The 288358-nt window shown below is 39.0% G+C and overlaps 1 protein-coding gene and 1 long non-coding RNA gene across 5 annotated transcripts; both read left to right on the top strand.

The window, feature by feature from the left end:
* Window positions 1-55500: 55500 nt before the first annotated feature.
* Window positions 55501-224876, top strand: LPXB (lipid-A-disaccharide synthase B). Of its 4 annotated transcripts, none has more exons than XM_089386270.1 (9): window positions 55501-55948; window positions 71330-71429; window positions 71543-71648; window positions 71825-72048; window positions 95770-95848; window positions 137173-137411; window positions 184615-184850; window positions 186148-186228; window positions 224433-224876. In XM_089386270.1, exons 1-9 carry the CDS (start codon window positions 55683-55685, stop codon window positions 224635-224637), a joined length of 1536 nt encoding a protein of 511 aa, XP_089242396.1. In that variant the 5' UTR covers window positions 55501-55682; the 3' UTR covers window positions 224638-224876. The 4 variants fall into 4 exon arrangements, with proteins under 4 accessions (XP_089242396.1, XP_089242397.1, XP_089242399.1 ...); XM_089386271.1 differs by having other exon boundaries at window positions 55502-55948; window positions 184624-184850; XM_089386273.1 differs by lacking the exon at window positions 186148-186228 and having other exon boundaries at window positions 55502-55948.
* Window positions 196856-197375, top strand: LOC149224803 (uncharacterized). The gene is made up of 2 exons (XR_016249098.1): window positions 196856-197040; window positions 197179-197375. It is a non-coding gene; the product is annotated as an uncharacterized LOC149224803 (long non-coding RNA).
* Window positions 224877-288358: the final 63482 nt, after the last annotated feature.

Consider the following 288358-nt stretch of genomic DNA (forward strand, 5'->3'; position numbering starts at 1 on the left):
GTTGTCTCCGGTGAAGCACACCTCGAGCGCAGGCCAACTACAGTCCTCCCCGAAATTTGCGCACTGCTCCTACAGGAACACAGTTTCTACAGGAACGCAGTTCTACATGAACGCAATCTCTACAGGAACGCAGTCTTCTACAGGGAAGCGGGAGCCTCACGGAAAAAAGGTGGCCAATTAAAGAGGTAACCCTGAACTCTTCATGCAACTGGTTAGTAAGAGTGGCAAGATCCTCGTCCACAGTCTGGTCATAAAGATATCGGTGAAATTATTGTTTGTTGTGCCTATGCTGTCGTTCTACAGGATGTCAGTATAAGTAGACTGTGTTGAATTTTGTGGATTATGTGCATGCTCTGTCTTAATAGACCAAATCGATTTCGCATTTGCCACCTTTAATTAAAACAACCGTGTTCATCATGCCGGGTGGGTTTATAAGACGGGAACCCACTGATTCAACCAAATTAAGGGAAAACCCAGTAGTGGTAGAGCTCTTCACCAGAGCACAATGGATGTCTTTTTATGATAAGCTGCAGGGTTACGATGATGAAGTGGCCGAAGAATTCTTGCAGGCTCTGAAGCCGAAATCCCAAACACTGGCCACAGTGAACTTCAGAGGTCTAAGCCTCAAACTCACCCCGCAACATATCAGTCGGATCACAGAACTTCCTATGGGTTTGTCGTGGGATAAGGAAGAAAGAAAGCTGAGCCAGCAGGCAAAGAAAGAATTCTTTCCACTGAGGAAGAATTCTCGGAGGACAAAAATGGGGTGCGAAGAACGAGCCTGTTGCCACCTTGGAATGAAGTCAGTTTGCAAATCATGAAATATATCACTTGTGAAGGCCGTTTTAGCATCGTGTATGCATATCACTTTCGGTTGCTCACTGAATTGAGGCACCGGATTGATCTTCCTGTAGAACAAAAACTGAGCATCCCTTATTTCCTATTGCAGTCTCTAATGGAGTGTGCCACAAAGCTAAAAGAGGGCATACCAGATCAGATAGCCCACCATGGGTTGATCAAGCTTCTTGTGGAGGATGCGCTGCACTCATATAAGGTTCTCCTCTCATGGGAATCCTTCCGGAATTTAACAAAAGATGGGGACATTAAAATGTTGATCGAAGAAACGGGTTCCTCCAGCAGTGAGGAACAAGAAGCAGTGGCCAAGGGACAGAGATAAGAAGGCCAGAAGACCCCGACCACAGTACAGAAGAAAGAACAAAGGAAGAAGCATGAGGAAAAGGAGGACAAAGAAAAAGGTGGCACACCTATCTTGTCAGCAAGAGAAAAGAGGATGAAGAGCAGAATGGACAAAGCTGAGGTGGTCCACGTCAGCCCAAGTACCTCAACAGCACCTGCAACCAAAGCAAAAAGCAAAACTCAGGCAGGCAAGCAAGCATAGGTGGAGACACCTGTGTCTACAGGGAAGCAGAAACAGGCTTCTACAGGAAGCCCGAAAACACAGACAAAGGCTTCTACAGGAAGCCCGAAAATCGTTGAGAAACAGGCTTCTACAGAAAGCCCAAAAACAAAGACAAAGGCTTCTACAGGAAGCTCGAAAATCATTGAGAAGCAGGCTTCTACAGGAATCCCGAAAACAAAGACAAAGGCTTCTACAGGAAGCCCGAAATTGCAGAAACAAGCTTCTACAGGAAGCCCCGAAAAGGCAAAACCCAAAGAGAAGAAGGTTGACATTCTGGCACGGGAGGCAGCAGCTGTATTAGCTGGCCTCAGCACGCCACCTAAGCCAAAAGGAAAGAGGAAGAGGGAGGCCCCTCTATACTTTAAAGCTCGAAGAAGTGTTAGGATAAATACGGGCAAGCCTCAGCCTCAATCCAGCAGCCCGATCGTCATCGAAGATGCACCTGCTTCTCCCAAGGAAAAGTCACCCTCCAGGATCACAGTCACCTACGAGAAGGGGAGTCCAAAGAAAAATACGTGGCAAGAAAGGTTAGACATGTTGTCCGAAAAAACTCGGCTACAGGAAGCTGAAAATGTTCTACAGGATACTCTGGCCCGGCTACAGGAAACGGAAAAGAAGGAAGGAGAAGGACTCCCATCACCACCAAGGGAGGGTGAGGTAGAACCGCCTGAAGAAATAGAAAGGTAACATATACCAGAACCTAGCCCTTCGCCTAATCTGAATTCATACTACACCTTTTTAGAGGCAGGCAAAATCATACCGCAGAAATTTACTGTGCCTTTATTTTTTGCACTAGAGGAAGAAAGAGTCCGTTCCCACACATGGATGCAGATCGCCAAATCAAAGGCTGTGGCGGACATAGGCCCCTTACAAAAACAACTCAAGGAGGTCAGGAGTGAATTCACCATGGCTAAACATGTGGCTAATTGCCAACGTGTGCTTCTACAGGAAGAAAATCAGAAGCTGAGATTGCAGCTACAAGAACTAAGGGCAGGGGCAGGAACATCCTCCAAGGACATCACAAATGAACAACAAAGCAAAAAGGAGCTGACCACCAGTCTTGAAGAGCCAATGACACTTCTACAGGAAGCAGAACAGCAAACAAAAATTGAAGTGCAAGCCCTAAGAGAACAGTTGCAACAAAAGGAAGCACAATTAGCCTGCATGGCTAGTTGGGCCATGGAGGCAATTCAGTGCAGACCACCTGCAAAATCCTATGGATTGTTCTTAAAAGATCAATGGCTGCAGTTCCAAATAAACACCCTGGCACAAAGAGGTATTTCACATATCCAAAACCCACAACAATTTTCTGAATTGTGCAGTACTAGTTCGTCAGAGGACAAAGCCAAATTAGCAGAGTTTTACCTCCACAATTTGGCTTTGCCTAATGAAGTCTCCTGGGATCCCAATATTGCCTTGGGTGATATGCAATTGATGGCGTTCGCCTCATGGTTAAACCATGAGGATCAAAGAGCAGCTGAAGCAAAATCGGTCATGAACCGAGAAGTGAGCGAGCCACTGTTCATTCGACCAGAACTAGAGGATCCGGTGGCACTCATCTCAGCCCACCAACAGTTGGCTACAGATCCCACAGCTTCCTTGAGATTTATGGACCAACAGGCCCAAGCCATAGCTCACTTTGAAGACATGGAAAGGTTGTTGGGAGAAAATGCTGCCCAAGCATGTGCACGCAGATGGAATACCCTGGCACACAGCTTGAAAATCAGAGAGTACCATACCCCCATTCGGATGAGGGAAGCTTTGGCAAGGGTTGAACTTTACAAGAAGTCCATGCAAAGCCTCCAGGCCAGCTGGATTGGCCTTAAACTCAGCCCACCACTACTGCTAGGATTGACTGAAGGCAATACCGAGGAGGATGACAGTCAACAATGGGAAGAGGTGAACAGGAAAGCAGGGTTTCATATCCACAGAGAAGACACTACCACAGAGCCTTGGGATGCAAGGGAAGCAGTGAAAGCAATGAAGGATGAAGATTTGGACTAAGTTTCTCAAGGATGAGCAAATAGTTTAGCTGGGGGGTGATGATGAGCCCCAATTTTTGGTACAATTTGGGCTCATTTGGCCTACTTGCTCTGCTCAAACCATTCATTTTTTATTGCTTATGCATTCATTTCTTGGTTTATTCGTGTTGTTTGTAGGAAGAAGGGTAGGCATTCTATCTACGTGACTAATACATGATGATTTCAGGTTTTTGGCATTAAAAGGGAGCAAAGACCACGAGAAAGGAGACAAGGAGACAGTAAGGTGGCACTGCTGGTTTTTAGGAGAGGATGTCCACAGTCTTGGGGACCTTCCTCGTGATTCCCACCATAGCTCCGAGCTCCAACCAATCTCCCCACCGAGCTTAGAGGCAGCCAACTGTTCTACAGGAACAGCAGTTATAACTGTTCTACAGGATCAGCAGTTTAACCTTCAGTTGGACAGCCGAGCTCCACAAATCAAGGACACCTGTTGGATGATCATTTTGCATAAATACTGAGGCCGTAGCCTTGGATAGGAGCTTTTTGAACTTTTGCATTACTCTTGTAATTGGGAAGTACGAGCTACAGCTCGGTGTTAGTTCTTTTTGTAAGCCAGTTTTGGCATGACATCAGATTTTTGGTTATGAATAAAGGAGGCAGATTTTGATCTCATTCTGAGTTTCTAAGGGAGCTATAGCTCTCAAGTTAGGGCCCAACCTGAGAGCAATAGATCTCCTCAGTGTTGTAATGTTATTTGCATTTCGTTCCAGCACTTTGAGTCTTTACTTTAACATGCAATTCGAATTTACAGTCTGTTAATTTAGTCTTTTTTCATGAGCTTGAATAGGATTAGTTTATGGTGAATTTGTTTCCAGTTGCTTAGGATTAGAAGAGGATCGTTATAATTGATTGGAGCTCCAGAAAAAGGTTGTTAGAGCTCACTGCCATCTCTGCTTAGGGATTGGGGTGCAGTCCATAACCAACCACCAAAAAGAAACGCAGTTCTTCTCACGTTCATGCAAGCTGCAACATAGACATTTTCGTTGAAGATCCATCCATGCACTTTTGATATCGAACCATACTTCTACATTCCACTTCCATGCACGAGTTTCATTTCTTGGTTTTCCATTACTGTTCATAGGTTTAATGGCACAGTTAACATAGGTTAAAGAGTTGTCGTTTTTTGTGACAGTCATAGACAATTTGTTTCATCTACACTGCTCCACGCCATTCCATTACCTTCCTCGTCTTTCCAACCACCCCTGAAGCCACTCAACCGACCTCTGCTCAGCTCATTTACCTTCCAGCTCTCCCATTTCTCACATAGCTCCATTTACTTAAACTTTCGTTGATCCCATCCTTCCAGCCATCAACCCACTGCATGCACTCTTCCTCCATCTGACTTCTCTGCTCCTGAGCCATCACTAGTTCCATCTCCATCTCACCTGTCCTCCCACACCACTCCAACACTTCACCATCTCCCAAAACTTCCACGGTCAAACATCCTGTAGAATTGCACAGACTTCCTGTAGAAATCCCTGAGTTTCCTGTAGGATCCCCTGCAGACTTCCTGTAGAAGCCTGCAAACTCGGTTGCTGAGCATTCGAACGTGGTAGACTTCTGTGGACTGATGCTAGAGACCCTCAGGGACCTCCCCTAGCCATCCTGACCTTGCCCATGCTTTCCTTCCATTCAAACCGCTCCTGCACAACCAAACCCTAATCAAAAGCATCATCACAATAAATCCAACCACTTAATGAAAAAATACAAAAACATGTCTTTTCAGATGCAAGTAGCTTAGATGCATGTATTTCAGTTCACTGCAAGTAATGGCATTATTGGTAGTGGTTTCATTCACAGTTTTGCATAGTGAGGGTCTAGCTAGTCAAATTAGGGTTTACTAGGGTTTTCATGCTTTGTTGGCTTTCAGTCTCTTTTTGCAAGTAGACTAGTCTCCTTCGAGTTAGCTTTCGTCCATCATTCCTAAAGCTTCTTCTGTGAGCATATAGAAGTTGGCTTGAGCCCTAGCGGACTTGTGCCAGCTGACCAAGTGATAGCTGCGACAAGAGCTAGTACTTGTGCATACAGCACCGTCGCTTCCAAGTTTGTACGAACTACCGGGTTGATAAAATTAGAGATAGGAAGCTCCAAGAGTTGTAGCATTATTGCTACAATACTGGAGCCCACCATCTTTTTGGCGCCGTTGCCGGGGAAGCGTCAGAGTATTAGTAATTGTTGCTTTTCTTCTACTTTCTTACTCTTGCCTTCTGCTAAGTAGTTTACTTCATTTCCATTCTGCAAAAGTAGCATAGATATTTCCTGCTTTCATAGATTAGCATTTCCTGCTTTCATAGATTAGCATTTCCTGCTTTCATAGATTAGCATTTCCTTTCTGCAATTTCATTTGAGCAAAGTAGAATAGTTCTTTCCTGCTTTCAGTTTAATTCTGCATTTTTCATAGTTAGTGTAGATCAATTTGTCTCAGTTTTGCAGGTACCAAAAGAAAAGCAAAGAAAAAACAATCAAAAGAAAAAGGAAGTCTTTTCCATTTCATGCCTCGTAGGAACCGAGATAGATCAGGCAAATTCCTACCAAACACCCCCACCACATCACTGAGTCACCCTTCTCTCTTCTTTGGTGACAGTGACCCAGAGGAACCTATAGGTGAACATCCTGAGATATACAAAGATCCTATAGTAGAAGAAGAGTTAGAGATCACTCCATCTGAAGCTATGGCTGACAATAGAAGAGAAGATGAGAGAATAGAAGGTGCCTTCCCCATCCGAGAGACCAATGGAGAGATGAAAATGAAGAACATTAGCCCCTCTGCCTTACCTCACTTCCATTGGCTGACCACTGAAGATCCGGATACCTTCCTGTTTGAGTTTGCTGTCCTTTGTAGAACCTATGACTATACTGAAGATGAGCAAAAGCTGAAACTTTTCCCTTCCACTCTTAAGGATGCAGCATTACGCTGGTTCATGGGCTTACCTGGGAATAGTATCACCACTTGGGCTCAAATGCAGCAAGCTTTCAATACCAAGTACCGGGATTACTGTAGGTCCAAGGAAACAAAGGGGGAAATCTTTCGGATGACCATGGGAAATGATGAGTCCTTAGAGGATTATGAGGAGAGGTTCCAACTAAGCTATAAGCGGGCCAGGTGCACACTTGACCCTGAATCCCTTAAGTTGGTCCTGCTCCGAGGAGTCCCTGATGACCTCTTAGATACCCTTCACATGTTAGCTGGGGGGGACATTTACCAACTGCCTTATGAGGACATCAAGACTGTGTTTAGAAACCACTCCAGGGCAGCTCGGAAACGAGGTAGAGGAAACCACCTCTCAACTAGTGTCCCTTTCTCCAAACATGAGCTTGCAAATCAATTAGAAGATCTTAAGAGTGAGGTGAGACAGACCATCGTCATGCAGCTTGACACATTCAGGATTCAGCAAAATAAAGAAGAAGCTGAGAGAGCCTTGGCTGTCTTCTGCCCTAGGTGCACAAGGAGACACCCTAAGAACGAATGTCCATTGCATTCGGTTGAAGTGTGTTTCGTTTGTGAGGAGGACCATCCCACAAATCAGTGTCCAACCTTACCTGGGTTTAAAGCCATGTACCAAGGGACAGAAGCTCCCACAGAGCCTCTCTATTACCTCAACCAAAGGAGGCCACAAGGATCTAGACCTTATCAGCAGGGGATGCAAGGGGCATCTCAAGCTTATTACAGCCCCAACCAATCGACTCCTATGCCTTCCTGGGGTCCCCCTGCTCATCCTTCATGGTCCATGCCTCCTCCATGGTCTTATCCACCTCAGTACCCCACTCAACCTACTTCTCATTCATATCACTCGCATGCCCAGCCACAGCCTCAATGGAATGCACCTCAGTCGGGGTGGAGGCCCCAATACAACACTCCTCCTGCCATCTTGCCTCCACCACCAGTTCAACCTCAGCCATTACCTCCTGCTCCTCCAAGGCAACCTCAAATGCCTGCTCAACCGAACCTGAACCCCAACAATAGACAAGCCCAGCAGGTATACACTGGGGAAACCTCATGCCCTACCTATGCTGTGGAGATCCAGGAGATCAATCTTCGATCTGGAAAGACTCTACCAGATCGCCAACCTCCTCCCCCAGAGGATGAGGAAGATAAATAGGAAAGTGAACCGAAGGTTATTCCACCCTTTCCTGAAAGACTAACAGCCACCACACAACCCAACCCAGAGGAGGATGAGCTTCTGGGTGAGCTCAAGCAGTTGTGTGTAAAAATACCACTTCTCCAAGCCATCAAGGATGTGCCAATATACAACAAACTGGTTAAGGAGAAATGTTTCAAACACCCAGGCAGACGGAGGAAAGATGCTTCAACTATCAATGTCATAGGACAACTGTCTGACCTTATGTTAGGACAAGTCATCTGCCCAAAGTACCTAGATCCTGGAAGTCCTGTAGTAGATGTTCACATCAATGGCACCATTATACCTCACACCTTGATTGATCTGGGGGCTGCCATTAATGTGATGACCAGGGATACCATGCTTAAACTTAATCTTCAGGGTTCCTTGAGGAAGACCTCGACAGTACTGCAATTAGCAGATCGCTCCACCGTGACTCCCGAAGGGATTGTGGAGGATGTCTTGGTATCTATTGACTCTTGGGAATACCCTGCAGACTTCCTGGTTCTGCAACCAAAGGCAAAGCTTACTGGATATCCTCTCATTTTGGGAAGGCCTTGGTTAGCTACTGCAGATGCTTACATAAGTTGTCGTGCAGGAAACATGACCATCAAAAATGGTCCCATGTCCAAGCAGCTAGTCCTATACCCTCCTGCCCAACCCTCCTTAGAGCATGACTTACCACTCTGGTTGGAAGAAGGGGAAGAAGACGAGGTGTACTCAGCACCTCTGTGCACCTTAGATACCACTAGAAGAGACCCCCCAACCGAGGATGACTTGATCGAGACCTTGATCCAGAATCCACCTTCCAGTGCACTACCCTTAAAGAAATTGGTGGAGGATGCCCAAGCCAGCACCTTAGTGGATCTTTGTACAACCAACCCTGTTACTCCCAAAGTCAAGAATGTGGAGTTCGGCCCTGAGAAAGCATTGAAGATCAGCTCCTCCCTATCTCCTTCCCAGGAAAAGGAGCTGTGTAGTCTGTTGGCCAACCACCTAGATGCTTTTGCTTGGAGCTATAAGGAAATGAAAGGAGTCCATCCTTCGGTCTGTACCCATCATATATACATCGAAGAGGATTGTAAACCGGTTAGGCAACCTCAGAGGAGAATGAATCCAGCCCTTAAGGACATTGTCAAGGAAGAATTGCAAAAACTGTTGGATGCCGGGTTCATCTACCCCATCTCAGATAGTGAATGGTTGTCCCCTCTAGTGTTGGTTCCCAAGAAAAATGGGAAATGGAGAATCTGTGTGGACTACCGAGAACTGAACAAAGCTACCAAGAAGGACCATTTCCCTCTACCTTTCATAGATCAAGTGTTGGATGGACTGGCAGGAAAGAAGTTCTTCTCTTTCCTGGATGGGTTTAGCGAGTACAACCAAATCCAAATCAGCCCGGAAGACCAAGATAAGACCACCTTCACTTGTCCTTGGGGTACCTTTGCCTACCGAGTCCTTCCCTTTGGGCTATGCAATGCTCCTGCTACCTTCCAGAGAGCTTTCTTGAGCATCTTCTCGGAGCTGGTCCATGATGCAGTAGAAATCTATATGGATGACTTTACTCCTTATGGGGCCAACTTCCAGGAAGCATTGTCCAACCTAGGAAAAGTCCTAACCAAATGCACCGAGATGAACTTGTCCCTTAGTCCTGAAAAATGTGAATTCCTAATGACTGAAGGGACCGTGCTAGGCCATACCATCTCTTGCCAAGGGTTGCAGGTGGATCCTAACAAAATTGCTCTCATCAAGAGGGTTCCACCTCCTCAAAAGGTAAGGGATGTCCGGAGTTTCTTGGGATTAGCAGGATACTACCGGAGATTCATTAAAGATTTCAGCAAGCTAGCCTCGCCATTGTTTGGCCTGTTGGCAAAAGATGTGGAGTTTAATTGGACTGACGATTGTCAGAGGGATTTAAATGAATTGAAGGACAAGTTGGTGTCAGCCCCAATCCTGAGAGGTCCAAACTGGGCCCTACCTTTCCACATCCACACTGATGCCTCGAACAAAGCCATAGGTGCAGCTTTAGGACAAGTTGAGCAAAAACTTCCATATGCCATTTACTTTGTTAGCAAAAACTTGTCCAAAGCTGAGCTGAATTACACTGTAACCGAGAAAGAATTCTTGGTTGTGGTCCATGCATTGAACAAGTTCCGACATTATATTACTGGTTACCAGACCTTTGTACATACTGACCATGCTGCAATTAGATATTTAATGAATAAACCAGATGTGAATGCTCGTATTATTAGATGGTTACTTTTATTGCAGCAGTTTGATTTGACCATTGTTGACAAACCAGGTAGAGAAAATGTTGTTGCTGACTTTTTATCTAGATTGGATTTGTCTGCAGATGAGGATGGAACAGTGGATGACCAGATGCCCGATGAACATCTATTTGCTATTTCACTACTCTCTCCATGGTTTGCTGATATAGCAAACTATCTTGTTTCAGCACAGTTCCCTCCACACCTATCTTCCAGAGAGAAGAGCAGAATCATCAGAAAAAGTGCCTCATTTACTTGGATCGAGGGCAATATGTTCAAGCTTGGCCCCGATCAGATCTTAAGGCGTTGTGTAAGGGAGGAGGAAGTCTTTGATATCCTCCTCACTTGTCATGATGGGCCTTGTGGAGGACATTTTGCAGCAAAGAGAACTGCCTTCAAAATCCTGCAGGCAGGCTACTATTGGCCCACACTTCATCAAGATGTCAGAAGATATGTCAGCCAGTGTGACCAATGCCAAAGAATGGGGAAACCGACCCAAAGGGATGAGATGCCTCTCCAAGCTCAAGTGACTCTTGAGCCATTTGAGAAGTGGGGCATGGACTTTGTGGGCCCAATCAACCCCTCTTCGAGGCAAAGGACTTACATCATTGTGTGTACTGACTATTTGACAAAGTGGGCAGAAACCAAAGCAATCAAAGCAGCAACAGAAGAAAAGGTGGCCGAGTTCCTAGGAGAAAACATCTTCTATAAGTTTGGCTATCCAAGAGAGCTGGTCACCGATCAAGGGAGCCTATTCACCTCCAACTTGGTTGAAGATCTACTAGCTCATCACAAGATCAAGCATAGGACTTCCACCCCTTATCACCCTCAAGCAAATGGGCAGGTGGAAGTCACCAATAGAGCCTTAGAAGGGATCTTGACTAAGGTGGTGAGCAGCAGCAGAAAGGACTGGGCAGATCGCCTGGTTGAAGCCACATGGGCTTACAACACCACTTGGAAGACCACCACCGGCTTCACACCGTATGAGCTGGTCTATGGGAAGAGAGCTTTGCTGTCCATTGAGTTTGAATACAACACTTTGAGGATGGCAGCTCAGCTGGACCTAGATCTCAGCCATGCACAACAAGAAAGGCTACTGCAACTAAATGGCCTGGATGAGCACCGAATGCAGGCCCTCCTTCACTCAGAAGTGGTTCAACTTCAGAGAAAGGTGTGGCATGACCAACATCTCCATGACAAGCAATTTCAGCCGGGAGATTGGGCTTTGTTGTATGACTCCAGATACAAAGATTTCAAGGGGAAGCTGAGAACCAGATGGCTAGGACCATATGCAGTGGAAAAATGCCATGACAATGGATCTGTCCTCATTCGAACCATTGATGAGGAGGCCATTCCCATGCTTGTCAATGGGCATCGATTGAAGATCTACAGGAGACCTCTCTCAAGACAAGAGTTCATCAACACTATGGAGAAATCTGTATTGGTCCTAGAGAGGGGTTCTGCCTCTGCTTCTAGCATACCCTGAGGTATATAAAAAAACAAAAAAAAAAAGAGAAAAAAAGGAAAAAATAATAAAGATCCTTGGGTGAAAACCTCTCTGAGGCGCCCAAGGCAGGTGGTAGGGGTGAAAACCTCATTGAGGCGCCCTTATTGTCTTTCAAAAAAAAAAGAGAAAAGGTTTGAAAAAGATCCTTGAGTTAAAACCTCTCTGAGGCGCTCAGGGCAGATGGCACGGGTGAAAACCTCTTTGAGGCGCCCCTGTTATCTTTCAAAAAAAAAGAAAAAAGACAAAAAAACAATAAGCAAAATATGGTAAAATTGCATGCAGGTTGCAGATGTTCTATGGAGGAGAGGAAGCCCTTCAACTCAAAGCCAAGGGTCCTTATCATGCTGTCAAGAAACCTCACCAGCACCTCCTCCAAGGGTACCCATGTTTTTTCAAGGTATGTGCAATTTTATCATGGTTTGAGTCCTCTACAGGAAGATGCAGTCTTTCTACAGGAAGATGCAGTCTTTCTACAGGAAGACGCGGATTTTCTACAGGAAAGTGCAGACTTTCTACAGGAAGCCCGAACTTTCTACAGGAAGCTCTGTGTTCTACAGGAAACTTCCTGTAGATGTTTGGGACGGCCCAAAATTCATCTTAAAAGGAGATTTAGTGACTATGGATTGGTTTGGATGCATGCAAGCCTCTGTTGGCACCCTTGCACATTACTGTCACCTTGCTCCACCATCCTTGTCGACATGCAACCGAGTTCCCTGCACCAACAAAATAGATCGATGAGATCTCGCGGGAAAAGCCATTTTCAAAGATAAACAAATGCTGAGATCTCATACCACAGGCATCAGAAGCTTCGGGAACGTGATTGAAAGGCCAGATCCTCCATCGTGCAGCATGCACCCAAGGAGGAAGAACTGTTACGAGACACCTCGCGGGAATCCTGTAACAGTTCAACCTGCTAGAGTGGATACCATTCACAGCACTGCCATCTGCAAAAAAACGCGGGCGCATGCAACCCAAGCATCCACTCCATCGTCGGCAGCCTGTAACCACGAGCCTCCGGGTCTGTGTAAGTTCGCATGCAGCAGGTAGATCCACTCACCATCGTCCAAAGACTGGAAAAATCGTGTGCAGCCACGCAGGTAAGTGTCTCGACCCTTCCTTCCATCAAATCGCATGAATTTTACTTTGAATTGTTTGCATGGCGTAAAAGTGAATGGTTGAGCGGCCGTATGGCCAGTCGACTAGCCACGTCGGCTAGTTATGGTGTAATTGGATGTTTGGGTGGCGGCCACGACAAAGAGAATGAGCGGCACGCACGTGAGAACACTCCCGTCGGAAGCAAGAGTTTAACAGGAAAAGGCGGCGACAGATCTGTGGGAATGGATGCGGCAGCAAGTGAATACGCAGGCGAATGATGGATGATGTCGCCCAACGGTCCGGCAGGGACAGCTCACCCCCCGCGCCACGGATTGCGCCGATTCAAAATCTAATCGGCTAGATCATGCGCATGCATTTATCAACCACCACTTCAAACTCGTGTGGCTATTCTGATCTCCTCTGCACTTTGATACGCCAATCTGTTGGCTCCGGTGAAGCACACCTCGAGCGCAGGCCAACTACAGTCCTCCCCGAAATTTGCGCACTGCTCCTACAGGAACACAGTTTCTACAGGAACGCAGTTCTACAGGAACACAGTCTCTACAGGAACGCAGTCTTCTACAGGGAAGCGGGTGCCTCACGGAAAAAAGGTGGCCAATTAAAGAGGTAACCCTAAACTCTTCATGCAACTGGTTAGTAAGAGTGGCAAGATCCTCGTCCACAGTCTGGTCATAAAGATATCGGTGAAATTATTGTTTGTTGTGCCTATGCTGTCGTTCTACAGGATGTCAGTATAAGTAGACTGTGTTGAATTTTGTGGATTATGTGCATGCTCTGTCTTAATAGACCAAATCGCTTTCGCATTTGCCACCTTTCATTAAAACAACCGTGTTCATCATGCCGGGTGGGTTTATAAGACGGGAACCCACTGATTCAACCAAATTAAGGGAAAACCCGGCAGTGGTAGAGCTCTTCACCAGAGCACAATGGATGTCTTTTTATGATAAGCTGCAGGGTTACGATGATGAAGTGGCCGAAGAATTCTTGCAGGCTCTGAAGCCGAAATCCCAAACACTGGCCACAGTGAACTTCAGAGGTCTAAGCCTCAAACTCACCCCGCAACATATCAGTGGAATCACAAAACTTCCTATGGGTTTGCCGTGGGATAAGGAAGAAAGAAAGCTGAGCCAGCAGGCAAAGAAATAATTCTTTCCACCTGAGGAAGAATTCTCAGAGAACAAAAATGGGGTGCGAAGAACGAGCCTGTTGCCACCTTGGAATGAAGTCAGTTTGCAAATCATGAAATATATCACTTGTGAAGGCCGTTTTAGCATCGTGTATGCATATCACTTTCGGTTGCTCACTGAATTGAGGCACCGGATTGATCTTCCTGTAGAACAAAAACTGAGCATCCCTTATTTCCTATTGCAGTCTCTAATGGAGTGTGCCACAAAGCTAAAAGAGGGCATACCAGATCAGATAGCCCACCATGGGTTGATCAAGCTTCTTGTGGAGGATGCGCTGCACTCATATAAGGTTCCCCTCTCATGGGAATCCTTCCAGAATTTAACAAAAGATGGGGACATTAAAATGTTGATCGAAGAAACGGGTTCCTCCAGCAGTGAGGAACAAGAAGCAGTGGCCGAGGGACAGAGAGAAGAAGGCCAGAAGACCCCGAGTACATTACAGAAGAAAGAACAAAGGAAGAAGCATGAGGAAAAGGAGGACAAAGAAAAAGGTGGCACACCTATCTTGTCAGCAAGAGAAAAGAGAATGAAGAGCAGAATGGACAAAGCTCAGGTGGTCCACGTCAACCCAAGTACCTCAACAGCACCTGCAACCAAAGCAAAAAGCAAAACTCAGGCAGGCAAGCAAGCAGAGGTGGAGACACCTGTGTCTACAGGGAAGCAGAAACAGGCTTCTACAGGAAGCCCGAAAACACAGACAAAGGCTTCTACAGGAAGCCCGAAAATCGTTGAGAAACAGGCTTCTACAGAAAGCCCAAAAACAAAGACAAAGGCTTCTACAGGAAGCTCGAAAATCATTGAGAAATAGGCTTCTACAGGAAGCCCGAAAACAGAGACAAAGGCTTCTACAGGAAGCCCGAAATTGCAGAAACAGGCTTCTACAGGAAGCCCCGAAAAGGCGAAACCCAAAGAGAAGAAGGTTGACATTCTGGCACGGGAGGCAGCAGCTGTATTAGCTGGCCTCAGCACGCCACCTAAGCCAAAAGGAAAGAGGAAGAGGGAGGCCCCTCTATACTTTAAAGCTCGAAGAAGTGTTAGGATAAAGACGGCAAGCCTCAGCCTCAATCCAGCAGCCCGATCGTCATCGAAGATGCACCTGCTTCTCCCAAGGAAAAGTCACCCTCCAGGATCACAGTCACCTACGAGAAGGGGAGTCCAAAGAAAAATACGTGGCAAGAAAGGTTAGACCTGTTGTCCGAAAAAAACTCGGCTACAGGAAGCTGAAAATGTTCTACAGGATACTCTGGCCCAGCTACAGGAAACGGAAAAGAAGGAAGGAGAAGGACTCCCATCACCACCAAGGGAGGGTGAGGTAGAACCGCCTGAAGAAATAGAAAGGGAACATATACCAGAACCTAGCCCTTCGCCTAATCTAAATTCATACTACACCTTTTTAGAGGCGGGCAAAATCATACCGCAGAAATTTACTGTGCCTTTATTTTTTGCACTAGAGGAAGAAAGAGTCTGTTCCCACACATGGATGCAGATCGCCAAATCAAAGGGTGTGGCGGACATAGGCCCTTTACAAGAACAACTCAAGGAGGTCAGGAGTGAATTCACCATGGCTAAACATGTGGCTAATTGCCAACGTGTGCTTCTACAGGAAGAAAATCAGAAGCTGAGATTGCAGCTACAAGAACTAAGGGCAGGGGCAGGAACATCCTCCAAGGACATCAGAAATGAACAACAAAGCAAAAAGGAGCTGACCACCAGTCTTGAAGAGCCAATGACACTTCTACAGGAAGCAGAACAGCAAACAAAAATTGAAGTGCAAGCCCTAAGAGAATAGCTGCAACAAAAGGAAGCACAATTAACCTGCATGGCCAGTTGGGCCATGGAGGCAATTCAGTGCAGACCACCTGCAAAATCCTATGGATTGTTCTTAAAAGATCAATGGCTGCAGTTCCAAATAAACACCCTGGCACAAAGAGGTATTTCACATATCCAAAACCCACAACAATTTTCTGAATTGTGCAGTACTAGTTCGTCAGAGGACAAAGCCAAATTAGCAGAGTTTTACCTCCACAATTTGGCTTTGCCTAATGAAGTCTCCTGGGATCCCAATATTGCCTTGGGTGATATGCAATTGATGGTGTTCGCCTCATGGTTAAACCATGAGGATCAAAGAGCAGCTGAAGCAAAATCGGTCATGAACCGAGAAGTGAGCGAGCCACTGTTCATTCGACCAGAACTAGAGGATCCGGTGGCACTCATCTCAGCCCACCAACAGTTGGCTACAGATCCCACAGCTTCCTTGAGATTTATGGACCAATAGGCCCAAGCCATAGCTCACTTTGAATACATGGAAAGGTTGTTGGGAGAAAATGCTGCCCAAGCATGTGCACGCAGATGGAATACCCTGGCACACAGCTTGAAAATCAGAGAGTACCATACCCCCATTCGGATGAGGGAAGCTTTGGCAAGGGTTGAACTTTACAAGAAGTCCATGCAAAGCCTCCAGGCCAACTGGATTGGCCTTAAACTCAGCCCACCACTACTGCTAGGATTGACTGAAGGCAATACCGAGGAGAATGACAGTCAACAATGGGAAGAGGTGAACAGGAAAGCAGGGTTTCATATCCACAGAGAAGACACTACCACAGAGCCTTGGGATGCAAGGGAAGCAGTGAAAGCAATGAAGGATGAAGATTTGGACTAAGTTGCTCAAGGATGAGCAAATAGTTTAGCTGGGGGGTGATGATGAGCCCCAATTTTTGGTACAATTTGGGCTCATTTGGCCTACTTTCTCTGCTCAAACCATTCATTTTTTATTGCTTATGCATTCATTTCTTGGTTTATTCATGTTGTTTGTAGGAAGAAGGGTAGGCATTCTATCTACGTGACTAATACATGATGATTTCAGGTTTTTGGCATTAAAAGGGAGCAAAGACCACGAGAAAGGAGACAAGGAGACAGTAAGGTGGCACTGCTGGTTTTTAGGAGAGGATGTCCACAGTCTTGGGGACCTTCCTCGTGATTCCCACCATAGCTCCGAGCTCCAACCAATCTCCCCACCGAGCTTAGAGGCAGCCAACTGTTCTACAGGAACAGCAGTTATAACTGTTCTACAGGATCAGCAGTTTAACCTTCAGTTGGACAGCCGAGCTCCACAAATCAAGGACACCTGTTGGATGATCATTTTGCATAAATACTGAGGTCGTAGCCTTGGATAGGAGCTTTTTGAACTTTTGCATTACTCTTGTAATTGGGAAGTACGAGCTATAGCTCGGTGTTAGTTCTTTTTGTAAGCCAGTTTTGGCATGACATCAGATTTTTGGTTATGAATAAAGGAGGCAGATTTTGATCTCATTCTGAGTTTCTAAGGGAGCTATAGCTCTCAGGTTAGGGCCCAACCTGAGAGCAATAGATCTCCTCGGTGTTGTAATGTTATTTGCATTTCGTTCCAGCACTTTGAGTCTTTACTTTAACATGCAATTCGAATTTACAGTCTGTTAATTTAGTCTTTTTTCATGAGCTTGAATAGGATTAGTTTATGGTGAATTTGTTTCCAGTTGCTTAGGATTAGAAGAGGATCGTTATAATTTATTGGAGCTCCAGAAAAAGGTTGTTAGAGCTCACTGCCATCTCTGCTTAGGGATTGGGGTGCAGTCCATAACCAACCACCAAAAAGAAACGCAGTTCTTCTCACGTTCATGCAAGTTGCAACATAGACATTTTCGTTTAAGATCCATCCATGCACTTTTGATATCGAACCATACTTCTACATTCCACTTCCATGCACGAGTTTCATTTCTTGGTTTTCCATTGTTGTTCATAGGTTTAATGGCACAGTTAACATATGTTAAAGAGTTCTCGTTTTTGGTGACAGTCATAGACAATTTGTTTCATCTACACTGCTCCACGCCATTCCATTACCTTCCTCGTCTTTCCAACCACCCCTGAAGCCACTCAATCGACCTCTGCTCAGCTCATTTACCTTCCAGCTCTCCCATTTCTCACATAGCTCCATTTACTTAAACTTTCGTTGATCCCATCCTTCCAGCCACCAACCACTGCATGCACTCTTCCTCCATCTGACTTCTCTGCTCCTGAGCCATCACTAGTTCCATCTCCATCTCACCTATCCTCCCACACCACTCCAACACTTCACCATCTCCCAAAACTTCCACGGTCAAACATCCTGTAGAATTGCACAGACTTCCTGTAGAAATCCCTGAGTTTCCTGTAGGATCCCCTGCAGACTTCCTGTAGAAGCCTGCAAACTCGGTTGCTGAGCATCCGAACGTGGTAGACTTCTGTGGACTGATGCTAGAGACCCTCAGGGACCTCCCCTAGCCATCCTGACCTTGCCCATGCTTTCCTTCCATTCAAACCGCTCCTGCACAACCAAACCCTAATCAAAAGCATCATCACAATAAATCCAACCACTTAATGAAAAAATACAAAAACATGTCTTTTCAGATGCAAGTAGCTTAGATGCATGTATTTCAGTTCACTGCAAGTAATGGCATTATTGGTAGTGGTTTCATTCACAGTTTTGCATAGTAAGGGTCTAGCTAGTCAAATTAGGGTTTACTAGGGTTTTCATGCTTTGTTGGCTTTCAGTCTCTTTTTGCAAGTAGACTAGTCTCCTTCGAGTTAGCTTTCATCCATCATTCCTAAAGCTTCTTCTGTGAGCATATAGAAGTTGGCTTGAACCCTAGCGGACTTGTGCCAGCTGACCAAGTGACAGCTGCGACAAGAGCTAGTACTTGTGCATACAGCACCGTCGCTTCCAAGTTTGTACGAACTACCGGGTTGATAAAATTAGAGATAGGAAGCTCCAGGAGTTGTAGCATTATTGCTACAATACTGGAGCCCACCAATATGCAGACTTTAAGTCTAGCTTAGTGAAGTATTTGGCTTGTTGCAACTAATCCAACATATCATCTACCTTGGGCAAGGGGTACCTGTTCTTGAGTGTAATTTTGTTTAATTCCCTATAATCAATACACATATGCTAAGTCACATCCTTCTTTGGCACAATGACGATGGATGACCCACATGGTGAGGTATTGGTCAAATAACACCCTATTATAATGGTTGTTGCAACTACTTCTTCATGTCACTTGCTTTTATAATAGACCACAAGTACAACCCAATGTTTGGCAATAGGGAGTCTAACAACAACTAAATATTGTGCTCCACTTCCATCTTAGGTGGTATCCCTTTAGGCTTTTAGAACACAACCTTGTCTGCCTATGGAAAATATTCTAGTTATTATTTATGTCCCTTAGTACACCCATCCTGGGATGAATTTTCTCTCATTGAATCTTTTATAGACTTATATATTAAAATATATTTCTTGCTAGAACTCATTAGTTTCTTGGTTTGGTTGGCACTAGCAAAATTGTGGGCTTACCCTTGTGCACATTTATGATGAAGGATTTTCCATCCTTGATGAGGCAGTACTAGTTGGATCTTTACATGAATATTGCATCCCATGTGTACATATAAGGACTTCCAAACACCACTCCGCATACATCAGAGGGAACTACCTCTAGTTCTACTTCGTCAATAAAATCAGAATAGATAGGAAATCTAATTTTGCATTATTTGGTTATATTTATTTCTACACCCTTATTTACCCATCCCAATAGATATGGGCTTGGATAATCACAGTCCCAATTTGTTGACCATATCTGCTACAGTGAGGTCGAACTATGATCGTGAGTTGAATAGAGCATCAATCTTTTCTGTCCTTGACTTATTTCTTAATATGGAATAATCTCGTCTTTTTATTCTCTTTGTGTTGATGAAGGCTACTCAAATTCACCTCCTTCAGTACCGATGTATAGATGATCTCCCCATCCATGTCTGATTTTATTTCAACCTAGTTGCTTGAATCAGTGGCCATGGTGTTCTTCTTCTTTTCATATTTCTTCTTACTCTTTTCCAACACTTTCACTTTGTATGACCGTCAATGTTACAGTGATTCCAATGGTTGTTGGGATCTTTGCACTAGTGTGTTGTGGCTACCATATTTTTATATATCCACATTTCCACTTCTTCTTTCCCTCCTTGGAATCTTCTTGGTGCTCTTTCTGCTTTGACTTACTTGATTTCCCTTTCTTCTGGCCTATTTTCTCTAGGTGTTATGCCTATACACAAGCCTTATCCACCAATATAGGCTTGAACAACATCACTTGCTTGTGCAAATGGTTGTGTATACCCCCTAGATACTTGAGAAGTAAGTTTGGGTTAGTTGGAGAGATACCCACCATTATGGCCATCTTTCTAACTATTGCGGTATACTCCTGTATACTTTGCCCCTACTTTTGCGTAAGTAATTCGACTAGAACCACTAGTCCTCTGCATACCCAATAAGGTAAAATCGTGACTTTATGAGGGTTTTGAAATCCTCCCACTTATTCATTGGAGGATCTCCCTCTAACCTCAAGGTCTCCATTTGGCTTTCCCATCAGTTCAGGGCATGGCCCTCTAATTTTTATTTTTTATTTATTTATTTATTTTATTTTTATTTTTTATTTTTTTTCCAGGTGTGGTTCACGGACACCTACAGTCATTGGGTGGTGGCTACGTCCACGAAAATATCTGAGCTTGATCAAGGGTATCAAGCCTCGCAGCTAATAGCTAGGCCTAACCCCGAAGGCTTCGGGGAGAATTGACCCTGTGACCTCCCGAACGGCGAGGCACTTATTTGACTAGTTGAGCTAACCCTTGGGGCTAATTGTTGCAACCAGTTATTTGGCTTTAGAATGTAAATTTCACCTTCATATGGCTTGACGTAGACTTTCACTTCCATTTCGAACAAGGACTATGATTGGTTCATGGCACTCGGACTGGGTTGATCCTTTTCAGGTTATTTCCTAGATTCCCTCTATGGTTCTTCTTAATCTCTCAATTTCCCCTTTTATCTAACCTTCACGTTAGGTCCTCCGTCTTCTTTGAATATCCCAAGCTTATTGGTCAGGGTCACCACGAGGAGGCTCACATTATAGATTCTATCTGCAACTTGTGATTCTAGTTTTGAAACCTCTCCTTTACAGAATCATGAGGGTTATTCATAGGTTTATTGACCATGACAGGGGTTTTTCTATCCTCTGCAAGTCCCCCACAATATACCCAAAGAAACTTGCTCTAATACCAATATGATTTATAAATTGTCGTGGATATTCCAGTAGGAAATTCTTCATAATATATCTACTAAAATATATTAGAGAATATGACATCTACACTATGAGGGTTTATTTCTCCTCAGATTTTTGGATCTGTTAATTATTGTTTATTGTGTATGCATGAAAATTATAATTATGCAAAAAATATAGAACAACAAAATAAAAAATCACAAACCACAAATTCACACAAGATATAGATTGGGAAACCATTTTGGGCAGAAACCCAATTGGAAGGTTAGGTCGCTTTTCTCTCTTTCTCCTAATTGAAAATAGATGCAAGTATGAAGAAGTGGGGCCTATAGCTTGTGGGCCATGACAATGCACAAATTCTCTCTATTTGCTCTCTCTTTATCCACTCTGAGCTATTTTACTCATATATGGAACAAAATACACTTAAATAGAATGGAACCTCTTTTCCTCCTAGTGACTCGATTATAACATAGCTTGATAGCCTATTAGTGGTTAAGTCTGACTCCTTCAAATCTTAACTAGAATTATAATATGGATTGTTCTATAGTCTTCTCCATTGTGATCACTTGTCTAGCCTCTTTTGCATGAATAATGGGAGTTGACATGGCATCCTCTCGAATGATGGAAGTCAAAACAAGAAGCCCAACTTTCAAGTGACATAACATTTGCATACCAACTCTGATGAAGGCAATTATTGCACCATTGGAAAGGAATCTACGTGTAGAATAACACAAAAAGGTACGACACTTATGTGGAAAATTTTACCCCCAAAAAAACATCGTTTGTTGCCTCGAACTACTCCAAAAGGTTCAAGATGGATGTAAAACAATATAACGTTCTAATATTTATCACTTGAACATATTAGCTAGCAATTTAATTAATTTTTGGACCTATTTATTCAATTTACATTGGAAATTCTTGAGTCCACAAAAACATCTTACTATTTAGGGTAAAGTGAGGACATTTTGTCAAATAAACTAGTAATTTGGCTTAATGATAAAAATGATAAATGGGTGTAAGGAGGGGGAGGGATTATCATAAATCCTGAAGGAGGAACATAAATAAAATTTTCTTGGGGCCTAGGGCAGAGAACGAACAATCTAGTTGAAATGTATATCCTCCTTCTTGGCCTTTAACTAGCCAAAGAGCAAGACATATCTTCCATTGTCATTTTGAGGAATTATCTAATCATCATTTGGCACCTCCACGTGGGATCTCTCCCTAAGAAAAATACACTCTCTCTCCTCTTTCACAAAATCTATGGCATACTCGAATCATTCTCTTATAAATTGTTTTATCACATCCTCCACAATCAGAATAAGGAAGTTGATGAACAAGCTAATATAGATTGTCAATTGGAAGAAGGGAAATTCAAGGTCAATGAAACTCTTAATTGGAGGGTTATCCCATGAACAAGGCAATTCATACTTATTTATTCACCTTAATCAAGAAAAATATGAAATGGGAGAAGGCTCTGATCAAAACCTTAAGCAAGATCATCTTTCAATTTTTGAGAATAAGTAAGAACCTGCTCTTCTTGGTTAGTGATGATGGAAACTTCTCACCTCCAATACCTGATCGGTGTAAATGTGTGAAGCCATCTAGATGGTGCCCATCACTTGTTATATCATTCAAGGTGGAAACTACCTCGTATGGAGGCATGATGTGCATTAATGTAAGAGTTGGAATTAAATTTAATTCAATTCCTCCACATAACCTCATATCAAGATTCCTACTCTAGAAAAGGGACATTGCATGTCATCTCCTCCTGATTTTGACATCGATGGCTACCTTAGAAGTGCGAGAATATTTGAATCTTCTACAATCACTCAAGCAATTTGAGCTCATGTTGAGGCTATGAAACTTGTCTGGCAAATAAAAATATGGTGGTTAGTTGGGTGGCCAAGGAAAAATTGAGAATTATTTGCAAGTCAGTTAAGAATTTCCTTCATTTGGGAAAGATCTTCCTCCTGGTTCATCTCACCTTCAAACCAGGCATAAAGTGCCTCCTCTTCGCACATGCGTGAAATTCTTTATTCCTAGTGTAATTCATGGGCTATAGTGGAAAATAAAAGTGACGAAGCCCAATATTTCCCTCATGTTAGCACTTCAAGGGGGTGTCGGCAAGTTCATACACAATTTTCCAATTGCATCACTCTTGGTGTCTGTGTTCAGGTGTGCTCAACAAGTCTGAATTAGTGAAAAAGAAAGATTTGTGTACAAGCTTACTAGTTGGCATTACATCTTTCCCTAACCCTCTGTGGTATCTTAGTTGACTTCTCAATTTCATCAAAGAAACCTGTTTTTCTCTAAGCCAAGCTACTCAAGTTGTCTCAACGAGTAGCAACTCTCTAATGGCACACCACTACCATCTGTGCCTGCACCTTTCGCTAGACTGGTTTGCGAAAGTCAACGAGCTATGTCAACAAATCCTCACCCTGACAGACACAGTACAAAATCAATATATCAAAATACAATACTTAGAGGATGATCTGGACTGGGTGTGTCAACAATTCACTAACCTCCAAGCTCAAAGGAACAATGAGGGCACCATAAGTACAACAAGCAATGCCCCTGACAACCCTACTAACAAAAAGTTAATAGACCCCCCCAGTAAGAAATGATAGCTCCATGCACATGTATTTGATAAATGGTCAATTTTGTAGAATCTATAGTAGTAGATGCTTAAGTTTTGGCACTATGAGGGAGTGTAACAAATGTCTACCATAACATTTTAAGATAATTCTCCCCTTATTCTTGGAATCTTTAGTATCCTGGAACAATATGTAAATTTCTCGTGTACCTTGTTGTGATCGGGCACAAAATTAATAACAAAACTTTTCTTATTTGTGTTTAAAAAAATGATAAAAATGCTAAAAAATTGCATATATTAAAAATTGTAAACTAGTTCAATGCTAATCAATGAGTCTAATGAAAATGTGGTAAATCTCACAACATGTCCTTTAACATATAGGGATAGCCCCCAATGTGAAGTGGCAATTATCCCCTATCATTTGGCATAAACCATCCAAATTCTGGCGTAGTAGCTATTATTGGAAATTAATGGGTATGGTTTGATTTATATACAAAATGAAAAATGCAACATAAAATAAATATAAATACTGAAAGTAAAGTTATTTAACCTATCCTATAATAGATCCTAGTAACATGTGAACATAATAGGTGCATAGATTAGTTTGAAATAGAAATTTCATTTAGCATTGTCCATCGATTAACTTAGAATGATGACATTATTAAATTCATATAAGGGTGGTGTATCAAATGAGTTATATAACTTTAGAGTGGTGGAAATGACAATACATAAGCTAGAGGTAGTTGAAATTGGGTACATGACACATATGAGATCATTTTTTCTCCTAAATTGCCTTGCGAACTTATTCTTAATAGAATATTTTAAGAAGCACTTCAAAAATTACCAAAAAAGCAAGAGCACTTTCAAATGGGTATACTTGGACATATGTAGATGAGTTTGTAGTTATTTCTTGAGGGCTTCTTGACTTCTTGAGAGATGCAACTTTTAGCATTCTCTAATTTGTTTTTTTCTTGCTTCAATTTACAATACAATTGCAACAAAATTTTAAATACGCCCTTGAGCGTTGTTCTTGAAGTAAGTTGTCGACACTTCATATTAAGTAGTGATTTGTATTATCTTGGAAAATAATGTACTTTTTAGCGTGATTTCATATGTTTTTTAGTCTTGGACAAAAGTTTCATATCCTTGTTCAATGTAAGAAAAAGGAGTTTATCAAATTTTAGTATTTGGAGGGTGTGACTAAATGCTTCTTCATTACTGCATTGGTCACTCTTTGAGCTATTCATCTAGAGAGTTATTTTGCATGTATAGTTGCCTTCAATTATGCTTGAGTTTAACCTACTTGCCTTCGCTAGCCCAAGTCTTCTATCTTTGGAAATATGCATATATCTATTAGCCTTATTGCAATTGTATGAGTTTTTGCGCAGTGTTGATTGAATATGCCAGATCCTTTTCTAGTTTCTAGATGATCCTTTGGCAGTTTGCTAGTGCCACATATTTTAGTTGCTTTTGTTGGACATGATTGGAAGGTTTTGTGGTGCATCATGGTTTTATTCAAGACATTGGTTCAACTCATCCATTTCCCGCCATATCCCTTGCATTTTTGTGTTTTTGGTTCTAGCATTTTCTAGAAATGTTACAATTTGGGCTAACAACTCTTGAAATTCCAAAAAATCAACATCTAGTTGTTTAAATGCAAAATGGGATTCTTCTTATACTTGGACATGTTATGAACTTAATGATACTTTTTAGGTCAACTCTGTAAAAATATAAGTTTTCTCTTCTAGGTTCTTAACTCTATCTTTGTAGTTGTCAATCTCTAAAACCATATGTCTAAGATTTCGTTTCGAGGCATAACTAAATGCTACATCTATTGAAGTTATGGCTAGGAAATATTCATAGATGTCATCAAGGACAAGCATCTTTGTCATGAATAAGAGTGTGGGAAGCCTAAAGATGGGAAGTTTCTTTGCGGTTTGCTTAACTATTTGCCAAAATCCTTGTCAAACTTTAAGGAAATAAGGTTTTCCACTCTTGTTGGCTTTGAGGGTGTGAATTATCCTATTCCTAACTCTCTTATAGGGGAGTAGACTCCTATCAATGGTGTGCTAAAAGAAATATCAGTTGCCCCATTATCCATTAGGTTAGTGTTTTGCGCTTCTTCATGAGATTTCCTATCTTGTTATTCATTTTGTCGTCTTTCTTTTTTGTCTCTTTTGATATCTTCTTCTTGCACTTTTTGGCCTCTTAAGCATTCTTGTTCTTATTCTTTCTCTCCACTTCTATTGCAACTATATTTTGATTCCCAAGTCTTTAACATCTTGCTTTCTACTTTCTTCTTTTTTTGTTGTTGCTTTGGTTGCTTCATCTTGTAATGTCTTTTTCTTTGTTATTGATTTGGTTGCTTCTTCTTCCAACCCCTTCTTCTCTCATATTGCTTTAGTTTCTTCATGCACCTCTAACTTATATGTGTATTGAGAGTTTACTCTCATCCCAAAAATCACTTCATCATAATTGATGGCCCTTTTGTAAATATCTTCATCTTCATAGGCTTCTAATACATGTGGCCATCTATACTTGGCAATTTTGGTAATGCTTGTTGAGAAACTTAAGGGGATCATGCTTGTGGAATATTTCTTCCTCAAAATTAAATATTTCTAGAGTGCTAACTTCAATTTCACTTCTTTAACATCTTTGAAATTATAGGATCCCAATCAAAAGGGAAGTGGCGACCATATCATTTTTTTTGCTTTGGCAATGATCACTCTAACTCCCTGCACCAATGCTTAATATGCTAGTTCTTACAAGGCTAGCTTATTAGGAACAAGTTTCAAAAATATTTGAGGAAGTTTGTTGTGCCATATATTTTGGTGTAAGTTCCTTTCTTTGATATAAACTAGTATCTAAATTTTCCAATTGCGATTATTATTTTATCTAAAATGCATGATGTTGGGGCATTGCACAATTTTTCATACAAAGGAATGAGGATCTTGTTGCATATCCTATGAAAGTGGTTACTTTTTTTCCCACGAACCATTGCAATATGCATGGATTGGAAGGTCACTTAATTAGTATTGTCAACCCATCTCTACGAAGGCATGTACCATACATACTATCTCTAATAGATAAGAGGACATGAGAAACCCATGAAGGTAGAATACGACTATTGTTGTGAGTTTTTTCATAAGAGGGACCCATCATTGCTTGAAATTCTTAGCATCAATTGATCCATAGAGATTACAAAGCATTATTTTTTCACATTAGTATGAGGTCCTAAGCATCTTGGTGGTGTAGATAACATATTACCTAGCCTTGAACTATTTATATGGGACTCACCAATTCTTTATCACTTCTAAAACATCCAAGGGAAATTCAACCATTCAAGCCTAAATCTATTTTATTTATTCATTAGGAAGTTTGAAGCTATGTGAATGACTTAGGGACTACATTATGAGATCATTTTCCCTTTGAAATCTCTAAGATTTTTCCTATCAACACCAATGTGCCAGATGATCCAAGAGATTGTCTTAGCATGTGGGAGTTTAGTTGGCTAAATAGCTACCTTGTGTAATTGTGATCGCCTTATCATTTGATAAAACCGAAGGTCCTAATTTCCATTAGGCAATTCAAGATAGGAATCATATTAGAACATTTGATATGTTTATGCCTAGTGGTATGACACACCTTTGTCCAAAGTGCTCATTGTGTCATCATGGATAGGTCTTGGAGCATTCAATCCTACTTCCTCTTCTACTCCATCTGAGATTATTTCAAGAATTGGATCCTTGCCACTTTTTCTCTTGTAATGGGTCATAATTGTTCCTAGGCTTGACTTATGTAAATAACAAAGGATATTAGCAATGTTAGCATTTCTAGAAAATATCTTCATGGGGGTGTATTAGATATAAAGCACATTCAATTAAATTTAATAGGCATAAGTAGAAGGAGCATCATCAAATCCCTTCCTTTTCTCAGTAATTTTGGATCTACAATCCTTCTTGTATTGCCCTTTTTTTCCACATCTCCAACATACTTTTACAAATTTTATTAGAGATTTAGATCTTCCTCTAGATTTAGATCTCCCACTTGAGGACTTATTTTTATTTATATAATGGGAAATTTATCTTATAGATAAGGCATATGTGTTATAACTTTCCATGTTTTCCCATATCTTCCCCTCCCATAATAAGGATGAGATTGTTCCATTGAAACCTAAGGTAGTTCCAATACTACCTATGGCAATTATCCCATGAGTCTGGTAAAGAACATAGCAAACTAATAGACTTATCTTCATGTGAAACCTTAATATAAACAAATAATAGTTAACTTACCACAATATTGAAGCCATTTAGATGCTCTATCACGGAGTCTCCATCCTTCATCCTTAGCTTATATAGCTTATGTTGAGGAACAATTTGTTCACTAAGGACTTAAACTGATACAAGGTCCCTAACTTATTCGACAATGCATTCATTATAGCTTACCTTGAAAATTTTAGTCATATTAAATATAAGAGACACAACTATATTTTGCTCTTTTCCTTTCAATCCAGCTTAGTCTAGTCCTCTGTAAACATCCCTTTTAGTGCAGTAATCGAATCCATAACAACTCATTGATCTTTGTCCACAGACATATCTTCCATTTTGATTTCCATTTCTCAAAAACTTTTCCCATTGAATTTCTCAATATCCATCATAGAATTGCTCGCTATTTCCTTTCATTGCAAGAATTGATTATGTTCCCACTATAACCAGGTCTACCACAAGCCTGAGCCAAACCCCTTAGCCACAAAAATGCCCACTTGAAGCTAAACATGGATCTAATACCAAATGTAGATTTTAACCTTTTATAGTTAGTTGGTGCAAATAGGTTCTTAATAATATAAAAAATATACAATGACACACACACACACGCATTAACATATATATTTTACCTTTGAAATCTAAATTGGGAAAACCATACATATTTTCCAATATATTATTCTTTACAAAATTACAATACAACACACTCACAGACACGCACATCCCACAACATCCTTAAACCATCAATACATTTACCCTATATTAGAATATAATTGCATTTCCTTGACTGTATCTACAAAACCATGGGTTGAACTGCCATGTGCCACAAAAAATGCTCAAAGTGAAATCTATTTGTCAAAAACCACCAAAACTGGACATAAAAAACCACCTAAAAATATTTTTGGGGGTGTTGCCCCTAAAGTGTCATGCAAGGGGGATTTTCTCCCTCTGTTGTGCTCATTGCAATGTATAACACATGGAGGTAGTCATACAAAGAATATAACACATACCCAACATAAGTATGCCTTTTTAGGCATTTATTTTGCAGTAATAAATCCATATGACATTTGCAATTTTCGTGGGTATGAAAGAGATTGTATTCAAACTTGATAAGGAATTTGAGAGCATGTGAACATGTTGACAAATATTAAGTACCTAGTTTTAGGAATCAATGAACCTAGAAAAGGTCAATCTCTAATAGAAATCTTTGTAGAGTGGTATAATTATGTAAAATAACATATATGTTAATTAAAAATAATTATATGCATTGGATACCTTGTTTAATCTGTGTTATGAACAATTTTTTGAATGATATTAGGGTAATTTACTATGGTATTTATATGTAACCATTAACCAGATAAGGCCATATGATTATTTTGTGTAGTGTTAAAGTTATTAAAGCTTCAATAATGTTGATTAACTTGTCATGGCACTCTAGATGGGAATTTATTGCATGCCTAAGAAGAGAATTATGTTAAAGCCTTATGTGAATATTTTTAATTGTCTTTCTAAGGAGTGAGAAAGGAAACCTAATCCACTCATTAATTAGAACCAAATTGGTCATTCATTAGGTACTCTAAATAATAACTAAAAGAGAAGTGTGGTCTCCAGTGTTCTCAATTTGCAAAGTTTTCAAACACTTTTGGGTTTTCTTTAAATAAGGAGATCCTAGCCAAGTCTTATTGAAGAACAAAATATTGAAGAGATGTAATATTCCAAATAGAAATTTTACAGAGATAATCAAATACATGCACAAAAATAACAACACAATAAATTTTAGCAAACACCCATGAACAGAAAATTACTCTGGAACACCCAAAATGGCCAATTTTTATTATAAATGAACTACTGTAGTACAATAAAGTTGGAAGGAGTGTGCATGGGTTTGATAAAGGCAAGCTACAAGCCCCAAGTGATCAATCTCCCAATGCACAACTGCTGCAATACTTTGTCCCTCCAGAAATCTGCGCTGACCCAATTTTTCTTCATTGCTGGCTGACTTGGAACGCTGATTTGGCCCCTCAAAACTGCCCAGAAAATTCTGTAAATTTGGGAATGTGATCCTTGTGAAAAACCCAAAAAGGGTTTTCTCTGGTTTTGGCCCTCCAAATTCGACCGCAAATAACTTGGCCCTCCTCAAATACCAGAATGCTTCACCTGTAGCCGAAAATGATGAATTGTTGCTCCAAAATGCTAGCAATCTTCCCACAATCTCTCACCAAATGAAATCCTAACAACTCTACCCCTAAATCCTCCAACTCAATAATCACCCAAGAGAACTGCGTAGGCATGTGAGAGATGACGTAGTAGCAAGCTTCAACAATTTGTACAGCAGTAAGGGACTGAATATTATGTGCTCAAGAATGCTCGGATCACCTTGAAATTGTAGCCATAGACCCCTCTCCAAAACCCTAGAAATACCCAGAAAGGGCTTGTTCCAACTCCAAGCCAAAACTGAGCCCACCAAGTGACGCAAATTCCCTAGCTAACTAGCAATTTTCCCTGCTATAAGAATGAGGATTTCAGGCTTGAATATTGCCCGAAAATTTCTATAAAATTAGTTGGAGACTCCTCTCAATAAACCCACAAAAACCCATAAAAATTTTGGGCTGAATCTAATGTGCCGCGGTGACCCCAAGAAATGTGTATGGTTTTAACTAGCTGGAAAAACGACCTGAAAAAATAATTATGTTGTAGAACGCCAACAATTACTATAAAAATATTCTCCAAAAATCCTTACTCCCCTAGGGTGACACTCGAAGTTCACCGAAGGTAGAGGTGGAATTTCTGCTCGGAAATCCCTTGTGCTGAATAGCACAATTGTCTTGTCGAATTAGCTCAATAGAACTAATGTTGAAATTGTAAAATGACCAAAAGATTTTCCAAATGAGAGTATCCTTTCTCTATTTATAATTGTTGGCCTCTCTCTCCCTTGTTAGTCCCCACTTTCCATTAGTTCATCCCCTTTCTTTTTCTCTCTCTTGCTCCACAAGTGTGCATTCCCTTTTTGTCTCTCTTGTGGCCCCCACTTGCCAATGAGCTGCAATCTTGCCTTTTCACCCAAGCTCCTCAAGCCAAAATCATATCTAAAACTCAAACTACAAAATTGTGTTATGCCTAGCACCTCCCCAATAAATTTCGTTAATGTCCTCAAATGAAAAATCAAAACTGGGAATATTACAAGAGATTAATTATACTTCCTGGAGTCGCTTGGTACCTAAATGTTTTTAATATGTACTCCCTCAAGGGAGTGGATTCTAGTATTGGATATCAAATCTTCACTGGTATAATAAAAGATACTTTTTTGAATAATGTGTATTTTTTATGTAGGAATATATTCTTCGTTAGGGTTTGGTCTAACAAAACTATTGATTGTATTTAATCCATTGTGTTTAGTCTATGAAATGTGCTTCTGTTAGAAGGTCGGCTAAAATAAGGACTCATTCCTGCTTTGGAAAACCAAATTTTAGTGTATCCAAAACTTTATACAACAATATGTTAGGAAGAATGGTGAGTGGACTAAACTTGCATATTTGCTTTCTTTGTCTTTTCTCAGAGAGGAGAGAAACAAGCATTTCAGGGTTTTCCATATACAAAGTATCTTATGACATTTTGAAGTGTCTACATGCATGATTGGGACAACGCTTAGAAACAATTCTTGGACTAGGTAGTTTATTTGGTGGAAAATCAATATTATAAGGTGATAAGGGCAAAGGAGTATATCTCCATTAAGTAGTTCTATATGTAATATTTCTTCGTGTATTGGAATATATAAGGTAAGGTTAGGTGAGAATGTAAATGGTGAGGCTCTAACAAACACCCATATGTACTAGATATGATTACCTAATTTAGCAAAGTAACTAAAACAAAAGTTACAATAGGGGATCCATTTGAAAAATTGTTAAGTCAGCGGTCCAAGGATTTGGGTTGGATCCTAACTATAGGTTTTAACACTATACAGAAATTACCTGCGAACGAATTCTTAAAAATAGAAAATATACAATGGAAAGAACATAAAACAAATATACGGAGAGATTTTCCTCTGGATCCCAACACTGGGACTACTAAATTGATTTTTCATTGTATTGCTTTCAATGTTACAATACATATATATACATGCCTAAGCATATAAAAACCCCAATTCATTAACCCTGGATTAGAACATAATCGTGGTTCCCTTCACCAGATCTACAAAATACTATGGGCAGAAAACCATCATGTCCAAAACCATGTGCAAACCCCATTCACAAAACCATAGGTAGGTATGGCCATGTATTATACCTCCCCCACACGTGCGATTAGTTGTGGGAAGAATATAACACACACCCAACATTCTCCCACTTGTTGTTTTCTTTTCCACGCAGGGGGTCACAAGAGAGATTAGTCATTGGTCCAGCCTTGCAATGCCCATTGTTTCTCTACACCAAGAAAACTTCTCAATGCTCACATACTTTGTGAATGCATCTGCAACATTCTTCAAAGTGTCCACCTTTGCTAGCAACACCTTTTTTTCCTCAACCATATCCTTCACAAAGTGATACTGGACATCAATGTGCTTTGTCTTTGAATGATAAGAAAGGCTCTTTGCCAAGAAAATTGCACTTTGGCTATCACATTCTATCCTTATAGCTCGTTGTAATAACCCCATACTTGAACATAATATTTGCAACCAAACTGCTTCCTTGCTTGCATGAGGGGATGCCATGTATTTTGCCTCTGTAGTTGAAAGTGGCACTACAGACTATCTATTGCTCATCCAATTGACTGCTCCTCCAAATAGGTTAAACACATACCCACTTGTAGATCTTCTTTGATCCACATCTCCAGCCTAGTATGCATCAACAAAGCCACAGATGTCCAAAACTATGTCCAATCCTGGTCTTCCTTGGTAGCATAGACCGTAATCACTAGTGCCACACAAATACTTGAAAACCCACTTCACTAATGTCCAATGCTCCTTCCCTAGTTTTGACATAAACCTACTCAATACTCCCACTGCATGTGCAATGTCTGGTCTAATACAGACCATTACATACATCAAGCTACCGATTGCACTTGCATATGGAACACGAGACATGTCCTCTTCCTCTTCTTGTGTCTTGGGACATTTTCAGCATATAACTTTACACCTACAGGAATAGGAACCTTCATTGGTTAACTATTTTACATATTAAACCTTTGTAGTATTGTCTTGGCATACTTCTTATGGTTTAATCAAGCTTCCTCTTTGCCCAATCTCATTTAATTTCCATGCCCAAAATATAGTTTGCAGCACCAAGATCCTTCATGTCGAATTTGGAGGACAATTAGGTCTTCAAATCCTGGATAATTTCTTTGTCATTTCGGATTAGCAACATATCATCCACATACAAGACCAAATAAATAACACGGTCACCAATTAATTTAAAATACACACCGTGATCCGCGTTGCTTCTGGTGAAGCCAATTCCCCGTATATATGTATCGAATTTCTGATACCACATCCTTGGTGACTGTTTTCACCCATACAAATACTTTTTTAACCTACATAGCTGTTGTTTCTTACACTTCACCGCAAAGCCTTCAAGTTGCTTCATGTAGACTGCTTCTTCTAGATCCCCGTTAAGAAATGTTGTCTTCACATCCATGTGTTCTACCTCAAAATCTAATGCAGGAGCAACAGATAAAAGTAATATAATAGAAGCTAACTTGGTAATAGGAGAAAAAATATCACCAAAATCAATTCTCGATACCTGGGAATAACCTTTTGCTACCAACCGAGCTTTGTATTTCTCCACCTTTCCTTCTGCATTCATCTTCTTCTTAAATACCCATTTACTTCTAATGGGTTTCCTTTCAGCCGACAAGTCCACCAGATCCCAAGCCTCATTTTTTTCCAAAGATTCCATTTCATCAATCATGGCCTCTTTCCATAGTTTTCCATCCTCTGAATCTACTGCCTCCCTGAGAGTTCTAGGATCATCATCAGTAATAGATAACACAAAATTTGAACAGAAAGCAGATGGACTATACCTTTCTAATTGTCTTCTCTCTCAAATTGATCTTCTAGAAGTTGGAGTTTCTGGCTCTTCATCTTCTGATTCTTGTTCTATTGTAGAGTCCGATTGTTCCTCCTTTAGCTCAAACTCTATCTTCTTAGGTTCCTTTGGTAGGACTTCATGTTTAACAACATCTCTCACCTCTCTAAACACCACATCTTGGTTGTACACAACCTTCCTTGTTTCTGGGTTCCAAAGCTTATAACCTTTTAAAACACCCTTATACCCAATAAAGATGCATCTTTCATATTTACTATCCAACTTGGTTTTTTTCTCCTTTGGAACATGTAAATATGCATCACAACCAAATACCCTTAGATGTGAAAAAGAGTGTGTTTTTTTTTTCCATTCTATACCTCATGTGGAGTCTTATCCTCCAAGGTTAATGAAGGTGATCTATTAACTACATAACATGCAGTCTCCATTGCCTCTGCCCAGAATTCTTGTCCTAACCCCGCACCATTGAGCATGCTTGTTGCCTTTTCCATCAACGCCATGTTCATTATTTCTACAACTCCATTTTTCGGATGTGCGTATGGAGTCTTCTTTCATGCTATGCAACACTTCTTACAGAACTCTTCAAATTCCCTTTTGCAAAATTCTCCACCATTATTTGTCCTCAACAACTTGATCTTCTTCTCTGTCTAATTTTCCACCTGAGCCTTAAATTCTTTATACTTGTCAAAGACTTCAAATTTCTTCCTGAGGAAAAATATCCATGTATTGCTTGAGAATTCATCTATAAATGAGACACAGTACACAAACTTACCTAGCGATGGAACTGACGCAGGTCCAAACACATCACTGTGCACAAGCTCTAACATCCCTTTTTCCCTCTTGGCACTAAAGGGAAAAGTCATTCGATTATGCTTTCCATATACACAATGTTCATAAAAATAGATATCCAAAGAGCAATTAGACATACCTTCTACCGTACCATTACAATGTAGTATTCGAAGGCCCTTCTCTCTAATATGTCCAGGCCTTTGATGCCATAACATGGTCTTTTCTCTAGAGACCACTAAGTTTTCTGCTCCACTTTCTGGAACCACAAAATTGTTGCACCCATCCATAATAGTGCTACTTAAAATCTTGTACAAAGTTCCAATCTGAACTCCTCGCATCAATACTAGTTCTCCCCGAACCATCTTGCAAGTATCTTTCTCTAACATTGTTTTTACACCTACATCATCCATCTTGCTTACAGAAACCAGATTTTTGGCCAATGTAGGTATATGCAGAACACCATGAAGTTTTCTAATCCTCCCACCTTGCAACTTTACTTGAATTTTCCGTGTCTGACGATTCTGGCCTTCCTGCCATCCCATAAGAAGACATCACTACCATCATATTTCTCATACTCGCAGAACCACTCCCTATGGGGAGTGCAGTGAAAGGATGCACTTGACTCAATCAACCCTGCCTCGTGATCTACATGTTTACTTGAAGAAGAAGCCAAGTACACATCCCCACCTTCATCTGAGGTGGTTTTCACCTCTACATAAGGAGCATCATCAGATCCCTTTCCTTTCTCAGGAGCTTTAGATCTACAGTCATTTTTGTAGTGCCCTTCCTTTCCACATTTCCAGCACAACTTTATAGGTTTTCCTAGAGATTTAGATCTCCCTCTAGTTTTAGATCTCTCACTCAAGGACTTATTTTTGTTTATGTTATGGGATCGTCCTCGTTCAGACAAGGCATCTCCATTCCGACTCTCCATATTTTTTCGTCTTGTCTCCTCTGACAACAAGGATTAGACTATTTCATCAAACTTCATGGTAGTTGCATTGCTACCTATAGTAACAACCAGACTATCCCACGAATCTGGTAGAGAACACTAGGAAACTAATGCATTTATCTTCATCTGAAATTTTTGTATCGACAGATAACAATTAGCTTACCACAGTATTTAAGGTATTTAGATGCTCTGCCACTGAGTCTCCATCCTTCATCCTCAGGTTATACAACTTTTTTCCACAGGAACAATTTGGTCACCATAGACTTAGATTGACACAAAGTCCCTAACTTAAAAAACAAATTCTTGGTCGTAGCTTCCCCTAACACATTCAAAAATACTGAATCTAAGATACACAACCGTATTGTGCTCTTTGCCTTTTGATCCAACTTCACCCAATCTTATGCTGACATTGCCATTGGTTTAGTACCCGGATATACCACGATCCACTGATCTTTATCCACCAGTAAATGCTTCATCTTGAGCTTCCAAAAGTCAAAACTTTGACCACTAAATTTCTTGATCTTTATCTTTCCATTGCTCGCCATCTTCTTTCACCACAAGAATCGATCCTGCAGATCTCCCACTGAACAGGGTCTACAATAGGCCCGAGCAAAACCCCTTAGAAGCAAAGGCGTCTGCTTGAAGTTGAAACAACTCTGATACCAAATGTAGGTTTTAACCCTATAAATAAATTACCTGCAAACAAATTCTTAAAAGCAAAAAATATACAATGGCAAGAACATAAAACAATTATACACAGAGATTTCCCCCTGTTAGGGTCCTATAATTTATAGGATCAATTGATGATTATCTGCTGATTTTCTCCCATGAGATGTTGTAAATAATTATTGCATTTTGCAAATTATTTTCAAAAGTTCAAAGAAAGAAGAAAAATAAAAAGAATATGATTAAAAAAAGAGAGAAAGAGAAAGAAAAAGGAAAAATAAATAAATAGGGGATAAAATATATATGTGTGTGTGTGTGTGTGTGTGAAAACAAAACAAAAGAATAAAAAAAATTAGAAAATAAAAAATAAGCCCCTATAGCAAGCCAATCAAAATGTCGCTTTAAAATTAAAAATGTCAATTTCATACAGTGTTATCAGACTTTGGTTATAATGTATTATGTTATGAAATAATATGACAAGGTTCATTTGTCATTTGCAGTTAAATGGTGTGCTCAAACTGACAGCCCAGATCATTCCCGCCAAGATCTATGATGGAGGGATAATTTTGGCCCTCCCCCCCGGCACTCCTGACGATTAACACGGGGGGGGGGGGGTTGGGGGGCCCAAAAAGTGGTTTCCGCCCAAACCACTTGGAGTGACATGGTGGCTCTTGGAGCATTTCGGGGGGTCCCCTACAGAAGCTAGTTACCACCTGCGCCCCCTCCCCACCCTCCCGAAATACCGCCATCTCCCGCCAACTATTCGTTACCTCCACTAGTAAACTCCCGCCACATGTCTTCTCATCTGCCACTCCACTCTGTTGTTTGTCCTGCCACATCACCCCCTCCACATCAACTAGCCGTTCAACATTCAAATATTTACCGCCAAATCCAATATTGAACGTTGTTGCATTTAAAGTTCCCATTGTTTATTTGTTTTCTCAATAAATTGCCCCTGCTACATAATGTTAAGTTTTCTATTATACAACTGATCAAACTGCTATAAAACCCCTAGAAGCCTGCAATTCACTCCTTTCACCACATCATTGATTTTGCAAGTCGAAGATTGAGCTGCCACCAATTGTCAACATTCTACAATAGTTTTTCCTCCGCAAAGTCGACCAAATTTCACCCGGGTAACCTTGTTCTTTAGAATTATTTCTATCAAGCATTTTTGATATTGTTCTTTCGCCTTCCTATTGTTCCATTTCCAAGATGTCGACACGTAAAGGAAAGGGGAAAGTTATAGAGAAAAATCCCATGATTCCCTCTATCCTTGATTTTGATAAATCTTGTCTAATTGACAACCAATATAAAATTGCAGAGACCTAGTGTGAATTCAACCTTTTCGAACTTCACAACTGGGCCAAACAAAAATTCCTTAACAAAAGTGATGATTTAAACGTTTGGGAATCCCTTCTCCCTAAGTTTATTTTCCCCCAAACTGATTTTTTTCCTGAATTCTCCACTTGGTGCCATCTCTGATACTTGCCAAGCCAAAAAGTTGTTATTTCCCAAAATAACGAAGTCATCTACTCCATTTCCCATGAAAGTATTTGTTAGACCTACAACTTGAATAGCAAGCCTCCCATCATCCTTTCTTAGCCAATATATTGATGGAATTATACAAAAAAAAACTGAATATTCCTCAGAGAGCACAAATCTTTGAATGTTTCCTTCTCGAAAATGTTGAATTACCCCAGACCAATCCCCCATACCCAGTTTTGATCTTCCCTAAAATGTTCGAACAAGTAATTTCTATGGTAACCCGACTGCTTGGGTATTATAATGATCAATGGGTAGATGAAATAGTTCTGGGATTTTTCTCAATTTTACAGTTGGCAAAAATCCATATGTTCTTCTCAATTACAGCCAATTCCTGTCCAATGCAATGTATGATCAATTTGTAAATTTCAAAGCCAAATGTGTTTTCAAGTTTTAGTTAGTATTAGTTTATCTTATGTTATTTCATGATTCAGACAGGTTCAAATTTCATTTACAACAGACAAATAATGAGGGAAATCCTTTGTTAGTGATTCACTGAACTTCTCTGGTTAGAAATAATTCATAGGAGTATACTTACACTGATTTTGTTGATAAGTTTCTACATACCTCATTATGTTTGCTTTGCAGTGATGTGATCCCGAGGATTTAACCAGAGATAAAGAAGATATTGCACTTGTTAGAGCAATCAAAAGTTGCAAACTGGTATTTATACCAGAATTATACTGAAATTAGAATATATGGATCAAAGTTACCTCCTCACAGCTTACCAGTGTTTGTACCAATCAGAATATTTGCATTTGAATACACTAGAAAAATGTTGAACATGTATGAGTTGCACTTTGTATCCTATAAAAAGAAAGCACAGTTCAAGCTAAAGGCTCGTATAGGTCTTTATATTGTCAACACCAGAGTCGAAGAAAAGGAGGTGGAAGCTATTTTAAGTTAAATAAAATTTAATCCTAGTTTATCTTGGTCTTATGATCCTCTGGGCATCATTTCAAAATGTAGACTAGAACAAAAGAGTACTCCCTATGCACATACACTAAGGCCCAAAATTGAACAATATGCTAACCAAGAGGAATGGATAGAGGGCACTTTTCAAGAAGTTAAAGAACGACTAGTTAGTCAGTCATCCATGCAGATGCCTATTCTTAAGGAAAAGGAGGTCAAAAGGGGGAGAGAGGCCATGTCCCCTACTGAATCTGAAACATAAGGTGCAGAATTTGTTGTTTTTAAAAGGAGAAGGAAGGACCTAAAGAATACTAAAAAATCAGACCCTCAAGTTGATACTCAAGTGATTGCTATCTAAGATGAATCTTTAGAAGAAAGGGATACACAACAACCACCCCTAGCAGTTTTGACAGGAACTCCTGTCACTCATTTTCCTCAAGCAGAAGAAAAAATTCAATCACCTACTGTAGAACCAACAGTTTAGTCTCCAATATCTTCTAGTTCTCAAATTTCAACTCAGCATATTATATTTTCAAGGTATAGGGAGATAAAGTTGAAAAATGAAGCTTTAAAGGCTTCAACTTACTCAGAATTTTGGAAGCAAACAACAAAAACACAACATAGATTGCTCTCTGCATTAGACTCAGAGAAAGGATAGTTCCAAATTCCCTTCATGGAACTTTTAGTGACAAATCCTAGGAGTGTTGAAGACTACAAAGCCTCCATTTTCTCAATTGATAGCAAGAATATACATGAAATCAATCAAATCGATTTAAACAAGCAAACATGGGAGCTAATCTTTTCAACAATTACCAATTCGGCCATGACTGCTTCCAAATTACAATTATCCTTGAACAACATGCATTCTCAGTTAAAGATTGAGAAGATGTCCTCATTTGCTAAAGATAACATAATCAAATCTCTAGAAGATTTGATAATAAAGCTAGGACATGACCCTGCTAATATCAAGGTAGCATAAGAGCTTATAAAGAGCAAAGAGGCAGATATTCAAGCATTAAGAAATCAAATGAAGCTACCATCCACAGAACATCATCAAGCTAAAGAAGTTGCTAGCATAGAAATGGAAAAAAAAAATATTTACAATAGTTATTGAGCAGAATGCACAAATACAAAAAATGGAGCAGCACATGGAAACATTGTTAAGAGAAAAATAACATAGGGAAGTAGCAGGAACATCTATATCAGGCACAGGGACAATAGTAGAGACTTCAGCAAAGGCAACATTTTTATATTCTACAGAAAAGCTTGCTAAATATTTGGAAGAATTATCATCAGTTAATGCAGAGAAAGAGAAGTTATCAATAACATTGATTCGAATGGAGGAGAATAAAATTAAAGCTGATAATACCTATTTAATAGAAGTACAAAAAAGCTTCCAATTAATTCGACAAATCCATAAATATGAAGATCAATCCTTCACCATCCAAATGTTGGTAGAGGCCAAAAATAACATTTGGAAAAATATAAATGCTAATATAACAAATAAGTGGTCATCAATTCAAATCACTTTTGAGCAGGAAGAACTCATGTAAAGAGTTAAGACAACAATACAAAATACTAAAGCAGATTTAGAGCACTGACCAAAAGAGGCACACAAGATTATTAAGCTGTTAAACTCCAAGACCAAGGATGAATTAGAGGACCTAAACATTCCAGACAGGACAACAATAGTAATGGAGGTTAAAAGAGTTTTAACGAAAAATAATTTGATGATACAACTAGAGAAAAAATGTAAAGAGCTCAAGTTGCAAGTCAGAAGATTCAACAGAAAGTTCACACTACTGTAGGAGAAGGGTCTACCTACTCTGAGGAATTCTAATGGAAAATTGATTCCATTATAAAACTACCAGGAACAACTGTGTAACATAACTGTTGATGCTTCAAAGTTTGTAAAGGCCAAAGGAGTTATTAGTGGAGAAGCATTTATAGAAGGCCTATAGTTTGATTTAAATATTCAACATGAGATTCATCACTTTTTTGTCAACAAGCCAACTTTTGACATTTACACCAAAGTGGATGAAAGGTTTAGAAACATGATAAAATTTTCTATCCCAAATGAAGAAAGGTGGGACCAGTTGCTAGAGTTGATCGAGTAAGTACAACTGAAGCCCTAAAATTTCGGCAATAGAGAAATAACATTTGTAGCAAAATAACCACAGTCAGCACCAGATTCCTTCAAATCCTTAACAACGCATCATATTTTACCAGATTTTCCTTATCTTCTTCTTATATATCTAAAATATTTGTGTCTTTAACATATATTATTTTGTAAATCTATTTTATTTTGAAGTATGATCTGAGATGTAAAAACTTTCTATAAATACTTAGTAAAATGACTTAGAAAAGGTTGGAACTTGTATGAAGAAAGGAGCCATATTTTGATGTAAGTTGTGCATTATACTGAAGTGATCAATTTGCAAAAATACAGAGAGTTTTGTTCCAGGGTTCCTATGTCAAACCATTTGGTGATGTACTTTCTCATGTGAAATAGTTATTTTCTCAGTTTTCCATATGTTTTCTATCTTTATTGTTTCAAGAAGATTAAGGGCCGAATTTGCTTAAGTGTACTATGCTCTGACTTGTAAACAATATACATGTTTTCACTCTAATGTTAAGTATATAATTCATCTCAGCATGCTCTATATGTAATTGAACCTAAATCACATCCATCCCCTATACTGCATAAATATTTTGAAAGATCCAAAAGTTTGCCTATCCCGCCCTATTACAGCCGCTCTGTTATTTTTGTATTTGATCATCCAAAGACTCATGAATCCATGCTAATGGTCTTTCCCTACAGTTTTCAACGAAATATTTGAAAAATGAAGCTCATAACTCAATAACTAGCATAATATCTTAAAACAGAGATATAAATAAAAAAGAGAGATCCATCTCTAAAGCTTGAAGGGTTAGATCCCAGCTTTGCAAGTGATTTTGTGGTTACCTCTGGGTTTCTCTCCATAGCCTAGGGAAATTACAGAGTGATAATACTCCCTGGATCCCAAAACCAGGACTACCAAATTGATTTTTCATTGTATTCCTTTAAATGTTACAACACATATATATACATGCCGAAGCATTCATAAACCCCAATCTATTAACCCTGGATTAGAACATAACCATAGTTCCCTTGACCAGATCTACAAAATACCATGGGTAGAAAACCATCATGCCCAAAACCATGTGAAAAAACCATGCACAAAACCATAGGTAGGTTCGCCCACCTTTTATAGGGTTCAAAAAATAAAATTCATGGGGCGTTGCCCTAGACCCTCTGTATAGGGGCTACAAACCCCCTAATAGGGGGTGCTACACCCCCCTTGTCACCTCTTTGCTATGCCCAGCACAACGAAAAACCCTGTCACCCCCTTGCGCATGCAACTAGTCGTCGAAATAATATAACACACACCCAACATTCTCCCACTTGTTGTTTCTTTTCCACATAGGGGGTTACAAGAGAGCTTAGCCATTGGTCCATCCCTGTAATGCCCATTGTTACTCTACACCAAGAAAACTTCTCAATTCTCATAGACTTCGTTAATGCATCTGCAACATTCTTCAAAGTGTCCACCTTTACCAACAAAACTTTTTTGTCCTCAACCATATCCCTCACAAAGTGATACTGAACATCAATGTGCTTTGTCTTTGAATGATAAAAAGGGTTCTTTGCCAAGAAAATTGCACTTTAGTTGTCACATTCTATCCTTATAACTCATTGTACTTACCCCATACTTGAACACAATCTCTGCAACCAAACTGCTTCCTTTCTTGCATGAGTGGCTGTCATTTATTCTGCCTCTGTAGTTGAAAGTGCCACTACAAACTGTCTCTTACTCATCCACTTGTTGCTCCTCCAAATAAGTTAAACACATACCTAATTATAGCTTTTTTCCGATCCAAATCTCCATCCCAGTCTACATCAACAAAGCCACAGATGTCCAAAAATATGTCCCATCCTAGTCTTCCTTAGTAGAATAGACCATAATCACTAGTGCCACACAAATGCCTGAAAAACTGCTTCACTGTTGTCCAATTATCCTTCCCTGGTTTTGACATAAACCTACTCAGTACTCCCACTGCATGTGCAATGTCTGGTCTAGTACAAACCATTGCATAAATCAGGCTACCAACTTCACTTGCATACGGAACATGGGAGATGTCCTCTTCCTTCTCTTCTTGTGTCTTAGGAATTTGTTTAGCAAATACTTTACACCTACAGGAATAGGAACCTTCACCAGTTTACTATCCTACATAATAAACCTCTACAATATTTTCTCAACATACTCCCTATGTTTTAAACAGAGCTTCCTCTTTGCCTGATCTCGTTTAATTTCCATGCCCAAAATATAGTTCGCAACACCAAGATCCTTCATGTCGAATTTAGAGGAAAATTGGGTCTTCAAATTTTCTTTTTCATTTCCAATCAGGAACATATCATCCACATACAAAACCAAATAAATAACACGGTCACCAACTAATTTAAAATACACACAGTGATCCACTTTGCTTTTGGTGAAGCCAAGTCCCCGTATATATGTATCACATTTTTGATACCACATCCTTGGTGACTGTTTTAACCCATACAAAGACTTTTTTAACCTGCATACCAGTTCTTTCTTACCCCTCACCGCAAAGCCTTCAAGTTGCTTCATGTAGATCTCTTCTTCCAGATCCCCGTGAAGAAATGTTGTCTTCACATCCATTTGTTCTACCTCAAAATCAAAAGCAGGAGCAACAGATAAATGTAATCTAATAGAAGCTAACTTGGCAGCAGGAGAAAAAATATCACCAAAATCAATTCCTGACACCTGAGAATAACCTTTTGCTACCAACCGAGCTTTGTATTTCTCCACCTTGCCTTTTGCATTCATCTTCTTCTTAAAAACCTATTTGCTTCTAATGGGTTTCCTTCCAGCTGACAACTCCACCAGACCCCATTCCTCATTTTTGTCCAAAGATGTCATTTCATCAACCATGGCCTCTTTTCAGAGTTTCTCATCCTCTGAATCTACTGCCTCCCTGACAGTTCTGGGATCATCATCAGTAATAGATAAATCAAAATTCGAATAGAAAGAAGATGGACTATATCTTTCTGACTGCCTTCTATCTCAAACTGATCTTCTCAAAGCTGGAGTTTGTGGCTCTTCATCTTCTGATTCTTGTTCTGTTGTAGAGTCTAAGTCTTCCTCCTTTAGCTCAAACTCTATATTCTTAGGTTCCTTTGGTAGGACTTCATGTTTAATAACATCTTTCACCCCTCTAAACACCACATCTCGGTTGTACACAACCTTCCTTATTTCTGGGTTACAAAGCTTATAACCTTTTAAACCATCCTTATACCCAATGAAGATGCACCTTTCAGATTTACTATCTAACTTGGTTTTTTTCTCCTTTGGAATATGTACATATGCATCACAACCAAATACCCTCTGATGTGAAAGAGAGGGTTTCTTACCAATCCATACCTCATGTGGAGTCTTATCCTCCAATGGTGATGAAGGTGATATGTTGACCAGGTAACATGCAGGCTCCACTGCCTCTGCCCATAATTCATGTCCTAACCCTGCATCTTTGAGCATGCTTCTTGCCTTTTCCATCAACATCTTGTTCACTTTTCTGCAACTCCATTTTGCTGAGGTGTGTATGGAGTAGTCTTTTTTCATGCTATACCACACTTCTTACTAAACTCTTCAAATTCCTTTTTGCAAAATTCTCCACCATTATATGTCCTCAATACCTTGATCTTCTTCTCTGTTTGATTTTCGACCAATGCCTTAAATTCTTTAAACCTGTCAAAGACTTTAGAGTTCTTCCTGAGGAAATATATCCATGTATTCCTTTAGTAGTCATCTATAAATGAGACATAGTAAACAAACTTACCTAGTGATGGAACTGACGTAGGTCGAAACACATCACTGTGCGCAAGCTATAATATCCCTTTTTCCCTCTTAGCACCAAAGGGGAAAGTCACTTGATTCTGCTTCCCATATACATAATGTTCACAGAAATCGAAATCCAGAGAGCACTTAGACATACCTTATACCATACTATTACCATGTAGTATTGGAAGGCCTTTCTCTCCAATATGTCCAAGCTTTTGATGCCATAAAATGGTCTTTTCTCCAAAGACCATTAAGTTTTATGTTCCACTTTCAGGAACCACAAAATTGTTGCACCCATCAATAATAGTGCTACCCAAAAGCTTGTACAGATTTCCAATCCGAACTCCCCGCATCAATACCAATGCTCCCCAAACCATCTTGCAGGTATCTGTCTCAAACATTGATTTTACACTTGCATCATCCATCTTGCTTACAGAAATCAAATTTCTAGCCAATACAAAACTTTGCAGAACACTAGTAAGTGTTCTAATCCTTCCACCATGCAACTTTAGCTTGAATTTTCCAAATCTGATGATTTTGGACTTGTTTCCATCCTCTAAGAAGACATTACCACCATCATATTTCTCATACTCATAAAACCACTTCCTATGGGGAGTGAAGTGAAAGGATGACCTGAGTCAATCAACCATGCCTTATGATCTACATGTGTACTTGAAGAAGAAGCCAAGTACACATACCCACCTTCGTCTGAGGTGGTTTTCGCCTCTACAGAAGGAGCATTATCAGATCCCTTTCCTTTCTCAGGAGCTTTAGATCTACAATCCTTTTTGTAGTGCCCTTCCTTTCCACATTTCCAGCACACATTTACAGGTTTTCCTGGAGATTTAGATCTCCCTCTAGATTTAGATCTCCCGCTCAAGGACTTATTTTTGTTTTTGTTATGGGACCATCCTCCTAAAGACAAGGCATCTCCATTCTGACTCTCTGTATTTTTTCATCTCATCTCCTACGACAACAAGGATGAGACTATTTCATCAAACTTCATGGTAGTTGTATTGCTACCTATAGCAACAACCAGACTATCCCACGAATTTGGTAGAGAACATAACAAACTAATGCACTTATCTTCATTTGAAATTTTTATATCGATAGATAACAGATGGCTTACACAATATTAAATGCGTTCATATGCTCTGTCACCGAGTCTCCATCCTTTATCCTCAGGTTATACAACTTTTTCTGAAGGAACAATTTGTTCATTAGAGACTTAGATTAGTACAAAGTCCCTAACTTGACCCACAAATCCTTGGTCGTAGCTTCCCCTAGTACATTCAACAATAATGAATCAGTGATACACAACCATATCGTATTTTTTTTTTTTTGTTCCGATCCAACTTCGTGCAGTCTTCTGTCGCCATTTCCATTGGTTTGGTACTCGGATATACCGCGATCCACTGATCTTTAGCCACCATCAGATCCTCCATCTTGAGCTTCGACAACTCAAAACTCTAACAATTAAATTTCTTGATCTCTATCTTTCCACGGCTTGTCATCTTCTTTCACGCAAGAATCGATCCCGTAGATCTCCCATTGAATAGGGTCTACGACAGGCCTGAGAAAAACCCGTCAGCAACAAAGGCGTCCCCTTGAAGCTGAAACAAATCTAATTCCAAATGTAGGTTTTAACCCTGTACAGAAATTACCTGCAAATGAATTCTTAAAAATAGAAAATATATAATGGCAAGAACATAAAACAAATATACACTGTGATTTTCCCCTGGATCCCAAAACCGAGAATACCATATTGTTTTTTCATTGTATTCCTTTCAATGTTACATATATATATATATATATATATATATATATATATATATATATATATATATATATATATATATATATATATATATATATATATATATACATGTCAAAGCATTCATAAAACCCAATCCATTAACCTTGGATTATAACATAACCGTAGTTCCCTTGACCAGATCTACAAAATACCATGGGCAGAAAACATCACGCCCAAAACCATGTGCAAAACCCATGCACAAAACCATAGGTAGGTCCCCCACCTATCATAGGGTCCAAAAAAAATAAAGTCACGGGGCGCTGCCTCAGACCCCTTTAGGAGGGCTTCCACCCCCTACTGTGCCTAGCATAATGAATAGCCCTATCACTCGCCCCCCCCACCGCCGTGCATGTGACTAGTCATCGAAAGAATATAACACACACCCAACACTAACTAATTGAGTTAAAAGACATATGGATGCCTTTTGGATCAATTGGTTAGATGCAATGGTAAAATTCACTTTGCATTAGCACTAGATGCACATATATTTATTTTTGTTGAGATTGTCAAAAGAGTAGGATTCAATATGCATGGCTATGTATAAATTATGCTTCTTCACTACTACATAAAGGATGACATCACATTGGATACTGGGATTAAAAACTATGGTTACGAGTTCTATATTTGGATGTTAATAAAGGAAGTCTCATTCTTTGCATGACTAGTTTGGATGATTATGATTAAGGAGTTTCCTTATGTTATGGAGTCATGTATTGTTGTTTTTTTTGCTTCATCATGTTGAGTTTTTAATGCTTCTCTAGATGTAGTCTCCCGCAATTGTGCTACATGTCCTTTACACTTGAATTAATTGTATAAAGTGTCAATCTTCTGTTTGGGAATGTTCTATTCATTCTTTGATAATTTGGATTCAAGCTTCTACTATACATTCCCATTAACGCCTTATTCATCACACTCTAATTTTTAATAGTATGTTCTCCTTGACTAGACTTTTATTTGAGCTCCTTCAACTATTTGTTTCCTCTTCTAACTTTAATTTATGAAAAGTATAATCTAGAGTGTGAATGAAAAACACCCAAAACAATAGATAATACCACCACTATATCAATTTTAACCTTTAACAATGATCTTCTTATGGTAAGATTTGGAGGCTTATCACTAAAGTCCTTTTAGTAGTGGCCATCATATAAGTGTTGTTAAAAATGCTATAAGCAATTATCATTTCATAATAAGCATGCTAAAAGTTATTTTAATGATTATCACTAAACAAGGATTATTAAAGCATATTATTAAAAATGATCTTTAAATTCCCGGATGCGGGTGTACATCACGGTTAATGTGTTGGCGGCATATTGGGACGGCAAGTGGCCTGGCCACATGGCCCTTCGTAATCCCGCACACCATATCATAAACCGAATTTACAATGCCCATAAATGGCAATTAAGCTGGCACTGCAATCAACCTGACTGCGTCTACCCGCCTCGACTTGGATTAATGGCGACCTTTGGTAATTTTCACTCCACCGCCCTTGTCTCTAATCCCTCGCCTCTGCAATGCCATTGCCCACTGGCCGCAGCGGAATCGAGCTCTCGCACTGCCACGGGCAGACGCTGCAGCATTCTATGCTGCATTGAAATTGGCCCGGGCAATCATTTTACTCAGAGCATGGTCTGCAATTTCATTCTCCACCCCACGTCAGCTGCTATTCCTTTCTCTGACCTGACCTCTGATTCTGCTGAGCCTTTTCATCACTCTGAGCCTTCTCCCAACAGACATTCTCCTCCCCCCGGCGTCAAAATGCCTAGGACACGCCACAGAATGCGAAGCAGAAGAGGGAGTAGCAGAGGCAGATTGCCTCGCTCTCCACCATCTCCTGCCTCAGACACCTCTTCCCCCTCGGCTCATCTGACCACAAGCCGATATCCATATACTCGCAGCGGCAGAGGCGGCTCACGAGCTCTCTGTCTCCAACCGACGCATTCCGACTCTTCGCCCTCTGAAATCCCCAACACCCCCGCCGTTCAGCCTAAACGCTCAGCCCAGTTCACTTACCGTTGCTCCCTGATTCAACCCATCATTACCGCCACCATCTCCATTACCTTCCATGAGGAGCCAGCTACCGGAGGTGGATGCCATACCAGCGAGGAGCCAGACTGGGTCGAGAGAAGATCTCACTGCATAGGGGCGAAGCAGGACACTCCTCCGGACAAGATTACGGTGAAGGAGAAGGACCGTGACCATCAGGCGGATGATGACATGGGAGCAATGCCGCAGGAAGAAGACGACATGTATGCTTATGGGTGTCCCATTGTTGAGGAACACCCGTCGCCGCAACATGACACTTGAATTGCCAACATGACACTTGACCGGCTACTCAAGATGCCACGTGTCTTCGAATTTCAAGTTCTGGGAATTATTTTATCTGGTTTTACCGGGGTTTTTTTGAAAATCTTATTGTCATTTGGTTCCTTTGATGTCTTTTCTTGCTTTCTAAAAAACAGGTTAGATACTGTGATTAATTGCTGGTTTCCCCTACAGAAGCAGCAAGATAATATTTACAATTTCATTTTTGAACTGGACTGATTTCCCGTTATGGGCAGTCACAATATGTTTTTGCTGATATATGCCTTAAACTAAGGCACAAACATGCAAAGGCCTCAGTGTAACATTATGTTTCAGTAATAGAATTTAACATAATTTAGAAAAAAAAAAACAAAAACAACAACAACAACAATGATTGTTAAACGAATGCTATCAAATGTAGACATTAGGGAGAGTGTTCTCACTACCATTGCTATATATATATATATATATAAATTTAAACAAAAATTATTATTGTTCTTAGGGGTCATAGGTGATTAGGTTGGTGTTTAGTCCCATGGTTGTGGGATATGTGGTTAGTAGTAGGGTTAGTGGCTAATGGTCAGGTTAGTTCAAGGATTAGTAGGTTAGTGGATGTTATGATTTAAATAAGGGTGTGAGATAATATTATAGCTAGTATAAATGGTCGCATGTGTATAACTTGCATAGTAGCTTACCTTGATACTAATCTACATGAGTGCTAAATGAGGACTTATAAATGCAGGAGGTCAAGAGATGTGCCATTATATAAATTGACATATGATCATTATTTATGAATTCATATGAGGCGGTCAAGAGTTCTTCTCTTGATATTTTAGAGTTATCTTTAAACATCAATATTGATAATTTTGGGAGGTGTGCTCCATGCTCATATTTTGTGTATTCAAGTTCATTATTTTATATAAGATATTAGGTTCATAACAAGTAGTCTTTGTAGTGAATCTTGTTAGACAAAAGAGAAAATATGAGAGATAAACCACGTGTAGTAAACCTTGATAGGTAAAAGACAAGATAAACCCTTAAATCTAAAAAATACCAAATGCATTCACACCATAAATAACACAAGAATATATAGAGAGAACCACCCTACAAGCCACGCTTATTACAATACAATAATATCCAACATCCTACTTATCTCAATAAAATGATACTTATGTGTATTTATACTTTTTCATGAGTAATAGTTAGGGTCCATGTCAACTACTCCTTGTTATTATATTTCTCCTCTAACTACATAGTTGGCATATTCCATGATTATAGACACGTTACATTCATTATCCCCTTGAGTGCATCCTAAGGTACCCCACTTTATCCTCCCTAGGTATTATTCCATTCCACCCCCTTTCGAATGTGAGGAAACCATATAATATGATTTGCTAAGAAATGTAGTCACCAAGTACTATGTAGGAGTATCCATCCTCTTATTGAAGTTTGGACATATGGTCCAACTACAGTCTTTCCTCCTTGATTTTAAATCTGGTTGATCCTTTGGTTTCATATCATTATGCCACTATAATATCTCCATGCATTGCTTCTAGTCCTCCACGTGATTCCATACTAAGTACCTTTTTGGTTCCAAGTTGGTCTATAGTAAGTTTGCAAGTGCTCATGACATTGCCTTGAACAACCTTAGCTATTGATTTTTTTTTTTTTAACTCTTCAATTTATAGTTCCTTTGAGGAATACAAATTTATAGGCTCTTCTTCATTTTTATGTCTTTCCGAGGCTTTTCTTCAGGTGCTTCTATAGGCACTTCTTCTGATTTAACCCTAGAATCTTCACTTGATGTGTTAATAGGTGCTACATTTAGTTTTGCTGCAAGGATTCTTCATTGTGCTTCCTTGGGCCCTTCTTTTTTCATAAGAGAAATATCCTACAATGTGATTTTCAATTCCTTGTACTGACACTTCATAACATTATGTTGCACTTTAATATTAGTGGTACCAATTAAGTATATCCAAGGGTATCTAAGAATACTATCTACATCCATATCTATAACATGAAAATTTGAATGTAACATATAATGACCCATAATAATCTTTAATTTTTTTAAAAATTGAACTTTCTTACACTCAACCCATATGCCTTGAATATGCTTTGTATGGATCTACAATATTTTATGCAAGCCGACATTGATGAAATTATGCTTGCAACTAGGATTAATAGAAGCAATTGCCTTCTCCTACCAAATACATCCATGGACATCTAAGAGAGAGTTGTTGCCAAAAAATAACCCCTTGGTAATTTCTTTATCCTTCTTCACAGCGTGGGACCACTTATATAAAAATACTCATTCCTATGCTTCATTTGAAAACACCTTCACCTTTCTATAGTAAGAAAATCCCATTATCTAGCAACATATTCTTTTAAACTATAGGATAATCAATATCTCTAATTCCCCTTCTAAGACGACTTTGTCATATGTATGGATTCTTCAATGCTACTACCATCGAAATTTCTTGTACAAGCGATCTTGCTTGCTACAACCGAAAAATAGAACTAGGGGTTTAAAGAAAATCACTCACTTTTAAATGAAGCTCCTTTATACGCAAGGAGGATACTTAGGATTTTGAGGCAATGACTTGAAATGATTATAACTCCCTCAACATTTATTAGATCTCCAGTATGACCACAATTATGAAATGTCATAGTCATTCAAATATTGAATAACAACTATTTGACAAAAATATAGGCATTTTATCAAGAGATAGTTGCTTTTCACAATAATCGTCAAAAATATCTTAAAATGACTAATTTTAAATCAACGATAACTTCACTTGTTGAACTCCAATTAGGATGATTTCTTGAGTATTTGTCAAGAGAAATTCATATCTAGAACTAATTTCTCCAGATTCTACAAAAAAAAAACTTTAGAAATGAATTTGAAAGTTGTCCCCCTCTTTTTCCTTTGAAAAATCTACAACAAGAAAACAATTGTTCCACTTTATTGCATAAAGAGCTTCAGTACCACTTATAGTGAACCTCGATAAATAAAATATCAAACATCAAATATGAACTTCTTGTTTAAAACCTCAATAGGTAAAACATAACCACTTGTGGTGATCCTTGATAGATAAAAGATAAAAATAAACCCTTAATGCCAAAAATAAACCACTAACTTCAAAAATACCAAATGCATTCACACTATAAACCAGACAAGGTTATAAAGAAAAACCCTTAATGTCATGCAAGCATATAAAATACTCCTTATAGAATGAATCACACATACCAAATTGCTATAATACAATAACATCCAACGTCTAACTTGAATCAATATAAAAATTCTTATATGTATTTATACTTTTTCATGAATGTTTAGGATTTATGTCAGCTACTCTTTATTAATATATTATTTCTTTTAAATACTTATTGACGCTATTCCATGATTATCTCTACATCATATTCATTATCCTCTTTAATAATAATAGATACTCCACGTTATTCTCCTTAAATACATTACAATCCTAAAACATTAATTTATTAAAAAATATTTTATTACTAGATATTTTGAAACAAATACCTAATAAAACACATAATTTATGAATATAATAAACATAGACATAAAGTGCTAACTCCAATGAATATTAATAATAAAACAATTTATTTATGGCATAAAAATCTTAGTAACCACAAATACATCCGTGTGTCAAGGGTACATTCCCTTGACATACCAATGTGTACTAATGGGTTTTCCTTCCCAACTTAGTCCTCACTCATTATTGACATAAACCTAAATTAACTTAACCAAACAATTAGGTATACATTTAATCTCTTATATCGAAAAGAGTGCATAACCTATCCCCTTTGATCATAATATCTAAGTGATTTAGGTATTCAACATCCATGCCATTAAGGTTGTTAAGGCTTGAATTTAACAATAAATGTAATACTTTACTCTCTTCACTTTATCAATGCAATAACATAGTTTTGGAAAGTTTTCTCACAAACTTAATATTAAAAGTATTAATTTAAGGATTTCGTTATAAATTTTTAATTTAAATTTGAAGATTAGAATTTGTTTTTAGTGTAATTTTTTGAACTTTCTGGTATTAGAATTAGGCAGAAAAATTTGAGGTGAAATCTTGATTTGTGTTATTTAAACTGGTTTTTTGATTGTATATATGGATTTAGCACCCTGAAAAACACTATGGCACTTCGATTGTGCAATGGTTACCCATCAAACTTGTGATTCAATAATTCCTACTAGGATTTAGAGAAATTAGACCGGAAAAACCCATCGGAAAAGCTTTCAAAAAGTCTCACTAAAGACAACTCATGAAGATTAAAAGCACATTAATTTAACAATTTCTACAATTTTTGTAAACATTTAAAAATGAATAAAAAAACATCTATCAAACATTTTTTTTTCTTATATATATATCTATCCTTTTGAGGTGCAAACATCCTTTTTCTTTTAGAGTGAAAAGACATTTCATCTCTTGTAGCACTTGTTAGATGTGGATCTCTAAGCTTGAGAGTGAGGGTTTCAAGGAAATCATCCACTCTGAGCTCGAGAGTGAGGGCGAGAGTAAGGGTCAATACACCAATTCATATACACGAAACCATTATAATAATATTTCCCATCATCATATCACTCACAAGGAATTGAGCCTAGGTGGGGGAGATAACAACCATTATGCCCAACCATCCGAGATAACCCTAATTGAAAGACAAGTATACACATATCTATAGAATTCTAAAATGAATATTATATAGATTTATTAGAAATGAATACAGGTTAAAAAAATAAATTAAAAATAAATATAAAAAAAATATTTTTACCAATCAAATTCAAACCCAGTACCAAGTAAACAGGGTATAAATTTTATAGAACTCATTTTGGATGGGAATAGAGCTGAGATAAATATCACTCAAGGCCCCAACCAAATCTTTCTCTTTCGAAAAAGTAAAAATTCATTGGAATTTTATGACATTAAATAGCTACATTAGAGAAGAATACCATGGAAGAAACCATGTGTTGTTAAAATCAAGAGGTAAAAAACTGCTAATGTTTACATTACATGACAAAGTCTATTTTATAGTAAATTTTATTTTAATTATTAATTTTATTTTTAATTTAATTTAATTTTTATTTCTATGTAATTTGACAAGTCAAAATGTCGCACTTGAAGAGATTTGATCTCTCTCGACGTTTGGAAGATCCCGAGTTAAGATGGATCTAGGTTGGTGGGATTATATATTATTGGCAAAACCATGGGTTGTGAAAATTTGGAGTCCAAAACCACCAACAATATATTGAATATTTTACATCAATTTATTTTAATTATTAATTCTATTTTATTTTATTTTTTTATGTAAGTTGACCAAGTCAAATGTTTAATGGAATAAAATAGGACATTACATTACAACGTCTCCTCCTCCACATTGGGTTTGGGTTGGAGAGCTTGCCTCTCGGCAATCTCTTTTAAAAATGGATAAACCATTATTATTTAAAATATTTTTAGTAATTGATTGAAAGTGTTGTAACATGTTGATAGTATTAAAATAATCAATATAGGAAAACATTTTATTGTAATTTTATTTTTATAGTAATATTTATTATTATGCAAAGTCTTTCGGTAGAAATCACATAAGAGAAATTTTTGGCTATGCTTTTCGAACCAACAAGGGTGGTTCATCATAGCACCACACTTGGTTCGAAATGCATCGGCCAAAAATTTCTCTTATGCCATTTCTACCGAAAGACTTTGCTTAATTCATTATGAATCACAAAACCCTGAATACAGAATATTTATTATTTTTAAAAAATAATAAATTCATTATAATTAAAAAATAATATATAGATTTCTTAAAATAATATTTTTATATGAAGAGGGATGAAAATTTAAATATTATTTTTATATTTAAAAAATAAAATAATTGAAAATATAAAATTATTATAATTATTTTTTTATTATAAAAATATATTTATTAATAAAATAAATAATAATAATAATAATAATAATAATAACAACTATTTATTTTTAAGATTATTTTTAGGTTGGTGCACACTTTCTTGTTTGGAGGATAAGGACTTATTTCTATACAACAATTTGATTATTAAAATTTAAGGAAATATAGTCATCGAGTGGTTAGCTTGAATGGTAGGGATGGTGGTTCGCCATCCCATCCACTCAGGTTCAAGTTCCCAGAGACATGACCTACCATAGTAACACATGGAAGGACATGCATCCTGTTGGACTCTGAGATCTTGACTCTAGTTTCAGTGGTTTACATCCCGTTGGAGTCTAAGATATCTTGACTCCAGTTTTAGTGGTTTGTGGACTTCTTGATCTTAGGCTGAACTTGAATTCCCGTTGGAGTCTGAGATCTTGACTCTAGTTCTAGTTTTAGTGGTTTGTGGATTTCTCGATAAGATATCTTGACTCTAGTTTCAATGGTTTGTGATTTCTCGATAAGATATCTTGACTCTAGTTTCAGTGGTTTGTGGACTTCTCGATCTTAGGCTGAACTTGAATTCCCGTTGGAGTCTGAGATCTTGATTCTAGTTCTAGTTTCAGTGGTTTGTGGACTTCTTGATCTTAGGCTGAACTTGAATTCCCATTGGAGTCTGAGATCTTGACTCTAGTTTCAGTGGTTTTTGGACTTCTCGATCTAAGGCTGAACTTGAATTCTCGTTGGAGTCTAAGATCTTGACTCTAGTTTCAGTGATTTCTGAACTTCTCGATCTTAAACTGAACTTGAATTATAAGTAACCGATCTACATAGCTTAAAAAAAATATTATATTATGCCGTTTAAATTATATTTTAGTAAATAAACAATGATGATATTATTATATGTCCATATATTTAAAGAAACATAAAACTGTCTTCATTTTTAAAAAATATATTTAAATATTTTAATAAAAATAAATAAATATATATATATATACTCTCCCTCATGCTAAACGAGAGAACACATATAAAAAAGAAGGTCGACGCCATCCGAAATACGTTTAGATCCCCGCCTAGTGAGAGATAATGTTGAGAGTCACATGCTCATCCTTGCGCGACCAAAAAGTCATTCAAATCCAACGCCAGTTCGGGTTATGTCCTCTTTGCAAGCCCAAGTCCATATGGAAAAAATGGCAGCCAATATAGTCTAGTCCCATGCCCATGTGACAAAAATGGCAGCTAACAGAGTCTGGAGGCTGTTCAGGCCAAAAATTTTCTATACCATATTCATCCAGAAAACGAATAATAACGAGTTGCATTGGATTGACAGTAGAGCTCGTTTGTTATCAACGAGAGTAAGAGAGGTGGGGAAGAGCGAGGAGGAACTTAGAGTGTTCATAGTGGCTGGCGAAGTCTCGGGAGATGTGATTGGCAGCAGACTTATGGCTTCCCTCAAGCTCCTCTCTCCTATCAACGTAAGGTTTGCTGGAGTTGGAGGGTATGCATTTTTCTTTACCCATCTTCATTCTTAGGGTGTAACACAGTTAATCCTTCGTATACATATAAACACCTATGTGATATGCTTCTAAAGGAAACTAAGGTCGGGCATGGATATCTTGAGCTCACGCAAATGGGCGTCATACTAAATATTAGTTCCAGAGATACTACAACTTTGATGTGCATATTAAACCCCAGTTAAATGTATCTGTGCTGGTCTCCATATACAATACATCCAATGTGCATATTAAACCCCAGTTAAATGTATCTGTGCTGGTCTCCATATCCAATACATCCAATGTGCTGTTTCAGTTCTTTGGGTTGTAGAATGCAGCTCACTTGATTGATAGATCAGCTTGGATTCAAAGCTTCAAACAAGGATACATCACTTTGTAATTTGTTTTTGGGGAGTTTGCAACAAAGAAGATATCACAAACATACACGATGCTGGCTAGGGTTTCTGCTGTCGGCCCTCTCTGCGTGTTCTGAGCTGCGCTTGGGTTTCCGCTGCGTGGCTGCCCTTGCGGCGGCCGGCCTCAGGCCTGATCCTATGGAGACGCAGGGTCCTCCTAAGGATCTGCCTTCTACTCCTGCCATTGACGCTTTCAACCAGCTTCTTGCCGGTTTGCCTCAGAAGAAAAGAAGCGAAGCAACAAAATTCGTTAAGAAGCTCGACGAAATTCCTGAGATCTCTTTGCCTCCAGAGACCCCCATTCAAGTAGCTTTATCTCTGGCTGATCGTGGTCTCATTGGCCAATTCACAGGACTTTGGCCTTCTCCAAAAACTACTGAGCAATGGGTCAACAGGAACTGGGCTCCTCTGATCAAGCAAAGTGTTACCTCTTACTTTCTTGGGCGAGGGTACTTCCTCTTTGAAGTCTCCTCCAAAGAAGACAAAGATCTGATCTTCCAAAATGGGCCGTATTTCATGGGATCTCAGGGCCTCTATTTGAACAAATGGACTCCGGACTTTGATTCGGCTGTCGATGTTCCCAAGGCTGTCTCGATGTGGGTTCGTCTTCCAAATCTGCCAGTTCACTGCTGGAACTGGGATTCCTTGAAACACATTGGCAACACTCTCGGGAAATTCATAGATCGGGCAAATAACAAGAATCAATACGACTGTCACATTGGCAACACTCTCGGGAAATTCATAGATCGGGCAAATAACAAGGATCAATACGACTGTGCTAGGATCTGCGTAGAAGTAGATCTAGAGGTGGGTCTCCCAGAGGCAATCAAAATCAAAGTCGGCAGCTGGTCTCATGTGCAGATCTTGGATTATGAGCAACTGCCATTCAAATGTAGGAAATGCCATGTTCATGGACACTTTGCTAGAAACTGTCCGTCCAACGCAGAGCTAGAGAAAGGGAATGAAGAGGGTTGGAATCAAGTCAAGCGAGCAAAAATCAATCACAAAGGGCAAAAACCGGGAGGACCCTCTGGAAAAGGCTCTCTTCAGGCTAATGTTCAACGCCCCCCACCCAAAAAGGCGCAAGAAAACAAATTTGATCCGCTAAGCCAGCAGACAGAAGCTACTCAGGAGATCGAGATCCAAAAACCAGTTTCTCCAAGCAAAGGTACTCCCTCAGCCTCCCTTAAAGGAACAAGTGCTGAAGATCCCAAAGGTATGACTTTAGAAGATGAGGAAGAAGAGCAGGAAATGGACGAGTCAGAGGAGGAAGGAGAAATAGGAGAGTCCCAAACCTCGGTAAGAAGATCTACAAGAGGCCGTAAAACTGACAGGGAAAAAAGAGAGCAGGAGACTTACAAAGACAAGCTACAGGGCAGCCAGCCAACTCTGGAAAAACTGCTAGCCTCAAAGCCTAGGATGTTGAAAAATCAGCCCCAAGGCTCCAAGGGAGCCCACCAGAAACATAAATAATGAAGGTCATCTCCTGGAATTGTAGAGGTATGGGGAGTAAAGTTAAGGAAGAAGCCATGAGAAGCTTAATAAGAACAGAAACTCCAGACATACTTCTCGTCCAGGAGACTAAGCTGGAAGACATAGTCTTCCTGCAAGCAAGCAAGAAACTTTGGTTTAAAAGTGAAGCAAGAGCAATCTCTGCCCGGGGCGCCTCGGGAGGGATTGGCACTCTATGGAACGCCAGCAAATTTGCAGTCACCTTTGAGGCTAGTAATACTCACTGGTTGCTGCTGAAAATGCAGAATCTGGATACTAAGGAAATCTTTTGCCTTTTCAATGTATACTCTCCAGTCAATGTCGGGGAAAAAAAGGATTGTTGGGATTCTATAAGGCACCAAGCAGACTTGATAAACCTGGAAAATATAATTATTGCTGGAGACCTCAATCTCACTCTTCACTCGTCTGAAAAAAGGGGAGGCAGCGCAGTCCGAGATCCGGCAAGGGAATGGGCGGAGGATCTTATGCAGGACTGGGACTTGCTGGATATTAAACCTTCTTCTGGTAAGTACTCTTGGTCTAACAAAAGAGTGGGCCCTGGTCATATTGCTGCCAGATTAGATAGATTTTTCATTCAAAGCTCCTATCTGTTACTAGGTTTAGAACCCAGAATGCACATTCTTGCTAGCAGCATCTCGGACCATAAGCCCTTAAAGTTAGAGCTCCTAGCCCATCTTGATCTGGGTCCTATTCCCTTTAGATTTAGTCCCCTCTGGGTCAAGGAGCCAGACTTCATGCAAATAGTCAAGGATAGTTGGAGTCAGCCTGTCAAAGGATCTCCTTTCTTTATCTGGGAGGAAAAGCTTAGAAGGGTAAAAGGAGTTCTAAAACGATGGGTCAAAACCCTGTCCAACCCTGATACAGAAAGAAAAGCCATTAAAGCCTCTCTTGCCTCTCATCAAACTCATATGGAGAACGCTATAGTCACAGAGGAGCTGTTAGATCAAGAGGCTCATCTGCAACAGTGCTTTCATAAGGCCTGCTTAGCTGAAGAAGAATACTGGAGATTAAAATCTCGAAACCTCTGGCTCAAAGCAGGGGACAGGAACACTGCTTTTTTCCACAAGCAAGCCCAGGCCAGGAAATGCTTCAACACTATTTCTGAGATTAAGGAGGATAACGACACTCACAAGGATTTTGAAGACATTAAGAAAGCAACCTTTTCTCACTTTCAAAACTTGTATAGTGAAGATAAGGATCCGCACCAATACTCAGATCTGTTAGACATTATTCCTTCTGCAATTTCTCCTCGTATGAACGAGATCCTTGAGGCCAAAGTCACTAAAGATGAAGTTAAAAAGGCCCTTTTTGATATGGATCCGGATAAGGCCCCTGGGCCAGATGGCTTCTCTGCCAGGTTTCTCCAAGTTTGTTGGCCGATTGTTGAAAAGGATCTTCTCAAAATGGTTCAAAAGTCTCAAAATACTTAGAAAATAGGAGGCAACACAAACTCCGCTTTCTTAGCCCTCATTCCCAAGGAAAAAGGCGCCAACAACTTCAGCAGATTCCGTCCGATTTCCTTATGCAATACTGGGTACAAGTTAATCACCAAAGTAATTGCAAATAGACTGAAGCTCATTCTTCCCAAAATAATTCCGGAGAATCAAGGAGGCTTCATCCAAGGAAGGCAGATCGTGGACAACTTCACCCTTGTTCAAGAGGCAATTCATTCAAGTCTTCTTCGAAAAGAACAAGGTATGGTGATTAAACTTGATTTAGCAAATGCCTTTGATCGAGTAAATCATAGCTTTCTTTTAAAAGTCATGAGCAAGTTTGGGTTTGGAGCAAACTTCATTAAATGGATCCGGGCATGCATCTCGGAGCCATGGATTGCTCCTCTTGTAAATGGAAGAGCCACTGATTTTTTCAAAGCTTCGAGAGGGCTTAGGCAGGGGTGTCCTCTTTCCCCTCTGCTATTTGTCATCCAAGCCTCTGTTCTCAGCTTCCTGTTAGACAAAAAGATGCAAGATCAAGATATTAATGGACTGTGTATTGCAAGAGGGGTCAAAAACATAAATCACGCCTTATTTGCGGATGACACTCTGCTTTTGGGTACTGCCTCTCTTTCCTCTGCCTCTAAATTTAAAGCAGTTTTGGATGAATTCAGTGAGGCCTCAGGCAGCATTGTAAATAAGAACAAATGTCACATCTTCAGCTGGAACACTTTGCCCAGATTGCTCTCCACTATTTCTAGATGTTTGGGTTTTGCAGCCTCCTCTTCTTGGACCTCTTTCAAATACTTGGGCCTTCCTGTTTTTCATAAGAGACCTGCAAGCAAAGACTGGCTCCCTCAGCTTGAAAAATTCAAGACTAGGATCCAAGCCTGGGGTTACTCCTGGCTCAACGCAAATCTGTCCTAATTAAATTTGTGCTCACCAGCATCCCTCTATTTCAATTTGCTAGGCTTCTCGCTCCGGCAATCATATTAAAAAAAATGGAAGAGTTCATGCAGAGGTTCTTTTGGAAGGGAGGAAAACAGAATGAAAACAAGATTCCCCTTATCAGTTGGGAAACCATCTCCAAGCCACTGTGGGAGGGTGGTTTGAATTTCAAAAACCTCTGTCAGCAGAATGTGGCTATGGCAGCTAAGATTATCTGGAGGATCATTGCGCCCAAGCCTGGCTGGGCCCAATTGGCTCTCTGGAAAAAGTATTTCAGAGGTCCTCGTTCTAGCTGTTTAGACAATGTGATTCATTTGCCTAACTCGTCTTTCCTTAAACTGTATGTTAAAGCTGCTCCTTTAATCAATGCGCACTCCTACTGGATCCCAGGAAATGGCAAAAAGATCAACATCTGGACTGATAAAATCATGAATATGGACCCAATTGAAGACAAAGCCTCCATTAGAGCGCTGCGATGCTGGATGGATAGAGAGGGGCTGTGTTCGTTGTGGGATATTTCTCTTTGGAGTGATTCTGTTTGGGCAGGTTGGAAACGTATTGAGGTGTTGGCTCATCTGATCAACGAATGGTCCACGCTGCTTGACCTCCTTCATGGCCTGGCGCCCACGCACATGAGGAAAAGAGATTCGAAAGGCTGGGGGCCGAATGACAGAGGCTACGTTGTCTCCATGGGATATGCCAAGCTGAATGAGAGGCCATACGTCCCCCCCGACCCAGCACCTTGGCAGGGTGTCTGGCGTTTTCCTTCATGGCCCAAAGTCGACTTCTTTGCTTGGCTTCTTTTCCATGGAAAAATCCTAACGTATGACATATTGCAGAGGAAAGGGTTCTACGGTCCCTCCATCTGCTCGCTGTGCAACGAAAATGCAGAGACAACAGTCCATTTAATCCTTGAATGCAACTTCTCTAAGCAGATCTGGTTCTCCTTTATTCACAATTTGGATCCCAACTTTTTGCTTCCTTGTTCCACTGCTGATCTTTTTTCTAATTGGGCAATCAGATATCCTGGCCCACCTCCTAAAAATCATATAATCAAATCTGCGTGGGCTGTCCTCCCAAAGATTATTTGTTCGCAGATATGGCTAGAACGAAACAGAAGAATTTTCAGAAATACTAATCAGAATCACAAGGCCTTAGAAATCAAGATCAAATGTCATTTAAAGGAGTGCTTGACTGATATAAAAGATGATTCTAATCTCAGCCAATAGGACATTGCTTGGGGATCATTCCTTGACTTGCAATTTCAATCAGCAGTTAGAAACGTCCCTCCTCTTAAAGACTGGCAAATAAGGAAATCTGAAACTGACTTTCAAGACTGGCTCAAATCGCATTCAAGGCACTCTCTCTTTTTTGATGGGGCAGCAAAGGGCAATCTGGGCAAAGCTGGTGTAGGAGGTGTTGTTGTAAATCCAATTGGGGAAAAAATTCATTCCTTTGCTTGGGGGCTTGGACATTCATCCAACATTCAAGCTCAGGCTTTGGCCCTCTTTCAAGGCCTCAAGATCCTCAAAGATTTAAATATAAGTGAAGCTAATGTTATAGGTGACTCCCAGATCATTGTAAACGCAATGGTTTCCAACTCCCCAGCTTTGGATCTTAAACTAGCAACGCTGATATCCAGAATTAAGGGCTTGGAAAACGCTTTTCAGAAGTTGAATTACTACCATGTGCTGAGAACTCATAATAAAGAGGCGGACATTGAAGCCAACAAAGTTGCCCTCCTCTCTGCCGGGGTCAAGATGAAAGACGAAGAAGAATCATGGGAACCCATCCCATAAGCTGATTACTGCCATGTTTTACTGCTTGCTCTTAAATAAATTTGTTTGTATCTTCAAGTGGGGAAAAATCTTTGAAATCGAATCTATAGATTCCTTATCAAGGAAGAAGTCTTCAAGCTTCAGCTACATTCTCATTCTTAGCAGTGAGATGCAACAGGATATAAACATCCTCAATGTAATCAGATTTTCGGCATTCAGGCCAAGATGAATATAAATACTCCATAACCGTTTCTGTAAAAAAAAAAAGAATATATCACAAAAACATCAATTTCAAAAGTGGACTTCATGTTGCTCAGGTGCAAGGTCAATGGTATTTATTCTGCCAAAATTGCTGAGGATTTGCACCCAAACTCATCCCCTTGAAGATCATGCCATGAAGACTGGACAGACCGCAGGGAAAATTGAGCCCCTAGCAGCGGGCTTAATGCTTTGTTCACCCAGCAGCAAACAAACCCGAATTGGTGGTTACATTTCATCGGACCACATTGGTCTGGTTTGAAATGTTGATATAACAACAAATGTGCGTAAAAACCCTTATACTGAGATATTAATCATAGGAGTCTTCAAATTGAGGATCTGAATTCTCTGCATGTTATGAAAATTTATCCGTATAGTGGATATCGGTTTGGGGAGTGTGAATCTTATTGAGAGTGATATTCCATTTCACTAGACTTTGGATGCGATAGTGAAAAGGGGAGTTCAAATTAGTTTAAATCTACTTCAGGTCTAGCTGCTAAGATGCTGTTCCAGAATATTTGCGATTTTGTTAATAGTGTTGCAGTTTTGCTAATACTATTGCTGTATATAGAGTTCTGATTGATTTTAAATAGAGCATCGTTAAAAGGGAAATTAAAGTCATTAAAGATGAAATACGTGCACAATCAAGAAGAGTAGGTGCCATGTGTTGGTTGCATTAACAAATGTTTAAATATTAGAAGTTCAGTTGTGATTTGTGAAGATGATTATGAGAAAAATGGAATGACAAGCTCGTTTATTGTGCTTTATCAAATTCATGTCTGCGTTATTGAAAGGGTGATTTCTTATTCACAAAAGACAATGCTATCTCTGTGAAGTGCTAACTTCCTCGACAAATGAGTATCTGCGAGTGGGCTGACTTGTTTCTTGTCCAATTGAATACATTCACAACCCTTTGCTTGAAGGAGATAACCTCTTGTCTTACAGTACTCTTACTTAATATCTTTCTTCTTTGAATACTATTACTTTATTTTTGGTCAACCTCTTGTCTCTATATCTTTTGGTGGGTTATAATCGTTTCTTCCATGACTTCCTAGTGAGGGTTGCATGTACATCATAAAGGCTACCAAGGCGTTGACAACACATGAAAGCATTGGTAAGAATGAAGCAAAGCTTGTGACAAGAGGGTTCTCTTAGAGTGATTTGTGTTCAAGAGGGAGAAATTGTACTAATGATTGGAAGAGCTCCTAGTTCAGAGAGTAGGCAGACCAACAAGTTTGAGGGATGCCATACTGAAGAAAATTGTGCCAAAAGGAAGTCAATGGTGACTTCCAAGTGGGTCTACAAGATGAAGCATGCGGTAGATGGTAGCATAGGAAAGTACAAAGCGAGATTCATGACAAGAAGGTTCTCCCAGAAAGAGGGAGAGGATTATGAGGAGACATTTTGCTCCAGTTGTCAGGTACACTTTTGTTAAAACTGTTATTTTTGTTGCTTCTATTATGGGTTGGAAATTACATCAGGTGGATGTGGAGACTGCTTTTTTCAATGGAGTAATTGAGGAAGAAGAAGTGTACATAGAGCTACCTCAAGGCTTTGAGGTACATGAGAGGGAATCTCATGTTTGTAGACTAAAGAAGGCTTTGTACGAACTTCAGGCATGGTATTTTCGGATGGATGGATATCTGATGAGTTTGTTATCATATGACTTGTTTTTAACCGAAGCAAAAGGACTCACGTGACAGAGGGAGCAACAATGGCAAGATGATTTGCCTTTGTGATAGACAGAGCAGTCAAGCTCTGCTTCAGTGTTAGAGGGAGTTGGCCTTTGAGTTCGAGATGAAGGATCTTAGTTGTATATATTACTTCTTGGAATTAGAGATTTGGGATAATGGATAGCCAATCCATGGCCACTTCCATGGTAACTAATCTGAAGAAGCTAAGTGGCAGAGGGAGCAACCAGATTGCTACAACAAGATTTGCTTCAGTGTCAAGTAGCTTTGGTGACGGTTCCAGTGAAGGAAGCAGTCGCAGGGATATACATATTCAGATTGGGTAGAGAGTGATGAAAGATAGGAAGAACACATCAACATGATGATTTTGTTTGGATTCTGCTTGGGCAGGAAACATATATCTATCGCACTCAGGACTACAGAGGATGAGTATATTGCAACTAGTTTGGCGAATTATGAAGCATTGTGGCTTCGTAAGCTACTCACAGGATTGTTGATCAAGTACTTGGCTAGTGGGTAGAGTGAGTGCCTTTAGCATCCGGCGGATATGTTACCGTTCAATTGGCATGCAGGAATGGTAATAGCCTAGGGTTTCACCATAGGTCGCAGGTGTTGACCAGGTTCCAAGTGACGACTTGGATAATTAGTGACTTCGCTTAAAGTGATGACTTGTTGAGCATGATGCTATTGTAAGATGTTTTCCACATTGTTTTGTAATATAGCATGAGGTGGATGGATTCATCAACAGAGCAAGCTCCTTCAACCTTTTCTTGGGATGGAGAAATTTTTCAACAAGAGATCATATGAAAAAGTCAAAGAGAATACCTTCCTAGCTAAGAGGGAGTGTTGAGTTTTTGTAGCTACTGTTGGTATTCAAGTCAGCCGTAAACTGAAAATGAAAATGAAAAGAAGAAAATTCAAAATTTGAAATTGAATTTATTTTGCCTCCAAAAGTCAAGTTAGCTCCTCCAAAAGATCAAGTCAGCCTAGCATGTAGACACACCAATTCAGGCTCATTTTATAACTATATAAAGGACATTCAACCTCTTCCATTAGACACTGAATTTGGATCACAACAAGAAAAAGTATCTTCTGTTCATCCATGCGAAAAGGAAGTAAAGTGGAGCAGTTTGAAGTTTGACCATATAGTCTAGCATTTGACCAAGTCATCTTATCTTTGTTTGACCTCGTTTTTGTGAAAATTCCTAGACTCGAAAGAACCCCTACTGCAACAAATCTGAATCCACTTCACCTACTTGATTTTTAATATACATTAACCAAGCTATTCTTCTGAATACTAAATTAAATTACTTTTGCAGCCTACACTAATTAAATATTTGATCTCATGAAATAGAAAACATAGCAAAGAACAAGATACCTAGGACACACTTATTTTTGGATACAATAGTCCGCGGAAAAACCCAATGCGGGAAAACCGGTGTAACAGTTCTGAGGGTTTATTATTATGCATGAGAAATATCTGAATACAAATCTAGGATGCTCATCTAGCAATCCTTTACAGAGAAAATACTGGTGGAAAACCTGAGTGAGTTTTACCTCACTTCACCCGGCGGAATTCCGGTTGATTTGACACAACACTGGCTAACCCTGATTATTTCTGCATCACCTCTTCTGCCCTCTGTGTCAGCTTTCCCGACTGTTCTAGCAGTTCCAGCTGTTCCCGACAGTTCCAGCTTCCGCCCTCTACGTCAGTGTTCCCGGTTGTTCCAGCAGTTCCGGATAGTTCTGGTTGTTCCTAGCAGTTCCCGACAGTTCCGACTTTTGCCCTTTGCTTCAGCTTTCCCGACAGTTCCAGTAGTTCCCGACAGTTCCGATTTCTGCGTGACAGGTAGCTTTTCTGCTCTGTTGGCTCTCTCCGCCTCTTTGTCTGTGTTCTCCGGAAAGTTTTTCTTCCAGATTCTCATTGCCCCTCTGCTGCAGAATGATCACTTAATTTGAAATCCTTAGCAAACACTGCCCTAGGAATTGAATTCTTGATCAATTCGTTCTCTCCGTTGTGTTTCCAAATGAACTCTAAGCCTCCATTTTATACTTTTCCTGTTGAGTCTTCAACGACCGAGATTAAGTCTCTAATCAACCGCTAAGATTAAAACATGATTTGATTTGCCTTCTAGATGATTCTCACCCATATTTTGATTAATACCCATTAATATTTTAATTTCTCTAAGTTTAGTCTTAGGAATTCCATTAAAAATATTAATTATTTTAATAAAATACAATTCGGGTGGAATTTCACCAAACCGTTTCTGGGATCTTTAGAACTCATGTGCCTTAACCTCTCCACCAATTTTCAAGGCTAGAGCACTTTTGATGCTACCAAAAAGTAACAGTTTTGACTTCACACATGTGAGAGCAGACCAAAGTTTCTCTATGTATCTTTCTGGACACTAGTTCAAATTTTGAGGAAAGTGTAGGAGGCCAAAATTGTTGAAAAGTAGCGAGTGAAGGTCTTCTTGAATTGTGCCTTAGTCAAGAAAGACAAAGAGTTGTTCCTTTTTAGCATGCACAAGCCCCTATAAATTAGGATGAGTTCATGAAGCAATTTGACTGATGCATTGGAGTGGGAGGCTTAGTTTGTTGTCTCCTAGTGCAAGTTAGTTTTGGAAATTGACATGCAACAAGTGTTAGTTCTAAATTGAGACTAGATGAGTTACAAGAGTCCGTTTGACTCAGTTAACTCATCAATGACAAGTTCGACTTCCAAAAATAAGAATTGTCAGATTTAGCCTATTCGAATTGCTTATAAGGAGGACGAAGGCATACTATTGTATCATAATTTTGTGAGCACGATTTTGTGAGAGGAAGAGCGTGCTAAGTAGTTATTTGTGTGCAGATTGGTAGAAGAGATTTCCTTGGGATTTGCGCAAGGGTTTAGGAAGTAATTCCTAAATAATAGGAGGCCCCTCTGCGCAAGGATTTAGGAGGAAACAAGGAGAAGCAAGATCAATGAGCAAGCAAAGGGTTTCAAGCTTAGGAAAAGCAAGGAGAACAAGACTATTTTCTATTGAAACAAGTTTGGATTGTAGGAAGATCTATTGCTCCAATTTCTATCAATAAAATTCTGAAACAAACTGAGGGTTTTCTTAGTTGGGTTCCCTAGAAAAATATTGTGTTTTTGCTACCGTGTGACTGTGTTTATTTCTATTTTGATTTCACTACAAATAAGTAGAAAATTTTTGTGCCTTGGGTTACAAATTAGTTTCAGATTTGTTCATTCAAGCAATAGCAGAATTTTCGTGGAATTTCTACATGGTATCAGAGTTGTGAATAGAATAAATACCAACACCAAGGAGATAAGTTTTCTGTTGGAGAACAAAGATTCAAATTGTGAAGAGTAGTTCCTTGGGTAGGAAGAATGGCGTACCAAGGATTGAGAGTCGATCATTGTTTAGAAGGAGCTTTGAACTTCATCTCTTGGAAAGGGAGGATCGGATGGACGTGAAGACAACATTCCTCAATGGAGTGGTTGAGGAGGAGAATTATATGGAGTAGCCAGAGGGGTTTGAGCAATTCAGTAGAGACACACGTCTGCAAGCTGACGAGAGCTCTTTATGGGCTCAAGCAGACTCTGAGAGCATGGTACACTCGTATTAACAACTATGTTTGAGGATTTGGCTTCACTAAGAGTGAGGCGGATTCCAACCTGTACTACATCATTGTTGGAGGGCTTCTGCTCATTGTAGTGCTCTATTTTGACGACCTTATATTGATTGGAGCATCCAACTTGATCCAGGATTGCAAGGATGACCTTGCAAGGGAGTTTGAGATGAAGGATATGAGGTTTACACACTATTTCCTTGGCTTGGAGGTTTGGTAGGGTGATGGTGAGCTCTTTGTTGGATAGGGGAAGTACACTACAAAGTTTCTTTTGAGATTTCATACGCAAGATTGCAGGCCTATGGCCATGCCTCTAGTCACAAACTAGAGGAAGGTGGATGCTAGACAACAGAGCGAGTGGATACTACAGTATACATGCAACTCATCGGGTCATTGATGTGTTTGGTCAACACAAGACTTGATATTTGTTTTGCAGTCCAACCGATTGAGTCTGTTCATGATGGAATCGACCAGAGTTCACTGGGTTGATGCGAAGCATGTTTTGAGGTATCTCGTAGGCACAACATATTATGGATTTTGGTACAAACAAGTTGATGGAGCAAGGCTTGAGGGCTTCATAAATGCAAATTGGGTAGGGTGTTCCACAGACAGGAAGAGTACTTCAGATGGCGTCTTCAACATTGGGTTAGCAACTGTTTCTTGGTGTAGCAGGAAGCAGAGATCAGTTGCACTCAGTTCAGCAAAGGCCAAGTACATGGCTGCCAGTTTGGCAGCATGCAAGGCTATTTGGATGAGGAAGTTGCTTGTGGGACTTTTTAGACAAAGGATGGGGCCTACTATGATACATTGTGATAGTTGCATCAAGCTCTCTGAGAACCCAGTGTTTCATGATTGCTCAAAGCATATTGAGATCAGGTATCATGAATCTCAGAGATTGTGTGCAGAAAGGGATAGTGAACCTACCAAACATTCCAATAGAAGAGCAGACAATAGATATCTTGGCTAAGGCATTAGCAAGAGGCAATTTTGTTAATTTTAGAGATAAGTTGGGAGTTGTACAAAATCCCTTCCTCGCTAAGAGGAAGTGTTGAAAAGTAGTGAGTGAAGGTCTTCTTGACTTGTGCCTTAGTTAAGGAAGACAACGAGTTGTTCTTCTTTAGCATGCACGAGTCCTTATAAAATAGGACGAGTTTATGAAGCAGTTTGACTCATGCGTTGGAGTGGGAGGTTCAATATGTTGTTTCCTAGTGCGAGTTAGTTTTGGAAATTGACATGCGAAGAGTCTTAGTTCTAAATTGAGACTAGACGAGTTACAAGAGTCAGTTTGACACAATTAACTCATCAATTACAAGTTCGACTTCCAAAAATAAAACTTGCCAAATTTAGCCTATTCAAATTGCTTATAAAGAGGACAAAGGCACACTATTGTACCATAATTTTGTGAGAATGAGTTTGTGTGAGAGCTTGTGAAAGGAAGAGTGTACTAAGTAGTTATTTGTGCGCATATTAGTAGAAGAGATTTCCTTGGGATTTGTGTAAGAATTTAGGATGTAATTCCTAAATAGTAGGAGACCCCTATGCGCAAGGATTTAGGAAAGGAGGAGCAGGATCAATGAGCAAGCAAAGGGTTTCAAGCTTAGAACAAGCAGGGAGAACAAGAATGTTTTCTATTGAAATGAGTTTGTATTGTAAGAAGATCTATTGCTTCAATTTCTATCAATAAAATTCTGAAACAAGTAGAGGGTTTTCCCCAGTTGGGTTCCCTAGAAAAATATTGTGTTTTTTCTATTGTGTGACTGTGTTTATTTCTTTTCTGATTTCGCTGCAAACAAGTATAGAAATTCTATGTCTTGGGTTACAAATTAGTTTTAGATTTGTTCATTCAAGCAGTAGTAGTATTTTCGTGGAATTTCTACAAAAATTTCTTAGTTTTACCAGATTTGACCTAGGGTTGTTGACTAGTCAGTTGGACCTTATTTTTGACGGGCAAATCAAATTGTATCTCTTGTTGAATTGGACACTTTCTCGAAGAAAGGTTGTTGGGTTTTTCTTGAGGTTGGGTTTTCCCAGGGTAAAAATTTGTGTCTCCTGTGTTTGGCTATCTCTTTATGATCCTACTCTCATTATTGTTTCTAATGTTGAGATCTTATGTGTAATTGCTTAATGATGAATGTGAATGCGAGAAGGATTAAATTAAGAAATCATTAAAAGTAATTATCAGATTAGAAGGTCTTGTAAAAATCAACATTGATGCCATTGTTAGAACACACTCGAATGGAGATAAGCATGAGATGCATTTTATTAATATGATACATGTATAAATACATGACCTATGATCTTTGGATTCATTTTCGTAGAGGTCTCTTGCATTCCCGTTGATTGTTCCTATTCATTTGTGACTTTTCATATTCTTTTTCAAGTGAATAATACAAAATACCATAACCCTAATGGATTAGGTTTCCAACATTTTAGTGGTGCAGCCTCTTTATTTTGAGGATATCTTGTATTCTACTTCCTATTTTTAGATGGGGCTGCCTCTCTTAGAGAGATTGGTGTTCATATACCATTTGATATGGGCAACCATTGATTCGGGGTGGTTTTAACTACTCCCTTATTGTATTATTTGTTTGACTTGTCATGGAGTTAGTTGGATAATATTATATTTTATTGTAAGAGAGAAATGACTAGTAGAGAAGCTTGCTTTCCATTTGTAAAGGGTTGGGAATTTGGGGATTTAGGAGGTCTCTACTTGGGCTACATTGTACATCATTTTGGCAAGCTTAATGGAAGATTGGAGGTATCATTCTGTCACATGTGAGGCTTAATTTTTGCATGTTTTTAATGTTATTGGATTGAATCTTCAACAAAGAATATGTACGTAGGTTTTTTTAATGGAGCATCTGTCATTTGGATGGGAGTAATTTGAGGGGGTTCTCCCTCTTATTTTCTTTGCTTTCATAATTATGCATATATTAATTTTTTGCCTATCAAACAAGTTGTTATTGTAATTTTAAATTAATATACCATTGTTCAAGAGTGACACAAATAGGGTTCTCCAAGGTTCATTTCTCTAGTTATTTCCAGCACTATTAGGGCTGGTCATGGCATGCTTTTTGCAGCCGTTTCCTCCTTAATTATTCAGAAGCAGCCCTATTTAGGATGATGTTCTTTGACTCCATTTTGTCCAATTGGTAGGCACTAGTCTTGGGGTTTCCTTTACCATTTTATTTTAACACCATTCATTTCTCCACCTACACTACAACTACTTGTTTTGTTAAGGCATATTCTTCATCTACTTGTTTTGTTAAAGCTTACTCTTCAAGCATCACCTAGAGCCATAGTAATCCTACCTTAGGGAACCCCTTTGTGTTGGAGAAGAGCCAACGTAAAGGGTGGGGAAGAGCTGTTGAGGTGACAATGGGCAGCCTTCTTGAGTTATACAGAGCTAACACCTTGGTACTCAGGACTTTACACTTTTGTGTGTGCTATATTTTGTTGTAATAGGCACCATTGTAGTTAACAGTCCTAATGACCTACTTTTGTGGTTATTTATTAGACATTTTTTAAACTTATCTTATCTCTGGGGTATGTGAACCTCGGTGGGGGGATATCATGACCCCCACTTTATTGTCGAACCAAAACCACATTGCAATCCTTCACTATTTATTGAATGCCATGTAAATGCAACAATTACTATGCTTTCTAATAAAGTACCTTCTACATAGGATATCCTCATTGAAATCATTTGCTCTTAAATGGCTTTGTTAATAGGGTCCTGATGATTAGAGAAGGAATGCAATCACAGTTTCCAATGGAGGACCTTGCAGTAATGGGAATCTGGGAAGTGGTTAGTCATATCCAGAAATTTAGAGTAAGTCCTTTGGTGTTTATTGTTTATCAGATAACTGTGCAATGCCTTTAGTGTTGAATCTCTATCTGCCTTAAAGATTATTAATAGGAGTTTAAAACTATGCTGGTTTGCAGGTACGATTGCAGCAAACAACAGAAGCTGCTCTGGGTTTTCAGGCACATGTTGTTATCACAATTGACTCCAAAGGATTTTCTTTTCGTCTCTTGAAGCAGATACATGGTCATTCTCACTTTGCCTTGGATTTTTTTTTGAAATATTCTTCAGTGCTCTGCCATTTGTAACTTTCGGTTCGGAAATTCTAACTTTCTATTGAAAGCCTTATGATTTCTTTCCATATATTTTCGGGAGTTACATAATCTGTAATATCTTTTAACAATTCAGTTTTTTTATTGCAGCTAGATGTGCTCAGCAGCAAGTAGCTCGCCCTTTGACTTTCCATTACATTGCACCTTCATTTTGGGCATGGAAGGGAGGTGAAAAACGGTTGAAGGGGCTAGCAAGCATAGTTGATCACATGCTGTGCATCCTTCCTTTTGAAGAAGAAATATGCAAAACGAATGGATTATCTGCAACATTTGTGGGTCATCCTATACTTGAGGATGTCACTAATGACCATACTGTATGAATCTGCTGGTACCATCCTTGCCATTGTTACTTCCTTTTCACAATTATGTTGGCCTCAATAATACGGCCGAAACAAAGTTTTTGAGGAGAAAAAGGAAAAGAAAAAACTAATTTACTGTACCAATGTATCTAATATTTATATAAATGCAAGTAACCTTTCATAAAACAAAGCATGAAATTGACATTATTTAATGTATTGGAGCATGATCATGAGAATCAGGAAACTATTGTCAACTCTTTTGTGAACAAGGAAGAGTGCTTTGACTTGTTCCTAAAATTGACATTATTCTCTGTGCTATAAGTAGATTAACAAATAAACATTAGAATAGTCAACAGACTGATAGGAAGATATGAATGCTTTTGATTATGAACTGTCAATTATTTTTGAAGAGAGACTAACTTGTGCCCCTTAATCCTCTATCACTAGCGTCCTTCTATTTTCTTGGACAAATAAGGGAGGGGGCTAAACCTATGTCATTGTTACCACAAAATCTGGCAGGCCTAGTGCAAAGCCTCACTAGGTAGATCCAAACCTCACGGAAACAAGAGATTGGCCACCATTGTCACCTCAACAATCTTTCTCCAGCTATTTAGTGGCAAATTAAACCACAAGGGAGACTTCCATATATATAGAACATCTAAAGGACATTCAATAGGAAGATTTAAGGTGATGGAGGTCTAATGATTGGGAGAGGGTATTGGTGGAGCCACGAGGGCTAAGATACTCTTTACCAAAGTACAAGCACTCTACCCTTAGACCACTTAAGTAAATTAGGGAGCTGTTATAAGTTAGGATTAGATAGATTTTCAATGATATGGCAGGCAATGTCATATAACAGTTAGAAGAAATAGCCTTACCATGATAAATCAACAAAAGAGCAACACTATTAATTAGATATACAAGGTTAGGGTTTGCATTTGAGTTTTTATAGCTGAAACATGCATAAAACAACAATTAAATGATGACGTTAGCCCTAGAATTATGGTTTTATAATGTAATTAATAGTAGATTTTTCTTTTTATCAATTATAAAATGTAATCCCTACTAAAAGGACAATAGCACATTAAGTAAAATTGCTTTTTAGCAATATTTCAAGGAAACCCTGTTGAATTTTGTAGCTATGGTTGGTCTTCATAATTCATATTTTAGCCCTTGAAAATATATATAATGAAAAATGTAAGACATGTTCTTCATGTCATTATCAAAAGAAGAATATTGAATTTCCAAAATTGAATTTTTGGCTCTACAATGTTAAATTGGTCCTCCAAAAGAATGAAGTCGGCCTGCCCCTTTAGTGACACCAATTCGGGCTCCTTGGATGACTATATAAAGCCATTTCATTCTCCTCTTCCAAGCAAGCAATTTGGATCACCTTCTCTTCTGTTCACACGAAGTTTCTTTTGAGGCAGAGCAAGTTTGATAGAGAAAGAGTTTAGGAGATTGAATTCTCCAAGGCATCTAATTACATGGGCAGACCTATTTCTCTGAAGCATACTAGACTTACAAGGAGATTAGAGTTTCCTTTCAACAGATTGAATTACGTCATCTTGGGCAGTAGACCGAATTAGGGCAGAAGGCCAAATTCTGGGCAGATTCATCTCGAGCAGCAGAACGAAAACTAGGCAGACCTAATATCTCAGCAGACCTAATCACTGAGGCACAACAAATCGAGCTTATGGACAAATCCGAATTTCTGAAGCTACTTATTTTGATTAGGTTGGACCTAGGTCTATTCATGGACAATTTGAACTCTGTTTTGACTAAGATTGTATCTCTTGTTGAATTGAATGGTTTCTCTAAGGAAAAGGTTGTTGGGTTTTTCCCCCAAGTGGGTTTTCCTAGGGTAAAATTCTTGTGTCTTTTGATTGGTTGTCTCTTTATGATCCTACTATCATTTTTGTTCTACTGTTGAAGATCTTCTGTGTAATTGCTTAATGATGAATGTGAAATACAAGTGGATTCAAAGTAAAAATCATTAGAGTAGTTATCAGCTAGAAGACCGTGAAAAATCAACATGGTATGAGAGCTTGGGTGAAAGAGCAGCCTTAAAGAATCTAAGTCAGCATGTATCAAGTTACTCTTCTAGGCCTTGTCTCTATTAGATAACATTAGCCCTTCTTATCCTTAAATTTCGGTGTGAAGGATCCTGTCCTAGAAACAGACCTACTACACTAAAAGGCCAAGTTACTACCTACCTATTGAAGGAAAGCTGGAGTTCAACTTTGTTCTCTTGTTAGAAGGTCGAAAGGCCTCAGAATCAGGATGTAAAAAGGCCTCAATCCGAAAATTGTCAGAGTTATTGCAATAGGCCAAGAAGGCCTCAAAATGTGTCACAGTAGGCTGAGAGACCTCAGACATAGCCTCAGAAGATCCGAAGTATCTCAGAATGAAATACCTTAGTCAAAGCCAATTGAGTTGTCTTTTGTATATAAGAAATGATTGGATTGATGCTTTAGTTTGAAGTGTTTCAAGTAACACATGCTTAATTCTCCTTGAAGATTTGTTCTGGCTATAAAGACAGATAAAAGATACACTAACAAGACTCCATCAATATAGAAATGAAGAATGGGATCAATGTTATTAATCTTATGAGAAAATGATTATTCTAAGGACTCCAAATTGAAGGCTCACCAAGCAAGAGGAGATTCATGGGAAATTTTCCACCAAATATAGAATAGCATTTTAATTTGGGGATTTTAATTTTCAACACTCCCTCTTAGTGAGGAAGGGATTCTATACAACTCCCAACTTATCTCAGTGATGAACAAAACTGCTTCTTTCCAATGCCTTGGTCAAGATGTCTGCTGTATGCTCCCCAGTTGGAATATACGATAACTTGACTATCCCCTTTTGCATGCAATCTCTAAGATGGTGATGTCGGATCTCGATGTGCTTTGAGCGACCATGAAACTCTAGGTTCTCAGAGAGCTTAATGCAACTTTGATTATCACAATGTATCATGGTAGGCTCCATCCTTTGTCTGAAAAGTCCCATAAGTAACTTCCTCATCCAAATAGCCTCGTAAGATGCTTGACTAACAACCATGTACTTGGCCCTTGTTGAACTAAGTGCAACTGATCTCTGCTTCTTGTTGTATCAGGAAACAACTATTGACCCAATGTTGAAGATGCCACCTGAAGTACTTTTCTTGTCTGTGGAGCTCCCTGCCCAATTTGCATTTGTGAAGCCCTCAAGCCTCACTCCATCAACTTGTCTGTACCACAATCCATAGTCTGTTGTGCCTCCGACATATCTTAACACATGCTTTGCAGCAACCCAATGCACTCTGGTCGGTTCTACCATGAATAGACTCAGCTGGTTGACTGCAAAACAAATATCAAGTCGTGTGTTGACCAGGTACATTAACGACCAAATGAGCTGCCTGTATACTGTGGGTTCCACTTGCTCTCCTCTGCTAGCATCGACCTTCCTCTAGTTTGTGACTAGAGGTGTGGCCATGGGCTTGCAATCCTGCATATGAAATCTCTGGAGAATCTCTGTTGTGTACTTGCCCTGTCCCACGAAGATCTCACCATCACCTTGCCAAACCTCCAAGCCAAGGAAATCATGTATAAGCCTCATATCCTTCATCTCAAACTCCCTTGTAAGGTCCTCCTTGTAATCCTGGATCAAGCTCTCATTTCTAGTCAGTATAAGATCATCGACATAGAGAACTAGCATGAGCGGAAGCCATGCAACCATAATGTAGTACAGGTTGGCATCCGTCTCACTCTTAGTGAAGCCCAATCCTCGAAGGTAGCTGCCAATTCGAGTGTACCATGCTCTCGGAGTCTGCTTGAGCCCATAAAGAGCTCTCTTCAACCTATACACCTGTGTGTCTCCGCTAAACTGCTCGAACCCCTCTGGCTGCTCTATATAGATCTCCTCCTCAACAACTCCATTGAGGAAGGTTGTCTTCACGTCCATCTGGTGGATCTTCCACCCCATTTGTGCTGCAAGTGCCAGAATAGTCCTAATGGATGAATACCGTGCTACTGGGGAAAAAATCTCTTCATATTCTATGACCTCAATCTATGAGAAGCCCTTGGCCACAAACCTGGCCTTAAACTTCTCCACACTCCCATATGATCCATGCTTCAATTTGTACACCCATTTGGATCCAACTACTGATTTCCCCTCAAGTCGTGGAACAATCTCCTAGACATCATTCTTCATGATAGAGGAATACTCCTCCACCATGGCATCCTGCCAAACCTGCTGAGAAGCTGCCTCCTTATAAGAAAAAGGCTTAGTGTCCTCCAACTCTGTCATTAGTGCCATATAACCTGTGTACCTCTGTGGCTGTTTACTCTGCCTAAACATGGTGCTAGGAGCCTCGACCAGCTCCTGAGCCTTCTGGATCAACCTCTCGAGCCACTTGGCCTTCTTCTTCCCTGTGGTGGGTGGCTCTGGTCGATTTATCTGCTCTTGGCTTGGTTTCTCCTCCTCATCCGACTGCAAATTCTACTGCGCTACCCTCTTGCCACTAGATTGTGGTTGTGGATGACTCTGAGGTGCTGGTTGTGTCTCCTGTTTAGGAGTGAGTAGCTCCTCCTCAGGTACTGCAAGTTGCTCATGCTCTAAAGAAACTCTTAGAGCTTGATCCTCCTAGAATCTCACATCTCACCTGAGAACTGTCTTCCTGAGACTTGGAAGATACACCCTGTATGCTTGAGATGTCTCACTATATCCCACAAAAATTCCTTTTTCCGCTGTGGGATCCAACTTCTTCCTACTATCCTTGGACACATGACAGTAGACCTTTGTGCCAAAGATTTGGAAGTGTGAAACATTAGGCTTCTTACCTGTGAAAGCCTCCTCTGGTGTGATTCATCCAAGCACCTTGTGTGGACTCCTATTCTGTAGAAATACTATAGTGTTGTGTGCTTCTGCCCACAAGAACCTAGGCAGATCCTGATCATGCAACATAGCTCTAGCTGCTCCAACAATGCTCCTGTTCTTCCTCTCAACCACTCCATTTTGCTGAGGGTTATGAGGTGCTATCAACTCTCTCGTAATACCTCCTTTGCACAAAACTCCTTGAAGGCATTGGAGATATATTCTCCAACATTGTCACTTCTCACTGCCTTGATTTTCTTCCCGATCTGCCTCTCTACTAAGGCCTTAAACTCCATGAACCTGTCTAAGACCTCATCTTTCTTTTTCATAAAATAAATCCAAGTTTTCCGAGAGAAATCATCAATGAAAGTAACATAATACCTGTGTCTCATTAATGATGGAGAAGTAAAGGGCTCGCACACAACCGAATGCACCAACTCCAAAATCCCTTTGGCTCTGCTGTCCTGACCATGGAAGGAAGACTTGGCATACTTGCCAAGCGTGCACCCCTTGCACACTTCACTCTTGTCAAGGCCGCCTGTTGGTAATCCTATGGCAATTTGCTGAAGAATCTTCAGCGCCCCATGATGCAAGTGTCCCATGCGCCTGTGCCAAAGTTCACCAACATTTGCACATCCTGCCTTGCTGCTCAAGACTGCATCTGTCTCTAGCTACAACTTGTAGAGATGCTTCACCCTCACACCTATCTGCTTCACTACTCTTGAAGCTAGATGTTTGAGTTAAGCCTTACCTTTGCTGAAAATGACATCATATCTTTTGTCCTCAAAGACAACTATTGAAACCAGGTTCTTCTTCAACCCTGGATCATGGATAACATCTTTGAGATGAAGAGGATTACTTGATTCCCTCTCAAAGCTGGGAGTACCAACTCCCTTGGTAGCATACTTGCCATTATCTCCAAGCTCGATTTTCACTTGCATATCTTTCTCATCCAACTGGTTGAAATACTCCCTGTTCCCAGTCATATGGAAAGAGGCTCCTGAATCAATATACCACGTATTGCTCCCTATTGAGCTTGCCATGCAAGCTATCAATGAGAAATCCTTCTCAAACTGAGAGGCAAACTCATCTACCTCAGCTGATGCAACTACATGCTCCTTATTCAACCCCTTCTTCTTCCTGTTAGGACACTTAGAAGCATAGTGTCCAAAAACATGGCAATGGAAGCATTTGATCTTACTTAGATTCGTATTCTTCTTGTCACCCTTTGACTGTTCTTGCTCTTCCCGTTGCCTTTCTTGCCTTTGACTTTTCCTGCAAGAGAAAGATTTTCCTCCTTCTCAACATTGGATCCCTTGCCACTTTTTCTAGAAGTCTCAACTAGTTTGAGCCTTAGCTCCTGGATGAAGTCACTCCATAGGTGTTCCCATTCTGATAACTTATCTCGTCTAGTAATGCTTTGAACAAAAGTATGCCAATATTTGGTAAACCCATTCAGAGCCAAAAGCACTAGCTCCGTGTCCATGGGTTGCTCTCCAACAACTGCTAGCTCATCACGAACTTCCTAAATTCTGGTGATATAGGCAGTTACACCCTCAACCTTCTGCATCTTGATTGTCCTTAACTTGTCTTTGAGGACCATCTTTCGATTCTCGGAAGAATTTTGGTAGAGCTTGACTAAGGCATCCCGCATGTCCTTAGTTGTATCTTTACTTGCAACATGAGGGACTACATGATCCCGAAGTCCATCCAAGATCATTCTATAGGCCTTGGCCAACTGCCTTTGGAAGAGCCTCAACTCCTCTAGATCTGAAGGTTTTGCAATACCTTTCTTAGTGAATTCTTTCAACCCAAACTCGTCTAACAAGAACAATATCCGGACCTTCCAAACACCAAAATTTGAAGAGCCATCCAGTTTATCCTCTCTCGAATCCTAATCCTGTGTGAGTTGTCATCTTTCAACCTTGAAGACTACATGCTGATTATTTCTATTAACTGCTCTGATACCATGTAGAATTTCCACGAAATTTTGATCCGCTAATATGAACAATCTGAAAACAAATTTTCTTTTCACATAGAATCAGAATTTCTCTACCAAATAGCAGCAGAATAGAACATAAATAAAATACACAATTTCACACAATAAACAACACAATTTTTCTAGGGAACCCAACTAGGAAAACCCTCGCTTGCTTCAGAATTTTATTGAGGAAAACTGAGCAATAGATCTCATACAAATACAAGCTAGTTTTAATATGAAAATACAATGATTCTCCTGCCTGTTCTAGGCCTGAAAACCTTGCTTGATCCCTAATCTTCTTCCTCCTTGTATGTGCACAGGAGGCCCCGATTTCCTTGTGCAATCCCTTAGGAAATAGCCTCCTATTTCCTAGCGCAACCCGAGCTCCTATTAAATAGGGAATTTCCCTATTTCTATGCGCACTCCAAGAGGAATTGCTCTCCACAATAACTCACACAAGAAAACTTCTTGGCACCTTTCTTCACAAGCTCACACAAAAAATTATGAATCAATCGTGTGCCTTCGATCTCCTTATAAGCTCTTGGATTAGGCTATTATTAGTGAGTTTCTAAATTAGGAAGTCAAACTGGAGCTTTTATAGTTAGCAAAAGTCAACACAACTAGTTAACTAGATCCTCCTAAAATTTAGGAGGCTAACTCCACTTGAGCTTTCAGTTCCCAATTTAACTCACACTAGAGGACAATAACTTGGCCCTCCACAAACTCACACTAGTCAAACTGCTTCTTGGACTCGTCCACATCACTGGAACTTGTACATGACTAAGAAGATCATAAAATTGATTCCTTGAATTAAGGCACAAATTAAGGAATCCATTCCTTTGCTACTTTTCAACATGCTTTTCTTTCCTTGCTCTCTCTCCTTCAATGTCTACTTTCTCTCCAGGATCCTCCTGCTGCTTCAATGCCTTCTTTCTCTCCCCCTTTGGAATCAATGGCAAAGAGACATGCTGGTGATGGTTGCTTACTGCTTGTCATAACTATTACTATATCTTCCTGTGGGTTTGATCATCTTGTGAGAAAATTCACCCCCTAAGAATATGCTCCTTATCATGTGAATCTCCTCCTGCCAATAGTCTGTCTTCTTGCAAGGATTTCTTTCTATGTACATCTTCCTACTTGTCATAAGCTGGAGGAGAGCCATATAATCCTCGTTTGAAATTTGTGATCCATTCCTTTCCGTTATATCTAAGAAACGAATCCTTTGATGTACAATATGAGGCCCAATATGAACTGCTCAGCTTCCACGGACCACTCAACTACTTTTTCTGATCGATGCTACCTATCATATGATCATATTCCCTTTGCATATTTGCAACATGATTTTCCTGGCCTCTTTTATCTCTTCTATCAAAGAGAGGTCAAATATAACCTTGGTTCTTCGTGTTTCATTCTCCATTCCTTGTTGTTCATTCTTGAGTTATTAGAGAGTCCTTCTCCCTTGTACCATCTCAAATTGATCTTGCATTCATGTGCTATGTGTCCTTCATTATGACACTTGTAACATTCTATATTGGGTTTGAACACTGGTGGGAATGGCCCATATGACTTGTTGTCATAACTTCTAATTTGATTGGCCATATATATTTGTTTGGGAGTTTGATAGAATCATCTATACTAGACATAATTATTTATGGCATAGGCTCTACAATCCCTTGCTTTATGACCATACTTTGAGCATGAGAAACAATGACCAAAAAGCATATTCTGATACCTAGATGCATGAAGTTGTCTTGATGAGGCATATCTTTTGAAGATATTCTGATTTGGAGGGGGTTCAATCCTTTGTTGATCCTTGTCCTTGATTACATTGTTGTCCTCTTTTTGATGGGGCTTCTTGAAAACATAGGCATAACTCCTTGGAGTAGCAACACTTCCAACCTTCTTCTGGATTTCACTATAATTTGGCTTTTGAAGAATACTAACTTTGCTTTCAGGCTTTTCTTCAAATTTCACCTCTAGAGATTTGGAGCTTGTGTCCTCTTTGCATGAAGACTTACCTGTATTATGAAGACCTGTTTTGTTGCATGGTGATCTATGACGACTGAGAATGTCATCTAATACTTGCGACCTCTTCAAGTTCTTGTTGAGCTTGTCAATTTCAACCCTCAATGAAACAACTTCTTCTTCAAGCTTCTCACACTCTTCTTCTTTCTTCATCATCTAGATCTTCATGACTTCTAAGTGCTTCCTTTAAAAATAACTTCCTCTTCAAGTTTTCCACATTCTTGTAGTTTTTCTTTCAACTTATTCGCCAAAGCATCCTCATTCCGTTTAAATTCTTCTAATTGTGTCTTTAGAATGCAACATCATGATCCCTGCTTTCCAATAGCTCCTTTTGTTCTTTGTTAAGAGTTATGAGTCTCCGTAGCTCTTGTAGAGTAGTAGTGAGCTCATCTTGAACAAATTTCTGATTTTGTGGTTGATCCCTCATTGCATCTTCAACTGATTGAGCCCTCAAACTGATAATAGGTTCTTCTTCTATCACATACAAGGCACTGACAAGTTCATATTCAGAGTCAGTAGGATTCATTTTTGCTGCATCCTTTTGTCCTTCATCATTTTGATTATTTGCTTTTTCTAGCACATTTTTCAAGGAAATAATTTCGGCTTCTAGTGCCTCATAATGACATTTTCTTTCTTTTAGTTGGCCTTGCCTCACTTATTCCATCATTTTTGCTTCTTCTAGTTTGGCCTTCAAGGTAGCAACATCATGGTCCTGATTTTATATTTCTTCAAAAGCTCCTTTTGGTATACTTTGAGCATGAGAAACAATGACCAAAAAACATATTTTGATACCTGGATTGTTATGAATATAAAATTATATAAAATAAAATGGATATAAATAAATATAAATAATAAATAATCAAAATAATGATTATTTAAAAAGTCATTAGTTAAGTGAAAAGGCATGTCTTTGAAAGGACACCTGCTTAGGTATATAAGCAGGCCCTCATTGTAACATTCAATCATCCTTGTACATTTATATATATATTAATAAAATATTATTTACAAATACCTTTGTGTATTTTATATTAAAGCACAAACCTCTTAAGTTTTGTCGCTTCAGTGGTATCGGAGCCATGCAAGCCTTTGGACGTTATCTGTTGCACAATATGCCAATAAGTTTACGTCCTAAATTCATTGAGCAGTTAAGTGAAATTCGAGAATCGTTTCAACAATTAAAAAAATCATGTGCAAAAATTACAACATGTCTAAAGGAAGAATTCATTGACATGAAAGGGACTAACATTAAAGAATGTTCGAACCAAGGAAATGTTATCGAACATGTTCTTTAAGGTGACATAGATAAGACTGTTGAAGAAAATGACAAAACTGATGTTGCAAGCCACAAAATCGTGGGTTCTGATCTAGTTAAGTCAAATTCCAATACAGTTGATTTGCAACAGACAAGGGAGGATGAAGAACAAAATTACAAGGATCTTAATGAACCGGGGATTGATTAAGAGACTCCTGAAATTAACAACAATGTAGATAGCAATTCATGTGAACTTGATGATGCCCCTAAGTAAGTTAGAGCATGTGAAACTAATTCTATTGAAAACAAGGCAATTGCTTTTATTACCAATGACAATCCTACTATGGTATCATTTGTGGATGATGATGAGAGACTCCAATTCAATATAAGAGAACTGTGGGAGCTTGAGGAACGATGGCAGGATCTTAATACTCAACACAAAGACAGAGGAGACCAAACTGAGGAAGTAGAGGAAAGAATACTACAAGTTATCGTACGATGGGGATGTTTGCCTCGTGTAGCCCTCGAAGAAATTCAACTGGAATTAGAGAGAGAATAATGGAATTGGGGGAACAGTGTCAACGTTTTCCTGAGCAACTTCCATCATTCAGGTGGTTACACCAAGACGCTGTACCACTGTTGTAGCTACCTCGCATAAGGTTTCTAGTTCGGCAAGGGAATATCAGAAATACTATTTGCATAGTTTACCAAGAATATTTTCTGTCTGGTGAAGTGGCACGTGATTTTCCTTACTGCAGCCACAGGTCACACTAGACATGCCTCTTCCAGTGGGCGGCAATGTAGCCACCTTGTCCATGTTGTCGACGATATATAGATGAGGACGTAGAGCGACAGCGGGTCTTTCGACCATTAATGTTACAACGAGTGCGAAGAGCTGTACCTTCCCGATCATTAGTGGCTCGAGTACATCCCATTGCTATTTCAAGCGAGCATATTAGTGACAACAACAACATTACTTCAACGTGCCCAATTTGCCATGAGGATTTTCGACTGCGGGATAAGGTGGGTCAACTCCATTGCAGTCACATATTCCACCAAATTTGTATTGCGTCATGGATGACGGTGTCGAATATCTTTCTTTTCTGTCTCACAAAATTTCAATTGCTGTCTTCCTCGACAGTTCGACATCCCATATCCCAGTCATATGCCGTCACGTCTGCACTGTGGTTCGTATTCCTCCCTCTGCATGGTCCCTGACCTGTTGTCAACCACGCCCTGCTGCATCATACCGACCACTGCACCGTAGCCATATTCTCCACTGTTGACTCGATTCGTCCTTACCTTCAAGCCTGTGGAATGCTAGATGCACGTGCCCATTTGAATAATTGTGCCTATTCGAATCACGACTTTAATAAATCGTTATATATATATATTAAGAAACTTAATACAGTTATATATAAGTTGTTTTATTTAAATAAACAAGTAAATAAATAAATAAATATTATTATTATTGTAAAAAATAAATAAAAAAAATCATTATTATTTAAAAAAAGGGGGAATAAATAACCCTGGTTCAAGACAATTATCAACGATTAATACAAGTTGAGGTACCAGTGATGTCAAGTTATATATGCCTAGATGACAAAGGCAAGATGAAGAAAATTGTCAGCAATATAGCTTTGAGGACAAAGCTTTTGAAGGGAGGGGCAATATTACGAATATAAAATTATATACAATAAAATGGATATAAATAATAAATAATAAAAATGATGATTATTTAAAAAGTCATTAGTTAAGTGAAAAGGCATGTCTAAAAGACATGCCCAATCATGAAAGGACACCTGCCTAGGTATATAAGCATGCCCTCATTGTAACATTCAATCATCCTTGTACATTTATATATATATTAATAAAATATTATTTACAAATACCTTTATGTATTCTATATTGAAGTGCAAACACTCTTAAGTTTTGTCGCTTCATCTTCATCTAGATGTAAGTTTTACAAAGTAACATTATGCATACAAATACAATTGTGACATATTCATCAATGATCCAATAGGAGAAAGACAAGATACTGCAATTTTCTCATTAAGTCGTCAAAATCAAAATGTGTTACATAGTTAGTAGCAATGCCAATGGAAAATAGAAATAGAAAATACAAAACAACTACAAGCCGCAAGGCAGTACGTAGCTCATGAGTCATCAATCATCATCATCAAAATCAGCATCATTGTCATCATCATGGTCACCACTGCTCTCCTCTACTGCACCCTCCTTCTCTTTATCCAATGTCATCTCTACATCTGCTGGTGTGGAGGATGACCCCTCTATAGCATCACCATCATCAAAAGTGACGGGCTCTAACACTGGCTCATTAAGGTCCAAGTTGACCAATGTCAGCTCAATAGTGTTGTCCAAACCCATATCATCAGGAAAGACATCCCACATCTTTGTCTTTCCCTCCAACCACTCATCCCTCTGCTTGTAAATAAGACGAAGGTTGGTGTGCACATACACCACTGTCTCTGCCCTAGACTGCTCAAGCTTGCTCTTCTTGACACTATACAAATTCCCATATGTGCTCCAATTCCTCTCGCAACAAGAGGATGAAGTCACCTGAGAGATGAGCCTCATGGCTAATTGTTGTAGAGGAGGGCTTGTTGCCCCATGAGTTGCCCACCAAGAATAGGTTTTCTTAGCTCCCCTGTCTCTAATCACATCATATCCTGCAAATCAACCAGTGCCAGTGGAAAACTCTTCAAAGGCATCCTCCACCTCATTAAGGGATGCTCTATCCTAAAAAATCCACCTCAATGCATCCTTCCTCCCTTGTGAAATTTCACCATCCATGTGAGGAGGGAATCTGTGGGAAGGTCCACCATTCAGCCACTCATGGCTGTAGTATTTTGGGTTCAATGAGTGAGCCAAACATTGCAAAGGTGTGCAATTTTTGTTCCATCTGCTGACAAAAATATCCTGTATGGTGGTGAAGAAGGCCTCTGATGGTGTTTCATACTTAGGGCACTCACTTTGTAAAATAAATCTCCTCATAGACTCAATCACGGAATCCCATCCCTCATAAACCTCTCCTAGGATGGGTTGGTTTGTATCTGCAAATCGTAGCAAAGAAATGATAGGGTCCATGATCTTAATAAGTAGATCTACCCTCTCCCACCAAGCATCATCTAACACTGTGTCCTTCACTCTTTTTGAGGCTGCTTGATTTGTCTTTCTCCAAAAAGACCAAAACTTTGAAATAACCATGGCCCCAAGAGCGGTCTTGACCTCCCTCAACCTCTTCAACATGATGAATGAAGAGGCAAACCATGTATCTGCAATCTTCAACAATGATAGATTGGTGTACTCCTTGTAGATTGTGAGGGCATTTGTATGATTTTGTACAAAGTTGCAGATATGCCGTGCATCCTCAATAATACTTCCAATCCAAAGCACATCAGAAGCAATAGATTTAAGTGCTAAATTCAAGGAATGGACAATGCAAAGTGTCCAAAATACTTGTGGATATTTAGCTTCCACAATCATGCTAGTGCCCTTGCAAACAGGTGTATTATCTGTAATGACTTGCACACAAGAATCAACACCTACATCTTCAATAACTTTAATGAACAACTCACCCATATATTGTGCATCCTTGTATTGTCCAAGTGCATCCACTGATTTCAAGAAAACTGAACCATTCAAGGAAGACACCATGAAGTTGATGAGTGGGTGGCGTGTTGGATTTGTCCATCCATCGGAAACAATACTAATTCCAGATGTTGGCCATGCTGATTTAATAGGCTCAAACATTTTGTCCACCTCTTTCTTTGCCTTAGTCAACAATGTGGTTCTAAGCTTCTCTGACCCAGAAGGCACATACCTTGATGGAGCCCCTTGAGTTAGAGATTGACACATCTCAATAAATAAAGGTGAGCGTGCAACATTAAAGGATATGAAGTTTTGATAGAAAAAGAATGCAACGGTGAGATCAAGCTCTTCCCGTTTCTCTTTCTGAAAAATCTTGTCCATGGGACCAAGTGCCACTGTCTTTATTTTTGCTGCTTGTACCCCACCAAAACTCTCAAATGGAAATTTGTTGCTGCTTTTCCTCAAGAATGGAAGGGGATCATTATTCTTGGTTTTTTTAGATGTTGCTACCACCTTTGCCATACAAACATTGGCCTCCTTTTCCATTTCTTTCCTCTTAGCTAAAGACACCTGTGTACATGTTGCAATTCCACAACCTGGTAAAGCCAACAAATGAGATTTCACACGGTAATATGTGCTCATGAAATGATTGTTGCAATAGTTGCATTTCCAAGCAACATTGCCTCCCCCTTCAACTTGCTGCCTGGCCCTTGCTCTCTTGTGACATACTTCCACAAGGGATATTTGTTATCTTGAGCCCGCTGTCTTCCCTCAACATTTGAAGTTGCTGTTGCAGCCAGTGTTTTAAAAACCGATCGGCTTGAACCGAAAACCGGTCAAACCGGTACAAAAATCAGGTTTATGCCTCCTCTTCGCCTGAAAATCAAAAAATCCGGTCCTAACCAGGTGCTTTAGGACAAAACCACCTGGTTTATGGTCAAACTGGCAAGTTCCGTCCTAAACCGTTGGGTTCATTGCCGAGGCCACGACGGACCCACACAACGTCATTTAGGAAGTCTCCTGGGTATTTTGGAGGGAAAGTAAGTGTTGTTTGCCTCCAAAAACACCCTCTCCAACCCTTTAAAAGGAACTCACCCCCCTCATTGGTCTCGCACATCTCATTTGGAGTTTTTGTGAGTTTGATTGGGAGCTTGGAGAGTGTTGAGTTTTTGATGGAGTAGTGGAACAATAGAGAGTTTGAGCTAAGTAGTAGTCATCATGCCTCCAAAAGTCAAGGATACTGCATGGGCTCATTGTGATATGATTGATGGCAAAATGATCTGCAAATATTGCCAAAAATCTATTGAAGGAGGGAGTATTAATAGGTTCAAGCAACACTTGGCTGGGATAGGAGGCCATGTAAATCCACGTGAAGCACCAAATGAAGTAATATGGCATATTAGGGTAGAATGCCTTCAGAAGTTTGAGACTCAAGTCACTGAAACAATAGAGAAGTTTGTGACTCAAGCAGTTGCAAAGTTTGGGAGTTGAGACTCAACCAACTGAGTTTGATCATGATGAGAAGTTTTAAGTGATAATGCTGATCACTAATATCATATATGTAGACTTGTAGTAGGCCAATGGCCCCATAGTTTGTATGCTTTGTTTTTGAACTCTAGAGGCCATTTAGAGTCTCATTGTTTATATATTTTGCTGCTAATATGTATTGCACTTGGTGCCATTTTGACATATTCACCTTGACATGGTATATATATGAGCAAACTTTGCATATTTTGTGTCTGTTGGTTTGGAATCATGGTTTTAAATCTTAAAAATATTCTTTTTCTTTAAAAAATAATTATTTCATTTGTTTTTTTAAAACCGGTTCATTGAGATCTAACCAGTCCTAATTTGAAACCCGGTTTATTAGGTGGACTGGTTCTGGTTTTTAAAACTATGGTTGCAACCCCACTTCCAATAGAGGGAACACTTGCGGATCTTGATGAAATTGGATTAGGAGGGGCATTTCCAATGGGGATATACTTCCCCTTCCTTTGCCCCTTCCTTGCTTCCCTTGATTGAGCCACGAATGCCGTAAAAAAATAAAGAAAAAATACACGAACTTGTAAAAAAAATGCACATGCAAATTGCTGTCATAAAAATGCAAAAAAATAGAAACAAAATGCACTTACCGATTGCTTGAATTGCCTCCAAAATGCTCCCAAACCCTTTGCTATTCGCTCCCACACACCCACAACAAGAGAGGCAGTGAAAATTGAGGGTGAAATGGCCCAAAACCGTCCTTTATGCGTTGCGTGGCACGCCATTCAAGGGGACATGTGTCCCAGAATCAGGACACGATGAACTTGATTGGGACACGATCAGAGGACACGTGTCCCACTGAATCGTGTCCGATTCGCCCGATTCGGGCACGCAGGGGGTTAAGGTCGAATCTGATTTCTTAGAAGATAACATAATTTTGTTAATATCCAAGTTTCCAACAAATAACCACAAATAGGTCAATGGGATTGCTAAGTACAATAATGTGAAATACAAAGTGGGAGTGCAAAATCCACTCTTAGAAAATCATAATCTTAATAGATCTAGTCTATGGTTAATACAATCTAAAGTAAAGCCTAAGATCATCGAGTAGTAAACTAAGCAATATGGTATATATGTGTGAGTACCACATAGGACCCAAGACCAAAATCACCAAATCTCTAATGCAAGATGTCTTGCATAGTTGGCGATCAACACCCCTTGATGCTATTTGTTCGTTCTAGCATTTGAGGCAATAAGGAAGAAACTCTTGATGGATAACTAGTTGGAGGATCTCGAAGAGCATGAAGATCTAGTTTGAGATATATCTCATTGTGTGGGTATTGTAACCCATTGCAGATATTGGGAGAAGGTATCATATTTGTTGGCACCACATGAACTATCCTAGGATTTGAGGTGACATGTTCATAAGGGTCCCACTCGTTCAACATTGATGGCCTCCTAGGGTCTTATAATTTTGACGATTGAGGTAGTGTAGCTATCTAGTTGCCTCTTGGTATTTCTATCTATTGGAAACATCAAAACGAAAATAGTAGTTCGCTGGATGGGGTGGTCCAACGTGGGTTGAGGCTTATGGAGTAAGTGGGATTTAAGTTCAACGAGCTCCCCATGTATAGGGCTAGGCATGTCTAGTTTAGGAACATGAAGAAATTGGAAAGTTGAATGAGAGTTTTGAGACTTCTTGGAAAGATCAGAAAATTGGCCTTTGATCTCGTAATAGATGGGGCATCGGAAGATGAAACACTTCTTTGTCTCATTCACATGAAGACAACAAAGCTAGGAGATCCTATCTCCTTGCATGATGTGATAATTAGTTTTGACTCAAAGATGATGAGAACCGACCCGAAACTGCCAAAAGGGGTCTTTAAAGCATGCATCTAGTGCTGAAGTGTGTAGGGGATCGATCTGTAAATTTGTCTCTCAATTCCATGAAGTGCTCTACGTCGAAGGATTTCTTGGCGATCAACCCATTTGGTGGGTCAACCCATGTGACCGAAATATATTGTCTATCAATGTTACACTTATCATTGTAATATCACCAAAATATCATGGGGTGATATTATCATGATAATTTGAGGTTTTGAGATTATTGCAATAATTTTAGAAATTATCATAGTATTATGGAAATTCCTGGCATATTTGCATCAATATCACCTTATAATCAGATTCTTGGTCTTTTAATCCTCATTTTGCAAAATTGTGTTAGGGGATTGAGATTTGAGGATACTGTTGCCATTGGCCTTCAAGCAAAGAAGGGGAAATTTGTTATTCTCATTACCATGATTTATCTCATGAGATACATTTATTTTTGTTTTGATGTGATTTTGTATCATATTGTCACGATTTATGACTCGAGACACATATCATATTTCAATATCAATGTGTGATGTATCACTAGACATCTTATATATCAATTTTATTTTCATATTTATATAGCAATGTGTTTGATTGATGTTGTTGTTGCTTTAGATGTTTAAAAAAGTGAAAAAGAGGATTATTGTTGTATTTTTTTAAGTTTCCCAATATTAATGGTGCTATTTCTGGATATTGTTACTGTGTTATTGGATTGAGGATAGTGTCCAACATTTCGGGTGGACACTCCACCCATCCTCAGGGACCAATGAAGTAGAATGATTAGAAAAGAGTGAGCATATAGGATTTTTAAGAGAGAGTGAGAGAGAGCCATTAGGATTGCAAGGTAAAAAAAAAAAGCATTAGAATAGACATAAGTTCAATAAGAAAAAATATTATAATATGAAAACCAATAAAAAACAATTTTATAATTCATAATAATGAAAACCAACAATTCAAAAATTTATTTGTGTTAATGGATTCTAAATTAATTCCAAAAACAAGTGAGATTTATAAGATAATTACCAAATATTAAATAAAGAAATTCATTGGTTAAAGAAATAACAAGGGGTGTTTTTTTTTTAAAGAAAGGGAAAATAGGAAATTATATTAAAGGAAGGGGGAGGTGGCAACTAAAAAAGGGTTTTTAAAATGATTAACTTAATGCAAGATTTATATTATTAAATATTTCATTGATAAGGAGGGGGGGAGAAAGAAAAGAGGGGTATATTACAGGTTGGGGGTAGGGAGATTAATTATAGTGAAAAATAGATATAAAAGAAATGATAAAAGAAAGAAAATAATTTCGATAATTAAAAATGGAAAGGAGGAAATGTTAATAGAAAGGGACGAAAACCTAAAAATCAATGTTTATGGCTGTGAATTAGAGGTTTCCAAGAATGGCTTAATTTATAGCCATCTTCTTGATTAAAGTTGTTTGGATGTTTTTCGATTTCATGGGCTACATGGATAATCCGAGTGGAATAGAAGGGGGTGGGGGCAAGGATTTTAGCTTGGTAAAAGCATATAAGATGTTTAGATTTAAATGAATGTTCAACTAGGGCAGATTTAGAACGACAATTATGAAAAGTATCTACTATGTGTTCTTTTAAATGAGTTTTAACATATGATAGTTTGGCCAATATAAGAATAACCACAGGAGCATGGAATGTTATAAAGTCCAAGGTCCGTCACTAGATCCAATTGATCTTTGGGAGATTTAAATAATTGCTTTAAAGTCTTGAAAGGTTTGAAGATAGTTTTAATGTTTTTCTTGGCTATAACTTTAGATATGTGATTTGTGGTTCTTGTGATATAGGGAAGAGAGATCATGGCTCTTAGGGAGGAGTGTAGGAGGTTATTTGGAACAAGGTTGACTAGTTGCCCAAAAAACTGTATTGATTTGACTGGAGGAATAACCATTGTTTTTAAGGGCTTTTTTGAGATGAGATTTCTCTTGAGAGAGGAATTGGGGATCCAAGATGCGAATGGCTTTCGAGAGAGGGTTTTTAAGACGTCAAATTTTTGGGTTGGATGGTGGTGGGAGTGGGCATGGAGGTACTAGTTTGTATGGGCCTTTTTGCAATACACTTGATGATAAAGTGAACCACCAGGATCATGAGAGACCAATACATCCAGAAAGGGTAAAGAAGAGTTTTTTTTCTAATTCCATGGTAAATTGGATGTGGGGGAATAAGCTATTGAGGTGGTTCAAGAAGTCATGAAGGGCAGAAATCCCATGACACTAGATAAAAAGGTATCATCCACAAAACGCTTCCAACATTTTGGCTTAAGGTGCCAAGAATTAATGGCTTTTACTTCAAAATGTTCCATGGAGATATTTGCGACAACTAGAGATATAGAGGATCCCATTGCAGTGCCTTCAATTTGTTCATAGCACATTCCACGGAAGGAAAAGAACGTGGAGTTGAGGCAGATTTTGATGAAGTTAAGGGTTTCAGGATCAACCAGGTTGGTGATTAGATCAAGGGTTTTTGGCATAGGGATTTTTGTGAACAGAGAAACTGTGTTAAAGTTGACCATGATGTCATTAGCATCAAGGAGAAGATGAGCAATGTTTTCAATAAAATGGGCTGAGTCTTTTATAAATGAAGGGGATTGGCCAACAAAGGGTTGGAGTTTATCAACAAGAAACCAAGAGAGAGCGTGAGTAGGTGCTCTAATGGCATTGACTATAGGCCTAAGGGGAATCCCATTTTTATGAATTTGAGGTTGCCCGTAGATTCTATATGCTCACTCTTTTCGAATCATTCTACTTTGTTGGTCCCTGAGGATGGGTGGAGTGTCCACCCGAAATGTTGGACACTATCCTCAATCCAATCATAGAGTAACAATATCCAAAAATAACACCATTAATATGATTATGGACTGTGGAAGCATTCATTCTCTTATTTCCCAATATTTTCGATATTCTCCCCAATATTGATGATAAGTTATATACATGACAACCAGCAATAAATTCATGATAATGATAAATGTAACATTGTTTTCTCTTGATGCCCTCTCCGATGATCCTATTCAACTCCTTTCTATTCAACAAGAGTTGATTGGGGGCATCAAGGGAGTATCTAAATGAGGGGAGTTGATGTATTGAGATATCGATCGACTGAAGTAGATGGGAAGCCTTTGCAAGCCAATATCAAGCTTGAACAAAAGTACTAATATTAGGTATGGCCTTTGAGTAAGTGAGATAAGGGTAGTGATCCCTTAAGTGGAGGCCATGCAAAGCCTGTCATTTGTCGATCATTCCCTCACAAATGTATAAGACTAGGCATCTCTAGTCAAGGTAGCAAATGAAAATTACAAGGAAACACCCCGTGTCCAAGAAAAAGCATTGGAACCTCCCCTAAATCTTGTAGTATATGGGATATTTGAAAACAAAGTGCTCCTTAAATCCAATGTCTTGGAGATGGCAAAGATAGGAAATCCTCTTAGACCATGGATGCAGTGGTATGTTTCAATCTATAGATTATCAGAGCAAACCCATCACTGGCAAAGGAGGATCCTAAGGCTATCTACTCAATTACCCAGAATGTAATCAAGGTCAATATTGCACGAAGCGGGGACGTTTTTTGGAAGCAAAGCGTTAGAAGCGTCATTTTCCAAAAATGTAGGAAGTGAAGCGTCTACTATATATATATTTTGTATTTTTTTGCATCTATATTAAAAAGAAACATCCAAAATACCAAATTAGTTGTAGAAGATATGAAAACATGCATATTTGTACATAAATCAAGATAGATATGGCATCCATTGTACATCAATGATTAATTATTCGAGCATCAACCATTCAGATGCATCAAGTCCATCTAGAATCCAAATTCTTCTCCTCTTGTCTAGCCTTTGCATCTACCTCGATTGTCTAGGGATATTAGTCAACAATGAACATTGCCCAATTTTGATCAAACTACCTAATCAAAGCCTTAAAATATGGTAAAAAAAAGCTTAACATGCTTGATCAATGATTTTGACTTGATTGAAAGATAATTTTTTGCTAAGGCCATGGCAAAGGAGTTCAACAATTAACCCCACTGACACTAGCATACATATAGGGTTTGGTGCTCTTGATAAAATGCCAATCACATACCCTCATACATGATATAATCTAATGAAATGCCACAATCCCATTGATCTTGAATTCCTGGAAACTGTTAAGTCTGCTGAATTTTGAATAGGATATGAAATTCTATTTTCTCCATGTGAAGTTTGGTGAGGCTGAAACCATTATCAAACGTCTTGAGTCATTTCATGGTAATGTTAAAAATTTAAGTAAAAGGATGAAAACGAAAGATAAAGGAGAATCTAGGAAGCATCTAAGGAGCATCAAGGGAGCACCTTGGGAGTGTCTGGGAAGATCCAACACAACTTAAGTCAAAGAAAAAATTTCAAAAAAATTTAGAACCCCGTGGAATTGCTCATCTCCCTCTTGAATCACTCGCGATTCGCGCGGATCCGTGCCCGAACCTCCACGGATCCTTGACGGGTCATTTTTTGAATCCGCGGATTGAGCCCACACGGTTTCGGATTTCCAAGAATCACCTCAAAATGGCGGAATTGTAGATCTGATTTTCGGATCCGTGGTTTTGCCGAAGGATCACCCAAGGATCCGTACATGATGCAGTTCCAGCCTTGGATCCTTGCGGTGGGGGAAGGATCGTGCAACACTGGTCGAGGTGAACAATGAGACCATCCTGCACCTACATGAAGTGTTCATAATAAAAGGCCATTTTTGGGCCAAGAGTGAGGGGTTGAGGCTTTGTTCCTTAAATGTAAACCTGTTAGATGTCATTTCTAACTGCCTAGTTGATCTCTTGTTTAGTGGGGAGGAGATGACCGCAGGTATACAAAGAATAATTGAAAGGATGGAGACGCTATGTAGAAATGACATTGCACTAGAGAAATGAAGCAGTCTCTAAAAAGAAGGGTAATATCCAGAAAAGAATAGAGGCAAGATAGGAGTACATATCCTAGTTAGAAGCAGAGTTCCATAGAGCACAGATCTTGTGAAGGAAGTAAACAAGTTTGAAGACATTCAACAGGCATAAAGGATGGTCTCCAAACTCAGCGCGGACAATGACCTAGGGGACCATTCAATAACAATTGATCATACACTGGAGCATGGTAGAATGCTCCCTCTCTTTGGATCTTGTGAAGGAAGTAAACAAGTTTGAAAACATTAAACAGGCATAAAGGATGGTCTCCAAACTCAGTGCAGACAATGACCTAGGGGACCATTCAATAACAAGTGATCATACACTGTAGCATGGTAGAATGCTCCCTCTCTTCATGTGACAAATTGATGGAGGATAGAAATGATCCTTAAATGTCAACCCCATATGGATTTGATGATGTTGTTAAAGGGGTACTGGTTGAGACACTTTTATGGAAAATAGCATCAATTACATAGAAATCTTGTAGATATGTTTGGATTTTATTGTCAACGAAAGGTACCCAAGCAAACATCTTGAAAATAGAATGAAATGAAATTATATTGTGTCCACCCATGACAAAAAAAAATGCCAATTGAGACTTGAGTACAGTTGGTACAAATAGCAGAAAAAGAGTGTCTAGTGCATCTCCTACGAAAGTAAGAAATCTAGGCTAACAATAATGCATGAAGATAAAAATGATACATAGAAGGGTTTAAAGGATGACAAAACCCTGTACAATGTATAAATAATAGTTATGAAGATAGGAACACACTGAAGAAATGGAAGTGGTCTTAGTTTGAGCCATCGGAAGAGTTTGCAATACCATCTATCACGATAAAGTCCCTAGTGCTGAACCTGATGATGTTATTGGGGCACTGCTGCTGGCTCAGAGGATGTTGTGGGACTCATCAGAGTAAAGTTCAATCAAAGGATCAAGGGAGTAAGGCCAATTCCTTGGATATAATGCTAAAAAGTTAAAATGATACCTCTTATAACAATGGTTTGTTGATGTAGGTGTTCATTACAGATCCTACTTTCCACCTTAGAAGTTGCATGTTAAAATCTCATGACAAGAGTACATAAGGAGAATGTGACAATTGTGCTGCAAATGCTTCTTAACAAAGCATAACATTGTATTAGGAGGCTAGATGCCTTCCTACTAACAATAACTACATAAAGAGAAATAGTCTGTACAACTCTCTAGGCATTTGTCTAGTTTAGAATTCAAGATAGAGATTCATCAACTGGGGATGCTATTTCTGCCAAAGTCTTTGATAGGAGCAGCAATGTATCTAGAATTGAAACATGGCTTCAAACATGAAAAACATCAGCATTGCACTAAAGAATCACCATAATAAAATATTGGGAATCTTTGGTGCAAGAAAGGATCGATTTTCCTATGGCAGTAAAACTTACACTAAGATACTTTCTTATTGGAATTTAGAAGTATTTTTTGAGCTTTATTTACTTTTAGATGATCCTGTTATTCTAACCTTCACAGTTGATGTTGGTTTTTGTATGGTTAATCGTAGAGTGCATTCATCTTTTAAACACTTACACTGTATGCTTTGCTGTTAATAAATTACTAGTTTTATTTAAAAATGTGGTGTTTTTGTGTGGATTTGATATGTGACAGTGCGGTTTTTATTTTTCTATGTAAACGTCAGTGTGCCAAGATGTATTGAAATTGTCACTTTTCACAGGGTGAAGACCCAGAGATAAGTGAATGGCAGGTTCGAGGAGATGGTGCAAAATTTCGAAAGGAACATGGATTTTCACCTGGTATTGAATCATCTTAAAATAGTGAAAATGTCTATTGAATGAAGTCAATAAAATATCTAGCATTCCATTGCCCCAGGGCCTAAGCACTGCATTTTGAGAAAGAAAATCTCCAACACAGAATTCATAATATGGTCTTTAATTTTTTCAATACATTTATAGGAATATAGAGTCCTGACAATGGAAGCCTGGACTTACTTTGAAATCATGAACATGTAAAATTTCCCCATTCATGTGCTTTAAAGTTTATAGGCATATAAAAGTTAGTAACGAAGTTTTTAGTTTTTACAGTTATATTCTCTTTTATCGATTTGTTAGTTCTCCATGAGCAAGGAGACTTTTGGTTACTTCCCACTTAGGCTAGTCTACCCCATTTTAGAAGATCACAGAATTTCTGGTTGTGTAGACTACTTGTCCACCCACAGGGTATCATTAGCAAGCAGTATGTTAAATGTTTTCCATTTGGTTACATCTGGTATCTATAAAGAGTGATGATGACAGAGAACTCTTGTTTTTTTGCCTTTAAAATGTTGATGGAATTGTATGTGGCTGTTTGACCAGTATTGTTCGGGATATGAATCTGAGTTTCATATGAAGAGTTATATAGCTTCTTTAAGTGCAAAGAATCAGCTAACATCTATGCATTTAGGGGAAAAAAATCAACTGAGACTCTGATCGTTTATTTTTCAGAAGATTGATGTAATGTGCTCACTTTGTAATTATTTAGGGTTTAATTTTTCTCAGTATGTATGTTATTGCAAATCTTCATATGTTAAGGAGTTTGATATTAGGTTTCTTTTATTGTTTGATTTACTAAGGCACTCTCTATATCAAGAATCAACGAGGGTAAAATCATGCTTTACATCTGAGTACATTCACCCTATGATCTGTCTAGCAGAAACCAACCAACTTAAACAGTTTATCTATTTGCAAATAATTATAATTTAACCATGACAACTGCGACGATCATTGAAAAACATTCTAGATAGATGAAAAAGCTTGTTATGACTTACATTGCTTTATGATTTACAAAAGTATTCGACGAAAAGGTGTGCCTCTCAGTGTTTGGTCCTTGACCTTTGGAAAAAAAATCTAGGGCTTATGTTCATGCTTTCCAACACACTCATGTCAGCATGCAGAATAAATGAGCTATAATGTTACCTTTTGAAAGTGTTATAGTTTCATTCTACAACAATGTACTGTTACACCTCAGTTCTATAGGGATACACATATTTTCACATTGCATTTATCATGATTGTAAGTCCAATGTCACAAGTCAAAAGCCTTATAAAAACCATGTGAATTCTTGTATTTAGGTATCCTAGGCCTTGTGATGGTCTGTCCTTTTGGGCTATGTCCTTGGTTTCTTTGTCTTCTATAGGATTGGGAGATTGTGGATGGATCTTAGGGCGACTCATGGTTTAGAGGACCCTTGGTTATGTAGGGGTGTTCACATCAAGGTGCACCTAATGTCTTACCACATGTTTATGAGTCGTAGAGTCTATATGTGGTCTTGGGCTTGGTGCAGTATTCTCTAGATAATTTTCAACATGGCAGTCTCACAAAATCAACATTCTCACATTTCCCAAGGCAGTTCACATTTCTTGTTGCAAGTGGTCTAGGAAGTCAAAAGGTCAACTTGGTCCCAAAATGCTTAGAATAATAAGGAGATGACATGCCCCATTGAAAATTTTCCAAACAATTAAGGCATGATGTACTTACAGGTGGTCAAATTTGGTCAAATGACATGTGGGCTTCTAAATGGCAAAACAAGGGCATGACTTAACATATCATTGCATGCATTATGCCAAATTTGGTCTCAAGATGACAGGAATAAAACTCATGTGGCAAATTTCAAGGATTCCTTAGGGCATTAGAGATCTCTTGCTTGGGCATGATGATGTGGCAATGCGGGGATGTTTTCTAGCCAATGGGGCTTGTTGTTGCACAAAGTGTCTAGGCACTGTGACAATGCTCAGAGTAAGGGCTATCACTCTAATCCCTACTCACTTCGTTTAGACTCTCTCCTAGACAAATCAAGGGGGGTAGTCACTAAGGTGCATGGATGAAGATACCTCGTGGAATAAAGGCTCTAGGGGATTTTAAGGATGAACAACTTGATGAATTTAGAGCAAGTCTTGGTCAATTGATGGATGAATTAAAATAAGACACAACTGCGAGATGAAATTGATTATATACCAGTGCCTTTATATTGAATTAACCATAGACTAAACAGAAACAAGTTATCCAGAGCAATTTATAGATGTGGCAAAACGACGATCATGAATAATTAAACACCCAAAACTTTAGCATGCAAGAGTTTCTAGCAATTAAATTTCTAATGATCTATATACTTTGAAAAACCATGAAATTCAAATGCTAAGCACTATGTTGCGGGGGAGCGCCCCCCCCCTCGAACCCGCTCCCGAATCGCGCTCCGGGCGGGAGCGGCTCGGGAGCGCGCTCCCTTAAAAAAATTTGCGCTCCCTGGTCTGTTCGGAAGCGATTTAGGGAGCGATCGCTCCGGCGCTCCCGGAGCGATTTTTAATGCCCGAGAGCGGGTCGGCGGAAAAAAATTCCGCGGACCCAAAAAAAATTAAATTTTAAATTTTTTTTTTTTGGTTTTAAAAAGCCAATGGGTCAAAAAAATATTCATTGTTACTTCATTGAGCTTGAGTTTGGAGCTGGAGCAAGAGCAAAGGAGCGAGGAGCAAGTGTTGAGGAGCGAGGAGCAAGTGCCAAGGAGCGAGGAGCAAGCCTGCAGAGGTAAGTAACTTAGTAATTTAGTTAGTTTAGTTGGTTAGGTAGTAATTTAGTTAATTTAATTTAGCTTATTGAGTTTAAAAATCATGTATTTAAATCAAATTAATAAATTAAATTAATTAATCCCAATAAATTAAATTAATTTGCAGATTCAAGAATCAAAACCCTACAAACATCAAACACCATGGACCTGGCTATATTTCTTGGCATTTTCCTCTTCCTGGTCCCTTTTATGGTTATTATGGTGCTGGAGAGTAGGAAACGGAGGGGCCAGCCTCAAACTGAAGAGGGGGATGAAGAAGCCGGAGAAAGTCAAATGGGTGAAAACCCCGGTGAGGAGGAGCTGGAGGAGGGTGAACATGACCCTCAAAAAACTAAACAAGACCAAACTCCATTGTGGAAATATGTTAACAGGGCTGAAACAGGGAGAGGGGGTGGAACCACTAAATTTCATTGCCCCCATTGCAACACTGATTACACAGGTTCATACACCCGTGCTAGAAGACACCTCTGCGGGAAAAGGCCATGGGATGGAGAGAAACAAATAGGAATCAAAACTTGTACAGCGGTGTCAACAACGGAGAGAGCCAAATACATAAGGGAAGAGGAGGAAGCACAATACAAAACAAAAAAATCAAGGGGTTTCATTGAACCAAGCTCACAATCACAAAGAACTCCTTCAGCATCCTCCCAAGGCAGTGGATATGGACATGGAGGAACAGGGTCATCATCTTGAAGGCGTAGAACCATATCAGATTTCCTTGATGAGGGGTGTAGGAATGATGTGGATTCAAAAGTTTACAGGTTTCTCTATGCATGTGGGATACCATTCAATGTTCTTCGCTCACCTTATTGGCACGAAATGGTTTCTGCCATAAATGATGCCCCTAAAGGATACAAGAGCCCTGGGTATGACAAGGCAAGAACCGTTGGCCTTGATCATGAAAAAGCAAAAATATCACATTCTTTGAATAAAATGACAAGTTCTTGGACTGACCATGGGGTGTCCATTGTATCTGATGGATGGACAAATGTAAAAGGCAAGCCATTGATAAGTGTTCTTGTTGTGTCTGTTAGTGGTCCCATCTTTCTAGCTGCACATGATTACTCAGACAAGTTCAAGACCGCCATCAACATTACAGAAGCATTACTTGAAACAATTGAGCGTATTGGCCCATACAATGTCATCCAAGTCATCACTGATAATGCTCCTAATTGTAAGGCAGTGGGAGCAATTATTGAGGATAAATACCCCAACATATTTTGGTCTGGATGTTTGGTTCACACATTGAACCTTCTGTTGCATGATATTGTCAAAAACAAAAATGAACAATACCAATGGATTGGTAATTTGTACAAGAAAGGCAAACAAATGATAAAATTTATTACAAATCATAGCAATACCCATGGCCTTTTCCGCAGTCACTCGAGATTGGAGTTGCTGAAGATTGCGATGACTAGATTTGGTAGCTATTACCTCACCTTCAAGCGCCTTTTGAAGGTAAGAGAGGCATTAGCTAGCATGGTATCAAGTCCACATTGGCAGGTGTTAAAGGAAAGGGCTACAAATGTAGCTGACATGGCAGGTTTTGAAATGGTGGAGGAGGCCGCTCTTGATGGGCAGTTTTGGACAAGTTTGAGGCAGGTATTGGATTTCACCAAGCCAATTTATCACATGATTCGGTTTGCAGATACAGACAAACCAGTGATTGGCGAGGTGTATGAGCAAATGGATACCATGTTGGGGGAAATAAAAGACATTGTTCATAATAGAGATCCCAACTTGTACAAACTGATTCATGATTGTGTGTGTGAACGGTGGAATAGGCTTAACCTTCCACTACATTGCTTGGCGTATATCCTTACGCCAAAATACTACTCTACATCTTGGTTGGGCCAACCTGCAGCAGGGGGTGGGATTAGGACCAAACCCCATTTAGATCCAGAGGTAACTAAAGGATATTTGGAAGCATTAGAAAAGTTGGTACCTGACAGGGAGGAATGTGCAGCTGTGTGCCTTGAAATAGGCAGATACTTCAGTGGCACTGGTTTGTATGGTAACTTCCATGCAATGGACGACAAAGATAAATTTGAATCTCTCACATGGTGGGAAACATATGGCGGCCACAGAATTTTGCCAAAATTGGCAAAAAAAGTTCTTTCACAGGTTGTAAATTCTTCTTCTGCAGAGAGGTGTTGGAGCACCTACAGCTATATACATAATGTGAAAAGAAACAGACTCAATGAAAACCGAACAGAAAGCTTGGCTTATGTGCACTACAACTTGAGGTTGTTGAGTCATTACTGTGATCGGGCTAATGAGGATCCCACATATAAAATTTGGGACAATCACCCAGAGGATGACAATTTGGAGGATGGCATTGTACATATTGAAGAACTAGAAGAGGAACTTGTAAGGTATGAAAATGAAGCAGCTGCAGCAGCCATGCCACCTCCACCTCCACCTCCACCATCCAGTAGCAGTGCTCGAGGTCCGAGTCTTGTTCCTTTGCTGTCGCCACCTCCATCTACACCCTCGCGCGGAGGTTCTAGTTCTGGTCGTCGGTCTGTGCGGGAGACTCCTAGAAGACCACCACGACCTGCTTATACTCCTAGAGACTCTCGTGGCAAGGGCCACATGTAGATTTACAGTTTACTTGTCTTTTTTAGTTTCTATTAGACTTTAGTTTTCATAACTGTTGAGTTTTGAGTCCTTGACTCTTGACTCTTTCATATCATAATGATATTTTTTGTAAACATTATAAATTTATATCACTGTGACAATGAAAATTTGAAGTTTGAAGTTGGGCCTTGGCAATTATAACTCATTGGTAATGATTGTGAATTATGAATATGATGCTTTGTGAAAGACTAAAGTTGTTTCATTTCATCTCATTATTCATGTTTCATTTTATAAATATTTAACATTTCATATCATGTTAACAATTAGAAGTTAGGACTTAGAAATATCTTCGATATTACTTCTTGTAATGGTTAAACTTAGCTTACAAGTTCAACTTTGGTGATCAATGATGATAAATGTTATTGAATTTTCAATTCTGAAAGCTTGAAGTTGAAACTTTAAGATTGAATTTGATGAATCATGATTTATAAGACTCAATATGTTGCAGTTGTAATATGTATTTTACTAACTTGTGGACATGGTTGATGACGATTATAATTTCTAGATGATTGATGTGATATGGTTCAATGATCAATCTATGTTTTTTTATGTTTTTTATGTCTAATTCATCATTCTACATGTTTTGGTTGACATATATGTATCAAAAATTAAAAAATAAAAAATATATATATATTTTTAAAAAATCGCTCCCGGATTCGCTCCCAAACCGGGAGCTTCTGAAAATGGTCGCTCCCGCTCCCCGCTCCCGCTCCCCGCTCCCGCTCCCGCTCCCAAGTAACATTGGCTAAGCAATTCACAATCCTAGAAAAATGATTTGTCCTTAGTGACCCAAATCTAGGAAAATATGCCACTTTCCTATAGTCAATCTTTAGATACAAGTAAAAGTTAAATGTGTTTGACTATGGAGGAATTAAAATGTTTGATACCACAAAGTTTCTTTTAAATTTTTTTACCCTTAGCACGAAAAGACACCAGGAAGGAACTTTAAATCAACAATTTAATTATTCTTTAAGAATTTTTTTTTTTTTTTTTTTTTTTTACCGATGTGCTAAGTTTTATGTGGTCAATGATTAATTAAGATTTTTCAATTTGATCAAAGTAAAACAAATCAAAAGGATTTAATTTTTAAAATTTTTAATGGACCAAAGGCTACATAAAAAAAATTAAAATCTTTTAATGTGAAAAATTATCTTTTGATATATATATATATATATATATTTTAAGTCTGAAAGTCACATAAAATAAAATATTTTTTTTTTATAATTTTTATTCTTAATTTTTTAAGGTTTTTGATTTTATTTCAATAAAAAAAATGGAAAAACAAATTAAAGTGAAATTTGAAAATATCAAAGTCAAAAAATTAAAAGAAATAGAATTAAAGTTTTAGATTTCTTTTGATAAAAATAAAAACAAGTAAAAATGAAATGTAAACACAACCAAAATAAAAAAAATCGAATATAAAAAGTAAATTAAAGTCTAAACCTAATGCACATAAGAAACACACAAAAAAAATCGAATGTTATTCGTTTTGCAGGTTGGCTCGACGACGGGGAAAGTAGCGATGGGAAGGAGTGAGCAGTGAGGGTGATAGTAGCAACAACGTATGGAGATTGAGGGCAGCGTTGGAGAGGGAAGGGGAGGAACCGGTGGGCAAGCTTCAATGGCAGGGATGAATAGACCTCGAAGAAAGGATAACATGTGGATGAGAAAGGAGCAAAATGTGCGGAAAAGAAAACGATAGGGTAGTTGGCAGCGCGGTCGGAAGAGAGACTCTGCAGGTCAAGCAACGAAGGAGGATGAGGGAGCGTGAAGAATGGGATACGCTTGGAGCTAAGACGCAAGTATGATAGCGGGGGTTTGGAGACGAGGGTTTAAGGAACAACGTGCAACAGAGGAAATAACTCGGGAAGCAAAGGAAGAGGGAGGTTGCAGATGGGAGACGCAACAACAAAAATTCATATTTTTCTAGAAACCCCAAAACGCAAACAAATAAAAAAAAATTAAATTTTCCCACAACAGATAGGAGACAAATGGTAGCCCAAAAACCTAAGAAAATTTCCCAGAAATTTCTAATATAAATGATATATTCTTCTGCTTAAAATTTGTCGTCGAAACTTTTGTAGAAAAACCCCAGATTTAAACTCTGAAATCCTCAGGCTGATGATGATAGCTGGATGGCAGGAACACATCAATCAGGTGCTATCCCTTTTGCGAACAAAGGGGGTGTACTGTTATGGTTTGTTGACATGTAGTGGTCAACACTATGGATGTGATAGATTGGCTAAATCTTGCAACGGAGTAAGGATATTTTGATGCTCTAGCACAAAACACCAACTATTATCTTTGTGAGGGATCAAGGTCACTTGGGAGAGCTATTACAAAGGTTCACCAAGGGAATTAGCATTCACATTTCATCCATGAGTAATGCATACAATGATGACAACTAGATTCCATACAATTAATCTTCAACAATAAATGACACAATAGAGAAACCCTAGATAATCAATGCATTCCATACATTAGACATAAGATAAAAAAAATGTCAATTACAAGGTTCACTTGCAAGACAAAATGCATGTATACTACCTTATTGATCCAAGATAACTTCACCAATGCCAAGAAAATAACTCCAATAGACAAAACACTCCATACAATCACATCTCTCTAAGAAACAAGAAGGCCGAAATCTCTAAGAAGGCCGAATTTATGTCACAAGTGATGATGAAATGAAATGATCCTCTCCTCTATTGATATGACAAGTACAACATCTAAGTAGCCTAAAAGCCCCTAGAAACCAAGTTTTATCACAACATAACCTTGGGTTACAAGCCAACCCACTAGCTCTTAACAAATATGCCCTAATTTTCCCACAAGTGTTAACTCTCTAGGGCTGATGTCATGCATTAAATGAGCTCCAAATGGCATGTCTAAGTGATATGAGGTGTCCAAGATGATGTAGAAGCATGTAAAAATCAAGATTTGAGGGTTGGCCCTCAAATCCACCTCAATGGCTCCTGTGGGGTCCCAAGATTTGGTTAGGGCACCACAAAGTTGTCTCCATGGGTTTCCCACTGCTTAAGTGGCCTCCTTTGCTCCAACGTTGAGGGCTTCCTAGGTGCAATTAGACCTCCCTGGTCTCTAAAGGTGAGACCATCCTCATCCGGGCCTTGAATCATCTGCCATACATCAATTGGTGCGTGAGTCTAGGTGTGTCATCCTAAAGAATCATCAAATTCGGTGCGTGATCCAATTTTCTGGGTGTAGGAGGTGCCCAGGGACGTGTCATCTACTACTATTGCTAGGAGGCCTAAGAGTTTCAGTGCTTCCGCTGTTTGTGCCAACTTCTCTAGTGACTAGGGTACCTATGGAGAAGGTGCCGAAGACATGTGCTATTGAACCACTTGACAATCACAACACTGATTCTAGTGAAAGCAACCAACCATTAGGGACAAAAATCATTATTACATCTAAGTGAACCAAGCTTGATTGTCATGGGCTATTTAATATTCCAAACAAGGATCCCCTTCCAAAATCAAGACCTTGATCTTGCAATGGTGTTTACTCCCTAGGTAGGAGTGGCTAAAGGACAACCCTATTAGGTGTTTCCAACCCCTAAATGGAAGTAACATTTCCTTAGTCCATCCTTCAATTGATAGATGTTAATGAATAATAATGATGGTAACGGAGGGGATAAGACTTCATGGCCAAGTGTCATGGTCAAAGGGACTGGTTGATGGGGGTATCCACAACGTGAGTGTATAGATGTGAGGAGGGAGCATTCGTGGATGCATGAGTTCCCATCTCGACGTTTGTTTTCCACCCTCTTGTGCGCCTTTTACTTCTTCCTAATTTTTCTTTGTATTGTTGCTCATAGCTCAAGGGTTAAAGCTTGCTTTGAATGATGTGGTAGTTATTTTACCCCTTAATGATGAGTCAGTTCATCGCTCATCAAGGTTGGGACATGCAAGGGTTCCTTCCTTTGATGTAATGGAGCAACATGTGCTAAGGAACTGGGTGATGCCCATATGAGTGAGTTAGAGCTAATGCTAGGCTTTTGCTGATGTGCTAATCTTTATGTCCCTGGCCATTTTTGCATTTTGATTTTCTTTGTTTTATTTTCGCTGTGGCCATGATATGCTCTTTTTGTTTCTTTTAGTTGCATTAACCTCCTAGGGCAAAGATTTTGGGCCCTACCCTTGTATGTGGATACATGGGTGCCAAATCCCAAAGAACTCATGGCATGTTGAACCTGAAGAATGGAAGTGGAATTTGGGGCTTGTTACCCACCATTTTGTGGGTGATTTCCCTAGGAGAATTTTTTTCTCCAAGATGGTCCTCAGCCGGCAACCAACAACCCCTTGCAGCCACCAACTAGCTTGTTGTGCCATTTCTTCGCCACCTGAGCCAGCCACTGTTGATTTCTTGTAGCATCGGATGTGCTATAAGCCTCAAAATTTGCAGGGAGGCTAGGAAACATGTATTCCACAATACCCAGAAATTGTTTTGGGAAATTCCACTCGGAGACAGTTTTATTAAAATAATTAATTATTTTTGATGGGTGTAAACTTAGGAAATTAAAATAATTAAAGGGTATTAATCAAACTGAGGGTGAAACTTCTAGAAGAAGACGAAGATCGAGTCCAAATAATCTAAGCCATTGATTAGAATCTAATCTGGACCGTTGATTACTCAACTGGACAATTATAAGGACTTTGATGGGCATTTGGAAAACACATCGGAGAGAGATCAAGCCATCGAATTTTTTAGAGAGGGCAACACAACAATTGCTAGAGAGAGTGAGGGGCAGGGATAGTTTCGGTTGGAGAGTTTCCTGATCCAGGAATACATCGCAAAGGAGGTCGAGAGAGATCCAGAAGAGGCTGCGCAGAGGCCACGCTGCGCAGTGTAAGCCCACGCAGAGGTAGCGCAGAGCTTCAGTGAGTGTCCGAAATTCAGCTGGGAAGTCGAGTTCCAGTGCTAGAAGTTGCGGTGTGAAACCATAGAGACAGAGGAACGAAGCTCCAGACAATAGGAGATTCGGGAAGAGGTGACACAAATCCCCAAAGAGGTTGACGCAAAACTGTGTAGGCTAACGCAGTAGTTGCGCAGAGCTAGCGTGGGGGCAACCATTTAAGGCCTGGATCAATGTCAGATCGCCAGTGATAGTGTGAGGTATTTCTCACTAATCTTCTGCGAGTCAGATTCTCTGTATTGGATAGCTAGTAAGGCATCCAAAGATTGTATTCAGAAAACTATTGCTTAACAATACAAACCCTCAGTTGTTGCACCGATTTTCCCACATTGGGTTTTTCCGGGGACATTTGTCCAAAAATAATGGTATCATGTGTTGTGTATTTATTTCTTGCTCAGTTTCTTGTTTCCGCATTTAATTTAATTGTTGAAGGATGCAATGTATTGATTTTGATATTTACCATAGAACACAATAAACAATTTGTTCAGTTATTTGACAAAAAGAAGAAACTTATTCAGTCGCTGCAGTAGAAATTTGGGTCTTCCAAATTTTCACAGGCTTGTCACCAAAAGTTAGTTATTTTGCACATTATTTTATTTTAGGGGTTAATGTAGGCCCAAGTAGCTAAATCAAACTCATTAGAAGTGTATAAATAGAAGTGATGTGAATTCATTGAGAATCATCACTTGGATTTGGAACTTATATCTCTTTAGATATTTTCGCTATCCTTCTTGGACGAATTTTTGGAGCATGAAATGAATTTTGATGTTTGGATAATTTTCATATGTCTTGGAGCTTCTTCATGGCAAGTTTTTGGATGGTTGGATATATTCTTATACATGTAAGTACATTTTAATGCTATTCTTTCCAGTGTTGTGGAAATCGCGATAACATAAAAAAATCACGATTTTTTCATTTTCTCGATAATATCGCGCAATTAATTCAATGATTTTTTCATTTTGAAAAAATTGGGATTTAATCGCGATTTTTGGGGAAAAAATCTTGATTTATTTTATTTTATTTAATTTTGCCGATTTTTATCGATTTTTTTCCTATTTTTTCCCTCGCTGATTTACTCCCGATAACGATTTTCGCAACATCGATTCTTTCTTTCTAATTTTGTCACATAAATTGTTGTTGGGATTTCACTATACTAGGGCTTATTTGCTGGATCTCTTATGCGAAGTTGGTGAAATTTTGTTTGTGGAAACTGAATGCTTCATGTATGGGCCATGTATAATGAATGAATGTTCCTAGGGATGTTTCATTACTGAAATTCATCTTGATAAGCCATTTATCTGCAAAAAAAAGTATAAAGTCTTTGAAGCTGCTTTTGCGGTTGCCCTAGTGCCAAGCGAAGTTGTCTTTGAGGCCTCCTTGACCTAGAAAATTTGAAGGTCCATAGTCATAATTTTATCTGACTCCATTTCTCCCCAAAGAATTAGGCACTGGTCCACCCAAAGGTGATCATCTTAAACCTTTCTCATCCAACTCCCTCTCCTTTTCTAGGCTTAGCTCATTAGGTTTCCTAGGGCATCTTTTATCTTGCAAACCGCCCATAGAAAAACTTTGATCTCTTGGTGATGCAGGAGCATTCAACTTAGCAATTTCGTTGTATTCTAGTTAACTTAGGGTGTCTTGTGTTTTCAAGGAAGTTGGATTCCTATGTGTCAAATTAATGTAATTATTAAGGTTTTGAGTGATCTTAATGAGAGAAACTAGAATAGGGATTAATTAAGTATTGTGAGGCATATTTGTAAATGTTCTCGAATGTTGGAGAACATGAGAGATTTAGGCTAGTTAAGATTCCATAGAGATTGAGAGATTTGGGAATCAATTGCAAATATTAGATTAGGAATTAGTTCATGATTTTGTGGATTAGAGAGGACCCTTAGAGATAAAGGAGATTTTAGGATTTTGTTGAGAAGGTTATGGATCTAAACCAGGAATTGGTTATAGAATCCTTTTGTATAAATGTAAGCCTAAAAAGCATAGAAGAGGGTTAGCTAACTAGGAATTAGTAGAGAGTTAGGTTTGATTGTAAGCCTACGGGCAGGAAAGGGAAAAAGGCCACTGATAAGAAAATGAGGCCAGAGAAAGACAGAGACTGATGATGTAATTATTTGTTTATATATACACAAAGATTTCGATTCTGAGTGTGTGATGTGTGTTGATTGATGGAATTATACATTGTGTGTGAATTAGAAGTAATTCTGCGTAACTTAGGGTTGCAGGTTTGTAGAACTAGAGATCAAGTGCAGGGAAGAGTGTATCGGGTTTACACGCAGACAGTGTTGGAGGAAACCTTTAACGCTATAGTAAAGGTATATTGTAAGGTTATTAAAACCTAAGGAGTTACACAGTGGAAGCATAAACGAGTGAAGGAATAAAGAACGAAGCTGAAGATCGGATCAGAATAATTGAAGACCGGAAGGCAAAAACCCGAACAAATGGACTATTACATAGTAAAGAACAGAAGAGTGTAGCAACAAAGCGCAATCGTTGGATCAGACAGATCAACGAATGAGAGTGATGGAGATAGATGACAAGGATTAAGTCGCGTAGAATAAAGTTAAGAAGTTGAGCGGCAGAGATTAAGCCACGTGTTAGCAGAAGGATGGAGCGGTTTTCGTAAGCGGGAAGCTGTTTCTCGCGCGCCCTTGAAGTTGTAAGCAGTATTCCAAAATCGGACGTGATAAGGTTTTATACAACGGGCTTAAAACCTCGTTGAGTTTCGATAATCGTGATCGTTCAATGGTTGATTGATCAGATGGTAATCACGCTCGAATGTGCGCATAGGTTAATATGTCGGGCGGACTCGATGAATTATTCAAATAAGTTTAACCTCTTTGAGTTCCGGTGGGAAATGGGTTAAAGTTGGAGATCGCGCAATAGCAGTTGATCCGAAGGAGTGAAATTGACAGTGGAGGTAGAACGCGATAAAGCGAGCATCGATATATGTGCAAAGTGTTGAAGAATGGCGGAAAGGTAAGGTTAAGTGAGGTTTATGGTAATTTCTATTATATGGAATTATAATAGAAATAAAGCGGAATATATATATATACTATGGGTTAAGTCGAAGTTAACCAAAGTCTAAAGGGCCATGCTATGGTTAATATGGCGGGCTGTTGACCAAAGATTATGAAGAGTCGTATAAGGTTCCGCTCAAAGTGTTGTTAAAGTCTAAACTGGGGATGGTTAAATGAAATATTTCCGCTTAAAGAATTAACCTTTGATAAAGTGGGTTCCTATCAGATATTATATTTTCGCAGATTAAACCTTGATTTGTGAAGGTTTCCCCAAGTATGGAATTTTAGAATTCCTGGGACATACTGATGACATGCAATTTTATTTGCATATTGTAGGCATTGTCAGCTTAGGCTGGCATCACTTGGCCTCTCTTGCGTTGGTGTGTCTCCTAGGTACCCTCCAAATTTGAGGATATTCCAACGGTGGGATTTTGGGATATCTCAAGCCCTAGTCTCGAGATTGAATCTTGCCACTGGTTTCCTTAGACTAGAAGCCTCATTGGGACCCTCACATTGTCTTGCATTAAAAAATTCTTTCTTTGGTCCCTTTACCCCTCCGGAATAGGTCAAGCATATCTTTGGTTGCTAAGCCCTGCCCCCTTGACCTATCCCTGGGTCCACTTGGTCCCATATCTTATCAAAGTCAACTCTTCTAAAACCACTTGGGAATCCAAGTTACACAAGGATTTTAGGGTTAGGAAGCTCCTTTACAAGTCACATTCCCTAAGACAAGCCCTCAAATCCCTATTCCCCTATCCTAGAGAACCTTGCACCTTGCTTGAAAGGAAAACAAGCCCCACTCTTGAGTCTCTCCTAGGAAAGGGTCATCGAGATCACTTCACATCCATGTTAGTCGATTTATCCTTCATAAGTGATTCTCTATATATCGGGTCTCCTCCCACCAGTGAAAGTCCGTAAAGAGTAGGAAGCTTTAATTGTGGTGACAGTGGGTGGGCTTTAGCTTCATTGTTGCTCTTGACCTAGAAAGTGCCCCTCTAGGACACCTTGCTAGTTTGAACGGTAACAGGGCTTGTAATGTGTGATGGAAATTGTTAATTATGATAAATGGGAAGATGGAACTACAATATCTCAATCAAGTATTTCCAATTAGTGCTCCTCCTATACCCATTTGTGCCATTAAGAGAGGTCTCATTGGCCTAGGATCGAAGATTAACCCCCAATTTAAGGTGACAGAACAAGATTATGGTCAAAGCCTATCCTTCTTCTAGATCACCCCATAATCCATACTAAATGCTTAAGAACAAACAAGCGTAAACACCCGACTGGAAAATGACCAAAATACCTTTTTAGTGGAAGCCCACCTTCATCCATATGCTCATGCTGGATGGTGAGAAGTAGATGGCTAATGCAAGTGGTAGAGATAGATTATCATTGACTAGTGGTGGCTATCAAGGGCTACTAGTTGAATCGCTAACTGACTGGTTGTTAAGAATAAGAGAATATTTTTCTCCTATGGGGTTACCCATTTGGTATGTAATAGGTGCAATGGCTAAGAAAATCAATCTACAAGAAATAATATCATATCATTGGAACCATTGCCTATATTGGGATCCTCTTCTTGAATATCATCCTCTAAGCATTAAAATAAGATAGAAAAAACTTAACATGTCAAATCCATATTTTGTTTGAGTGATGGGTACACTTTGACTAGGGTCATGATAGAGGAGTTTGAAAATTAATGCCACTAAAGCTTGGTGCTCTTGATTAAATTCTGGTTCCATACCCTCATATTTGACAGAATCCAGTGGAAACATTGCAATCCCCCCAACCCTGAAACCCTATAAACTATTAAGTCTGTTGTATTTTGAGTGAGATATAAATCTCTACTTTCTCAATATGAAATCCAGTGAGTCAGGGACCACTCTTAAACATCTTGAATCAATTAATGGTACTGTTAAAATTTAACATTCTCCTTTATATTTCGTTTTCATCCTTTACTTTAAGAATTTAATATTACTTTAATTACATAGCATATTCTTAACATTACCATTAATTAGGGTTGAATATTATTCTGCCCCACTCATTAATTATTGTTTTTTTTTAAATAATTTGCATTCAACCCACATGCACCACGCAAGTATGTTGTACCACCCCACACACGTTGTACAAATGTTGAAACATGATCTACATACACTGAAATGTGGGGTATAGCACTACAAAATTTTCAGTCAGGTTGAAATGTGTTTCAAAAAAGGAAATGTGTTTTAGTCTAGTTGAAACACATTTAAGGTGTGTTTTAGTGGTGTTTATGGATTTTTGTATTGAAACATAGCTTGTCCATGGGGGGGCTTCCTTATTTCTTGCAAAATACGTAATATTAAATTGTTAAAGTAAAAGTGACACTTCTTTGTCTTTCATTTTCATTCTTTTACTTAAATTTTTAACATTATCATTAATTGACTCAGGATGTTTGAGAGTGGTTCCAACCTAATTGGATTTCATATTTGGAAAGTAGAATCTTAGATTCCATTCAAATTCAACAAACTTAAGAATTTTTCAGGATTTCAGCTTTGGTAGGATTGTAACATTTCTACTAGATTATTTGATGTTTTGAGGGTATGGAACTAACATTTAATCAAGAGCACCAAGCCCTTTGTCTACCTCAATGTTGGTGGCATTGATTGTTGAACTCTTCTGTATTGACCCACTTAAAAATGTACATTTCACTCAAGCAAAATCATTGATTAGGCATGTTAATCTTCTTATATTATTTTAATGCTTAGAGAGTGATCTTGATCAGTGTAGAAAATATTGGCATCAGCAAAAAATCGGTGAGGGTCTCTAAAACATCTTCTTGGAAATGTTACCCATCAAAATGGGTAACCTTGTAGGAGAAAAATTTTCTCCTATCTTGGATAGCCAGCCAACCAACAACCCTACACATTGTTCTTTGATGATGATATGTTAGGTTCCTCCTCCATTTGTACCCTTCATGTGTTGAAGAAAGTATAACTAGGTTTGGTCTTCATAAATATGAAATGTACTTTTGATTCTTGTATTTTGTAAAAGAAAGAAAAATGATTATTATTATTATTGAGCTTGGGTTTCTTGCCCAAGAAATTTAGGTCAAGCACTAATTGAAAGTGCTTCTAGGATTTTCCTAGGTCGAGAAGTCAAATAGGGACATTGTCATAATATGAGGACCCCATTGGGCATCTTTTAAATTGTAAAAAGAATTATTTTTGTATTTTATTGAGCTCTGCAAGACCAACTCGACCTAGAAGCTGAAACTCGTACCTTGGGAAGCCTATATATGGGAGGTAGTTCGACCTCATTTGGACACAATCAATCCTCGCTTGCTCAAGCAAAGGAAGAAGCAGAAAAGGATAGCGAAGAAGGCAGAAGAAGAAGAAGAAGAAGTGTTTTTGGTCTCTCTCCCTTTCTTTCTCTCCACACGTGCGAAGGAGGCTGAAATTCTACAGCTTTTCGCTAGGGTTTTTGCAGTCAAGCTACGGTTTTCTTGTGAGGGTTTGATCTGATAAAAAAGGGCTGAAAGAAGGGCCAACAAAGTCCCCTTCTAGATCCAGAAGCCAAATTAGGTCAGCGAGGTTGCTAGAGGCAAAGAAGAAGCAGTTCTTGTCCACACATGCAAAGTAGCAGCTTCTGTCGGGGGGGCTGAAGTTGCAGATCTGCAGTTAGTGTTGTAGAATGTAACTAGGTTCAGTGTTCATAATGACTTGTAATTATGAATTTATGAAGAAGACAAAGATAATAAAATGTATTTTGTAATACTTGCATCATGGGTTTCATGAGCAAGAAGTTTTCTTTATAGGTCAAAGACTTCTTCTTGATGTCTTTAGGGGTTTGTCATCTTGTCATAAATATATAATTTAGAGTCATGTATATGAAGTGCTGTTACACTTGTAAAGAAGTCAATGTTAAAGCTCTCCTAGAAGACAAGCACAGTCATCCATAAGTCGGCCTTAACATATGCAGAAAGAAGCTTCATGTCGGCCCCAATGAATATATATGTGTGTGTGTGTTTGAGACATGTTGGTTCATCTATGTTACATCGGCTCAAATAAATAGACATGACTGTTCATTCCGCTCAACTACAGGAAGGTTTCAGACTGTATCTGAAGTACATGAGCTCAGGCATCAACACAGAAATTCAGATCTCTCCTTAGCAACTCGGAAGTCCTCCATAGTAGCTCGATGATGATAGTCATGCTCAGTTTACTCAGTGATGTTATTTAGTGATTGCTCTATATGATGTCAAGGTTGGTAATACATGGTGTTACACAATGATGATAGAAGAACCAGTGAAGGGATGACTGTGTCTTGATTTACGAGAGGCTCTATAGGTCAAATGTAATTGTCAAGGTCAGTGTACTCATCTAGTGAAGAATCTATAAAAAGAAGAGTTGCGGGTTTTCCCCTCAAGAGGAGGGATTTTAGCCCTGGCTTGGAGCCTAATTATTGTGTCAATGTCTTATTGGTTTGATTTCTATTTGATGTATTGTACATGAACAATAATAAGGAACAAAGATAATGTAACAAGAAATACGCAAGTAGTAATCAAGTAAAGAGAATTTGAATTAAAACTCTGCCCTACCTCATTTCTCAACAATTAGGGCCGAAAATTTGTGGAGTGTTGTCGGAAGAGATTTTGTTGGGTTTGGAAAGCAATAAAGCAAGCACATTATTGAGAAGTTGACCTTGGTCTTGGAAGGGCTTCAATGTTGGTCAAAGGTCTTGGTATTCGTCAATAAAGAATATATAAGAAGAGATTGAAGGGTTTTCCTCTCAAGAGGAGAGGTTTTACCCTGACTTGGAGCCTACATCGTTTGTACTTGTATCTTGTTAATCTTCTTGTTTTGGTAGCTATTTGATGATTGAAGAACACACTATAATAATAATAAGAAGAAGTTAATCCTAATAAGTAAAAATACATCACAAGCAGTTATCATAGTTAGAAGAATCATTAATGTTATCTTGCCCTAGATTCTTCAACATGGTATCAGAGCTATGGTTTGTACAGGGCATGAAGAAGGTCAACTCTATTATGAAAAGGCTTGAAAAGAAGTGTTCATCATTAGCAAGTCTCATCAAGCAAAGTTTCAAGGCAATATGGAATAGTCTCCTCTCTTCCAAAGATCTCAAATCTTTAAAGAATGAAGGATTGTTCTCAGCCCTCACCGGAACATTTCAAGATGAAAGTATATGGGTGATAGATAGTGGAGCTTCAAGACACATGACTGGATATCACAAGCAACTCAAACCCTATCCAAAGGGAAGTCTTCATACTCTGTGGAGCTTGGTGACAACAAGAGCTATCCGGTAAAAGGCATTGGATCTACATCAATTGAGCTGGAAGGAGGAGGTAACATTCATCTCAACAACATTCTATATGTTCCAAGTTTGTGCAAAAATCTTATTTCTATTTCATCATTAGAAGAAAAAGGAGATAGAGTTGCTTTTATAAATGGTAAAGTAGTGGTTTGGGCTAAAGATTCAAGCATTGAAAAAGCTAGAACCATTGGAGTTCGAGAAGGAAGACTCTACAGACTCTCATCTCCTCTAAGTCAAGCACTTGTCCACATTGAGATAAGTCTGTGTGAACTTTGGCATAGAAGATTGGGCCATCTTCATTACAAGATCTTGACAACTCTAAAATCCATTGTAAATGGAATACCAAATCTTAAAGAAGACCATGAAGGAGTCTACAAAGGTTGTTCCCTGGGAAAGAATGCAAAGAAACCATTTGCACATAGTACATCTAGAGCTCAAGAGATTCTAGATCTCATCCACTCTAATGTATGTGGTCCCATGTCTAAATCACTTGGAGGTCATCTATATTATGTTACTTTCATCGATGATCATTTAATAAAAACTTGGGTTTGTCTACTTAAATCCAAGGACGAAGTATTCATAAAATTTCAAGAATTCAAGGTAGAGTTAGAAAATCTTACAGAAAGAAAGATAAAGATTCTAAGGTCAGATAATGGAGGCGAGTATACTTCCAAATAATTCATTGCTTTCTGTAAGGAGGAAGGGATTAAGAGGGAGCTTGTAGTTCCATATAATCTCGGGCAGAATGGAGTAGCTGAACGAAAGAATAGAGCTATAAAAGAAAGTGTCAAGGCTATGCTCCATGATCAAGGTCTACTAATGTTTTTGTGGGGAGAAGCAACGAAGACTGCAGTATACATCCAAAATAGAAGTCTTCACAGGTCACTTGACAATATAACTCCATAAGAAGTCCTAACTAGGAAGAAACCAAATATCAATCATCTACGGATATTTGAGTGTCATGTATATATTCACATTCCCAAGGACAAAAGAAAGAAGCTAGATCCCGCAAGCAAGAAAGGAATATTTGTTGGATATAGCAACTCTTCCAAGGGGTAAAGGATCTACATAAAGGAAGGAGTCAGGACATCAAATAGAGGTATCAAAGATGTAATTTTTTATGAGAGCATTGCCTTCAAGAAATCCAAAGATCTCCCATCCGTTTCTGATGAGGTGGATATTCCTATGTTTGAGGAAGAAGTTACTAAGGAAGAAGAAGTCTCTCATCATGAAGAAGAAGGTCCCTGAAAGAAGAAAGAGACCTAACTGGTTAACTTCTACACTTCAAGAAGCAGAAGGTCACACTGCAAGAGGAAGATTCAGGGAGAGCAAGAAACCAAAAGCATACTCAGGATATGCAGCATACATGTCGAAGCTCATTGAAGATGAACCTTCCACTTTCGAAGAAGCATTCAAACACCAAGAATGGAAGAATGCAATGAATGAGGAATACCAATCTATTATGAAGAATGGAGTTTGGGAAATTGTCCCAAAACCATAAAACAAATCAGTGGTAACCTCTAAGTGGTTGTATAAGATCAAGCATGCTGCAGATGGAAGCATAGATAAATTCAAGGCTAGATTTGTGGCTCGAGGCTTCTCTCAGGAAGAAGGCATTGACTATGAAGAGACCTTTGCTCCCACAGCAAGGTATACCATGATCTGATCTTTGATATCTCTAGCAACATCAATGGGATGGAAGGTACATCAAATGGATATCAAAACAACATTCTTGAATGGTACCATAGATGAAGAAGTCTATATGGAACAACCATTGGGATTCGAAGTAGAGAATAGAGGAACTCATGTTTGTAGATTGAAGAAGGCACTTTATGGCCTCAAGCAAGCTCCTAGGGCATGGTATGCTAGAATGGATACATACTTGCAAAGGTTGGGTTTCAGGAAAAGCACGACATATCCTAATCTCTACTTCAAAGTAGAGAATGATGAACCTATCATCATTCTTCTATATGTAGATGGATCTTCTAATAACTGGTGTTGAAGAAAGAATTCAAGAATGTAAGAAATTGCTGGCAGTCGAATTCGATATGAAGGATCTAGGACTTATGCGTTATTATCTGGGGGACTGGAAGTCTGGCAGGAACCGGATGAAATCTACTTGGGATAAGGAAAGTATGTGATCGAGCTATTTAAAAGGTTTGATATGATGGAATGCAAATCCATGACAGCTCCGATGATCACAAACTTGAAAACGTTAAGGAATTTTGAATCTAGCCGAGTGGATCCTACTAAGTACAGAAAACTGATTGGCTCACTAATGTATGTGGTGAATACTCAGCCAGACATATGTTTTGCAGTGAATGTTCTTAGTCAATTTCAAATAGGGCCTAGACATGATCATTGGATAGTTGACAAGCATATACTGAGATATTTTCAGGTAATCGTCCACTATTGCCTGAAGTACGAAAAAGGAAAAGATGTTCATCTAGAAGGATTTACTGACTCCGATTGGGGAGGCAACAAGAAGGATGGAAGAAGCACTATAGGAGGATGGGAGGCAACGAGAAGGATGGAAGAAGCACTACAGGAGGATGTTTTAGCCTGGGATCCTCCATGGTCTCTTGGATGAGTAGAAAGCAAGAGACAATGACTTTGAGTAGTGCTGAGGCCGAGTACATTGTAGCCTGTGAAGTAAGTAAGGAAGCGGTCTAGTTAAGAAAGATGTTATTTGATCTGTTTGTAGGACCGTTGGACCCTACCTTAATACATTGTGATAATACCAGCTGTATAAGACTATATGAGGACCCGGTATTTCATGGAAAAATGAAGAACATAAACAACAAGTACCACTACATTCGAAAGCTGGTACAAGATGGTGTGCTGAAGCTAGAGTATATCCCCACCGATGATCAAACTGCTAATATTTTGACAAAATATCTTCCCAATAAGAAGCTTGTGTATTTTAGAAACAAGCTTGGATTGGTTGACATATCTTCCCTAGTTGAGAGGGAGAGATAGACACATCATTTTTGTCTTCATTTTGGAAGAAAGAATGGAGGATTGAGTAATCATCTGGCATCCGATACTCTTTGAGGATGTGGTAGGGCATCCAAGATAAGAGTAGGCAAGAGGACCGATATTCTTTGAGGGTTGGGGACCCAAGATAAGAATAGTCCTAGAAGGTCATACTCGATGAACACCCGGGTGGGTATGTACCTTGAGAGACAATGATGAAGGTGTCTATAATCATTGGTCTTGCCAACATTGTGCTCTGATCTATTGAGAGATAGAGTTGTTAGTCAAGGCCTTGCTATGTGACAATGTTGGTTATAATGATGTTATACAGATGGATTACTAGTCTGACTCTTCTGATGAGATCTCTTTAGTATTGATTATAGCCATGTACCATTTATGAATACCTCCCTAATTAAGAGGGAGTGTTGAAGAAAGTATAACTAGGTCCGGTCTTCATAAATATGAAATGTAATTTTGATTCTTGTATTTTGTAAAAGAAAGAAAAATGATTATTATTATTATTGAGCTTGGGTTTCTTGCCCATAATTTTTTTTAATAGGTCAAGCACTAATAGAAAGTACTTCTAGGATTGTCCTAGGTCAAGAAGTCAAATAGGGACATTGTCATAATATGAAGATCCCATCGGGCATCTTGTAAATTATAGAAATTATTATTTTTGTCTTTTACCGAGCCCTCCAAGACCAAGTCGGCTTGCCAGCTTAGCCTAGAAGCTGGAACTCGTACCCTGGGAAGCCTATATATAGGAGGCAGTTTGAACTCATTTGGACACAATCAATTCTCTCTCTCTAAAGTGAAGGAAGAAGCAGAAAAGGATAGTGAAGAAGGCAGAAGAAGAAGAAGTGTTTTGGGTCTCTCTCCCTTTCTTTCTCTCCACATGTGCGAAGGAGGCTGAAATTTTGCAACTTTTTGCTAGGGTTTTTGCAGACAAGCTAGGGTTTTCTTGTGAGGGTTTGATCTGATGAAAAAGGGCTAAAAGAAGGGCCCACAAAGTCCCCTTCTAGATCCAGAAGTCAAATTAGGTCAAGCGAGGTAGTTGGAGGCAAAGAAGAAGCAGTTCTTGTCCACACGTGCGAAGTAGTAGCTGTTGCCGGGGGGCCAAAGTTGTAGATCTGCAGTTAGGGCCGAAAATCTGTGAAGTGTTGTTGAAAGAGATTTTGTTGGGTTTGGAAAGCAGTGAAGCAAACACATTATTGAGAAGCTGATCTTGGTCTTGGAAGGGCTTCAGTGTTGGTCAAAGGTCTTGGTATTTGTCAATAAACAATCTATAAGAAGAGATTGAAGGGTTTTCCTCTCAAGAGGAGAGGTTTTGCCCTGGCTTGGAGCCTACATCTTGTCTACTTGTATCTTGTTGATCTTCTTGTTTTGGTAGTTGTTTGATGGTTGAAGAACACACGATAATAATAATAAGAAGTTAATCCTAATAAGTAAAAAGACATCACAAGCAATTATCATAGTTAGAAGAATCATTAATGTTATCTTGCCCTAGATTCTTCAACATCATGCACCTCTCACCATCTGACATTCCTTTTGAATGTAGGTGGACTACCACTCAATAGGTACTTAACCATTTTGCAATCGAGTGCGTTTACTTAATGTTTTGGGCATTTTAAAATGGATAAAGGGTTGATACAGATGATTGATCGATCTTTGATTGAAGTAGCGTGGTCATTACCATTCCATACTTATGTCAAATCAGCAATACATACAAGTGCCAACAATTACAAAATATAAAGAAATAGATGGCTAAAAATTAAATTTGCTATAGAGACAATGTGGGGTAGTTGAAACTTTATATAAATGCATAAAGATGAATTTCATCTACATATCATAGCTTTATCCCAAGTCTAATACAATCCTCTATCTATCCAAAACCCAAGTTATGGAAAACAATGAAAATCCCTAGCTCACACTAAGGAGCCCCAACAAGCTGACATCACACAAGCATATCCTCCAAGGGAAGATGTCTCCTCTTCTCTTTTCAACATGTAAAACTTAGATTATCATCTCAAAACATTAATATCCAAGATGATGTCATCCACAAGCAAGAAACAAAAAAAAGAATATTATAAAATACAAAAGATGGCCATGACATTATAATAATGCTTGGGAAAAAGCCAAACATGAGCTCTACCCCTTCGTTATGGCCATCACCTTGGTTCCTAGGGCCCCATGACTGCGCCCGCATCATTAAGGAACCCATGCATGTCCCAACCCCTGGTGGGCAATGAACTACCCCACCTCACGGGGGTAATAACTGCTTATATCATACACAACATGCTCTCATCTCTTGGAACCTTGAGCAGTAATACGAAGAAAAATCAAGAAAAGTCAAAATGAATGTAAAGAAGGGTGGAAAAACAAAGGTCGGGGTAACTCATGTATCCACGATTGCTTCCTCCTACATCTATACGTCTAAATATGTGGACATCCCTTGTCATTCCCATCCTTGAACCCGTGGCATTTGGCTTTGAGACCCCTGTGTCCCTATCCATCTCATAATTATTCACATGAGCCCTATCACTTGAAGTATGTACCTTGGACCTATCTTTCCCTTTAGGGGCTCGGAACACCTAATAGGGCCGTTTATTAATGACTCCTACCTAGGGAGGTAACACTACTTCGAGCTCAAAGCCCCAAATTTGGGAAGGGAAACCCCAGATGAAGTCTCACTGTGCCCTTAATAAACAAGCTTGTTTCACTTAGATGAACTAATGAATTATTGTACTTGAAGGTGAGGAGGTGCATTGAACATTATATGTAATTGGTAGGTGGTTTCATCATGGGCTGGGCAACTTGATTGGGGCCCAAGTCCACCAGAGGATCATATTGACACCTCAGGGGATGTGTTGAGAGCCATGAGACTCCGTCATGTGTTAGAGAATCATTTCATGCCATGGGTGCTCTTAATTCCTTTAGTAGTTTGTTCATTTCCTCACATTATTCGTGAAGCGATGCACTTGGACTAGTGTGCCCCGACTGGCTTAACATGATTATGGCAGCTGATCCAAGGCACAAAGGAGGTTTGTCTCACCCTTGAGACATGGGAGGGCATGCACCATCATTAGAGCCCTCATTTGAAGCATTGTACAAACTTTTCTTTCATCTGGAGACCCATGAGACCAACATTTGTGCCCCAAACCCACTTTGGGGCCCCACATGATGGCTTGCATGGAAAATTAGGGGCCATCCCTTAATTCATCTTTATTGGAGCCCTCTCTCATCATGGCACTTAGAGGACTCAACATGGCTCTCCAACAACCCTAAATGATCATGATGTCATCAACTCGGCTTGCATATGGATGACTAATTCATAGCTTGTGATAACTACTTGGTCAACTTGTGATGAAGACTTGTTTTTAGCACATTATTTTATAATTTTGTTGGCTCATTAGGCTACTTCGATTTAGAGGGACTCATTTGTGAGAACTCATCCACTTGGATTCTTTTATTGTAAAAGAACTCACACTTTTTCTTTGGAGACTATAGGAGATTCTTTGATGCATTTTGACATTTGGAGCTGAAATTTTCGATCTTCTTTGGAGCTATCTCATGATTTGTGGATGGATATATCAATAATCATACTGTCATCTTGTAAGTGCTTCTTGCTGAATATTTTCTTGAAATTATGTCTAATGTATGGAATTGTTGCAACTAGGTTGATGCTATTGTGTCCTAATTGTTGAAAATCATTTTTGGAAAGCTTCTTGGTTGGCAATTACATATGTTACTATGGGAAATTACATATGTTACTCATTGTATGGCAAATGATGAATGTTCCTAGCGGATGGATTTTTTTTTCTTCCATAAAACTCCATAAATCTTGAGTGGGTAAATGTTAAAGGTTGATTGTTAGGGCATCAATCTTTAGCCTCCTTAAGGATGATTTTGTCCAATTTTGAATCATCTAAGACACCATAGTGTTAGGCAGACTAATCCTCCTTGTGGACAATATGGATCTCCCTAGATCTCAAACAAAACCTAGTAACAAATTAGAAAAGAATTGCTACCTTTCCTTAGCTTATGATTGATTGAAACAAGTAATATGCAAATAATCACTTACCGATTTAACAAAGCGCCTGTTGAAGTCCTTTCAATGCCTTCCACAACCGACTTCTCCTCGATGCTTTAGAGGCCTTTCCAGTACTTTCTACAACTTCTCCATGATGTTCCAAAAGAGATCGCATAGACAAAAACACACAAAAGATCAAAGCATCTAGCATATACAATCAAAGGTAAATGAAGTTCTTAACTCAATATACATCATAAATTGAATCAATAACCAGTGATAAACCATGTGAGTGATCAAGGAATCTCACAAATAATATCAGAATAGATATGATTAGGAAAGAACAATTGCTTTTTATTGAATTAAAAGGAGAACAAACCTACAACCCGATTGCCTTAATGTCACAAGCCTCTTCCCATGATCTCCAACCTTCTCCTTGGATGAAAAGCCTTCTAGCCCTATTTCTGTAGCATAAGCCTACCTTCAGTGGTCCTCCCCAACCCTTTGAACTGTGTTTGATTTATAGGCCAAGAGGAGGAGGTTTGGGATTCTCTTCCCAAGGGATGATATCCTCAAAATGGTGGGATAGGGGATCCACAAAGTGAGGGAATTAGCTCCATGATGAGAGGGATCAGGCTTGAGTAAGCATCAACTCGAAGCTGTTAGTTGGGAAAGATTCGACTAACAAAGCTTCCTTTTTATTTTTTACTTGCGTTGAGTCATGTGCGCAAGTCATAGTGTAAGATAGAGCACACTTTTGCACTGACTTTAATGGTCAAGTTTGCGTATGCGCAGAAACTGGCTAGGGAACTGTGCAGGCAATCAAAAATAGGTTTTTGGGCCTTGTAATCCATAAATTTCATTCTCTTTGGGATTGTTTAGGTTCTAGCCTTGCAGGGGGATGCTTTGGAACACTTTGATGGATAGCGAAAGATCTAGACTGATGGTCATTTGTGTAATGCGACAAAATGATGTGTAACAGATTGCCCCCTAAAGTGCAAAGTCAGAAAAGATGTTTGAGGACTGAAGCACTTTATCATGCCAAGGTTCGGGTTAGAGACTATGGTAGGAGATATGAAACAATCAATCAAAATTTACAATGCAATATATAATCATCGTTGAGGTAGGCATTCCCATACTCAGAGCATAATTATCTCAAAGAACCAGTACAAAAATACACCTAGAGATCCATGTCAACAAAAGACACCGTATGGACGCAACCATCAATGGATCTATGTTTACAATCATGAATATTTAATAACTCCATGTAGCCTGGATAGATGAAACTAGATCCAGGGTCTTGATCTCCATCTCTCGATCTCTAGTATGAATCTAATCATGTGAGTGAATGTCTCGAAGTCGAACATGGCAAAAACCACTTGATCATCGGTCAATGATGTGAACCGTTAACAAGTGCGAGAGAAACCATCAATAATGAAAATGGCTCTCAAGGTACTTCCAGTACAATCTATGAAGTGTGAAAAGATGTTGTGAAGTCTAATACTCATAGAACCATTCTATCGAAGGTCAATGATGAGAACTTGTTGTCGAAGATGAGAAACCTGCCATTAAGGCATGCAGGCTCCAAAGTACTGAAGAAGGTTTTTAGATCAATTTCCTAGATAGTGAGCTGAAGTTGATAGGAAGCGGCCCGTTGTAGGAGGGCCTACGACACAAAACTCATGTCAAGTTTTGAAGATTTTTTTTTTGGAGTAATCCAGGACTGATTCAGGGATGGTTGATGCAATTGAAGGCTATGAATTGCAAGGTAATTTTGACTGAGGTTGAACTTCTCTTGAACATATCAGCGACACAACATTCTGACTTGGCAACATTTGACTCAAAAATGGGACCAAAAACCAGTTTGAAGACTTTCAATGAGGTATGGTCCACTAAGAGACAAATGAATTTCCCAACCTGGACACAGAGGTGACGGAGTGTCATGTTCAAGAGCAATATACTGCCTTTTGTAATACAAAAAAAATCGTTCTTTCCCAATTTCTCCCCACCATTACTGGCAAGTACCTCTTTATTTTTGTGCAAGCTTGAGGAGGATAACATATGCTTGTCCTTTAAGCTCATCCTTCGGATTAGTCCTTTGGAGTATTTTTAATGAACCCTAGGAAGGAGTGGTTCAACGTAAAATTTTAACGAACCTGGACAAAGTAAAGCTTGGTGTTTTTCATTTTTAGAAGTCAGGGGAAAAACATAAGTAAACTCCACAGTGTCCTTTTTGTATATTTAGTCTCTCAAGCCTGAAAAAGGGTAAAATAATGCAGGAGAGAACGTATGCTTTTTTTGTAAATAATCTAGTTCAGGGGTAAGCTTACACTGAATAGACGATTGTTCATTTACTTTTACGAGTTTGAATAGTCAAGTACTCGACGACCTTTTCATGTTTAGGGAGTTTGAAAAGGGCTTAAAGAGAACTCTAGGGTTTCGCTTTTTCGTAAGTTTTAACGAGTTCGAAAAAGTGATAAAAATGTAGTCATCGCCAAAATTATCGTAATTGCTCAAAAAACATGGTAAAAACACAAATGGTAAAGAATCTTTGGTCTGCGAAAACAGAGATTTTGGGTTCAATCCTCAGTGGAGTCACCAATTTGTTAGGCAGACTAATCCTTCTTATGGACAAGATGGATCTCCATAGATCTCAAACAAAACCTAGTAACAAACAAGAAAAAAACTGCTACCTTTCCTTAGCTTATGACTGATTGAAACAAGTAATATGCGAAGAATCACTTACTGATTTAACGAAGTGCCTGTTGAAGTCCTTTCAGTGGCTTCCACAACTGGCTTCTCCTCGATGCTTTAGAGGCCTTTCCAGTGCTTTCCACAACTTCTCCATGATGTTCCAAAAGAGATCTGCATAGACAAAAACACAAAAAGGATCAAAGCATCTAAAACAGTGCGAACAACGCATATGGGTTTCCAAATGAATGAATTAATTATGAGCAAGCTGAAGCTCAATAATAATACAGAGATATTTACAATAATAGAAACATCAAGTTTCTATGTAGAATATGGAAACAATCAGTTTTATCTAAGAAACTGCTTAAACGAATAAAAATAGCAACAGCTAAAAGAATGAGTATTAAATACTAAATAGGAATATTCTAATACCCTCCCTTAATACTCAATCTATTTACAACACCAATAGACCCTCTGAATTTTACAAATTTATCAGGACCAAGAGGCTTGGTGAAGATGTCGGCGGGCTGCTCCGTTGTAGGAACATATTGTAACTGCACTGAGCCGTCTTCAACAAGCTGGCGAATGTAGTGGCAATGCGTTTCCACATGCTTTGTTCTTTCATGAAAGACTGGATTTTTGGCAAGTTTGAGCACTCCCTGATTATCACAAAACAAAGAAGTAGGCCCTGTCTGGGAAACATGCATATCTGCAAGCATACGTCGAAGCCAAACTGCCTCACAGGATGCCTTAACTGCTCCCCGATACTCTGCTTCTGTTGAGGAGAGAGCCACTGCCTGTTGCTTCTTACTAGTCCAAGTAACAACACCGGATCCTAGACTAAACACATACCCAGCTGTAGATTTACGGTCATCAACCGAACCGGCCCAGTCAGAATCAGTGTAACCACTGAGTATAGGATTGGAACTGCGAGTATATAGGAGGCCATAATCAGAAGTACCACGCACATATCGTAGCACACGCTTTGCTGCTATCCAATGATCAGCTTTAGGAGCTGACATAAAGCGAGAAATATAGCTTACTGCAAAACTGATGTCAGGTCTGGTGGCAGTAAGATAGATGAGACTGCCCACTAGTTGCTTGAATAAAGTTTCATCCACAAGGGGAGAGGATGACTGTGATGAAAGTTTGAGCCCTGGTTCCATAGGAGTCGTGGCCGGTTTGCAATCCTGCATTCTGAACCTGTCCACAAGATTTTTGGCATACTTGGACTGAGAGAGAAAGATATGATTTTCAGTTTGCCAAACTTCAACCCCCAGACAGTAATTAAGAAGTCCCAAGTCTGTCATCTCAAAAGTTTTGCATAAATCTTGTTTGATCCCATGGATCAAATGTGCAGAGCTGCCAGTAATGATAAGGTCATCCACATAGACAACCACAAGCAAGATATCATCACCAGTATGCTTGATATACAGGTTTGCATCAGATAGGCTCCGCTAAAAACCCTGATCTGTCAGGTACTGATCAATTTTCATGTACCAAGCCCGAGGAGCTTGCTTCAATCCATAGATTTCTTTAGCTAATCGACACACTTTCTGTTCTTGACCAGCAACCTTGAATCCTGGAGGCTGCGTCATGTAGACATCTTCTTGAAGATCACCATTTAGGAAAGCACTCTTTACATCCATCTGATGAACTTTCCAATTGAACTGAGCTGCTAGGGCAAGGACAAGCCTTATGGTACTCATCTTGACTGTATGAGCAAAAGTCTCTTCATAGTCTATGCCTTCCTTCTGTGAGAACCCTCGAGCCACAAGACGAGCTTTATACTTGTCTATGGTTCCATCAGCTTTGTATTTCACTTTATACACCCATTTGCAGCCTATGGGCTTTTTCCCTGCAGGAAGATCAGAAAGTGTCCATGTGTGATTCTTTTGAAGACTCTGGAATTCGGTTTCCATAGCCTGTTCCCACTCAGATGTACCCTTAGCCTCGGAATAGGTTTGAGGCTCAAAAATACTATGAAGGTTAGCCATAAGAGCAAAATTGACTGTAGACTGTTGTTTGTTCTTATGTCTAGAAGTTCTACCTTCAAGAAGCTCATCATCCCGGAGATCACCAATGGTTTTAGCCCACCATTTAGGCCGAGGAGTAGAGGAACCAATATCAGGAGGAGGTGGAGAAGACTCAAGAGCAATAGGGACAACAAGAGGAGGGTTATTTTCTGGAGGAAGCTCAGATAGAGTATTATCAAATACTGATGTTACATCATCCCTCCCATCAGGTGGACCGACTGGAAGAAGAACACTGTGAGGCTGATTCCCAGAACACTGCTCAGAAGAAGAAGACTGAAAGAATCCTTTGTCTTCATCAAATACTACATCCCGACTGAAGCTAAGACGATCGATGGCTATATCTATCAACCTATAGGCCTTGTGATGATCACTGTAACCTGTTATCATGAGTTTCTGGCTTTTGGAATCCAACTTAGAGCGCTTAGCAGGTGGAATCCAAACATATGCAACTGAGCCAAATACTTTGAGGTGACTGATCTTAGGTTTCCGGCCAGACCAAACCTCTTCAGGAGTCTTCCCTTTAACAGCCTGAGTAGGTGATCGGTTAAGAAGATAAACAACAATAAATACTGCTTCAGCCCAGAATTTGTTTGGAACACTCTTGTGTTGTAACATGGAACAAGCCATTTCAACAACCGTTCGGTTGCGACGCTCGACAACACTGTTCTGCTGAGGAGTGTAGGGTGTGGTTAACTGACGTTTGATGCCATGAATATCACAGAAGTTGGCAAAAGCTGAAGAACAAAATTCCCCCCCATTGTCGGTCCTAAAGGTCATGATGTTACAGCCAGACTCTTTTTCAACTAAGGTTTTAAACTTCTGAAAGGTACTAAGTGCATCAAATTTATTTTTTAGAAAATACACCCACATCTTTCTACTGAAATCATCTACAATAAGTAAAAAATATTTGCAAGCAGTGATAGAAGTTGTATTCATAGGACCACAAATATCAGCATGAAGTAACTGGAGTACCTTAGATGTGCGCCAAGATTCTCCATCCTTGAATGAAGACCGATGTTGCTTTCCCGCTTGACAGGCGCTGCATACCCCCAACTGCTGAGTCTGAATATCAGGTAATCCTGACACAAGTCCCTCCCGAGAGAGCTGAGAGAGATACTGCATATTTAGATGCCCATATCGCTGATGCCATAGAGTGCTGATGGGAGAGACACGTGCTACTAGGGCCACTTCTGGAGAGTCACCGGTGTCAAGTAGCCTGTAGAGACCATGGTCCTCTAGGCCAACAACAACTGTTAGACTAGTTTCCCTATCAATAATGGAGCACTTGTGTGCACTGAACACTACATCAAGCTGAGGAGAATTCCTCATAATCTGGCTGACAGACAGCAGATTAATTTCTATACCAGGGACATAGTATACATTCAGAAAGAAGAGTGTGCGCCCACCAGACTGGATTTGAACTGTACCTTTGCCAACTACTGTGTACTTTTCACCTCCGCCAAATACCACGGAATCACTGAAAGGTGAGAAATCAATAAACCAGTCACGCCTGTGAGAGAAATGGCGTGATGCACCAGAATCAATGTACCAGGCAGAGGAAGGAACATGATCTGAAGGCCTTTTAGCCATAAAGGCGTAAAAGGCAGAATCTGTCTGCTCTGAATGTTCTGCAACATTTGCTGTTTGATGGGGCCCTCCCTGTTTCTTCTGTTCAGAAGCAATCCTCTGTCGGCAATCTTTCTTCATGTGACCGAACCTGTGACAGTAATTACACTGCACACTTTTCTTCCTAACAGGATCAAAAGGCTGAGAAGAGCCTTTCTGCTGAAAGAACTGAGAGGACTGATATTTTGCAGCAAATGCATTTTCCGAGGATACTGATGAAGCACCACTACCAAACTGCTGTTTCCACTGATCCTGCTGCAGGAGTTTGGTGCATAACTCTGGAAACTTCAGATCAACATTTGTGGTGGTAATGTTGAGTGTTTCTATGAAGTGTTCATAAGATTTCGGTAGACTTTTCAGAGTAATGACTACCATATCTTCTTCCTCCATGGTCCGACCAATGGCTTCGAGCTGATCTCGAATGTCTTTAATCCTGTTAAGATGTTCCTGTAATGACATATGTTCATCCATCATGATGGAGAACAACTGATTCTTGAGAAAGAAGGCTCTGCTTTTGTCGAATGTCTCGTGCAATTCTTTAAGATGTTCCCAAATTTCAGCAGCAATTTTGCCGGAAGGAATCTGCGGCAACTGATCATCGGTTACAAAAAGTTTGAGAAGCATAACAGCCTCTCGATTTCTATCATCAAACTTATCTTGATCGGTACTAGCTGTACCAGGACGGAGCTCTTTGGCCAAAACAAGCTGGTCAAGACGCCTATATTCAAAAATTGTCAACATTCTTTGTTTCCAGATATTATAGTTTGTGCCATTAAAACGCTGACTGCCTTCCAACATCAGATTGGTTAACGAAGCCATCTGTACGTTTCCCAAAACACAGAAAATATAAAAAAAATCCTGCACGGATTTCAATGCGGATGCAGGTTGATCCGGACAAAATTTGACAGATAAATATGAAGACAGGAAATTTCTGGAACGGTAAAACTCTGTTTGATAATAAAAAATTAACGCATCTCCCTTTTCTGCTTGTAGTAATCACCGACAGATTACGTAGAAAATCAAGCCCCCAAAATAATATAGGCTTTGAGTTCTGTGCATAAAATACCCTTGATTTTCTCTCTGCTGTACAATTTAACGTATTCCTTTGAAAAAATTAATGGCTGTAAAACACAAAGAACGGTTGCTTACTTGCGTGCCCTATGCGGAAGACGTCAATATAGAAGGCCGCCAATATAGGAAGCCGTTGCAGTCGAAGCCCAATCAAACGCTGTTATTGCTGACAAGTTCTCAGCCCGCAAATGAACGCAGGCAAATGACGCCCGCGCCTTGTCTCTCAGGATACGTCGAGGGCCAAATTGATGCTTTCCTGGGAGAATTGAGTTTGAACAACGGAGAATTTATCGTGCGCTTCGACTTCACTTCTTGTGCAACGAACGGAGCGCCTGAATCTTGCACTCAGCAAGTCCGTCAGTCAGTTACAAATTCCGACAGATAGGGATTATGGTTCATAATATGCAATGCCTCCGGTCTCGGTCTCGGTTTCGGTCTCTGTCTCTTTACCCTTGGCCAAGAAATTCTTTCGCAGATAGAAACCGCCGGATTTGGATTCGAGAAATACAGTGATCAGAGGCCTTGAGGCGTGGAAGAATTCGGGAATTCGGAGGGATTCTGGAGACCTGAGGCAGCGAAGGACTTTAATAAAAGGTATTTAAGCATAAGCGGCAAAGATGTGACGAAGAGTCGCCCGGAACATCTGTTCCTCGTCCACAATCAATACGATTCGATCATATCTATACCAACTTGAGAGTCGCCATCGGGCTTTCGGAGCATGGATTTAACATAGCTTGCATTTAACGCGATCGCACACCGTTGCAGCGCAGGGTGGAGAAGGCGTGAGTTTTGAAATGCGTTCGTGCGGCTATCTCCTTGATTGATATAGCAGGGACTGCTAATTGAGTCCAAATATGATTATGGTTCGAACAACGTTAACCAAATGCAGACCCTGAGAGCAGTTTCGAATTGAAATACTGAATTTTTCAAACTATGAAAAATTATTTCGAAAAAAAATTCCTGTGCTCTGATACCATAAAACAGTGCGAACAACGCATATGGGTTTCCAAATGAATGAATTAATTATGAGCAAGCTGAAGCTCAATAATAATACAGAGATATTTACAATAATAAAAACATCAAGTTTCTATGTAGAATATGGAAACAATCAGTTTTATCTAAGAAACTGCTTAAACGAATAAAAATAGCAACAACTAAAAGAATGAGTATTAAATACTAAATAGGAATATTCTAATAGCATCTAGCATATACAATCAAAGGTAAATGAAGTTCTTAACTCAACATACATCATAAATTGAATCAATAACCAGTTATAAACCATGTGAGTGATCAAGGAATCTCACAAATAATATTAGAATAGACATGATTAGGAAAGAACAATTTCTTTTTATTGAATTAAAAGGAGAACAAACTTACAACCTGATTGCCTTGATGTCACAAGCCTCTTCCCATGATCTCCAACCTTCTCCTTGGATGAAAAGCCTTCTAGCCCTATTTTTGCAGCATAAGCCTACCTTTAGTGGTCCTCCCCAACCCTCTGGCCTATGTTTGATTTATAGGCCAAGAGGAGGAGGTTTGGGATCCTCTTCCTAAGGGATGAGATCCACAAATGGTGGGATAGGGGATCCACAAAGAGAGGGAATTAGCTCCATGATGAGAGGGATCAGGCTTGAGTAAGCATCAACTCGAAGCTGTTAGTTGGGAAAGATTCGACTAACAAAGCTTCTAGACTTTACTTTTTATTTTTTACTTGTGTTGAGTCATGTGCGCAAGCCATAGTGTAAGACAAAGCACACTTTTGCGCTGACTTTAATGGTCAAGTCTGCGTATGCGCAAAAACTGGCTAGGGAACTGCATAGGCAATCAAAAATAGGTTTTTGGGCATTGTAATCCAGATTTCATTGTCTTTGGATTGTTTAGGTTCTAGCCTTGCAGTGGGATAATTTGGAACACCTTGATAGATAGCGAAAGATCCAAACTGATGGTCATTTAAGTAATGCGAGAAAATGACGTGTAACACATAGCCCAAAGGACTAGACACTAGTCCAAGAAGTTTGGTGATCAAGTCCTCTTTTTTCCGTCTTTTCCGCTCAAATTTTTAGGCCTTTTTCCCTGGGACGGCTAGCTAGGGCAGTGTTGCAGGAAGCGCCCCCCCCCGCTCCGAAGCTCGGAAGCGCGCCCCGTACGGAAGCGCCGTACGAAGCGCGATTCCTAAAAAAAATTGCGCTTCCTGGTTTTTCCGAAGCGCCAGCTCCGAAGCGCGCTTCGTACGGCGCTTCGGGCCGCCGAAGCGCCACGCTTCGGAGCAGGAAGCGTGCGCTTCACGCACGCTTCGGCGGAAAGGGGCGTGCCCAAGAGAAAAACAATTTTTTTTTTTTAATTTTTTTTTAAAGTTAAGTTAACTAAAGCTTAAGGGAGTGGGTTAGGGTGAGGTTAGGGTGAGTTTAAGGTGAGGAATGAAAAGAATAAAGCCCCCATTCCTAGGTTCCATGGTTCAACACCAACAGCAGGGGGTTCTTCTTCATCAGTTTCAGTGCCACGACTTACACAGGCACCATCTTCTTCATTGCCACCACGTGGAGGCCCGCCACCACGTTCTATTCGTGGTGGAAGGAGGAGAGATTAGTAGATATATTCACAATCTACTACTTTTTGTCATAGATTACTCATTAGACTTGTAGACTTGTGAATTTGAATTTTGAACCTTTTTGGCTTGGCGGTGACCAAGTGACATATTTTGTAAACATTATTATTTGAATTTTGGACATGACAAATGTTGACAGTTGCTCACTTGCTAGATAAATCATAATATGCTCTATGTTTTGTGTTTTATAATATGCTTAAATGTTTTATGTTTTATAATATGCTTAAAAATTTGATGTATAAGGAATTTAGACTTCTGTGATCCATAACATTGTTTAGTAATCTTCGGCAAAATCACATAATCAATCTTTTGTCGACGCGTTTCGAACCAACCAGTGTGGTTCATCGTCAGGACAAGTTGAAGAACCAATCTGGCTAAGCTTGTTTAAATAGAGTGTGCAGAGACTCCAACGGCTATAATGCCAACGGCTAATTTTGACCAAAGGTCTTATTCAAACCACTAATTATATTATTAATAATCTTAGAAACCGCTAGAACATATAATTTATTAATTAATATTAGCTTATATACTAAGAGAGTTCCTTTGTTAATTTTGAGTATGAATAATATAATATTTATATAATCCATTCTTAAAAATAATGGTATGTATAATCGTTCATATTTAATTAAATAATATCATTCCAATGTTATTAAGTATTAAATTATTATTACAATAAGAATTTTGTTACATTCGGTAAGTTTTGTATTGATTTAATAATAAAAAGGTAAACTTCAATATATTATTTTAATTAATTATATCAAAATGGCCCATTCGAAAATAAAAATAATAATTAAAACATCTATATAATTTATAAATCTAATATTATTAATTTAGGATTCTTATTAAATCCTTATTATTTAGTTACATTAGGTAAATACATAATTAAAGTATATGTTTATTAATAATAGAATATAGGTAAATAGTGTATTAAATTAATATTAATTGTTTAAAGTTAAGGTCCAAAGGTAAACCCTAAAATATATTATTTTAATTAATTATATCAAAATGGCCCATTCGAAAATAAATTAGTAATTTATGTTTATTAAATAATCTATATAATTTATAATTCCAATATTTTTAATTTTGCATTCTTGTTAAATCTTTATTATTTAGTTACATTAGGTAAATACCATAATAGAATCTCCAAAAAATATAACTAACTCAAACTCACTCACTATTATAAGTATATCATATAATTATATCAAATTATTATTTCTTATTTATTATTTGACATACAGGTCATTTTTCAAAAACTATATCATTTCTTATAATATATATTAATAATCTATATTCATTAAATAAGTAATATTAATTCACTAAAAAGATATTAAGAATAACTATGACATTAGGTAAATAGATTATTATTAATAAGGTTTAAAAAAGGGTTTAATAGTCAAATAAATAAGAAATTAGATAAAGGGAAATTCTAAAGGAATGGAAGAAATAAATAAAATTGCATAAAAATGGAGAAAAAATCTAATCTAAAGGAAATATACCCCTTAGAATCATAAACGGGATAAGGATAATACTTAGCCCGAAATTGCTAAATAACTAATTAGTAACCCATACACTCCATAATAATAGGATTAATCCGCCAAAAACACACCTTAAGGAGAGGGAAGACAGAGACCCTAAAACCTAACAAAAGGGGAATGAGGAGGCTAGGAAGACAAGGTTGGGACCCAGCAACTGCTGATCTTCCAGCCATCATCCCTATTAAGATTGTTCGGCCTTTTCTCAATCTCCAGGGCCTCTCTAAATTTGCGATGGTGAAACTGCGCTACTTTGGCAATGACTTGAGCCTCTTCTATACATACATGATGCATCGTCTTCCCCGCATGCTCAGCCAGAGCTGAGGACTTGGTCCTACCATGCCTTAAGTCTGCCGAATGCTCGCTAATCCATTGATTGATAGAGCGACCAGTCTCACCAATATAAGGGGTCCCACAGGAACAGGGAATGACATAGACGCCCTTCATGTCCTTAGGGTCAATAGGGTCTTTCACAGACCTGAGGGAGCCACAGATAGTGATGAGAGGCCTAAAAGTGGCGGGCACATCGTACTTCCTCAGAATCCTTGCAATCCTGTCCGTGGTCCCTTGGATGTAAGGGAGGTTCACACCCGAGATATGATCTTTAGGAACCCTATGGGTTGAAGGCTCCTTCCTGGCCCTCAGGAAGGCTTTTTGACCAAGGTGCCTATTGTAACCATTCTTCTCAAAGACATCAAGGAGATGGGCCTTCTCCGCTTCCAGGTTCTCCTCATCCGAAATTCTAACAGCACGGGTGGCAAGCGTGCTAAGAACCCCTAACTTCTGAGCTGGGAAATGATGCGAAGACGCATGCAAGTATTGCTCAGTATGCGTCTTCTTTCTAAACACCTGATGAGAAAAGGAACCATCCGCCTTCTTAGAGATGAGAACATCCAAGAACGGAAGACAACCATTAACTTCTTTTTCCATCGTGAATTTAATGGCGGCGGATTGGTTATTGAGGTGATTGAAGAAACGATCCAGCTCGTCAGGACCATGAGACCAGACAACACCAGTATCATCAACAAATCTTTTCCAAAGCTTTGGTAAGAGACGAGAGGAGGCCAAAGCCTTAGACTCAAACTCTTCCATGAAGAGATTGGCGACGACCGGGGACAGGGGGGAGCCCATGGCAACCCCACAAGTCTGCTCATAGAATTCTCCCTCGAAGCTGAAAAAGGTGGAGGTAAGGCAAAGCTCAACTAACTTAGCCGTATCAGGGTCAGTTAGCTTATTAATTACCATCATGGCCTCATTGATAGGAATGCAGGTATAAAGAGAGACCACGTCGAATATACTAAATTAATAATATTAGATTTATAAATTATATAGATGTTTTAATTATTATTTTTATTTTCGAATGGGCCATTTTGATATAATTAATTAAAATAATATATTGAAGTTTACCTTTTTATTATTAAATCAATACAAAACTTACCGAATGTAACAAAATTTCTTATTGTAATAATAATTTAATACTTAATAACATTGGAATGATATTATTTAATTAAATATGAACGATTATACATACCATTATTTTTAAGAATGGATTATATAAATATTATATTATTCATACTCAAAATTAACAAAGGAACTCTCTTAGTATATAAGCTAATATTAATTAATAAATTATATGTTCTAGCGGTTTCTAAGATTATTAATAATATAATTAGTGGTTTGACTAAGACCTTTGGTCAAAATTAGCCGTTGGAGTCTCTGCACACTCTATTTAAACAAGCTTAGCCAGATTGGTTCTTCAACTTGTCCTGACGATGAACCACACTGGTTGGTTCGAAACGCGTCGACAAAAGATTGATTATGTGATTTTGCCGAAGATTAATAAACAATTTGATGTATGTTTGTAATAGCTAGAATATAGATGATTGTTGTACATACTAGTAACTACAATGGAATCATGGATGCCATATCTATCTTGATTTATGCAAAAATATGCATGTTTTCATGTCTTCTACAATTAATTTGGTATTTGGGATGTTTGTTTTGAGTATAAATGCAAAAAAATATAAAAAATATATATATATATATAGCAGACGCTTCCGCGGACGCTTCGCTTCCTAGATTTTTGGAAAATGACGCTTCCGCGCTTCCGCTTCCGCTTCGCTTCCGCTTCGCTCCCGCTTCGTGCAACATTGAGCTAGGGTGTCAAGCGAAATCTATTAGAGAGAGAATTTTTAGATTTCATGAGGATGAGACTCTTATTTGAGGTCTCACCTAGGGGATCTCCAAGTTTGGTAGATTTCTCATGGTTATTCGTCCATAAATTCTTGAGCCCTAAGTGTGCCCTAGAAGAGAAACCTAGCTTGTATTCCTTGGTTTGAGGGCTTCCTTGAGGGTTATATGAGCATAGTGAGTACCTTTGAAGGATCTCTTCCCACGACCATTCATAAAACCCTAGGTCTCATGCAAGCTATTCGTAGGTCTCTTGAAGGAAGCAAAGTGCCTCCTGGAAGTGCCTAAACATCATATAGACCTTTCTTAAGAGATCTCGTATCATCATTTGAGGGTCTTGACCTTAGGAATACATATTGCCATTGCATATCTCAAACCCTAGGTCTTGATCTTCCCACCCCAAGGTCTTTCTTGGAGAGCATGTTAGCTTCTTTGAAGCATTGAGCCTTTATTGTGTCTCTCCTTGAAAGGGATTTGTGAAATCACTTCATACCTAGTTATTGACATATCTATTTCAAGTGATTGGTTTCCCACTGGTGCTCCTCCCATCAGTGAAATTCCATGAAGAGTAGGGACATTGACTGAGGTGATAGTGGGTGTTTGTCCCATTGTTGTCACTAGGTCTAGTAGTTGTCCCATACGTTTCCCTCCTAAGGCCCTACTAGATTGTGTGGTAACATGGCATTCACCAAGCAAGTAACATTCAACATGTGGCCAGCACATAGAATGTCAAAAAGCTATATGAATTATCTCCAATGCCCTAAGAAAGAATGCCATGCAAGTACCTGAGGTCAATCAATCATTAAGTCATCTCCAATGTGCAAATCCATCACTGACCATTCAAAGGATAATCATACACCATGTACCTCAAATCTCATGAATCAGACTCAAATGTGGTGTAAACATTTTCAGAGTAACCTCAAAAGCTAACTCCCCATTGATTTGTGGCATGCTCTAAATCACCTCCTCTTAAAGTAACTGATCCAGGTCCAGAAGAGAGAGGGTGAGTGATGAAATCATGTTAGCTCATCTTTGCATGCCTAAAGTATAGTGCATGCCCTACTCCTTTAGGTGTTGTCTTATTAGAAATATTAAGTAAATGCATGCTAACAAAGCCTCCTTAGTGTTCCCTGGTGGTTTTCACTCTGCTCTTGAAGAGTTTCTACTCTAAACTGCTTGCTCCCTTTAGCTTGCTTGTGTCACCAGATCTCTACATTCTTGATTTTCAAATGGACAATTTGGAATATTATGGTATGCAAATTGTATCCTCTATTTGGGAAGAGATATTTAGAATTCATTTTATTCTGCATCAGTAACTCATTTTTTTCCCGCACTTCAGAATATTCATGCCACCTTATGTTATTTACACTGCTTGTTTCTTATTCTCTTATTTCTGTATTACTCTATTTGGGAAGAGATATTTAGAATTCATTTTATTCTGCATCAGTAACTCATTTTTTTTCCCGCACTTCAGAATATTCATGCCACCTTATGTTATTTACACTGCTTGTTTCTTATTCTCTTATTTCTGTATTAGTGTATAGTGAAAGAAGCTCTAAGTAAGAATGAATCCATGTATTAGAATTTAGGACCCTTTTGTTTATTATTCTAATCATTGCTACCTACACATGCATTGTGAACCAATTGGTGCATTCAATTTGCAGATATATTTTCTAGTGCAAGCATTTTCATATATTAAGGCATCCTCAGAATTGAAATAGATTTTAGCATTATTGTACAGTTGCAGGCACACAGCTTGCCTTTAAAATTTTTGCAGAGTACTATGTTTTAAGATGTTCTTTGGTTACGACTCACAGGGCTGACACATCTTATGACAATGTGTGTGATACAGGCACACCTATTATCACCTTGCTTCCTGGGAGCAGACTGCAAGAGGTTGATCGCATGCTGCCTATTTTTAGCTGCACTCTGGAGCTACTAAAAGACACTTTTCATGACTTAAGTGCAGTTATTCCAGTTGCACCCAACCAGAAGGTTGTGAATTGTGTCAGAAACATCGTTGGAAGATGGAGTAATCCTGTTGTGTTGATACCTGGGGAATCTCTTGAAGCAACTTACAGTGCATTTGATGTAAGTACACTAGAATCCTAGATTGCCATTTTGATTGTTTCTTGTATTAGACAAGGAGAATTTTTTGCCTGCTACAGGTACATAGCCAATCTATGAATCTGTCCATTAATCTATTTGGTTAATTCTATAAATTTATCCCACAAACGAAATCGTATCCTATTGCAAAATGAGAGAGTTTGATAAAGGATATTTATAGCATTTTCAAACATTTACATTGTTGCAGTTTTGCCCTTTCTGTCGCCTTTCCTCGTGCTTCAAAACCAAAAGATGTCTTTTGAGCAATGCATCTGTCACATATCGGGCATTGATGCTACTTTGGGAGCTTCCTTTAGGATGAGGGCGCTTATGTGGGAATTACCAGTGTTGAAAATATCGGCATCGGCAAAATATCAGCGAGGGTCTAGAAAATATCTTATCGGCAATATCGGCGAAAATATTGGCAAAATATTGGCAAATATCGGCAAGCATAAAAAATGCATAATATATTCATTTTTTTTTCTTCAGATTTTTAAACATATAAAGCAATAACAACATGAAATAAACACATTGGCACATAAATATGAAGAAAGCACTGATATATATGATGTCAAATAGAAATGATACATCAAAGGCGATACCAAATCCTGTTGATCCCTGATAATTGTCCATTCAAGGACTCAAATGTGGAGAACCAATACAAAATAACATCACATATATAAAAGTATCTCATCATTAGGAGTTATATGTAGCATAACAAATAAGATGGGTGGTTTGCCAGGCCCGCCCCTAGTAGTAGAAGGCCCTGACCCTGCCTCTGCACCTAATGTCAAATAATGAGTGTTAGGTATGGAGCTGTGCTTTCCTATATCTATAGCAGATGGTGTTGATGCTGATGCTCCCACAGTGTCCTCCTCCTCCTCCTCCTCCTGCTCCTCCTTTGAGTGCTGCTCCTCCTCTTGCTGCTCCTGTTCTAATGGATCATCTGGCTCTAACCATGAAGGTGACTCCTCCAAGATGGGCTCCTCAGACTCCACCCTCCACTGAGACAATACATCAATATTGTCGAAGGAAATGGCATCTGGTTCCATTGGTGCTTCTATTTGCCTCACTCGAAGTCGGATGTTATAATGCACATACACTAAATCATTGAGGTGTGCGAACTCCAACCTGTAAGAGTGTAAAAAAAACTAATGAGTCTTGACTCTTGACTCTTGACACTTGAAAGTCATAAATTAAAAATTAAAAATTACAATAAGTGTAATTGCTCAACTGAAGGCTGGAGCTCAAAGTTATACTTGTTGCGCTTTTTTGCGTGTATTTTTCCAAATACACTTCAATTGCGCTCACACCCTGAAGAGCTACATGTTTGACTCAAGATTCTTATGGCCAATTTCTGCAAATTTGGTGCCCTTGCACCATAGCTTTGCCACCAAATATCTACAACAAAATAAAGAAATAAAAAATTCAAAAACTTAAAAGTTAAAACATAATTAAACTTTCAAATAAAAGTTACATAATTGAATTTGAAAAAAATAGAATTATAAGTAAGGAAATGACTTGTCACTTACCTGGCATGAAAAGGGTTCTTTCCCTAATAGCATCATCAAAGCCAAATAGGCCAACACAATCTCGATAATACTGTATCTTGCGATTGATTTTGCTACGAAGCTCAGGATCAGGTACCATCCTATGAATACAAGAATGGAGCCCTTCCATCACCTCACCATCAAAATCAAAGCTGCATTTGTATTAAACTGCGGGGTTGAGGAAGATTGCTGCTGCATGAATGGGTCGCTGAAGCATCCCTATCCACTGACTATCAATCACATCCCATAACATGATATGCCTATCAAGGCCAGCAGAACCCTTGTCTGCATAATGAGAGTGAATGGCCTCCTTGGCCCCATCCATGGCCTTATACAAATAAGCCATTGCAGGGTTCTCCCCATCTACCAATTTGAGAACCTTTAATATAGGTTCACTAATTGAGCATGCTTCTTCTACTCCACGCCAAAACGTCTTAGAGTACACCATTTTTACAATGGATTTCCCGTCCTGTCTCCTACTGTATTTATAATTACGCCAGTCATCAGACACAAACATTTGCTTCAACTCGAACTAACATCGAAGCAAAGACTGAAGAGTAATAAAGTTTGTGGCAAAACATGTGATCGCAGGACGCCACAACTCCTTGTTTCTAGTGAACTTCCTCATGAGGCTAAGAACAAAAGCATGGTTATAAATAAACTTGGGGACGCTCCTAGCCATATCAACCACCTCCTTGATGAAGGAGAGTTTCCCCATATCCTCAAGCAACAAATCGAGACAATGTGCTGCACACGGAGTCCAGAACAATGTGTGATGCCTCTCCATAAGCATCTTGCCGGCAGACACATAATTAGTTGCATTGTCTGTTATGACTTGCACCACATTTTGCACACCAATCTCTCGAATGAACCCATCTAACAACTCTCATATCGTTGCTGCATCTTTGATATGTTCTGATGCATCCACCGATTTAATAAACATGGTACTTTTAGGACAATGTACCAAGAAATTTAGAAGGGTCCTACCCTTCCTATCTGTCCAACCATCAGACATCACTGTGCATCCAGTAACTTCCCATGTTTTTTCAACTCCGCCAATCTAGAGTTGATGTCTTGCTTTTCTGCTTGAAGAATTGGCCCCCGCAACTCCTCATATGTAGCACTTTTGTACCCTGGGGCCACAACAGCAATAACATCACACATTGCTACCAAAATGGATTGGTTTTGGTGATGCTGAGAGGTAAGTCGCTCCAGAAAAGACACCTCCCCATGACTCTATCTGCTTCTTGCTTATCCTTTTTTTTAACAAGCGATTTTATGCCAGGTTGTGATCCATGTCCTGTTCATGGAACAAAAAATGATGACCTCGCACTAGCAGTAGCAGGTGATGATGTGCCAGCTGTGGAGCCCCTCCCACTACCCTCAACATCAAAATTAGGAGAAGATATCCTGAAAGATCTACCTGCACGTTCAACCTTGTTTCTTTTTGTCTCTTCCTTCTTTCTGTCTTTTTCATCAATTGCCTCAAGAGCTTTTTGTATAAGCTCCGGACTAGAAACTGTACAAATCCCAACATCATGTCTAGTGAGTCTAGCCAGATGGTATTTCAGTTGTGTAACCCCTCCTGTCATCCTGGTCCCACACAATTTGCATGTAAGATATGCCCGATTTGTCCCACCATCAGGGTCCCCATACTCCCAAAATGGGTCCAAGGCTTTTGGCATATTTGAATTTTGTAGTGAGCTAACTCAAACCTAGGGCATCAAAAAAAAAATAGAATTAATAAGTAATAACCACATCATTTTACAAAATATTTTTTTTGCTACATTATTTGCAATGTGAATTCAATGAAAAACCATAAATGACAATAAGAGGGTGTATTTGAAAGTTAAAAAAAAAATGGAGTTTGCTCTCCAAATATGGAGAAAACCCTTGCATTTGCTCATGGGCATGAAAATCATAGCAAATGGAAAAAAAAACAAGCAAAATGATTGTAGGCAAATAGGCAAGCAAGAATAATCCTAAAACTATCAAAAAATTCATTAACACAGGGGTTTATTTGAACATACTTGTTAATGGAAGAAATGAAATCGTTTCATTGTTCTTCAAGCTTAGATCAACAAAATCTTCGTTGTTGGTGGCGATAATAGCTATTTAACACTCAAACCCTCCTTAGCAGCAAGCACATAGCTCTCCCCTTCCTTCTCCAGCAATCAGAAATGAAAATGATTGAAAAAAAAACAAAATTTCACTTTTATAGCCGCAGCGGCATTTTTCTCTGTCTCCCGACGATATTTTAGCTTGTCGTGTGATATTTCCTCGAGATATCGCCGATATTTCGGAAATATCACGATATTTTTGGGGAGACAAAATATCGTGATATTTCTGCGGCGATATCTCTTCTCCCCTAAAATATCGCGATATTTCCAAATATCAACGATATTATATACACTAGGAATTACATCTTGATATATATTACGAATGAATTGCCCAAAATAGTTATAGCTGTTATATTTGGTTAAATTCTCCACTCAGAACAAATCCACTCTCAAGTTTGGCTTATTCATGAGAAGTATCAACCGAAGTCCCAAGATCTAGTTGAACATAGTCTTCTTGATATATTGATTTTCACCACCATGATTTTGTGTACTAATGAATGTATAATTCTCAAGTTTACTCTGGGACTTTAAGCTACTTATTGGATATTGCACTTGAGCACTACTCATCCCTTCTATTACTACTTTAGGATTGCTGCACTTAACCGAGATGCCTGAGGTTTAAGTATCTTTTCCAAGCAACTCCTAATGTTCATGGGTGTTGTATTGGGCTGATCATTGTGTTGTTATAGTATAGATAGATAATATAATTTTAATATTGTCCAATGGTTGACCATAATAAGTAGATTGATGGGACTAATACTGCGCAATGATTGACCACAATAAGTAGGTTAACGAGACTAAAACGGTACATCTAGTGTAAGTTCAAAGTGGGAGTGTTAAAGCAACTCCTAGTAAAAGCCAAAAAGATGGGGATCAAAGTATATTAACTAAAAAGAACTATAAAAGAAGGTACTAGTCCATGATAAATGATAAGAGATGAAACTAGGTTCAATACAGAAGACAGGATGTCAAGGCATGTTGGAGTTAGTTGTTGATGACAAGTGACAAGATTGAAAAGCAAGGTCCTTGTTGCTGCAAAATATAGCAGGCCCGATCACCTCAACAACCTTCCTTCTGCTTTTTAGTGGGATTTAAACCATGAGGGAGGATTCCCTAAATCACATATGACTCATGAGGATATTGTAACACTAGGACTCAATGTGATAAATTTTTGAAGGTATAAAGGTGGATAGAGATCTTGGCAAGGCCAAAGATGACCTAGGTTTTAAATGCTAAGGTTCAAGCACTCTAAATTTAGACCACTGGATGGGTTGCTATAAGTTAGGGTTTGAATAAGACCATTAAATGTCATATAGCAGCCTAAGAGAAGACCTGAAGATGATCTTCAACAAGAATGGAGCAAGGACTTAAAATAGAGACTAGGGTTTTAATAGGGTAGACCTTTATAAGGCTATTAGATATGCATAAACAACAAGATAAAAGGGTGACATCAACCCTTCTAGGGTATGCTAGGCTATCCCCTATGCTAGATTTTGCTTGTATTTGATTTATGTACACTAACCCTAAATTATAAGCCGCCCTCATGCAATAAAACAATAATATTTATGCATAAATCATACCTAAACCCTAGTGGTTTCCCTAGACGTCTAGGACAGGAAAACAAGAAGGATTTTTATTAAGTTTTAAGATGATCCACACACTCTTGGATCAATGCCTTATCCTGCGAGGGTTAATGGAGTCTTTATGACACAAATTCTCAAGGAATGATTTTGAAGGAGTAAGGGGGGATGCCTTAGGGTATCCGCTTCTAGAATCCTAGCTATTACTCTTGTGAGGGGAGAAATTAAGCATAAGGTCTGCACCTATAGAGTTTCCTTATGGGCCTGGAAGAGGACAATTTCACATGCAATTATGAAGCAAAATCTTAGCAATTATAAAACATTTAGTCATGGAACAAGTGAAACACTACTTCAGACATTCAAGTATTCAAACTATCAATAATAGATAATAAACTTACAATAATCCTCCACGAAAACCCTTTTTTCAATCCTATAAGAATGTCTCCAAGCAAAATTCACATCCTTTAGCAAGTCACATAAATAAATCTCGCATTTTGCCAAATGTAGCGAAAAAGAGCTAAGTAACACTCTCTTAGAGAGGAGTAGAATTACATATGTGATGATGATAAAGAATGAGTGGAGGAGTCTAGTTATATGAGACTTAACTCCCTCATTATTTACAATAATACAACTAAAGAAGCCCTATTGGCAAGTTTTCTTTAAGTGTTCCGCAAGGAGGTTACAAGCCAACCTCATAGCTCTAGAACATAACAAAAGTGTCATAAAATCCCACGTGTGGGAAAAAGTGCTTCTAAAGCATGATGTCATCCTCCCAATGAGCTCAATAAGCCACCAAAATGTGTGATAAGGGTTAATGAGTGTTCAGTAGTCCAAGATGCATCTCAAGTATCATTTGCAAGCCTCCAAAGTCACTCCATCTCAACACATCATGTCCATGGTGCTTTATGTCACCCTCAAAGGAGAAAGAGAGGTGACGTGGCACTCTATAACTCAAGTGTTGGGCCTCCAAGGTGATGTACAAGCCCCCCTCATCATCTGAAGGATGACCATCATCATCTAGGGTTTGGAACAAGTGATGCACATCAAATAGTTTCAAGGCCAGCTTGGGGCACCCTGGGTCCAGTGGGCACATCATTAATATCTCCAACAACAAGCCCCATGGGCACAATGTTTCAGCATCTGGGGGTCCTTTGGGATGTGAAGCATCATGTGGGGTCATCAAATAACCCAACTCTTAGCTTTGGATAGGCAATGCTGCATCATCAAGGTCAATCTCTGTCTCTGCAATGGATGGTATGATCTCTGCTGCTTTGCTGAGAAGTTGGGGAAATCACCTCAAGATGTCGTCTATTGCCGTGATGAGAACCACCTGACAAAACCCTCTCAAAATCAAGTGCAAATCGACAATCATTAGGTAACAAAAACCATGGATGCATCATAGTGAACAATACTTAATGCTAGGGGCCCAATAACACACCATACAAATATCACCTTCAAATATCTAACTAGACCAAGTTCCATATAAGTATTCCCTCCATATTTATTGATGGCTAAATGGATAACCCTATTAGGTGTTATCAACCCCCAAAGGGAAGTGAAATGTTTCAGACTAACTGTTAAAATTGGCAACTAGGGCCAAATTCGACCTTGGGACAACTCATATGATGGAGATGATTATTGCATTGGATTCCTCTTTTTGAGAGGTCCAAGTTTGATATAAAGATCATCTCATTCGGACAAGCATAAGTGAAATTTTGAATTTATTCACTCACATGTGCAAATTGTTCAGGTCGGCCTCAACGTATTGTAGGCTTAAGAAGCCCAATATACGTGTCCTTTCACCCTAAACGGATTGTATAAATAGGAGTGACCTCTCACCTCATTTGGACATCACTCACTCATAAATTCTTCTCTCTCCTAATTAGATTGGTTCGTATAGCTTGGGGATCATCTCTCTTTCTCTCTCTGACATGTGTGGATGAAGGAGGAGTTTCTAGGACAGATTACATGCTGAAAATTTCAGACTCCAGACCAGCATTGACCAACGTTGACAGAAGGGTTCTTGACTTTGTTTGACAACATTTTGAGGGTCAAAATTCCGATTTTGGGAGGCTGCATTGACTGGCACTAAAATCGAGATTTTATGGGCATGTTGACTTGCGTTGACTTCAGGGTGACTTCTGTTTGATCGCAGAAAATTACAACATATTTTATCTCTCCTTTGACCGAGTTTGACTGAGCTGTTTGGGCTACATTTGACCTCCTATTCAGGTCGAGTTTGACCAAAGTGGAGAAGGGTTGTTGTTGTTTTGACCAGTGTTGACTTTCTTATTAGGGCTGAAGTTTGATTGCAGTTGACTACAAAATTTGATAGGGCTAATTTGACTATGTATTGGGCAAGTGAATTTGATTATTGTACTCTCTTTCTGCTAAACTATTGAATAATAATAAGAAGATTTGATCGAAGGGTTTTCCCCACATTGGGGTTTTTCCCTAGCATCCGCCAAATCTGGTGTCCTCTTGTCTTGGCTTGTCTTCTGCATATGTTTTTTATGTTCTATCTGCATTCACTGTCAATGTGATTAATGGTTAATGTGATTGCTACTGGAAATAATTTGATTTTGTCATTGCGCTGCTAAAGGAACATTGAAGTAAATTGTGCTAAGCATAGAACATACCATTGTTATCTAAAATTAACATGGTATCAGAGCTCAGGTGAAGACAAAGCCCAAGAAAGAGTGAGAAAAAACAATCACTAAGGGAAGTTGTTGGACAAGAACTTGGAACTAGTCTCAATGACGACTACATATTACTTCAAATCCGAGGACAAGCTTAAGGACAAATCCAACTATCATGCATGGAAGATGTCTTTGGATTTGACTTTGGAAGAAAATGATGCTATGGACTATGTCAAAGGAAGAGTGGTGGAGCCTCCTTCAAGTGCACCCACTGCTGCAAAAACAAAGTACAAGAAAGGTGAGGTCAAAGCTAAGAAAATTATTGTTGATTCTATTCACAAGCCTTTGGTTGCCTATATTTCTGATTTGGAAACATCTAAGGAGATGTATGACAAGCTAGTTGGGATGTTCAAACTAAATAATGCAAATCAAGTTCTCTTTCTCAAGAACAAGTTGAAAGACATCAAGATGGATAGAGAAGAATCCATTCAATCCTTCTTCATGAGGATTATCGAAATCAAGAATGATCTCCTATTTATTGGAGAAGTTGTTGGTGACAAGGAGCTCACTCTTATAGCACTTGGAGGGCTTACAGGAGAATGGGATGTGTTTAACACTACCATCCTTAACAACGGCAGGATTCCAGGATTTGATGAATTATTGGCTAGATGCACTCAAGAAGAAATAAGACGATGGAAAGAGACACACCCTCAATTGGAAACAATCCTACCGCTTTCTTCGCTCATGCTAAAATGAAGAACAATGCTGGTCCAAGAAGACAAGGTCAAGGGTTCAAGCCAGGATTCAAAGAAGGAAGAAAAGGAAGATGCTTCAATTGCAACAGGTTTGGCCACTTTGCTAGAGAGTGTCCTCACAAGAAGGATACTCCAAGGGATGATGACAACAATAACTATGACAATTACAAAGAAAATGGCAATCAAAGGAACAACAGATTCAACAACAAAGGAAAGAGGAATGCTCCCACTGCTCGATATGGAAATGGTCGTCCTCCCAAGAAGTCGAGAAACTCCAAGTATGAAGAAACTAATGTTGTAGAAAAGCAAAAATAATTTTATCTTATTTCTGCCCTCACCACCGCCTCTCCTCCGGATACATTAGATCATTGGTTGATTGATAGTGGTGCCTCACGACACTTCACTGGGTACAAGGAGGCCCTCTCAAACTTGGTTGAAAAGAAGACAAATATGGAGATTATATTTGGGGACAATGCCACTTATCCCGTGAAAGGACTCTCACTCTTCACTTAAATCAAGGTCAAACCCTACATCTACAAGAAGTGTTGTATGTACATGATATGAAAAAGAACCTGGTCTTTATTTCTGTGATGGAGGATAAAGGTTTCAAGGTGACATTCATTGATGGGAAGGTTCATGTTTGGCAAAGGAACCTGAAAGATGCATTTACACTTGGATTTAAGGTTGAAGGTCTCTATCAGGTTGGAGGAAGTCCATTGGGAGCAATGAATTACGATACTTTTCTTCAACCTGAATTATGGCACCGAAGATTTGCTCACCTTCATTACAAAGCCATACCTGATGTAAGGAAGATGGTCACATGTATGCTCGAATTCAACTTAGATCATGAAGGAGTTTGTCAAGTTTGTGTCGCTGGAAAACATACAAGGGGACCATTCCCCTCAAGTGAAATTCAAAGTATCAATATTCTTCAATTGATCCATTTTGATCTATTAGGTATGTTGCACGTAATATCTTTGGGATGATATTTGTACTATGCAATTTTTGTGGATGACTTCTCTTGCAAAACATGGATCTATTTCTTAAAGAAGAAAGACGAAGTGTTCAAATGGTTCCACTCTTTCAAAGCCTTGGTCGAGAATCAAACAGGGAAGAAGATCAAAATATCGAGGACTGATAATGGAACCGAATATGAGTCAAATGAATTCAATGACTATTGTAGAGAAGCTGGCATTAAGAGGGAGATCATTACTGCATATACTTCTGAGCAAAATGGTGTTGCCGAAAGGAAGAATCGAACTATCATAGAAGTCACTCGTGCCATGCTTCATGACCAAGGCCTACCGAAGTTCTTATGGGGAGAACTTGCCAAAACCGCTCTGTATGTTCAAAATAGATGCCCGCATCAAGCATTGGACTTCAAGACACCTGAAGAAGTTTTCACTGGTAAGAAACTTGATGTTTCTCATTTTAGAATTTTTGGTTGTCTCGTATATTTTCATGTGTTGAAAGAGAAAGGAAACAAGGTAGATGCATTTAGGAAGAAAGGAACATTTGTGGGCTACAGTGAAACTTCGAAGGCATATAGAATCTATGTGTTTGGTCAAAGAGAAGTGGAAATAAGTTATGATGTCACTTTCGATGAAGATTCTGCCGTTAGGAAAATCTGGGATCTTCCTATCCCTAGGAAGGACAATGATGATGATGCATGAAAGCAAGATGAATCTTCGACTGATGATCCGATGCTCGATGTTGAAGGTCCGATGGATCCTATTGATCGACCTCCTAGTGAGCCCTCTACTTCAAGAAAAAGACCTTTGTAGCTCAAAGATACTCTTGAAGATGCTGAGAGACATATTGCACCAAGGGGAACATTTCGTGAAAGCAAGAAGCCGAACAGGTACCAAGGGTACTTAGCTGCCATGAGTACCATTGTACAATCTGAGCCATGTACATTCGAAGAAGCCGTGAAGCACCAAGTTTGGAAGGATGCGATGAATGAGGAATATGAGTCGATCATGAAGAATGATGTTTGGGATGTCGTTCCTAGACCTAAGAAAAATTTAGTGGTCACTTCAAAATGGCTTTACAAAATCAAACATGGACCTGATGGAAGTGCTGAAAAGTTTAAATCCATATTCGTTGCTCGAGGCTTCTCTCAAAAGGAAGGAGTGGACTATGATGGGATATTTGCACTGGTTGCCTAATATACCACTATCTGTTCGATCATAGCCCTTGCTTCCTCGCAAGGATGTAGCCTACACAAGGATGGAGCCTACACCAAATGGATGTCAAAATTGCTTTCTTGCATGGCTTGCTTAAGGAGGAAGTCTATTTAGAACAACCAGAGGGGTTCGAAGTTCAAGATCATAAGACACATGTATGTAGGTTGAAGAAAGCCCTCCATGGATTGAAGCAAGCCCCCAGGGCTTGGTATGAGAGGATAGATAGCTATCTTATGAAGTTGGGTTTTACAAGGAGTGAAGCTGACCCAAACCTATACTTCAAGGTTGAAAAGGACAGGCCTCTCATTTTGGTCCTTTATGTGGATGATCTCTTTCTGATAGGTGATGACCCTCTCATTCATCAATGCAAGAGGGAGTTGGCTTCCAAATTCGAGATGAAGGACCTAGGACTGATGCACTATTTCCTAGGGTTGGAGGTTTGGCAAAAGCCAGGTGAGATTTTCCTTTCTCAAGGAAAATACATTGTGAAGTTGCTTGAGAGATGTGGGATGGTGGATTGCAAGTCCGTGTCTACTTCGATGGAACTCAACTTCAAGAAGCTATGTGGAAGTGTTGTTGGGCCCGGATTAGCGAACCCTTCCAAGTATCGTCAACTTGTGGGGGCCCTGATGTTTTTGGTACTCTTTTCTTGACATATGCTTCGTTGTGAACACGTTGAGTCAATTGATGGTTGAGCCTCATCACATTCATTGGATTGCTGCTAAGAATCTCTTGAGATATCTTCGGAGCACAATCCACTATGGATTGAGATACATTGCTGGGAATTTGAGTCTACATGGATATACAGATGCTAACTGGGTTGGCAGTGTGGTGGATCGTAAGAGCAAGTTTGGGTGTTGCTTCTCTTTGGGGCCTGCTTCAATATCTTGTATGAGCAGGAAGCATAAATCTGTTGCTTTAAGCACTGCTGAGGCTGAATACATTGCTGCAAGTATGGCCTGTTGTGAAGCTGTTTGGTTGAGGAAGCTCTTCAACTAGCTATTTGAGCACATGATGGATACCACCGTGATCTTCTGCGACAACTAGAGTGGGATTTGCCTTTCAGAGAATCCCGTGTTCCACGAACGCTCCAAGCACATTGATATTAGGTACCACTTTATCCGCGATATTGTACAACGGGGAGCAATAAGGCTCCCACACATCAGGATAAATGAGCAGATCGCAAATATTCTCACAAAGGCCTTGGGGAAGGTCAAATTCTTAACCTTTTGAGAGATACTTGGAGTCTTAGAAAGACCCTCCTATGAGGGTCCTGCATGAGTTGGACACTGAGCTCTGGGAGCTCTTGGGGGCTTGGGATACTTCTTGGAGCTATGCGCGACCATAGGGTGAGTGGTTCACCTTCTCCTAGTGGTGCGCTATGTACAGGGTGAGTGGTTCACCTTCCCCTGTGATACCCCATGATGATTGACATGTGTGTAGGGTGAGTGGTTCATCTTCCCCTGCGATTGCGGACACATGTATGTAGGGTGAGTGGTTCACCTTCCCCTATGATTAACATATGCATAGGGTGAGTGGTTCACCTTCTCCTGTCGATGCCCCAACACACATCCTACCCATGGAGTTCGAGACTCATGGGAAGTTCCTCTCATTTGGCCAATGAGTTGAGAAAAGTGGTTTAGGGACCATAGCACTATAATGGACGCATCGTGTACTGCCGTCCTATGACTAGGATGCATGGTGTTCAACAACTTGATCTGGGATCAAGGACTGACTTGTGTCAATGGAGAGTGGTAAGGTCTTGTGACTCACTCTCTATCACTTCTTTTTCATTATTACTTCATGGTTCAGCAGAGTAGAGCAGAACAGAGTAGAGCAAAGCAGAGTAGTGATGACAGAGATGGTACATGATGACAAGATGGCATGATGATGACTGATGGATTCGCAGGTGGAATTCTCCCTAGTTGAGAGGGAGTGTTCAAATTGGAAACTAGGGCCTAATTCCACCTTGGGACAACTCATATGATGGAGATGATTATTGCATTGGATTACTCTTTTCGAGAGGTCCAGTTTTGATATAAAGATCATCTCATTTGGACAAGCATAAGTGAACACTTTTGAATTTATTCACTCACATTTGCAAATTGTTTAGGTCGGCCTCAGCCTAATGTAGGCTCAAGAAACCCAATAGATGTGTCCTTTCATCCTCAACGAATTGTATAAATAGGAGTGACCTCTCACCTCATTTGGACATCACTCACTCATCAATTCTTCTCTCTCCTAATCAGATTGGTTCGTACAGCTTGGGGATCATCTCTCTCTCTCACACGTGTGGATGAAGGACAAGTTTCTGGGACAGATTGCAGGTCGAAAATTTTAGACTTCAAACCAACGTTGACCAGCGTTGACTGAAGGGTTCTTGACTCTGTTTGATTGCATTTTGAGGGTCAAAAATTCTGATTTTGGGAGGCCACATTGATTGGCACTAAAAACGAGATTTTCTGGGCATGTTGACCTGCTTTGACTTCAGGTTGATTTTTGTTTGACCGCAAAAAAGACAACAGATCCTATCTCTCCTTTGACCAAGTTTGACCGAGTTGTTTTAACTTTTGTGCTACATTTGGCCTCATGTTCAGGCCGATTTTGACCAAGGAAGACCGAGCTGCATTGGAGAAGGGTTGCTGTTGTTTTGACCAACGTTGACTTTTTGGTTAAGGCTGAATTTTGACTGCAGTTGGCTGTAGAATTTGACAGGGCTAATTTGACTATGTATTGGGCAAGTGAATTTGATTTTTGTACTCCCTTTCTCTGTTGAACTACTGAATAATAATAATAAGAAGATTTGATCAAAGGGTTTTCCCCACATTGAGGTTTTTCTCTGGCATCGACCAAATTTGGTGTCCTCTTGTCTTGGCTTGTCTTCTGCATATGTTTTTTATGTTCTATCTGCATTTATTGTCAATGTGATTAATGATTAATGTGGTTGCTACTGGAAATAATTTGAAATTGTCATTGGGCTGCTAAAGGAACATTGAAGTAAATTGTGCTAAGCATAAAACATAGCATTGTTATCTAAAATTAACACTTACCCATCAGTCCATAGGTGCATGTGAAGATGGTGGTAATGGAGTGGGCATGATTTCAAGGCAAGGAGCCATAGCTAGGTGACCAACTAATGGTGGTCCAACATCCTGAGTGTATAGATGTCAGGAGAGTACAATCATGGAGGCATGAGTTACCCCTTTCCTCGACCTACTTTTTCTTCTGCTCTAGTGCGCCTTTTACTTTTTTATGGTAGTGCTTTGATTTGGGTGCTCAACTTAGGAGCCCAAGCTCACTTTTAGAGATTTATGATTTATTACCCCTTGATGATGAAGCAAGTTATCGCTCATCAAGGTTGGGACAATACAAGGGTTTCTTTTTATAGATAGAGTATCATGTGCTTTAAGAAGTGGGGATGGTTAATGAAAGGGGTAGAGCTCATGCTAGGCTTTGGCCCACACGTTAACTTTTGTCCCATTCATCTTTTACATTTAATCTTTTTCTTTCATTGTGGCTTTCTTTTTCTTTTACCTGTCTTTTAGCTGCATCAACCTCCAGGGCAAAGTTTCTCTGCCCAAACTCAAGGATAAGGAAGAGAAGGTGGCAATCCTTGTGACCAATGACCACTAGCCTGAAGAATGGAGATGGAATAATGGGAAGAATGCAAAGTGATAAGTATGGTGTATCATGGGCAGGTTACTTCAATCAAATCCTCCCTAATAGTGTCCTTCCTATAACCCTAAGGCCTTAGAGGAGGTCCCATTAGATTAGAGTCAAAGACTAACGTCCCAAGTGAAGTGATGGAACAAGAATATAGTGAAGATCCCTCGATCATCTGGATCACCCCTTGATTCATATTAGTATGTCCGAAAACATGAAGTAAAAGCACATGATTACAAAATGATTAATGTACTTATTGATGGATGGCCCACCTTCCTTCGAGAAGGAATGCTAGATGGGAGAAAGAAATCTGACTAGAGCAGTAGGTGGAGGATCTATGCCATTATGTCGAGTGTTGATCAACAAGGTTATTGGCTGATTGGTTGTCGAAAGGGGAGAAAACTTTCTTCTATTGGTTACCCACTTTTGGTGGGTAGCATCTAGTTCCAAGTCGAGGACGTGCTCACTGTAGAGCGCATGATCTATGTGCTCGAACAAGTTCATGAAAATTCCAACAATCCCCAGGGCTTTGTAGACTCGTTTTCTGTACACTGAAAACAACTTGCTGATAGCGACTTAGTAGGGTGTTGATCATCACTCTTGTGGTATAGGACAAAAATGAAATCAAAATAAAATGTTAGCTAAAAATAATGCATCCAACTACCATGCAAGCACATCAAGATGAACAATATCAAAAGTAGGATGCACACACATCAATGCAGAGCACACAAATGCAATGCAAATATGATAATATCTAATTGTTAATGCATCAGGTTGCACTAAACAAGGTGAGGCACTTGCCTTCTACCGGGGATGACAAGGGCTTGTTGATTTTCTAGTGCAATCAAGACTAGTACAATTTTTCAAATTCATAAATACTTCCAATGATACAATTTGACTTCTTTAGCACTTTCTAATCATTAGGTAGTTATACATGAAAAATTTCAACCATTAACTTCTTCAATAGAGCCATAGAGATCACAGAAAACAATAATGCAAGAGACACCAAAATTTAGGCCAATGGCCAAGGAAAAGCCCACAAGGGGAAAATCCCACAAATCTTTCTCCTTATGAGAGAGAGTTCAATTCATCAAAATATACATCATAATATTCCAATCAAAACATCAATCTCTAGCCTCAATATTTGCCAAGTCAAAACCAGTCAAAGGAGAGAGAAATAGTGTTGGTTCACAATTAAAGTCTAGAATAGAGAGACAATTTCGGCCTCTTCCTCAGTCTTAGAACTCGCATGAGTCACTGAACAATCAATGCCTTAGACTCACAAGGTTCCATAGAAGTTTAGTGGCACAGGTTCGCATTGTTCCACAGAATATTAGTACGACAAATCTGTAAGGTTCCACAAAAATTTAATACCGCAGCTCCACATTGTTCCAAAGAAGATTAATGCTATAGGTCCACAAGGTTCCACATACTTTTAATGCCACAAGTCTATAATGTTCCATAGAATATTAGTGCCACAAGTCCGCAAGATTCCACAAAAGTTTAGTGCCATAGGTTTGGAAGATTCCACATAAGTTTAATGCGACAGGTCCACACCGTTCCATAGAAGATTAGTGCCATAGGTTTGCAAGATTCCACAAAAGTTTAATGCGCCTCAAATCTGCTAGGTTCCACAGAGCAAAAGATTGATCTGAAGTGTGCCTTAGAGGAGATCAAATAAGCTCAATATATAGTGATTCATCCATGTGAAAAGATGTGTCTCTTGGGAAAGCTGACTTGATCTTGGAGGGGTTGACTTGGGCATTTGAGGGGTCATAAACCGAAATATAAATTCAAGTTCACTTCTTTGATTTGCATCATGAAAATACAGACTGAAGCTACTTTTTTCAACACTCCCTCTTAGCTAGGGAGGTGCTTTTCATTCTCTCTCTCTCTCAAGATCAATCTCCCCAACCAATCCGTTGGTCTCTCAATAATAACCCGAGGGAGAGATCAAATGTACAAGTGTCATCACAAGGAAAGATACATAACATCGCTCATCCCATAAGACAAAACCCAATGGCATCAAGGTCAATGCCTAACTGACCATGGGATCAATCAATATCGTTCATGAGGCCAAACTCTCCAACCATAAGCAATGATTTCTCAGTGAAGCACAATGACCCAAGAGAATAATCAAGATCAAACTCTCCAACCATACCAATGGTCTCCTGGTCAAACCCAATGACCTACGAGAGTACATAGGGTCCATCTCCTCGACCAATCCATTGGTCTCTCTGTCCATGACCCAAGGGAGGAATCCCTATCTCAATATCAATCTCCCTGACTATATAGTCTCTCGGTCCACAACCCAAGGGGGGAATCTTGATCTCGATGTCAAAAGGCTTAATCTTCCCAACCATATGGTCTCTCGGTCCACGACCCAAGTGAGAGAACTCAAAATCTGTGTCCCCGACCAAACTCATTGGTATCTCAGTCATCATGACCTAAGGGATCACTTCATGCCTCAAAACCAAGCTGCTTGACCAAACTCACTGATCTCTCGGCCAGCTGACCTAAGGGAGTGACAATCTTCTTGATCATAATTTATGGCCTCTCAGCTACAGCCCAAGGAATATTTATGATGCTATACAATCAATGCTTCATCCCTCTAAGAGGGATTCTCAATCATTCCAAGCTTCTCTTAGAAGCGAACAAATTTCATCCAGAATAATGGCTTGTCAAAACATCAACAACCTTCTCTCATCAATAGAAATGTATTCAAGCCACACAACTCTTATTTGGACAACATCCTGGGTATAGTGACACTTGGTCTCAATGTGCTTCGACTTGACCATGAAAAACAAGATTCTCAGAAAGATCTAGACAACTTTGATTATCACAATATACAATAGTCGATTCCAACACTTGATTAAACAAATCAACAACTAGTTATGAAGGCATGTGATATTTTCCTTAAATTGCAGCAGCTAGAAATTTATTCTTCTAACTGATTAAATTTTGCAGTTTATTTGCTATGGCAAACAACAAATAAACCACACTGCGATTCTTCACAAATAAAAGCGTTGCGGAAAATAAAATGATGGAAACTGAGAAAATGCTATCACACACAATAAAATTGAGATGGTTATTTTGGACAAATGTTCCCGGAAAAACCTAATGCGGGAAAAACGGTGCAGCAAATGAGGGTTTTAAAATTATGCAGTAGGGAAATAATCTTACAATTTGTGGATGCCCAACTGTCTATCCAATCAACAAATGTCTGACAAAAATATTAGAGAGAATTCTCTCTCCCCACAAGCAATCCTGGTCTCTGGCTCCTTCTGAAAATTGTTCATCCAACCCTTGCACATGCCCTTCTGCGTTGTCTTTGTGCAGACCCTCACACGTATGGCTTTGTTCAGCCTGTTGTTGCACAAAGTGTCTAGGAGACTTGAAGATGGACAACTTGATGAATTTAGAACAAATCTTGGTCAACTGAGATGGATATAGTAAACACAAGACACAACCACAGGGTATAAATGATTATAGACCAGTGCCTTAGTATTCGATTAACCATAGACTGAACAGAAACAAGATATCCCAAATAATTTATATATGTGGCAAAGGCGACAATTATAAACAATTAAGTGTGAATGCTTAAAAATGCAATATATCTAGCAATTAAATCCCATGAAGACTTATGAAAATTAAATGCTAAACAATGATTCTAGATTAAAAATGATTTTCTTTAATAACCCAGATCTAGAATTAATTATCTTTCTCCTATCGCCAATATAATTTTTAAAACATTAATTGCACTTGACAATAGAGAAATACTACCACAAAAGGACACCAAGGAACTTTAAATTTGAATGTTAATTATTCCTTGGGTAATCAATTTAATGTGGTAAATGAAGAGATTAAGTTTTTAACGTGACACAAGTAAATTAAAAGGGTTAATAGATCGAAATTTTAATGAGCCATGGGCCACATTAAAATTTTTAATGTATTAGTGCAAATCCTCTTTTAATTTAATTTTTTAGTAATCTCAAGTCACAAAAATGAAGATTTTTTAAATATTTTTAGATTTTAAAATTTTTTTTTTTTTTTAGATTTTTTAATGTTTATTTTTATCTTATGATGTTTTTAAAATGAAAATAGAAAAGAAAAATCAAAACACATTTTTAAATCATAAATAAAAATAAAAAAAGATGTAAAACCAAAACAAAGCAAATAAAAATCAGTTCAAATCTAATAAAACAAAATCGAAGGTCAACCAAAAAATCGAAATGAAAAAAAAAATCAAAACCAAATCGAATTTCAAATGAAACTTAAAAAAAATACGCTAACCCTAATGCATATACAATGCGAATGAAATAAAAATTGAATGAATCGAAAAATAAAAAGAAACTAACCTAAAACAAAACGAAAAAACGCAAGGAGAAATTGATTTTTGTTTGCTGCTATTGTGTGCAAGTCGGCGGCGGGAGATGGGAGGAGAGGAGGACGCATCAAAGAGAGACAATAGACAGGGGTTTGAGGGCTGCGGGCTAGATGGAGGAGAGAACGCAGAGGGACGCAGACAGTGGCAAGAAAGATGGCCGAGAATGAGAAGTTTAGATGTAGGTTGAGGGAGGAGGCGCTGTATGGACAACGAAGGGATGAAGAGCAAGAGAGAAAGGCGAGAAAAGGCTGTGAGCAGGGATTGAGGAATGGACGCAGCTAGAGAGAGGGATCCGCAGGTCAAGGGGAATGGAGGATTTTCGAGGAGGTAGCGGACTTAGGCAACGTTTGAGGGTTTGAAAAAGAAATGGGAACGCTTGGCAGCCAACAAAAATGTATGCAGAGGGAGAAGAGGAGGAAAGCGCAGAAACAAGGAAGAAGGTTGCAGCACAAAAAAAAATCGCTTTTTTCAAGAAACCCCAAAACGTAGTCTGAATTAAAAAAAAAATTCAAAATCTTTTTGTACGGGAAAAATGCAGCAAAAAGGAAGCTCAATTCGGCAGCAAACAGGAGAAAAATGGTAGCCAAAGAACCCAAGAAAAAATTCCAGAAATTTTGATTAAAATGCTATACTTCTGCTTCAGATTTATCAGTGAAATCCTTGTAAAAAATTTTCATATTTAAAAAAAAAATTCAAACCCTTGGACTGCGAAAAAGTTGGATAATATTCTTGCAAAAATGATTTTGAGGCCAGATCTTACCCTCCAAGGCCTAGATTTGGCTTCAAATCAAACTTCTCTTTCAGATCTGCAACCTGTACCTGAAAACAGAAACACCCAGAACCCAGATATACAAGAAAAATAAATAAAACCCCAGAACCCAAATCAGAAAACCAAATTTTTTTACCAATCTATGCACAAGAATGGTAGATCTATCAGATCTGAGGAGTATGAGTCCAACTCCGCTCCCAGATCTGATAATCTAAGGTTCTCAACAACCAGATCTATCAATTTCCCACACAAAAATAAAAATTTTAAATTTTAAGGAGGTGCTAACTCGAAACCCTTCGTGTATCACCAACAAAAAATCTTATCATAAGCCCGGGATTAATTTTACTAGGCTCCTTAGAAAACACGGATCGGGAGTTGGTTGGTCCAACTGAAAAATTCCCCTAACGCTCGAGGATTTAAAATCAAAATTTTCCTGTAAAAACTCAATCCAACCATTAAAAATAGAGTGAGAAAATAATAATAAAACTCAGACAAATAGAGATACCTGCTATTACGTTCAAAATTTAGATTATTATTCAAACCCCAACAACTGAGCAAGATACCTGTACTCAAATAACTCTTTAGAAGCTATTATCATTGGCTTTAGAAAAATTTACGCATGAAAACAACACATCTCGTAGTATTCCAATGAAGAGTAACACCAACAAACTTAACCCCAAAGTATTTCTTTATTATCCAGGAAAAATATTGCACAAGAGCTTTTACTAAGCACACGACTCGAAGGCTGAATAGATCGACTGACAAATGACTTCCTATTTAAAGATAAATCCTCCAATGGCTAGTTCGAGTGATCTTCGTCAAAGCAATTTCGACCATTGATGAAGACTAAAATTCTTTTTAATCTCATCCGTTGAAATATTTAAATATTTGGGGAAATTCGAATTTTTCAATTAAATGTATTTTAATTAACTCAAAAATTAATTTTTTGAGTTAATATCCTAAAATTTTGACTTTGACTTAAACCCAGGGATCAAAGGTTTAAACTTTATCAAAATAATTAATTTACCTTAGTCCCTGGATCTCTTAAAATTTAATTTTGAAGGACCGACAAATTTTGCCTTTGGAGAATTTAAATTTACCTAGGATCTAGAATTAATTAAATTTTTGGTTTAGGATTTTAATTAATTTTTGGCTAGAAAATTTAATTAATTAACCTACGAGGGGATAAACTATTTTTTCAACCCTCAAGACATTTTACATCATAATTTTCATATTTTTTACATCACAAGAGGGATAACCCATTTGTAATAGACCCTCACAGGCTACCCATTTCTGCGACACAAATATAAACCAGTAGACCAAGCAATTTGTAATAAAATAACTTAACCAAATAGTTAGGATTGTTCCCAAATCACTTTTATATAGACTCGATTTAGAAAACTAGGACTCGCTTAAGATCCTAGTGACAAAATCCATCCCGGCTTTGGGGTAAGACTGAAGGAAAACTCTGTAGACCATTCGAGAATGGATCGGTGAGACAAAAAACCTCCCAGAATGTAGATCGTCACTAGAAAAGTAGGTTTACCTAGGTCATTACATACATGACACAGATCTGCTGAAATCATTTACATTATACACATGCAGAAAGGGTTTACATAAAATCTTGGAAGTGAAGTTGATGATGATAGTTGTACGGTACGAACACATCGATCAGGTGCTATCCCTTTTGTGAAAAAGGGGGTGTACTGCTATGGGCCGTTGACACATAGTGGTCAACACAACCTTTGATCAAGTCGTCCTTCTTGTCTCTGTTGCTGGAAGTGACTCTCTGGCCCTCTGTAAAATTTTCCTGGCTTCTAGAAGTTGAATAAACCTCCCTCTCAGCTAAATCGAACTGCTCATTGAAGCTATTGTGCAACTGCTGTGCAAATTCACTATGGAATACTTTTGTCACTTGTTGTTGCCTCTTCGGAACTGGAATCTCTTCTAGAATCATTGTCTCTGCCCCTCACTGACTCTAGTTTCCCTCTAGCTCAAACTTCTCTTCCCTACTCCTAGATAGCTCGATCTGCCAAGGAAAATCATCTCTGGTATATTTTGCTCTAGCCCCATCGACCTCCTCTTATAATCACTTGTTGGCTCACTAAAGGCCATGATTAAATCACCATCAATGGGTAAGATCATTTTTGAGTTGATCCATGTGAGTTTTTAGAGAAATCTCCCATTTTTCAAATAATTACTGTTAACTAATCACTTTTCCTAAGTTAGACTTACGAAAAATTTAATTATTGACTAATTAACTTAACTGAGCCATCTCTAGGTGTTTTGTCCCGAAACTTTTTCTGGGTTCTGGAGTTCTTGTGTTTCTAAGCCTCTCTGACCGAAGTCGAGGCTAGAACACCAGTCCAATGCTACAAAAGTTAACACTTCCTCTTAATGAGGAATGTGTTCTCTCTATCTCATAACATCATCCTCCCAAACACGCTGCTGATGTCCAACAACTGTGACTCCTGTCACTGCCCACCAAGCCACTACACAACTTTGATTCTTCTGCCACAATTGTAGCTAAACCACCCTGCATCTGTGTTGCTGCTGACATTGCACTGTACAACTTAAATGTTGCCAACTTTGCCACTACACTATCACTGATCTCATGTTGTTGCAGCTATTGCAACTACTACAACTGAGAACTTTGAACACTGTCCTTCTACTGAAAAGGGTTCTCCACTATACCCATATGTTCTCTGAAATATACAAACTGAACTCTCCCTAGAGCTTTTGTGAGTATATCTACAATCTGCTCTTCTATGGGAACTCGCTATAGCTGGATTGCTCCACACTACACACAATCTTTGATGAAGTGATATTGGATTTCAATGTGTTTCGACCTATCATGAAACACTGGATTTTCAGAGTGCCTGATGCAACTTTGATTATCACAGTAGATATTGGTCGCCTCCCACCTTTGACTGAACAAGCTTTCCAACAACTTTCGAAGCCATATAGCTTTGCATGTGGCTATGATGGCTGCCATATACTCTGCTTCTGCAGAGCTCAGTGCTAATGACTTTGCTTCCTACTGTACCAAGAAACCATCCTTGATCCAATGCTGAAGTAGCACCCTGATGTGCTTTTTCTGTCCACTAAACTACCTGCCCAATCTGCATCACTGAAGCCGCATAATCTGACACCATCACCTCGAGTATACCTCAATCCATGCTCTACTATGCCGCACGAATACCTCAGAATGTGCCTCACTACTGTCCAATGCACTCTCTTCAGTTCCACCATATGCTGACTGAGAGTGTTGACTACGAAGTAGATATCTGGCCCAGTGTTGACCAGATACATGAGAGAATCGGTAAGTTGTCGATATAAGGTGGGGTCAACGTCCTCGTCCTTTGATGCATCTATCTTCCTCCAGTTTGTGATCATAGGCATAAACATGGGTCTATCATCCTACATTCTGAATCTCTTTAGAATCTTTGTAGCATATCTCCCTTGACTAAGGAAGATCTCCTTATCCTTTTGCCATACTTCCAAGCCAAGGAAGTAATGCATTAGCCTCAAGTCCTTCATTTCAATCTCTTTGGCTAGGTTCCTCTTGCAGTCCTCTATGAGCCTTGATGACCCTGTCAAGAAGAGGTCATCCACATACAACACTTGTATGAGTTACTCATTCTCTACCATCAAATAGTAGAGGTTGGGATCTACGTCACTCTTGACGAATCCCATCTATTGCAAATAGCTGTCTATTTGACCATACCATGCCCTGGGAGTTTGCTTGAGCTCGTATAGAGCTTTCTTTAGCCTGCACCCATGTGTGCCCCTCTCATGTGTCTCGAAGCCTTCCAACTGTTCTATATATACCTCCTCCTCTGTCACTCTATTCAGGAAGACTGTCTTGATGTCCATCTGGTGAAACTACCATCCCATTTGTGCATTCCCACTTTGCCACAAACCTAGCCTTGTACTTCACGTTTCTATCTGCAACATACTTGATCTTATAGATCCATCGAGAGCCCATAACTAACATACCCTCAGACCTCGGCACTACCTCCCAAGCATCATTTGTCATGATAGAATTATACTCCTCTACCATGGCATCTACCCACACCTGATTCTGTGCGGCTTCCTAATAGTTGGAAGGTTCTTCAACCTGTGCCACCAAGGCTTGGTACTTGTCTGGTTGTTTGTGTTCTCTTTTGTTCGCCCTTGGAGCTCCAAGAAACTCTTCTTCATCTTTCAATGTTTAACGAACTTCCCTACTGGTTCAACCACTAATGGTGGGAGGATCAACCAACTCCTTATCTTGCCTCTGCTGTTCCATCTGCTATGAACTCATTGGATCTCCTGCACTTGAGGATGTGCTGGTACTGATAGTTGTATTGGATCCTTGTGACTGACCCTGTAGTGGTCCTAGCAGCTGCCCCTGCTGTTAGACTAATGGAGCCTCTGCTGGTTCACTCTGATCATCTGTTGGCATCTCGCAAGACATCTTGAAGGCTCCGTCCTCCATAAACTTCACGTCCCGTCTCACTATAATCTTTTTGTTGCTAGGAACATAGATCCTATATGCCTTAGAGGTTTTCGCTATACCTAACGAAATATCCTCTTTCTATAGTCTAATCCAATTTGGTGCGCTTCTCATTTATTACATGGCAATAAGCTATGCTGCCTAAGATCCTGAAGTGACTAACTCCTGACTTCTTCCCTGAGAAGACTTCTTCTGGTGTTAACTTCTCCAGCGCCTTGTGAGGATCCCTGTTCTCGATATACATTGCCATGTTACATGCCTTTGCCTATAGAAACCTAGCCAAATCCTGGTCATATAACATCGCTTTTGCATCCCCAACTATAGACCTGTTATTCCACTTCGCTACTCCATTTTGCTGTGGATTGTATGGAGCTGTCCACTCCCTCCTGATGCCTTCTTTCACACAGAAACTCGTGAAGTCACTATCTATGTACTCAACTTCATTATCTGAGCAAAGCACCTTGATCTTTTCTGTGTCGCATTCTCTACCAGAGCCTTAAACTCCTTGAAGCGTTGGAAGACCTCATATTTGGTCTTCAAGAAATAGATCCAGGTTTTCCTGGAATGATTATCAATGAAGGTAACGAAGTATTCGTATCCTCCGAGAGATCTAGTGGACATAGGACCACAAATATCTGTGACTATAAGTTGTAACACCATTTGATTTGTTGTCACTTATTGGGAATGTTTCCTTAGCATATTTCCCAAGCGCGCACCTCTTGCACATATCATTGTGTTCTGTGCTGAGTTCTAGAACACCTATTACTATCTCCTTGAGCATTCTAAGTGCTCCATGATGTAAATGTCCCATCCTCCTATGCCATAACTCATTTAGGTCTTTCCCACTATTATTGCTACTGCTCACTAGTGTCATTGGAGAGTCAAATTACAACTTGTACAATTTGTTGCTTCGCACCCCAATCTATTTCACCTTCTTCCAGTTTTGGTGTTTGATGAACTCCTTCCCCACAAAGTGGACATCGTATCCCTTAGATTGTAACTAGGATGCTGAAATCAGGTTCATACCTAACCCAACCACATGCAATACATTTGTAACACTGGTACTTGCTCCTGACTCCCTCTCTATATCAATGGTACCTCTCCCAACTAGAGTACATTTTGTCCTTTTTCCCATTGTTATTTGGAAGTCCATTTTCTCCTCATTGTAGTTGGAGAAATATTCTTTAACTCCTGTCATGTGAGTTGACGCTCCACTGTCTATATACTAGACTCCCTGTTAAGCAAAGCTAGTTAAGCAAGCAAATTTGTCCTCCAATTTGGACGATAATTATGTAGCTCCCTGAATATTAAATTTGTCCATGGCCAAACTGGAGAATTCTGGAGAATTTATAGAAGACATCTTGACTATAATTTCGTGTGCTCTCTTCTCTTCCACTCAATGCTATTTTTTCTACTGCAAAACCGTTGCTAATCAACTGTGCCCAAATCTGCTAAACAATTTCTCTGTTCTGCTCACTGGAACTACTTCCTAGCAATGTCACTGTCCACTGGAACTGCTTCTAGACAGATCAAACTTTTCCTACACCTGCAACTGGAAATTGATTTTTTGCCCAACAATTCTAACTGCCTGGCTAGACCTCTGCGCAAAGCCAAAAATTTCGTTGCAGAACTCCCTCTGACCCTGCAAAATTTCTCCTCATCACTGAGCAACTGACTTGTCTTCAACTTGGCTCTGATACCATGTGAATTTTTCCTTAAATTGCAGCAATTGGAAATTTATTCTTCTAACTGATTAAATTATGCAGTTTATTTGCTAGGACAAACAACGAATAAATCACACTGCAATTCTTCAAAAATAAAAACGTTGCGGAAAATAAAATGCTAGAAGCTGAGAAAATGCTAGCACACACGAAATAAAATTGACAGTTATTTTGGACAAATGTATCTGGAAAAACCTAATGCGGGAAAACTGGTGCAACAGATGAGGGTTTTATTATGTAACGGTGAAATAATTAGAGTAAAATCTAAGGATGCCCGACTGACTATCCAATCAATGAATGTGTGACAAAAATATTAGAGAGAGAATTCTCTCTCTGCACAAGCAATCCTGGCCTCTAGCTCCTTCTGAAAATTGGCCTTCCAACATTTGTGCAAGCACTTCTGCGCGTCTTTGTGTAAACCCTCACATGTGTGGCTCTGTTCAACCTCTGATCAAGCCTTCATGCCTGTCTTTGTTGCTAGAAGTGACTCTCCAGCCCTCTGGAAAATTTTCCTGGCCTACGGATGTTGAATGGACCTCCCTCTCAGCTAAATCGAATTGCTCACTAAAGCTAGTGCACATCCCCTGCGTGGATTCATGGCGGAATACTATTGTCACTTGCTGTTGCCTCTTCTGTACCAAAATCTCCTTTGGAATCAGTGTCTGCCCCTCACTGACTCTACTTCCCCTTTGGCTCAAACTTTCTCTCCCTGCTCAGCTACTGCTGTTGGATAGCTCGATCTGCCAAAGAAATCGATCTCTGGTATATTTTTCTCCAACCCCATTGACCTCCTCTTATAATTTCTCGTTTGCTCACCAACAACCATGATTAAATCTTCATCAACAACTAAGATCATATGTGAGTTGATCCATGTGAGTTTCTAGAGAAATCTCACCTTTCTCAATTAATTCTTGTTAATAATCACTTTTTCTAAGTTAGACTTAGGAAAAATTTAATTATTGACTAATTAACTTAATTGAGCGATCTCTAGGTGTTTTCTCACAAGCCCTTGTAATGCATAAAGAATTTGTATGACAAGTTCTTCATGTCATTTTCATTATTTAGCCCTTGAAAGAATTTATATAAGACATGTTCTTCATGTTGGATTTAAAAGAGAAAATTTTGAAATTTAAAATTTGAATTTTTGGCTCCAAATTAGTCAAGTCAACCCTCCCTCAAGTCAAGTCAGCCCCAATGAGAGACACACCCATTCGTGAAGGCAAACACTATATAAAGGCATTCAACCTCCCATACGAAGGCACCATTCGACCTCACACAAGAAAGACAGTTTTTGGGCATCCAAGCGAAGGACAAGAAGGACGAAAAGAACGACGAAGATCATCTCTCTCTCTCTCTCTCTAACTCGCATCTCTCTCCCTAGCTCGCATGTGTGTTTTAAGGAAACATATTCTGGGTAGGTCGAATTTCTGGGCAAAATTGGAGGCCGAATTTCTGGGTTTTTGGACAGCTCTTGGGAAGCTGAATTTCGGCCTAGGGCAGATCACATCGGCCGAGTTTCGGGGCAGATTGGAGGCTTGACTTGAGTGTTGTTGACCAAGTTTGACCATAAACATTGTAAGTCGGTTTTGACCTCATAGTTGACTAGCTGCATTAGATGTATCTCTTGTTGAAATGAAGAATTTCTCTAAAAAAAGGTTGTTGGGTTTTCCCCCCAAGTGGGTTTTCCCAAGATAAATCTTGTGTTCACTTTGTGCATTGTGATCTCTACTGTCCTTATGGTTAAATTTCTGAAGTGTAATTGCTTAATGATAAACTGGAATTGTTAAAAGAAGATCTATATCATTTGAAGTAATTATTAGTATTTCAAAAATTAGTGCTTGTATGTATTGCACTTGAAAACTCAACATGGTTTTAGAGCTTTGGTGAAGGATAGGACATTGAGATCACTCTTGCAAAGCTTTGGTAAAGGGATAGAAGACCTCATCCAAGATCTATTTTCTTGTCTATGACTATGGGTTCCTATATGAAGGAAAAAAACAAATTAGAAAGAGCCACAAACTTTAGGAATTGGAAAACTAGGATTGATCTCCTTGCAAAGAATGAACTCTTGGGTATTGTAAAGGGCAAGGTCAATGAACCCGAAAAGGATGAAGAAAAATTATAATTTGAGAAAGGTGATATTACAGCTAGACATATAATTGTAGATTCCGTCACAGAGCATTTGATATCATATATTGCAAATCATGACTCTTCAAAGAAAATGTATGATGCCCTAATTGGATTATATACTATCAAAATTCTTTAAGCAATGAGTTTGAAGGATGAGCTTCGTGATGTTAGAATGAAAAGGAATGATACTATAGCTTCATATTTCATGAGGATTTCTCAATTGAGAGATCAACTTCAAGCAGATGATGAAATCATTCCCAAAAAAGAACTAGTGACTGCAACATTTAATGGTTTACCTGAATCATGGGATTCATTTGTCGCCGGAATATGTGCTAGAAAAGAAGCTCCAAAGTTTGATGAACTATGGACTGCATGTACTCAAGAAGAATCAAGGCTCATATCAAGAGGGAATTCAGAGATTCGAAGAAGGTGACTCTTAAGCATATGCAACATGTTTCAAGAAGGGTGGAGGAAGAAAGAAGTTTGGTTTCCAAAGAAGAAAGAAAACCTGAAGGAAGATGACGTGAAGGAAGAAGAGCTGCTCCTCAAGGAAAGAGAGATATGTCAAAAGCTCAATGCTATCAATGTCACGAATTTGGTCACTAGAGACACGATTATCCTGAAAGATCGAACAATAGAAAAAGAAAGGGAGAGCAACATGCCACCACAATAGACATCAATGAACTTCAAAAAAAGCCCAAGAATAAAGAATCAGGTGACAAAGATTTCTTTTATTTCTTTGCTCTTATAGGTTCTATTGTAGATAGCGATGATTTATATCTAGTAGATAGTGGTGCCTCAAGGCACATGACAGGAGATCGTGACAACCTCACAAGCTTAATGGAAAGAAGATTATCTCAAAAGGTAGAGCTTGGAGACAACAACAATTATGCAGTCAAAGGCATTGGGAAGACTTTTATTGAGCTGGAATCAAGTGAAAATGTTCATCTAAGCAACATACTATATGTACCAGGTTTGAAAAAGAATTTGGTTTCTATTTCATGTTTGGAAGATAAGGGAGATAGAGTAGCATTTGTTGATGGCAAAGTTCTTGTATGGCCAAAGGGCTCTAGTATAAATTCTGCTAGAGTAATTGGAATTCGTGAAGGAAGGTTATATAGACTCTTGAAACAACTTGCTCAAGCATTTGTACATAATGATATTAATCCATGTGAGCTTTGGCATAGAAGATATGCTCACCTTCACTATAGAGCTTTACTTGCTTTAAAACAAATGGTTTCTGGTGTTGATCTTTTCCAATTCTTTTGTTGATCTGTTATTGTTCATTTTAGGATACAAATCAAGTTTTTATTGTTGGACTCAGCCAATCCATTGCCTTGGTCGTAATAGTTAACCAAATGCCTCAATACAATATCTTTGTCTAATGCATATTCGGTCAACTCTAAAGATGAGAAATATGAAGCATTGTCAAAGACTAGGGGCATTGTAACGCCAAACCTAGTAATGATTTGCTGCTCGAGGAATTGTATGACAACTTTATTGCTGATTGTGGTCAGTGGAACAACCTTTGTCCAACAGGTGAAGTAGTTTGTGGCTATCAATATGTACTGGTGTTGTGTTGAAGAATGTGGATAAGTTTCACCAATTACATCCAATCCCCATTGTTGGAATGGTTCTTCCACCATCACCAATTGCAAAGGCATAATCGACCTTTTCTCATAGCCAACACACTTTTGACAAATTGGACATCTTCTGGCATAGGCATGTGAGTCCTTGAACAATGTCAGCTAGTAATATTCTGGCCTAAGGATCTTGTGTGTAATCATTTCACCTACAAAGTGTCTGTTGGCTAGCCCACCATGCATTTATGACAGAACCTTCTCATCATTAGTCTTTTCCAAACAACGGAAGAAAACTCCATTTTGGTACTTTCTTAAGGGTATCCCGTTAATTAGTTGGCATTGTGAAGCTTTGTCTTATGCTCTTCATTGGTTGGTGGTAAGATTATTGGGTATGGTACCCTGATGTAGATAGTGATTGAACTCTTGCTACAATGAATTTCAATTTGGAAATTGCAGGGAGTGTCAAGTGAGTACATGGATAACTCATTCTCTCATCCTTCTTCCTCCTTATTTTCAGGGTTGAAGGCTTCAACAAAGAGCCTACACAGACCATGACTTTTACTAGCATGGGAAGGTTTGAATTTCAGGGCATATTCCTATAGAGAGATCATCTAGTTACCTCTTCATTCTCTTAGCTCTTTCTGTACAAATAGTGCCCTTACTGCAAGGTGGGGAACTATTACCTTTACCTGGCTCTTTAGGATGTATGGTCGACAGTGTTATCAGGACTGCTATGAACTGGCTGGTTAGACCGTTTTCAGGCAAAATCCTATTCAGATTGACAAACCAGATTGGAAATGGCCTGTTCGGTACCAAACTGGCCATATTTCACCGAATCAGTCGGTTCCATATGTTTGCATATAGAGCAAGCTGTGGGGCCCAAAAAAGCAATATTTTTTATTTCTTTAATTTTCTTAGCCGAACCACTTAAAAAGAAACCATAAGCCTCCCTCTAATTTATTTAAAAACCCTCCCCCCCTTCTATCTCACTCACACTATCCACTTGAGCTTCTTGTATTTCCTGAGCTGAGTTTTTTGAGTGGATTTTGGAAAGATATTTGCAATTTTGCAGGGCTATTTTCAGGAGGTTCTTGTGTAGATTTGGAGAGCCGGTTGAAGGGCTAAGCTAGACAGAGCTTCTTGGAGAGATTTAGAGCTCCTTCAAGAGATTTTTTCTCAAATATTGTGGCTTGATTTTTAGTTGTTTTTGGAGGTGACTAAAGAGGTTTTGAGCTGTTTTTTGGATTTGTATTTGCTACTGTTTAGAGCTGCTATTGTTGTCAACTTTTGGAAGGATTCGCCAATTATGTCAATGCACCTAATCTTCTGTTTTTCTTTTAAAATTTGTTGTTTTTCCCTATAAGTGAAAAAAAGCAAGGGATTTTTATAAAGATTTATATTTTCTTGTGTTTCTCCCCTAAAAATTATTGTTTTTTCACTAGAAAGTAAGCATTGTTAGAGATTTGTATGCAAACTTTTAATTGTTGTTGTAGAGCTTTCCATGGCCCCTAAAAGCAAAAATGATCCAATATGGTTACATTGCCATTTGACTGAAGATGGGTAAAAAGTTTGCAACTATTGTGGCAAGATAATCAAAGGTCGGGGGATCCATAGGATTAAAGAACACTTGGTTCATTTGAGAGGCCAAGTAGAACCTTGTGATAAAGTCTCTAATGACCTAAGAAGTCATATGATGGGTCTGATTGAACCCTTCCTAGCAGAAAAGAGAAATAACGAGAAAGTTAAAAAAGACAAGCAAAAGTAAAAAAAGATGATTCTCCTTTCATGGATATTGATATTGAAGCACACATCCCTAATTTTGAAGAATCCTCTAGTTTTCTTGTTAGAATTGGAGATTAGCATGTGTCTGCTTCCGACCCTATTTCATCTAGTTTGAAAAAGGCACATATAGGGAATCTTAACTCTTTCTTTGTACCTCGCCTGGTGCTTATCCCACTGTTGATGCCAAATGGAAGAAGATAGAGAAGGGGGCTACTTGGGATTGCATTGCTAGATGGTGGTATGATGTAGGCAAACGTTTCAATGTTGCCTATTATCCATATTATTAGCCTATGATTGATGCTATAGCTGCATGTGGTTCGGGCTTCAAAGGCTGTAGTTTTCATGATATCAAGAGGTCACTTATACAAAATGAGGTCCAAACAATAGAAGCACTCATGGACCAAAAGAGGGTACACAATTATGTTTGATGGATACACTGATGGATGATCTCACACCATTTTAAATTTCTTCATTGCTTGCCCAAAATGTACCATGTTTTTCAAATTCGTGGATGCATATGATCAAGTGAAGGATGCACAGTTACTATTTCATCTTTTGGATGAAGTATTTATGGAAGTAGGGGTTGACAGTGTTGTACAAGTGATCATAGACCCTTTCATGTAGCCAACTATTACCTAAACCCAATGTATGGAATTTTAATTTTTAAAAGTTTATAAGTTCTATTATTCATTACAATTTAGAAATTCTTTGCCAAATATTCAAAATCAGTTGATGAATTTTTTGTTTTTTGAACTTTGAAGGTGCCATTACAGTAAATATTTTGACGCATGTGGTGAGGTAAAAGGGGGATTGTACAAATGTATTAAGTGCATAGTCCCAGATCCCAAGATTCAGGATCAGATATGTAGCCAACTCTGCAATTTCAATGAGAGTTCCAATACCTTTGGCATGTCTATGCCTATAAGAAGCAAAACAAAGGATCCACCAGTAAGAAATGTCAAAGTTTTGATATTATATTACTCATTAAAAGGCCTCAGTCCAAGTTTCAAACTTTCAAGGTCATTTGCTAATACTTATTTTCCTTCAATTGTTATTGTAGCCTATTGGTGACAATAGTTTGGTAGCTAATGCCCTAATTTGCAAAGATTTACAATTTGGTTATTGAGACAAACCTGTAGTGCTTCACGATCTGAATGGAATTGGAATGCTTTTGAGCGTATACACACCAAGAAGAGGAACCCCTTGGAATTAAAGCGGTTGAGTGACATGGTTTATGTTCAGTACAACCTTAGGTTGACCCAAAACCAATCGCTGAACAAGCCACATAAATCAAGCAACATAACTTTGGATGACTTTGATCCATCATACGAGTGGGTTGTGGAGAACCAGGAACCAACATTTGAAAATGAACATATTTCTTGGATGGACTTGGACCCACCTCCACCTTCAAGGGCAGGGGAATCAATTTGGAATCCCATTATAGAGTCTTAGTCTACTAATTCTAAGGTTGAAGATGAGGAGGATGAGGATGGTGATTTTGATTATTACTAGTAGTATTGTAGTTTAGTACTATGCTTATTTTTGGACTCTAGAGGCCATTTACACCTTGTTTCTTAACATATTTTGGTTCATAGATATATTGGACAATGGACTAGCTGTTATTTTGGTACTATGCACTCTTGCTATATAAATGAGAACTTTTTCATATTCGTGTATAAATAGTTTGGATTTATATGGATGCACATGAATATATGTGTTTTTCTTTGAACTTTAAATGTTTTATGTAGTTTTGGTCAAGTGGTTTTTTGGTCCAATTTTTTTTATTGGTTCTCAGACTTGTTACCCACCATTTTGTGGGTAATATCCCTAGGAGAAATTTTTTCTCCAAGATGGTCCTCAATTGGCAGCCAACAACCCCTTGCAGCAACCAGCTAGCTCATTGTGCCATTTCTCCACCATCTGAGCCAACCTTTTGGTCCCTCACACATCTGCCATTATCGTATGTTTGAAGGTGGGGCCTCTCGAATCTAAAGGTATGCCTTGTCATTTGGAAATTGAGTATTGTAGTTTGCTTGTCATGGACACTTCTAAGCATGGATTAATGGGGGGATTCGATGGAAAGAATGGGCTAGGTCTATGCTTTTGTCCCCTAGACCCCTTTTAGGAATTAACCTTGGATTCTAGTACCGTGGGATCTCTTTTACTGACCATTTGGTTTCAAGGATGGTATTTCACAGGAAACCCTGATTTTTGCTGCGTGGTCTCTCCCTTATCCGCTTATATTACCCCCTTTTTCATTCATTATTACCCAATTCATCATTTCTCTTGCCTGGGTCCACATAGGGTTAGCTTGTCCCTTCCCCTTGCCCACACCTTGGGTCATGGCCTGGAATGAAGCCTCGGAGGTTGATGCAGCTGAAAAGAAACATACAAGCATATATGGCCACATTAAACAAGAAAAGGTACCACAAAATGCAAAAGATGGCCGGGACAAATACATTTAGCATGTGGGCAAAAGCCAATACATGAGCTCTACCCCATCATCATGGCCACCACCCTGGTTCCTACAGGTTCTATGAGCCTCCTTCATCATATAGGAACCCATGATTGTCCCAACCCCTGGTGGGTGATGAGCCGCTTCACCTTAAAAGGGGGAATTCATTGCTATATCTTATACATCATGCTCTAACCCCTTGAGCTCAGAGCAGTTAATCAAATAAAATCATAAAAAGGAAAAAGGCACATAAAGAAGGGTGGAAAAATCAAGGTCGGGGCACCTCATGTACCATGATTGCTCCCTCCTACACACTATAACCCCGATTGTGGGCTTCCCTCTTATTAGCTACCCTTGTACCCTAGCATGTGACCCAAGGTTGCCCCTTCTCATTACCTACGTCATTCACCTACCTGTCACATGCCACCACCTCTTGAAGGATGTCCCTTGACTATATTATCCTCTTTAAAAGTAGAATAGGATTATTGGTTAACCCCATTTGGAGTTTAGGAGACATTGGTACACCCTGAAGCCCATTATGGAAGGGCAGACCATTATGAAGTTCCCACCCTTGGTCCATGATTAGGTAATCTCATTTACTCGATTTCTCTAATGACTTGTTGTACTGGAAGGCTAGGGAACACATTGGATCTTATGCAGGATTGCAGATGGTTTCCATCTTGGGTTTGGCCTCCCTATACGGGGGCCTAATCCTCCAGAGGGCTACATTGGCACATGTAGGGTGAGCGTTGAGAACCATGGGCCTCCACAGTAGCATATTGCACTCCATGGATCCCCACAACCATTTAGAGATTGCTCATGGTTCACTTATTAGACGAGGAGGATGCACCTGATCCATCATGCCCAGTTGGCCCCAGATTTACACCATACACTTGGTAGATGATCCAGAATTTGCATGATGATGTAGCATCACCTACACTATCATCCTAGCCCTTGCAGATGATCTACAAGCATCTTCAATTTGTTTGGAGACCCATGAGGACACTTGTGTGCCCCTACATGTCATTTGGAGCACCATAGGTTATTACAAGGGGCCACCCCTTTGTCCACTGCTTTTGAGGGTCCTATTCTTCATTGTGGCACCCATGGATCTCATTAGGCCTCTTAGAGGGCCCTACAACATGCATAGATTATTATTTGACTTCTTGAGAGGCTTACTTTTTCATTTATGAGCTAGTTTGATGGGCTTGTTACCAAAAGTTGTATTATTAGAACATTGTTTTATTTTTGGGGCTTATGTAGGCCAAGGAGGCTAATTCGAACTCCTAAGTTGTGTATAAATACAAGTGAGATGAGTTCATTTCTCATCATCACTTTGGTTTGGATCTCTTATCTCTCTTGAGATTTTCACACTTTTTCTAAGGATGAATTGGAGCTTTATGGATGAGTTTTGATGTGTGGATATTGGTCTATCTTCTCTTGGAGCTTCTTTATTGTCAATTGTGAATGGTTGGATATACTCTATTACATGTAAGTATGCACTTTTTGATGTTATTCTTGTTTACTTTTGTCATATATGTTGGACTGGGATTTTCGTTGTTCTAGGGCTAATTGTTGCATGCATTTATTGCTTAAAATTGTGGAATTTGTCTCTATTATAGCACCTCTCAATGTATGGGCCATGTAATAGGAGCGAAATCTCCTAGGGGTAATTCTATCAACGAATTTGACCTTGACAAGCCATTCCTCTTGCACATCGAAGTATAAAAGCTACAAGGTTGCTTCTTCTTGACCTAGAAGGCAAATGAAGTGATCTTGAGGCCTCCTTGACTAGGAACCAAGAAATCCTACTCATACTCAACATAGACTCCATTCTCCCAAAGATTAAGGCACTGATCTACCAAGGGTGGTCACTAAAACTCATATTCTCTCACATCCTTCCAGGACTAGCCACATTGGGGTACCTAGGGCATCAATTTCCCGACAAGCTAGCCATCAAAATAATTCGCTCCTAGGGTCTCCTGTGTTGGCCTTTCCTCTAGCCCTCCAATTTTGAAGACATTCCGACAGTGGAATTGGGAGAAAAGCCAAGCCCTAGCTCCAGAATCAAAACTTGCCCTGCCATCCCCAAGGCTAATACCTCATAGAGTCAAAACAACACCTTTGAGTGAAAGTACTTTGATCCTTTCCCCATCTTGTCTAGGGTAAGAATATCATTGGTTGTTACATACTTTCCTCATACCATTGACCGGGTCCACTTGGCCCCATGTGGTCCCGTTCCTTTAAAGGATCATTCTTCAACGACCATCCGAGATACCAACTCTAAATAAGGATTTTAAGGATTGAGGAACTTCTTCACAAGTCTTGTCCCATAAAATTTAACCCTCAAAATCCTCTCTTCCTTTCTTTAGAATACATAGTACCTTGCTTAGAAAGCAAACAAGCTCCATCATTCAAACTTTTATGGGAAAGGGTTTGTTTGGGTCACTCATATCCTTTGACTTATCATTCATTAGTGACTCCATACATACCGGGTCTCCTCCCATCGGTGAAAGTCCGTAAATAGAAGGGATCCTTAGCTGAGGTGACAGTGGGCTAAGTCTCCATTTGTTGCCCTTGCCCTAGCATTTGCCCTTTAGGGATCCCCTGCTAGTTTGAGTGGTAACAGGTCCAAGGGGTTTACCGGTTCACATTGATGGTCAAAACTGCTTAGTTGCCTTATACATTGCTTAGGTTTGCTTGTCTATTGCAAGTTAGTTCAATTCAACATCGTGTAAACTCGTACTCATGAAAGAGATTGACCTTTCATCTCCCTGGTCGTCTTTCTAGGTGAGTACAAGTACTAGGGAGAAGTCAAATGCGAAAGTATACAAGGAGAATTCCTTGCTAAAGTCTAGATTGTACAAGGTAGGGGCTTGGGCTATAGCTTCCTTGATTTTGCTGAAAGTTTCCTTTTTGTGGCAATCCATTTGAATTGAGCGTCATTCTTGATCATCTGTTGTAAAGGCTCTACAATCTAGGTAAAATTAAATACGAACATCCTCACAAATTTTATTTTGCCTAGGAAGGACTACATATTCTTATTATTGGGAGGAGGTATCTGCATTGTTGGTTTTATCTTTTATGGATTCACAGAGATGCCTTTCCTGGAAATGACATGACCGAGGAGGTTTCCTTCAGCTACAACAAAAATGCTCTTTATTCGGTTGAGTGAAATCCCATACTTCGTGTATCTCTCAAGTATTTTCTTGAGGTTGTGGGGTTGATCTAATTATCGCTTGGAGAAGATGGTGACATTGTCAAGATGCGGCACTACGCTACACCCAGTCAAACCTCCGAAGGCTATGTCCCTGGCATGTTGAAATGTGGCACCAGTGTTGATAAGCTCAAAAGGCATCTGTCTGTAAGCAAAGGCTCCCCACTTGGTCCAAAAAGTGGTATTGACCTTGTTTTCTTCTGTGACTAGAACTTGGTTATATCCAAAAAATCCATCTAGCAAGGTAAACATTTCAGAGCCTGAAAATTGTTGGAGGATATGTTTTATAGCAGGCATAGGGTAGTTGTCTTTATGAGAGGCTTGGTTAAGGTTCTTGAAATCGACACAAAGCCAGATATCTCTAGATTTCTTTCTCTTTGATACAAGGTTGGAAACCCACATTGAATATCTGACCTTAGAGTTTATTCGTGCATCCATTAACTTCTTCAGTTCTTTCTAGATTAAGGGTTCCAATGTGGGGTGTACTTTGCATAGTTTCTATTTAAAAGGTTTGGCACCCTCAACTAAAATGGAGTTTTGAATAATGTGGGTGTCATACATTTTCAAATAATCATATTCCATGCAAAGATGTCTCTCTACTTTGTGAAAAGTTGAACACGTGTGCTTTTCTGTCAATGAGTAACAGGTTTGGCACATTTTGAGTTTTGGCTAAGTTGCATGAAACAACGAAACATTTCGGAGTTTCCGAAATGGGTATATGTTTAAAAACACTACCTCCCAAAAATGGAAACGTCAAGCAAAACATTCATTGAAACGTCATATACGTATATACATATAGAATTTTTTTTATAAATAAGTGAATAACAAATTGTCTTGTAAGAAAAAAGTGAATAAGAACCATTGATGACAATTTAGAAAGAAAACCAAGTGTATATTAACTCTCATAGATGATTACATGATCGTTGAGTTTCGACCAAGTTTCGGTCAAGTTTTGACATTTCAGGTATGGGTATGGCCCAAAACGTTGGGTTCCTAAAAGTTTCGTGCAACATAGAGTTTTGGCCAGTCCCCAGATTGACAAGTTCGTGAATCAAGGTAGGATTGTGCTTCTTAGTGTTAGTAGGTGCACAAAAACTAGATTTTGAGTATGGCTATTTCATTCATTGTTTTCTCCTACCAACTGTTAACATATTTATTTTACTGAAGAATTTCACAATTCGTATTATCACTAGTAATTTTTGAAAAAGAATATTACAGAACATCCTGAGTGTATAGATGTAACAAGAGAGCAATTGTGGAGGCATGAGTTACCCCTCTCCCTTTTCCAACCCTCGGGTGCATCTTTTACTTCTATATGATTATGCTTTGATTTGGGTGCATAGCTCAAGAGCTCAAGCTTGCTTTTCGAAATTTAGCATTTAATACCCCTTAATGATGAGGCATTTTATCGCTTATCATGGTTGGGACAATACAAGGGTTTCTTTTATAGATGGAGCATCATGTGCTGGAGGAATCAAGTGATGGCTAATGAGGGGGGTAGAGCTCATGCTAGGATTTTGCCCATGCGCAAATCAAAAGTCCTTGCCATCTTTTGCATTTTATCTTTTTCTTTTATTTCTTATGTTTTTAACTTTCTTTTAGCTACATCAACCTCTAGGGAAATGTTTTATGGCCCAAAGTGAAGGATGAGGGTGAGAGGGTGCCAATCCCCATGACCAATGACCACCAACTCGAAGAATGGAGATGGAATAATGGGAAAGATGGAAAGTGGTAAGTATTGGATATCATGGACACACTACTTCAATTGAAGCCTCTCTAGTAGTGTCCTTCCTATATCCTTAAGGCCTCAAAGGAGGTCCCACTGGACTAGAGTCAAAGGCTAACCTCCTAGGCGAAGTGAGGGAACAACAATATAGTCAAGATCGGTCAATGATCCAAATCACCCCTTGATTCATATTAGTATGTCCAAAACACTAAGTGAAGGCACATGACTACAAAATGGTTAAAGTACCTACCAATGGATGACGCAACTTCCTTCAAGAAGGAATGTTGGATGAGAGAGATATCTGACCAGAGCAAGTAGTGGAGGATCTATGGCATCATGTCATGTGCTGGTCATAAAACGTTGTTGGATGGCTGGCTTTCCAAGGAGGAGAAATGTTTTCTCCTATCGGTTACCCACTTTTTGGTGGGTAATAGTGCCTTAAGACTGGAGGCCAAGAGGATCACATCATCAACAAAAACAAATGGAGGGATTAATATGTGATGTATAAGACAACCATCATTGTCCTCAAGGTGCTTCCTGAGAAAAAATTTCAACTCATTGATGTAAATACCGAAGAGAGTTCATGAGAGGGGGAATCCCCTACTTAAACCCAATAGTATTCTTGATGAACTTTGGTGGAATTTCTAAGTTTAACCTGTTAGAAATTCTTCCTGTGCTATCTGATTTATTTCTTCTTACTTTTTCAATTACTTAACAAGTTATTTGCCATGTAAATACTGAAAATAAATACAAGCACGATATCTACACATACAGATCAACAATTGAAAGTAAACAAGCACACAAGTGACACCGTTATTTTTGGACTAATGTCCCTAGAAAATCCCAATGCAGGAAAATCGATGCAGCTATCCAGAGGGTTTATTATTATGCAGTTTTCAAAATACAACCTGGGTGCCAAAAATGGCTCACCCAACAAAGAATGCGCTCGGCAGTAGTACCTCTCATTCAGAGACAGATATTTCGGCTAAATCACCGGATGTACAATCCCACAGCTCTCAGCGCTAATCAGCCCCACAAAATTTCCCAGCGTCAGCCTCTAGGGTCTGTGTCAGCCTCTCTGGTCCAGCGTCAGCCCAACGTCACCCCAACTATCCCTGCGTCAGCCTCTGGAGGCTCTGCGTCAACCTCTGGAGCCTCTGCGTCACCCATGCTGGCTCTCTCTAGCACTGCGCAGCTCCTGGCTGCCTCTACGTGGTCTTTGGCTGCCTTTGCGTGGCCTCTAGCTGGCTCTGCGTCAACCTCTCTCGGCTTCTGCACTGATCCTCCCGGTACTAACTCTGCCTCTCTGTTATGTTTTCACTACCCCTCAACTGCAACTCAGATCACTTCACTCAATTCCCTCAGCAAACCCTGCCCCAGAAAATCGAGTTCTTGATCTCTCTTGGTGTGTTCTCCAACTGATCCTCAAGCCTCCTCTTATACTTTTCTCGTTGGTCCATCAATGGTCGAGATTAAATCTCTAATCAACGATTAAGATTAGATTTGGCTTGATTCATGACTTTTGGACCATTCTAACCCAGTTTTATATTAATACCCATTAATATTTTATTTTTCCTAAGTTTAGACTTAGGACCTCCATTAAAAATATTAATTATTTTAATATCTCCCAAACTGGTTAGATTCTGCCCAAACCATTTATGGGTCTTGGAGATCTCATGTGCTTTAGCCTCTCCACCAATTTTCAAGGCTAGAGCACATCTGGTGCTACCCCTAATCAACACTCCCTCTTAGCGAGGACTATGCTCTAGTAATACTCCTCACTGAGTATCACCCTGATCATCCATCATCGGTCCCTGTGCTGATGCTAGGCCTCCCTGCCCAACATCCTCTGCACTGCTGCATTATGTACTGCTACCCATGGCCCTGCCACTACCACTGCTAACTACTGCATTGCAACTCAGTTAATGAGAAGTAAGTAACTAATCCTCCCAATTTTGACATCTCTGTCAAGCTAGAAACACTCTCGATGTTGAAGCTCCCTCTGTTGCTGACAAGTGCTCCCTTTGCTGACCTTTGCGCTGCTGCAACAACTCCATGCATCTCGCACTGCTGCCTCACGCTGTCCCGGGACTCTTGCACTGTAGCACCCTTTGTCGCTCCATTCACATCTGTCTCTACCGAGATCTGCCAATCCTGCTACTCCTCTTCGGGGCGCTCCTGTAGGAAGGTATAATCCAAGAGGTTTGGGTACCTCGAGGACCTTGCCCCTCATCTCATGTAGTCCGTCTGACTACAGCTCGATGTCTCCCCACTTCCTCTCAAGTGGCCCATGAGCACTCATGGCACAGTTGTCAGCTGTCTCCACTTCTTTCTCCACCCTCGTTGGTGCTGCCTTGGTCTCAGAAGCCTCTCCCTTGCTCTTCTTCCTCGGACACTGGTTCACATAGTGACCCAATTCCCCACAGTGGAAGCATTTGACCTTGGAGAGGTCCTTCTTCCATTTCTCCTGCTTTCCCGCAGATGCTAGGGCAACATCCTCCTCTTCCTCCTTTTTGATTCTGACCCCCTTGTCGCTGCTTCCCGCCTTGGTCAACTGTTTGATCTCTTCTTGACGAAGAGCCGCCCATAGTTCCTCCCAATCCAGAAGGCTTTCCCTACCCAGTAAGCTCTGGACAAATACCTCCCAATCCTCTGAGACTGCGTTCAATGCGGTCCTCACCAACATCTCCTCATCTGGCGTGGCCCCTATGGAAGTCAGCTGGTCCCAGATCTCTGTCAATCGCTTGAGGAAGATATTTATCTGCTCTCCCCTTTGCATCTGGTATGATCGTAGCTGATTTTCTAGAAGCATCTTCCTCTACATAGAAGTATGCTAATGCAACTTCTTCAGGGCATCCCACATCTGATTTGCCATACCCTTCTCGGCAATATGTGGTACCACATGATCCTTGACTCCGTCAAGAATGATGCACTTAGCCCTGGACATTGCCTCCTTGTACTTCTCATTTTCAGTCGGGTCAACTGGGATCGCTATCGTTTTCAAGGCGAAGTGTTTGATGCGATACTTGTCTAGAATGGACAAGATCCTGGCCTTGCAGACTACGAAGTTTGAAGCTCCGTCCGGTCTATCCTTATCTCTTAGCCCATTCCCTGCCATTTTGCTGCTCCTCTTTCGACTCTTTCGAGTCTCTCTACTTCCCTCCTGGAAGTCCTCTGATCGACTCCTGCTGAGTCTCTCAACTTCTCGTCTGGAAGTTCTCGGTTTGACTCCCTCTGAGCCTCGATTTCCCTTCTGGAAATCCCTCTGCCAATGTCGAGATGCCCCACTCCGATCGTTTGTGCAACTGCACCACTGATTCGGATTTCTTGGCTAGAAATCCTCGGCAACAACTCCCTCCTCCTTGGTCTTGCCCTGTTAGGTACTGTTCTGACCACAGTACCCCACCAACTTCTCTCCGCAACTTACCCACAATCTCCTATGCCCCAACAGTCTGAAGGTTAGAGCCTCTAGGCTCTGCGCAATCGTGGCACCGACACAACTGCACCTCCTGGCCATAGCGTCGATCCTTCTTGACTGAGAAAGATGACCGGGCACTGCTTAGGTTAGGTCTGCTCCTCTCTGCCTCAACTCTTATCCTCTTCCTGGCTCGAACTAATGACGCAGGCTTTCTGCGTCACCCCTTCCTTGCTACTTTCTGCTAGGAACAACTTCTGTCACTCGGGACAACTGTTTTTGTTGCTGCTGCTCTGCTCGGCTGATGCCTTCAGTTTATCCTGTGATCTGCAGCCACGCTCTGATACCATGTTGGAATTTCTAAGTTTAACCCGTTATAAATTCTTCCTGTGCTATTTGATTTATTTCTTCTTACTTGTTCAATTACTTAACAAGTTATTTACCATGTAAATACTGAAAATAAATATGAGCACAATATCAACACATACAGATCAATAACTGAAAGTAAATAAGCACACAAGTGACACCGATATTTTTGGACTAATGTCCCCGGAAATACCCAATGCGGGAAAACCAGTGCAGCTATTCAGAGGGTTTTATTATTATGCAGTTTTCAGAATACAACCTGGGTGCCAGAAATGGCTCACCCAATAGATAATGCCCTCGGCAGTAGTACCTCTCATTCGGAGACAGATATTCCGGCTAAATCACCAGATGTACAATCCCATAGCTCTCAGCTCCAATCTGCCCCATGAAATTTCCTAGCGTCAGCGTCTAGGGTCTACGTCAGCCTCTCTGGCCCAACGTCACCCCAACTAGCCCTGCGTCAACCTTTGGAGGCTCTGCGTCACCCATGCTAGCTCTCTCTGGCACTGCGGAACTCCTAGCTGCCTCTGCGTGGCCTCTGGTTGTCTCTGCGTGGCCTCTAGCTGGCTTTGCGTCAACCTCTCTCGGCTTTTGTGTTGATCTTCTCGGTACTAACTCTGCCTCTCTGCTATGTATTCACTGCCCCTCAGCTGCAACTCAGATCACTTCACTCAATTTCCTCAGCAAACCCTGCCCCAGAAAATCGAGTTCTTGATCCCTCCGGGTGTGTTCTCCAATTGACCCTCAAGCCTCCTCTTATGCTTTTCTCTTTGTTCCTTCAACAGTCGAGATTAATTCTCTAATCAACGGCTAAGATTAGATTTGGCTTAGACTTTTGGACCATTCTAACCCAATTTTATGCTAATACCCATTAATATTTTATTTTTCTTAAGTTTAGACTTAGGACCTCCATTAAGAATATTAATTATTTTAATATCTCCCAAACTGGTTAGATTCTGCCCAAACCATTTCTTGGTGTTGGAGATCTCATGTGCTTTAGTCTCTCCACCAATTTTCAAGGCGAGCACATCCGATGCTACCCCAAATAAACAAACTTTAAAAGGTCATGGACTATGCGTAGATTAATGTAGAAAATACCTTCAATTTCTCTCAATATTTTGGAGCTTTTTCATATCTTTCAAGCTCTCAATATTTCCAAATTTTTCAAGTTAAGGTTTTTCTTTTTGATATTTCATAGTATCTTCCAAAATTTCTGTTAAGTTTATTTCTGAAGCATCGACAATATATTCCTTGAAACAATATTTATGACGTTGGCAAAGATGACCAAGAACTGATCTGTAGAGTCTCATGATGGCCACCAAGAGATCTCCAGAATGCCAATATCATGCAGCCTTTAGAACAAGGCCTCTCTTGGGACTGAGTCAAATGCCTTCCAAAAGCCCATGAAATAGAAGAAGATTTTCAAAGAGTGATGACTGGCCTCCTCATTAATGGCCCTGAATGTGAAGATATGATTAGTGGTTTGGTAGCCTAGTGAGTTAGCTTGAGTGGTTTAGTGTTGTGAACTACAAGCAGGTAATGGGGTCAAGTCTTCAAGCTGGATGCCTCTATGGATATTATGAACCTCACTAGATTTCCCCATTGGGTTAGGTTGCCAATCAACTACAAACGAGGGATTTAACCCAGGTATTATTTTAGGAATGAGGGGAAGTACCTAGTGGGTTTCCTTAGGATGTGCATTCCATTGTAAACTTGAAAAAAAAGAAAAAGATCAGTGGTCTGGTACTCTGAGTTAAAATTTGCCCATCATGTCCCTAAGGTGCCTCCTCTCAAGCTCCTTTGACAGCTACAAATGAAGGACTATAGCGTAGAGCTTGGAAAAGGTGTGTGTCTAATCATGATGGTCCTATAATTTTTTGGATTTGAACTGGCCTCTGATTTGACTTTGAGACTAAAATTCTAAATACAAAGTTAAAATGCAATCTTATAGGATAGGAATAAGGAATTGTGTTCTGCAATAATATATTCCAGCCCCTTGATATATGTCTTTGAGATTGTAGTGACGAGGCCTATGAGCAATAAAGTTATAAACGAATGCCAGCTTCCATGTGCTACAGTCAACCAGCTCCTGATTCTGTCCATAGATGTGCTAGTTATATGTTTTCCATGTTTTTCATAGCTTATCAAGATTTCTTCCTGAAGTTTCTCATTTTATTTCAAATCTCCCATAAAAATAAATCTTTAATTGTTGCTGTCTAATGATTAATCCCTGTTAGAAATTCGCTCCTCTACAGCCTTCTTTGTCTCTATTGCCTAATGTCAGCTCGGTGCATCCCTTGGTAATAATATCCACCACGAAGAGTGTGTTATAATTTAACAAGTATTTTACAAGAAAAGAGATCGCCACTATTTCTTCTTTATTGAGTCGACTTCAGCAAAGTCACAGACATATTTTTTTCTTTTAGAGAATGCATTTTTGCTCTCATACTCTTTATTTTAAACATAGATCAAACATGCGTGAAAAACCATTGCTTTAGAATGTTTCTAGATACATTATGAGATGATATAGAAGATATAACAAAGCTTTGATTCATTGCTTGCATTAATGGTGCAATTTCAAGTTGGCCATTATTATTGAGTGAAATTTTAAAACATGAAATATCTGACTCTTACAATTCTGGTAAATGACAAAAGGAGTTCATCCAAAATGGGTTGGCTGATGTTTTGTTTAGCAAATGTTTTTATAAGATATCTTTTAATTGATTTTGTTCCTCAGAATTATCCCTGCAAATGGTACATTTGACTATTGTAAATTTATGTCATCTCTACATCAACAATTATCTGTGATATTCACATCATCATCAATATTCTGGCTGAAACTTCACACTGGTTCTCTTTCATATCTCATGGCAAGATGCCTATTTGTTATCTCCAGCTGTTTGCTGTTTAAAAATCTCGGTTCATTATGCTGTCTTTATTGTAGTTCAGCTACATTTAGAGGATCACTGTTTTGGACAAACTGTACGTCAGGTTTTAACATAATTTATGAGTATGCACATTTAATATCAAACAAGAGCAAGTCTTGAATCTCTGCAATCATATTTGAGTGCATTTGGAATGGAGACTACAAATAATGGCTAGGTATATAATTCTCCATTAAGGCTGGTTCATTGTATGTTTTAGGGTGAACCTTAATAGACATGCATGAATGATGCAATTGAAATTGGAAAGGGATCTGCTTGTCATTAATCAGTTCATCTTTTACACATCCTCTACTTATATTTATTTTATAACCTTGATGTTAAATGTGACAAATTTCTTCCCGTTGATCTCTCTTCCTGTTTGATACAATCTTTTAGATATCCCTAAAAAAAACCATCTTTTGGTCCTTGGAGTATGCTGTTATATACCTTCAAAGGTTCCATACACAGAAAATGGGTCTGTCGAAGCTTGTGCAGAATTTGTTCCTCTAATGGAAACTGATAGTTTTTCAACAAAAGGGTAGTGAAGACATTTTTTTACAAATTACCATACGAGGGAGATGATTCTTTAGGAGGTCCTGTTGTGTCCCTTTCCGACTAGATCAGCAAAATGACACTTTGATTCCAAATATGTTTTCATGATAACTTTCCAAAACTCTTCTGTATACGTTACCTTTAAACTACTCAACGTAAATGAAAGTCCTAAATAATTTCTGGTTATTTCCTCAAATAACTAGACACCTGTCATGCAAGTGCTTTGCTTTTTTGTTTTAGCACCTAGTGGAGGAGATATGGATATCTTTGTGATCTTTCAATATTCACTGAGATTCCCTAACATGTGAAGAGGAATTGTGGATTTCATTTTAGTAGACGGGAACCTAAGTATAAACACAGGGCATGCTATGATAAGAGCATTTTTTGACATCTTGTTTTCAAGCCATCTTCATGAACCAGCGCAAATCCATTGGTACAATGAACATCTGCTGCCAACACATTCCAATCAGGAATGTTATAGGCAACATTATATAATGCTTTGCAATGTTTGGAACTCTGTTGTTTGACTAACCTTCTTGTCCTACTAGTTCATGCTGAGATACACTCAAGCCCCTTCCAACTTAAGCCTTCATAGAGTTAAGATGAATAAAGTTCATTGATTCTTCAGTATATGGTTTGTATGCTTGTTTGCTTGTGATGTAGGGTTTCATGAACAAGCAAGTCATCTCCATATTCATATCTTTATATATTCAAAGCATTTCTGTGACAAAATCCTTGCATTGCCATTGTTAATTGTGCCAATTTTATGGGCTTAATTTGTATAGTGGTTCCTATTGAGAGCATTAGGTACATTCTCTGACAGTGTGCCTACTATTCTATTAGATATTTTTGCTGTATACCTTGTATAAAAATACAGTAGGAGTTGTGGGAGTAAAATTTAGATGTTCCTTTTCCAAAATATCTTGCACATGCTCTAGCTGTTTTTATAAAAATTAATCGAACTGTATGTATGCCTACCCTGTTTATCAAGCTTAAATAATGCAAGATCAATAACTACATCTGCCTTTTTAATGTAGCATATAAGAGAATGCAAGTCTTTTTGCAAATCATCAAATTGAATTTCTGCTTATTAAGGCTGAATGTCTTCAATCCACAGAATCTTCAGATTATTTTTGCAACTGCAAATTTTTGTTTTAATGACCATCAAAGGGTATACAGGCAAGCATGGTTGCTTTAGGAACTTCTGGAACAGCAATTCTGCAACTGCAACTTGCTCGATTGCCTTGTGTTGTTGCATATCGTGCAAGTCTCCTAACTGAGTGGATTATTCAACTTCGGACCAAGCTTCGTTATATATCGCTGCCAAACATTCTGCTGGATTCTGAGGTTCTTCCTGAAGCACTGTTCTCAGCATGCACACCTAGGCAGCTAGCTTCGCTAATAAGGTTCTTGATCTTTCTTTCTCATTTCATGTAATATGCACAATGATAATCGAAGCGAGACTTGTAATTGGCAGAATTTGCGTTCTCTTGAACACTATATATATCTAAATGATGAATATGACCTAGTTTACTTTCAAATCTGTCAATGATATCTTCTTTTTCTACCTCAATAATGCACAATTGGATTTCACTGTTACAAAACTCTCTTTCGTCATGCCAATTAATTTTATCCTCTGCATTAAAGTCCCAACTTATGTGCCGTGTTCTTTGTAACAGTGACAAGAAATGTATTGCATATAGAGTTGATTTTGGAGGTTTTGAAAATTTGTAATTTTCTATATTATTTTTAATATGGGTTAGGTTTTGTTATCCCTCTTCCAGTGGGGGTACATAGTATTTTTCCAGTGCATCATTCACCACCATTGTAAGTTCAAGGTCACAAATCAAAGCCATGTAAAAAACCATGTGAGGCCCTTCCTTAGGTCTCCTAAAACCGTGTCTTGTTAGTTTGAGTCTATATCTATTTTGTTTGGTCAGACCATGCCCCATCCCTTGAAAGCTTCATGTAGGTGATCTCATCTCTAATCAAATTGGAGGACCTAGGTAGGCTTCTCATGAGGACCCATGGAGCAATGTGGAAAAAGTCGAAGTCGGGATTAATTTGGCAAGGGTCCAAAAGTTGAAAAACTCGTCAAAGTCGGGAGTTTTTTGAAAAAGTCGGCAAAATTTTAAAGAACACAAAATTATTCATTTTTTATTTATTTTTTTTTAACATCTAGAGTATCCACAACATCAAATAAATGCATTTCCACATAAACATGTAAAGAAAGCTAATATATAATATGTATATGAAGTCTAATGCTACATCACATATCAAAATAGTGAATCAACTCCTGGATTTTGGGTCCTGTCTGAGTCTCAACTCTCAAGAGTCAAAATATCAATAAAAAATATAATAAATGTATATCATGAGTCATCTAAAAGTCATCAAGTAATCAATCACTGAGATCCTCTTCCCCTTTTAATTTTTGTTTCCGCTAATTGTATTAAGAAATAAGTCATGCATTTATTCAGTAGATTGTAATCTGCTTGGGTAATAAGGTGTCAGGTGGTAGGTCCAATGAAAATTAACAGTGAGTATCACAGTAGATGTGAAAATTAACGCTTGGTGACTCCAAGCTGCTTATTTTTTGAGAAAACAGTAGATGTCAGATTACTAACCTAGCCTTGGCATCTATTATTCAAAAACTCTTGGAGGTAAAATCCACTTCTGATACATAACCTTTGCCCACATTTACAGGGAGTTCAACACTAAAGAAGATTCCCTTTCAAAACGTGCTCTCATTGCAGGAAGGATCTTTGTTGTCACAAGATTTCACAGGTACTTTGTTCCTGTCTGAAAAATGGGTTCTTTTTTGAGGCATTGGTTTTGTTTTTTTTGGACAGGTTGTTGCTATTTGATCTTCATGACCTCCTCTTTGTTGTTTCTTCTGGAAGCATTCAACAACTGTAACAATGTTTTTGATGGTGTGGGGTTCTTTCTACGGAAGACTGTTGTATGCCTGTCCTTTTGGTACTTTTGTAATCTTTTGAAGGGGCAGTGGCTGTTAGAGTCTGGATCACTGAAAGCTTGGAGGCTTAGCCAATGTATACTTTGCTTTCTAACTAGAAATATGAAGTATAAAGATTTGTTTTTCCTTGGAAAACAAAAACATATCTTAACCTCAAAACTAACAGATTACAAATGAGATTGCTATGCTCGCAAGAAGTATGACAAACAATACAATGCAATAACTTGAAAATGCATGGATGGAAGCTTCAATTTACAGTTTTTTCACCTTTGCGGCTTCGTTATCCGCAACCTGGGAAGGGAGGCAGACTTTTTGGGTCGACTCCCGATTAAATCGGGAGTATAAGGAAAAAATCGGGATTTTTTCCTTTGCGAAAAAGTCGCCAAAAAGTCGGGGGATTAAATCGTTTAGTTCAAAAAATCACGTTTTTAGGATTAAATCGAGATTTTTTCCAGACTTTTTACACACTGCCATGGAGTCCTAACAGGAAGATATAAGAAGGGATCGATGTGGTGATGGAGAATACACCAGTGCAGATACTCAGTTGCCCAAGCAGATCCATTTTCTTAGTGGCAGAGCTTCAACAGAGAAGATAGAGCTAGAGGGTGAGTAGCAAGTGGTAGAGGAGGTTAGCAACATTCCAGGAGGAAATATTCCAGTCCCGGGGAGAGGCAGTGAGAGGAAGGCTAAACTCTTCAGAGGCTCTGTGCAAGCACTGCGTAGAGGGTGACACAAAAGGTTCAATGTGTGGCTAGGGAGGCAATTTCGGTGGCAGAAATTAGCTGTGGGGTGAGAGAAAATTATCACAATAATTTTACCATCATTTTATTCAAATTAGATTGTCATTAGAGCATTTAAATTATTGTACTCAGAATTGCTGCTGAAGAATAATAATAAAACCCTCACTGTTGCACCGATTTTTCCAAATTGGGTTTTTCCAAGGACAATTGTCCAAGAATAACTGTGTCAAAATTCTTATGTGTGCGCTAGAATTTCATTTTATTTTCCTTGGTATTTTTATGGTGAAAATTGCAGTTGTGATTTTATTCATTGTTTTCCATAGCAAATAAACTGCATAATTTAATTTACAGTTAGGAAAATAATTTCCAGTTGCTGCAATAGATGAAATTTTCACACCTCAATATTCTTGAATCTTCATGCTTTCACTGTGGGTTAGTTAAGTCTCGACAGGTCACAGTGTCAATTATAGAATTCTTTATCTTGTGCCAACTAAACCCCAAGTTTTATGTTCTTTTCAATTTTCTTGCAAGGATCTCCACCAGTAATTCAATGTTTGATATTTCATATCATGCTGACAACAATTTAGGGCTTAAATATCCATCAAAATCTAGCACTGTAGGTCAAGCCATATTTATAAATATTCAATGTTCCTCAAAAGCACCCCTGAGATTATCAACAAGATCTTAAGTAAAGACTGCTTCATAAAAGTAAGATGTCTTCTTCCTTTCTCAAACTCCAAAATGACTCAGCCCTCAAAAAAATTTGGTCTTTGAACTTGATGAAGAGCTTGGCTTCATGAGGGTAGTATGGCATTCAATGAACTTACTTCATCAAAGTGTGATTTAATTGGACTCAGCTATACATTCAACCTTTTTCCTGAGCTCTCCTGCAACTTGAATTAACTTAACAGTGGCCTATCCAAGGCACCCCAGGTTGGTCTGTTTTTATCCTTTATTCCTGCCCAAACTAGTGCACATCAGTCCTCTATAATATACTTGCACAGATGGGTTTCAGTCCTCTTAGTTGTAGGGAATAAATCCTTCATCAAAGTCTAGATTATGACAGAACTTGGAAAGTACTTCGGCCTCTTTCAGACATTACATTTTCAAACTCAGATTCTGATGCTCAAACTGAAGCCTTATTCAGTTTCATCTAAGCCTGCGGCGTAACTTCTTTAAGTTCTCGGACCCTTCTGATTAGTGGCATAGAAACAACTTCATCATCGCTCATTGTACATAAGTTCTGAGTACATCTCATTTAAGTTACCAGGATTCGGATATGGATCCACCAGTTTTTTGAAAAACCAGGATCCAGAAACGGCAAGGATACGGCAAGTACACACAAATATAAAATATTTTATAATTTTTAAAATTAAAATTTATATAAAAATAAAAATAAAAACTAAATTTATATAAATATAAAATAAAAACATATGCTAATTTTATAATATATAATTTTTACATACAATAAATAATTATTATATAAATAATTCATGACTTAATATATCATTTATAAATATTAATTAAATTTATATAAAATAAAAAAACATATATGAGTTTTTAAATATATAACTTCAATATATCTGAATAATGTATTTAAACATTAATTATTTGTTGTAATACAAATTATTAAAGTTATTTTAGAAAACTTACCTTTTAAACTTGAAAAAAAAACTTTAAAATTAATTAAAATAAAACTTACTTTTTAAACTTTAAAATAAATACATAAATAAAAGTTTACTTTTTAAACTTTAAAATATCTAATTAAAAACTTACTTTTTAAATTTAAAATATCTAAATATATAAATAAAACTCACTTTCTAAACTTTAAAATATCTAAATAAAAGCTTACTTTTTTAAACTTCAAAATATCTGAATAAAAATGGCTATAGATTATAATAGGCTGATTCATTATTTTCGCGGACGCTGAAACTTACTTTTTAAATTTAAAATATCTAAATATATAAATAAAACTCACTTTCTAAACTTTAAAATACCTAAATAAAAGCTTACTTTTTAAACTTCAAAATATCTGAATAAAAATGGCTATAGATTATAATACGCTGATTGAAGATTCATTGTTTTCGTAGAGGCTGATTCTTTCATTCACTGTCTTGTATTAAAGCTTATAATGTGGTCAACTAAAATAAAAATAATAAACTATCCAGGCCAACTCCCTAGATTATTTTGGCCGACGTCGATTAATTAATTCAGTGACCCCGGACGTTGATTCTTTCAATCACTTGCGACTGAACATTTGAATTTCCCATTTTGGAATTTTGTACTGGCGTTTGCTAGTTCACTACAGATTTATGCGTTGAAGTTGACGATTTTTTTAGCCTCAGAGAGAAGCTGGGCGTATCTCTGCGGATCCGGGTTCGAATCCGTCTCTGATCCAGGGATCCGTGGATCCCACCATTAGGCTTGACAGCTCCGGTAACATAGCATCTCATGTACTCGCTTGTCTTTTCATATCATAGATTCATATGACATCAACAGCTAGAACTTAGACCATGCACATTAAGGAGTCTATTACACTTTCAGTGTTTTTTTGCTTAAGCAAGAGTCTTTCCTTCTATTCATTAAACAAAAAATACATTTACAGAATATACAAAAACCATGATCTCCGCATGGACTAAGGCAATCCAAGGGCGTGCTGCCATAGTAAAGCCCCCCCCCTTTACAAATTACAATATTAATCTCTCACATCAAACCTTAGATTGAACAATAAAAGTCATAAACCTAATCAAAGGCTCCACCAACCCCCCACATCTCTATCGCGACAGGCCTGAAAAGACCGGTGGCCCCACAAAATAGCACTTACAAATCTGACCGTTAAATCAAACTTCGAAATCGGACAGCATGGCAAAATATCGCACGGCTAAGATGAGCGAAACTTAATGCGCGATGGAGGGTGGTTTCATACCCCTCCCTAGCCATGTGGCGGGAGCCTAATGGAATTGCTCCCAAAAAAACTATACCACTTACCGTACCAAAGCCGAGCGATCACCCGTAAACTGCTTGAGCCTGCTCTTCTGATCCGTGAGAGGAATGTAGGGGAACCGCCTTCGTGGGAAAATTAGAACCGCCCTTTTCCACTAAAGCTCGCCTTAGTACATGCAACAGAGACCGCCGATGACTGTGGATAGAACCCTGTAGTGAAATCTGAAAGGAAAGGGAGCTGGTCACTTTCCACCAGGGTGTTATATGGCTGCTTTGAGCATGCCTTTCTTCCAGGTACCAACCTGAGAATTGAGATTGAACCTATTCAAACCTCTTCATTCCGTGCCTTTCTCTCTGACCCAATATTTAAAAATTTCTCTATCTTCGGCCGCTTGTTCTTCGCATATAGCTTTTACTCTGCCCTAAGGCGTCTCCTACCACTTCATTTCAAATCTGCTCTTTGAATTAATCACCCCTTGGTTTGCTAGAGTGTCCGCTAGTTTGTTGGCTTCTCGTCTAACATGTCTAAAACTAATAGTTCGTAGACTCAGGAGATGTTTTTGAATTCTTTGATACACTTGTATTAGTCTCCAGTGTTTTGAGACCTTCTCCAGCGCTACTCCGCAATTGATTCTTTTAACAACTTTTATGGAGATCTCTGAGTCTGCTTCTATATTGACATTTGAGCTATGGTTTAGATTCAGCAGTTCTAGGAATTGTTCTAAAGCCATTAATTCAGCCATATTATTTGTGGCTTTACCTAAGTGGCAGTGGAAAATGAAGATTATAATTCCTTCTTCATCTCTTAACACCCCTCCATATCTGGCTATTCCAGGGTTGCCTTTTGAAGCACCATCAATATTGCATTTCAGGTATCCTTTCGGTGGAGGCTGCCAGAAATCCTTTTCCTTTCCCAAATTTCCTTCTTTTTTGCTGAGTCCATTGGTAATGATATCTTGCATTCTCAGTTGTCTGAGAGTTCTCATCTCATATTCTGTGGGAGGGCTTTTGGGATAATTTCGAACAGTGGTATTAACTCTCCTTTATCTGCTTCAAGATCAGATCCAACAGGCGAAGAGGAATAGTTTTTTCATCCTTGAAAATTCTTTTATTCCGTTCTTTCCAAACATTCTAGATAATGAAGCTTGGCATAAAGGCCCAGGCCAAATTGAGAATCTCATTCTCCAAAAAGTTCCTTCTCCACTTGTTCAGGGTATTACTGATGCTTCCTTTATCTGTGTCTTTCTGTTGAAAAATGGTGGCAAAAGAATCCCACAATCAGGTGGTATAGGTGCAACTGTTAAGAATATGCTCCATTGTTTCCTCTTGAGCTTCACATAGCTGACATCTAGAAGGCCCAATAACCCCTCTTTTCCTAATATTGTCCCAAGTTAAGATTTTTTTGTGGTGAACTAACCACATGAATAGCTTGATCTTCATCCACCCTTGGTGGCTCCAAAGTTGATGCCATGAATTAGTTGAAGCACTGGAATCTAGGTTTAGGATAATTCTCTTAGCTTCCTTAAGATTAAAGGAGCCTTCTTTATTGCAGCCCCATCTTAACTGATCCTGCCCCTCTGTTACTAAGTTTTTCCTTTGTCTTAACACGTTCATAATTTCCTCGACTTTTATTTTTAGGGGGCTGTCATCTCTACAGTCTATGCTTCTCCAATTTCTCCACTTTCTGGAGTTGTGAGGAAGATTCTAGAAATCTTTAACTTTGGTTAATCCCTGGGAATCTGTTTCCTGCTTGAGGGTCATATAGTCCTCTTTTAACAACATTGGTTCTTGTTGCCATTTTTCCTCCCAAAAGAGAGCAAGATCTCCTGCTCTGATTTCCCAGAAACTGTTGTCTTGTACTAGGCTTCTATTTTCCCAAGCTTTATTCCAGATGTAAGAGCCCTTTATGTTTCCAGACATTCTAATAAGATCATTTGTTTGCCACGAACTTGCATATTTTTCTTTCCAGGTTTTAGCCCATTGAGCTTCTGGTTCTTTAACCCATCTCCACCAGAGTTTGGCTCCTAGTACTTTACTTAGAATTTCCTGATCATCTAAGCCTAGACCCCCGTGACTCTTGGGTTTACAAATTTTATCCCAAGAAACAAGGGCCCATTTCTTCCTTGTTTCTTCCTTGCCCCAAAGGAAGTCTCTCTGGATATTCCTGAATTGCTGTAAGACACCTTTGGGAGCTGGGAGGGCTGATAACAAGAAAACCGGGATTGACTGAAGAACGGCTTTTGTCAGTATCAACCTACCAGCCAAGTTCAATGATCAATTAGTCCATTTCTTAACTTTATCTTGCATCTTGTTGAGCACCGGCTCCCAAATACTTTTGTGCAGGGGCCTGGCTGTAAGGGGAATTCCCAAATACTTTGAAGGGAGGGAATCCCTTTGAAAGCCCAGAATTCTGGAGATATTTCTCTGAATTGCAATGTTAGTATTTAAGAAAAAATTCTTTGACTTGGAGAGATTGACTTCCATACCTGTCGCCAAGGCAAAGTTACTCGGGATTTGTTTGTACACTGAAGCTTCTTTGACTGTAGGAATTCCATGTAGCATTGTGTCATCCACAAATTGTTGGTGAGTCATTGTCTAACCATTCTCCGTTAATTGAAGGCCCTTAATTTTTCCCAAGGCTTTAGCCTGATTAATGGCTCTGCCCAATCCTTCCATCATGAGGATAAAGAGAAAGGGAGAGAGTGGGTCACCCTGCTTGAGGCCTCTAGAAGGAGTGAAGATATCAGAGGGTGAGCCATTCACCAAAATAGAAAAGCTGGAAGAGGTTACTAGAGCCATAACCCATCTGACCCAGTTGTGATCGAACCCAAAAGCAGAAAGGACCTTCTTGATATAGATCCAGTTCACCTTGTCATAGGCTTTGGCAATATCTAATTGCATGATCATATCGGCCTGTCTTTCGCTGGTAAGCGTGTGAACTACCTCGTGAGCTAGAATAATATTATTAAGGATTTGCCTGCCTTCCACATAACCAGATTGTTCCCCTGAGATTAAATAAGGAAGAAGAGGTTTCAGTCTGCTGGCCAAAACCTTGGATATAATGTTGTATACCACATTGCATAAAGCAATGGGTCTATACTTATCAGCAGTCAGGGTTGAATCATGTTTGGGGATCAGAGAGATGAAGGAGGTGTTGAGGGCTTTCAGAATAGTCCTGCTTCTTCTGGAATCCTCCACAACATTCAGAATGTCCTGCTTGACAATGTTCCAGCAGGCCTTAAAAAAGTCTACATTGAAACCATCTGGACCTGGAGCTTTGCCATTCTGCATGTCTTTAATAACCTCACTGACTTCCTCTTCGGTTACTGGTTTATTCAGGTTAAAATTGTCCTCTCTTGACACCAGCTTAGGGATATTTTTTGTAATTTCTTTGATGCATTGCTCTCTGTCTAGATTATTTTCCTTAGTGATATTTCTGAAATGCTGTACCAGCACATCTTCGATATTCTTATGAGAGGTCTGGAGCTCCCCATTGTCGTTCAATATCGAAGAGATTCTGTTGTGAGCTCTATTGGCCATGGTGGATCTATGAAAATTTTTGTATTATGTTCACCTTCTTTGAGCCATTGAATTCGAGACTTTTGTCTCCAAAAGATTTCCTCTTGTTTGCATAATTTCTCCCATTCTTGATGGTGTTGATCAGCTTGTTGACTTTATGAAAACCCTCAATGATCAATGCTTGATTGAGATCATGTAGTTTGATTTCCACTGCCTTTTTATCCACAAAAATGTTACCAAAAACCTTCTTGTTCCATTCTTTGAGTCTGAATTTCATATGTTGAAGTCTTTTGTGTAGTGCCCACTCTAGTTTCCTGACTCGGATACGACATTATCTTAGACACTCTATTCTTCGAGGACCTCAGATTGAGGATCTGGACCCATGACACTATTATTAGCGATTGAGATATTCATGGTTGTGATGTTTATGAATGCTTTCCACTGATATTATGGTAGCATGAATGGTTATGTATCTTATCTATCAATATTCTGATGATTGCAATATTAATAGTTAAGTTGGTCTCTATTTGAAATTATGATGAGGGTAGTAAGAATATGTATGCGCTCTACTAAAAGCATAATGAGGATAAATTTATGGATAGGTATATTTCTACGATGTTACGAGGTGATAGCTTAATGAATATGTATGTTTCCATGGATGATTATTGATAATAGCCATGTGGGATGTGTCCCCTATGTTACCTACTTCCTTTAGTTCAGACTTACAATGGACAATGATGTGAATGACCAGGAATTGTTAATGATGCTATTATGATAATTGACTAACATTGAGAAACCGTGTTACTGATGATTATTGAGTATGGCAGGAAACCATCAGAGGCACTCGCATGACATGTCGATGACACCTGGTTTGATGAAAATTTATATTACTTTATCTTTGAAAGTCTAAGTTGATCTTGGAATCTGCCATATATGTTTAACTATATTCTAATGATATATTAATGGTTGCAGGCACAGATTAGTTGCTTGACCGAATGACTCACATATGGGTGATGGGGTTGTACAAGTGGATGGAACTACATGGGAGGGGTGGGACAAAGTCCCTGATCTCACCCACTAGCACTCCCGCCGTGACTTGGGCTGGAAGGGTTGAAACACCTTCGCCTTGAAGATCACGATGCCATGAGGGCAGGTTCCAAAGTTGATTCGCTCATGAGGACTTTACCAGGGGGCGCGCATCAAGGCGGATTCCTTGATCCCCGACACCATTAGTTTCACTATAGTAGGCAACATAAGAGATGACAGTGGTCTATGACGTTGCACTATACTTTCCCCTCGTAATCACTGGATGCTTGAAGGGCAAGTGGTGTGGCACCCTTGGAACTTCAGGGGAATTTCTTGAAGGGCACGACCAACTTGGCACCCTTGGCATCACAAATAAACTATTAGGTGTGGCACCCTTGGAACTTCTAGGGAAGTTCTTGAAGGGCACAACCAAACTGGCACCCCTGACATCACAAATAAACTATTAGGTGTGGCACCCTTGGAACTTCTAGGGAAGTTCTTGAAGGGCACAACCAAACTGGCACCCTTGACATCACAAATAAGCGATTAGGTGTGGCACCCTTGGAACTTCTAGGGAAGTTCTTGAAGGGCACAACCAGACTTGGCATCCTTGGAATCATTAAAAATAAATAATAATAAATAAATATAAGCAAGGAATGAAAACTAGGTAAATTTACATCAAGGGTAAATGATGATTATAAACCAATGTAATTAAATAAAAAATAAAACTTGGAATAAGGAGGATCATAGGAAGAATTAAAACAAAGTACCTTAAAAACTCTACCCTTCCCATTTTGGAAAATACTAGGAAGATTATGTGGTTTAATTAGGAAAAAGGGGAAAGACAAACATAATAGTAAGGATAAATATTAATCCTAAACTAATTTAAACCTAATTAAGAAAATGGGAAGGTGAATTAAAATGAGAATAATAAATTAAATTTAGAGAAATGTAGAGAAGCTCCATGTGTCATCAACAAACATAAGAATATCCATCTAGGAGATAACCTGAGTTAAATTAAGGAGTAGATTGGGGATAAAATCTTGACTCATTAATTGACTTCAAGTAATGAACACAAATTAAGGAATAAAAGGGGGGAATAAAGAGACAACTAGGAGAAGAAATAGGAATCTTGTTGAGGTGAGGAAAATATTAGTTTTAACTAAAAATTTAAGTAAATAATTTGGGAGACCCTTGATGTGAGAATGACACATGGGTGGGTGAATAATCAAGCTATTGAATTATAAAAAAAATAATTAATTATGCATGACATGACAAGTGTCACCTATGAGGACTCCTATAAAAGAAGGGGCAAGCCATGGAAGAAGGGACTTTTGGGGAACCCTATTGTTGGATGGATGAGATGTTGTGAGAGAAGTGATTACGAAGCTATAGTGAGTTTGGTGAGGGAGAGGATTTAGAGAGGGGACTCTTGAGCCAAGGTGTGCTCTCCTCTACTAGCTAGTGCTTGTCTCCATTGTACAACCCCATTGCAGCTCGGGGGTCCGCGGGGAAGAAGAGTACCCAAGGAGTAGGCTGGGAGGTTAACCGGTGGGTATTCGCATTCGGATCAAGTGCGTCATCATTCACTCGCGGAGGTGACCAGCTACAAGGGAGTACCAGTAACAGCAGAGCAAGCGGAGTCTCGCCTTCTGGTGAACGGTACACATGTATTTCATTACTATTGATCTTAGTTAAACATATGTAAATGTATGTCATGATATGTTTTCCTGAATGAGTGTCAGGAATGTGTGTGCTAAATAAGTTGAAATTTCAATGCGTTTATTTCTGGTTGTATTTGCTAAAAAAAATAAAAAAATATTGTCTGAATTGTGTTCCTCACACTTGGTATCAGAGCACAAGTTGAACCCTTGAGGCCTATGGGCCCATGCATGCATAACTAGTTTTGTTTGCTATGTGGGTATTTCTCTAAAATCAAATTACTCAAGTTAAATTTTTTTTTTTTTTTTTTTTTTTTGCAATTTAGGAACATTTTAAGAGCTCTATAGTGTATTATGATCCAAATTCATGGATAGAAATAGAGTGGATTTATGTCACAGATCAAAAATAGAGACATCAACCATTATCGATAGCAGTTCAAAACTGAAACACCAGCCCAGTTAGTTGACACATCTTACAATATGCTAGGATTTGCACTGATTTCAACTTCGAAATTGCAGTTTCGCTATGACAAAGATGTAATCTCATCTATTCATAAATACCATTTTTGGGATTTTAAATATCTTTGAATCCATCTGGATGATCAGAAATACAAACCTAACAGCGGATCACTCAGATCTATAATTTGCCGGATTCGGACAAATTTGAGGGCATTAATCAACTCAGGCAATTCTTACGGTTTACGGACTTCCTACCCAGAATTTGCAGCGACAGGTATGCTGACAGAGTGGATAATGTTAGCCCAATGGATGGGGTTCCGGCTCAGCCCATTGTTGACCCAAATGCCCTTGACTGTTAGCTCGCTGTCAAAAAAAAAAAAAATTCTGAATCTCTGTGCGTGATATGTGACAGGATGTAATGTTGATCGTATCTGGCTCTATATATAATGCCTAAGAACAGTTACTACTGTTAAGGCAGTGAAAATGGATATCTTCGTTCTCTCAGGACAGAGCAACATGTCGGGCAGGGGAGGAGTTCATGGTTCTCATTGGGATCATTTCCTTCCTCCAGAATGCAAAGCACACCCTTCAATTCTCAGGCTCAACTCACATCTTCATTGGGAGCAAGCTCATGTTCCTTTGCATGCCGATATAGATAAACACAAAGTGTGTGGAGTAGGTCCTGGAATGATATTTGCAAACACTATACTGAAGCATTATAAAGATCCCGAAAAAGCTCGTATTGGTTTAGTTCCCTGTGCCATTGGAGGTACCGCGATCAAAGAAAGAGTAAAAGGGCAACCTAAAAAGGGGTTTATTGACATTCTATGTGGCCTTCTTTCTCTTGGCCCTTGCAAAGAAAAATAGGGATCACTACGAAAAGATCAAACTCTGTGGTTTTGTTTTGACTCGTATTCCTCTAAGGTCATTTGCATCTATTTTGGAGCAATTTTGTGGCATTCCTCCTGGAGCTCATACTTTATGATTCGAGACTGTGCCATTTTAGTACTCTTGCTCAACATTACCCTCTCGCTTCAGGACAATACATATAATGTCATTATATGGCTCTTTTATGATCTGTGGTAATGGTGTGGTTCGCAGATCAAATAGGATTTTCCGTAAAAGATCATCACAAAGATGCGATCTTGCTTTGTGGCACGATGACTTGAACCTCTCTCTGTGAATTTGCATTTCCTGAGACCTTCGTCAATCTGTTCCAGATATATACTACTTGCTATTGGCTACAAGTCTCTCGCTTCAAGAATCTCTCATCCTTATGACCATACTCTTGCTCTCAGATATGGGTCTCACATTGGATGAGATCTCGCATCCGCAACAGAAATCGCATTCCCTGGAAGAAAAAGGTTTGATTTAAAGAGGCCTTGAGGCACATCTCACTCTAAGATGATGGCTTGATTTTGAAACTCCTGGCAAATCTCAGCGTGATCCAAACATGTATGGACTACTCTCAGGACCATTCTCGGTATTGGATATCTGTGTTATAGAATTATGGTCTCTATAAGGCTTCATCTCGGCAAGTATAACTCTGGCACTATTATATATGGGCAATCTCAGCATCATATATAAGTGATCCTGGTATAATGCTTCATCTCCTCACCATAAATATATTTTCTCGAAGTTCATGTTTCATAATAGTTATGACTCATCAAATGGTCTCAGCCACTGTTTTACAACTCGGCCGAGTTGAAACCGAAACGGCCGTTTCGGACCGAGTCAAACCCCAAAACACTGACCCGGCCAGCAACCCGGCTCGGCTGACCGAGTCAGCTATGACTCGGCCGAGTCATCCAATGACTCGGCCGAGTCATAGCTGACTCGGTCAACCCGGCCGGGTTAGTATTGACTCGGCCGAGTCATTAAAAGCACGGCTGGGCAGCGTATTTTATGAATTAAATTCACTTTTTTGCTGTTTTTTGGTAAAGTTAAGTAGGGTTTGTGGTCTTTCCTCCTTGATTGATGGTCTTGGTTAGTTTCTTGTCTATATGCTCTTTGTCTCTTTCATATTAGTGGGATTGCAAGGCCTACCTAGGGTTTGGCAGCAAAATGATGACAAGGAAGCGTGTTACATATCCAAGAGGACTTTCTAGTCTTATTGAAGACCTGACCATTGAAGAAATTGGCAATTGCATTCATTGTGCCCTAAGGACTGTCAATTTGGAGTGGCAGAGGGACAGTTAGTGGGCTAGTTATATAAGCCTTAAGGACTATGATTTGATGTGTTGTGAGGGCTATCTTATGTGCGCCCTGAAGTACAATACTTGACAAATCAGAGTTGAATAGGTTGGTCATTAAGCCATAGATCAGTGGACTGCGTAAGGAATGGTTTGATGTCGTAGTTCAATGAAGTCTGCAATAGATGGGCTTTGTGCAGTACCTCATGAATTGACTTTTGGAGCAGAAAAAGTGCAGATCAGTGGGTTGTTGATGTGCTCTAGGAACAACATTCTGGAGCAACCAGATTACTGACAAGATGGGAAAATCTGAAAGCCCAAAGCAAAGTGACAAGAACAGTTGATTTGTCAGAGTTAGGGCAGTTTTGGTAGCCCTAGGAGCAGTCTTCTAAAATGACCAAAAGAACGACAAGCGGGAAGATCTGGAGGATGGAAGAAGTGCAAGATGCAGTGTTGGACCCAGTATGTTGTCTTCCATGTATATTATAATGTTGTGTGTTTGGAAACTTGAATGAAAATCTTTAAAATTATGTTTAAAATATTTAAAATTATGTTTTTTTATAAAAAAAATAAATATTTAATGTATTTTTTACAACGACCGAGTCATTGAAATCGAGCCGACCGAGTCATTACCGAGTCGGAGTCGATCCTCGGCCGAGTCGGATTCCGAGTCCGAGTTGTAAAACACTGGTCTCAGCACAACGTTACAAAGTATTTCTGCCCCCCTAAGATCCTTGTCTTGCACTGTTTCTATGACTCACATTTAAATCTCTGGCCCGCTTGGTATCTACACACTCCGTAGACTTTGAACTTTCGAAAAAACTCTTGCTCCCGGTCAAATTAGCCTCTCGATCTGGCTACAAGACGTTGACTTCAGTATCGCTTCACGCTGCAGTTCATTTTCAAAACTACCTTAGGGTTCTATGATATGCCATGATATCGCTCACCCCTGCAGGAAATTTGATGCTCAACATATACATATATATATAGAATCTAGATATTCATGTTCCGCTCTTGACACTACAGCATCGATATAACTAGACTTTTTTTTTTTCAGCAGCATGAATCTGAGTATGATTATGGGCATTGCATCTCTGTCTATAAATATCTAGCTTCAGTCAACGCTATATTTCTTTAATGCCTTGTTATCCTCCAGTCCACGGTAACCTGATACTATTATCATCATGGTTCACTCTAATGGCATGACATTCACTCATTATGTCTACACAATCTCCATGGTTCGATCCTTTTGTTGTCCTGGAGACTCGCACTCTTTATGGTACAAATTAAAGTTATGTCTTATCGAAATGAATGGCAATGTTCAGTTCCTCAAGTTATATGGTCTTCATCCCAGTGACCTATATCGACCATGTTATGATGAACGAGAGATATCACTTTGTCTAATATGTATTGTTGTAACCTCGTGGTATAACACATCGCAGATATCAGTGACTTAGAGCTAAACAAGTTCAGACCTGTTATTATGGTGAGCTCGGATCTCAGATCATAATTGTCTAGATTTTCACATCAGCATGATCTCATATGACTTTCTGATTTGGGTTCCTAGTGATCTTAGTTTTTATAGTCCTATATGGCAGACTCATGAAGCAGATATACTCTAGCCAGGGGCAGCTATCTCCTGTAATACGACCTTATCACAGTGACTTAAAATCTGTAGCAGTTATATATCTCATACACCTGGGTTGTAAGTTGTCCAGCACCTTGCATAAAAGTATTGTTGACAAGGTTGAGTCTCTAGAACAGTAAACCCTGCAGCTGCCGATATATGATTAAATGGCACCAATCTGAGAATTGTGCGGGAATATTCGTGTTTTTGTATTGTATTGCCAGAAGATAGATTCTGCTGCTTGTAAAGGTTTAAGCCGTTTGGTGCAGTTTTGAAGTCTCTTGTGGTTCATGGATAAACTGGAGGCTTTATTGGTTTCCACGAGGCCTGCAACTTTAGACCCACAAGCTTCTTCTGCCCAATTTCAATCAGAGGATAAATCCACTTTTCCAGGGCTGTGTTAAACCCATTATGTGCTGGATTCTTAGATGAATTCCAAGAGTGAAAAATTCATCTCTTCTAGGGTGCATGCTTTTGATCCAGGGGAGCAGAGCATAAGGCAGCTGTACATAATGCAAAAAAAAAGGGCATGCTTTTCTTGTTGCCTCAACTGGATTGTAGACAAAATAAGCATGCAAATTATTTCTAGTATAACCAAACAAAACAGTAGTCTCCAAATTTATTCAAGGTACTAGGTGATTTGTGGGCTTATATAAGATCCATAAGATAAAATTAGGAGTGTTCGGAAATATTGAATTAAATGAAACCATCAACTGAAAGTCTTTCTCGATGGTGTTCAGTTTTTTTTTGGCATCACTTCTCACAGTCCTCTCTCGGGATAGCCTCCAACTTTCTGGTGCCTTTTCTAGAGTCGGCAGATGAAATTTCTATGAGGGCCTCTAAGATCTTTGCTGGAACTTTAGCTTCTCTAAGATTGAGGCTGAAATGCGTGTTTCTGGATGTTCCCATGCCTGATTTTGATAACCCAAGTATGTTTTCTATCCTCTAAAGCTTCGATAAGTTTGGCAATTGTTACTGCTGCTCCAACCTAAACACATTACCACTGATGTTTCAGATCAGAGTAAAGTGGGTCATAACAGAAATGTAGTTTTCGAAGGCATCGCCAGTCACCTGAAAATGGTTGCTTCTGGATTCATCAGAAATACAACAAGTATTGGTGGCAACATAATTATGGCCCAGAAACTGCCCTTCTCCTCTAACATCCTCTTTATAAGAAAACTTCAATGTCGATTCTCTCGGTACTGCGCCATTTTGGCTATTGCAATTGGGAATTGCAGGTCCACTGGCTAGAAGCTCCGTCTTTAAAAAAAATCTGGGAAAGTACAAACTGTAGTTGGATTGTAGCGAGGCAACTTATTAGGGTCACCGGGTTCACCCTTTTTCCAAAACGAGTTTATACCCAAGTCCTCCAAATCTACATCTCCTGCAAAACTTTTGCAAACATCAGCAATGGGCCTGTATCCTGTACATCTGCATAAATTGCCTGCAATAGCTTCCTCTGCTTCCAACGCAGAAAAATTGGTAAACCCGTGCTTGTGATCAGGTTTTTCTTTAGATTCAGCTCGGCGAAGAGCAGCAAATATAGACATACACATTCCTGGAGTGCAGTATCCACACTGCGATCCATGAAATCCTGCCATTCTTTTGTGAACAGAATGATATCCATCCCTGCAATTCCCAAGACCTTCAGAAGTTGTAATAGAACAGCCATCAATAGAACCCAACAAGGTCAAGCAGGAACTAATTGAAAATTCTTCTATCTTCTTTGTTTTAGTGTTATATTTTGACAAAAGCACCACACAAGCTCCACAACCACCTGTTTACCAATACAAGCAATCAATGCCAAATCTAAAAAGCAACAGCCTCTGTAACTTCCAAGGTAAAATAGCTATCAATACAAGCAAACAATGCCAAATTTAAAAAGCGAGTCTATGTATCATCTAAGGTGAAATAGAAATGTTTCAGTGAATCACAGAAATCTACAAAGAATACAATACTAAAACATATATATTTTAATGATGAATATAATAAAAAAATATCTTCCTAAATAATATGCATAAAGGTTATTCATAATATGCATGAGGGTCATTCACAATAAATGTCATCATTATTAATTTATTCATTCAACATTTATATATTATTATATTTTTGTCTTTATATCATGGAGGAAATTTATCATGGACTTTTATGCTCCATTGGTATTAAAGATAGTTTGAGATATTGAACTTGTCATTTCTACCATACTTGTCACTGTGATCACACAAAAATATTCTTTTCCATATTGTTAGTTGATTTTTATATACTATTTTCATTCGCTGTTGTTTAAAAATGCATAGTTTAATTGTTTATATTTTGGTTTCTTTCATGAGGATCTAGTGATGCAATTTTGGCAAGATTGTGATTTTTTGGTTACTTCAATGCATTTTTGAATGCATAAATGGATTTATTACCTTGAAAAAACCCTTTGGGGTGCTCATTCTATACATACTATAACTTGTAATTCCAACAAATTCCTATTGGATTTCAAGCAAAATTGATTGCAAAAGAGCAAAAATTTAGAAGAATTAGGCTTGACATTTAAAAAAATTATGTTGCCAAGTCCTCTATGTAATTGTCGTGCATTGGAATTGTTGTATCACTCTGCAACGCATACACCAACATCATTCCATGTTTGTACAATAGATGTGATTTCTATGTCATATAGTTGCCATATCATATTGTTGTCCATTCGTCACAACACATAGTTGCAACTCAACCTTGTGTTGCCATTTTTGTATCATTATATGAGCAATTTGAATATTTAGAAAAAAATGTTTATGCTTTGTTAAGAAAATTGAGGAACGGCAAAACCATACAATTAAGTATGGAAGGCCTCATTCAATCAACTACCAATAATTAAACTCAAAATTTAAAATTTCTTCTCCAAAGGCCAATTTAGAATGGACAAATTAGAGACATGCAAGTGGTAGATACTCAATACAAACATATCATTGATTGATTAGAATCATGATAAGTTGAAGAGAAAATCAAAGCCAAGAATCATGAAAACTAGAGAAAAATAAAAGTGATCTAAAATCACTCATATTAGAGTTTAAAAAAAAAAAAAAAAAATAGAACTCAAGAGTCACAACAAACTAAAGAAATATATAATTGATTTAAAGGAACACATATAAAAACTTTCATCTAGTGTTAATTCTCTACATACAACCACTCCACAACCAAGTTCTTCAAATGCATCTATTGTGACTAGTTCAAAGTACTGATTGTAGTTCCTAACAAAATTGAAGATTTAGAACATGGTAAACAAAGGTGGATTACGTCATAGGTGAAATATCAACAATAATTAACACAATTATTATTGACCATTACAAATATTGAAGTCCAAGCTTAAGGTGGGTAGTTCCTCCTATGAAAAAGGCATAGGCATCCCCTATGAATTTGAGTTAATACAAAATTATTGCTATCTTAATTGCATGATTGAAGGAATAAAACTAGAGAGATTTCTCCTAAATTAGTCAATTTGTCATTTGAAGGAAGGTGGGTGTTATTAATTGTTGCTTTAAATAGTTGTGATTTTGATTATGATGATTTTGTTGGAAAAGTTTATGAATGACGCTTCCTGTAACTATTAATAATGTATGTTTTGTACATTTATACAAAAAGTGGGTTGCAATGTTCCCCAGATATAGTCCTTCAGTTATAACGGAATTCGTGTTATAGATACCTTGGGAAAATTTTAACCTGCCCACCAGAAGGTTGGCAAGAGTTTCAGGAAGGGTTCCAAAGATTATGTGTAGCCGTTCCTCCTTTATGTTCTAAGGACTTCGGGACGAAGTCCATTGTTAAGAGGGGGTGTATGTAGTGCCCACTCTAGTTTCCTGACCCGGATACGACATTATCTTAGACACTCTATTCTTCGAGGACCTCAGATTGAGGATCTGGACCCATGACACTATTATTAGCGATTGAGATATTCATGGTTGTGATGTTTATGAATGCTTTCCATTGATATTATGGTAGCATGAATGGTTATGTATCTTATCTATTAGTATTCTGATGATTGCAATATTAATAGTTAAGTTGGTCTCTATTTGAAATTATGATGAGGGTAGTAAGAATATGTATGTGCTCTACTAAAAGCATAATGAGGATAAATTTATGGATAGGTATATTTCTACGATGTTACGAGGTGATAGCTTAATGAATATGTATGTTTCCATGGATGATTATTGATAATAGCCATGAGGGATGTGTCCCCTATGTTACCTACTTCCTTTAGTTCAGACTTACAATGGACAATGATGTGAATGACCAGGAATTGTTAATGATGCTATTATGATAATTGACTAACATTGAGAAATCGTGTTACTGATGATTATTGAGTATGGCAGGAAACCATCAGAGGCACTCGCATGACATGTCGATGACACCTGGTTTGATGAAAATTTATATTACTTTATCTTTGAAAGTCTAAGTTGATCTTGGAATCTGCCATATATGTTTAACTATATTCTAATGATATATTAATGGTTGCATGCACAGATTAGTTGCTTGACCGAATGACTCACATATGGGTGATGGGGTTGTACAAGTGGATGGAAACTACATGGGAGGGGTGGGACAGAGTCCCTGATCTCACCCACTAGCACTCCCGCCGTGACTTGGGCTGGAAGGGTTGAAACACCTTCGCTTTGAAGATCACGATGCCATGAGGGCAGGTTCCAAAGTTGGTTCGCTCATGAGGACTTTACCAGGGGGCGCGCATCAAGGCGGATTCCTTGATCCCCGACACCATTAGTCTCACTATAGCAGGCAACATAAGAGATGACAGTGGTCTATGACGTTGCACTATACTTTCCCCTCGTAATCACTGGATGCTTGAAGGGCAAGTGGTGTGGCACCCTTGGAACTTCAGGGGAATTTCTTGAAGGGCACGACCAACTTGGCACCCTTGGCATCACAAATAAACTATTAGGTGTGGCACCCTTGGAACTTCTAGGGAAGTTCTTGAAGGGCACAACCAAACTGGCACCCCTGACATCACCAATAAACTATTAGGTGTGGCACCCTTGGAACTTCTAGGGAAGTTTTTGAAGGGCACAACCAAACTGGCACCCCTGACATCACAAATAAACTATTAGGTGTGGCACACTTGGAACTTCTAGGGAAGTTCTTGAAGGGCACAACCAAACTGGCACCCTTGACATCACAAATAAGCGATTAGGTGTGGCACCCTTGGAACTTCTAGGGAAGTTCTTGAAGGGCACAACCAGACTTGGCATCCTTGGAATCATTAAAAATAAATAATAATAAATAAATATAAGCAAGGAATGAAAACTAGGTAAATTTACATCAAGGGTAAATGATGATTATAAACCAATGTAATTAAATAAAAAATAAACTTGGAATCAGGAGGATCATAGGAAGAATTAAAACAAAGTACCTTAAAAACTCTACCCTTCCCATTTTGGAAAATACTAGGAAGATTATGTGGTTTAATTAGGAAAAAGGGGAAAGACAAACATAATAGTAAGGAGAATAATGACACATGGGTGGGTGAATAATCAAGCTATTGAATTATAAAAAAAATAATTAATTATGCATGACATGACAAGTGTCACCTATGAGGACTCCTATAAAAGAAGGGGCAAGCCATGGAAGAAGGGACTTTTGGGGAACCCTATTGTTGGATGGATGAGATGTTGTGAGAGAAGTGATTACGAAGCTATAGTGAGTTTGGTGAGGGAGAGGATTTAGAGAGGGGACTCTTGAGCCAAGGTGTGCTCTCCTCTACTAGCTAGTGCTTGTCTCCATTGTACAACCCCATTGCAGCTCGGGGGTCCGTGGGGAAGAAGAGTACCCAAGGAGTAGGCTGGGAGGTTAACCGGTGGGTATTCGCATTCGGATCAAGTGCGTCATCATTCACTCGCAGAGGTGACCAGCTACAAGGGAGTACCAGTAACAACAGAGCAAGCAGAGTCTCGCCTTCTGGTGAACGGTACACATGTATTTCATTACTATTGATCTTAGTTAAACATATGTAAATGTATGTCATGATATGTTTTCCTGAATGAGTGTGAGGAATGTGTGTGCTAAATAAGTTGAAATTTCAATGCATTTATTTCTGGTTGTATTTGCTAAAAAAAAAAAAAAATATTGTCTGAATTTTGTTCCTCACATTTTGTGAAGGATGAACATATTAGTGCCCTGGATCTGCAGATCTTCTACCCACCATTTTTCAATATTGCTGATGAAATCTGGGTGGGAGAGCTGGATATTCTCAAACCTGAAGGGTCTATTCCTAGGAGAATCAAACCCCTTGAGTTCTAATTGAATCGGCCAGTGATCAGAGCCTCCAAAGGGGATAACTTTAGCTGTTATTTCTCTATTTGCTAGCATAAGCTTCTCTGAGATCAAAAATCTATCTAACTTGGAGGTGACTTGAGCCTCATCTCCTCTTTTGTTGTTCCAAGTAAAAAGACCATTATGTGTTGCCGAGTCAACTAGATTCATATCATCTGTGAAGGTTTGGAACAATTCGGAGTCTTTATTGAGCAATCTGGTACCTCCTTTTTTTCTTTTTTTTTGAAAGTGATTTTATCATGTTAAAATCTCCTCCCAAGACCCAAGGTCTTTCTCCATTTCTGCTTCTGAGCTCTGCCAAGGAGTTTAAGAGTGAGTTTCTCATCTATTCTTTGAGGACCATAAATATTTGTGACCAGGAAAGTATCCACGACTCCCACTGGTTGAATAATTATAAATAAATAGTTTCTTAATGCCTCCGCATCTAATACACTGACTTTTTGGGGATTCCATAGAGTGAGGATGCCTCCCACTGTGTTCTCTGCTTTCACTTCGAGAAACTCAAATCTATCCATCCATTTGCTATGGATTTGCTTTAATTTTTGAATGGAGCATTTTGTTTCCTGAATAAAGATTATATCCGGTGTTGCTAGTTTCATTCTGTTACTTAGCATTCTTTGTTTTCTTTTACTACCTAGACCTCTGATATTCCAAGATATGAACTTCATAATTAAAGATTTGTGAATGAGTAACTGGTTAGGTCTTTCATCTTACCCGAATCTATCATTAGCTTTCCACACTCCATCAAGAGTTCATTTTGCTTTTTCCTGCCCCTTTTCTTTCCTGGATTTCTAGTTGCTAATCCTGGAGTTGATTTCATAGTTTTTACACCTCTGTGCTCCTGCTTGTGAATACTTTTACCTTTATCCAACCCTCTTTCCTGGGTTTTCCATAAAAACAACTGTTGTATTCTGGAGCATTCTTCTTGAGGTATTGATTCTATTCCTCCCTTGGTTCCCTGCCTCAAGAATCCTTCCAGGTCCAGGTTTTCCTTGTCTAGAATTTCCTGTAATTCATGATCTTCCAGATCTATTTTGCTTTGGGTCATTTCCTGGTCCATCTCCATTTATGTTTCACTCATAATAGTCTCATTTTGATAACCTATATCATGAGATTGTTTATTGTTTTCTTCCTTTTCTTTTTCATTAGGATCTTCCTCCTGAGATTGATTTTCCTTCGTGTTTTCTTCATTCTCTTCCAGCACTTGAAACTTGTTCTGACTGACCTTCTGCCTTTCGTTCTGTTGTTGCTTTATTCCCTTTTTTCCCCCTTTTCCTCTACTTGCCACTTTCTGAAAGCTCTCTGTATCCTTCATAGTATTGAGGTTCACTTTGTTGTCTGCTTTGCTGAGAGGGCAATCTCTGAACAGATGTCCATGTTCATGGCATCTATGGCATTTGAATGGGATATGCTCGTAGTCCACTGTTTGCACCCACTCCTCATCAAAAACTTCCAAAATAACTTCATTCGGAAGAGCTTCTGATAGATCCATTTCCACACATATTCTTGCAAAGGAGGTATATTTCCCTCTTCTTGTGGCTTCAGAAACTTTGACAAAACGCCCTAGTTTATTACCAATAGCTGCTAGCGATTCAATTTGCCAATAATCAAGAGGCAGAGAATAGAGCCTTACCCATACTGGAACCGAGGTGAAGGTCTCCTGCTCTGGGACGAAGTTCATCATCCGAGGCCTCATATAGAGACCAACTGCTGCATAAAAGTAGGGTCCTCCTTCGAATATTCTGTCTTTGTCTTTGATGTTTGAGAACACTACCATGAAGAATCCCTTTGACCCAAGATGTAGGTCAATGCTTCCTTTGGGTTTCCAGTGATACTTGATCCACGTTTGTAAAGCTTTTTCAGTGGGCCATAGTCCCATGAATTTACAAATAATGGCGTAGTTCCCCATGTGTTCTCTGTGCGCTTGCAGAGCAGGATCATTTAATATTACTCTGGGAGTGATTTTTGCTTTAGGCTTGCAAGGTCCCTTTTGCTTTTGGTCTCGTGAACCCTGATTTTTGTCTTCTTCCTCCTTGTCCTTTATGCTACTGTTTACCTTGGTCTTGGTCCCCTCTGTCCCCTTTTCATTGTCTCTATTTTTTTTCTCAGCCAAGCCTTTGTTGTTTATCACCAGTGTTTTACCTTTGTTGGATACCACGTCCTTGTAGGAGGGAGTCGAGCTCCCTCCTCTGCCTCCCTCCATTAGAAACAGTCTCTGCAACTCTCTGAACCCTCGCTGCTCGCTTCCACCGTTTTCAGTTCCTCTTGTGCAGATCAATTCTCTTATGTCCTATTTTCATCAAGCAACTCTATTACACTTTCAGTGTTACAACAGCTTAGCAATCCTTATTAACCTCAATACTCAAACCTTAGTGAGCATTCATCAACAATTACAAGTAGTGATACATCAAATTTCTGGCATACCCTGTGGCATTCAAAGCTCACTCAACCATGTAGATTAATTCTGTGTACTTCGTTCCTTCTTACAGTTCAAGGCATATTTTCATCCTTAGCAATTTAAACAACAACCAACAAGACCTAATCTTGACATAGATCTGAGTATTTAGCAATCTTCAAATACTCTTAGCAACATAACTCTATCAGCACTAAAGAAGATCTTGTCTCCAAATCTGAAGCAACATCAATCGATTTAGATTCTATCCACAGACCAGTGCATCCAACAACAACCACAACAATGAATTTTAGATGCTCCAAGCAACAACACCCCTAAACTCTCAGATATTCAATACAATATTTACAAACAGCTTTTTTTCCGGATAAATTACATAGTTTTTGGTCAACACTTTTCAAACCACTTAATGTGGTTCATCATCAGGACTCAGATAGATAGTCTGATCTCAGCAAGCTATTAAACACTGAAGAGATGCAAAGAAATTACAACAGTTAAATCATAACGGTAAGAAATTAATCAAATGTAACGTTGAAGAATCTAATGAATAATAAAATAAGGGAAACAAATATAAAAGTTATAAAATTATAAATAAAATACTATTTTTTATAAAATCAAATTGAAAAAATTATAACAAAAAGGACCAAAAAGAAAATTATTTAATTTAATATTAACTATTAATTTATTATTAGTAGTAATAATCTATTATTATTATTATTATAAAATAGAGGAATTAAGTAATATAAGAATATTTCAAAAAAATATTTCTAATAAAACATAAATAAAAGGTACTTAATGTAGATCTAACGAAAGAAAAATAAATACCTATATATATATATATATATATATATGAGAAAGTTTAGTAATAAAAAACAGGGAACAAATTGAATAAAAATAATTAGGAAAAAGAAACCCAAGACACAAAATAGAAGAATGAAAAAATAAACTAGGATAGATTCATCGAAATAATAAGAGGAATTGCGTAATATAGGAATAAATATTTTTAATTACCTAAATAAATACAAGAACTATAAGCTTAGCACCAAACTATAGAAGACTTAATAAATTTAGAAAGAATCATGATGTTAAGGGACTTAACGCTGAAAAAATAAGAAAACTAAAACCAACAAAGGAAGGGAATAGACCAAAAAAAAGAACAACTCTAGGAATAAATAGACAAGATCCAACAACTGTTAATTTTCCACCCATTGTCCCTATTTAGACCTTCTCTCAGTTTTGATAGCCTCCCTAAATTTCCGATGATGGAAATGATCAATCCTAGCAATGACCTGGGACTCTTCTATACAAATATGGTGTTTTCTCTTCTCTACATGTTCAGCTAAAGTTGAGGAGCGAATCCTACAATGTTTGATGTCGGTCACGTGTTCTTGAATCATTTGATTTATGCAGCGGCCAATTTCTCGAATGTAGGGGGTCGCACATGAACATGGGATTAGATAAACACCTTTCATGCTTCTAAGGTCCACCGGGTCTTTGACAGATCTTAGGGAGCTATGAATTGTGTTAAAGGATCTAGAGATGGAAGAGACATTGTGTTTCTTAAAAATTTGCGCAATCTTGTTGGTTGTCCCTTGGATAAAGGGAAGATGAACACTAGAAACCAATTCTTTGGGCTCCTTCCTTATCTTTGGACCATTGCTCGCCTTTAAGAAAGCCTTGAGACCTTGGTGTTTATTATATCCATTCCTTAAGGAGATGGGTTTTTTCATATAGTAATTTTCCAAATCCAATAAACATTGGTCATTAAATAGAATTTACTAGAATGGGTTCGCATGTTCATATCTATATAGAACTCAATGATACATTCACCAAACTCAGCCATAAACTAGGTCATAAGGTGCTTTTAAATTAGCAGCGTGCATAGCCAGTAGAACAGTCCTTCCTTCGTCCTCAATCAAACTCAGAGTGTGTCTCAAAGTGAGCTTAGAATGTGGCTACCTTAGGCCTAACTCGGCCTATTCTCTGCAGCTCAACCAGGGCTACTTTGGTCCCTTGGTCAACATTCATCAACAATTTCAATTAGCAATGCATCCTAAGTCACTAGACACGAGGACAAGGGACATGCGGGACACACAAATTCGGGTGTCCAACACGGGGCACGTAGACCCCCCATAGCAAGACACAAGACACATAGGACACATTATATATATATATATTAGTAAATAGAAATTTCATATTACACATTCTCATGATGATACAAATTCAGACATACATCTAGATTCTACATTGTAAATTTATAACATTATGCATACAAATACAATCATGATAGATTCATCAATGATCCAACACGAGAAAGAAAAGAAATTAACAATAAACTGCAGTTTTCTCATTAAGTCATCAAAATCAAAATGTGTTACATAGGTACTGAGTCCTGAGGACTCTTGACTAGGAATGCCAATGGCAAATAGAAATAGAAAATACAAATATACAAAGTAGTAGGTACCACATCAATCATCATCATTAAAATCAGCATCACTATCACGGTCACTAGGTAGCTCATCAATCATCATCATTAAAATCAGCATCACTGTCACGGTCACCACTGATCTCCCTTGCATCCTCCTCCTTTGTATCCAATGTAATCTTTGCATCTGCTAGTGTGGAGGATGACGCCTCAAGAGTATCACCATCATCAAAGGTGACAGGCTCTAACTTTGGCTTATTAAGATCCAAGTTGGCTAATGCCAATTCAACACTATTGTCCAAACTCAGCAATACATTCACCAAACTCAGCCATAAACTAGGTCATAAGGTGCTTTTAAATCAACAGCGTGCATAGCCATTAGAACATTCCTTCCTTGTTCTCAATCAAACTTAGACTGCGGCTCAAAGTGAGCTTAGAATGTGGCTACCTTAGGCCTAACTCAGTCTATTCTCTGCAGCTCAACCAGGGCTACTTCGGTCACTTAGTCAACATTCATCAACAATTTCAATTAGCAATGCATCCTAAGTCACTAGACATGAGGACAAGGGACACGCCGGACACACAAATTCGAGTGTCCAACATGGGGCACCCAGACCCCCCGAAGCAAGACACATAGGACACATTATATATATATATATATATATATATATATATATATATATATATATAAAATTCTATTTCATATTACACATTCTCATGATGATACAAATTCAGACATACATCTAGATTCTACATTGTAAATTTGTAACATTATGCATACAAATACAATCATGACAGATTCATCAATGATCCAATACAAGAAAGACAAGAAATTAACAATAAATTGCAGTTTTCTCATTAAGTCATCAAAATCAAAATGTGTTACATAGGTACTGAGTCCTGAGGACTCTTGACTAGGAATGCCAATGGAAAATAGAAATAGCAAATACAAAACTACAAGGTAGTAGGTAGCTCATCAATTAGCATCATTAAAATCAGCATCACTGTCACAGTCACCACTGATCCCCCCCCGCATCCTCCTCCTCTGTATCCAATGTAATCTTTGCATCTGCTGGTGTGGAGGATGACGCCTCAAGAGTATCACCATCATCAAAGGTGACAGGCTCTAACATCGGCTCATTAAGATCCATGTTGGCCAATGCCAACTTGACACTATTGTCCAAACCCATATCATCAGGAAACACATCCCACATTTGTCTTTCCTTTCAACCACTCCTCCCTCTTCCTATAAATAAGACAAAGGTTGGTGTGCACATACACTATTGTCTTTGCCTTGGATTGCTCAAGACTGCTCATCTTCAAACTATACAAATTCCCATATGTGCTCCAATTTCTCTTGCAATAAGAGGATGAAGTAACTTGAGAGAGGAGCCTCAAGGACAACTATTGTAGAGGAGGGCATGTTGCCCCATGAGTTTCCCACCAAGAATAGGGCTTCTTAGCCCTTTGTCCCTAATCACATCATAGCCTACAAATCACCCAATCCCAGTGGAAAACTCTGCAAAGACATCCTCCACCTCATCAATGGCTGCTCTATACTGAAATATCCATCTCAATGCATCCTTCCTCCCTTGTGAAATTTCACCATCCATGTGAGTAGGGAATCTGCAGGAAGGTCTACCATTCAACCACTCATGGCTATAGTATTTTGGATTCAATGAGTGAGCCAAAAAATGCAAAGGTGTGTGATTCTTGTCCCACTTGCTAACAATAATATATTGTATGGTGGTGAAGAAGGCCTTTGATGATGTCTCATACTCAGGGCACTCAATCTATAAAATAATGGTCCTCACGGACTCAATCATGGAATCCCATCCCTCACAAACCTCTCCTAGGATCGGTTGGTTTATATTCGCAAATTGTAGCAAAGAAATGATAGGGTCCATGATTTTAATAGTGAGATCTACCCTCTCCCACCAAGCATCATCTAACATTATGTCCTTGACTCATTTTGAGGCTACTTGATTCGTCTTTCTCCTAAAAGCCAAAACTCTGAAATAACCATGGCCCCAAGAGCGATTTGGACCTCCCTCAACCTTTTCAGCGTGATGAATGCAAAAGCAAACCATGTATCTGCAATCTTCAACAATAATAGATGTGTGTACTCTTTGTAGATTGTGAGGGCATTGATATAATTTTGTACAAAGTTGCGGACATGTCGTGCCTCCTCAATAAGACTTTCAATGAACATCAGAAGCAAAAGTTTTAAGTGCTAAATTCAAGGAATGGACAATGCAAGGTGTCCAAAATACTTGCAGATATTTAGCTTCCACAATCATGCTAGCAGCCTTGCAAACAAGTGCATTGTCTGTAATGATTTGCACACAAGAATCAACACCTACATCTTCAATAACTTTAATGAACAACTCACCCATATAATGTGCATCCTTGTATTTTCCTAGTGCATCTATTGATTTCAAGAAAACTAGTCCATTCAAGGAAGACACCATGAAGTTGATTAGTGGGTGACGTGCTAGATTTGTCCATCCATCAGAAACAATATTAACACAAGATGTTGGCCATGCTGATTTAATAGACTTGAGCATTTTATCCACCTCTTTCTTTGCCTTAGTCAACAATGTGGTTCTAAGCCTCTTTGACCTAGGAGGTACATACCCCGATGGAGTCCCTTGAGTTAGAACTTAGCACATCTCAATAAATAAAGGTGATTGTGCAACGCTAAATGATATGAAGTTTAGATAGAAAAAGAAGGCAATGGTGATATCAATCTCTTCTCGTCTCTCTTGCTGAAATATCTTGTCCATTGGACCAAGTGCCACTGCCTTTCTTTTTGTTGTTTGACCTACACCACCACCACGAAAACTTTCAAATAGAAATTTGCTGTTGCTTTTCCTCAAGAATGTAAGGGGATCCTCATTCTTGTTATTTTTAGATGATGCAGCCACCCTTGCACACCAACATTGGCTTCTCTTTCCATTTCTTTCCTCTTAGCTACAGACACATTTGGACATGCTCTAATTCCACAACCTAGTAAGCCCAACAAATGCGCTTTCACACGGAAATAGGTGCTACTGCTCTTGAATTGGCTGTTGCAATAGTTGCATGTCCAAAGAATATTTCCTCTTCCCTTTAACTTGTTGCCTTGCCTGTTGAAATTTGGTACCGGAGGACAGGTGGTTCCCTTAGGCTTTGATCTTTGGCCTAGGGAAAAGTGTCCAAAAGAATTTAATTTTTCTCCTAAAGTGACTTTATAATTTTATAAAGTTAAATCTAATTTAAAAGTGACTTTAAGTGATAAAGTTATTAAGTCTAATTTTAAAGTGACTTTTATAAAGTCAATGAAAAATTAGAAAGGAAAAGTGACTTTGGAAATAAATGACTAAGTGGGTCTTTATTAAAGTGGGGTGAATTAAAAAATAGAAAGTGAGATTTAAATGAGCATTTAATCTCAACCATTGATCTAAATCTATTTCAGCCATTGGATTTAGAGATCACCCAAAAGTCACTTGGATCATCCAAAAGTCACTTGGAGTTATATTAAAGGAGGAAAAGGAGGAAAAGGTCATTCATTCTTTCATGAGCAGATTGGGAGAAGGAGAGCAAGAGAGCAAGAGAGATTTCTGAGCAGGAAGGAGAAGGAGACAGCAGCTTGGCACACATTCCAAGGCAGCAGTTGAGCAGATTTGTACAGCTGATTCAGCACATAGTGAAAGGCAGATTTTTGCACAAACATCGAGGAGCAGTTTGCTGATTTTTCTGCACACAAAACGGAGGTCGTACAACATTTATTGCTGTCCTGTTTGCTGTAATTTCCAGATTGCTGTGAGGCACGGGAAAGGAGATAAGTTGTAAATTTGCTTGCTGATTTTTTGCTGAATAATTCTCACTGTAAAAAGGCAATTTTCAGAAATAAAGAAGAGCTCTCAAACTGGTTTTTCCCAAGAGTTGTAGGGGGTTTTTCCAGGGTCAAGTTGACCAAAAATATCAGTGTTTTAATGTGTTTTAATGGTTGTTTTTGATTGCTGATTTTTAATTCTGCAATTTCCAGCATTCTGAAAAATTTCCAGAATTTGTGTTTTCAGCAATATTTATTTTTTTCAGTCTGTTAAATGTATGGTTATGGGAATGGGCATTTAACTACATGGGAGAAATAAGGAGAAACTGAAAACCGGGGTGGGAAAACAGAAATTTCTACATGGTATCAGAGCTTGAGTGCTGAAGGGCAGTTTGGGACAGCAAAAAGGAAAAATTACAGTTGCTGATTTTTCACTCAGAAAATTCCAGCAAGCTGATTTTTTCATAAACAACAGTTTTATCTTTACTACAGCAGTGCTATTTTTCAGTTTTAGGACAGCAGGATGTCATTGGGATTGAGGGTGGAGGATAGGTTGGATGGGCATACAAATTACAGTGTTTGGAAGGAGAGAATGCAGAGTATCTTTGAGGAGGCAGAAGTCTGGGATATCATGGTGCATACCGCACAGAACCCTGTTGTTGTGCCCACTGATGTTACTCAGTTGGCTGAGTATAAAAAGAAGAACAATAAGGGTAAGAGGCTGATTCTAGACGGAATCAAAGACCATTGCATTCCTCATGTGAGAGGAAAGAGCAATGCCCATGAGATGTGGACAGCTTTGTCCAATCTCTACCAGAGTACCAATGAGAACCAGAAGATGGTCCTGAAGGAGAAGCTGAAGAACATTAAGATGGGGAATGATAGTGTAGCTGGATATCTCACAAAGATTACCAATGTGAGAGATGAGTTGGCAGCGATTGGAGAGGCCATTCCATCCACTGAGTTGGTGCGTATTGCAGTGAATGGCCTCCCCCGTTCATGGTTGGACTTTGCTGATGGGGTTTGTGCACGTGAGACCCTTCCCACATGGGAGAGGTTTTGGGATGATTGTATTCAGACAGAGATCAGGAAAGGACAGCTTGGGGCAGCCAAGCCAGTTGAGCAGGATGAGGACGTAGCACTGGTGGCAGGAGGCAAGAAAGGCAAAGGGAAGAAGCAGGCTTCCACAAGTGGTGGTGGGGGCAAAGGCAAAGGTAAAGGTAAACAGGGGAACACACAGAAGGACTATTCCAAGGTGAAGTGTTGGAATTGTCAAAAGATGGGACACTATGCAGTTGTGTGTCCGGAGAAGAAGAAGAAGAAGGGGAAGAACCAGGACGTGGCAGCTTCAGCAGAGATTGAGGACTTTGCTGGTCGTTTTGACCGAGAGTTTGCGTTCACTACGTGTGAGTCCTCTAGTACAGGATCACCTGCCACACAGGTTCAGAGGGAGCATGCTTTTCCCTCGATTAGCGGAGCATCTACAGGTATCTGGTATGTGGACAGTGGGGCTTCACGTCACATGACAGGAGTCCGTGAGTACTTCTCAGAGCTTTCAGAGAGTGGCATTGATATTGAGGTAGTACTCGGTGATGACAGAGTTGTTAGAGCAGTCGGGGTGGGGACAGTGACATTTCAGAGGGAGTCCAATCCTCCCTTGAAGGTGTCAGAGGTTCTTTATGTGCCAGGGATGAGGAAGAACCTGATATCCGTCTCAGCTTTGGAGGACAGAGGATATGAGGTACTGTTCAGGGGAGGACAGGTGTTGATGTATCCCAGGGGCACTCCAGCTGATTCAGCTAGAGTGATAGGTGTACGCCATGCAAAGGTGTACAAGTTTGCATTCCAGCCCCTTTTGGCATTGAGCAGTAGTACCGACAGCAGAGCTAACAGTTCTGAGCTGTGTGAGATTTGGCACCGCAGGATGGGACACATGTATCATGGAGCCTTGAGGACATTGCGGGAGATCACTACAGGTGTGCCAGATTTCAGTACTGATCACTTTGATACTTGCAGAGGTTGTGTGATGGGCAAGTTTGCCAAATCCCCTTTTCCTAGCAGTGACAGCAGAGCGACGGGGATACTTGATTTGATTCATTCCGATGTGAGCGGTCGGATGTCTCATGTTTCCTTGAGTGGATATGTGTACTATGTGTTATTCATTGATGATCACTCCAGGAGGACCTGGATTTATTTTTTGAAGACCAAGAGTGAGGTCTTCAAGCGGTTTCAGGAGTTCAGAGCTCTTGTGGAGACTCAGACAGGTCGAAAGATCAAGTCCTTGAGGTCGGACAATGGAGGAGAGTACACCCTTGGAGAGTTTGTTGACTATTGTGCGGAGGCAGGCATTAGGAGGGAGTTTACTGTTCCTTACAACCCCCAGCAGAACGGAGTTGCCGAGAGGAAGAACAGATCCATCATAGGGGCTGCCAAAGCCATGATACATGATCAGGGGTTGCCATTGTTCTTGTGGGCAGAGGCCTGCAACACAGCTGTTTACTTGCAGAACAGGAGTCCGCATCGTGCCTTGGGGCACATGACTCCTGAGGAGGCTTTCTTTGGGAAGAAACCTGATCTTGGTCATCTTCATATCTTTGGATGCATTACATACTCCTATATACCCAAGGAGGAGAGGACCAAACTAGAGCCCACCGCAAAGAAGGGTATCTTTGTGGGCTACAATGAGACCTCAAAGGCCTTTCGGATTTACATTCCTGCACAGAGGAGAGTTGTTGTCAGACGGGATGTGAAGTTCGAGGAGGACAGGGCCTTTAGGAGGTCACGGGAGTTAGAGTATCTGGATCAGCCAGACCCTCAGCAGCAGTTGAGTCAGTCGCAGGGATCCAGTGGGCAGGGATCAGGAGGATCAGGAGGTACATCTATGAGGATGTCAGGTCCGTCAGTGAGCAGTGGCTCATCGAGCCAGAGGGGTGGTGCTCCAGGCAGCATGCAGAGCAGTTCACTAGGGAGTCCACTGATGGACAGTTCACACGGTACCTCAGCTTCTACAGGTTCATGTGCAGGCAGGAGGACAGCAGACAGACAGTCAGGAGTTCAGGCTACTGATGGTGATGAGGAGGAGTTTCATTCTCCTATGGGAGAAGCATGCTCAGGGAAGAGGAAGCCCAAGTGGCTTCAGGACACCTTGAGAGATGCCACATCTGTTGCTGAGCCGAAGAGGCCGGTCAGAGAGAGTAGACCACCTGAGAGGTTATGTAGCTATATGGCGATGGTTACCAGCATCCTTGACTCTGAGCCTTCTAGCTATGAGGAGGCAGCTAGCCAGCAGGTCTGGAGAGAGGCCATGCAGGAGGAGTATTCTTCTATCATGAAGAATGATGTTTGGGAGGTGGTGCCGAGGCCTGAGGGCAAATCTGTGGTTACTTCCAGATGGCTTTACAAGGTAAAGCATGCTGCAGATGGCAGCATTGAGAAATTCAAAGCGAGGTTTGTGGCTAGAGGGTTCTCCCAGGTAGAGGGAGTTGATTATGAGGAGACCTTCGCTCCCGTGGCTCGATATACTTCGATCCGCTCCATTATATCGATAGCAACAGAGATGGGTGAAGATCCACCAGATGGATGTGAAGACCGCATTTCTCAATGGCTTCATACAGGAGGAGGTGTACATTGAGCAGCCACAGGGCTTTGAGGTGCATGGGAAGGAGTCCCATGTGTGCAGATTGAAGAAGGCCCTTTATGGCCTGAAGCAAGCTCCCAGAGCTTGGTACTCCAGGATAGATGCATACTTGCAGGGGATGGGTTTCACAAAGAGTGAGGCAGATCCGAACCTTTACTTTATTGTGATTGGTGAGGAGCCTCTCATTCTGGTGCTGTATGTGGATGACTTGATCATTACAGGTGCAGAGAGACTCATAGAGCACTGCAAGAGAGATCTTGCGGCGGAGTTTGAGATGAAGGACATCGGCTTGATGCATTACTTTTTGGGTTTGGAGGTGTGGCAGGAGGAGGGGCATTTCTTCCTGGGGCAGGGGAAGTATATTGTGGACATCCTTAGCAGATTCCACATGGAGGATTGTAGACCCATGTCGACACCGATGATCACCAACTGGAAGAAGCTTCATGCTTCGGATTCCGAGTTGGTGGATCCCACATTGTACAGGCAGCTGATTGGTTCCTTGATGTATTTGGTCAACACTAGACCAGATATCTGTTTTGCAGTCAACACAATGAGTCAGTTTATGTGTGAGCCTAGGAAGGTTCACTGGGTGGCTGCAAAACACATTTTGCGGTACTTGCAGGGGACAGTGGATTATGGTCTGGACTACAGGCAGGGAGATGGAGTGAGATTGGCAAGATACACTGATTCTGATTGGGCAGGTTGTGCTTCTGATAGGAAGAGCACTTCAGGGTGTTGTTTTGGGTTGGGTTCAGCAGTAGTGTCATGGTTCAGCCGGAAGCAGCAGTCAGTAGCACTGAGTTCAGCGGAAGCAGAGTATATGGCAGCCAGTCTAGCTAGTTGTGAGGCTATCTGGCTTCGCAAGATGTTGTTTGGCTTATTTGGTCAGCCGTTGAGACCTTCAGTGATTTACTGTGATAATCAGAGTTGCATTAAACTCACGGAGAATCCAGTATTTCATGACAGGTCAAAGCATATCGGGATCAGATATCATTTCATCAGAGACTATGTTCAGAAGGGAGCTGTGAAGCTTGAGTATATTTCCACTGATGAGCAGGTTGCAGATATCCTTACCAAAGCCTTACCACGGGGCAAGCATGTCTACTTCAGAGACAAGATGGGTGTGGTGAGGAACACCTTCCTCGGTAAGAGGGAGTGTTGAAATTTGGTACCGGAGGACAGGTGGTTCCCTTAGGCTTTGATCTTTGGCCTAGGGAAAAGTGTCCAAAAGAATTTAATTTTTCTCCTAAAGTGACTTTATAATTTTATAAAGTTAAATCTAATTTAAAAGTGACTTTAAGTGATAAAGTTATTAAGTCTAATTTTAAAGTGACTTTTATAAAGTCAATGAAAAATTAGAAAGGAAAAGTGACTTTGGAAATAAATGACTAAGTGGGTCTTTATTAAAGTGGGGTGAATTAAAAAATAGAAAGTGAGATTTAAATGAGCATTTAATCTCAACCATTGATCTAAATCTATTTCAGCCATTGGATTTAGAGATCACCCAAAAGTCACTTGGATCACCCAAAAGTCACTTGGAGTTATATTAAAGGAGGAAAAGGAGGAAAATGTCATTCATTCTTTCATGGGCAGATTGGGAGAAGGAGAGCAAGAGAGATTTCTGAGCAGAAAGGAGAAGGAGACAGCAGCTTGGCACACATTCCAAGGCAGCAGTTGAGCAGATTTGTACAGCTGATTCAGCACATAGTGAAAGGCAGATTTTTGCACAAACATCGAGGAGCAGTTTGCTGATTTTTTTGCACACAAAACGGAGGTCGTACAACATTTATTGCTGTCATGTTTGCTGTAATTTCCAGATTGCTGTGAGGCACGGGAAAGGAGATAAGTTGTAAATTTGCTTGCTGATTTTTTGCTGAATAATTCTCACTGTAAAAAGGCAATTTTCAGAAATAAAGAAGAGCTCTCAAACTGGTTTTCCCCAAGAGTTGTAGGGGGTTTTTCCAGGGTCAAGTTGACCAAAAATATCAGTGTTTTAATGGCTGTTTTTGATTGCTGATTTTTAATTCTGCAATTTCCAGCATTCTGAAAAATTTCCAGAATTTGTGTTTTCAGCAATATTTATTTTTTTCAGTCTGTTAAATGTATGGTTATGGGAATGGGTATTTAACTACATGAGAGAAATAAGGAGAAACTGAAAACCGGGGTGGGAAAACAGAAATTTCTACATTGCCCTTGATCTCTTGTGACATACTTCCACAACGAATATACTTTCTTGAGCCTATTGTCTTTATAAATTTATTTTTCTCAACATTTGAAGTTGTTGTTGCAACCCCATTTCCAACAGAGGGAGCACTGTCAGACCCTGATGAAACTGGAATAGGGGGGGCATTACCAATGGGGACATTCTTCCACTTTTTTTGCCCCTTCCCTACTACTCTTGATTGAGCCATGAATACTGTAAAAATAAAATAAAAAATGCACTAGCATGTGAACAAAATGGACAGACAAATTGTTGTAGCAAAACTGAGAAAAAATGGAAGCAAAGTGCACTTACCGATTGCTTGAATCACCTCCAAAACGCTCCTAAACCCTTTGCTACTCGCTCCCACACAGCCACAGCAAGAGAGACACATTACAATGAAGAGAAACTGGCCCAAATCGGGCTTTTAAATAGTCGCAACACACTTTTCGAGAGGGACACATGTCCCAAAATCATAACATGTTGCTTGGGCAAATCGAATTCACTAGGTCCACAAATCCCTCATGTTCAGATATGCTCAACCCATGAATCAGACATGTGTCCCTCAAGAATTATCTCTGACATGCAAGATTCAAGACACGTGGGCGGGGGGGGGGGGGAGGATGAATCCGGTTACTTAGAATACATCAAATTTCTGGCATACCCTGTGGCATTCAAAGCTCATTCAACCATGTAGATTAATTCTGTATACTTCATTCCTTCTCACAGTTCAAGACATATTTTCATCTTTAGCAATTTAGACAACAACCAGCAAGACTTAATCTTGACATAGATATGAGTACTTGGCAGTCTTCAAATACTCTCAGCAACATAACTCTGTAAGCACTAAAGAAGATCTTGTCTCCAAATCTGAAGAAACATCAATCAATTTAGATTCTGTCCACAGACCAGTGCATCCAACAACAACCACAACAATGAATTTTAAAGGCTCCAAGCAACAACACCCCTAATCTCTCAAATGTTCAATACAATAGTCAATTTCCAAATCCAATAAACACTAGTCATTAAACAGAATTTACTAGAATGGGTTCACATGCTCAGATCTCTTTAGAATTCAGCAATACATTCACCAAACTCAGCCATAAGCTAGGCCATAAGATGCTTTTAAATCAGTGGCTTGAATAGCCCTTAGAACAAGCCTTCATTCGTCCGCAAGCAGACTCAGACTGCGGCTCAAAGTGAGCTCAGAATGCAGCTACCTTGGGCCTAACTCGACTATTCTCTGTGGCTCAACCAGGGCTGCTTCAGCTCCTTTTTCTGCAGCTTAACAGGGCTATTTAGGCCCTTCTCTTCTGCGGCTTAACAGGGCTATTTTGGCACTTGACAGGCCTTAAACATACTTCAAAATTTGTCCTCAGATCAGGCCTTGAATCTGCCTCATACTTGGATTCTGCCCAGCAGAGTACCACAGCAAGAAAAAATAAAATAATGAAACTAAAAAACATCATGAAACTTGGCGTTTTTTGAGATATACTCCATCCTAAATTCAACCAGATTTAGACTAGGGATTCTAGGGCTAGTGACAAACCCTAGAGGTTAACTTGGAATGAACTGGCTTCTTCAAGGCTGCTCTTTCATCCATGCTCTGATACCATGTTGATTTTATAATGATTTCCTTAAATGATAATTACTTCCAATGATTTTATCCATTAGATTATATTAATTTGCTTTCACCATTAAGCAATTATCTTAGAGATTTTCTTAGAGCACCACATTCAATTAAGATAACGAACGCATGGAATATCAAAATGAGCATGTTGATACAACTATACCATCCATATGTGCACCTGAAAAGGAGCGGGTGGAGTATCTAATATACCACAGCTGAGCTAGCACAATGATATATCCAAAGGAGAAAATGAGAGAATTGTTCTAAGTTTGAAGAGTCCGAGCAAGAAGACTTGTGGAATCAGCAACAATACATCCATATGAGATGCCTCTAACGTAGTTACCCCTTGGGGGATAATACTAGGCATTAATGGAATTTGAAGTATGTCAATGGATTCGTGGATTCCTTGCCTCCTTTTCTCTTTATACACATTTCAAGGAATTCTAGAGATCTTTTAGGCACGGCCAAAATGTAATGAAATTTATAATTTTATGGCTAGTATAAGTTTATAAGTAGCCTGTTATTCGTAATCAAGCACTCTTCTTCACGTAATTTGTGTCGACCGAGAAGTAAAGCGCAACCTTGCCAGCATGCTTCATTGGTTTTCTTGTCGATGTGGAGACCCTTCTAACGAAGCGCAAAATGCTACTAGGTCGCGTAGGTTTCATATATATATACATATATATATATATATACCCCAACCTTTGTTGAAAATTTTGAATTGAAATTGAACCTAATCATGGTCGAACCCAGTCTGTACTACATAGAATTTATTTATCCTAGCTTTCATATGTTGGTCTTATTTCTCTAATTGCTGAAGGGATCACAGCCTTCTCGATGAATTGCTTCAGTATTCGTCAATTGTTTCCAGTTTCCACCAATTTTGGTTTTCTAGGCCACCATTGACGGATCTTTTATAGAAAAATATAAACATTAATTCTGTAGTGTAAAAGCTTGGGGTTTTTCTGATGTGTACAACATTCCCCTTGTACGTCATTACATATGCTTAAATGTCCTTTAATCGAAAGATATTATGGTCTGTTACGACGCCGTGTATACACGTGTGTCGGCATATTATTAATGTGCATCATGTTTTGTCATATTATTATGTCTAAAGTTCAGTCTAATGATGGATTAGGGATATGTATGGATTGTGTTGGAAGGTAGCCACCTCAACCATATCGCCTGTATCTAAATACCGTGAATGAGATTAAATATATCAAGTATCTTCAGTCGTGTGTGTCTTGTTTTTCCACTATTTGATTCATAAATGTTATAGTGTTGGCCCAGCTGATATGGTTTACATTCGAAGGTGTTGAATGATGGGGAAATGTTGGATTTTGATATGGAGAATGAGTGGTGGGAAGAAGAGATTACTCACATGCAATTGTTTCTTGATAACAGGCAACTTGCCCAAAATGAGAATCTTCGAGAGCAGCAAGCTGTAGCTGCAGAGAAAGTGTTTGACATTCTTAGTCCTCCAATGAAAGATTTGAGCAGCGCATCCTTTCAAGGTTTTAAGCCACCACGGGTCTTGCAGAAATTAAGGACCCCAACGCCAAGTATGATTGCAGCTGTTACTGTTTTGAACTCAATAAAATGGCAATAATGTAAAATGCTATACATTCTTAGTTCCTTATATTGGATAAGGATAGACAATGAATTCAGGGGTAGTGAGTTTATCACAACATTCACGGCATAAATGTTGGATTGCAAAGAAAAAGTTATCCAAGTTAAAGTTGATGAGCTAGCACGAGCTCATTATTCCTATGGTTGTAATAATCTGAATGCCTTGTCTTTCAAATTTATATATTATTACAACAAAGCTATACCAATTTATTATGATTATTTGGTTGTTAATAGTTAAAATTTATCAAATTATTTGGAATTTTAAGTCCATACAAAATGAGATATGAAATCCAACATTTGAAGTTCTTAGTTGTACGTGTTAAATTGGCCAAAATTTAACTCTGAATTGGCTAAAAATTACATTTGATTAAGCAACATCAAAAAACTAGTTTTACCGGCATTGAGAAGCTCTCCATTCAAGTAGATAAAATGTGATTTGGTTACATACAACATTATTCATTTCATGAATGCGTTTCAATGTTTTTTTTTCCTCGGAAAAAGTGTAATTTTCATAAAAAAAGATAAGAAAATTACATGTTGTATGATACTGCATATATGAACTGCTATCAGCAATGAGAAAGTACTGTTTGTAGCTTTTATAAGCTTTACATAAAACTATTTTGATGCTTACTGATAATAAACTTTAGAGAAGTCCAGTAAGTTTATGATATAAGTGTTTTGTCCAAAAAATAAGCTGGAAACTAGACAAGTTATATACATAGAAGGAGTAAGTGGTAACAAAAAATGAAGAATGATCTAGCGATCATTCGGAAAGGAACCAATCATATCCATGAAAGGACGATGGTAGTAACTGTAGAAGATGTCGCCCCTGTATTCCTGTATCTGCCACTATTCTCTGTTCAGCGGCACTACCTCTTTGGATAAACGATCAGTGATCTCATTCCTTTCCCTGTATATATGTGAGCATGCAAAAGAATCAAATTGTGACTTTAGAGAAAGGATATCAATCAGAATATCTCTAAGTGTGTGCAAGTGACAATGATTAACTTCATTTGTCTAGTTAATTATAAGTTGTGAATCTTCGAATATCTGAATTTGTTGTCAATTTTGTTCTTTTGCAAAGAGGAGAAGGTATTTTAGGTTGCGCAATTCCACATAGTTGTTTGTGCCTCTGCCTAGTCCGACCTTGATTCTATAAGACACTATATTATCCATATGCAGCACCGCCCCACCACCACAACCTTCAGCTTGTGCCAAGCCATCAAAATAACCCCAGGGGGAGTTTATGTCTATGAGTTCCTGAGTGATGATCCGAGGGGGTCGAGTATCCTGGTCCTCTGGGATCAAATTGAATATGGCCAACAACGAAATACTGGAGGAATCCCAATCTATTTTGTCATTCAAAAAGATGGATTTGTTCCTGTTAAGCCAGATTCCCCAACAGATTAATAGTGGAATGCATCTAGTTTTCTGTGAATTGGCTTTTATCCACCATCTTTGCCAAGCCTCTTCGATATCTTGTCCAGACCAATCAATATGAATATTTAGTGACGTGAGGATCCTTAACCAGAAGGCTTTCGAAACAGGACAGTGAAGGAAGAGATGAGAGGTATCTTCCTCATGCATTGTACACAGACTACATCTAGAAGGCCCGGAGTTTGCATGACGCCTCAACATTAATTCAGTGGGAACCTTATCTGATAAAATGCACCACATGAAAAGCCTAGATTTAGGAGGAGCCTTTAATTTCCAAATATGATTCCACCACCAAGAGAAATCACCTGTGTGTCTAGTAGCCGATGCATAATCATAACCTTTTTTGGGGGTGTATCTGCCATGGGGATCCAATGCCCAGATAAGGACATCTTGATTGTCGCTAATACGCACATTGGCCTCCTCTAAGGAACCTATGAATCTCTGCCAATCTTCGACCCAAATATCCAGAATATTGAGCATTATGTGATCCTTCCAGTTCTGATTTTGCCAATTGTCCTAGCTAGAAACCGCAATGTGTGATAAGTGGGTGGTGCCTGAATCTTGGAGGAAATTGCAAAGAGGACGGGGGAGAATATGGCCATTCCCACATCCACTCCACGCATCCAGACCAATCCTCACTTGATCGTCGTTGCCAACTTTCCAAGCCAGACCCCGCTTGATCAGAGAGATAGATTGCGATATTGCTTTCCATATTATGGAGGCTCCAGACGTTGGAATTGAAGGTCTACGAATCCATTCCAGAACTGAGAGCGGATATATATACTTATTATAAGTGATTTCTTGCCAAAGACTTCTGGAATTTATAAGTTGCCAGCCCAATTTTGCAGCCAATGCCTCAGCGAAAAGATTCAGATTTTTTATGCCCCAACCCCCCAATTTTTTGGGCTTATCAATATTGTCCCATCGGACCCAAGCAAAAGTTCTCCTTGGATTTTGTCCACGCCAAAGGAAGCGACAACATAATTGTTGAATTCTTTTTAAAATTCCTTTGGGGATCTAGGCCAGCGACATCCAGTATACCAGAATGGCCTGAAGGAGGGTGAGCCTACCTGCTCTAGAAAGCCATCTCTGTTGCCAAATATTGATTCTGCTTTCAATCTTGGCAATAAGCCAAGTCCAATCTGCTATACGATAACCATTTGGTTTCAATCTGAAACCCAGATATTTAAGCCCCTCATCCAAGTCATGACGCTCATATTCAAAGAGCTGGCTAGCTAATCTTGCTTCATTCAGCTGGCAGGAAACTATGATAATAGTAGATTTTGCAATATTTGGCTGCATGCCTGTAGCTTTACAAAAGAGATCAAGAATAGCCTTGAAAGCATATGAGTCTTGAAAAGATCCATTTAAAAAAATCAGAACATCATCTACAAAAAAAATGGGTTATAGAGGACATACCCGAGATCTTAACTCCCACCAAGGAGCCTTCCTCTCAGCATTTCTTTATTAGTCTGCTGAAACCTTCCATGATGAGAAGAAAGAGAAGCAGGGAGAGAGGACACCCCTGCCTAAGGCCTCGTTCCACATGAAAGAAACCCGAAGCGGCTCCATTGATGAGAATGCTGTAGGAGACTGAAGAGAGGCAGCCCATGATCCAATTGATGAAAGTAATAGGAAAACCAATGTGAGTGAGGGTTAACCTGAGATAGGACCAACATGAATGATCAAAGGCTTTGGAAAGATCAATTTTTAGGATGACTGACTTTTTATGGAGCTTCTTGATTGAGTGGAGGGCTTCTTGAGCTGTACCAATTGCTTCATGGATTTGGCGATGGCTGAGAAAGGCAAATTGTTCTTTGGATATCATTTGAGACAGAACTGGCTTAAAGGCTATTGTTTTGGAGATGATTTTGTAAATGCTATTGCAGAGGGATATGGGTCTGTAATCGTCAAAGGAGGAAGGGTTATCAGATTTGGGGATAAGGGCCAGGAAGGTCGAGTTGAAAGCCTCCAAGATTCTGCCTGACTTTTGGCTTTCTTCAATGGTCTGGATGAGATCATCGCCAATTAAATCAAGGAATGAACTGAAGAATTCAACCGGCCACCCATCAGGACTCAGGCTCTTATCCTTTTGAAAGCACTTCAGCACTGCTTCAAGCTCTTCTCTAGTAACCTGAGAGTTTAAATCTTCAAATTCCTCCAGCTCAAGAAATCTGGGCAGTGCTTCGGCAGTTCGAATGATACTTGGGAGGGTTATTCCAATGGGGGCTTTGTAGATATTAGAGAAATGTCTAATCCCCATATCAGCTAGTTGCTCAAAATTGCCCGCTTTCCTTCCTACCGAGTCTTGTAATTCCCAGATTGTGTTAATGGCTTTCCGACCCCTTGCATATTGTTGAAAGAACTTTGAATTTTCATCACCTGCTTTGAGCTAGATTGCTCTGCTCTTGAGCCTCCAGGTTTCTTCTTTTAAACGAAGGAGTTTAATTTTGTCTTTTTCCATCTGAATCAGCTGCATCTTTTGTTCGGCCGAGTTCGATCCAGTGGGAATTGATTCTTCGAATGCTAATAGAGCCTTTTCAATCCTTTGTAGATCTTCTTCTTCTTTTCTTTGTTTTAATCTAGCCCAGGTTATTGTTTTGCCTTTTAGGACTACTAGATTTTTTGCAAAGAGCTCCCCTAGAGAGGAAGTTTCGTTCTGAGAGCAATGGATCCAAGAGGCTGAGACCAAGTTCCTGAAACTTAGCTCCAACAACCAAGAGGAATTGAATTTAAAGGGTGAAGAGGGTTTAGAAAGATTACCCTTGAGCTCCAAGAAAATAGGAGAGTGATCAGAGATTCCACCACTCCCCACCCATTGACGAAAGATATTTAAACTTGCCATCAGAGGGGCTTTGATCAAGAATCAGTCCAATCGTCTAGCAAGGGCATCTTCCCCCATTCTGCGATTCCTCCAAGTAGATTTGAGTTTGATAGGGTCGATATTTAGAAATTCGTGAGCATCCAACAAGTTTTTGAAAAACGTTGTGAGATGATCATTTTGACCCTTGAATCCCCAAGATTCCGCTGTGCCAAGGGAGAAATTTAAATCTCCACCAATAATTATATTATCTTGATTCATAAAATCAGCCTCTATGATTTTATTCCAAAAGTGTTCTCTGTTTTGGCAAGGGCCATAGATGCTGATAAATCTAAAAGGTTTGCTGAGCTCCATAGACAAGATATATGCACCAAGTAGTCCTTCTCCTCCCCATACGTTTAGAATTTTGGTTGATCGGGTGTTGAATGCATTTCAATGTTATGTTAAGGGTTAAAGGAAAAGGAAAATTAGAAGTCCGACTTTAAAGGAAAGGAGAAAAAGCACACAATTATAAGATTAAGACCTCTTCCTTTTTGAGGTATTCGAGAGAAGACGGATAGGAAAAGAAACATGAGAGTGAGGAAATGAGGGATGGGTTATGCACATGGTTTTGCATTGAATCCTGATTTGCTCTCTCTTCTTTGTTAATTTACTATGCCCTTCCTAGGATTCTAGTCAACCAACTTCCTGCTTGTCAAGTGATGAGCTTTTCTTGCCATGCACTTTATTGTCCATGGTAGTGAATGTCTAGATCAAGTGGAGATGGGGATCATTGTGCCAAAGTGAACTTGCAAGTTTTTCCTCAAAAGCACGAGGTAACGAGTTTGAACTTGATCCAATTCTAATTGTTCTTGATGAGTACAACTCTGCATGTGTTTGAATCATTATGCCTTGTTTGGGCTTTTTGTGTATTGGGCCCATCTAAGATTATGATTAGGGATGTGTGCAAGACAATGGGGAATCTAATTGTTGGTATGTGCATGCTATCCAAAACCAGAGTGAAGGCTTCTTTTTGTTCCGATTCCAAGATTGCTTACTGCAACCTAGTAGTTAGCTATAAGTTTGCAAAGATACGATTGTCATTTTTGTCCAGTAGGTAGGGACTTCAATTAGTAAAGTAACTTAAGTCCCATTATCTTATTTGTGTTGAATTTTTTGATGTTCCGATCGACTTCAATTAGTAAAGTAATCAAGTCCCATTATCTTATTTGTGTTGAATTTTTTGTTGTTCCAATCGTTTTGGAATCACTGACCCAGTCCCGTTGCATTACCAAGTTTGTTTACCATGAACCACATTGCATTTGTAATTACATACTAAATTAATATGTGCATTTATGTTTAGGTCAACCTTCCTAAGACATCAAGGAATTTGTCGAAATACACATGGACAATAAGAAATTATACCATTTTGTTTTGTACATCAATCCCATGTATGCATGTTTCTATTGTGGAAGCCTATACCACAAGATAAGTATTATTTATTGTTTATAAGTGGATGTTCAATCTGTTGAGAAATCTAGGGTAGCTACATTAAATGTGATTTCTCTTATCTTGATAATTACCTGTGATATTCTTTACTTCAACTTATAGAATTTATAATTAGCTTCTCCTTCTCTTAATTATTATAGCATTCTTATCATCAAACAACTACCAAAAACATGAAGTTCAATGGAACAAATGGACACAAGATGTAGGCTGCTAGTGAGGGCCAAAACCTCTCCTAGAGAGGAAAAACCACAAGAAATTATCTTCTTTTAGAATCTTCAAATGATGAATACCAAGACTTTTTAGACCCAAGACTAAGACCCCTTTAAGACCAAGTCAATCCTCGTCTAATTCAACAAGGTCAAATTATAGTCAAACTGCTTCAAGTTTGGTCAAACTTTAGAACTTCACTTACTGCAACAAAATTTTGTTTTTTATCACAGACTTGTACCTCTTCGGTGTTCTTGCAACTCTGTCTTTTTTGCACATGTGGGTGATGTTAGGGCATAATAAGGTCATTAGGGGAATTTTGAGGTCTAAAATGGGCCTCCTAAAAAAATGTACAACCAAAATAAACTTTATAAGAACCAATAGGATTCAAGATGATGATGTTAACCATAGGGGATGATTCACCATTTTTGGATTAAAAAAAATTAAAAGATTAAAAAATAATAAAAGTATTTTTTCAACTTGTATTTTTAACTTATCTTCCTAAGGTTTTACTCAAATTTCGAGCAGGAGTACTTGTTCGATGCAAAATTTAATTCTTTGTCCAATGAGTACCCATGTTGCATACTTTCAATGGACTCTATTATATGAAAAATAAGAAAGACATGAAAAACGTGATTGTAATCACATTTTTCATGTATTTCTCACTTTTCGTGTAGTAGGGTCCATCAAAGTATGCAACATGGGTACTCTTTGGATGAAAAATCAAATTTTGCATCCAATGAGTGTTTCCGCTCGAAATTTGAATAAAACCATAGGGAGATAAGTTAAAAATACAAGTTGAAAATTTTGTTCTGTTTAGTTTTTTTTTTTGTTCCCTCTAAAATTTGATGATGTAATCTAATGTTATTTTATTATTTACACTATTATTTTATAATTTCCTTAGGAGGCCCATTTTAGACCTCAAGATTCCCCTAATGCATCTTCTTCTTTCACTGGACTTGCTTTCCACAATTCGATCTTGTAGCAACAAAATGTGCCCTAATTCCTTCGCACGTGTGGGAGAATGTAGCTAAAAATCAGACTTCAAACTTTGATTTTTCTTCTTTGAATTATCCTTTTCTTCGTTGGCTTTTGACTCCTTTTCTTATCTCTTCATTGAGCTTGATTGATGATCTTCAAGTGTGGTCAAGTGACACATATATATAGTTGTTCGTGGAGGATGAATAGCCCTAAACAGGGTCGACTTCTTCTCTTGCATGCCGACTTGGTCTTGGAGGGATACATTGACACATTTGACTCAAAAATAATTCTTTTGACTTGATACAAGATACCCAATAGGGTCTATTACATATGACAATGATTCTTTTGACTTATTCTCTGTATGACAAAACTTAGAAGCACACAATGTGTGCTTTGACCTAGAACATTTTAAACTTGAGCATGAAACCACGTGCTTTATAAAATGACAATAATAATTTTTCTTTTCTCTTTTACATCATAAAATCAAAAGTACATAAAATATTATGAATACCAAACCTAGTTACGTATTTCAACACTCTCTCTTAACTAGGGAGGTATTCATAATACATAGAAGGTACATGGACATTCTCATATTGAAGAATTATCATAATAAGAGTTGGATTGGTAAGTTATCTCATAAGTTATCTTCTCAACTTATGTTAGTGCTTCTCATCATATCAACCAACATTGTCATATACCAAGGCCTTGACTAACAACTCTATCTCCCCACTAGATTACAACACAATGTTGGGTAGGCAATGATTTATAGGCACCCTCATCATTGTCTCTCAAGGTACATACCCCATCCGGATGTTCACAATGTATGTCCTTTTAGGACTATTCCCTTCTTGGATTTACACATCCTCGAGGAATTTCTTCTCGACTACTCTTGCCTATTGGATGCTCTACCTCATCCTCAAAGAGTATCGGTATTGGTCTCAGATGCTTACACAATCTTTCATTCATTTCTTCATGATGTGAAGACAAGAATGATGTGTCTATCTGTCTCTCTCAACTAGGGAGTTTCTACTCATTCATTTACATGAAAGGAATATACCCAAGCTCCCTCTTAACTAGGGACTTGTTTCCAACAACAACTCTATTATTTTGTGGAGATCATGGTACTATCAGTTGCTTGTAGGGCTCCTCTTTCTACATCATCATGTCATGAATAAACTTCAACTTCATCATGGAGGCATCTTCTTCCATAAATTATTCATAGGGCTTTGGTCATCTTCTACATCACTTCCCTTCAACGAAACGTAGTGTTGAACCAATTAATGCTAGTCATGTTGTCCTTCTTGTTCATTGGAAAGAAACCTTCTTTGTCATTGTTCGGATGTCCTTCATATTGCTACGTCTTCTGAGTCATGTTCCTTTCAAAATCATCCATCCAATTCTAGTTGTAGGTGAATTTCTACAACCTTTTGTCAGTATCCCTATTCCAATCCAACCAAATGCTTACTTCAAAAAAGAAAAAGAAAAAAAGTGAACATCAAACCAAAATTACCTTTTTATGATGGCCTTTCGTTATAACATCTGCTTCTGCAACATCAACATCCTTTTGTATGCTATATGAATCCATCTCCAATACATCTATCAAGGTTCTCCTTCTTCACTATACTTGTCAAAGTATTCATAGCTTCTTCATGGAGATGCCATAACTAATCTTTCTAATTGTTATCAAATGTTGATTAATCATCTCATGGTTGTAGATACATCTTTATGAACTCTCCTTTCAACTTCCTCATATAATGTTTCCTCGATATCACTATACATAACTCCTTCTCATAGGAACAATTGTTGCCAAACACCTCATATTCTCCATGAGGTCATATAATGTTGATTCTATCATGTCATCATGTAGAAGAGTTCAAGGCATATTGTATTTATGCCTTCATGTCTCATTCATAAGAAAGAGTTCCTTCTTCAATCATGCTCATGAGATAGAGCATTCTAACCATTCTATTTGCAATTAAGTGATTACATGAATTTATATATCTATTAAATGTTACCAAATATATGCATACCTTTTCCTTCATGTGGTCATCTAGACTTTCTTTAGCAACTTGCTTTCCCTTCCTTGCAGATAGAAAAATACTTAAACCAAATTGTCATGTTCCACTTCTTTGTCATCATACCTTCATCCTTCCACACTATGGATCCCACACTAGGTGGAATGTAGATTGTAGCACTTGCTTTTTCCAAGTAGAGTTGAACCTTTTCAACAAAGATTTTGATGGAGGATCTTGATTATCCTTATTTTACAAATGCTTAATGTAGTGTTGTTTAATTAACCCTAATTGACCGTGACTACAACATTTAATTCTCAACCCAAGGTGGGTCTTACTGTTTCAATGGAGTTTGCACTGTTTGTGCCGATACACTACAGTCAAGAATTAAAAATGGAAAGAACAGTAAAAGATGTTGCTGAATCAAATTGAAAAACTTAAATCATTCATGTAGAAATAAAAACACTCCACGAAATTGAAATCACACTTCTCAATTACCAGAGTAAGGGTGCGCCACACAGTAATTAATAACTACACAAATTGGTCACTATCATTTGTTAATCAAACCAGTGTAACAACACAATATAATATGGAACATAAGCGAATGTAATTCACAATTTGTACAACAACAACAGAAAACCATATGAAAATAAACAAAGCAATAATGTACACTGCATCTATTACTGCAGTCCTTGCTAAAGAGGAGGGCCCTTCCTCCCTAGCAGGGGCGCAAGAACAACACGAGATTAATTAACGAATCAAATGAAGAGTAGTAACAACATCACTGTAGTGATTTAATATTAAAAATAATTCAAAGTTACAGAAGCAGAGTAACAATGCTTTTCTATATGTTGTCCTTGTACATAGGAAATTGAGTTTCTTTTATAATTATTACATTCTTGAAATTAGGAATAGATCAGTCATGAGAATCTCATGATTCTCATGCTGATAAAAAATAAAAGTAGTTACAACCTATTTCTAAATACAAAGACTTCTCAAATATATTGGTTAGGATTGCAACCACTTGGGTTTGTTGCTTCTAAAATAAACAACTCCTAAATGCCCGACAACTGTTATGTGGAATAATACCCACAACTTGCCAGCTCCGGTGCAACAGCATCCTGCGAGTGAATGGTGGTTCGGGATGTAACGACAATCACTGGCGACAACACCCTTGGTGTAACATCGGTCCTCTGTATCAGTGCATAGTGTAACAACAACTTATAACAATGTTCAATGTGTAACAACAACCTATAACAACATGCAGGGTTTAACAACGAACTGCTCTATCTTGCTCTGAAGTTGATCAATGTTGTCTGGCTACTTCATAACCTTGTTCCTGTGAGCAACACCTAAAAAGGAGAAGAACTTCCAAAACACTCCTCCAATGCTCACCTTAGTTAGCCACAAAAAGGAGTAAAGTATTGTATTATTCAGTAAAATATGACAAAATAACATAACAGTGGAATAGGTTGTAAAAGTGAGAAAAAGGGTGATTAATCATGTAGAGTTTCATGGGCCTGGAGGATAAGAGGATCAAAACTGGGGAAGAAGGTGCATGAAATAGGTAAAAGGTCACACCCAACATCTCCCCCCCAACTGAAGCAATTGCATGTCCCCATGTAGAATCTCAGCTTCTCCTGTTATACCCCCGATGCAAGTCTATAAAATTGTAAGCACCAGTAGTGTCTTCACCCGAAGCTTTGTACCCTTGAATGGCCATCAACTGACATGGCCAAGATTCTTCTTCATAATCACATAGGTGGTAGTCTGGCTGATACTCTTCTATTGGTAACCAAATCAAAGGAAATTTAAATCTGAGCCCGATCCAGAACACCCCCAATGTCTGCACAATTCGAGCATACTCAGGCACCCGTGTAACAACAACCAAAAAATTTCTGTATTCAAAAGGATCCCCTTCTTGCAACTTAGCGCTACAGGCTTCAATGCGTTTAAGACACCCTGCTAGTGCTCGACTTTTCATCTGTGCATGCAAATTGAGGCAAATCCTCACAATCATTTTCCTATAGGTGGCTGATTGTTCCCTGATCTCTGGAGTGCTCAGGAACAGCTTAAACTCACGCTTGAGTTCATAAACCATCCTTGGTTCTGCTCTGACCCATAATGTTGTCCTTTCTTCATTAATTTTTGTTGATTTCATGGCCAAATGCCATTCAATCTGGTTCCTCATAAACAAAAGAAAGGCCCGCAACTACAAGTCTCCCATATAGGAGAAGACACTTGCTACCATTTTCATGCTGACATACTCACACATGATATTATGCAAAAATAGCTCACAAAGCAAGCTCTGTTCATCAAAATCACAAGTGCGAAAAATCTCAAGAAAAGTTCGAGTAGAAGAACCCAAATAAGACCTATTCTCAAAAACTACTTTCAATTGAAATAAATAATATCGTTCCCAAAGGAACACTGGATACGATGGGGACAGTCGCCTGCATGCTAGCAGGTTCAGGGCAAGATCACGGAGCTTTGTCTTGTCATTCGTCAAGTCCGAGACTTGCCGCTGTAACAGATACAGTTGTTCATCATTTTTCTTCATGGCTTCCTTGTGCCTCTGTGCTTCCCATTCTCTCTCTCATTCTTCCTTTAACCACTTTTCCCTAAGGGAATCCATCATCCTTTTGTGTGCCTTGAGCGAGATCACCCCTCTTATAGAGAGAGCGCTTGCAGCTTCCATTTCTGTAGCTCTTATAACAACAACATCTTTTCAGAATACCATCCTTCGGCAAGACCCTGTGTTCTTCCACATGCAATATCAATTGAGGGTGTAACAACCCCTTGAGGGTGAAAGTATTCCATTTCGGCTGATGGTTCTTGTCTAACAGCAATGTCATCAATGGATTTTTGTGTTACAGTTTCATTTTCTCCCTGATCAGCTTCCATTCCCACTGTTGGTTTTTGTAACAACAATGTCATCCATAGGTTTTTGTATATCATTCTTCCCTCGGTAGGCTTCTATCTCCACTGCTGGTTCTTGTGTAATAGTAGTGTCAACCACATGCTCATGGGTGTCAGCTTCTTCTTCCTTTCCTTGGTTGACTTCTGTCTCCACTGTTGGTTCTTGTGTAACAACAATGTCAACCAAGGGCTCCTGTGTATCTGCTACCAGATGAATTTTTGTGGACTGCACCGTCTCAGTTGTTGGTTCTTGTGTAACAACAATGTCCTCAACGGGTTTTTGTGTGTCAGCCTCCCAAGTTTTTGTTTGTGTTTCCCTCGAGATGGTGTCTGTTGCACAGACTCTAAACCTCGCTGTCACTAGCTTCTCGGCACAGGTCGTGCACACAGCACCCGAGACATCTCCCTTCTCGGCCCTGTCTACAGCCTCGACCAAAGTATCTAACCCTAGGGATCTTGTGTCTGCCTTCCCCTCTGCTAGTTGTTCCCTTAGCTCTCTATTCTCTTTTTCTAATTTTTCAATTTTTAATAGCAAGGATTGAGTTTCGCTCTTACTAGGTGAGGAAGGTTCCTCCGACTGAGCCTGCTCCTTTTCCTTCTGCTCTACTGCCTCTTCGTTCTTCTTTGACATGGATGGGGACTCTGGGTGCCTACTAACCCTTATTCTCTGCTTTGGCCACCTATCACCAATTGGTTTGTCAACTGGCCTCTTACCAACCCTTACTTTCGAAGGTTGGGGTTGCTCCGTTGTTGCTGCTAGAGCTTCCTCAGCCATCCCCTGCAGGTAGTGCTAGCCTTTTTCCTCATGAATTCCTCCCAACTCCTACCCTGGCAGCTTAGGGCGTCTAGCACGATGAGCTTGATGAGGCCATGGTTGGTGACACATGTTTCTAGATGTGCAACTATTTTCACGGCCTCGATCATATGCTTGATGTTTCCTAGCAAGAAGTAGGGAAGATTTATCAGTTGTCGATGTTGAAGGTGGTTTAGAAATGGGAAGTGGTAATTGAACACAATTGTTGCCCTTCCCTTGCAGGTGATGTACTTGATAAGGTAAAGGGCAACATCAGCCCATCGTTGGAGAAATGAAAACTTGTCAATCCCCCTCCCTTTCTTCACTAGCTGCTGCTCCTCTTGGAGGAAATCCCCCTTCAAGGAGGGGTCATTGACTTTCCTATTAAACCACCTCTTTCCTTCCACTGATAATGCCGTCACTTGGGCAATCACTTCCTCTGTAACCTCCAGCTTCAACCCCCTAACCTTCGTCTGGTTCCTCTCTAAATTCTTCGCAAATTCCATGGCGACTCCCCTGCCTGATCCCTCTAGCCTCTAGAAGAATTCAAACCAACCTATGTCCTTAAAAATCTGGCATGCTTCGGGGCAATTTTCCAAAGCCTTTATCAACCCTGGCTCATTTCGAATTGCTGCTCCACCCATCGCTACAGAAATTCAGTGTTGTCTTCCTTCCTTTTCCCTTCCTTTAGAAGTTTTGGAGCAGTCGGCACACTACTTAGCTGTTACAACCTGCAAATGTTCTTTTCCACTTCTCTGAGCACTCTGAATGGGGATGTAATGCTCCAGCAGGGTTAAATGGTAGGGTGGTGCGAGTGAGAATTTCAAATTAAGATCTACAATCATGGTTTGTACTACACAATAATGTTGCCTTATTAATGCTAAGTTATGGGAGGTCTAGTCCAAGGCACACTTCCCTTTTTTGGTATGATCTATCATTAAGTGATAATGATTATGTTGGAATACTGAGAGGGGGGTGAATCAGTATTTCTTATTATTTTTTTATATTATTCTTTTTAATTGTTCTAGTTATTGCCAACAACATATATAGATATGTGTATGTATACACAGAAAACAAAAACCAACAGCTGAAATTAATGCTTTTATTAAAACTCAAAACACTGCAATGAAATAAATACAATATAAGTATAATGTTGAAATTTGGTACCGGAGGACAGGTGGTTCCCTAAGGCTTTGATCTTTGGCCTAGGGAAAAGTGTCCAAAAGAATTTAATTTTTCTCCTAAAGTAACTTTATAATTTTTATAAAGTCAAATCTAATTTAAAAGTGACTTTAAGTGATAAAGTTACTAAAGTCTAATTTTAAAGTGACTTTATTAAAGTCAATGTAAAATTAGAAAGGAAAAGTGACTTTGGAAATAAATGACTAAGTGGGTTTTTATTAAAGTGGGGTGAATTAAAAAATAAAAAGTGAGATTTAAATGAGCATTTAATCTCAGCCCTAGATCTCAGTCTATTTCAGCCATTGGATTTAGGGAGTACCCAAAAGTCACTTAGGGTTGGATTAAGGGAGGAAAAGGAGGAAGAAGTCATTTATTCTTTCATGAGCAGATTGAGAGAGAGAGAGCAAAAGAGCAAAGGAGATTTCTGGACAGGGAGGAGAAGGAGGCAGCAGCTTGGCACACATTCCAAGGCAGCAGTTTAGCAAATCTATACAGCTGAGTGAGCACACAGTGAAAGGTAGATATTTGGCACGATTTTCTAGAAATCCGTACAACAGTTTATTTGTGGAGTCTGTACAACAGTTGGGCATGATTTTCTAGGAAAAACCGTACAACAAGTTGGGCACGATTTTCTAAGAAAACCGTACAGCAGTTGGGCACAAAAATCGAGGAGGTCATATAGAAAATTTGGCACAAAAATCGAGGAGGCCGTACAACATTTATTGCTATTCTGTTTTGCTGTTGCTAGTTTTTCCAGTTCGCTGTGAGGCACAGAAAACGAGATGTAAAATTTGCTTGCTGATTTTTTTGTTGAATATTTCTCACTGTAAAAAGCATTTTCCAGAAATAAGAAAGAGCTCTCGAATTGGTTTTCCCCAAGAGTTGTAGGAGGTTTTTCCAGGGTCACCATGACAAAAAATTGTTGTGTTTAAATGTGTTAAATGGCTGTTTGTACCTGCTGATTTTTTATTTCTGCATTTTCCAGCATTCTGTAAAATTTCCAGAATTTGTGTTTTCAGCAAAAAATTATTTTTTCAGTTGTTGAATGTATGGATATGGAAAAGGGCATTTAACTATATGGGAGAAATAAGGTGAAACTGAAAACCGAGGTGGGAAATGAGAAAACATGGTATCAGAGCTTGAGTGCTGAAGAGTTTGGGACAACTAGGAGGAAAATTACAACCTGCTGATTTTTTACTCAGAAAATTCCAGCAAGTTGATTTTCTTTACTACAGTTTTATCTTTACTACAACAGTGCTATTTTTCAGTTTTAGGACAACAGGATGTCATTGGGATTGAGGGTGGAGGATAGGCTGGATGGGCATACAAATTACAACGTTTGGAAGAAGAGAATGCAGAGTATCTTGAGGAGGCAAAAGTCTGGGACATCATGGTGCATACGACACAGAACCTTGTTGTTGTGCTTACTGATGCTACTTAGTTGGCTGAGTATAATAAAAAGAACAACAAGGGTAAGAGACTGATTCTAGACTGAGTCAAAGACCATTGCATTTCTCATGTGAGAGGAAAGAGAAATGCCCATGAGATGTGGACAACATTGTCCAATCTCTACTAGAGTACCAATGAGAACCGGAAAATGGTCGTGAAGGAGAAGTTGAAGACCATTAAGATAGGTAATGATAATGCAACTGGATATCTCACAAAGATTACTAATGTGAGAGATGAGTTGGCAGCAGTTGGAGAGGACATTCCACCCACTGAGTTGGTGCGGATTGCAGTGAATGGCCTCCCCCGTTCATGGATGAACTTTGCTGATAGGGTTTGTGCACGTGAGACCCTTCCCACATGGGAGAGGTTTTGGGATGATTGCATTCAGACAGAGATCAAGAAAGATCAGCTTGGGGCAGCCAAGCCAGTTGAACAGGATGAGGATGTAGCACTATCGGAAGGAGGCAAGAAAGGCAAAGGGAAGAAGTAGGCTTCCACAAGCAATGGTGGGGGAAAGGCAAATGTAAAGGTAAACAGGGTAACACATAGAAGGACTATTCCAAGGTGAAGTGTTGGAATTGTCAAAAGATGGGACACTATGCAGTTGTGTGTCTGGAGAAGAAGAAGAAGAAGAGGAAGAACCAGAGTATGGCAGCTTCAGCAGAGGTTGAGGACTTTGCAGTTCGTTTTGACAGGGAGTTTGGGTTCACTGCGTATGAGTCCTCTAGTGCAGGATCACCTACCACACAGGTTCAGAGGGAGCATGCTTTTCCCTCGATTAGCGGAGCATCTTCGGGTATCTGGTATGTGGAAAATGGGGCTTCACGTCACATGACAGGAGTCCGTGAGTACTTCTTAGAGCTTTTAGAGAGTGGCACTGATATAGAGGTAGTACTCGGTGATGACAGAGTTGTTAGAGCAGTCGGGGTGGGGACACTGACATTTCAGAGGGAGTCCAAACCTCCCTTGAAGGTGACAGATGTTCTTTATGTGCCAGGGATGAGGAAGAACCTCATATCCGTATCAGATTTGGAGGACAGAGGATATGAGGGGACAGGTGTTGATGTATCCCAGGGGCACGCCAGCTGATTCAGCTAGAGTGATAGGTGTACGCCATGCAAAAGTGTACAAGTTTGCATTGCAGTTCTGAGCTGTGTGAGATTTGGCACCATAGGATGGGGCATATGTATCATGGAGCCTTGAGGACATTACGGGAGATCACTACAGGTGTGCCAGATTTCAGTACTGATCACTTTGATACTTGCAGAGGATGTGTGATGGGCAAGTTTTCCAAATCCCCCTTTCCCAGCAGTGACAGCAGAGCAACTGGGATACTTGATTTGATTCATTCCGATGTGAGCGGTCGGATGTCTCATGTTTCATCGAGGGGATATGAGTACTATGTTTTATTCATTGATGATCACTCCAGGAGGACCTGGATTTATTTCTTGAAGACCAAGAGTGAGGTATTCAAGTGGTTTCAGGAGTTTAGAGCTCTTGTGGAGACACAGAAAGGTCGGAAGATCAAGTCCCTGAGGTCGGACAATGGGGGAGAGTACACCCTTGGAGAGTTTGTTGACTATTGTGCGGAGGCAGGCATTAGGAGGGAGGTCACTGTTCCTTACAACCCCTAGCAGAACGGGGTTGCGGAGAGGAAGAACAGATCCATCGTAGGGGTTGCCAAAGCCATGTTAAATGATCAGGGGTTGCCATTTTTCTTGTGGGCAGAGGCCTGCAACACAGCTGTTTATTTGCAGAACAGGAGTCCGCATCGTGCCTTGGGGCACATGACTCCAGAGGAGGATTTTTCTGGGAAGAAGCCTGATATTGGTCATCTTCGTATCTTTGGATGCATTACATACTCTTACATGCCCAAGGAGAAGAGGACCAAACTAGAGTCCACCGCAGAGAAGGGTATCTTTGTGGGCTACAGTGAGACCTCAAAGGCCTTTCGAATTTACATTCCTGCACAGAGGAAAGTTGTTGTCAGACGGGATGTGAAGTTCGAGGAGGACAGGGCCTTTAGGAGGTCACGGGAGTTAGAGTATCTAGATCAGCCATACCCTCAGCAGAAGTTGAGTCAGTCGCAGGGATCCAGTGGGCAGGGATCAGGAGGATCTGGAGGTACATCTATGAGGATGTCAGGTCCATCAGTGAGCAATGGTTCACCGAGCCAGAGGGGTGGTGCTCCGGGCAGCATGCAGAGCAGTTCACTAGGGAGTCCACTGATGGACAGTTCAAACGGTACCTCATCTTCTACAGGTTCAGGTGCAGGCAAGAGGACAGCAGACAGACAGTCAGGAGTTCAAACTCCTGGTGATGATGGGGAGGAGGAGTTTCATTCTCCTATGGGAGAAGTGCACTCAGGGAAGAGGAAGCCCAAGTGGCTTCAGGACACCTTGAGAGATGCCACATCTGTCGCTGAGCCTAAGAGGTCGGTCAGAGAGAGTAGACCACCTGAGAGGTTTTGTAGCTATATGGAAATGGCTACCAGCATCCTTGACTCTGAGCCTTCTAGCTATGAGGAGGCAGCTAGCCAGCAAGGTCTGGAAAGAGGCCATGCAGGAGGAGTATTTTCTATCATGAAGAATGATGTTTGGGAGGTGGTGTCGAGGCCTGAGGGCAAATCCGTGGTTACTTCCAGATGGCTTTACAAGGTAAAGCATGCTACAGATGGCAGCATTGAGAAATTCAAAGCGAGGTTTGTGGCTAGAGGGTTATCCCAAGTAGAGGGAGTTGATTATGAGGATACCTTTGCTCCCGTGGCTCGATATACTTGGATCTGCTCCATTATATCGATAGCAGCAGAGATGGGTTGGAAGATCCACCAGATGGATGTGAAGACTACATTTCTCAATGGCTTCATACAGGAGGTGTACATTGAGCAGCCACAGGGCTTTGAGGTGCATGGGAAGGATTCCCATGTGTGCAGACTGAAGAAGGCCCTTTATGGCCTGAAGCAAGCTCCCAGAGCTTGGTACTCCAGGATAGATACATACTTGCAGGGGATGGGTTTCACAAAGAGTGAGGGAGACCAAAAACCTTTACTTTATTGTGATAGGTGAGGAGCCTCTCATTCTGGTGCTGTATGTGGATGACTTGGTCATTACAGGTGCAGAGAGACTCATAGAGCACTGCAAGAGAGATCTTGCTGCAAAGTTTGAGATGAAGGACATCGGCTTGATGCATTACTTTTTGGGTTTGGAGGTGTTGCAGGAGGAGGGGCATTTCTTCATGGGGCAGGGGAAATATATTGTGGACATCCTTGGCAGATTCTGTTAGCGCTTGAAATTTCACCTAGGCTGAGATAGACAAATCTCAAGGCTACATCAAACCATTACACCTCGTAGCTAGCCCTACGAGGAAGGAGAAGGCTCTCTCTGATCAGACTCAAGGTATTTTCTCAATGGGGTGAGCAGACCAATTAGGATCAAAGATATTAGGCTAGTAAACTGATGAGGAGGGTTGATTTAAAGTTTTTGATGACGGGGTTTTTCGTGGCAATTGGAGGGAGTGCAATTCAGGGTGTGGGGATTGAGCTCAGTTTTTGCAGGTGGGTCTTTGGGGCAAGGTAGGAGTTTGTGCTGATGCCTTAAGCTGAGATGGATGATCAAGGAAGAAAGAGAGGGAGCTAAAGAGGGCAAACAATGACTTTGAATCCTCTTTAGACAGTGGAAAACATAAATATTAAACAAAATTGAAAGCTGAGCATGGCATGCATGAATTCAAACTTTATCACTTCTTTTGTTTAATTAGCAGCAATAGAATAAGAGATGGAACACATAAACACACTTACAATGACAAGTAGGAAACACACCATCAACATAATAATCCACAAGAATCCACAATGATGTCTGCAAAACCCTGGCCTTCATTTTCTTCAAATTGCAGAGATACAAGTAAAATATACAATAGAGCTTCTCCCTCAAGAGTCCAACCATGAAAATGAGCAAGAGAAGGCATAATATAGATCATCTAACTCCTTTCCCCACCTCTAGGGGTCGAGCTCAACTTCCTAGGAGCAGTTTGAACTAATTCTAAACTGAGCACTAGATAATAGGCAGTCAAAACAACTTGCCTCTAAAACTTAGGTAACCCATCCATGCATTTAATATTCACTATTTACATCAAGGAAACTTCTAGAAGTGTTAAAGGAGAGTAAATGTATCCATGTGCCATGAAAAGTACCCAACAATCCATCATTTACATACATCAAAAGTCAACCAAAGTAAAAACAATGTTTTGCAGGCCGAAATAGTCAAAATGGTGAAATTTCCCTGAGTGGTCGCACCCCTCCCTTGGAGTGGTCGCGCACATTGGCAGCTGTGTTTGAAGGCCTTCCTGGTGTCCAAATCAGGTGCAAGATAGCTTGTTGGAAAGGTCTATGAGTTTACTTTCCAACCCCACTGGAATTTCTGAATTTGGAGTTGATTTGGCCCCTCAAAAGTCATTTCTACCAAGGCAGCTTTCTGCAACTCAAAAAAGGGGCAGAAAGTCAAAATTTGCATGTATTTTGAGCTTTTGGAAGTCCAAATCTCCATAAAATTTGAAGTCCATCCATAGGCAAGTGTATTTTTGCATGACAATTCCAAAAATGTAGAGTTTTCCCCGTTCTGAGCTGTCCCCACGAGTGGTCGCGCGCGGGGTGAGACCACTCCAACGGCCAAAACCTGTAAAATTGCACAAAAAAATCACAAATGACAAAATTTTCTCCAAATTTCTTGAAATTTGGGCTGGGAGTCCCCAATCAAGTACCATGCTCAGTCAAAGAGGCTTTGGCCAAAATTTGGAGTGGATCGGGCGTTTTCCTTCGTTTTTGTGCTTTGGCCAACCGTCCTTGGAGCACCTTCGTTCTCGCCGGTATTTTTGACATTTCTCTCAAACCATGACACCTGTGTAAAAAGTGAAGGAGGTTTTTATTCTTTGGCATGTTATGGACAAAAACCTCTCTCAGTTTTCCAAAATTCATCTTTTATTGATCTGAAACATCATTTGAGTGCGACTTGTCCCAATGTGTGAAACAAGGAATTTTGTCGAAATGGAGCGAAATGAAGGGGATAGGAGCTTCTAAATTCTTGGGGAAATTTTTGGAAGTAGGGAGGGATGTTAGGAAGCAGGGGAAAGTGGAATCTCAGAGATTGAGTGAGGGGAAGGGGTCCAAAAGGGCAAAACACAGGCCAAACCTAGAAAATTGCCAGATTGTAGCTAGAAACTAGGGTTTGTGCAAAAATGAGGAATTTGGCGGATCTAAAGGATGTGAAGTGTTTGATAAGGTACTTTAAGGATAGGGGAAGGTGTATGAACATCAGGATATGAGTTTTGCCGATTATTTAGCCGCCCAAGAGAAATTGGCTTTCAAAACCCTAGGAGAGGGAAATGAGCTTGCCTAGGCACAACTGAAGCATGGACAAGGTGTGAAATGACTCATTAGACACTGACATGATAATGACAACCCTACGAATGATGATAAACTCAGCTGAATGGTGACATGGACTGTCATTTGGGCAAACCCTAGACCTAATGCCTAGTGACCAAATTTTTTTGAAATGACAAAATTTGACCTTGACACTCCAAAATCACTTTGTAAGAGCATATTTGATCACTGGAGGAAGGCTGGGAAGACTGAAACTAACAGATTCCACATGGAGGATTGTAGACCCATGTCGACACCGATGATCACCAACTGGAAGAAGCTTCATGCTTCGGATTCCGAGTTGGTGGATCCCACATTGTACAGGCAGCTAATTGGTTCCTTGATGTATTTGGTCAACACTAGACCAGATATTTGTTTTGCAGTCAACACGATGAGTCAGTTTATGTGTGAGCCTAGGAAGGTTCACTGGGTGGCTGCAAAACACATTTTGCGGTACTTGCAAGGGACAGTGGATTATGGTCTGGACTACAGGTAGGGGGATGGAGTGAGATTGGCAGGTTATACTGATTCTGATTGGGCAGGTTGTACTTCTGACAGGAAGAACACTTCAGGGTGTTGTTTTGGGTTGGATTCAGCAGTAGTGTCATGGTTCAGCCGGAAGCAGCAGTCAGTAGCATTGAGTTCAGCGGAAGCAGAGTATATGGCAGCCAGTCTAGCTAGTTGTGAGGCCATCTGGCTTTGTAAGATGTTGTTTGGCTTATTTCGTCAGCCGTTGAGACCTTCAGTGATTTATTGTGATAATCAGAGTTGCATTAAACTCACGGAGAATCCAGTATTTCATGACAAGTCAAAGCATATCGGGATCAAATATCATTTCATCAGAGACTGTGTTTAGAAGGGAGTTGTGAAGCTTGAGTATATTCCCACTGATGAGCAAGTTGCAGATATTCTTACCAAATCCTTACCACGGGGCAAGCATGACTACTTCAAAGACGATGGGTGTGGTGAGGAACACCTTCCTCGGTAAGATGGAGTGTTGAAATTTGGTACCGGAGGACAGGTGGTTCCCAAAGGCTTTGATCTTTGGCCTAGGGAAAAATGTCTAAAAGAATTTAATTTTTCTCCTAAACTGACTTTATAATTTTTATAAAGTCAAATCTAATTTAAAAGTGACTTTTAGTGATAAAGTTACTAAAGTTTAATTTTAAAGTGACTTTATTAAAGTAAATGGAAAATTAAAAAGGAAAAGTGACTTTGGAAATAAATGACTAAGTGGGTCTTTATTAAAGTGGAGTGAATTAAAAAATAAAAAGTGAGATTTAAATGAGCATTTAATCTCAGCCCTAGATCTCAATCTATTTCAACCATTGGATTTAGGGAGTACCCAAAAGTCACTTAGGGTTGGATTAAGGGAGGAAAAGGAGGAAAAAGTCATTCATTCTTTCATGAGCAGATTGAGAGAGAGAGAGAGCAAGAGAGCAAGGGGGATTTCTGGACAGGGAGGAGAAGGAGGCAGTAGCTTGGCACACATTCCAAGCCAGCAGTTTAGCAAATCCGTAGAGCTGAGTAAGCACACAGTGAAAGGCAAATATTTGACACGATTTTCTAGAAATCCGTACAACAGTTTATTTGTGGAGGCCATACAACAGTTGGGCACAATGTTGTAGGAAAACTGTACAGCAAGCTGGGCACGATTTTCTAGGAAAATTGTACAGCAGTTGGGCACAAAAATCGAGGAGGCCGTACAACAAATTTGGCACGAAAATTAAGGAGGTCGTACAACATTTATTGATGTTCTGTTTTGTTGTTTCTAGTTTTTCCAGTTGGCTGTGAGGCACGGAAAATGAGATAAGTTGTAAAATTTGCTTGCTGATTTTTTTGCTAAATATTTCTCACTGTAAAAAGAATTTTCCAGAAATAAGAAAGAGCTCTCAAACTGGTTTTCCCCAAGAGTTGTAGGGGGGTTTCCAGGGTCACCTTGACCAAAAATTACTGTGTTTAAATGTGTTAAATGGTTGTTTGTACCTTCTGATTTTTTATTTCTGCATTTTCCAGCATTCTGTAAAATTTCCAGAATTTTTGTTTTTAGCAAAATTTTTTTTTTTTTCAGTTGTTGAATGTATGGATATGGGAAATGACATTTAACTCTATGGGAGAAATAAAGTGAAAATGAAAACCGAGGTGGGAAATGAGAAATTTCTACATATAAATCTGATTTTGAATAGTTGCCAAGCTCCAACTTGGACTTCAGTGAGGCTCCAACCTCCATAGCACCAACTCTGTTTTGCAGTGGTTCTGCACTTAGGAGCACCTACCCCTAATGACTTCAGTCCAGTTCAATTCTGAGGCTCCAACCTCTTGGGCTCCAACGTAACCTTGGTATAAATAGGTAGGCTACTGCACACTATTCAGCTGAGGTTGTCTCACTCCTGCTCTCTTGCCTCTGCTGCTTCTACTTCCTCTATTGCCTCTGTTGCTTCTACTACCTCACACTCTGGTTCTTCACCACACCAACAGCAACAACAGTTCTCCGTTTTGATTGTTTTATACATTCTCATGCCTTTGTCCATTCGTTTCCGCTTACTCAATGGCTCTTTGGCTTCCTCCTCGCTTGCTTGAGCTTCTGCTTCCTCAATACTCGCTCGACCTTCTGGCTTCCCTCCTCCATTCGCTTTAGCTTCCTCATGTTTACCTTCGATTGATGTGCTGAAAATATAATGTCGTCGCGAGAAATTGGTGTTTCAGCAACGCCGCAATCGGTGTTTCAGCAATGCCGAAATTGGTGTAACGGCAAATTTTTCACAAGTGTTCAACAGCTGCGGAAAAGGTTGGTGTTTCAGCAATGGAGAAATTGGTGTTTCAGCAACTTTTCTCCAAGTGTTTCAACAGTGTTCAACAGCTGCAGCAGCCTTCACCAGCGTTCACCAGCAACTTCATACAACGCTTAACTACCTCTGCTCCTCTTGGCTCCGATGGCTCTGTGTGCTCCTCTTCTTTGGCTCTGTCTCCTTCCTTGAATATTGCCATATTGACATCAATGACAATCTATGTCCAACAATCTCCCCCTTTGTTATTGATGGCAATATTCTTCTGCTCTCTCCCCCTTTGACATCAATGGAAAAGGAATGCATACAGACTCCCCCTGTCAACCTGGTCCCCCTGTCCTGCTACATCTTTATGAATGAACTTGAGTGACGATAAAGAAATAACCCCCATATTTTGATGCAGATGTTCAAATGCTTCTCAAGGAAGAGGTTTTGTGAAAATATCATCTATCTGCTCCTTAGTACTAATATATTCCAGGACAATGTTTTGTTCAGCTACTTGCTCACGGAGGAAATGATACTTGATTGGTATGTGTTTGGTTCTTGAGTGCATCACTGGATTTTTGCTGAGACTGATAGCACTTGTGTTGTCACAATAGACGGTAATTGGTTGATTTGTACATATGTTGAAATCTTTTAGAGCTTCCTTCATCCATAGTATCTGAGTACAACAGTCTGCTGCAACAATATACTCGGCTTTGACTGTGGATAATGATATGGATGATTGTTTTTTGCTGAGCCAGGATACCAAACAGTCTCCTAGGAAGAATGCATTTCCACTAGTACTTTTCCAATCATCTATACTTCCAGCCCAATCAGCATCAGTGTATGCAATTATAGTCAGTGTTGAGTTCTTTGGGTACCAAAGACCGAAATCAGAAGTTCCCTTCAGATATCTGAGAATTCTTTTTATAGCTAATAAATGGGATTGTTTGGGAGTAGATTGAAATCTTCCCACCATTCCTACTGCTTGCATTATGTCTGGTCGTGTAGCTGTTAAGTATAGAAGGGCTACAATCATTGACCTGTAATGAGTTGCATCCACTAGAGGGGAGTCATCATCTTTGCTCAGTTTGCAGTTTGTAGTCATAGCTGTGCTTATGGGTGCACAATCCTCCATTCCATATTTTTTGAGCATGTCTTTTAGATATTTGGTTTGAGATATTTGAAGTCCAAGGAAGTGGGAAAACTCTCCTATCATTGACATCTCAAACTCTTTTGACATGTTTTGAGAAAATTCATGGCTCATTTCATCATTATTACTAGCAAATATTAGATCATCGACATAAACAAGAGCAGCTAGTAACTTACCTTGATATGTCTTTATGTATAGATTACTTCCAGCCACTCCCTTTTTGAAGCCTTGTTGTTGTAGGTAGTGATCCAATCTTGCATACCAAGCTCTAGGAACTTGTTTCAATCCATATAAAGCCTTTTTCAACTTACAGACTAGGTCCTTTCCTGCTGTCAGATCAAAACCTTATGGCTGCTCCATGTAGACTTCCTCTTTGAGTTCCCCATTTAGAAATGTTGATTTCACGTCCATTTGATAGATTTTGAATCCTTTTGAGCAAGCAAATGCTAAGAACATCCGGATAGCTTCCATACGGGCCATTGGTGCAAATGTCTCTTCAAAGTCAATTCCTTCAATTTGTGAATAGCCTTTGCAAACAAGTCTTGCCTTGTTTCTGATAACCTGTCCTTCCTCATTCATTTTATTTTTGAACGCCCATTGGTTCCTATTATGTTTTTGTCCTTTGGACGAGGTACCAGCTCCCATGTCTTGTTCTTCTCAATTTGGGACATTTCTTCTTCCATGGCTTTTACTCAATGAGGATCCTTACTTGCTTCTGCAAATGTTTCTGGTTCTATCATAGATAGGAGGGAAACGAATTTTCTCTTGGGTGAGGTTGTTATCCTTCTTCGGGTCTGCACATCTTCATCTCTATCGCCAATGATATGTTCTTCTGGATGATATCTTTCGACATACTTCATCTTTGAAGGGGTATGAGGTGGTTCTCTTTTCTCTTCTTCTTCTTTCTCATCTACTCTTCTTCTTTAGGTTCTTCTTCTTCAAGGAGAAAGTGATCTTCATGTTCTTCAATTTCCTTTACTGGAAGTTCTTCATCAACCTTTACATCAATGCTTTCCATTTTTTTCTTCAGTCGATAATTGTAGCACTTGTAAGCCTTGCTCCATGTAGAGTATCCAAGAAATATCCCTTCATCAACCCAAGAATCAAACTTTCCTGGTGAACCATCATTTGTTTATATGAAGCACTTGCTTCCAAAAATATTGAAATACTTCACCAAAGTAGGTCTTCCGTTCCATAGCTCATAAGGAGTTTTTTCATAATTTGGTCTTAATTGAGTTCGATTCAGTGTATAGACAACTGTCCCTACTTCTTCTATCCAGAATCTAGGCTGTAAGTCTGCTGCTAATAGCATAGTTCTTGCCATTTCTTGGATTGTTCTGTTGCTTCTTTCAACTACCCATTTTGCTGAGGTGTTCTAGCAGCTGAGAATTCTCTTTTAATTCCATGAATGTTACAGAACTCACTAAACTTGTTTGATGTGAATTCTCCTCCTCTGTCTGTTCTGAGGCACTTAATTTTTGAACTTCATTTTCTACAAGGTCTTTTAGATTTTTAAAACACTCAAAAGTTTCATATTTATACTTTATGAAATATATCTTCATCATTCTAGTATAATCATCAACAAATAACACAAAGTACCTTTCTCCTTGGAGTGCTTGATTTCTAGTTGGCCCACACACATTAGCATGGATGATCTCCAAGGGCTTCGATGTATGGTGTTTCTTTGTCTTGTGGCTGGTTCTGGTCTGCTTTCCATGTTGACAAGGACCACATACTCCCTGATTTGGTTTGAATAGCTTTGGGATGTCTCGTACAACTTTGATCTTGCTGACATTGATCAGATTTTCAAAGTTTGTATGTCCAAGTCGCTTGTGCCACAGCCAACTCTCATTTGTCTGACTCACGTAGCATTTATTTTCTTGAATCTTGTTCAATATGTAAATGTTGTCTGGTGTTCTTACACCTTTTGCCACCAGTTTCCCTGAGGCAGAGTTCCTTATTTCACAGTCTTTGGTGCTGAAAACAACCTTATGTCCTTGATCACAGATTTGGCTGACACTCAGGAGGTTGTGTTTGAGTCTGTCAACTAGCAAAGCATCTTGAGCTTTTCCTTTTCCATTGATTAGAGTAATTGTTCCTTCTCCTGCAATTCTGCCTGATCCGCTTCCAAAGGACACATTCCCTTCCTTTTTGCTCAGTGAGACAAACTTCCTTCTGTCTCCTGTCATGTGTCTGGAGCACCCACTATCTACAAATCACTGGTTTTCATTATTTTGAGCATATATACCCTGGCCACATTTGTCCATGTTGGGGTTCTTGCTACTCGTATTTATTCCTTTAAGTGGGCAGTCTTGTTCATAGTGTCCATTATTGTAGCAGAAAGAGCAAATCAGATCAAATTTGGTCAAGGGATCAAATGGATTGAACGTTTTGATTTGTCCCTGCCTTTTGGGGGCATATGAGTTGATTATTCGGTCCTTTAGATTTGTCTTTTCACTTCTGCGAGCCATACAATGTCTGGCTTGATGACCGAAGTTTTTACAGTGAAAGCAGTGTCCAAGAAAGATGGTTTTGTACTTGTTGAAGCAACCACGATTTGAGTCGATTTCCATCATGGGAATTACTCCTCCCTCATTCTTCAGATTTTTGATGGGCCCTTGGTGGAGTACAATTTTGTATTTGTTGTAGTGTCCATGATTCGACTCCACATTCTTCTTTGGAGTAATTCTCTCTTCATTCTTGGGGTCTGGGATGCACTTTTGATAACATATTTTTTCATCTTTTGGATTGCAGGAAAGTGCATCGGCATAGCTTTCCACACTATTTTTAGTGTTTGGTGATTCTCCTTTGAAACCTATTCTAGACTTGTCATGTCAAGGTTTTTGATTTTTCAGAATAATCTCAAGTATTTGAGAGCTTTTACAACCCTTTTTAATTTGCTCCAACTCCTTTCTCAAAGACACTATTTCGGCCTCACGTTCTTCACAAGTCTCTTCTTTTTCTTTAAGCTTTGCTTCCAAGAGATATTCTCTCCTTCTTATTTCCTCATTTTCCACTTTGAGAGAAATGATTTTGTTCCGTAGTTTCTCATTTTCTTCAATGGCGCTTATTAACAGTTCATCTACATTTCCTTCCAGCCCTGAGTCATCATCATCTGCGAGTGCCATGAATAATGCTTCTTGGCTTTCATCATGATCACTTTCCTCATCTGATTTCTTTTTTATGACCATAAACTCATTCTCATCAGACTCATCTTGCTTGGAGAAGAAGTTTTTCCTATTGAACCCTTTCTTTTTATGTGCCATTCTTTTAGAATTTTCTTCATCATCACTGTCATGTTTATGAGGACATTTTGCTGCATAATGACCTATTTTACCACATTTAAAACAGATAAGAGGATACTTTCCTTTAAGCTTAGATCCTCTCTTCAGCTTTCGTACAAATTGAGCCAATTCGAATTCCACATCAAACTCATCACTACATCCATTCCTTTCTTTCCCCTTCTTTGACTTTGAGGCCTTGAATGCTGCATCTTTGGAGCTTGGGCCATCTTTCCTCATTTCATAGGCAGTGAGAATCCATGGAGTTCATCCATTTTGAGGGTATCTAGATCCTTTGCTTCTTCTATAGCGCTTATTTTGGAGTCAAATCTATCTATAAGTGACCTTAATACCTTTTGAACAATGGTACTTTCTTCAACTTTTTCGTCCAATCCTTTAAGGGCATTTACCACTTCAGCTACTCGGAGGAGGTATGCTGCAATGTCTTCTTCTTCTTCCATCCTCAAACTTTCAAATTGTCTTCGGTGAGTTTGAAGCTTTGCCTTTTTTACTTTTGAGTCTCCATCGTACAAGCTAACTAGCTTCTCCCACATTTCTTTGGTAGATGTACAGTGCATGATTTTTGTAAACTCAGAATCAATGATTCCACTAGTGATTGAGTTCACGGCCTTTGTATTTGCGATGTAGGCTTTCCTCTCGTCTTGGTCCGTTGGAAGAGTGGTAGTCATTTTGTATTCATTTTGAACAAAATGCCAGACTTCGGGTCCAAGGGACATTAAGTAGTAGGTCATTCTTTTCTTCCAGAAACCAAAGTTAGTGCCATCGAACAAAGGAGGTCTTCCTGATGCTTCATGATTTCTCATCATGGCTGCAGATCCTTCTTCAAGCTGTTAGGCTAGTATGAAGAAGCTTGCTCTGATACCAATTGTTGGAAATACTGAGAGGGGGATGAATCAATATTTCTTATTATTTATTTATATATATATTTTTTAATTGTTCTAGTGATTGCCAACAACATATATAGATATGTGTATGTATACACAGAACATAGAAATCAACAGTTGAAATTAATGTTTTTATTAAAACTCAAAACAGTGAAATGAAATAAATACAATATAAGTATAAATCTGATTGTGAATAGTTGCCAAGCTCCAACTTGGACTTCAGTGAGGCTCCAACCTCCAGAGCACCAACTTTGTTTTGCAGTGGTTCTGCACTTAGGAGCACCTACCCCCAATGACTTTAGTCCAGTTCAGTTCTGAGGCTCCAACCTCTTGGGCTCCAACCCAACCTTGGTATAAATAGGTATGTTGCTGCACACTATTCAGCTGAGGTTGTCTCACTCCTGCTCTCCTGCCTCTGCTGCTTCTACTGCCTCTGCTGCTTCTACTACTTCACACTCTGGTTCTTCACCACACCAACAGCAACAAAAGTTCTCTGTTTTTATTGTTTTATACATTCTTATGCCTTTGTCCATTCGTTTCCGCTTACTCAATGGCTCTTTGGCTTCCTCCTCGCTCACTTGAGCTTCGGCTTCCTCAATACTCGCTCAACCTTCTGGCTTCCCTCCTCCATTCACTTTAGCTTCCTCATGTTTACCTTCGATTGATGTGCTGAAAATATAATGTCGTCATAGAGAAATTGGTGTTTCAACAACGCCGCAATCGGTGTTTCAGCAACGCCGAAATTGGTGTAATGGCAAATTTTTCACAAGTGTTCAATAGCTGCGGAAAAGGTTGGTGTTTCAGCAATGGAGAAATTGGTGTTTCAGCAACTTTTCTCCAAGTGTTTCAACAATGTTCAACAGTTACAGCAGCCTTCACCAGCGTTCACTAGCAACTTCATACAACGCTTAACTACCACTGCTCCTCTTGGCTCTGATGGCTCTGTCTCCTTCCTTGAATATTGCCATATTGACATCAATGACAATCTGTGTCCAACAGATTACCATATCACCATGCCTTAATTGCGATTTATTTTAAATAATTACAGGTCATGCAAGGGCCATGTCGCAACATGATTCGCTCCACCCTAGCATAAATGTGATAGCCGACCTTGACCGTAAAAAGGGAAAACATGCTAAGTTGCCATAATTACTGAATAAAAACAGATAACGATATTACCTTTGTATGACGTACTTGGGTGAGGTGGGGTGTAGTCATTGGTGGCGAGATGCCTAACTCTAGTGACGAGAACCACAATGATGCCTGCTGTCTTTTGCAATAAATATCTTATTCGAATTATTTCTAGAAGTCGTCGGCTGTTACAGGTGTAACAGCCAAGACGACTATTATGTATTATTAATTTTTACAAAAACACAAAGAAAAAACAAGGTCATGTAACAACATTATCGTAAAGTATGTTTTGAAATAACAAATGTTGTTACAGAATGTGTAACAGCCGCCACAAAGTGGTTTTCAACTGCTACATAAATTGTTTGTCTGTGCCCAGAAAAGGTTTTCACAGCCACATATATATATATATATATATATATCTATATATATATATATATATATATATATATATATATATATATATATATATATATGAAGTTTTAAGGTGTAACAACTGCCGATAGTGGTTGATTTTCAGCTGTTACACTTATTAGAAAAATTAGAATTTTTGCAGCACATGGGGGCTTTCCCATATTCCTGTAATCTGAAATTCGAATTTGTGACAATGTTGATGAATGAATCCCTTGAAGCAGGTTTGTGATATAATCGAAGACGGTGCCCATTTGCTAGTAATGGTGTCCTCGCACTATCAATGGTCACCAAATTTACAGTCCCATTGTCAAACACTGCATCTACCTCATAGGGACCTAGCCATCTAGTGCAGAGCTTACCCTTGAAGTCTTTGAATCTTGAGTCATATAAGAGAGCCCAATCTCCTTTCTAGAACTTCTTCTTCTTGATTAATCTTTCATGCCACTTGGCTCTCTGTTGTTGTATAATCTCTGTGTGTTGGATAGCAGCTAACAGTTTCTCCTCCAATTCATTGAGTTGGTTCAATCTCTGCTTTTGTGTTGTAGCCAGATCCAAATTTACCTGCAATGTTGTTCTCAGTGTCTTGATTTCAAACTCAATAGGGAATAAGGGATTTTTTCCATACACAAGTTCATACGGTGAGAATCTTGTGGTATTCCTCCATGTAGTCCTGTATGCCCACAACACTTCTGGAAGTTTGTCGGCCCAATTCCTTCGGTGACTGGCCATAGTCTTGGTAAGGATCCCTTCAATGACTTTATTAGTGCTTTCCACTTGCCCATTTTCTTGTGGATGATAAGGTGTTGTGATTCTATGATGGATTTTATATTTTTCAACCAACTTTTGGATCATATGGGATGTAAACTGGGGCCCTCCATCTGTGACTATCTCCTTGGGTATACCAAATCGGACAAAGATGTCTTCAAACAGAAAGTTTGAAACAGCCTGCTCCATGGCTCTGGTTAGTGCCTTTGCCTCAACCCATTTCGTGACATAGTCAGTGCAAACCAAAATGTAAGATTTCTGTCTAGATGAAGGATTAATTGGTCCCACAAAATCTAGGGCCCATTTCTCAAAAGGTTCTAAGACGATTTGGGGCTGTAACGACATCTCATCTGATTGCAGTGGTTGGCCCATCCTTTGGCAACTATCACATCCCTTCACAAACTTCTTGGCATCTTGAAATATTGTTGGCCAATAATACCCTATCGAAAGGACTTTGTACCATGTTTGCTTGTCTGCGAAGTGCCCTCCACAAGGTTCCTCGTGACAAGCTTTAAGGATGTCAAAGATCTCATCTTCTCTAACACAACGTCTGATCTGGAAATCTGGTCCAGTGTGATAGAGATTCCCATCTATCCAGGTATAGGTAGCACTTTGCTGTATAATCTTTCTTTTCTCCTTGGAGGACAAATATTGTGGAAACTTCCCTGCAGCAAGATAATTGGCTATATCTGCATACCAAGGTGAGTAAGTAGAAATAGCAAAGATATATTCATTAGGGAAAGAATCCTCAGTAGGAATGCAATTGTCATCAATAGTTAACCTAGAAAGGAAATCAGCTACTACATTATCTTTTCCAGGTTTATCGACAATTGTGATATCAAATTCTTGTAACAATAATAACCAACGTGTAATTCTACCATTGGTAATTGGCTTATTCATTAAAAATTGGATGGACAAGTGGTCAGTCTGTACAAATACTTGATACTCGGTGATATAATGTCGAAATTTATTGATGGCGTGCACGACTACTAAGAATTCCTTCTCGGTCACTGTATAATTGAGCTTAGCCAGAGTTAGATTTTGTTTATGTAGTAAATAGCATAAGGTTTCCTATCCTCCAATTGGCCCAAAACAACACCTACAACGATATCAGATGCATCCGAAGCTATGTGAAACAACAGTTCCCAATTAGGTCCTCATAAGACGGGAACTGTTGATACACAACATTTCAACTTCAAAAAGGTCTGCTCACACTTTCCTGTCCACAAAAATTCGACATCCATCATGAGCAAAGAGAATAATGGCAATGAAATTTTTTCTATAAATCTCCTGTAATACCCTACATGCCCCAGGAAACTGCATACCCCTTTTTGCATCTTAGGGGTTGGAATTTTCAGAATTACCTTTATTTTTGCAGGGTCTACCTTGATCCCGTCAGTAGAAATGTAGTGTCCTAGCACGATCCCTTCAGTCATCATCATGTGACATTTTTCAGTGCTCAAAGCAACATTAGTCTGTACACAATGTTCCAACACTTTTTCCAGATTAGCTAATGCTATTTCAAAAGCATCTTTGTAAGGTGTAAAATCGTCCATGAAGATTTCAAGACAGTCATTCAACAAATCAGAAAAAATTCCCAGTATTGCCCTCTGAAAGGTTGTTGGCGAATTGTAGAGCCCAAAAGGGAGTACTCTGTATGCGAAAGTTCCCAAAGGGCAAGTAAAGGTTGTTTTTTCTTGATCTTCCGGGACAATATGTATCTGATTGTAGCCACTAAACCTGTCTTAAAATGAAAAGATTTTTTATTTTTTATTCTATTTTTTAATTTTAAATTTTATTTTACACACACACACACACACACACACACATATATATATATATATATATATATATATATATATATATATATATATATATATTGTTCCGGAAAGGGTATCAAGGACCTGATCTATAAATGGTAAAGGAAAATGGTCCTTTTGAGTGGCCTTATTGAGTTCTTTGTAATCCACACAGACTCTCCACTTGCCATTCTTCTTAGGAACGATGAAAAGTGGAGACACCCATTGACTATCAAATATCGGATAAATAAAATTAGCACTCAGGAGTTTTTGTAATTATTCCTTCACCACCTCCTTCAGTGTAGGGTTCATGCGGCACTATGGTTGTTTGACTGGTTTGCAGCCATCCTTCAAATAAATATGGTGAGTGCACAGGTTAGGGTGGATCCCTTTCATATCCATATAGTCCCATGCAAATGCCTTTTTTGTATTTTTGTAATAGTTGTAACAACAATTAGTTTTGCTCAGCAGTCAGGTTGGGGTTAATGTTCAGAAACTTCCCTGGTTCTATTTCAATTGGCCTGCTGTCAGTATTCGGAGTGGTTCTCATTTGTTCAAAATCTATATCTTCTACCTCTTATTCCTCATTCAAATTTTTAATGGAAGCGACAAAATGTGAGTTACTAATAAAACCATTAATGATATAATCTTATATTTCATCCTTGAAATACTGGGCTTTCCCCAGAGTGAGGACTGGTAGGAAAATATCTGATTCAGGCTCAAACTCATCCCACCAAGGGTTGTATAAATCCATATTTGGTTTTAGGGGGTAAAGATTAAGGTTCTTTGTTTCCTAGCCATCTGATATCACCATAGATCTAGATCTGCAGCCTATAAATGCATTTGCAGTGGCCAGCCAAGGTCTCCATAAGATCAGAGGATGTCCCCCCAAATTGGATTTGGGCTGTAAGATAAGAAAGTCAGTTGGATATCTCCATGAAGCTATTGTAATTACTATATCCTCTAACACCCCCTCGGGTTTAACACATTATATGTTTGCTAATTCAAGTACAGTAGGAGTATGTCTAGGCCCCTGTATCCCGAGGGTGGGAAAGAGGTCCTTTGTCATTACATTAATGGCAGCCCCAAGGTTGATCAATGTGTTAGGTATGGGTTGATCATTAATGTAGATGTTAACCGTAGGATTTCCTTGATCATTATACTTAATTAGAAGAGGCTGAGCAAACATTAATTCGGATAACTTCCCCATCACATGTATGGTAGCAGGGTCTTTAGGATTCCTCCCAGGTTTCTTGATGCACATGTCCCGCACTGTTTTAGCATAAATAGGTACTTCTTTAAGGGCTTGCAGCAAAGGAATTTGTACATGCAAATTTTGCAACTCCCTAAGAAAATCATATTCGGGTTGTGAAGTCATTCTAGGTTTAGCCAATCTCTGAGGATACGAAGGGTTCTGAGTTACAGCAATCGAGTCAGTTGTTACAAGTGTATCAACCTTTCCCGAGTTGGTTGTTATAGCAGTAACAGTCCTTCGTGGTTCGGTTGTTACAGACGTAACAACTTCCTCTGTATCAGCTGTTATGGGTACAGTCGTCGCCTCAGAGCCTACGATATCTACTCTGGAAAGTTCACAATCCTCCTTTGTAATGATAGCGGAGTGATTTGGTTTAATTACCTTACCTGGTCACAATTGAATTTCATTAAGCCCCACGAGGGTAATAAGGTAGGTCTGGAAGGTAGGCAGAGCCTCTATGCCCTAAGTTGCTTTATTGTTTGGGTTTCGGTTAAGTTGCACAGGTAGTTGGGGTCGCATAGGTGGTGTAGGAGTAGGAGCTTGGAAAGGAGGCAACTGTAGTTATTGTTGCATTGGTAATCCAGGTAAAGTTGCATTTTGGGCATTTCCTCTCCAGTTCTGGTTCCAAGGGTATGGTTGAGATGGAGGATATTGGATAGAGGGAGATGGAGACCACTGGTTCCAGGGTGAAGGAAACTGTATTGAAGAAGGAGCATAATATTGTCATGGATATTGCTAAGTATTATACGCATTGTTCCACGAATTGAAAGAGGAAAAATCTTGACACATACTTGGAGGTCATGGTTTCCATGGTCTCTTTGGTGCGATGAAATAAGAGGACTGCACCTCCTCGCTTGACTCTCTAAGTATTGCCTTCAGTCTAGGAAGCTCTGGACATTGACCTGTCGAATGTTCCAGCCCGCAAATATTGCACAAACTGGCGTTGTTCAATTCACATTCCCTCAAGGGATGCTTCTTCCCGCAATTCGAACAGAACACCGCCAAAGGTGTATTAGCTTCTGCTTGTGTCTTCTTGATCTGTGTTGTCGTTATCTGGGAAAATATAGTACTGAGGATATCGGTTTTGAATTTTTTGAACAAATTCCCGATTTATGCTCTGGTTAATCATCCTCCTATAGATTTTTTTATTTGGGCAGAGGCATCTTGAATTATGCTTTTGTTGTGTCCCTATAATACTAGTGATTACCCCATCATTATTATAGTTATACCCCTTATTTATATTGTTGTGCCCCTATTACCCCCATATTGTTATTTCTGTGCCCCATAGAATCCCTCTATTGTTATTTTTGTGGCTTTATATCATTATTGTTAGGTCGGCTGGATTATATTGTGACTCCTTAGACTCCTATATATAGAAAGCAGGTTTTGTCATTTGAATCATCAAATAATTTTTCATTTATGTAATGTAAAGGAGGTTGCGCCCTCGAAGAGGCTGAATTCGAAGGCGTTGATCTATCTTTTCTTGAGCTGGTTTCATAACATTTGGTATTAGAGCTTTGGATTCTACGGTTTCGCTGCTCCAAACAGGTCATCGTGGCATTTTCGCTATAACCTTTTTTTTGTGACGTTACAGAAGTCGCAAAAAAACCCATTTGAGAAGAAATCGCGCTGAACCTTGGGTCCAAATTTCAGAGCTTTTCGTGCGATATTTTCAGAGATATGATCTGAGGAAGTTGGTCTTTTTGCAAACTCCTGAATTACATTCAAAACAGGTGACCTAGGGAAAATTGTCATAACTTTCTCTCTGGGAAGCAGATTGAAATTTCGTAAGAAGGTACAGAAAGAGGACGGACTTTAGTTTCTTGTATATCTTTTTCAAAACCAAATATCGAAAATTGTACACGTGGCACTTCATACAACTTCGCTCTTCTGGAAAGGTCTATAATTAGGTCATCTTGGGAGATTGTGCATAACTCTTTCTTGGAGAATCCAATTTGGATCATACTGGTGGCATTGGAAAGAGGACACAGAGAGCTACTACAGGTCACAAATTCAGAACTAGATTATTGGAAAGTACAGAGATACATCAGAGGCAATATCGAGCTCCTACAAAGTGAAAAAAGGTGTGTAGATTTTTTTAAATTTTTGCTTAAGATTGGTTTGAAAATTTATTTTGAAGGAATTCAAAGGGCATAGTAGAGCATTATTATCGGTAACTAATGCCCCGAGGAAAGAAAATGCAAACACCTAGTAAGGAACCTGAAAGCTCTAGCATGACTCATGAAGAAGAGGAAGATGCTACATGATATATCAAAATTACAAGAACAAGTGCAACAAATGTCACGCTCACAAAAGTTAACAGATGCTAAGGTAATTGGCGTGGAAGCTAAGATAAATGGCGTGGAAGCTAATATGAATGGAATGGAAGATAAGATGGACAATTTGAAGATAGATTTGAACACAAATTTGAAGACAGACATGGCAGATTTGAAGACATATTTGACAAATTTTCTACAAGAAATACTTACTAATGGTGAAAAGGTAGTAAAGGAAACTCATGATGAGAACAAAAGAAATGTTAATCATGATTCCATAGACGTTAATGTTGGATCGAAGAATCACCATATTCCAAAAATCGATATGAGGAAGTTTGATGGCAAGGATCCCGCCACATGGATATTACAGATGGAGCAATTCTTCGATCTCAATAATGTGCAAAACGCACAAAAGGTACGTATGGCAACTGTATATTTGGAACCAAATCAGTTTGTATGGTATCAATGGCTTTGTTCTCGTAAACAATTTATCACTTGGGCAATTTTTACGAAAGAATTGATAGCACATTATGAGGATACAAAAAGCAACACTTTTTTTAGCCAATTGATAAGTCTCAAACAAAAGGGTTCAATAATGGAGCACATTGAGGAGTTCCAAAAATTGAACATAAGGGTAAAAGATATTCCAGAGGAGCATAGGATTGATGTGTTCATAGGGTCTTTAAAGAATAATATCCAACATGATGTTCGCCTTTGGGAACCTGATTCATTAGAGAAGGCATTCAGGTTAGCAAGAAAAATGGAAAGCAAAATTATGGCAACTGGGAAGCATACCACTCACAACTATAAAGACGGAAGTGTTGTTGCCCCTAGTATTCCACAACCTACAAGGTTGACACCACAACAATTGGAAGAAAAAAGAGCAAAAGGGCTTTGTTACAATTGTGATAGCAAATACACAAAAGGTCATAAGTGTGCTGAGAAGAAATTATTCTACATAGATTGTGAAGAGGAAGAAGAAAAGGAGCAAGAAAGGTCAAAAGAAGAGGATATATTCCAGGAACAAAGCCTAGATGAAGAACAAATAAATCCGACCATATCTTGTAATGCATTGGCGGGAATTACCACTCCTCAAACCATCAAGATAGAAGGACAAATCAAGAAGAAAAAGGTAATAGTGTTGATTGATTCAGGAAGCACCCACAATTTTATTCATTGTAGGGTAGCAAAAGAATTGAATTGCTTCCTATATCCAGCACCAGAGTGTCAAGTGATGATTGCAAATGGAGGAACAATAAATTGCTCTGGAAAGTGCCATAATATCAAGCTATCCATGGGAGAATATGTATTGACTAGCCCAATGCTTTCCATTCCAATGGGAGGTGCCGATGTTGTACTAGGAGTCCAATGGCTACAATCCTTGGGTACAATAGCTTTTAATTTTCAAGAACTTTTCATCAAATTTTCTACGGAAGGAAAGGAAGTTGAATTAAGGGGTATTGCAGGGAAACCTGGAAAGATAATCAGCTCTAATGGCATGACTAAGCTTCTAAAAAAGGAGCAAAGAGGTGTAATTGCACAATTATGTTCGCTAGATGTTTCCACATTGGAATCATCTATTTCTCCAGATCTCCAAAAAGTCCTGGACAATCATTCCAAGGTATTTGAGACTCCCAAAGGGCTCCCACCTATGTGTGATCATGATCATGCTATTCATCTGATTCCAGGAAGTGTTCCTCCAAACATCAGGCCGTACAGATATCCCTATGTCCAAAAAAGTGAAATTGAACGTATGGTTGCAGAAATGCTAGAGGCTGGTATAATTCAACCGAGTCAAAGTTCTTTCTCAGCTCCAGTAGTATTGGTACACAAGAAGGATGGATCATGGCGCATGTGTCCGGATTATAGGGAGCTCAACAAGCTCACTATTAAAGATAAGTTCCCCATTCCTGTCATTGATGAATTACTGGATGAATTGCATGGATCAATTTACTTCACCAAGTTGGATCTTCGTTCGGGATATCATCAAATCAGAATGAAGATTGAAGACATTCTGAAAACGGCATTTAGAACTCATGAGGGTCATTATGAATTTTTGGTCATGCCTTTTGGCCTTACCAATGCACCTTCAACATTTCAAGGTTTGATGAATTCAATTTTCAAACCATTCCTTATAAAATTTGTGTTAGTATTTTTTGATGATATACTAATCTACAGCAAGTCTTGGAAAGATCATGTTGAACATGTTGACAGGGTGCTACAACTATTGGAGAAGAAACAATTATATGCAAAAAGATCCAAATGTTTTTTTGGAGTCCAGGAGGTGGAATATTTGGGTCATATTGTATCTCATGAAGGAGTTAAGGTAGACCCTAGCAAAATTAAAGCCATTAAGGAATGGAAAATCCCCACATCCATAAAGCATCTGCAAGGATTTCTTGGGTTGACAGGGTATTATCGCAAGTTTGTTAAGAATTATGGGAGAATAGCAGCACCTCTAACAACATTATTGAAGAAAGATTCATTTTCATGGACTCCAGAAGCAACAAAGGCCTTTGAACATCTTAAAGAGGCAATGTGCCAAGCACCGGTCTTAGCTACACCGGACTTCACAAAAACCTTTATTGTGGAATGTGATGCTTCAGGAAATGGAATTGGTGCTGTTCTAATGCAAGATGAAAGACCCATTTCTTTTGAAAGTCGTCCAATCAAGGGAAAGTTTTTAAGCAAAGCTATTTATGAGAAGGAAATGTTGGAAATACTCCATGCACTTAAGAAATGGCGACCCTACCTAATGGGAAGACACTTCAAGGTAAAAACGGATCATGATAGCCTTAAATACTTTTTAGAACAAAGATTATCCTCTGAAGAGCAACAAAAGTGGGTCACAAAGATGTTGGGTTATGACTTTGAAATCATCTACAAAAAAGGGAAGCAAAATGTGGTGGCAGATGCACTCTCAAGAAAGGATGAGGATGTGGAAGCATTGTTGTGTGCCATTTCTATTATCCAACCAGATTGGATAAACGAAGCAAGGGAGGAATGGAAGAATGACGAAGAAGTGTGGGCACTTATTCGAAAGCTACAACAAGATTCCAGTACTTCTGATACATTTAGCTGGAAAAATGATTCATTATGGTACAAAGATCGCTTGTACCTCTGTAAGAATTCCCAGCTAAAACAAAAGATTCTTATGGAATTGCACACTTCTCCCTTAGGAGAGCACTCAGGATTTTTAAAAACTTACCACAGGGTTAAGAAGTAATTTTTTTGGGATGGCCTTAAATCAGATATTCAAAAGTTTGTGGCGGAATGTTTGGTTTGCCAACAAAATAAAGTTGAAACAATTAAGACACCGGGTCTATTACAACCTTTATCCATTCCAAGCCAACGTTGGGAGGAGGTTTCAATGGATTTTATCACAGGTTTACCCAACTCTGAGGGAAAGAGTGTCATCATGGTGGTAGTTGACAGACTTACCAAGTATGCACACTTTTGTGCATTATCACACCCATTTAAAGCCAGTACAATTTCTACTGCATTTATGGAAACAGTTCAAAAGCTACATGGAAACCCAAAGATTATTGTAAGTGACAGAGATCCCATTTTCACTGGAAATTTTTGGACAGAATTATTTTCTTGTCTTGGTACTCAGTTAGCTCATAGCTCATCTTATCATCCTCAATCTGATGGGCAAACTGAGATAGTAAACAAATGTTTGGAAGGATATCTTCGTTGCTTTGTATCTGATAAACAGACACAATGGGTCAAATGGTTTCCTCTGGCTTAATGGTGGTATAACACTTCCTTCCATACAGCAACAAAAATGACCCCATTTATGGCACTTTATGGGTATCAACCACCATCCATCACATCATATTTAAGAGAAAATTCTAAGGTTCAGGCAGTGGAACATCACATCGAACATCAACAACAAGTCCTCCAACTCTTAAAGGATAACCTCGTGTTGGCACAAAATAGAATGAAACAACAGGCAGATCAACATCGCAGTGAAAGAAGTTTTGATGTAGGTGATTGGGTATTCCTACGGCTACAACCATATAAGCAAATGTCCCTAAAGCAAGCTAAGAAGGATAATAAACTATCACCAAAGTATTATGGTCCGTACAAGGTGTTGCAAAAGATTGGTACTATGGCATACAAATTGGAGCTTCCTGCAGCTTCTCGATTGCACCCAGTTTTCCATGTTTCATGTTTAAAGAAGGTTATAGGTGACAAGCTCCCAATTCAAACAATATTGCCAGAACTTGACGAGGAAGGAAAAATTATATTGGAACCGGAAGCAGTCACAGAAACAAGAACTCGACAGCTACGAAATTGATCAATTTCAGAGTATCTTATCAAGTGGAAGAACTTATCTGTTGAAGATTCCACATGGGAGGATGAGAATTTTATGCAGAAGTATCCAGAATTACTCAAGCGTTGGGGAAAACACTTTTTTGAAGGAGAGGGGCATGTTGGGTCCCTATAATACTAGTGATTACCCCATTACTATTATAGTTATACCCCTTATTTATATTGTTGTGCCCCTATTACCCCCATATTGTTATTCTGTGCCCCATAGAATCCCTCTATTGTTATTTTTGTGACTTTATATTATTATTGTTAGGTCCGCTGGATTATATTGTGACTCCTTAGACTCCTATATATAGAAAGGAGGTTTTGTCATTTGAATCATCAAATAATTTTTCATTTATGTAATGTAAAGGAGGTTGCCCCCTCGAAGAGGCTGAATTCTAAGGCGTTGATCTATCTTTTCTTGAGCTAGTTTCATAACAGCTTCTCCCCTTAAACGATCCTCTAGATCATCTTAGACAGAGCTTTACAATTTCAATGAATGGTTCCTACAATATATCCCCCTTCCCTAGTAGGTTCAGGGTGTCAAGGCAGTCGTCCCTCATTCCTCTGATAAATATGGTCTTCAAGATTTCATGGTATAAATTGTTGTGTTTAGACCTCTGCAGATTATAGTGGGACCGCTCTACATAGTCTTCCAGGCTCTCATCCTCCTTTTGCGTCATTCTGAATACTTCCTCCCTTAAGTCCATGGTTCTGCAATAGTCTTGGTACTTTGATAAGAACATCTCCTTCATATTGTTCCATGTTCGAATAGAAGCAAAGCCCAATCCCATGGACCATCTCAAGGCTACCCCTTTTAAAGTAGCAGGAAATAATTTTAGTTTTTGAGCATCTTATATGTAGCCATACTTCTGCATAAGACATGAATTTCAAATAAAAAGGTGTCTGGATCTTCCACAGTCATCCCTTGGAAGGATTGTAAGGATGATAGAGGAATATTTTCCATAGGAGCTTCACCTGTGATATCCCCGATTGGGAACTCAAAGGTGGTAATATTAGCATCTATTTTATCATTTTTATCCCCCATGACTAATCCCTCTAACTCTCGTTGTAACAGACGTTCTTCAAACTGCTCTTATGATGGTCTTGCAGGTGTTATTGATTGATCAAGTCTCCTTAGGGCTGGCTGTTTCACTGCACTACCTAAATCTGGATATTAGTAAATCAATAGGTGTTCTTCCATCTCAGTTGTTTGATGTTCCTCCTCAGTTTCCCCTTGTCCTTCGGTCCTAAAGTTCTGGCTACTAGCTTCCCCCTGCTGCTCTTGAATTGGATTCTTGATCTTGGGAGTGCGGGTGATAGCTTTAGAATGATATGGCCTTGAGATAGAGGAATCAGAGGTTTATGCCCTTGTTATGGGAGTGACAACTTTTTGTGGCCCTGTTTTCCTTGCATCCTTTTGAGAGCTTGATTTTCCTTTTTCTACCTTAGAGATTAGTTCATGCATAAATGTTTTCTTTCCCAAATCTACACTCTTCCTTTCCTTTTTACGACCCGTTTTTCCTGTGAATTATGAGAGTGGGAGGTAGTTTTGGTATTTCTATAGTCCCTATAGTTGCACACATGGACCCTATGTGTATTGATTCACACTCTAAGTGTCTCAATCTTCGACAGTGGTGAGCCTGCCCAAGTATGTTAGAGTGATGCGCAGGTTCTTACCTCTCGTCTTACTGCCCAACAACTGAAGAGCTGAAGACACTCTAAACAAAACACCAAAATACCATGCCCTAAGTGCTCTAGTAATCACAACGGTGAGCCCGCCCAAGTATGTTAGAGTGGTTCTTACCTCTCGTCTTACTACCTAACAATTGTGGACTAGGAACACTCTATCATCAAACAAACAACTTGGCTGACGATATCGTCAACTGCCATCCCTAGCAACAACGCTAAAATGTAGTGTTCTTTAATCAATCCTAATTGACCATGACTACAACATTTAATTGTCAACCCAAGGTAGGTCTTGTTGTTTCAATGGAGTTCACACTGTTTGTGCCGATACATTACAGCCAAGAATGAAAAATGGAAAGAACAGTAAAAGATTTCGCTAAATCAAATTGCAAAACTTAAATCATTCATGTAGAAATAAAAACACTCCACAGAATTGAAATCACACTTCTCAACTACCAGAGTAAGGGCGCGCCACACAGTAACTAATAACTACACTAGCTGGTCACTATCATTCTGTTAATCAAACTAATGTAACAACACAATATAATCTGGAACAGAAGAGAATGTAATTCACAATTTGTACAGAAAACCATATGACAATAAACGAAGCAATAATGTACACTACATCTACTACTGCAGTCCCTACTAAAGAGGGCCCTTCCTCCCTAGCAGGGGTACATGAACAACATGAAATTAATTAACGAATCAGATGAAGAGCAGTAACAACATCACCGTAGTGATTTAATATTAAAAGTAGTTCAAAGTTACAAAAGTAGAGTAACAATTCTTTTCTTTATGTTGTCCTTGTACCGAGGAAATCGAGTTTCTTTTATAATTATTACAAGACCGAAATTAGGAATAGATCAGTCATGAGAATCTCACGATTCTCATGCTGATAAAAAATAAAAGTAGTTACAACCTATTTCTAAATACAAAGACTTCTCAAATATATTGGTTAGGATTGCAACCACTTGGGTCTGTTGCTTCTAAAATAAACAACTCCTAAATGCCCGACAGTTGTTATGTGGAATAGTACCCACAACTTGCCAGCTCTAATGAAACAACATCCTGCGAGTAAATGACAGTTCGGGATGTAACGACAATCACTGGCGACAACACCCTTGGTGTAACAACGGTCCTCTGTATCAGTGTGTAGTGTAACAACAACCTATAACAACATTCAATGTGTACACAACTTGTAACAGCATGCAAGGTGTAATAACGAACTGACCTATCCTGCTCTGAAGTTGATCAGCGCTACATGTTTACTTCATAGCCTTGTTCCCGCGAGCAACACCTGAAAAGGAGAAGAAATTCCAAAACACTCCTCTAATTCTCACCCCAGTTAACCACAAAAAGGAATAAAGTATCATATTATTCAGTAAAATATGGAAAAATAACATAAAAATGGAATAGGTTGTAAAAGTGAGAAAAAAGGTGATTAATCATGTAGAGTTTCATGGGCCTGGAGGATAGGAGGATCAAAATTGGGGAAAGAAGGTGCGGGAAATAGGTAAAATTTCACATCCAACACTTAATGATGATGAGGTGTGATGATCTCTTATCTTCCTATCTTCCTAGATGATTTTCTTTAACCATGCAAATTGTTATTTCTATTATCATTTTATGCTTCTAATATGATGCCATCTCAATTACTGCTATAATGCATCTTATCATAATTGTAATGCTTCCTACTATGACTGATGTCTTGTATGTGTTATCTCAAAATCAGATCCTGATAGGCTGCTGGTCAGGTTGACTCTAAGTAACTATTTCAACCTACTTTAGGCTGAGGCTTAGCCTCCTCAACCTGAGAGGGCTCTCTCTTGATGGATTAATGATTTTGATTAAAGATAAGATGGCTAACTCTTATAGAACAACTGTGAAAAATATGAATGGTGGAAACACATTAAACAAAACTATCCATTGGGCTTATGGAGTCAACAACAACTCAATATAACAATGAACTCAACCCTACATGGAAGTCAAGGCATTCAGCATTTAAACATTCAGAACATAAACTCATATGGGACCACACAGTTTATAAATGTATACAGGAAGTCAGAGCACATTCAGTGAATTCTGAGTGATTATACATCCATACCACTGTAAGAATTAAGGAAAGGACAACATCACATATTCTGAACATAAAAAATCCTTCATGAATCCTGAGAAGTAAAGTCAAGCATGTATTACTGAAAATGAGTCTTACATAGGCCAAATACAAGCTTTTCCATAAAATTTTCCCACCCTTTGTACATCAGATGTTCTGCTATATATAGAGCTCTTTACATGCTTATCTCTTCTAGGAAGAGGAAAATTCGAATTCTACCTGACCTGACACCTAATGACACTCAAAACTAACTATTAAATTCAAATGACACCTAACTAGCAGTCCTAGAGACCTAATACAACTAGGAGTGTAACTCCTTATCATGATTACAACAACCTTATCTAAGCATTAAACACTCCTTTTGACACATAAAACTCCATGAAGTCGAATTTGATGAAGCCCATAGCCTTCCAGCTGGCCTTTGATGACTCATCCTTTTGTTGTTCCTAGAAACTAGGAAACTGTCCCTTGCTCTGTTCTGGCTGACAAATAGGTCTTGGGACAGAGCTCATAACTTCTCATAAACAATGTATTTAGAAAAATTGAAGGATACTTTTTTGAACCAATCCATGCTTAACAAAAACCTCTCTTGGTTTTTTGAAAAACCTTTCCTACCGTCCGGAATATTTCTTTGAAAAACAGGTGTCAAACAGAGAAATATGCCTGTGGAAAACTTGCACCTACAGCAGTTTCGTAGCGCAAGTTTGATCATTCATTTCTCTCAAATCATAATGGATTTGAAGAAAGTGGAAGAGGTTTTTGTATTTCAGTATCTTATGAACGAAAACCTCTTTCACGTTTTAGAGATAAGCTTTCAAATGCTCAGAAACGCTTCTAGAAGTTGACTAGTAAAAACAGGGAAACAAAACTCCTCCTTTTTAGAGTTTCATTCTTATGCTCATCTTCGAATCCTTCTGCTGACCATGTTGTCTCTTTAATCATATGAAATGCATTAAATCAACCATGAAATCTGATCCCACACTTGAATTAAGACAAATAGCTCCTTTAATGCTGCCTGAAGCATCATCTAGCTATGAAACAATTTCCACTTTTATAACATGTAGCTTAGAATTCAACAAAAATGTCCTCCTTCTACTTGTTTTGCCCTTGCTGAATGTTGACACTTTGTAATTTATCTTTGCAGAGATTCCCCTTAGAAAATATTTCCCTTTGTCTCTCAAAATTGGTCCACTAATTCATAATATGCTCCTACAGCAGTTTCGTAGCGCACTATGAAACTGTTGATCATTAGGCATCACTTACAGCAGTTTCGTAGCGCGCTACGAAACTGTTGTGTAATTACAAAAACACAGCTTTGAACCAAATTTTTTTCATTTTGAGCCTTTTTCTATCTTCAAATGTCTCTTTTCATGTGCCTTGAAGCTTTTCAAACTGAATATATATATATATATATATAGACCCCATTCTTCAAGGTATGTATGCAATATGTAACCTTGGCATTTGTGAAAGAATCTTCAAGTAACAAGGAAGAAGAGATGTATGCCAATCATTGGAAATGAAGACAACATCCTCCTCATAAGGTTTACTAAATGTTCACTATTTTGCTCTGATTTAAAGATTGTTCAGTTGTTGCCACATCTACACAAGGCAGAATGCGGTCAAGGGCGGTATTTTCTATTGAAGGTGCTTCAGTGTGAACATTTTTCCCATTCTTTCCATATACCTCCACATAACACCAATCAGGAATATCTGTTGTGCCAATCAGGAACCATCCATTTCTTTGATATGCTCCCAAGAGTAATTACTTTTAGCTGTCTCTGCAATCTTAGCCAAATGATCATGGGTAAAAGTAGTGCCGCATGGGTTGCTTGGATTGATAATAACCATTGCCACTGTGTTGCTGTCAGCAATTGTATGAATCCCTGTGTAATGCATCAAACTAAATTGAGAAATTTTGGCATTAGTATTCTTAAGTGATAACAGTGGCTCCACTTGGGATAGTGTGCTCCTGTAGTACACTAAGAACTCGTAGGTCCAGTGCTTTGTCCATTTTATGAAAAACATAGATTTGCTTGATGAGAATTCCTTTCCAACTTCTTGGGCCTTCACCTCGGGCTTAAACTTGATGATCGTTGTGAGAGAAAGAAATCTACCACTACTGAAAAAAAAATGCTCAGTCAACCTTGAGCTTATTTGCATTTTCCTACCTACCTACCCTATCAGCTGCAAGCTCCACTTGTAGCTCAAGCAACATGATATTTCAAATAAAGCCAATCAATTTTCCTCTCTGATATTGGAGGCTCTTGACTGCATTCAACCTCAAAATAACCATGGTAGTGAGATGACCAAATCAACCTATAATGTATATGATCTTCATAATGCAAATGAAATTGAAATACTGATGTGAAAAACTTTGCCATGTATTCATTTATAGGGTCAAAGAAAACATGGTTATTTTGATAACCATCATAACATTCTATCTCTTTAGACAACTGATCCTTAGCCACACAAAATTCCTTTGATGTGCTATCCAACTGCCTTTCTGCATGATTCCCATAGACAATGTAATTTTCCTCACTATTGTGATCATTCTTTGATGTAAGTTGCTGCAAGGAATCACAAAAATGAACAACCTTTTCTTCTGCCTGAGGATTATAAAAAATTTCTTCCAGTATTTCTTCTTGGTGTTTGCAATCAATTTCATATTCTTTATGATCAAAAGACTGACAAATCTGCTGCATCTTTTCATTCATATCAAAGGATGAAACATGGTTTTCACAAATAAACCCCTGCTGATCTTCATGCTGCGTTTCATGAGATGTTATACTTTCTTCTTGGTGTTGAAATGCATTGTTATGAAGAGCCTCTAAAATTTCTTCATCCATAAATTCATCATCATCATAACAATCCTCCAAATATTGAATAAAACTCGTAGAATGTTTACAACAATCTTTGACCAGCAATAAGGAGGGATGACACTCTTTATACATGTCATAGAACACATCATGGAAATCAACAAGAGAATATAATGAACCATTTTCCAAACTTTTATACCAAGACCATGCTTTTCCTTCTAAAGTGGTCATAAACATCCTCATGAGACAATCCTCAGGAAAGTGAACCTTAAGATTGCGTACATGCATATGAAACCTAACCAAATGAAGAGCAGCATTGTCTTTCTTTTCATATTTGAATATCGGAAGATCCTCTAACCAATCAACCTTTGGCATAGGATTTGGAAAACAAGGGATATGAGACCGATTCATAGGAGCATACCTGGCATTCATTCTTGCAGTGGAATTCATCTTGAAACTTCATCAAGCTACTGATCTTCTAGCAGTTGAGTCACCTTCCAATTTCGTATTCGATGTGTGGAGTCGCCAAGGTAGTTTTGCAGCCTCAAATTGATGTTTGAGCTCCTGATACCTTCAGAAGTTCAACCTCTTAATTTCGGGAATGAATAGACTTCAGGCTCCCGGCAGACGCACCAAAATGTTATCTCAAAATCAGATCCTGATAGGCTGCTGGTCAGGTTGACTCTAAGTAACTATTTCAACCTACTTTAGGCTGAGGCTTAGCCTCCTCAACCTGAGAGGGCTCTCTCTTGATGGATTAATGATTTTGATTAAAGATAAGATGGCTAACTCTTATAGAACAACTGTGAAAAATATGAATGGTGGAAACACATTAAACAAAACTATCCATTGGGCTTATGGAGTCAACAACACCTCAATATAACAATGAACTCAACCCTACATGGAAGTCAGGGCATTCAGCATTTAAACATTCAGAACATAAACTCATATGGGACCACACAGTTTATAAATGTATACAGGAAGTCAGAGCACATTCAGTGAATTCTGAGTGATTATACATCCATACCACTGTAAGAATTAAGGAAAGGACAACATCACATATTCTGAACATAAAAAATCCTTCATGAATCCTGAGAAGTAAAGTCAAGCATGTATTACTGAAAATGAGTCTTACATAGGCCAAATACAAGCTTTTCCATAAAATTTTCCCACCCTTTGTACATCAGATGTTCTGCTATATATAGAGCTCTTTACATGCTTAGATTCCTCTTCTAGGAAGAGGAAAATTCGAATTCTACCTGACCTGACACCTAATGACACTCAAAACTAACTATTAAATTCAAATGACACCTAACTAGCAGTCCTAGAGACCTAATACAACTAGGAGTGTAACTCCTTATCATGATTACAACAACCTTATCTAAGCATTAAACATTCCTTTTGACACATAAAACTCCATGAAGTCGAATTTGATGAAGCCCATAACCTTCCAGCTGGCCCTTGATGACTCATCCTTTTGTTGTTCCTAGAAACTAGGAAACGGTCCCTTGCTCTGTTCTGGCTGACAAATAGGTCTTTGGACAGAGCTCATAACTTCTCATAAACAATGTATTTAGAAAAACTGAAGGAGGATTTTGTGAACCAATCCATGCTTAACAAAAACCTCTCTTGGTTTTTTGAAAAACCTTTCCTACCGTCCGGAATATTTCTTTGAAAAACAGGTGTCAAACAGAGAAATATGCCTGTGGAAAACTTGCACCTACAACAGTTTCGTAGCGCAAGTTTGATCATTCATTTCTCTCAAATCATAATGGATTTGAAGAAAGTGGAAGAGGTTTTTGTATTTCAGTATCTTATGAACGAAAACCTCTTTCACGTTTTAGAGATAAGCTTTCAAATGCTCAGAAACGCTTCTAGAAGTTGACTAGTAAAAACAGGGAAACAAAACTCCTCCTTTTTAGAGTTTCATTCTTATGCTCATCTTCGAATCCTTCTGCTGACCATGCTGTCTCTTTAATCATATGAAATGCATTAAATCAACCATGAAATCTGATCCCACACTTGAATTAAGACAAATAGCTCCTTTAATGCTACCTGAAGCATCATCTAGCTATGAAACAATTTCCACTTTTATAACATGTAGCTTAGAATTCAACAAAAATGTCCTACTTGTTTTGCCCTTGCTGAATGTTGACACTTAGTAATTGATCTTTGCAGAGATTCCCCTTTGAAAATATTTCCCTTTGTCTCTCAAAATTGGTCCACTAATTCATAATATGCTCCTACAGCAGTTTCGTAGCGCGCTATGAAACTGCTGATCATTAGGCATCACTTACAGCAGTTTCGTAGCGCGCTACGAAACTGCTTTGTAATTAAAAAAACACAGCTTTGAACCAAATTTTTTTCATTTTGAGCCTTTTGCTATCTTCAAATGTCTCTTTGCATGCGCCTTGAAGCTTTTCAAACTGATATATATATATATATATATATATATATAGACCCCATTCTTCAAGGTATGTATGCAATATGTAACCTTGGAATTTGTGAAAGAATCTTCAAGTAACAAGGAAGAAGAGATGTATGCCAATCATGGGCAATGAAGACAACATCCTCCTCATAAGTTCTACTAAATGTTCACTATTTTGCTCTGATTTAAAGATTGTTCAGCTGTTGCCACATCTACACAAGGCAGAATGCGGTCAAGGGCGGTATTTTCTATTGAAGGTGCTTCAGTGTGAACATTTTTCCCATTCTTTCCATATGCCTCCACATAACACCAATCAGGAATATCTGTTGTGCCAATCAGGAACCATCCATTTCTTTGATATGCTCCCAAGAGTAATTACTTTTAGTTGTCTCTGCAATCTTAGCCAAATGATCATGGGTAAAAGTAGTGTCGCATGGGTTGCTTGGATTGATAATAACCATTGCCACTGTGTTGCTGTCAGCAATTGTATGAATCCCTGTGTAATGCATCAAACTAAATTGAGAAATTTTGGCATTAGTATTCTTAAGTGATAACAGTATGAATGACCTTTAATAGTAGAGGTCTTTCACTTCTTCCTTGTTTGTTTTCTTCTCTTCTAGATCTTCTACTTCTTCAATTACATGGGCTTCACTTCTTTCTTTCCTTTTCTTGTAGCCAGACAATTCCTCTTGTAGTGTCCATATTCATTGCATTCATGACACTGAATTTTAGACATGTCAACTTTCTTTTGAAATTTCTTTCGAGGCTCAAATTTTCTAAACCTTCCTTCCTTGCTTGACATAGTTGCAAATGCTTGATTATGTTCATTTGATTCAATGTCATTCTTTGCTTTTAATATGGTTTCTTCAATCTTACATAATGCCCATAGATCATTGAATGGTGTAGCTTCCTTCTTTGCATAAATGCTTGATATAAAGTTGCCCAATTCATTTGGTAGTGCATTGAGTACACAAGTGTTCATTTTTAGATCTAACATTGTTTCTCCTAGCTCTCTTAGTTGATCTCTAATTTGAGATACCTTCATGAGATATGAAGCTACCCCTTCTTCCTTTGCTACTTTCATTTTGTATAATTTGGTTCTTAAGGATATTACTTCCCTAGCTGTACTTACAAAGTACAACTCTACCAATTTGTTATAGATCTCTTTTGATGACTTCAATTTTGCTACAAAGGGAATGAGAAAATCCTTTATAGATTCAATGAAGATTCTTTGAGCCCTTATTTCTCCCTTCATATACTTTGATAATGTTGGAGATTGTTCTTAAGGAGGCTTTGTGATGGAGCCTATGACATAATCAAAAACTACATTTTCTATGAGAATCAAATCTATTGTCTTCTTCCATGCAAGATAGTTTTATGTCCCAACAAGTTTATTGTTCTCCTTGTAGAAAGTAGACAATTTATTTGTAGGTTGAGACATGAATATAAAGTATTTACTTGAAAAATGAAGATGCCTCCTTGATGATGATGAGGGAGGTATGATCTCCCTTCTTCAAAATAACAATGCTTCTTCTTCAAGATGAGGAGATATTTTCTTCTTCCTTCAAAAATGCTTGAGGTGTGATATTTTCTTCAATATGAAGGAGATCACTTTGATTCCTTTGACGATGATGAAGTGCTTTTCTTGTTTCCTTATTTCTTTGAGATGGAGGTAGGGTCTTTGAGGTCTTATTTTCTTCTTCCAAGAGTTCTTCTTTGTGATGACTAGATCCTCTTAATGCTCTTCCTCTTATATTCAACCCTTATGTATCCTTTCTCAATTGAGTGATCTTCAAGTTGCCTTTCCTTGTCACCTTAGCTCTGATATTATGTTGAGAAATCTAGGGAAACTAGATTAGATGCAATTTCTCTTAACTTGATAATTGCTTGTGATATTCTTTACTTCAACTTGTAGAATTTATAATCAACTTCTTCTTCTCTTAATTATTATAATGTTCTTATCATCAAACAACTAACAAAAACATGAAGATCAATAGAACAAGTGGACACAAGATGTAGGTTGCTAGCTAGGGCCAAAACCTCTCCTAGAGAGGAAAACCCACAAGAAATTATTATCTTCTTATAGAATCTTCAAATAAAAAATACCAATACCTTTTAGAACCAAGAATAAGACCCCTCCAAGACCAAGTCAAGCCTCTTCTAATTCAACAAGGTCAAATTATAGTCAAACTGCTTCAATTTTGGTCAAAGTTCATAACTTCGCTTATTGCAATAGAATTCGGTTTTTTATTACAGGTTTATACCTCTTCGGCCTTCCTGCAACTCTGTCTTTTTCACACATGTGGGTGATATTAGGGCATAATAAGGTCTTCTTCTTGCTTCGCTAGACTTGCTTTCTTTTTCTAGGTAACGAGTCTTTCAAACTTGATCCAAATTTCAACTTCTTTTAATAGATATGCAATTCGGTCTTGTAGAAACAAAATGTGCCCTCATTCCTTCGCACTAGTGGAAGAATGTAGCTAAAAATCAAACTTGAAACTATGATTTTTCTTCTTTGAATTCTCCCCTTATTCATTGGCTTTCGACTCATTTTCTTATCTCTTCATTGAGCTTGATTGATGATCTTCAAGTATGGTCGAGTCACATATATATAGTTGTTCATGGAGGACAAATAACCCTAAATAAGGTTGACTTGTTCTCTTGCAGGCTAACTTGATCTTGGAGGGATACATTGACACATTTGATGCAAAAATAATTCTTTGGAATTGATACAAAATGCCCAATAGGGTCTATTACATATGACACTGATTCTTTTGACTTTTTGACTCTATGACAAAACCTATAAGCACACAATGGGTTCTTTGACATATAACATTTTAACCTTGAGCATGAAACCTCATGCTTTATAAAATGACAATAATATTTTTTATTTTTTATTTTACATCATAAAATCAAGAGTACATAAAATATTATGAAGACTGAACCTAGTTACATATTTCAACACAATCCTCGTCCTGTAGTTCTTTCAACTTCTAAGTGGAGGATGCAAGCTAGAGTCTATACCATTGTGGTCATGAAACAATCGTGAATTGCAAACAATCGTGTAGACATAGACATAGCAAAGTGTTGTTGGTCATGCATGGGACTCTATTGAAAAAAGAAAACTTCATTATTTGAAGGTAATTGTTAAGGATATTGAGTCTAGCTCTAAATATGTAGAACTTGTTGCCATAAGATCTAGCAAACCTAGTGCAAAGCCTCACTAGGAAGATCCAGATCTTAGGGAAATAATACATCGACTTCCATTATCACCTTAGCAATCGTTTTCTAGTTTTTTAGTGGTATTCAACCACAAGGGACACTTCCATAAAAGGATCACCTAAAGGATATTCAATAATAATAGCTCAAGGTGATGGATGAGATCTAAAGATTGGGATATAGTACTAGCAGAGCCTAGATGGCATATGTAATCTTTACCAAAGTTTTGACACTTTATCCCTAGACCAATTAAGTGAATTATAGGGTTGTTATAAGTTAGTGTTTTGCATATTTTTAATGATAGGGCATGCAATGTATTTTAACAACTAAAGGAAAAAGTCTTACAATGATAAATCAACAAAGGATTAAGACTTTCAAATAGATACGAATGATTTAGGGTTTTTAATAAAAAATTTATGACTTAAACATGCATAAAACAACAAATAAATGATGACGTCAACCCTAGAAATAGGGTTCACATGAAATTAATGCTAGATTTTGCTCTTGCATAATTATTTAATGAAATTCCTACTTAAAGAGCAATGACACATCAAAGGGTTACTTTTTAGCAATATTCATATAAATCCTAACCCTAAATATCTAGAATTAAATAGAGGAGAGAATTTATTAAAGAATAGAGTTTGATCAACACCACCTAGACTAGTGCCTTGTTCCAAATGGGTAAATGAAGTCTTTTAGGGCAAAGAATGAGAACAACTTTGTTGAAGTGGGTGGGGTGTCTAGGGAATCCACTTATAAACCCCCATGGCTTCTTTGTGAGGGGAGGTTTTAAATTTAAGAAATGTACACTCAAATTTGACCTAAAGGATTCAAGTAAAAAAACTTTACATATCATAAAGGAACAATATTGCTAGATAAAATTAGTAATTTCAACCATGGCACATAGAGAAACCCTACTTCACAAATATAATATGCAAAATATAACAAATATGTAATAAACTTACAAAATTCTCACAAGAATCACTTCAAGCAATCCTAGGAAACCATAGTCAAGCAAAATTCTATTGGACATTGGGTTCAATGTTCCCCGTGTGTTTTGTGGCATGGACTAACCACCTCTCGCGGATCCTAAATTTGATGATTATAGTGGAGACTAACACCTGCAAGTTTTGGTCTAACGACAATTGTGATTTTAACAAGTGGTATTAGAGTACATTAGGGGAATTTTGATGTCTAAAATGGGCCTCCAAAAGAAATTATGAAATAATAGCGGAAAACGTAAAACAAGACTAGATTGCATCATCAAATTTTAGAGGGAAAAATAAAAAACTACTTTTTCAACTTATATCCCTATGGGTTTACTCAAATTTCAAGTGGAACATTCGTTGGATGCATAATTTGATTCCTCGCCCAAGGAGTACCCATGTTGCGTACTTTTGATGGACCCTGCTACAAAAAAATGAGAAATACATGAAAAACGTGATTGTAGTCATGTTTTTTCATGTATTTCTTATTTTTTGTGTATCAGGGTTCATCGAAAATATGCAACATGGGTACTATTTGGATGAGGAATTAAATTTTGCATCCAATGAGTACTCCTGCTTGACATTTGAGTAAAACATTAGGGACATAAGTTGAAAATACGAGTTGAAAAAGTAGTTTTATTATTTTTTAATCTCTTTACTTTTTTACTCCAAAAATGGTGAATCATCCCCGTGGTTGACACCCTCATATTGAATCCTATTGGTTCTTATAAAGTTTATTTTGGTTGTACATTTTTCTTAGGAGGCCCATTTTAGACCTCAAAATTCCTCTAATGATAAGTCTTGAGTTTGAAACTCACTTGGCTCCTGATGGGGGGGTATATATTGCTGGACATTAGGTTCAATGTTCCCCATGTGCTTCACGAGATGGAATAATTGCCTCTCGTGGATCCTAATTTTGGTTATTGTAGTGGAGACTAATGTTGCGGGTTTTTGTTTAATGATAATTGTGAATACAACAAATTTCATTTCTAAGATCAATTTGCACTGTTAAGATCACATTTTGGCCAAGTAGAATAGACAAGGACTAACATGCACTCCCAAAGAGAGGAGAATGTGATGAGTGATGATGATAATGAAATGAAATAAGGCATTCTCTACTTATATGAGGTCTAAAATGCCTTTTTTCCATAATTTTGCAAGTAAAGCCCTTAAACAAGTTTACTTAAGCATTCAACAAGACTAAGGTCACAAGTTGACCTCAATATAGCTTAAAAAACATAACATTAATGCCAAAAATAGCCCACATGTGTGAGAAATAATGGTTTCCACCATGACATCATCCTCCATAAATGCTCAAGGTGCCACAAGCAAGTGACAAAATGGAGAATGAGTGCTTCTCACTCTAAGAAAAGCTCGAAGTGCATGGGTATGTCTCCATAAAGTGCCTTCTCGACCATGAAATTATCCAAATTATCCCATACATCATCTTTCTAGGGTTAAGAGGAGTGATGTGGCATCATCTTGTGCAAATGTTGGGCTCCAAAAGTGATGTAAAAGCCCTCCCATTCCATTTTAGTGATAATCAAACATCATGAAAAGCTTTGGAGTAAAGAAATGTCCACCAAACAGTGTCAAGGACAAACTGGCGGCATCTTGGGTCCATCTAGGCACATCATCAAGTAGTCTAACCCCCAACCTTCTTGGCTCAATGTTTTAGCATCTGGTGTTACCTATGAGGGCCAGCTACCATGTGGAATCATCTCATAGTCCAACGCTTATCTTTGACGGGGCAACGTCGCATTGTGAAGGTCAGAATTGTTCTCAAAATATGGTACAATGAGATTTGGAGTGCTGCTAAAGGGGATCAACCACATCTCTCAAGGGGGATTCGTTGTCGTGATAATACCACTTGACAAAAATCTCTCAAGATCAAGTGAGATCAATAATCATTATGGACATAAACCATTAAAGCATCATAATGAACCATATCTAATGTTAGGGGCACAGGAATACTTCACATAAAACTCACCTTCAAATGTATGACTAGATCAGGAATTATAAACAAATTACCTCACTTATATTAGGGATGATTAGCTCAATAACCATATTACCTGTTTTTAGCCCCAAAGGGGATTGAGATGGCCCAAGTTAGCCCATCAATCCATAATGTGATTGATAATGGTGGTTACTCAATGGGAAAGACTTCAAGGCGGGTGGCACAATTATGAGACTAGCTAATGGGGGACCAACATCCCAAGTGTATAAATGTAAGGAGGGAGCAATCATGGAGGCATGAACTAACTCTTTCCTCGACCTAATCACCTCTCTAGAGCATCTTTTACTTTAATGATTTATCTTTATTTGGGTGCATAACTTAGGAGCCCAAGCTTGCTTTTATATTTTTGCAATATCCCTTTAAGATCTAGCAATTTCTCGCTCATTAGAGTTATGACTTTAGGGAGTTCCTTTCTTTAAATGAAGCATTAAATGCTTGAGGAACTAGGTGATGGCCAATGGGGGGGGGGGAAAGCTCATGCTAGGCTTATGACCACGTCCTAAACAATGCCCCAACCATATTTTGCATTTTTTATTTTCTTTCATTATGGCCTTATATGATTTTATCTTTCTTTTAGTTGCATCAACCTCCAAGGTCAAGTTTCTAAGCTTATACTCAAGGACGTGGATGAAGGGTGCCTATCCTAATGACCAATAACTACAACTCGAATAAGGGAAGGGGATAACAAGGAGATATGGAGAATGTTAAGTATGGATTACCTTGGACCCACTACATCAACTAGTGCTTCATGGTAATACCCTTCCTAAACCCTCATTGATTTTTGTAGCATCGAGAGGTATTCCCGCATGCCAAGGAACCTTCTAAATCAACAAAAAGAAATTATAAATATTAAAAGAAAAATAATTTTTATATTGGTTTATGTAGGCTCCAAGAAGCCCAAGTCAACCCCACCATTAGAGGTGACCCATGGTCAAAACGACACTCATTTGATCACTACAAATACACAAGAAGACATCCCTATTCGATCATCCAATCAACAACAAGGATCCTATATGAAGCAATCACACATGTGGATAGAGAGAGAGAAGACCTTAGTTGATTGAGTTGACCAAAGTTTGATTTTTGTGAAGTTGGACCAAGTTTAACTATTGACTAAAATAATTGTAGCTCAGAGTTAATCTTAATATGTTGACTGCAAGCTAGAGTTGACCTTAGGAACTTGACTGCAAGTTGGAACCTTTATTTTGACTAGTATTGACCAATGTTGACTGGCATTGGCTTTTCTGTTTTGGATGGTTTTACTGCAATTACAAACTGGAATTTTTTACCAGGTTTGATTGGTATTTGGGCTTAAGAATTGGCACAGGTTTCTAGACAATATTTATTGTCAACTTTTGTTGAAGATTGAATTATCCTTAGAAGAAAAGTTTGTTGGGTTTCTCCCAAGGTTGGGTTTTCCCAGGTAAATTTGTGTTTCTTGTATTTGGTTGTCTCTTTATGATCCTACTGTTATGATTGTTCTATTGTTGATATTTTCTATATATAATTACTTAATGATTCATGTGACATAAGATAATTTAATTATAAATAATTAGAAGTAATTATCAAGATTAGAAAATTAGTTTCTAGTATTGAAAATTCAACAACCGTAAGGCTCTAGAGGAGGTCCAACTGGACTAGATTCATAGACTAACCTCCAAAATGAAGTGTGGGAATGATACGATTGAGGTCAATTAATCATTCATTTTTCCCCATGATCCATATAAATATGCCCCTAACATTAAATGAAACCATGTGATTACAATAATGGTTAAAGTACATGTCAATGGATGACCCACCTTCTTTCAAGGATAAATGCCAGATGGGAGTAATATCTAAGCAACATGTGGAGAATCCTAGCATAATTTTATTGTTGATCATCATAGGGTTGCTAATTGGTTGGCTATCCAAACAGGAGAAAAGTTTCCTAGGGATTACCCAAATTTTGGTGGTTAACATCTAGCTCCAACTCAGGGACATGTGCTCACTGTAGAGTGCATGATCCATGTGCTCGGACGAAGAGCGCATGAGAATCCAAACAATCCTTGATGATTATATACTTATAACATGTACACTCACAATATCTTGTTGATAGCAATTGAGAAGGGTGTTGATTGTCACCCTTGCAATATAAGATAAAAGATAATACTAAAATAGAATGTTAGCTATAATAGACACAATATCTAACTATTATGCAAACACATCATCATGAAAAATATCAAAAGAAGGATGCACACACAAGAATGCAAGAAACAAAATATTATTATAAACTATGCTAGCATACAATAAATCAACTACGTATAATCATATAACCAATGAAGCCAACATGTTATCAAATCACTATCACATCTCTTACCCATATTCTTAGTCATGACATAGAACAAGAAAACATCACAATAAAAAAAATTTATCTTATAATAATCATATGTTGGATCAAAGAAATAAGGGTGGGTGTTGGGAAAACTACAATAAGTCAACCATTGTGCATCTTTTCTTGTGTAGATTTTAACCCTGTACAGAAATTACTAGCAAATGAATTCTTAAAACCGAAAAACATACAAAGGTGAGAACATAAAATGAATATACACAGAGATTTTTCCCTAGATTCGAAAACCAGGAATACCATATTGATTTTTTATTATTTTCCTTTCAATGTTACAATACATATATACACATGCAAAAGAATTCATAAACCCTAATCCACCAACCCTGGACTAGAACAAGAACTACTTCCTTTGACCGAATCTACAAATACCATGGGCAAAAACCACTATGCCCAAAAACCATGCACGAAATCCATGTGCAAAAACATGGATAGGTCTACCCACCTTCTTTGGGTCCACCCCTATCCTTGGGTATGCCCAACTATTATTGAGTCCGCATAAAATAAAAATAAAAAAATCTAGGGCACTGCCCCAAACCCCATGACACGTGGAAAGAATATAACACAAACCCAAAAACTTGATCAGAGTGAGGATGGAAAGGGAAAATAAAAACTTTTCCCACATAGTTGCATACTCTCTTGCAACCTGAAGATAGAGTAATGTAATCATGATCAATTTTAAAAACTCTTGTGCAATGGATATTTCAGTCATACAACTTCCATTGATGTCATTTGGCACATCTTGAGAGTGAAATGATGAAAAAGATGACTAAAGGACAAGATCTCGAGAAACAAGTTTCACATCATAAAAATCAAATTCAAAATGGGTGACCAAAGTTTGCTCATCGCGTTGATAATCCATAGAATTTGAATATGACTAAGGAATGATATCATATGGAACCAAAGATGGCTCAAACAAATCAATAATCATATATTCCCTATCATCATATGATGTGAAATTTTGGGCAAGATCATCATTAGCATCTATGTCAGTATCATAAATTGGATCTCCATTTAAGTGATAACAACTCTCATCCTATTTCCCCTCTTCTAGGTGCAAAAAATCATCAATGTTATTCTCTAGAGGGTTGATCAGATCATCCTTTTCAAGAGTATCATAAGATGTGTGTCATTAGACTCAATTTCCATGGAAAAGATAGAGCTTACCTCATATTTATGCAACAAGGATTCATTTTCAATAAGGTCCTCTTCATCACTATTAGGATATTTTCTTAGATCGTGATCTTCTTCATATACAAAACCTTCATCAGGATCTTGATCCTTAAACTCTTCTTCACCATGTTCCTCTTGATGATCAAGAAGGATATCTTCTTCTTTCTCACTATAATACTCTTCATCAAGCTCCGCTTTTACATCTTCCAATGGGTCCAAAAGGCTTTCCTCTCGAAGGGCCTTGACCAAGTATTGAATGGTATCTTCATTACTTTGAAACTTTGTCCTCCAATATTCAAGAAATTTTTCAATGAACACCCTAATAGAAGGATGTTATCTATCTTGCAAGATACTTAACCCATTCCCTTTGATCTCTTCCAAGAGAATTCATGAACAACCTCATGAGAGCATCTTCATGAACCACATTGATCTTTGAAACATACTTGCAAAATTTTACCACATGATCAATGGTTGTAGAAGCAACACCATCAAACTTTGGAACATATACCATACAATTGGTACCACAATGAATAGGATATCTAGTAGATCCTTAACATCCATAGCAAGATACATTTCATGCAAATTCCAATGAGCCATTTTCTTGGATTTTACATATCACACAACCGTGGAGTCTCCAAGGTGAACTAGAATGCCTTGATATATGCTTGCTTCACCCTACAAGCATGGAATTTTTTGTTAAAGATCAATGAAGAACTAGGGCTTCATTATTCCATTGGAGTCGCCAAATGAGAAATTCTAACTTAGGCTTTCAGGTTGTTCTCATCAAATGATATTGAAGCATATACTTCAAATAATGAGGAGGTGGACATAACTCCTCCCCGACAATGAGACCAAAAATGTTGTGCAAAATATACTAGGCCTAGTGCAGAGACTCACTAGGTGGATCTAGACCTTAGAGCAACAAGAGATTATCTACCACTATGACCTTAGCAACCTTTCTCCATTTGTTTAGTGGTATTCAATCAAAAGGGGGGCTTCTATAAAAGGAACACCTAAGGGATATTCAATAAAAATGGTTCAAGGTGATGGATGACGTCTAAAGATTGAAATATAGTAATTGTAGAGCCTAGATGGTTTATGTAATCTTTACCAAAGTTTAGGCACTCCATTCCTAGAACAATTAAGTGAATTATAGGGCTGAAGAAGTCAAAATTAAAAATGAAAAATTAGAAAGATTTAAGTAAATCACTTGAATAGACATTATAACCTTGCATTTTATAAAAATATTATAAATTAAATGAATGAAAAAACTAAAATAAGTGATAAAACAATTCGTAAGCCAGGGTTTTGCAAGTTTCTAATGGTAGGACATGATATTTTTATGGCTAAAATATGCATAAAACAACAAATAAATGATGATGTTAGCCCTAGAAATAGGGTTTAGCATGCAATGAATGTTAGATTTTGCTTTTCGATAAATATTTAATGCAATTCCTACTTAAAGAGAAATGAAACATCAAAGAAGATTTACTTTTTAGCAATATTCCATATAAGTGCTAACCCTAAGCCTAAATATCTAGAATTAAAGAGAGAAGAGAAAATTTATTAAAGAATAGGGTTTGTTCAACATCACCTAGACTAGTGCCTTGTTCCAAAATAATTAAATGGAGTCATCTAGGGAAAATGTAATTAGAATGCCTTTGTTGAAGTGGGTGGGCTCACTAGGGCATCCACTTGTAAACCCTAGTGGCTTCCTTGTGAGTAGGCATTTTAAATTTCAAATATGCACACTTGGAGTTCTCTTAAAGGATTCAAAGAAAAAAACTTTACATATCATAAAGGAGTAATATTTTTAGATAAATTTAGCAAATTCAACTATGGAACATGTAGAAACCCTACTTCACAAATATAAAATTAAAAATATAGCAAATATGTAATAAGCTTACAAAATTCTCACAATAATCACTTCAATCAATCTCAAGAGGCCATCTTCAAGAAAAAATCCATTTCCTAGGGAAATTTGCAGCCAAGTAGAATAGACAAGGACTAATGTGCACGAAAAGAGAGGACAATGTGATGAGTGTTATAGTGTTTTTTTCTCAAGGTGTACGGAAATAAATCACCTAAGACTGTAGATGACAAATAGTCTCAACAATATAAATGGATGCTAAACATTGTAGATCTACAACAAAGGATAGAAACAAAACCTGCCAAAGTCCTGATCTATGCCACAATCATAGTTTGTTATGAAACCAGCTCAAGAAAAAGATAGAAAATATAGATCAACGCCTTAGAATTCAGCCTCTTCGAGGGGGCAACCTCCTTTACATTACATAAATGAACAATTCTTGGATGATACAAATGAAAAGGCCTCCTTTCTATATATAGGAGTCTAAGGGGTCATAACATAATCAGAGCCGACATAACAATAATAATGTAAGGGCACAATAATAACAATAGTGGGCTTCTATGGGGCACAATAGTAACAATATGCGAATTACATGGGTACATCAATATAATAAGTGGGTTATACTAATAACAATAAGGGGTTACACTAGTAGTATAGGGGCCTAACATGCCCCTCTCCTTCAAAAAGCGTTGTCCTCAACACTTGAGTAGTTCTTGATGCTTCTGTATAAAATTATTGTCCTCCCATGTGGAATCTTCAGCGGGTAATTTCTTCCACTTGATGAGATACTCTGAAATTGATCGATTTCATAGCTGTCAGGTTCTTGTTTCTGTGACTGCTCCAGGTTCTAATATGATTTTTCCTTCCTCTTCAATTTCTGGCAATATTGTTTGAATTGGGATCTTTTGCAACTTTTGAATAAGTGGCCATACTTCTTCGTCCTTCTTCCATTCATCCCTTACTTCGTTTATCCAATCTGGTTGGATAATATAAATAGCACAAAACAATGCTTCCACATCCTCATCCTTGAAGAGTCTTCCCATTCGGTAAGGTCGCCATTTTTTAAGTGCATGTAGTATTGCCAACATTTCCTTCTCATAAATAGCTTGCTTGAGAAGTAAGTAAAAATACCCAATCACCTACATCAAAACATTTTTCACTACGATGTTTATCTACCTGTTGTTTCGTTTGATTTTGCACTGAAGTGGCGTTATCCTTTAAAAGTTGGAGAACTTGTTGTTGATGCTCAATGTGATCTTTCACTGCTTGAACCTTTTTTTTCTTGATATGTCCTTTTATCTCTAGAGTTTGAGGAGTGGTAATTTCTTCCAATCCTTTACAAGATATGGTCGGATTCATTTCTTAATGCTCGATGTGATCTTTCACTTTTTGAACATTTTTCTTCTTGATATGTCCTTCTATCTTGATAGTTTGAGGAGTGGTAATTTCGAACAATGAATTACAAGATATGGTTGGATTCATTTCTTCTTTCTCGATGTGATCTTTCACTTCTTGCACCTTTTTCTTCTTGATATGTCCTTCTATCTTGAGAGTTTGAGGAGTGGTAATTCTTGCCAATGCTTTACAAGATATGGTCTGATTCGTTTCTTCTTTCTCTGGGGTGGGGTCCTGGCGTATATCTTCTTCTTTTGATGTTTCTTGATCCTTTCTTCCTCATCTTCATATTCTATGTACAATAATTTCTTCTCAGCGCACTTATGACCTTTAGTGCATTTGCTATCACAATTGTAACAAAGCCCTTCTTCTCTTTTTTCTTCCAATTGTTGTGGTGTAACCCTTGTAAGTTGTGGAAGGCAAGGAGAAACAACACTTCCATCTTTATAGTTGTGAGGGGTATGCTTTCTGGTTTCCATAATTTTGTTTTCCACTATGTCACAAAGCCCTTTTACTCTTTTCAATTGTTGTGGTGTTGCTCTAAAGAAGGTGTTGCTCTTTGTATCCTCATAATGTGCTATCATTTCCTCCGTGAAAATTGACCACGTAACAAGTTGTTTACGAGAACAAAGGCCTTCGTACCAAAAAAATGATCTGGTTCTAAATATGAAGATGCAATACATACCTTTTGTAACAGTTGTACACCATGTAGATCAAAATATTGTTCCATCTGAAGTATCTAATTTACCGGATCCTTGCCATCAAACTTCCTCATCTTGTTTTTTCTTGATTTTAGAAGCTCGACCTTGAAACGACTGTAACTCTGTACTTTCGGATCTTTAAGTT

The sequence above is a fragment of the Pinus tabuliformis genome, chromosome Q, assembly GCF_031772625.1.
Source record: "Pinus tabuliformis cultivar Carrire ecotype Pingquan chromosome Q, CPIR1, whole genome shotgun sequence".
Taxonomy (NCBI): Eukaryota; Viridiplantae; Streptophyta; class Pinopsida; order Pinales; family Pinaceae; genus Pinus; species Pinus tabuliformis.

Bases quoted from the DNA above. Each gene is read 5' to 3' on its own strand.
- LPXB (XM_089386270.1), top strand. From the start codon at position 55,683: ATGGCAGCTAACAGAGTCTGGAGGCTGTTCAGGCCAAAAATTTTCTAT. The intron at 95,849-137,172 runs GTATTGAATCAT...TGTGTGATACAG, and splicing joins GGAACATGGATTTTCACCTG to GCACACCTATTATCACCTTG. The intron at 137,412-184,614 runs GTAAGTACACTA...TGACCATCAAAG, and splicing joins CAACTTACAGTGCATTTGAT to GGTATACAGGCAAGCATGGT.